Below are 288,358 nucleotides of genomic sequence, written 5' to 3' on the forward strand. Positions count from 1 at the left end.
GCCTAGGCCTACAACAGAAACAGAATCATCAGTATCACTCTCTTCAGTCTCTACATCTTGTCCCGAGGGAAGGTCTTCAGGGACAATAACACACACGGAACTGTCATCTCCTGTAACAACGTCTTCTTCTGGAATATTTCTTGAAAGACTTGCTGAAGCATTTTACAGTTAACTTAAAAAAAAATAAGTAGAAGGAGTACATTCTAAAATAATGAAAAGTACAGTATAGTAAGTACATAAATCAGTAACATAGTTGTGTATTATTATTCAGTATGATGTACTATACATAATTGTATGTGCTATACTTTTATAAAACCAGCAGCATAGTAGGTTTGTTTACATCAGCATTACCACAGACACATGGGTAATGCATTATGTCACAATATTATGGCTACAATCTTACTAGGTAATAGGAATTTTTCAGTTCCATTATAATTTTATGGAATCACAATTTTATATGTGGTCTATTGTCAACAGAAACATCATCATCTGGTGCATAACTGTACATTTACTTGTTTAATTATGTTAACAATTATTGTTTTTAATGTAATATTTCTTTCTAAATTTAGGCTATTCTGTCTTTAATATTGTTTGGTTTGGGTTGGGTATTTTATAAACTCTTAAAGATAATTGCCCTATTACTTTTTTAAATTTACTTAATTTAATTAATTAATTAATTAATTAATTAATTAATTAATTTATTTATTTTGAGACAGAGTCTTTCTCTGTTGCCAGGCTGGAGTGCAGTGGCACGATCTCCGCTCACTGCAACCTCCGCCTCCCAGGTTCAAGTGATTCTCCTGCCTCAGCCTCCCGAGCAGCTGGGACTATAGGCGTGGCCACCATGCCCGGCTAATTTTTGTATTTTTAGTAGAGATGGGGTTTCACCATGTTGGTCAGGATAGTCTCAACCTCTTGGCCTCATGATCCACCCACCTTGGCCTCCCAAAGAGCTGGGATTACAGTCGTGAGCAACTGCACCTGGCCTAAAATTTTTAAATAAATTTTCTTTGCAATATTCCATACAAAATATTACTAGAGAGTAAATTTTTTATGCTTCTTATTGGTCTATGTTGGAAACAATGGCAGATTCTTGGGCTTTCTGGCTACTTCATTTCTATCAACAAAGTTACATCATAGAAAATGAATTCAGAAAATCAGAAAAACGTCTAGTCTGGGTCAAGTAGGAAAGGTAACCAAGTCTCTAAAAATTGATCTCACCAGTACAAACTGTATTCCCCCAGGTCTTCATAGTCTGTGGTTTCAAAATGTGTCATTTAAAAAATAATATTTAAAATTTTACTGGCTCTTGACACCTTCTGCAAAATACATTAGCCCTTCCAAAATTCATTTTCACACTTCTGTGTGTCTCTGAAATTATCTCACATATGTTCCTAAAGGTTTCCTCCACGATTCTTCAGTTCTCATCCCCTCATCAATGTCTGACATTTCTGAAGCCATTCTATGACAGAACCTTCCCCACCTCCTGATGCAAACGCCGTATGTGAGAACATCTATGTACTTTATAATGTGTCCATGATATAGTCATATCATGATCCAAGCAAATTTGGGGCAGAGCAGTAGGGGGTGGCGAGTATTTAAAATGGCACAAATTGTGCCATTCTCTCTCACAGAAATTCTGGCAAATCATCTCCTCCATTATCTTCCTATCTTTCTAAAATATTAATCAGTGGATTGGAACCCCAGTGGAGCCCAGATAGCATACCATCCTTCTTTTCCCTTAAAAACAAACCATCTACCAAGCAATCTACCTGCTAACCATTGACAATGAAAGCAACATCTTCCCCTTCCTGTATCTGTTATGCATCTCAACTTTCAGTGTCTCTGCCTAGCAGTACCTCTCTTATTGTAACATTTATCTGAATCTTGATTAAGCTTAAGAAAGAATGGCCTATATGTACTGGCATATTTGTACCTCCTCTTCAAATTCATTCTCTCCCCTTCTCCACCCTGCTTTTTGCCCCAGGTGGCTGACCTGTATAAACTATATCATTAGGCTTCCTTCACTCTGCCTTTCAGTTGTCTTATACCAACAAGGAGCCTGAAGAAAGGAGAAAGAAGAGTGAGGTCAGAATATCTCCCCCTCTGGCTTCCTTCCTGATAGGTGAGCTCAGGTGATCTGTATGCTTTCACTAAAGGTCACTGCATCTTTCCAGGCGACCGCTACATGACTCTCTCCTGTATTCAGTGACTGAACTCCTTCCTCAGCCTAAGGATTTCAACAGCTCCGTTGCTAGTAACCTTGAATTATTCAACCAACTTTTATTATTTCCCTCACTCACACGTACATTGTAAGTAAAATATTATTGGATCAGCCTGTTTGTATATGCCATCTGTTTTTGTTTTCTGTGGGGACCCAGACACAGAGCAACTGGTACTGCAACTGACCCTACAAAACAGAACCTCACAGTAGGATTCAGAAGAATTAGGTTGCTCATGTATTTGAGATGCAAGAGACATGCTCCTTACAAAAACAGGTGGTGAGACATGGAAAATTTATGACAGATGAAGGTGTCATGATTACCAGCATTCATTTTTACTGATGATAGCATAGGATGAAGAGGGATTTCAGAGAAATCAGGTTTCACTTAGTTGTTAAGAATATAGTAGTGATTTCAGATATCGCAGCTATTCAGCTGCTTTTTCTGGTCCTAGAGAACAAACACAGGGAATATGAGAAATTAAAATCTGTAAGCATGCAATTAGGGATATGCATGGGAGAAGTAGAAAGATTCCCTGAAGTTTTGAATGAGTCCCTCCTCTCCTGTAGTAGAGGGAAATTTATAACTTGTGGGAAATCTAAATTTTCTTTTTAAGTAAACAGAGTTTCCAGTGCCAATTAAATGCTCTACCACACATCTCTAAGATAGTGGTATTGGTGGCAAGGACTGAAATCCTGACACATAAACTAAAGACATTTATTTAGACATAGATGAAGCTGGGAGTCTTAAAACTCCAAATTCCCCCATATTTCTGTGTAAGCAGAAGCAAATCTTTTCATTCTCTTAGAGAATAATCTCTTATCTGAGGGAGAAAAAAGAAAAAACCTGACTACATATGGGACAGTTGCTTCCCAAGACAAAGTGAATTCTTTCCCATCCCAACATCTCTTATTGTGTCTAGGTTGATAATAAGAGCTCGATCCCACTCTGTCAAGAGAGGTACAAAGATTGTTCTGGATGTGATGGTCTCTACAGCAATTCAATTAATACATTATATTGAAGAAACCCTGTTAATTGTACCTGGTGAGCAAAAAATAAGTTTCTCAGATATATTAGTAAAAATATGTGTGATTGCAGTGGAAGATAAATCCCTCAGAAGTTAGAGGTCTGCTTCACAGATGAAGTTTTTTAAGTGCCCAGTAATCTGAGGCTGGTACCTTCTACCACCCATCACAATGCTTGGTAGGCTTCTTTGGATTATGCAGGCAATGTGTACCACATTTGGGCATGCTGCGCTTGTGTCCAGAATTGGTGGGTTCTTGGTCTTGCTGACTTCAAGAATGAAGCCTCGGACCCTTGCGGTGAGTGTTACAGCTCTTAAAGGCGGCGTGTCTGGAGTTGTTCATTCCTCCTGGTGGGTTTGTGGTCTCGCTGGCTTCAGGATTGAAGCTGCTGACCTTCCCGGTGAGTGTTACAATTCTTAAAGGTGGCAGGTCTGGGGTTGTTTGTTCCTCCCATCCCGAGTTTTTCATTCCTCCCGGTGGGTTCGTGGTCTTCGCTGGCTTCAAGAATGAAGCTGCAGACCTTCACAGTGAGTGTTACAGCTCATAAAGGTGGCACGGACCCAAAGAGTGAGCAGCAGCAAGATTTATTGTGAAGAGCAAAAGAACAAAACTGCAGAAGGGGACCCGAGTGGGTTGCCGCTGTTGGCACTGGTGGCCTGCTTTTATTCCCTTATTTGGCCCTACCTACATCCTGCTGATTGGTCCATTTTACAGAGAGCTGATTGGTCCATTTTACAGAGTGCTGATTGGTCCGTTTTACAGAGTGCTGATTTGTCCGTTTTGAGAGTGCTGATGGGTGCGTTTACAATCCTTTAGCTAGACAGAAAAGTTCTCCAAGTCCCCTCCAGACCCAGAAGCCCAGCCAGCTTCACCTCTCATTCTGACACATTTATTAGGAATAATCTGTAGGGCAGATAGATGAACTGAGAAAAATAAAATGTAGCAGCAGGTTCAGGCTACGGTGCAAGCTGACACTTGAGTCTTGAGGTTCAGTAGACACAATTGTATTGGAGGCAGCTGGGGCAGACAGAGATGCTAATGGAGAGCCTGTGTCACACTGCATGAAGAAAGTCACAATACAGATGCCCAGTGCTTGAAGTCAGACCTCCCCTCTGCTGGCAATTCTTTTTCATTTCAAAAGTGGCATCTGGCTTGCCACTGGGCCGTGGTATATACTTGAGCTTCTGTCCAGAGGACACCACATAACTGCAACCTGATCTTCCCATCCTGAAGAAATGGGCATATCTGGTCCATTTTACCCTTACATTTGGCATGATCATCAATATACCGTTGTAAAATAGAAATAGAATATACAGAAGTTGGCTTTAGCACATCTAGAAGACACAAATTGTATAAGAGAGTAGCTCAGACTTCCATCGTATCTTTTCCTACAGCCTTGCTACCTCTCCTTTAAGGTATATTATGGCCCCTTGGGTTGTTCGCTATTATTATCTGTTAGTTTGCAAAGTTAGGTGAAGGGCAGGCTTGGTTTAGGAATGGTTATGTATGTTGTATGAGCACTAGCTGGAAGTGGATGGCTGCTACAGAAAACCTCACCCTGGAGTGGCCATGAAAGACATTGGTAAACTATATTAGATGGCATATCATGTTTTTCAACTTTATATGAAGTGAGAAATTGCCTAAATCCAGAAATATATGGACAATGGCTAATGGGTTGGTCAGCTGTCAAGAGCTGGAAAGAACAGAACTGAACATTTGTGGTAAGGAGATGTGAGACAGAAGTATATGGATGCACATAGAGAGTGAAGACACTTATGTCCTTCACAGATGTCCATCGGAGGGACAATCATTTCGGAAGAGAATCTTAATCATGAACTAGATGGCCTATCCTGTGGATGACAGGCAAACTCTTTGCCCAGCCACAGTTGTTCTCTTTGTAAGTCCACATGCAAAACGACTTTGGTGGCAGCAGGGATGGAAGTTATGTCTGAGGTCAACAGCAGATTCTTCTCTTGTTAAGACTAAACTACCTAGGGCAATTGCTGGTTTGCCAATTTGCCAGCAGTAGTGATCGACAATTTTCTGATGGAAAACAATTAATGACGTGATCACATTGGAGAGGATCATCAGATAGGGGGATTGCTTTGTTCTCACAGAGTAGACACGTATTCTAGATGTGGATTTGCCTTTCCTATACTCAGTACTTCATCTGGTACTACTACTAATGGATTAATGGACTTTCAGAATTCATTACCATGGAATCCCTTGCAATGTTGCTTCCTACCAAGAAACACATTTTAGGGAAAAGAGACTATAGTAATGGATTCATGCCCCTGAAAATCACTCATCGAGCTATGTACTCCATCACTCTAAAGTAATGCGCTTGATAGAATGGTGGAAGAGCCTGCTGGTGGCTCAGTGTTGATACTAGCTTAGAGAGAACACTCTAAAGGGATGGGACACTATCATAAAGAATTAAAGATATGCTTTCAATAATTGTGTCAATAAATGATGCAGCCTTCCCTAATGAGAATGTAAACAGTTTTGGAATGAAGGGAAAGTGACCCTACTCACTGTTACATTCAAGAGTGTACTTAAATAATTTTTGCCTCATGACCCTAGAATCTTGGTTATGGTTGATTTGGTGATCAAGGAAGGAATGTTTCCATGAGAAAAATGGCTATGTTCTAGATTAATTGAAAGCTATCTGTCCCGTATCCATATCGGGCTCCTTTTGATGCTCAATGAACAACTGAAATAAGTGTCTCTCTATTGCCTAGGTAAATGATACTGACTATGCGGAGAAAGATGGTCTATATAATAGAAGAGATGAGGACTATATTTGGAACCTGAGAAGTTCACTATTCAGTAGAGTGCCTCTTAGTATTCCCTTGCCCAGTAATCAGTTAAACAAAACAAAACAAAACAAAACATCTCTAGAAACACATAAAAATACAAACATCAAGAACTTGGATCCTGCAGGAATGAGGGTTTGGACTATACACACCAACTGAAGAATTCTGTCTGACTAAGATGTGTTGACAAAATTAATGAAGATATGGAAGGAGTATTTAGTGAAAGTGGCTGTGATACCATTTTTTAGTATTTAAATTTCATTGTGATAAGAACACTTAACATGAGAGATACCCTCTTAATATTTCAAGTACACAACTTATTATTGTTAACTATAGGTGTAATGCTGTACAGATGATCTATAATTCATCATGCCTAACTGAAACTTTATACCTATTCAATAACAACTCTTCATACTCCCTACCATCCAGCCTCTGCGAACCATCACTCTACTCGTTGCTTCTACAAGTCTGACTATTTTAGACACCTCATATAAGTGAATCATTCAGTGTTTGTCTTTCTGTGACTGGATTCTTGACTTAATATCCTCAACATTCATCTACTTTGTTGTAAATGGCAGGATTTCATTCTTTTTAAAGGCTGAATACTATTCCATTATGTTTATGTACCGCATTTTATCTATTCATATATCAATGGTGGTTTCCACATCTTGGCTATTGTGAATAGTGCTGCAATGAACATGGGAGTGCTAATTACCTCTTTGAATTTCTGATTTTTATTTTTTGGTTATATACCCAGAAGTAGAATTTCTGGATTATATGGCAGTTGTTATTTTTAATTTTTTGAGAAAGCAATATGTTGTTTTGCGTTTGGCTGCACCATTTAGCATTCCCACCAACAGTATACAAAAGTTCCTGTTTGTCTACATTCTCATTAATATTCATCCTTTTAAAAAATATATAATAGCCTATAATAGCCATCTTAACAGTTGTGTGGTGATATTCCCATACTGATATGCATTTCCTTGATTATTAGTGACATTAAACATCTTTTTGGCCGGGCGCGGTGGCTCACGCCTGTAATCCCAGCACTTTGGGAAGCCGAGGCGGGTGGATCATGAGGTCAGGAGATCGAGACCATCCTGGCTAACAAGGTGAAACCCCGTCTCTACTAAAAATACAAAAAATTAGCCGGGCGCGGTGGCGGGCGCCTGTAGTCCCAGCTACTCGGGAGGCTGAGGCAGGAGAATGGCGTGAACCCGGGAAGCGGAGCTTGCAGTGAGCCGAGATTGCGCCACTGCAGTCCACAGTCCGGCCTGGGCGACAGAGCGAGACTCCGTCTCAAAAAAAAAAAAAAAAAAAAAAAACATCTTTTTGTATACCTGTTGGCCATTTGTATGTCTTCTTTGGAGAAATGTTTATTCAAGTCCATAGCCTATTTTTTAATTGAGTTATTCCTTTTTTGAATATTGAGTTGTAGATTTTGTTTTCATATTTTGGAAATTAACCCTTTATCAAATATATAGTTTGCAGTATTTTCTGTCATTCTGTAAGTTGCTTTTTTTACTCTACTGAGTGTTTCCTTTGCTATAAAGAAGCTATTTAGTTTGATGTACTCCCACTAGTCTATTTTTGCTCTTGTTGCCTGTGCTTTTGGTGTCATATTCATGAAATAATTGCTAAGACCAATGTCATGGAGTTTTCCCCCTAGGTTTTCTTCTAGGAGTTTTACAATTTTGGGTCTTACATTTAAATTTTTATTGCATTTTGAGTTGATTTTTCTGTATAGTGTAAGATAAGGGTCCAATTTAATTCTTTTGCATGTGGATATCCAGTTTTCCCAATGCTGTCAAAGAGACTGCTCTTTTCCCACTGTATATTTTTAGTATATTTGTTGATCAGTTGACTGTATATTGGTGTATTTATTTCTGGGATCTCAATTATGTTCCATTGATTTATGTGTCTGCCTTTATGCTAGGACTATGCTGTTTGAATTATTGTAGCTTGTAATATGTTCCGAAGTCAGGTAGTGTGAGCCTTCCAGCTTTGTTCTTTTTTCTTATGATTGCTTTGGCTACTTAGTGTCTTTGTGTTTCTATAAATGCTTTAGGATTGTTTTTGTTTGTATTATAGATATCATTGGGATATTGATAGGGTTTTCATTGGATTTGTATATTCTTTTGGGTGGTATGGACACTTTAACAATATTAAGTTTTCTAATCCATCAACAAAGACATCTTTCCATTTGTTTGTGTCTTCTTTAATTTCTTTCATCAATGTTTATGGTTTTCAGTCTATAAGTTTTTACCTCATTAGTTTATTCCTAAGTATTTTATTTTTTGAAGTTACTGTAAATGGATTGTTTTTCTAATTTGTTTTCCAGATTGCTCACTGTTAGTATATAAAAACACAACTGATTGTTGTATGTTGATTTGATAATTTGCAGCATTAATGAATTCTTTTATTAGTTCTTACAGGTGTTTTTTTTGATGTTGTTGTTGACTCCTTTGTGTTCTGTACAAAGAAGACAGTGTCATCTGCAAAGAGAGATAATTTTACTTTTTTCTTTCCTGTGTGGATGCCTTTTATTTTTGCTTAATTACAATGATTAGGACTTCCAGTACTATGTTAAGTAGAGGTTTTGAGAGTAGACATCCTTGCCTTGTATCTTACTTTAGTGTAAAAGCTTCCAGTTTTGTAACCGTTGGGTACGATGTTAGACATGGACTTTTTATATATGGATTTTATTATGTTAAAGTAATTTCTCTCTATTCCTAGTCTGTTGAGAGTTATGATCACAAAAGCATTTTTATAAAATTTTGTCAAATTCTTTTCTGCATCTGTTGAAATGATCATGTAATTTTTATCCTTCATTCTGTTAATATGGTGTATCATATTAATTGATTTTCAATAATTGAACATTTCTTGCATCTCAGGCATAAATAACACTCGGTTCCTTTTAAATTTTCTGTCTCTTTGTTGAAATTCTCTTGTTGATCATGTATTGTTCTCCGGAGTTTATTAGGCATTTTAAAAATGGCTGTATTTAATGCTCTGTAAGGTAATTCATATATCTCCATTTCATTAGGGCTAATTTTCTAGAGTTTTACTTGGTTCTTTCGTTTGTATCACTTTTGCCTGTGTCTTCATTTTCCTTGACACTTTATGTTGGTATTTATGCATTAGAAAAAATTGTCATGTCTTGCAATCTTCACTGATTGGCCTTGAATGGGAGAAAATCTCCACCAATCAGCCTGGCCAGAGATTCTGTGGACATTTTAATCCTTCTTGTTAGTCCAAACTGCTGTCACTGTTCTTGGCAGCCCCAAGGCATCTAGAATCTCCTGGGTCCCAGCTGTGCTCTGAGATAGGTGAGACAGAAACCATTCCTTTGGATAGCACCTGGAGAAGCTGGAATGTTGAATTCTCATTTTCGGTACGGGAGGGAGGGAACTCTTTTTCCCCTCAGGTAGAATCTGGGAACTGGGGTTTTCCACCCACTTACTCTATGCTGAGCTGGGAGGATGAGTTGTGTTGAGTGCCTGTGTTGCTAGTTCAGACTGCCATGCTTATTCCAGGAATCTAGCATATGCCAGGTCCTGTGAGGACTTTAAGACAGAAGCCAGTCTCTTGGGTTGCATTCAGAAAAGTTGGAGCATTGTAGGTGAAATCTAACTCTTTCCCATCCTGGGAAAAACTGAAAGCTGAGGATTTCGTCTTGGTCATATGTTGCTGTGCTAGGTGTGGGGAGTATAATGAGAGGGTGTCTGGAATTTTCCTGTTGGTTTCAGTGTCGTTCATTTCATGCTCTCATTGAGTGCAGGAGCCTGTCTACTAGTTTTTGAATGTTTCAAAAAAGAAATTGGTCTGCATATTATTGTTGAATCAGTGTGTCTAAGTCCACCATCTTGCTGATGTAGCTCCCTGGTGATTAACAATTTAAGTCTTGTAATCATCTACAGAGATAGAAAATATGACAGCCATGTTTTATGCTATTTATTTGTTTATTTCCCCTCCTATTCTTTGCTTTTGCATGTTACAAAAAACACAAATGGAAGCCTGCTGAATACTTTGACGAGCAGCCTGTGTAATTTCTGTTTTTACTCCTTAAGTGAAAGTCAAATGTATTTATTAAAAAACAAAACAAAAAAATTTATGGCAGTTAAATTACATAATTTAATTAAAATACTGTGTAAATTGATAACCTGTGAACATAGAATGGTTGAAAAGTATGTCAAATGTTCTGGAAAGGATCAGTAATACAAAGAGGCAAAAATACTTCATTATGTGTGAGGAAGACCTTTGTAAAATAGTTAAGAAAAATCCTCAAAACTGAACAGGATTTAGCATTCTGATCACTTCACACTATTCTTAAGTTCTCACTTTACTTTAAAGAAACCAAAAAGGGAAATGATTCGGTAGATCCATGCTCAAGGTAATGGCCTTGGTCCTACTTTAAGAAAGTGGAAAATGATTATACATTTATCCATATTAAATCAAAGCTGGATTTTAAAGGTGGCATGTGTCTTCTTTTTTTAATTGTTTTGCTTGGATTTTTTTTCTTTAACTAACCTTTTCAAGAAATGGTAACTGTCATGAGAAACACTGTAGTCTGATGAGTCTCAAAATTAACTTCCACATGAGGCCTCTTCCCTGAATTTTAGAATCAGTGTTAAGTGCTAGCACAACAGGTAAGTGGATACAGCCCACTGACCCTGTAAACTCAACATGTCTAAAGCTGAACTCATCACTTTGCCTGCATGTCTGCTCTCCAGTGTTTTCTCCAACCCTTGGTAAAACCAACCTTTTGGGCACTCAGCCTAGTACCCTGGAAGTTGGCTTTGTTTTTCCATCTCCTTTACCTTCATTACATACAAGCCCACTAACAAGTTTTACTAAGTTTTTATCCTAAATATTTCCTAAAACCAAACTTTTCTTCCTGTCTGTACTATTACTTCCTAAATCCTTACTCTCATTACCCTCACCAGGAATACGGCCTTCTAACTGGTCTCCCTACATTCAATATGTTTCCCTTTAAATACATTTTCAAATAACCTCAAAAATGTTCCATTAAAAATGCAGATCTTGAGATCTAATCCTCAAAATGGTTCTCTTATCCTATGGGATAAATACATAGTTTTTGTTATTGTCTTGTGTGTTTCTGCTGCTCCTTTTTTTGACACTTCCCTTTCTAGAAACATCGAATTCCTTGTAATTCGTGGACCTCACACATGCTTTTGCTGAAGTCATTGTATTTCCATGAAGTGTTCTCCACTGTTAATTCCAACCCTCCACCTAGCTAACCCTTACTTGACTCAGTTTAGGTCTCAGTCTTTGAAGACCCTTTTCTGTCCTGAGCTCCAAGATATAATGAGCATTATAGATTTTTTATTGCTGTCATAATATTGCCTTAATAATTTGTCTACCTTTCCCATTTCTTATTTCTTTCATCACATGATCTTCATTATTTACTTACTTAAATTCTGGGAACTTCATAAGAAAGGCATCTGTTGCGTTTACCATTTTATCCACCTATCAAGTACAGTATTTGAAACATAGTGGCCCCTTAATATATTTTTTGAATGAATGAATAAACTGAAACTCTATATTTTCCAATAAATATTTCTGGTATAGAATGGCTGTCTATAGGGATAACATTAATTAAAAATAATATAATCAAAGCCCTTAAACAATCAAAAATGAAAACTATAATTATTTTTCCATTTTGAACTTGATTTTAAATATATTTTTAAAAATCTTACAAAAGCCTAGCTTTAGCTATGCATTGTAGGGTCACAAACTTTATCTTATTGAGTTAATGATTTAAAATTTTGTTACAAAAAGGTATAATAAATACTATATTAATCTGAATAACTATTTTCATATCATTATTCTTTATCTTAATTAAAGAACTAAAACTCCCCAGAGTGAACATCCCTTTTTTATTTATAGCCCTGAGTAATTACAGTCCTCATGTTTCCTTCTTTGTTTCTTTTGCTCTGTATCAGCCAATAGAATCTTACGTTTGAAACATGGGTTTCTTCTGCGAGAACTGCTATCCTTTGCCATCTTCTGCTGAAAGTAGGAGGACACTCATTTTTTACAAATTCTGCATTGCATATTAGTCTTTTAGATGTCCTACATTTTTACAGTCCCAGGAAGGCAGGGAGTGAACTCCACTTTGGTCAAACTACTTCAGTAGGAACTGCAGCACTGACATTTATAACTTAATTTTGATAATAAAGTCAGCTAAAAGTTTGCTCTGCCAGTGATTTAAAAACTGTTAACCAACCACCTAACTAAACTAACAAATGATACGATGGATCACATTTTTTATTTCTTTTATTTTTTATTGTAACTTACAATTCTTGCAGCGGAAGCAATGAAGTTTTACATAATTGCCAAAATTGAACAGCAGAGGGCAGAAAATAGCAAACTCTGTTTCTTGTAGCACACTATTCTAGTCAACTGTAGATCTAGTAGTTTTGAAGTTTTCAAAATTGATTGGTGATCAATTTGAAATACATATTCTTGAAATAGGAAGTTGCTACATGAAAAAATAGAGCCGTGTACATTCACAAAATAAATTCCAGTATTTTTCCATGTATTTGTATAAAGAACCATTTACTGTAGTCAATTTAAATTTATTACCCTTATATTGACAGGATTCTGTGCTTGAAACATACATGCTATTAAAACATTATAAGAAATTTGAAAAAGTCTCATGAGTGATAATATTAATAAAATTATGCTGATATAGGAAATAAGTTTCCAAATATGTGAAAGGTCTATACATAACTACCTTGTGAACATAGATACATAGAATAGCAGTTGAATTACAAGTAATGCTTGCTAAAATTTTTATTTCCACCTTATATATAAATTGTAATTGGCCACTAGACAGTAATATTTTTCTTGAGCTCTTACATATTAGTTACTATACTCTATGATTCAGCAAATTCTTATTTTTACAGCATTTGTTTTTTATAGAATGTAACTCAGTCAATTTTGAGTTCATATCTGCCCTTGACTTTGAAATAGGTTAAGATGAAAATAGTTTGAAAACATTCTTATTTTTTAAAATTCAATTCACCTGAACTCACATTTTAAACATCAAATTTTTTTCATATTGAAGCTTCCTCTCTCTCTGTCCTCGCTCTCTTTAATTCTAAGTTACTTTCTATGAAATTAAAGTTTTCCTGTGGAAACAAGTGAATCGAGAAAAAAATAACTACAGAGGTATTTTAAATTTTGCTCTGTTCTTAGTGCTTTTACATTAAAAATTTTAAATAGGTAATAATTTCCAATCATTTTGTATACCTTACATCACAAATAATGATTAAATATGTATGATTTATTTATTCTTTATGTTGCAATTTTGAATATATGTAAGTTATATCTCATTTTTTATTTTTTATCGATTTATTGTAATTTTAATTAATTTTATATATTATTTTTATTATTCAATTTTTTAAAGGTTAAATACATTTTTATTTAGAAGACCTGCTTTATATACAGTGTGGAGTACTTATAACATACTAATAAAATTCTAAGGCATAAAATTAAGAGATATTTTAGTCTATAGTTTATAAGCTTAATAATAGATTACAGCTATTCTCACTTCATGGTTTAGGACTACATCAAAAAGAGGGAAAGGTTATAATTTGAAATGACAGCAATATAGGATCCAAGAGCCATAGAAGCCACTTTGCTCATCATCATTTTTAAAATGGGGAAATTGAGGCCAATGTGATTAAGAAGCAAGCATAAGATAATCCAGTCAGCAATGAAGCTGCAAGCACAAGAAGGCAGCCTGATAGACTCATGGCATTTTGGAATACTAGCAGTTCTCTTTTTAGTACTGTAAGCTCCAATCTCCCTCTTCCTGGAAACAGTTCCTTGTTCTCAATCTTTCTTTATTTGTTTAAACCAGTAAAGACATGCAACTTGGTGGGGCTTTTCTGAGTCCGCAGAGGGAATTGTCAGAGCAGGTTTCCAGGAATGAGCTTGGAAAAAGCACCATGAAGAACATAAATTTCACACGGGAAGTCCAGTCATCCATCTCGCCATCAATTCTCTCCCTTCAAACTTTTAATATCTAACCTCATCTTTCTTTCCCTGTGGCCCGCGTGTTCAGTAGAGCGTGGTGGCTTACTTTCTTTAGGCAGTGATTTTTCGAAACCCCCGGCCAAAACGCGATGGGGAAACAGATTTCTAAGTAAGTCTCTGGGAAAGAATCTGCATCTCTGTGGCATTCCTACACTAGCTTCATCTTCTAATCACTTTCCTCTAATAGCCTTTCCTTAAACCAGAGTCTCTTGCTTTCAATCTGCATAAAGCAAGGGCTTCTAGGAAACCAAGTCTACATGACTCTACAAGGGAGGGATTGCAGTGAAAGCTGCGAGAAAGACCCGTGCGCTCTGTAACTAGGCGAGTCAGCATCACAGCCCAATGGAATATACTCTAAAGATGGGATTTTCATGCAAAATATTTAAAAGATTCCATCTTGATCTCTTGTGCGGCTTAAGCATTTAAAGATATAACTTGGGGTTCTCCCTGGATCCTGGCTACATCCCATGAAGCCCAAGTGCACAATTTTGGAATATTTCCTCCACGGTGCTTTGCTTGCTTGTTTGCTTTCGGCTGGGTCAGGTGAGGAGGATGACAGGGCTTCTGTATTGCTAAATGGGTTTTCACAGGAGATGGAAGATAAAAATCAAAATTATTTGTAACGTAAGACAGCAGGGCCTGGTGAGAGGACGCTTCGCCGCCAACAATTAGCAATTCGGCTTCTACACAGCAGCCGGAGATCAGCTTTGCTGCATTTGGTCCAGGTTGGAGCATCTCCGCAGCAGCTGCAACAGCCGCACGAAGGTAGCTCCGGGCGGGGAGCGAGGCGCTGTCCTCGGTGCTGAAAGGCCGAGGCGCGCGGTGGGCGCGACAGCCCCGGAGACCCGAGGTCTCGCGGAGGGACAGCGGCTACGGGCCCCGAGCTGTGCTTTCTCAGCGCCGCGCACGCGACGCGTCCACGGTGGTGCGGGGTGCCGGGCGCCGTGCGGGGGAGGGGGCGCGCGCTCCCGCCTCCTGCCGCGAGTCGCGCACGCGCGCCCGGGACTGCCTGCCCCTCTCTGTGACTTGCCTGTGTGTGTGCGTGTGTGTATGTGTGTGTGTGTGTGTGTGTGCGCGCGCGCGTGAGTGAGAGAGGAGAGAGGGAGAAGAGAGCGCGAGAGAGGGTGAGTGTGTGTGAGTGCATGGGAGGGTGCTGAATATTCCGAGACACTGGGACCACAGCGGCAGCTCCGCTGAAAACTGCATTCAGCCAGTCCTCCGGACTTCTGGAGCGGGGACAGGGCGCAGGGCATCAGCAGCCACCAGCAGGACCTGGGAAATAGGGATTCTTCTGCCTCCACTTCAGGTTTTAGCAGCTTGGTGCTAAATTGCTGTCTCAAAATGCAGAGGATCTAATTTGCAGAGGAAAACAGCCAAAGAAGGAAGAGGAGGAAAAGGAAAAAAAAAGGGGTATATTGTGGATGCTCTACTTTTCTTGGAAATGCAAAAGATTATGCATATTTCTGTCCTCCTTTCTCCTGTTTTATGGGGACTGATTTTTGGTGTCTCTTCTAACAGCATACAGATAGGTAGGTACCCTTTGTGCTATGCTTTTGAATTGTGCATAATTTGGTGGTAATCTTTGTTCACAGTGTACAAATTAATTCATGTCATGTAGACTTATGTCATACCTTGACTGCATTCCAGATTTAAACTACCTAGAATATACATGTTTTTCTTAGGATGAAGCAAAAGGAAAAGACTATGCCTTTGATACAATAGAAGAAAAGGTCCTCTCATTTCGGATCCCCAAATTTTATTAATTCTGCCTTAGCGACATTTTCCAGTTTGCTCAGATTTTCTTGGGGTCTGAATGCAAAGCTTGTGATTACATGGAAAGGTGAAGGTTTCTGGCCGCCTACCTCGCCTTCAGACTCTCATCTGGGTCTTGACCCCTTGGCTAGCTTTTGGATATTCCACCCCCGCTGTCCGAGTCCGTAGGTGTGTTTATTCGGCCTATTCGCGTGAATAAGAGACTCTTGGATTTTTGGGCGCTAGCGCGCGCCCCTCCTTTCCCTCCCGGGGCACTGACACTGTTCTCTTGCTTGCTGTTTGTTCTTTGCAGGGGGGCTATTTCCTAGGGGCGCCGATCAAGAATACAGTGCATTTCGAGTAGGGATGGTTCAGTTTTCCACTTCGGAGTTCAGACTGACACCCCACATCGACAATTTGGAGGTGGCAAACAGCTTCGCAGTCACTAATGCTTGTAAGTAATGAATATTCATGCCTTTCGGGTGCTGCACGCGGAAGGCCAGCGAGTGTGAGTGTGTGTGTGCGTTTCTGGGGTGGTGTGTGTGCGTTTCTGTGTGTCAGTGTGTGGGTGTGAGTGACTGCACACACGCGTGCGTGTGACCGTGTAGAGAGAAGGTGGCTGTAATCTCAGGGACCCCCGCTGGCTGGAGAGGGCTGAAGAGAGAGGGAAAGGACGTCAAGAGTGTGCGCATTAGGGAGCCGGGGTGAGGGTTGGAGCCAGGGAGGGCGGCTTTCTTGGGTTCAAGGGGTTTTCGCTCATCTTGAGTGCTTCAGGAGAAGCCCTCCCACCTCGCTCCCCATCGAGCGCCTGTTGGCACCCTGCCCACAGAGAACACGTTGTTCCCCAGGGCGCGCAGTCGGGCTGTTGGACAAATCCCACGAGGGACTGCCGGAGCCCAGTGGCCTCCTGCCCCAGCAGCTGCCGCTCTCGCCCGCTGCCCCCAGTTTAGATCCGCAGCACCGGCTGGGCTCACCCTGCGGCCCTCGCGAGCTCCATGTTCTCCTCTTTGGGACAAGTTGTTGAAATGGTTCCGGAGTTGGGATCGGGGCTGTTACATAACGCCCACCCGAGGGGCGAGGAGCGGGGCTGACGCAGGCTCAGGCCGGCCGGGTGGCGTGGGGGTGGGGCGGGGAGGCGGTGGAAAGGGGGAGCGCTGTCAATTTCTCCTGCTCAGTTGCGCTTCCGCTTAAGTTGGAGGGGGCGAGGCCGCCAGGGGCGCCGCGGTCAGCTTGCCAGCCCGGCGCGCTTTGTTCTCAGGTAGCTGGGCTCCAGCAGAGGCAGCCGGGGAAAAGGACTGGGAAGCCGTGGGATCTGGCCGAGTTTGAAAATCTGGAGAAGTCGCTGATCAGCCATTTTAGTCTTTGCAATGCTCCATATTAACCCTCTCACTCCGCGCAGTGCTCCGGGACTCGCTGGGAAGCTCTGTGATGGGTTCAGATAAAGTACTAGAAACCAAACAATTAGGGATCTAAAAGGATTGGTGTGGAGGCCAGAGGGCTCCGGTCCCCGCGCTCGCTCCCCCGCGCAGGCGTGGGCAGGCAGTCGCGGCCACTGTGCCTTCCTGCCCTCTTCCCAGCAGCTGCCATCATTTCCTGCCGACTGCCCTGCGGTGATTCTTTCCTGCCCTAATATTCGCAGTCGTTATTTCATAGATAACAATTTGGGGGAGATCTGCGGATGGCTCACTTCCCACTTTGGCTACAGAGCTTGGGGAAAATTACCACAGGAAAAGCCCAACTGCAGTTTTCCCACGTCACACAAACAACTGGTTGCCATCCCTCCTCCCCATTTTAAGCTTTAGTCATATATTCCGTGATTTAGCTTGATTATCATATTGGGCCCATCATCAACTCTTGCAACTACTGTCACCCGGACGAATGAAGAAACAATTTTCTTAGACTGATAGAATAGGGGCATTGTGTGGTAATTTAGGATTTAATTGTTTATAATGGATCTATTTAAGAAGGTTTCACTGCTATATATTTTCTTCAAATGTTGGTGCCAAGTAAGAAAAGAAAGAAGGGCGGGTGTGGGGGTACAGAACGAAAGAGAGAAGAGGAGAATTAAAGTGGATTTGCAGCTTTGAAAAACGTCCGTAATAGAATATCTCAGAAAATTTTAGTACATGACATACAAAGAAATCAACTTAATTAAAATTTGAAGACTTCTATATTTGACCTATTTACCTAACAGATTTAGACTATTCATTTGATATCAGTAAGTTCCAATTTTTCCTGAATTACAAGTTTGTCATGCAACTGTTCTGAGTATCTAACTGTGTGTAATTGTATACTTATGTGAAAATGCTTTGAAAAGTAATGACTCCTAAGGAACGGCTGTGGGTATAGGAAGGACATAGGTTTTGAATGTGAAGTGAAAGTATTGACAGCTGTACTTTTTGAAAACAGTCAATGATTGCCAAGTTCACTCATTGGTGAAAATAATGAGAAGAACTTTCTGCAAAAATAACATATGTCCATTGACAAAATGAATATTCCTTGATTTCAACAAATGCTAAACTACTGTATTGGGGCTTTATAAAGATAAAAGACTGTGATTAGGTTATTAGGTTTAGATACTCATTCTCAATATTTTTGAATTTTTAAATAGAAATTTTTCTGAAATAAAATATATAGCCAGAATATGTGTATATATTAAACACATATGTAAATTCATATATTTGCAGGGTGAACACATTCATGTAATCAACATGTGGACTTCTTTTAAAAAATTACCACACAATTTAATTTGTCCATAGTTCTGAGAAGCTGGAATAATCAAGTCTTCATTTGCACAGTTTTTTCCCCTCCTCAGGAAGTGAAGCTAAAATAAATATGTTCACATTTCCAGAGACTAAAATTACCCCTGCATGGATTATTATAGTAGGATAGTAAAACAAATTATTTTCAGGAACTGAACACATTTTAAAGATGACAACATGATAATTCAAAAGCATGACATTTGCAACTCCCATGTTATAAGTAATCTTACTGTTTGCTAAAAAGAACTAGGGGGGTACTGTGACAGAAGAGAGGCTCATTGGATAGAAATTTCTGGGGCTGACATTAACTCATTGACTGGGCAAATCGCTTAACATGTTTGTGACTCCGTTTTTTTATTCTCTGAGACATTTCAAAATTTAGAGATTGCAAAATGAAATAGAGAATTTGTATCCTTTTTTGTTTGTTTGTTTTTGTGCTATGGACAATAGAAGATGTAAAATTAGTTTAACTCTTTTGAGACAGAATGAGAGAGAGGGAAAGGGAAAGATGCTTATGTAAACTACAATCACAAAGTCAAGAAATGGATGAAAATCTCTAGTGTTAAATTTGTCAGCATGGGTCTTGATCGTTTAAATCCTGCTTAAGATTTTTCTCCAATGCCTATCCTTTGTTTTCTTGCCTTTTTATTCAGGGAAGTCTGTGATTCTTTCCTTTATAAAGTGGAAGCAACAGCATTAAATACATTGACAGCTAAGATCTAAACATCTTTTTTCCCATTTCCTCTAGAAATCTCAGGAATTTTGCTATCTAATGACATTATTAGATGATAGGTATCATCTTGCAATGCTCTTGAAATAGCTTGCTCTTCCAATCATAAAAATCCCACAGAGCTAAATTTACGTATTAAAAAGTGGATTTTTATACCTTAGTAATACAACTTCAAAAGGGAAAATTTATTAGTTTACTAATTTAATTTTATTCCTGAGATGGAGGAAATTATTTGGAAATGTTGAAGTGGACGTTGATATGAGGATCCAGGGAGATCCACTGAATGGGTTAAGGTTATACAAAGAAAATGAAGTCATTCTATTCTGAACTGGGTAAAATGATTGTGTGCATCTTACTGAGCTCCCACATCCTTCCCTTTCACAATCACAGTGGGATAATGAAAGTACCTATTTTGTTCCATTTGTTTCCATGGGTACCTGAGGCAGTAAGACAGATTTTCAGTTTCTTTCATTTTTTCTCCATCATTCCCTTTTTCTTTTCCTCTCTCCCCTCACTCATTTTTTCCTTTCCTCCCTCCCTGTCTTCTTAGCTGAAAAGAGAACTAAGATTTTTTTTCCTGAAGGTTGTTCAAACGTAAGCCTTCATTATTAAAAATACAAAGCATAAAAGCAGAAAAAAATCTGAGATTAGTATCTGATGTGTAGAACAGTTGAAACCAGGGATGGGTCCTAGGAATCCAATCATTCATTCAATAAATGTTTAGTGAGTGCCTTCAAGGTGTCAGAGAATAAATGACTGCTTTTTTTCATGTTAACTTTTTTTTTTTTTTCTAGCCTTTTCCCTCTAGGCTCTTTTGAATAGTTTTCAAAACCTTGTAGGCCTTCATGCCTTTAGTGTGCATTGGTAGCTGTGGTCTTGTCTAGGAACTTTAGTATGAGGATATGAGGGTATTCCAGTAGTTCTTAAACACAAGCGGTTTAATACAGCAACTAAAAAAATCTGCCTTTTTGTGAAAATAGTAACTTTCATATTAATATATATATACACCACGTATTGTATGTAGTTAACTGAGAAAATCAATAGCAAATTTTAGGAAAATACTAAGTATTTTTACATTATAAAAGATTTTAGTAAACTTTGATGCTATGCTAATTGGTAAAGCTTGCTTAAAATAAAACTGTGTAAAAGGGCTATAAACATGAGTACTTGATTCTACAGGGTTTGAAAATTAAAAGTATTAAATATTGAATTTACTCCCCAGAACCTTCCCTTTCTATTTCTTTTGAAGACTGAATTTTACAAATAGTTATTAGTCTAGTTAAAGATGATTTAATAGTTTTATATTTCAATTCCATACAACAAAATAAATTATAAAAATATTAAATTGAAGGAAACAGCAAATAAAAATCTACTTTTTCTCCAAGCCAGCAGATGGAGATGTTGGAGAAAATATTGTTGTTTCATAAAACTGTTGCGCACACCGAATGCCTTTTAAAACATTGTAAAGAAATTTATTTAGATAAATTGAAAAAAATAAATGACATCTAATTTGAAGAAAATTATTCAAAATGCTGTCTTAAAAATAACTTTCATTGCCTTTTAAAAATAGGTTGCCCTATATTTTATGTTTTAGAAGATAAAGACTGTTAGAATAGATTGTAAATGCTCTTAGAGGAGAGAGAATTCTAAAATTATATTTTTTCAACATTTTTAATCTCGATTCCCCAGCTATCATTTTTGAGCTGTATTTATTATTAAATTTTAGTCACAAATTACTGAGATTTTTGTATCTGTGTTCATAAAATTAATTGATGTTTGCTAAGACTTTATTGCACTTGGATGAATGGACTTCTGTGTGTATGTATTTATAGTTACAATTATAGAGTGTAAATAGTTACAGATTGGCTACGCGATCCTGTTTTGTCATGTTTGTTGAGGTATTTACTAACACCTAGAGTTACTGACTTTAATATATGCAAAACTTTCATAAAACTAGACTCAAGTTGGACTTTCTTAAGCAATGATGACAAACCATGAACACATGTGCCAGGGACACAATACCGTAAAAGCTGGTGTTGTAAATATTCAGTTATATTCAATTGCAGATTTTGAGGAAATGCCTCTTTGTATGTCAGAATAATTAATCTGTTATTGAAGTATTTTCAGTTAAAATTTCATACTTCACTTATCACTGAAGAATTTCAAGAAAATGAGTGCGTATTAAGTAGAAATCAAAGAATGGCATTGGTTGAAATATTCTATTTTGAGATGAGAGAAACTAAGTATTGAAATAAAAATTACCTTATGAAACTATAGAGGCTTAAATTAGTAAAAATTTATTCTTATGCTATGCTATTTCTGTTTGAAAGTCTTGCAAACTTCAACCTGCTGGCTCAAGAAGGATGGGGTATTTTCATTTCACATCAAGCCTTTAAAGTGCTAGGGACATTGTACTGAGACATTATGACAAGTGGATGCTGATTCATGCCCAGATCTCAAGTTTTCTCATAATCTCTTCCAATAACACTTAGCAAACTTTCAAACTTCTTAGAACCTTGAAAATTTTAAGGAAGGGTGAAAAAGAGCAGTTGTTTTTGAGTTATTTCAGTATGTTGCTATATAATCAAGTTTTCAGAGAGTATGTGTTTTTTCTCTCTTCCTCCTCTTCCCTTTTTATAAAAAAGTCAATAGAAGTACTTAATCTGCAGAGCAAATGCTATTACAAGAAATAAAGTCTAAATTGAGATAGAGAACTGTCCTTTAAACATTTTCTTATGTGAGCAGAGAGTGCATTCATTCAGAGCTAAAATCTTGTATTTGATGTAAATATTTGATTGAAATGTTAATGGCAGCTGGGTAGATTATATTTCCTTTCTTTTTACAGTAGATTGTACTGAAGATACCCCAGATTTCATTAAGTGTTTGCTCTTTTATTATTATAGCAATTTTAAATAAAAATTTCTCAGGTTTTCTCCAAAGATCTACATAATTGCCAAATCTCTTGTATGACTGTGTCTCTTCAGTACAATAGGAAAATAAGTTGCTGAATTCAATGTTAAAATTAGAAAATCACACATGATTTGAAAATGTTCAAACATCAAAATGTCTATCAAATCAGATTTTACTAGTTTGGAAAAAAAAAGGAATGTGATTCTTACAATGCTGTTCATAAGATGTCTAACACCTATTATTTTTCAGTGCTATTCAATTTAAAAGTTTTTTGTCATCTTTGATAATTTTAACTTATAGAATGAAAACATTTTAAAATTAACGAGGAGAATGTAAAATGTGGGCTTGTTGAAGACAGGCCCTTGCTGCTGTTAACTGTGTGTTCTTCACGAAGTCTAGCTCAGTTCCCAGTGCACCGACTCACTTAATAGTTATTTACCTATTCAACACATTTAATTTTACAGTAGATGTTCTTATCATAACATTATAATTTTTAAAGTTAGAATTTTGTATTTGCTATACATATGGATTTCAGAATACACAATTTACTTTGTACCTTCCTTGAATCCTATTTAGACAGAGGTGTATTATATTTTTCACTTTCATCTACAACCTAGATATTGTCAAAGTTGTTATTTTTATCTCTAAAGCTATATTGATGTATGTTAAAATGATATGCTGAATATATGTACAATATACATGTTGAAGAGGATTTATAAATGCTAACTGTTAGGATGATGCAAAAACCATGTTGCAGCCAGGCTCAGTGGCTCATGCCTGTAATCCCAGCACTTTGGGTGGCCGAGGCGGGTGGATCACCTGAGGTCAGGAGTTCAAGACCAGGCTGGCCAACATGGCGAAATCTTGTCTCTACTAAAAGTACAAGAAGTAGCCAGGCGTGGTGGCACCCATCTGTAGTCCCAGCTACTCAGGAGGCTGAGGCAGTAGGATCGGTTGAACCCATGAGAGAGATGTTGCAGTGAGCCGAGATAGCACCACTGCACTCCAGCCTTGGAGATGGCAAGATTCCATCTCAAAAAAAAAAAAAAAAAAAAGAAGGAAAAAAGAATGACCCCCCCACCTCCCCCCACCAAAAAAAAACCCAAAAGCAAGAACCTTGTTACAAGTGGGTAGAACAGGAGATGCCCTTATAAGGCCCCTGACCGTTATGGGTCTGCCAAGCTTCAATTTTGGTTTTAGATGTTCCAAAAATGTGTCCTTGAATGGACACAGAATTGTTTTAGTAACTCCCTCCCTGCCCCCAACCAGGATATTTTATACTACAATTTTCTATATCAATTCCTTTAATTAATTTTAAAAATGTACAGAATCACAAAAGTATTATTTTTACATTTTAGATGGTATCTAGGAAGAGAAGTTTCTGGACATAGTTTCTCTTTGTGGACCAATTGCTCTATTTGCATTAATTTGTGCAATTATTTTGTATGCGTATCCTTATTTTTTCTTTTTAGGGCCTGCAGTTTATGTTTCGGGTTTGTTTTCTAACGATTTTGTTTTGTCTTATTTTCATTCTGTGGATAATTTTCTTGGGTGAAACACCTTGTTATTATATGTTTAATTTTTCACACATTATCATATTACTGGGAAAATCATCCAAAGTGCTTGATACTACTCCAGCCTGGGTGACAGGGCAAAAACTTGCCTCAAAAAAGCACAACAGAGTCTTGAAATTTATTGGTATCTTCAGCTGAATAGAACAAATAAATTTAGGAGATACCAGGTTCCTTATAGAAAGGGAATTGGTGAGTAGCTATCTTCTTAGATTGCTTACGTTTTTGTATCCATGTTTCTCAAACAAATGACATATGTAATGTTTATAGTTTTACTATTTGGATTTTTCTTCAGAATTTTACTTCATAATTTTATATATTTATGGTTATGTTAATACTTACATTTTTTCCTGATTGTTTCAGTATTTCAAATATAAACACAAACTGGGTTGAATTGTGAAATGGCCTAAATTTTAGTTCTTCTAAAATACTTTCAATAGGGTATTTTATTTCTATGAAGTTTATTTTCCCTTCATGTAAAATTGATTTCACATGATAAATGCTATGATGTTTACTTGTTATAGTCCTCTAATACTTTCACGCTGATGAATTTCAGTGAACCTGAGAAGGTACTCCTGCAATGTAAATATTTTTAGTCTAATCTTCCTAAGTACCCAACTTACTGATAGAAATGACTGAAATGTGTTTATATAAACTAAGTATATTCTATGCTTGTTAAAGCATAGTAGAATATTACCTGATTCTTTATCCCTACAAGAATAGAATATGACCTAAATTAATAATGTCTAACTTCAGCATAAATTTAATGGAAACTCAAGTTAAATAACTTGATATAAGAAAAGTTTCCTCAGCTCATAAACCCTTTGCAGCTAAAATTCTCTGTATCAAAATACCGTTCTGTTTCAGATTTAGCATTCATTTTACAATTTCTCTAGCATCAGTATTCAAGATATTGCAGTAAGAATATGTCAACAATTTTTTTATATATATTATTTATTGTGCATGAATAAAAGGATAGAGTGGGCATGTTCAAACAAATAGTTTCAAGGTAAGGGAAAATATTTTTTTCCTTATTGTAGATTGAAATTACTATATTTCTTAAAAGTGATGGCGGGAAAGCTGTGGAGAAAAAGGGAAAAACTCTAAGAGGCAGCATAACTTGGTGTACTTGGCAGGGCTGTAAGAATTTGCAACTCGAAATTAATTCATTCCTTCCTTCCTTCCTTCTTTCCTTCCTTTCTTCCTTCCTTCTTTCCTTCCTTCCTTCCTTCTTTCCTTCCTTCCTTCCTTCTTTCCTTCCTTCCTTCCTTCTTCCTTCCCTCCATCCATCCCTTTCTGCTTCCTTTCTTCCTTTTTTTTGTTTAAGCATCTCTTTCATTTGATGTTTGCTTAGTTTGCATGTCTGTGGTCAATCTTCTATATTAACCTTGAGCTACTATAGAACAGTGAATTCTTATAATAATTTTAATTTTGTCAAATAATGGAAGCTAGTTATTATTTCTAGAGGGAGACATGAAAGAAAGGAGGCACTATGCATTTGGTTTTGATTTTTTTTCCTTTTATTTTATTTTATTTTATTTCTTAGCGAAAGGGTCTCGCTCTGTTCCCCAGGCTGGAGTGCAGTAGAGCTATCACAGCTCGCTTCAGTCTTGAGCTCTTGGGCTCAAGCAATTCTCCTGCCTCAGCCTCCCAAGTAGCTGGGACTACAGGTCCATGCCATCACGCTGAGCTAATTTTATTTTATTTTTTATTTTTATTTTTCATTTTTCTGAGATGGAGTCTCGCTCTGTCACCCAGGATAGAGTGTGGTGTTGCAGTCTCGGCCCACTGCAACCTCCGCCTCTGGGTTCAAGCAGTTTTCCTGCGTCAGCCTCCCCAGTAGCTGGGACTACAGGTGCACACCGCCACGCCTGGCTAATTTTTTGTATTTTAGTAGAGATGGGGTTTCACCGTGTTGCCTAGGCCGGTCACGAACTCCTGATCTCAGGCAATCCGCCCACCTCGGCCTCCCAAAGTGCTGGGATTACAGACGTGAGCCACCATGCCTGGTCGCAATTTTATTTTTTATTTTTGCAGACGGGTTATCACCATGTTGATCAGGCTGCTCTTGAACTCCTGGCCTTAAGCGATCCTGTCACCTTGGCCTCCCAAAGCACTGAGATTACAGGCATGAGCAACCATCCTCGGCTAACAATATGCATTTCTCTGAGGAAAAAACACAAATTTAAGGTGCTTTATTATTCTGGGCTGGCAAAAAAGCCATCCTTGAAAATTATGAGGTAAAATACTGACTGAAAAGGTTTGAAAAATTTTATAGGTAAAAATATACAATATGGAATGTACGACTAGACTGCATTTTATAGGGAGCATGGAATGTGTCATAGTAAAGTTGTCTGTTGCTTGAGGTAACTGAAATGTAGCAATTCTTGATAATTGCTGACGGGGCTCATCTTAGTAGAACAGAGAAAAGTTTGTCTCTTGTTTTATATTATACTGGTATTATATTTCTATTTCCTTAACACCTAAGTTGAAGATATTTTTTAAAAAAATTAAAATATTTTTAGTGTTTTAAAAATAAAAACATTTTGGATTTAAATTATTTTTCACAATTCTACATGTGTTTAAAAAGTATTAGTATGTCTTGGAAGAATATTTAATAATAATTCTCAAATGATATGTAATATTTTGTCATTGAGGCTAACTATTCAAAAGTTATTCAAAGGACAATTTAAGACTAAAATACGGAACACAGTGAGTAGTTTTATTCTGAAAAATAAGGACCATAACATATGCAATAATTAGTTTGGTCTATATATTTGAAAATATTGTCATACACACTTTAGTGATGCTAACTTGGAAAATTGAAAACATATTCCTTTAGGGCTTTATGTTAGCTATTATGAATTCCATATATTTAAGGGGCTGCCTGTGTTCACTGATCCAGGTAGCACAGAAATAGCTCCCACATTTCTACAGCATGGGAGTGAAGCATCTCTCATCATTGCAAGTCTGGCAGAGAAAGATCTGGAAGTGGAGCTCTCTATAAGGGTGTGTGTGCTTTGCTAGGTTTTCTTGAGAAGTACATTTCAAATCATGTCATGATTTTCATCTTTATTCGTGTGTTATCTGCTGTTTGTGAGAAATTGAAGAATTTCTATCTTGCTTTTAATCTGTGCATGAAATGGGAGAATTTTGGCTTTATAATTTTCAAGCACTTTCATCATTTATCATTTTACTTTTATATTTTTTACCAGGTTTTTAGTTTTTACTAGTTTATGCTATTATTACTAATTTACATACAGAAAGGAAATTTTGAGAACACAGGCAACAATTCAGAAAGGGATACAAGGAAGCGCTGTATATAGTTTATTCTTTGGAGGGAAGGACCATAAAATCCTCATCTTTATATTTCAGAGCACACACAAGTTCAGGGTTGTCATCTTAATGATGAATACACAAGTTTTTCATCTGCGAAGATTAAAAAAAATTGATTCGTTGTAGTTTGTAGCCTTGGTGTCTTGGGATACAGAATAGCATGGGTTAAGCATCTGCACTTAGAACCAAATTCTAGTCCTTGTACTAGATGTATGACATTGGACAAGTTTCTTAGTCTACATCTCAGTTTCTACCTCTGTAAAAGGGAAACAGACATTATAGGATTGTTTGCAAGATACGCATTAGTCATAAAACACTATGAGCTGTGTTTGGCACAAGTACATAAAATTAGCAATATTTTATTATTATTTCCTGTATTAGAATTTTTGGATTGTTTTGATGAGCACTTGCTATTAGAGGCAGAAGACAAAGAAAAATGCAGTTCTAACTTTCTTGCTGGAATCTTTTCCTACTGTTTGTATACCTGGGCAGGACATAATGCCTTTCGGTGACAAAGAAGAGACTAACAAAATAAATCACATAAGTCACTGAAAGATATATTTGGTGCACTATAGGACGAGAATGATTTTTAAAACCTGAGGTGTTACTCGAGTAGTACTTTGAATTCAATCTTCCCCTTTATTGCATGTCACTTACATCTTAGGATGTTGAACAATTTCAAACTCTCATATTTTTAGCAGATATTTCAAGCACATATTTAAGATATCTCAATATTTAATGGAACTGAGCACATTATGGATTCCTAATGTTTTATTTTATGTAATTAATTAAATTAAATTTATTTAAATGAAAATCAGCCAAGCAACATAGGCTTTGGAATTAGGCAAAAATAGGTTTGAATGTAATTAGTAACTTTGTGATACAGCATGTGTTTTTTTCTCTTTGTAGAATAAGGCTCAGTTTCCTTGTCATATCTGATAATATTATTGGAGGCATTATATGAGAAAATAAATGCTTAGATTAATTTGTCAGAAACGTTCCCAGTATTTATTTCCTCCCTTTATATCAGCCCTTTACTGATATAAAACCTAAACCCCATGCTCAAAGCAATGGAGGAAGGTGCTGCCTTGAGAAAGCTTAGATATTTTATAGCTTTATGTATAATTTTTTTCTTTCTGAAACACTTCCATATCTGGTTGATCCTCACTGTCGCTCTGTAAAGCTCGGTAGCATAAGTGGAATTGTTATTATACCCATTTACAGAAAACAAAACAGAAATTTATGTGATTTGTTCTTAGCTGCTATAAATTTGTGGAGAAGCTTTTGGCTACAAAACAAGTTGGCTACTTCCTAAACCAGAGCCTCTATTGGTCTCAGTTGGCAACATAGCTAGTATATTTGAATAAACAGACATGAATTAAAATTATGGCTTCACTATTTACTAGTTCTATGACTTTGTATTAATCAGCTAAACTTTCTAGTCTTGTTTTCTCCTCTGTAAAATGGGGTTCATTATAATGCCTGCCTCATGATGTAATTATCAGGTTTAAATGATAGTAACTGCTGCATATAATATAGTGATTAATACTGCTAATTTCAGTGATTCCAATTCCCCTGAGTATATATTGGTCAGATATACTTAGCTCCGTGCTTATAGGTGCATGGAAGGGAAGGTAGCTAATAGTTTTCTCTATGTAATTTTCAAAATAATAAACTTCTTTAATATAATACAACCATTCAAGCTGAAAATAGAGGCTAGGATTTTACTTTATTATCATTTTTAGAATACTAGTGAACATGTACATTTTACAAGAATTTTGATGTGTTCTTGATCCACAAACCCTCCCCCCACCAAATTCAATGGATAAATAACAAGAACTAAATCATGCATAATTTAAAAAATGTAGATGATGGTTAACATTTAGTGTGAATATCTGATACTATTCAGTTACCAATTCCACCACTGATACATTTGTGCAATAAAAATGATGGTAGGTGTTTCTCACGAATAGGACCTTATTAAACTTGGAACAGGTTCATTGTGACTTCTTCCGTGAGGATCAGTTTTATGCATCTTGCTGCTGGTTGTCTAGGTCACTATCATCTTTTTCACAAGTTTATTCCCCAGCACAGTATAAGGAGGCTCTTTTGCCTGTTTCTAGTCTGCTGAAAGGTCTGGAAGGTTTGAAACATTTTCAAATAATTACTTGGTCAGAGATTATTTCTCTTAGGGAGCAGAGAGATGTGCAGTTGTGCGGGGTGGTTGGGGGAAGATTTTTACTTACTGACAATGAGTAAAAATAAGGACTTCCTACATATGAACTTTGTGTAGTTCATGAAATATTCACTACCTTATTCTGAATTGACTCTTATTCTTCTTATGTTGCCTTATATTGCAGTAACAGCAGCCATATGAACTCTTCAATGTAGGATCATAAGACCTTTGGTCAAAATTACTCTTTTAAAGCAAATCTGTATATTTACACAACAGTTATATCCATGACTTTGGATTTGGGCTGGAAGTAGAATACACTGGATAAAAGCTATATACTTATCTTTAAAGTGCTTTTATCTACCTTGTTTGTATGCACCAAAAACCTATCACAAGATTTTCTTCTTTCTTTTCTTCCTTTCTTAAACTTTTAGTAGATACCTGCTCTGTACCAATCTGTTATTGTCTGAGGTGACAAAGAACAAGATAAGGCTTCTGTATTGAACATTTTTTATGGGTTCAAAATCTTTTCTTTGTGGCAAAAGTAGAAGTTGTTAATGTAGGTTAGCTAGATGATTTTATGATTACATTAGTCTCGGTAATAGACATTATTTCTAGATCATTTATAAATATTATCCTATACGTTGGGCCTAGATTTTAAATTATCTTAAAAGCAGAAATGGTAATTCAAAAAATTGTAAAGAAAACATAAAAAAGATTCTCAATGGAAGGTGAAAAGCCATCATCTTAAATACTGATTTAGAATATATTGCTGAAAACTTGGGTAGCCAAATGAGTACTACTGCTGTTAACAAACTAATAATGCCAATTGCAGATCTGTTAAAAAGTTTCAATTTTTCGCATCATATTTGGAGATGAAAATTTATATTTTATTTTGCATATGATTTTTTTCTTTCATTGCCACAATCTCTTCAAATCAGTTTAAACTGGCATAGACTACATAAATTGCTGGGTGATGTTTACATAAATTATGGGGATTAACTAATTAATTATAATAAATACTATTTTAGGTTGTTACTGAAGAAGCTAGTTGCAGGTTTTAAATAGTAAGTTTTACAAAATACTTTAAAATGTCAATGCATATACCTATTTTGAATAATCTAAGAGACACTAACACCTTGCTAGTGTCTCTTGTTAAAACAGATTTTATATAATTTAAACCTTGGTTATTATAGGGGTTTGAGAATTTCAGGTAGAAAATCATGATTATCTGAAAAAAGTTGATGCAGCTTTAACATGTAACAAAAATTATCTAATAGAATTAAAATATTTGCTTACAATAGCATTTTGGTACTATGGATGATTTAGAATGTAAAACATGCAGAAAATTTTAATTTAGCTTCTTGTGGTCTTTATATTTTGAAGCTTAAAAATTGTGATGAAAATAATCATGCATATGGTAATTTAAAAAAAACACTACACACGGGGATATAATAAATATTGTCTTCTTTCACCTCATTTCTATGTCTCTGAGATAATCACCATTGATGGTTTCCAGAAATGGTAGCATAATATACACTGTTCTTTATCTTGATTGTTTTCTTCTTAACATAAATCGGAGTTCTGCTTTTATGTGCAGAGATTTTCCTCTTCTTTTTTTCTAGTTATTGCATGGTATTCTGTTGTTATGTGGCCTTTTTGTTGATGATTGTTTTCATTTTTGCTGTTTCTTTTAATAATATGTCCAAGTGGGTTTGTAGAATAGTTTGCTATGAGTGGAATAACTTGTAGTCAAAAAGTGTTTGCATTTAAAACTTTGCTGGATATACAAAAAAGGCATATCAATTTACAACCCTACCTAGAGTGTATGAGTATGTCTGTTTCTGCCTAATATCACAAGGTTAAATTTTTTAAAGCTTTGCTCTTGGTATCTTATTGTTTACATTTACTATGGTAAGACGTTATTTGTATTTCTATGTATGTGTGTGTGCATAAACACACCTGTTCATTCCTTTGCCCGATTTTCTTTTGGGTTGTTGGTCTATTTATGGGTGAGTCTACTTATTATTATTTGATACATACATTAAAGTAGCACACTTGTGATGTGTTTCAGCTGTTTTACCCAGCTTTGTGTCTTTTTAACCTGTTTATCGCTTTTTGGAATGACAATTTCAGTTCATGATTTTTATGAATACACATATTCTTAAATTTTATTTAGTAAAATTTAGAAATTGTTTGCTTAATTTCCTCAGGAATTTTGTGCCTTGCTCAGAAAAACATTTCCCACCGTAGTTTATTTTTTTTAAAAAACTGCCTGTGCTTTAATACCATCATATTTTGGTATTATGTTTCCAGATAAATCATTGAATCATCTGGCTTTATGTGATTAACAAAACCTACAGAATCCCGTTTTATTTTTCCTTCGTAAGGTTAGCCAATTGTCACAACGTATATAAACATGAATTTTTACTTCATTGATTTGAAATGTATAAGTTTTTTTTTTTTTTTTTAATTTTGAAAGTCTCATTCTGTCATCCACCCAGGCTGGAGTGCAGTGGCATGATCATGGCTCACTGTAACCGCAAACTCCTGAGCTCAGGTTATTCTTCTGCTTCAGCCTCCTGAGTAGCTGGGACTACAGGCACATGCCACTGCCTGGTTAATTTTTAAAAATAGTCTGACTGTGTGGACCGGGCTAGTCTCAAACTCCTGGCCTCAAGCAATCCTTCCATCTTGGCCTTCCAAAGTTCTGGGACTATAGGTGTGAGCCACTGCACTTGGCCCAGATTTTTTTCTTAAGTAAATAATTCCTCAAGGAGTTACAAACAAATAGGGAATTTACCCAGAGTGTGAAATAAAGAAAATTAAAACTGTATTACAAGCAAAGAGATGTAAAGTCATGCAAGGCATTTGTTTCCTGAGCAGTGTTGTTATCATAAATTGTGCTTTTGTGTTTCTGGGGTCTCAGATCAATAAAAGAGGATGTCAGATTTTGAACATTAACGGAGCCCAGAGGGATAAATAAAGGATGTTATTATGTTTTTTTGGCTTGTGTCATAGCAGTAATATCACTTAAATGGACTACTCGTTTTGCATATTTCTTAACCTATATCAAGATTTAAGTAATGGGTTACGATTATGTCTTGGTTCTTGAATATCACTTTGAAGTTAATTCAGTGTAACAATCCATATGTGTTCACAAATAGAATGTTAAAACTAAAGACCGCAATCTATATGCAATAAAGAAAGGTGAAGGAACTCAGTTACTATGGCTTCATTAACTAACACTGTATTTAGTTTCATCCCCGGTTTGTCTTAAGAATCAGTTATGTGCTCTACCTAAAGCCAAATATCAAGCTATTTATAACATAAATTTGATTTAAACTGGAATACTAAATAAAATTCTAGAAAGTTACTTGCGTCAAGATATACTTTCAGCCTGCCTTATGGTGCATGTCATAAACTGTGTATTTTTGGCCAACCGTCAGGGAAATTTATAAATCTTTAACCACTTTATTTTGTAGAACTATGAACTTAATGTGGGCTTATTGATAGGGGCAAAAGATGAGCAAAGACCTTGAAGACCCATTGGCTTTCCATGAGCATTAAAGTGGAAAGATTTTAACTTTCAGTATAATTTAAAGCAATATCTTTTGTTTAATCTGCAAGACTCTACTCATCTGCTTATATTTTAATGTATCTTTGATAGAAGAAAATTTGCCTTTTTGAAAGAAATAAATCTACATGAGCAGAACTGCATTAAAGCCATTTGTAAACTTCATAGCTTCATAATATTCACACCAATCATTTCTTTTCCATTTTTGCAAGTTTTTAAAAATTCTTCTTTTATCCATTACAAAACACTGCTGCAAATGAAATTTCTTTTGCATATGTATTTTTCACCATTTCTGATGACTGAAGTATAATTACTGGATTAAAGGCCATGAAGCGTTTAGTTAAGTAAATCAATTTCTGATATATGCTAAGGAAATCCAATCCAGACTATAATCCCATCAATAGTCTATGAAAAGTCTAGTCTTTCATACCCTGTGCATCATTGTTACAATTTTTAAAATTCTTACCTATTTGATACCTAAAAATATTTTTTGTTATATAAAATAGTTTTTCATATTTATTATTGCACACTTATGTTTCTTCTTTCATAAACAGTTTATTAAAGTCTTTTGCCCAATTTTTATTGTCATTGCGGTACTTTTTCCTATTGAATTGTATGAGTTGTTTATTCAAGATGACTATGACAGAGGAAGATGGGACTAGAGAGTTGCACATCTAGCAATTTAATGCTTCTGCCGAGGCAAGAACCATGCCACATCAGCTTGGATGTCATTGATTAGAACTATTCCCATGAAATACCCAACTTCAAGGGGTTGGAGACTAATCCTCCTTATGTCCAGAATAGAACTGTGTATTGGTGAATATTAATAATGCCTATAATATATGACACTCCTTTGCTAATCAAAACGTATTTAATTCTTTTCCATGGTTTATTTTTTTCTTTCAATTTTGTATATGACTTTTTAAAAGGTACTGTTTCAAAGATGTGCAATTTTTGTTTATTTTTGGAATGTGCTTCCCTCTGATATATCTGCAAATGTTTAAAATTTCCACTAACAGAGGAAGACAGAATGGAAAAGAACTTGCCTCTGCCAATTCTTCTAGTGGTTAATTCTATATTAATAACATAATTCTGTTGTTAATTTTATATTGCTCTATTTTCATTATAATTTCTAATAATATACTTGAAACTATATTTCTTATTTTGACAATTAGAAAGATTGTCTTTCAACTTCTTACTTTATGAATTGATGACATTCGTGAGTCAAGATTCAGAACATCTATATTCTACTTTGTATTTATATGTAAATACATGTATATATACATGTATTTTTGATGTCATTTACTTTAAAAATGGAAAAATCAATAAGTATTGTTTACACATCTATATATAGCTAGGTGACTATTATTCAATGCAGAGCCAAGTACCATGCTATGATTAGATTTTCCATTTTTATATATTTTTCCTGTATACTTGAAATTTCCAAATGTTATTATACATTATGTGGTTTTAAAATATTTTTAAGTTCTTACTATCGTATATCTAATTCATGTATTCTAGTCTTTCAAGAGACTTTATTCATCTTCCTTGTGCAAACTAGATTGGCTTCTCTTGATCCTCCTGAACAACTGACATATTGAGATAGCACTGTCCTTTTGTGGTTGACCATGTAATTATTTCTTGACTTATTTCTTCATATGCTTTAAATACATTTTCTTTATTACTTACAATAGATTATTTAAAACAAGTTTTAAAATAATAAATCATATACACACGCACATATAAGTGTGCATGCATGCATGTATATGCATGGGTGTGTGTGCATAATATTTTAATGAAATCCCTCATTGATAGCTTTTTCCATGTTGGGAAAAGGCATAAATGCCTTCATGATATCCGTAATATTTTTCATCTTACTGAGTATTTCTATTCCTCAGAATACATTAAATTTTTCTTCAATATCAATTATGTTCTAATTTGGAGCAATTAATCTAGGTTTAAATTACATTTTTTCCACAAAAATTTTTGAAATATCTTGGAGTTTCTCATTTTTTTGTTTTTCTTGCACTGTGAACTTTATCTTACATTTTATTTATTTCCTTTCCTTCCTAATGTATCTCTTTCTCCACTTTATGCCTGGGCAGCACCCCACTGGAGTTTTCTGTCTTCCTGCAATTTGAAATCAATGTTCTCTAATCTTATTGCACTGCCCGTCAACTGGGACCTTCTCTTTGTTCTTTTGATTTGAGGCTTGTTGTCTGAACCCGTCGATTTTAATTTCTTTTTTCTTATTCTGATTTTCTCTAGAGCACCTCCTTAAGTTACTTTCTTTTTTTTTTTCTTTTATTTTTATACTTTACATTTTAGGGTACATGTGCACATTGTGCAGGTTAGTTACATATGTATACATGTGCCATGCTGGTGCGCCGCACCCACTAACTCGTCATCTAGCATTAGGTATATCTCCCAATGCTATCCCTCCCCTCTCCCCCCACCCCACAACAGTCCCCAGAGTGTGATGTTCCCCTTCCTGTGTCCATGTGATCTCATTGTTCAGTTCCCACCTATGAGTGAGAATATGCGGTGTTTGGTTTTTTGTTCTTGCGATAGTTTACTGAGAATGATGATTTCCAATTTCATCCATGTCCCTACAAAGGACATGAACTCATCATTTTTTATGGCTGCATAGTATTCCAAGGTGTATATGTGCCACATTTTCTTAATCCAGTTCTAAGAACGGGTATTTTGGTGGTAAATTATCTGAGTATTTGCATGTTTGCAATGGTTTTAATTCTCCTCTCATATGTGATTGAAGGCTTTGATGGATACAGATTTCTAGGATGAAAATTACATTTCCTTAGAACTTGGAAGGAATGACCGCCTTATTTTCTATCATCAGATGTTGTTTGAGACGCCTAATTCTTGTTTTTTGTGCATTTATTATTTGCTTTTTGGCAGCTTTCAGGATTTTATCATTAGTCCTACCTAAAAATTCACAGTGATGTATCTAAATGGGAACTTTTAAAGTCCATCCTATTTAGGACTCAATTTGAAAACAGATTCCCCCATGAAGACCTGAAAAATTCTCAGGGATGAATACGTAGAGGACTTGCCTCTCTCCATTTCTTTTAGTTCTTTCTAGATATCTGTTTAGTTGATTTTGCCCTTCTTGTATTTAGTGTAACATAGACAAAAAAGATCATACATCCTTTTTTTCTGATATTGTAGCTTTAAACATTTTTACTAATATAATGCAGTTAAAATAGATTAGATAGCGTTCATCTGTTTGGCTGTGTAGAACATCTATCCACTTCTGAGATTGCCTTGAGTGGTTCTATCTAAATAATGCTTACCCTCATATTTGCTTTATCCCCTCTTCCTCATTGTATGGCTATTAGAAAATACAGCTTTCATGGAATTTTGAAAACCATAGAGCATCATTGGAAGAAAAGAAACATGTTTCTAAGTGTTGATGAAAACGATACAAAAAGTAACACTGAGCATTAGAATAAGGGAAAGAGATGAGCAGAACAACTTAGGCAATGGCATAAATAATAAGTCATTTGGTTTGTGTGTTCCACATTACCAATCTTATTTCATCTTTGTAGTCCTCTCTCGTATTTAATTATAAGTTGCTTTTCTTTTCTCTTTACAAGAGTCTGTAAAACCTTATATTCACAATTTTATCTTTGCTATCTTACTCTTTTGGTAGAGTCTTGTGTTGGCAGCATAGTTGAATGTTTTGTATCTTTTTGATATTTTATCTTCAGCATATGGTTTTGAATTTTAAATGTGAAGATCATGATAACCTTCATATCTAGAATTTCTTCTCTAAAAAGGCAGTCAGGTTAAGGCTTCACCTATGTTTTAGCAATACACTAGTAATGAACAGATAGATATTCAGTGGAAAAAAACTATTAAGTAATTGATATAAGAAACAGAGCCCTGGCGATTTCAGGATTTTATTGTTTATTGTCAACTTTTTCTTAGCTGTTACCTTGTTGATAATGGAGATGATTTGTTGCCTCGGAAAATAAAAGCACACTGAAGCAATAACCATGTGAATAATATGTTTATGGTTGAGAGAAAGTACAGTTCACCAAGTAATATTTTTTGATGAAATTGAGGCAGATTGATTTTATGCTTTCTGATGATAGAGGTACTGATAAGATTACAAATCTCATATAACCATTCAGAAAAGTTTACCACTTTTCCCCTGAAAAGAATCTATAGTTGATTTTCATTATTTACAGTAGTTATGTTCTAAAAATTATTCTCTAACACTGAATTAGCAAATACTGAACCATTGCTCCTAGGGGAAATTGAATTAGGTTCCTGTGAGCCTCTCATTACAACATTTTCATCAACTGATCAATACATAACATTGTTTATGTTTACAAACATCTTATTTCATATATATTGTTTACAGACATCTTTCTTAATATATTTTGATCCATTAACACTGAATACATGGCCAACAGTACTATAATTCAAGCCTGAAGGGAGCTAATCTAACATACATATTTTCTCAGTAAAGCACATCACAGCCTTCTTGTGCTTTAAAATGCTAGACAGCAATTCCTATCTATGCTTGGGAACCACTTTAAACAGTGAAATTACTAACAAAAAGTGCAAAGATGCAAAATAAAAATGGAAATTAAATAGATTCCCAAAAGGACACTTGTTTACAGTATGAAAGCTGACACAAGAAGGCAGAGTGTTGCCTTGTTTGATCTCAGCTGGAGATGTGAGCTGGGTAACAATTTTTCACTGCTCTGCAAATGTCCATGAATGACTGCAAAAGTGCTGCAAGTATTGATTTTGAGGTTACAAATAAATTTTAGAGAGTAGGCAAATTTGCAAATAATAAATCCATAAAAAATGAAGATGGTTTCTATTTGATTTGAGCCAGTTTAGGCAAAACAGATAGCTTTTTATTTATTTTAGAAATCTGATAGAGTTTAAAGGATTTCACCTTGCTCTGAAATGTTTATAATTACCTGTGATGAAAAAGCAGCTTGGATTTGAAAGGATTTGGATCTGAGTCTGACTTTAAACTCTGTGGAAGAAATTGAGGGGAAATGAACACGCTTATTCTCCCCAATTCAAATTCATGGTGGCACAGCTGAAGGACAAAGCATTTTCTTTTATTTTTCTTTTCTTGTAGTGAATGCCCCCTAAAAGAGAAAGATCTAAAGCACTGAAGGACATTAAACTCCTTTGAGGTGTCTAAGCAACAATTTTTGTGAATCCTGTTATCATAGGTTTTTTCCACTTTTGTTTTGCTATTCTTTTCACTGGGAAAGTTAGAGTGCTAACAAACATAAAGAAAAGAAAAGTGAGGATGTGTGCTGTATGTACCTGTGCCTAATTGGCACAATATTTGGCTGTAAGTTGGGATGCACATAGGCTTTACATAGGCTTACCAGAATCTAGTTATCATTTTCTCTGCATGAAAGATTGTCCTAAGCTCTGAGGGGCAGACATTAAGAAGACTAGAAAGGTGGACGCTCATGGAGCCTATGTTAGAATGGGTGAATGATAATAAACAAATAGAAAAAAAAGCAGAAAAAAAAAGATTATAGCTTGAGAAATGCACTTTAAAGGAAATCAGTAGGGAGCATGATGGAGGAACTAGTTGAAGACAATATGTTAGGTAGGCTGAGTGAGGAAGGTCTGTTATTTAAGGAGGTAAGACCTGAGCTGAGACCAGGAAGATGAGAACCAGCTGGACATATGAAGAGTTGGGGAAAGAGCATCCCTGGTAGAGGGAACTAAATACAAAGGGCCTGAATGAGAAAAACCTTGGTGTGATTACTCTCAGGAGGAAGGTGTCTTTGCAACAGAGAGAGGGAGCAAAAGGGTGGGCAAAAACAAATAAACCAACAAAAGCTAGAGAGATCAGCAGGAGGCAAAGCACACAGCTCGTAGTAAGCAGCATGAGTTTTGATTTAGGTGAACTGAAGATCCACATAATCTCAGACTGAAAGGTAAACAATAAGGCAGGAAAAAGATCTTAACCCCCTACCTCCTTAGCTTCATCACAGCAAATGTCAGCAAAAATATGCAATGGGAAAAGCAAAGATTTCCATACTCACAAAATCATTTCGAGATGAGAAAATATATTCGTCTGATTGGATTTGGATTTTTCCTTTCTGTTTGGTTGGAAGCAATTTGTTCAGAGTGAACATTTCTCTAGAAATGTCTTCAGCAACAAAGAGTTTTTATTCTTACAGGGATGTAAGGTTTGTTGTGTTGTGGATTGTCCTATATAAAAGAGGCTACTGATACTAGAGTTATTACTCAGAACCTTTAAAGTTTGTCTCTTACTTAGCACTGAAACTATTTTCTGAACAATAATCTGTTGGCTTTGACTTCCTACCTCTTCATTGTGAATGATATAAAAAAAATCATGTACTGTCTGGCCTCAGGGTCACCATTTCCCTCTTTGGCTCCTCAGGCTGAATCAGAGTTGCTAGTTGTGAGGAGGAATGAGGCCTTCCTGTAGCTATGTCTTTGATTACATGAATAGTTTTTACTCTGAAAGTCAGGGTGGAGAAAAATCTGAAATTTAATTTGCTCATCTTCTGATTGTCCTAATTGCCTTGCCCAGTTTTTTCACTGGATTAAAAAAATACTACATAAAAAAATAATAGCAGATTGTCATTTCTAAAAATTTATATTTTTCTCAATTCATTTATCTAATGGACAAAAACAGGCATCTACACACAGTAAATGAGGTGATTATTTTCAAACATAGGATGGTAGCAGACTTAGAGAGTGAAATCAGAGCTTCGAGTATACCAGGCCCTTTAGGAAAGCTGTGATCTTCCTATAATCTCCAACTCGATTATTGTTTGTATTTTCAGGTAATAATTAAGGTGGCATCATATACTTCAGGGTTTGTTTCTGCTGCCAGGTTCAATCTTTGTCTATGGAATGAACTCTACCTTGCTTGTGGAAAAAAAATACACTCTGCTTTTCCTTTCTCTATATTCTAGTGATAATAGACTTGGAGTTACATGTCATTCAAAGGAATAGAGTCCAACTTATAAACAAGTCTCCTGAATCTTCTCCTATCTGCTTCATTAAGATACTTATGATTTCTAAGTGAATTAAGACCAGGTTTTTTTTTGGAAACTGTTAAAATCTAATAACTTTGGAAAAATGAAAGTTTAGGGGAAGCTTCCTTGTACTGCTAGAAACATAAGTGAAATGAAATCCAACTATAATATATCAGGACTTCAAAGCCCCAGGATGGATGTCATGCTAAGTAGTAAAGGCAATAAATTATCAGTATTTGGGGGATGCTTTCTAGAAAGAAAGATTCCAAGACCTCTCTTGATAATCTTTATCACAAAATAACTCTTCTTGTCAAGGAGTTTTGCCTATGTCTGTCTGAATTTTATTCTCTGTAATTTAAACATCCTTTCATTTAGGCAACCCTCTGAGAAAGAGACAAAAGTCTATGCTTCGTCAGCATGGCAGAACTTCGTATACTTAACAGCAATAACTCAACCATTTATTTTCTATGTAAAGGAACTCAACCCTTAGGCTTCTCACAGAACACGAATGTTTCCTCTGGTTTATTTTTCTCGTCATATACAACCTCATTCCAATTTTTTTCTGATAAAAAAAACAAACTGAAACCTACATTGTGCAAGAGTAATAATTTCTAGTTAATTTTGTTGACAGTAGAGGTTTATATTCAAGATAATGCATCTCACTTCATAGTGAATACATTCCAGTATTACGTTTAGTTTTAAAATAACTTCTTCATATGGATGACATACATTCAATATACAGTTTATTTCTTTGTTATTCCTGTGTTTAGTTAGGAATTCTAACTCTGCTACTTATTGTTGCTATCTGATATTGGACAGGCTAGTTAATTTCTCTTGGCCTTAGTTACTTTGTTTGTGAAATTTGAATCACATGATATTGTCTCTATGAAAACATTTAATAACATTTTATATATAGAAAGTGCTCAATAAATACAAGCTTTGATTCTCAGTACATCTTATGTCTTTATATGAACTACATGCAACTAACACATTTACTCACATGAAAAAATGTCTGTTAAATTTTATCCTGTTTTTAATACACAATTTTAATGATATAATTAGGTTACCTTTGGTTCCATTTTATACTTTCGTAGTAATAACACTGATTTCAAAAATATAGACTATCGACTGGATATCAAGTTCATTGGGATTGGTTTGCTTTTTACAAATTTAACTTTGGAATAATTCAGGATTTACTCTTATAAATTGCGATGAGCTGCATATATTGTGATGTACTCTGTAATATCATCTGTTGAAATAAAGGGGATATTTCTTATAGTTAATGTGCTATCATTTTGTAGTTTTGTAGAGATTTTCACTTCTTAGAGTTGATTTTTCTTCACACAAATATTGAGTAGTTACTGTTTTTGGTTTTCGATCTTCACAGCTTCAAGTGTCTTAGGAAACATACTCAGATACACATGTATTAAATGTACTTGTTCATTTTTCATTTTCTGTCCATTTTCACTTTAGATTTCTATATTGTTATAAAACTAGTGGTAAAAAATGAAGGCTATTTCCTTTTGCAGTGATATTTCATATGCTTTAACTCATTTTCTTTCACTAGTAGATAGGAACATGGTACTTGGCTATTTATTTTATATTTCCTCATCAAGATAAAGATGACAGTCTTGGGACTAAAGATGAATAGTTGGGACTTCTCAGGCATGCTTCTGTTACATTGGCTGAACACATTGTGCTCTCCATAATTAGCATGAACTTTACAGTGTATTCCCTGTGCCTGGCCTTGTGCCAGCCTCTGTTAGGAAACAAAACTCAGATTCATCATCTCCCAACATATTGCAAAGATACTAGGAGAACAAAAAGACAAATTCACAACAGATTTGAAGATGGATTGCTGTATGCCTCTGAATATGTTTGGTACATGAATCCAGAAAGTGCAGGATCATTGTGATTGATGAAACTGGGAAATCCCTGTATTTTGTGTAAATGTGGGGGTAGAAAAAAGAATGATGGTCATGACTTGTGACTCTTCAATTGGTAAGGTGCCCAGAAATGTACCTAGCATGTAGAAGGTGGTCAATGAAGGATGTGAGATAGGGTCCAAGGAAGGTTATTTTTGAATGTGGGGCACATACGTAATCACACAAGAGGACTTGTCACATTATTCCAGGACTGAGACCTGAGCCACGAAGGTGAGCAGGTCACCTGGAGCAGTGGGCATGCTTGGCTTCTGGCTGGAGGGTTATTTCGGGGGAGGCAGTACACTTCGACTTTTTGTTAGCTCTGGGGAGAAAGCTGAGATCAGAGTTATCCAATGAATGTAGAAATGGTACAGCTCTGACTTAAAGGGAATTCCAGAGTTTCACACCAGAATGAGGCACAGGAAGGGACATGTGCAAGAAGTGGAGTTCAGGGAGGAGTTAGTGAGGCAGGTGCAGGCAGAAGGGGCGTCACCATGCAGACAGCATCAACACTTTTCTGGAAGAGACGCTTAAGGTTTAACTCTGGATTACAAGACAGACGCCTAATCTTTGCTCTTATTATCCTCACTGGGAAATCATTTGTTATTCTTTTGTCAAATATAACAAGTATAAACTCTGCCTAGGTTGTAGAGTTCTCCCTTAACGTTTTGTACTCTGGGGATAACTCTTTGACGTGTATATATATATAATCATATCATATCATATATCATATTTTATATATATATCAAAATTTATATTAGAATTTGATATCCAGTCGATAGTCTATATTTTTGAAGTCAGTATTATTACTACCAAAGTATAAAACTGAATCAGAGGTAACCTAATTATATAATTAAAATTGTATATTAAAAACAGATAAAGTTTAACAGACAGCATTTTTTCATATGTGAGTAAATGTGTCAGTTGCATATAATTCATATAAAGACATAAGATGTACTCAGAATCAAAGCTTATATTTAAGTAATACATTAAAAATACAAAATATTAAATACAAAGCTTGTATTTAAATAATTAATATATTCAAAATACAAAAATTAGGCCGGTGTGGTGGCACACGCTTGTAATCCCAACTACTCGGGAGGGTGAGGCAGGAGAATTGCTTGAACTCGGGAGGCGGAGGTTTCAGTGAGCCTATATATATATGTGTGTGTGTGTTTATGTGTGTGTGTGTATATATATATACGTGTGTATATATATACGTGTATATATGTATATATATGTATATATACATGTATATATACGTATATATATACACCTGTATATATATACATACGTATATATTTATGCACGTGTCTATATACACGTGTATATATACACAAGTATATATATACACATATGTGTATATACACGTATGTATATATATATACCGACCATGGCAGAGAATTCCTTTCTTTCACTATATATATATATATATATATATATATATATATAAATAAAATAATTCTTTTTTTATTTAAAAAAATATGTTTTTTGAGACAGGGTCACTCTCTGTCACCCAGACTGGAGTGCAGTGGGATGATCTTGGCTCACTGTAACTTTAACCTCCTGGAATCAAGCAATCCTCTCAAATCAGCCTCCTGAGTAGCTGGGCCTATAGGCGTGCAACACCACACCTGATTAATTTTGAAAATGTTTTGTAAACATGAAGTCTATGTTGCCCGGCCTGCTCTGGATCTCCTGGCCTCAAGTGATCCTCCTGCCTCAGCCTCCCAAAGTGCTGGGATTAAAGGCATGAGCCATCACGCCCAGCTCACAAATATTTTCAATACCTCAAATGTGCTAGACGCAGTGCTGAGGGATAAAACACAGCCACCAGGGAGTTTGAAATCTAAGAAGAAACTTTATGAACCTCCAGAGCCACTTGAAAGTCCCTGTGTACTTCATAATTTGAATATCTTAGAACTTTCCTCTGACTGTTCAAGAGTTTAGATACATCCTTCAACATCAAACTCACATTCTTATGCACTGTGAACCCTTTCTGGAACATTCTAATCCTTACTACCAGAGTCTTTAGAACTTCCAAATTATTTTAGTCACAATGTGAAATTATAGACTCATCAAGGCCGAGAGATTTACTGATTATTTATTGAATGCTTTTGACATACGGAGGAATTAATTCCAGAAAGACCAGGTGATTTAGTCAAAGGTGACACAGTTATTTATAGAAAGAGCCTGGATTTGTACCTAGAATTTCTGACTCTTAAAATAATCATGTGCCTGGCAAAGTGCCTGGGATACAGAAAGTACTCACTGAATGATAGTAGTCTCGTTCCTCAGTGGGTTACAATTTCTTTAAGAATGGCATTATGCTTAACGCTTCCATTGTGTGTCCTGGAGAACTGGCCTAGGTCTGAGCCCATTGTAGACGCTAAGGATGTATTTACTGTTAATTGTTAATACAAATTTATTTCCCATTGTCTTCATGTTACAGAGGAACTAAAAATCTTGAAAGAGAACCACCATTTTAGTGGTAAGCCCAACTGTTGCTGTGTCTTTCTTATAAGTAATATTTATGGTTTATGAGTCTTGCAATCAAACGATGGACATATGCTGGGACCATTTCTCTAGTAAAAGCAATTATATATTGTTTTTATTTTAAAGAACTGACTATCATGATCTGCAAATATTTTTAAAGCTACCATTATGCAGGCATTCCTTAAATTGGAATTAGTGGTTATGCGTTAATGGGACTGCCAATAATTGTCGCATTCTATAAATCAAAAGAAAATGGCTCCCTTTTTTGTTGATAGATATTTACAGCCCCCAGCTTTAAGTTGAAGATACAAGTATAACTGCTTCAAGATTATATTCCTTGAGGAAAGATATTGCTTCATGGAAAGTAAGAGTAGAAACACAAAGCCCTATATATTAAAGTTTAACTTGATGAAAAATCTTATTTAATTGATAGCCATCTAAATTTAAGCAAATTATTATATCTTAGGAGACTAATGCCATAGGAAAGAGAGTATTGGGCTGTTTTCTATCTTATCATTGAGGCACAGGGAGGTTATAATTATGGCATCCTGGTGCTAAACATGGAGCAGGGTCAATTTTCGCAATTGAAGAAAAGAAGTTATAATAGTCGGTCCTTTTTTCTCACCTGGGCAATGCATGCATTACATGAATATCCAGAGTTTCTTTTCATTCGTTCCTAAATGGAGTCAAATGCAGATTCAAAGATATAAATGGGGCTACCTACTTTTAAAGTTCACGAGATACAGATCTATATAGATGACAAAGGTGATAAATATATAGAAACATATAAACACATAAACTTCACTCCCAAGTTAAAACCCACAATTAAATCAAGAAGGCCCATTTGCTACTTGGTAAAAATAACAAATCAGGAAAAGGATATGATAATCTTGCTATATAATAAAAATCTTTCTCCACATCGTTTTACATAAAACACAATCTTCTCAACTTATTCCCAAAGTAAAAATCCTCCTCCACTCACATACTTCATGATCCCAGGGGACATTTATGGTATTAGCACAGTTACTAGAAAGTATTAGAGAGGGTGCTTCCCATTCTCCAGCTATGCTTGCTTTTCCTCTTCTTGCTGTTGATGTTTCTGCCCTATTGCTCTGTTTTTCTCCTTTCACCTTTTTCTAGGGGTTGGGGAATGTGAAAGAGCATAACCCTGGAAACAGAAACAGAAATTTAATTACCTAAATTGCTTGGATTTGATGCATTATGGAGCCTATCAAAAAAAGCGTATACCTTCAAGTTTTTTATGAAAAATTTCATTGTCATTTTAAATGAAGGAAGGCAATAATAACTAGAGGAGAGACAGGGGCAGACTCACATCCTTGGACCAGGAGATGGAGAATCACAGAAATGAGAGATGCCATGGAAAATGTCTCAGAAAGTATTTAAAATGCTTTCCCCACATCCTATTACATAAATACACTTTAACAAATATTTTTCTGACAGGGTGGCTTATTATAAGAGAAGCAGTATAATACTAGTGTCCTGGAAAGGGCAGAAAAAAATAAAAAACAATGTGGATTCCCAACTGGCATTTTATTTTATTTTTTTAGATGTCGTTCAGCCCATTCATTAACTCATCTGTTCACTTAGAGAATAAAAGTTTTTCACTGGAGTCTGTACAGTTAAAATTTTCACTGAGGTGTTATCTTACTTAGTCCTGTAGTACATTTTTCTCTTTATTAATTTTACTTCATTTTTCTTGGTAGTGACGGCTTGCTGATGTTCACTATTAATGTTGACAGTATGAATAGATTGCAAAACCAATGAAGATGCATATCTTTCTAATAAAGAAGAACAAGCAGAGATGAATGTTCTTCCAATAACACTGTCAGTGGCAGAGACTACTACAATAAAATGTCTATTTTTAAGATTATTTGCTGCATGTCACTGCAGGGATGGAAATTCAGTAGAAAATTTGTTCATTCAGTCATTTTGAGAGTAATACAATTAGTAGTACCACTAGGGCAGAAGCCTTATAGACTAGTCTGGTAATTCTCAAAGTGTTGTGTTAGGTTGCCAGGCATTCTTGAGACCCTATACGGGGATCTACAAAATAACAATCATTTTCATAATATTAATAATATCAAGACATAGTTTGCCTTTTCCACTTTGTTGCTTTTGCACCATTAGTGCAACCATTGACATGAATCAGCTGTACTGAGTAGTCATCTTCATCCCTGCCACACACTCACAAAAAATCCCTCAAAACAAAACAAAACAATTTTGCTTAAGAATGTCTATCATAAAACAGTAAAAGTTGTAGATTTTATTGAATCTCAACCCTTAAGTAGACATATTTTTGTATTCTGCAAAACCAAATGAAGGGTATGCAGGAAGTTCTTAACTGTCACATGGAAGTCCACATGATCATATGGAACAAAAGCACTTGTGTGGTTGTGACTGCGAGCCGACTGGGCCACTCTTCTGTCATAGGCCATCCTTTTACTTGAAGGAATGACTGATGAACTAGGGTTATTTGTGTTTGGTTATTTGACCAACATTTATTTTTTAGAAGAATAAAGTAAGTCTGTCACTTTAAGGGAAACAATGGACAGTTTTTGTTGCCAGTTCTAAAATTCAAGCTTTTAAGTTAAAAAGAGAATTTTGGAAAAATTGCCTCTGCCATTGTGAGCTTGTCATTTTCCCAATAATTAAAGGCTTCTCATATGAGGTGTGTGGTAATATTGAGGAAAATAATATTTTGATATTGTATAATGAATTATGGCAACATTTGGGTCATCTACCTAATTGTGAACTAATATTTTCTAAATGATCAATGCATAATATTAGAGAATTAAGTGTGACTAAATGATCCAGTCAAGCACAAGATAGACCAGTGGATTTTTAATGGAATAGAGTATAAAATGTTTATTTATATGGGTTTAGAAATTCACATTATAGATAACCCTTAAGACACTATCATTTGCCAACTGTTAGTGTGGTTTCAAAGAATAATATCCACAATTACCTGAAAAGGCTAACAAAATACTCTCTACATTTAAAATTGCTATCTAGTTCAAGACAGATTTTTCTAATTTAAATCCAACAAAGCAAAATATGAAAACCCAACTGTCTTTAAAAAAGAAAAAGAGATTTGCAGAAATAAAAGCAGTGTTACTCTCCTAATTTTGGGGGGACCATGTAGTTATTTTTCACAAAATATGTTATTAATATAAAATTGTGGTGTTTATTACTATTATTATTTTTTAAATGAACTGATAAATATCTTAATCCCCCACCTTTTTGTTTTTTTTTTTTGAGACAGGGTCTTGCTGTGTCGCCCAGGCTGAAGTGCAGTGGCATTATCTTGGCTCACTGCAACCTCTGCCTACTGGGCTCAAGCCATCCTCCCACTTCATCCTCCCAAGTAGCTGGGATCACAGGCACACACCACCACACCTAGCTAATTTTTGTATTTTTGGTAGAGACAGGGTTTTGCCACGTTGCCAAGGCTAATCTCGAATTCCTGAGCTCAAGGGATCTACCCACCTTGGCCTCCCGAAGTGCTGGGATTACAGACATGAACCGCTATGCCTGGCCCCTTTTTGTTTTAATGTAAAATACAGTAAGTGGGAATAAGTGTAACTCATGTATACAAAAGCTCTTTGGGGTCCTTAATAATTTTTAAGATTGTATAAGTATATTCTTCTGAAACTGTTTGAGAACTGCTATCCTAATCTATGGAGATTTCCTACTGGTGGGGTTTCAAAAATTTAATTGAAAGCAGAATAGAATACTAGAACTTAAAATTTTGTTTGATCAATTGCCTCTACCAAAGTTTATTAAAATTATTATATTTGGGAAAATTGCTTCTTTATAGAAATCAAAATGATTAATCAGTTCCTATTGCTGCTCCTGTTTCATATCCCACAAAATTGATACAATGAGATAATTTCACTGGGAATTTTAACTAGTGCTGAGACAAGCTCATTAATGTTTGTTATTATTCTGTTTACCCCCACTTTCAGGTAGAACCAAAATTTATCTTATGCTAATCAGGGAAATGGCAAAATAAACATTAGAGAAAAAGGTTCTTGTAAAAGATTTGTCAAATACAGGTAACATAAATCTTTTTCGTCAAAGAGTAGACTTGTCAGAAATATTTTAAAATAAAAGAGTAAAAGTACACGCACACACACATACTTTCTTTTTTTTTTTCCCTAATGGCAGTCACAGGGTTAGACTAAAAATGAGAGACATTAATGCTCTTTTTTCTGTCTAGAAATCCAGAAATATGTATGTATGATTATACTCTAAGGATAAAGGAAGTTTTTTAATTGTTGGGGAGGGTGGGAGTTATATTAATCTACCAATGATTTGAAAACAATTAGATAATTATCTGGAAAAAATAACATAAGCTCTCTATTTTCTGTGTGTACTATAAGAACGTATAGAAGCATCGTTTTAAAGTCTAGGCCTAAACAGAGGTAATCTGTTAAAGGATATAACACAAAGAACATAAGCCATAAAGGAAACGGTTAGTAGATTTGATGACATAAAACTCAAAACCAATTTATGTCATAGAAGATAGAGTTAACCCATTTAAAAAATCAGATTGGGAAAATGTTTCTGCTTCATGTAACTGATAAATTGTTAATATCCATAGTCTATAGTCCGGAAAGAGCCCCTGAAATCAAAAAGAAAAAGGCAAACAACTCAATATGAAAATGGTCAAGGTCAAGAAATGCAATAATAAGAAGAGATACAAATATCCAGCAAACATGTTAAGAAACTGTCAAATTGATAATATTATATATATTGGAACTATCCTGTGTTGAGGGTGTGTGAAATAGGCAATGGACTGTCACCCGGAGTTGGAGAGGCTTTAACTTAATCAAATGTGTGTATTTAACCTAGACGTTTTACTTCTACTAATTTGTTCTTGGGATATTCACTTATATGGTCAAAGATATAAGTAGAGGATACTCACTGTTTTTCAGTGGTGAAAATTTGAATTTAACGTACCTGGTCACCAATCATGAATTAGTTAATTAAATGACAACCAATCAATTTGGCATATTTCTGTAGTTATGAAAATATAGTGCACATAGTTTTAAAATGTTTGTATAAATTTAAGGGGCACAAGTGCAGTATTGTTAGATGGATATATTAGGTAGTGTTGAAGTCTGGGCTTTTAGTGTAACCATCACCTGAATAGTGTACATTGTACCTAATAGGTAATTTCTCATCCCTACCACCTTCTCTCCCTCTTACCCAGTCTCCCCGTCTATCATTCCACACTCTATGGCCATGTTGTTCAGTTCCCACTTATAAATAAGGTCATGTAGTATTTGACTTTCTGTTTCTGAGTTGTTTCACTTAAAATAATGGCCTGCAGGTCCATCCATGTTGCTGCAAAACACGATTTCATTCTTTTTATGGCTGAATACACACACACACACACCATATTGTCTTCATCCAATCATCCACTGATGGACATTTACGTTTATTTCATATCTTTGCTTTTGTGAACAGTGATGCGATAAAAATACGAGGGCAGGTATCTTTTTAATATAATAATTTATTTTCCTTTGGGTATATGCCCAGTAGTGGGATTGCTGGATAAAATCCTAGTTCTATTTTTAGTTATTTGAGAAATCTCCATACTGTTTTCCATAGGGGTTTTACTAGTTTATATTCTTACCAACAGTGTATAAGCATTCCCTTTTCTCTGCGTCCTCACCAACATCTGTTGTTTTTTGTCTTTTTAATAATAGCCATTCTGACTGGTGTAAGATGATATCTCATGGGACTTAATTAAACTAAAAAGCTTCTACACAGCAAAAGAAATGATCAACAAAGTGAACAGACAACCTGCAGAATGGGAGAAAATATTTGCAAACTATGCATCCAGCAGGGGTGTGATATCTTGAATTTACAAGGGACTCAAACAACTCAACAACCGTAACAAAAACCAAATAAACAACCATAACATAAAAACCAAATAACCCTATAAAAAGTGGACAAAGGATATGAATAGTCTTTTTTCAAAAGAATACATACAAATGGCCAACAAGCATATGAAAAAATGCTTAACATTGCTAAGCATCAGATAAATGCAAAATAAAACGTCAATGAGATATCATTCGTACATGTAGTTTTATATACAGTGACACAGAAAAATTTTATCATGTTAAGTATAAAAATTCTTGATTCTTTTAAATAAAAGTACTGTGTATATGTGTGTGTAATACATATCTATAGGTACCAATAAAATGTCTTCAGAAGATACAGCAAACTATTGAGAGCTGCTTTACATCAAATTGTAATATTATATATTACATATATATGTTATATATTATATATAATATATAACATATATTACATATATATGTTATATATAATATATAATATATAATATATATATATAATATATAAATTATATATTACATATATATGTTATATATTACATATATTATATATAATATTATATATTACATATATATGTTTGTTATACAGTTATGAGAGGTTTCCACTCTCACTGTTTTATGTGTTTTCTTTATTTTTTAACAATAAGCATGTATTCATGGTAAACATAATTAGATTCCAATCTTATCCTTACCACACACATAACTTGAATAAGCTCATTAAATATTAATTGAAGTGTATTTTTCTAGTGAAATTAAAATAATGCAACAGCTCAAAACAACTTAAATCATGATCTTAGATAGAAATAAATTCTGAAATTATGATCACACAGAACCATTTGTGTTCTAGGGAGCAACTGGAACACAAATGCCAACTCTTTCCTCCTTTTAAGAGAATTAATTTCTTATTGAGGAACTGGCCACTGCATCTAGTCCACACTTCCACATTCTCCCTATAGTATGATACTTAATTAATCTGTAACTGAAACTAGGGAAATTACAAAAACTTTTTTTCTGCCATCCTGACTTGATATCTAGAAAGCAGGTGACATCTGGATATCTAGAAGGACTTGGTATCTAGAAGGATGAACTCTAAGATGTGTAGAAAGCGACATGATTTTGTAATGGGGAGAGCCAAATTTGGATTCTGCTTTGTTAATTGCTTGATTTATTTGCAGTACCATCATCTGTAAAATAGGATTAAATTACAGGTCATTGTGAGTGTTGAGGTATTTGGAAAGCATTATTTTTTGTAGTAGAGTTTTTAAAATAAAAAACCTTATCATTCTAGCCTGAGTAGGAAGCATTAAAAAGCTAATCAAAGTTGGAAGAAATCAGTTATGCTTTCAAAATAACCCAAGTGAAACCATGACAAGAAATTGTCAGATAAAAACAAGTGTCAGGTAAATGCCAGATAAACACAGAGGTTAACTTTCCTAGTGTCACCTTCGAGAAAGCTGGGATGGAATCTATCACTTTTTTATCCCAAGCCCTGTGACTTTTTACTGTGCTGTGCCACTTTCAGATATATCATGTGGTTTTTTCTTTCCAATATTTAATCGCCCTCTGAGGTTGTGATTTGTTCATGGGATTTATTTTGCTCTTTCACACCATTGAAGGGAGATTTTATCTTTGTTGCTTTGGAGCCTGAAAAAGTGAATGTGTCTTAAAAATACAGGTCTAACTGCTTACAAAGATCAATGAGCCTTTGACTACTTTCTCTAAATATTATTCATAATAGATGATTGCATTGTCTTCTCAACTGAAATGCAAGAAATAACAATTTAACGAAAAATTTCTGAAAATCTGCAGGATTGATTTCAAAAGTATCATTCATCACGACACTTCAGCTTCACTTGTGAGACCAGTATATAATTTTCTTTTGATCTTTTAATCTATTTATGAAGATAATTTACTTTATTAAAAGAATTTTTATGGCAACCAACTAAATTTTCTACTAGAAATAATTTTATCCAGCACAATTGAAGACTATGAAAACCCAAATGTTATAGAATCTTGCTAACTAAGCCTCAGTATTACTGATTCTTTTAAAAAATGTTAGAGTTCCTGTTGCGGGAAGTCAGGGACCCTGAATGGAGGGACCCACTGAAGCCATGGCAGAAGAACATAAATTGTGAAGATTTCATGGACATTTATTAATTCACCAAATTAATACTTTTATAATTTCTTACACCTGTCTTTACTGCAATCTTTAAATGAAAATTGTGAAGATTTCATGGACATTTATCACTTCCCCAGTCACTATTCTTGTAATTTCCTATGCCTGTCTTTACTTTAATCTCTTAATCCCGTCATCTTCCTAAGCTGAGGATGTATGTCACCTCAGGACCCTGTGATGATTGCGTTAACTACACAAATTGTTTAAACAGTATGAAATCTGGGCACCTTGACAAAAGAACAGGATAACAGCAATGTTCAGGGAACAAGGGAGATAACTATTAGGTCTGGCTGCCTGAGAGCCGGGTGGAACAGAGCCATATTTCTCCTCTTTCAAAAGCAAATAGGAGAAATATTACTGAATTCTTTTTCTCAGCAAGAAACATCCCTGAGAAAGAGAATGCATTCCTAGGGGGAGGTCTCTAAAACGGCCACTCTGGGGACGTCTGTCTTTTTACAGTTGAAGATAAGGGATGAAATAAGCCCCAGTCTCCTGTAGCGCTCCCAGGCCTATTAGGACAAGGAAATTCCCACCTAATAAATTTTGGTCAGACCGGTTGTCTGCTCTCAAATCCTGTCTCCTGATAAGATATATCAATGACAATGTATGCCCGAAACTTCATTAGCAATTTTAATTTTGCCCTTGTCCTGTCATCTCGCCCTGCCTCCATTTGCCTTGTGATATTTTATTACTTTGTGAAGCATGTGATCTCTGTGACCCACACCCTATTTGTACACTCCCTCCCCTTTTGAAAATCACTAATAAAAACTTGCTGGTTTTGCGGCTTCTGGGGCATCACAGAACCTGCCAACATGTGATGTCTCCCCGAACACCCAGCTTTAAAATTTCTCCCTTTTCTACTCTTTCCCTTTATTTCTCAGAGCAGCCGACACTTAGGGAAAATAGAAAAGGACCCACGTTGAATTATCGGGGGCGGGTTCCCCCGATAAGTTCCAATGGTTATAAGGCAGAAAGAAACAGAAAAAAATTGTAGAAGATAAAGGAAGGGGACACCCAGTTGTGGTGGCTCATGCCTATAATCTCAGCACTTTGGGAGGCCAAGACAGGACAGGATGATTGCTTGAGTCCAGGAGTTCGAGACCAGCCTGGGTAATATGGCAAGAAACCATCTCTACAAAAATATAAAAAATAAAACATACGTAGATGTGGTGGTGTGCACCTGTGGTCCCACCTACTAAGGAGGCTGAAATGAGAGGACTGCTTGAGCCCAGGAGGTTGAGACTGCAGTATGCCATGCTTGAGCCACTGCACTCCAGCCTGGGAAACACAGTGAGACCCTGTCTGAAAAATATAAATAAATAAAGTGAAGAGGAAGAGAAAATGTCTTTGGCCTACCTTCACTAGAATTTATAAATTATGGAGCTTCAAAATATGCTCCAGCATACTGGGATTGGGGAGACGTCTGCTATTGTAGTGAAGCTCCCTTGAACAAATCATTTTGCTTGTTTGCATGTTACTTTCTTTAGCTATGAAAGTAGTTAAAGCTTTCCTACAGCTCTGTCATGCTATCCAGGCAATTCAAGCTCCCTTACTGCTCTGTAATCCTGTAGAGAGTTTATTTCACAGGCCATTTTATGTTCACAGATGATATGAACTTTAGGGTACATTCATCCTGTGTCCTGGAAGAAGAACAAAATGCAAATAATTTAAAAGAGGAGCAAGAACATTATATGATTCTGTTTTCTGTTCTCTTTACTTTCGTTCTATATAATCCTCCTTCCTGTCCATTTTGTTTACTACCAAGTCTTCCACTGCTGTTCCTATTTGAAAGTACTGAATATAGATTACAAACTCTAACTTGTCCTCCACACTTGCATTTCCAATTGTCACTTAGACTTGATTAGAATTTAATGTAATTTTTAAAATTCCTTATAACTCACTGCCAGGTAACACCATTACATCTGTACTTTCTTTTATGATACTTAACTAGATTAGAATTGTATTTGATTACACATATTTTTTATGCCTCCTCCTTGCTCATACATTCTTCTTTTTTACTTGCACAATTCTGTCAGTTCAATCTCCAAATTAGAATTCTTCTCATTCCTACTCCTACTGTTGTGGTCACAAGTCTATGTCATAACAGAGTTCATTGTCCTTTTTTCTTGTAAAGACAATTCCTTATGATTTGTTCTACACATTTTATTTATTTTTCTAACATACATATTTGATCATGTTCTACTCCTTTTGAAAGTGATCTGTGACTTTCCATTGCAGAGAAGCTATATATAATAGTTTAGACTTGTCCAGGACTTTACTTCCTGGCCTTGTCATTCATTCTCTCTCTCCCAGACATTCTGTATTTTATTCATATCAGATTATGTACCATTTCTTGAATTCATACTGTTAATTACAATAAAAATAGACCCCATATAACTGTGGCTTAATCAATATAAAGCTGTAATTCTGTGTCACATAGCAACCTAGATATAGATGGTCAAGGGCTTACATGATAGATATTTTATGCTATTATTTAGGAACCCAGATTCTGCCATCTGAAGCACTTTGTCCCTTTCAGCATGATCAATGGTGACTTAGCACCAAGTCCCCAATCCTAGCACCATGAACGAGGAAGTGAAGAAAAAGGTCACTCCCCCTGCCTTTAAAACATATCCTGGAATTTCCATATATCACTTTCTCTCACATGTCATTGGCTACAATTTAGTAACCTGGCCACATCTAGATGCATAAAACGCTAGAATATGTCATCTTTACAAAAATCAAATATATGCCCAGTTTCAATTGCTATCACTTTGGAAAAAAAGGGAAAACTAGATATTGAGGGATAACAGGAGCCCTTGTCACATTCATGATGTTGTTATTGTGATTGTTGGTGGTCTCCTCCTCTTTTTCCTCCTTCATTTCCTCCCCCTCCTCCTCTTTCTTCCTTCTTTTTCTTCCCTTCTTCTCCCTTTCTCTCTTTCTCCTCTACCTCACCTCATTCCTGCTCCTTTTCTTCTTAGCTCCCTCACTTACCATTTTCTCTATTGATTTGGCCTTTCATTTAGCTCTGCCTTATTGTTAAAATTCTTATTCATTGTTGAGGGCAAAGTCAAAATAATACCTTCTAAGACTTTTCAAGATATTACATGTATTAGTCCATTCTCATGCTGCTCTAAAGGCATGCCTGAGACTGGGTATTTATAAAGGGAAGAGGTTTAATGGATTCATAGTTCCATATGGCTGGGGAGGCCTCACAATCGTGGCAAAGGTGAAGGACGAGCAAAGGCACATCTTACATGGCGGCAGGCAATAGAGCTTGTGCAGGGGAACTTCTAAATAAAGTTGACACATAATTTTATATATCAACATTTAACATATATTTTTTAAATCTTTGTATTCAGAATATGAGTATGCTCTAAATCTTATTTATTTTACCTTTGCATTCAAAATGTGGGTATGCACTAAATGTTATTCCTATTTTGGTCTCTATAATATTTGTCTACATTGCCTTGTGTATATTAAAATTTGAAAAGGATATATTTGGCATCTAATATGTTTTGAGTACTATTTTTTAAGTGTTATTTTATCCTATCAGCAAACAACACCAATCAAACAAATTAAAAATAACCAGACTCAGAAATTAAGTAACTTGACTAAACTTATTTAGCTAAGAAATTGCAGAGAAATAATCTAATTCACTGAATGACAAACTTGTCACATAAGCCAGTTTGCTGAAAGACAATATGTGGAAATTAGATTAGCTAAATTATTAAGGATTAAAAAATACTTCCTCCACCTTCGTGATGTTTCTTTTGCTTTGTATTTGTTAGTTCAGCTCAGTTGCTTATTATCTTTGGGTATTTACATTGTTCTGGTGTTTAGTATTTTTTTTGAAAATATGTGTCTTTTCTGTCAAAGCAGTGTATAATATTGTCTCTTTTGCCCTCCTATACCCTACTCTTCCTGCCAGCTTCCTGATTTTGCCTTCAAATCAGTTCCTGCATCAGTCTGTGGAAGACCTAGGATTTTATAGGAGTTCAAAAATTATTTTGTTCTTTCCATTATACCATGCGCTTTACTGGTTATATGCTCAAAAGTTTTGATGAATTGAAACCCCTGCTACCCTCTTGCTGGGAAATATAACGTCCTCTTTATCCATATTAGATAATGGTCCTTTAAGAACTTGTTAATTTTTTAATGACCAAAATTGTCTTTAACTTTTTAATGACCAAAATTGTCTTCTATATTTTGGTCCTATTTTGGTGGCCAGTATAAGTATCAAAATTGCATGATTGAAACTGTTTCATTAGGGAACTTCACTTGTAATCTTCATAAATAAGGAGACTTAATAAGCTTATTATCTAAATTTTCATATGGAAGTTTGGTGAACACACCTAACTTTGCATTTTGGGGAGTCAAGCATTAGGCTACTCTTTATCATCCCTTGATCTCTTTCTGCATCCCTGTCCTTCCCAAATAATGGTAACTTTTTTTTGCTGGATGGGCTCTAACTTCAAACTCAAGTCCATAGAAGTTATTGGGCCAATCTTAATAACGAAAAATCAGGAAGAAGATTGTTACTTTCCACCAAACCAGTTATGAACTCCCAACAAATTGTCCTGGCAATCACCTCTTAGACTTAGAGGGCATCAGGAATGAATTTTGAGTGCCCATATGGCTTCTGAGCTATAGTCTAGCTTTCCTCTAAGCCTTGCCCCCAATTTCAACCCAGTTTACATGCCTAGAATCTATTCTGACCACTATTTAATTGATTACCTTTTGTGTTGCATCCAAACAAATCTCTTGGTATATATTTATCTTTCATTAACAGAGACACAGTGTACTCCTTTTTAGCTCAATTTCCCTCTCTCTCTCTCTCATTAACCCCTAAAGAAAGGGGCAGAATAAGAGCAAAGTACCGAAGTCACCATAAAAACTTCTTAGGGAAACCACTTTGCTTCTATTTTCCATGTATATTAATACCTCCAAAATGATTTATTACTGATCAAAGTTGTATACGGTAGGACAAGAAAAAGCAACACAAAACCGAGTCCCCAGTTACAACCAAGTTATACTTTTATAAAAAGACACAGTGTGTAAACTGTTAATTATTTAGCCCAGAGTAGTTAACACATGCTTACTAAAAATATGACTTTTCTGGTTGACATTTAAATTTGTCAAGGTAAGCTACGAATAGCAGGATTTCTGCAAACTAGGCCACAATCTTACATGGTTATTTCCTTTGAGTGGAGAAGCCGAAAATATATTAAGCTCTTCAATTTAAAGTGGTTGATATTATACCCTTGTTTTTTCCAAGGCATTCTCTTTCCTTCTTTTTTATTCCTGTTTTCTTTTCTCATTCCCTGGTGAATACTCAAAGCAATAAGCAGACACTAATAGATTACTCTGAGATGACTGTTTTATATTTGCCTTCCTGAAATTATAAATATTAATACTGTTTTAAATAAAAATAACTTTTGGTTGTATTCATTTGAAGAGTTTTTTTTTTCTGTAGTGGCTCAGGATTTTAAAAGTGGTTCGAAAACAGTATACCAAAAAATCCACCTAAACATTCTTGTTGCTGTTTAAGGAACGCAGAGCTCATGTATTATAATTCTATTCTATTTTATTGGAATTAATTCAGAAAATATGGTCGACCAGGTGGGATCAAAGGGTTTTGCTACTTCTGAAGATTTTAGCATATAAATGCACCACAACAGATGGTTAAAGGATCGTTTACAGGTGTGACAGCTTCTGTACCCCGTTGCCCTAAATCAATTTAATAGTGTGTTGAGTTGGCTGCCTTGGCAGACATTTAGCTGTTTAAAAAATATCTACACAGTATATAGTCAATGAGAATCTTATTATAATTGCAATGAATTCAATAGTTTTGTCCAATGAGGAGTCAGGAAGATGAAGTTCTCTTCCCCAAGGGAGAGTCAAGATCATAGATGCTGATCTTTCTGGTGGCGATTTACACTCAAAAATCCTTGAATTATTACAATTAACTTTATTTTTCTTTTCTACTATTTCTCTGTCTTTACCTTTCCTCATTTTTGAACTTTACTCTTAGTTATAAAAAATTTAAATATTATCTTTTTTAGTGGTAAAATATATTAATAAAGGAAGATAGAGGAATCTAAATGGTCCCAAATGAAAATATGTGAATAAAGTACCATAAATTCCACAACCACTTCTGCAGATGTATCATGTGTTAAACTTTGAAACTGCATGCAGGTTTATAAGTTCACCACATTGATTGGGTAATGTATTGGCTTTCTATTGCTGCCATAACAAATTACTACAAACCGTGATTTATAACAATACAAATCTATTATTTTACAGTTCTGGAGGTTAGAAGTGTGAAATTAGTCTCAGTGGGCTAAAATTGAGGTGTCAGCAGGGCTGCTTTTCTTCCTGGAGTCTCTAGGGGATAATTCATTTCCTTGCCTTGTCCAACTTCTAGGGGTCACTTGCATGCCTTGGCTCATGGCCTCCTTCCATCTCCAAATCCTGCAATGGAAGGCCTGGTCTTTCTTGCATTGTGTCTCTCTAGTACTCTCCTTCTTTTGAATTCCTCTTTCACTTACAAGAACCCTTACAATTACAGTGGGGCCATCTGATTAACCCAGGATAATTGCCCCATCTCAAACTCAGCTCATTAGTAGCTTTAATTCTAACTGCAATCTTAATTTCATTTGACATATAACCTAGCATATTCACAGGTTTTGGGAATTAGGACATGGGGGACCATTTATTCTACCCACCACAGATGATTGTAACATAATAAAAGAAAAGGAAATAAGAAGATGGAAAAGTAAAAAAGGACAATCAGGAAAGCAGGTTGCTAGTCCCATCTCTGCAGCTAGCTAGCAAGGTGAACTCAGAAGAGCTATTCACTTTCTCTGCCTCACAGTTAATCATTTTAATAAATAAATAATAACAACTAACATTCTCTGGGAGCCTTTAGCCATTTGTTCATAAATACACACACGCTCTCTCTCTCTCACCCACACACACATGTACTATAATCTTATTTAATCCTCAAAATCCTCTACTTCTCAGATAATTAAACTGAGACACAGAGAGTTTTTGCAACATTTCCTGATCAGTCAGCAGTAAATAAAAGAGGCATAATTTAAACCATGAAGTGTTGTCTAAAAGCCCAGCATCTTTTATTATTAGGTTATACTGCCCTTGTTAAGATAGGATATTAATAATGTATCTTTTCATTTATCTATTAATTAGTAATATCTATCAATAAATATTAATTGGGCACCTGCTGTAAACCAGTAACTCTGGTGAGCATTGGAAATGCGATGGTGAACAAGCAAAACATAGTTTCTATCTCTGTGAGTTGAAACACAGACAAGATGGAATATAAACATTTGTTCCTGTAGTCTACTCTTACATAACAAACCAGCCCAAAACTTAATAGCTTAAAACAATTATTTAATTACCTCGCATGAATCTGTAGGTTTACAGGTATCAGCTGGGCAGTTTTGCCATGTGTAAATTCAGCTGGGCTTCAGGTTGCAGGCTGTAAGCTGGAAGCTTGCCATGTGACCTGGGTTTCGAATTGCATGATGACTGCATTCTAAGGAGTGTCCCAGGGATGAACAAATGTTCTAAGACAGAAAACACATGCTGCCAGTCTTTTTAAAGACTAGGCCAGGGGCTTAGGTAAGGTCATTTCTGCTGCATTCTATTGGCTAAGCCTCCTTAGAGTGAGTTCATATGCAAGAGGAGAAGAAATATATTTCAATCTTAATAGAGCTGTGACCAAGAAGCTGTAGCCAACTTTATTCTGCCACAGCCGGAATACGGAAAGCAGATGGGAGACCTTTATGAGATGAAGCTGGGAGAGGAAATCAGTGGCTAAATCTAGCAAGGCCTCATAGCAATTTTAGAATCTAAAATGACAACAATAGAAAGACTTTGGGTAGTTTTAAGCAGCATATTTAAGCATAGTTCAGAAATAATTTATAGATAAGATCACTTTGGAGAAAAGAGTGAAATCCCAGGATAGAAACAATGGTGACTTAGACTAGAAAGGTAGGTAGGGATGAAGGGAAGTCATATGTGAATATTGTTCAGAAGGCATATTTGAGAAGCCATGGTGACTGCTGCATGTAGAAGGTGAGGTAGCAGAAAGCAAGGATCTTCCTTCTGTCTTGATAAGTTAGAGAGTTATTTATTGAATTAATTCTCAATGGAAGAGAGGAAGGAAGGTCTGAAGGGAAAATGGTGAGTTCCGTTTTAGAGCTATTTATTGAACTTAAGAGGCTCATAAAACATCCAATAAAAGTTGTCTAGAAGGCAATCAAATGTATGGTCTGGGATTCAGGAGTAAGATCTGGGTTGGAGATGGAGAACTGCATTGCATAACTGAAACTATGATTGCGGATGAGAGTACCTAAAGTGAAAATGTGGTTTAGAAAGAATAGTATGCTTAGGACAGAATTCTGAGGAAACCAACAGCTGATGGTCAACAGAGTAGGTGAAAATCAAAGGTAACTGAGAAAGAGCATCCAGGAAAGTAGGAAAACAATGCTTAAAGAGTGTGGTGTCGTGGAAGGCAAGAAAAAGCGGTTTCCAGTAGGTTATGAGGATCTCTGTGGAATGCTGCTGAGAGGTCAGTTTGTTAGCTAGAGAAACAAAAGTCCTCGGAGACCTTGGCAGATGAATTTGGTAGAGTGAATTTGGTAGGCCTGTTGCAGTGAGCTAATGAATGATGGAAAGTGAGCAAATGGGGATCAGGTGTGGGCCATGGACTTATCTGGAGATGTTTGGCTGCAGAGAGGAGAGAAGGAGTAGAGAATGAGGTGTTCAGCAAGGTTGTTCTATCTTTTGAGAGACTCGAACAAGAGAAGGAATCAGTTAAAAAATAAAGGAAATGGCCAGTTGCAGTGGCTCATGCCTGTAATCCCAGAACTTTGAAGTTGGCGGATTGCTTGAGGCCAGGAGTTCGAGATGAGTCTGGGCAGCAGAGTGAGACTCTGTCTCTACAAAAATATTTAACAATTAGCTGAGTGTGGTGGTGTGTGCCTGTAGGTTCAGCTACTCGAGTAGGCTCAGCTATTTGAGAGACGTAGGCAGAAGGATCACTTGAGCCCAGGATTTCGAGGTTACAGTGAGCTGTGATTGTGTCACTGCACTCAAACCTGAGCAATTTAAAAAAAGAAAAAAAGGAAGAAAGGAAATTTTGAGAATCTAGGAAAAAAAGGATGCTAGCTTTGTGTTAAAAAAAAATGTTGGGCTGGGCACGGTGGCTCATGCCAGTAATCCCAGCACTTTGGGAGGCTGAGGCAGGCGGATCATGAGGTCAGGAGTTTGAGACCAGCCTGGCCAATATGGTGAAACCTCGTCTCTACTAAATATACAAAAATTAACCAGGCATAGTGGTGCATGCCTGTAGTCCCAGCTACTCAGGAGGCTGAGGTTACAGTGAGCTGAGATCACACCACTGCACTCCAGCCTGGGTGACAGAGTGAGACTCCATCTCAAAAAAAAAAAAAAAAAAAAAAGTTAAAAAACTTTGAATCTTTAATGTGGGAGGGATATGAAAAGCAAAATTGCTAAACACTGTAAGGAGTTTCTGCTAACATTTTTGTTATTAAAGACCTATCATCCTGCTGCTGTTATTGACAATTTTCTAGTTAACATTAAACATTTTGCCTGTATGTTAAAATTTAAAAATATGACCATGTCTGTGACGTGGCATGTATGTGAGTGGTTAGTTTATTGTTGTTGTTTGTTTGTTTTTTCTTGGAACTTTTGAATTAAGAAATGGCATAGTTTATTTGTCCTTGGGAATTTTTTGCACTGTCACTTGTAAGAATAGAGACTATGGAATCAGAAATTTTTAACATTAGGAGCAGTTTTTTTGAATTCTTCTTGACATGGCTGAGTAACAAGTTTCTGGATTTCTTTGAAATTTTAGGACTGAAATTGAAACAATCTCAACTCTTGAATTTTTTATGTAATGCATTTAAAGGAACTCTTTGTATGAAAAGTTGAAGTGTTGAAAGGAGAGATGATCAAAGTTTATAAGGTTTGGAAGATAATAAACAAGAACTTATCCAACAAATTTTATAATGCTATAATTAGAGGACACACACTGAATGACAAGAAAGAGAGATTTAGGGCAATCAAATGAAATGTTCCTTTAAATAGTCGATTTTAAATTTATGAAATATTAACTAAAGAGGTGGGGCATAGAAAAATACAAACAGATCCAAGGGGATTCATAAACGAGACAGGTCTTTAATAGTATTTGAGTTATTCAAGGTTATACTGAATGTTTGGAAAATGACTTCATTTGTTTTCATAAAATTGTCTTACATGACACAGATAACAAGTTACATATGCCCAAGGGAATCTTGGTGTTTCTAGTATGGGACTGGTGCTTTATGTTTTCATGTTCTAGAAGTTAATAGTATCAAATATTATTGAAATAAGTAAGCTCACTGTCTAAATTAGAATATTAGTTCTGTGGCTTACCTAAATGTGTGTCCTTGAGCAAATTATTTAATTTTGTCGTCTCAGTTTTCTTATAGTGAAAAATAATAGTACATACCTCAAAATATTTTAATGAAAAATATGTGTATTAACATACATAAAGAATTTGTCTTTATTGTTGCTGTTATACCAAGATACTGTATTATTAGTTCTGTTGCAATGACATTTTAAATATTTAAAGCAGTTTCAAACTGAGCTGCATACTTGTATATAAATAACTAAGGAAAGGTAGTATACTCCAAAAAATTCCTTTTCTAAAAATATAATTTATTTGTATTGGTTTCTTAATCTAGTAGATCCTACTTATTATTTATTTAATTTAATTTTATTCCATCTGAGTAAATTATTCAACTTTAAATTCAGGGAATGCTTTTTTTCTTAGGATATAAGTTATCTTTTCTTGATGATGATTTATGAAAAAATAGAAAGAATTTAAAAACCAAGAAAGGAAGGAAATTGTCTGGAAGTCACATAAATAGACCTTTTCTCTTTTTGAATTTAGCAAATGGTATGGGCATGGGTTGGAGAGAATTAGAAAAGTAAAAGTGTTCCATGTGAAACCCACCTACCATGTACATGCATAAACACACATGCATACATAGAAATTATGTGTTATGTATACTTACACACACATACAAGTACACACATATAATATAGGCTATAGCTTAGTGCAGATAGTGGTAGTATGGGAGGTTCAATTGGGACAGTTGTTTTTTATACTCTCCTCACCCCTCCTTTAATTAATAACTCTCATGCTATTTGATGCCACATGGAAAAGAAGATGAAAAAAATTGTGGAAGACATGGAAAATCATTTTTAGAACCAAGAAAGGTCAAAATTAGGTGTCCTTCTTGGAGGAAAGAGAAAGATGAAACCCGAAAACACTGGAATGACCTACCTATGGTCTAGGTAGATAGAAATTATCATAGTTGTTAATAAAGTCCTGTGTTTTCTTGCTCCCCAAAACGGTTCTGAGAAATAATCATTTAATTTGAGTGTTAGAGCTTAATAAAACTAAGAAATTGTCTAGTAACATTTGCTCATTTTATAAATTAGTAAACGTACCTCTGAAAGCTTAGGTAGGTAACTTGGCCAAGATCTCAAAGGGAACTAAGAGATGAAGTAATAGCAGAGTTCTAGACTCTTGACTGGCCTGAACTGTTCATCATCATCACCACTGCAGCTTCCTAAGAGGCATGACATGAGCTTTCAACTGATATCTTTTCTTTTCTTAATAGTAGATTATACAAGCCTAGGTGTTTCATCATTTAACAAATATATTATCCTTTAGATGTTAAATCAAGAATTATTTGAAATTTCATTTTTGGAAGACAGTTATGGACTCCTTAACTATTTTGAAATATAAATTTAAATGTGTCTGTTAAATTTTACTTATTTTAAAATGATTTTTATTCGGTATCTACAGCCTTTATCTGTTTAGGTATCTTTTTTACTAAGACAGAGACTGAATGATATACTTTTGAGCTTTCTTTTATGCTCATATATAAGTACCTTGAAAAGTGGGCCCATCAGTCTTTTTATAAATAAACTCGGATTTTTCTATCTTTAATAATTCATAACTGCCTTCTATTAATATCTGACTTTTTCCATTAAAAGTGACTTCTTAAGAGGCTCTATTTAAAGTGATTTTGAGAAGATTCCCTTTGTAAGTATAAACTGTTTTCATAATTAATTCAAATGATGCTCCTCAAATTTGTATAACTTTTAATTTCATATGTGATATTCAGTTTTTTGAATGAGGGTTGGAGCTTTATGTGGCAGAGGAGACTTCAAGTGCTTCCATTCTTCCACTGCCTTGTGCCTTTCCAGAAAGTTGGTGTGTGTTCCGTGTAATGACACCTGGAAGTCCTGGCACTCTAAAAGGCAGTAGGCCATTCACTTCAAGGTATTGGCTCATGCTGAGAGCATACCACCTGGCAGCCTCCACAGCTTGTGCTTTCAGGTTTCCTTTTGGCAGAGAACTCAAAGTGTTCAATTTGTGGTAGAAATTGTTGAATAGTTAAAATGTGTCAGAGGTTGAGTCGTATTTTCCTTGATTATTAAAATAACTTAAATATCACCAAACAAATTATATTTATGAGCAAACAGCTCATTATTTTATTCACATATTTAAGACTTTAAATCTTTTCTGACCACTATTCTAGACCATTTTCTGTGCTCCCAGTTGATGGAAAAGTGAAATATACAGTCTTTAACTCCAACTCATACTCTGGCTGGAAAAAACACACAAGCGAACTGATTGTAAGACTATGACACCTTGTGTGCACCCTTATGGTGAAGGATTACACAAAGTATTACGGCAGTGCTGGGAACATTGGGCCCAGATTGGATGTCAGGAAGACGTTCAGAAGAGAAGCGAAGCATTGAGGTTAATCTTGGAGAGGGAGGAGGAGGCCGTCTGTAGTGTAGTGAGAAGTTGAATGTGTGGGGAATAGAAAGACTCTCAATTCAGTTGCTGGGTTAAAAAAATATTGTACATTATTGGAACTACAATTTGTTTTTTTTTTTGCATTGTACATTTTTAATGAGCTGTTTATTTCTATGAGTTTGTTTAAATCTTTCAATATTAAGCAAAGTTCAGAAAAGGAAATATTTGATTCATTTGGATGATAACTAACCATATTAGAATATAGATTATTACTGGTTCATACTAGTAGCGTATTAAGAGAAGAAAAAACTCATGCACAATTAAAGCACTTTTTCTGTTTTTTTACTCAACAACAATCAACTCGGAAGTCTTCTATGACCCTATATATGTGGGGTTTCCCTACACACCAAGCAAGTAGTAATTTCTGTAGCAGACACCAGGTAGGTGTCCTCCAATTTAATTCTGACACAGTCTACCCTGAGATAGCATCAGATCCCAGTGGTTGAAGGCTCAGTCCCCAAGAATGTTCCCCTCCCTGCTGCTGCCTTCAGATGCTAACCACAAGCCACAGGTTGTTTTAGCTGTGCTTTGGAGGCTATAAATCAGGGTTCCCATGATACTCTTTTTGGGTTTGATTAATTTGCTTAAGCAGGTCACAGAACTCAGGGAAACACTTACATTTACAGGTTTATTATAAAGGATATTACACAAGATAAATATGAAGAGACACATAGGGTGAGGTATGGGAGGCTGCTCCACCCTCCAGAAACCTCCACATATTCCACTATCTAGAAGTTCTCCAAACTCTGTCCTTTTGAATTTTTATGGAGGATTCATCACATTGGCATGATTGGTTAAACCACTGGTCATTGGTGATCGACTTAGTCTTCAGCCTCTCTGCCCTCCCTGGAGGTTGTGGGTGGAGTTAAAAGCAACAACCCTCTACAGGCCTTGTTTTTTCAGGCAATTAGCCTCTGTCCTGAAGCTACCTTGGGTTGCCAGCTATCTGTCAACTCATTTGCCTATAGAAAGACATCACTTTGAAGTTTCTAAGGATTTTTAGGAGTTGTTTGTCAAGAAACAGGGTTGAAGACCAAATGTATATTTCACAGTATCGTACTTTCTGTGCTTTATTCCTGCAAAGAATGCCTTTTAGAACTGGAAAAAAGGACTTTCGGAAAATGTATTTTTTCTACATTTTTCTGCAAAGTAAACACGCATAGATTAAGAAAAATTCAATAAACTCTGATAACATTGTAGATCAACCAGCTGTGAGTTGTTTGTTTTTTAAAATAGCTTTTTGTTATTTTCAATATATTTAGATTATCTTGGATTTCAAAGCAACCCTATGAAGTAGGTAATGTTATTTGCAAATAAGGAATCAGCATGGTAAAGGGAAGGCAAATGACTGACCACAATCAAATAGCAGGACTTCTCGTTTCCAGACTGGTCTGTAAGGACCTTAGAATTTGCCACTCCATTAAACTAAGTAAAAATCTGAACAGACAAAAATCAACACCTTTTCTTGATCTAACACAGATGCGAAGTCACAGGGCAATTTGCCACCCCTAAAACTGGAGAGACACACAGGCAGATACATCAGAGAATCCCAACCAACTGGAGCAGAAACTCCTAAGGAGAAACCTCCACAGGAAGAAGTAGGAAAACCTGGACTGTAATTGAAAAATTGTTGCAGGCTCAGTGTGGATAAATCTTTGAGTTAAAAACTCCAGGGAGACCCAGTCATTGCTCACTCCCTTCATCACTTTAATGTGTTTCACCTTCTAGAGTTCTACCAGATTCTCACAGTGAATATCAGAGAAAAATCCTCTTGTGCTTCTGGCAGGGAGAGGGGAAAATGGCTATTTAAAAATACGCCAGAGCATTCTGTTCATCTTAACCAAAGCCTGCCCTTAAGAGAAACTACTTCACCAAAGCCTGATCTTTTGGGGGTTTCTCAGAGCCCAGCTGACCTAGAGAAGGGGAAATACTCAACACTGGCCTCTGCCAAACATTCTGTCTCATTTAAGATCAGGGAAAATAATGGAAAGGCACATGTGAAGTTCATGGCTAATGGGAACAGGCTCACTAAAAGATGGAGATCTAAGCATAGGGTTATAGAACACTTTCCTTTTCCCCACATCTTACCACCATATCACAGAAAGTCTGTAGTAAACCCATCATATCCAAGGGTTCCACATCCATGGATTCAACCAACTACAGATCAAAAACCTTTTGACAAATAAAAAAGAGAGAAACCAACAATACAACAATAAAAATGATACAAATAAAAATATACTATAAGAAATATTTACATAGCATTTTTATTATATTAGTTATTATAAGTAACCTAGAGATTATTTAAAGTATATAGGAGGATGTGTACAGATTATTTGCAAATGTTACACCATTTTATATAATGCACTAGAGCATCCACATATTTTGGTATCTCCTTGGGGTCCTGGAGTCAACTCCCTGCAGGCACCAATGGAGAACTATATTTACGGTGGTTCCTTTTACCCAGTACATCATGTCCAGAAAAATACGAGGGATACTAAAGGCAGAAAACAGCTGAAACAGACAGAACAAGCATCAGAACCAGAGTCAGATATGGAAAGAATGTTGGAATTATTGGATGATGAATTTAAAACATCAATGATTAATATGCTAAGGGCTTCAATGGCAAAAGTAAACAGTATGCAGTTATAGATGTATAACGTAAGCATAGATAGAAATTCTAAGAAAGAATAAAAAAGAAATACTAGAGGTCAAAAACACTGTAAGAGAAATAAAGAATACCTTGAAAGGCTTGTTAATAGACTGGAATGACTGAGGAAAGAATATCTGAACTTAAGGTTATGTCAACAGACACTTTCAAAACTAAAAAACAGAGAGAAAAAAAGATTGGAAAAGTAAAACAGAATAGCCAAGAACTATGGGACAACTACAAACAGTGTAACATACATACACATAATGGGAATATCACAAGGAAAATAAAGAAAAGAACAGAACTAATAATGACTGAGAATTTCAACAGTTAGTGTCAGACATTAGACTACACATCCAGATATCTCAAAGAACACCACACAAAATAAATGCCATAAAACCCCATACCTATCTACATATTTAAACTGCAGATAATCAGAGATAAGTAAAAGATATGTAAATAAACATACATGGGAAAAATATCTCACCTATAGAAGAGTAAATAAAAGAATTATATCTGACTTACCCTCAGAAACCATGTAAACAAGAGGAGAGTGGAGTAAAATAGTTGAAGTGTTGAGAGAAACAAAACCACTAGTGTAGATTTATGTATTCTGCCAAATTATCATTTAGTAGTGAAGAGGAAATACATATTTTCCCAGACAAACAAAACCTGAGGGAATTTTTTGCCGGTAGACCTACCTTGCAAGAAATGCTAAAGAAGTTCCTCATCAAGAAAGAAAATTATATAGGTCAGATATGCAGATTTACATAAAGAAAGGAATTCCATTGCAGAAGGAATAATGAAGATAAATAAAATATTTTATTTTTTTTCCAATTTGGATACCTTTTATTTCTTTTTTCTTTTTTTTTAATTATTATACTTTAAGTTTTAGGGTACATGTGCACAATGTGCAGGTTTGTTACATATGTATACATGTGCCACGTTGGTGTGCTGCACCCATTAACTTGTCATTTAGCATTAGGTGTATCTCCTAATGCTATCCATCCCCCCTCCCCCCACCCCACAACAGGCCCCGGTGTGTGATGTTCCCCTTCCTGGTTCCATGTGTTCTCATTGTTCAATTCCCACCTATGAGTGAGAACATGCGGTGTTTGGCTTTTTGTCCTTGCGATAGTTTGCTGAGAATGGTGGTTTCCAGCTTCATCCATGTCCCTACAAAGGACATGAACTCATCATTTTTTAAGGCTGCATAGTATTCCACGGTTTATATGTGCCACATTTTCTTAATCCAGTCTATCATTGTTGGACATTTGGGTTGGTTCCAAGTCTTTGCTATTGTGAATAGTGCTGCAATAAACATACGTATGCATGTGTCTTTATAGCAGCATGATTTATAATCCTTTGGGTATATACCCAGTAATGGGATGGCTGGGTCAAATGGTATTTCTAGTTCTAGATCCCTGAGGAATGGCCACATCGACTTCCACAATGGTTGAACTAGTTTACAGTCCCACCAACAGTGTAAAAGTGTTCCTATTTCTCCACATCCTCTCCAGCGCCTGTTGTTTCCTGACTTTTTAATGATTGCCATTCTAACTGGTGTGAGATGGTATCTCATTGTGGTTTTGATTTGCATTTCTCTGATGGCCAGTGATGATGAGCATTTTTTCATGTGTTTTTTGCCTGCATAAATGTCTTCTTTTGAGAAGTGTCTGTTCATATCCTTCGCCCACTTTTTGATGAGTTTGTTTGTTTTTTTCTTGTAAATTTGTTTGAGTTCATTGTAGATTCTGGATATTAGCCCTTTGTCAGATGAGTAGGTTGCAAAAATTTTCTCCCATTCTGTAGGCTGCCTGTTCACCGTGATGGTGGTTTCTTTTGCTGTGCAGAAGCTCTTTAGTTTAATTAGATCCCATTTGTCAATTTTGGCTTTTGTTGCCATTGCTTTTGGTGTTTTAGTCATGAAGTCCTTGCCCATGCCTATGACCTGAATGGTATTGCCTAGGTTTTCTTCTAGAGTTTTTACGGTTTTAGGTCTAACATGTAAGTCTTTAATCCATCTTGAATTAATTTTTGTATAAGGTGTAAGGAAGGGATCCAGTTTCAGCTTTTTACATATGGCTAGTCAGTTTTCCCAGCACCATTTATTACATAGGGAATCCGTTCCCCATTTCTTGTTTTTGTCAGGCTTGTCAAAGATCAGATAGTTGTAGATATGTGGCATTATTTCTGAGGGCTTTGTTCTGTTCCATTCGTCTATATCTCTCTTTTGGTACCAGTACCATGCTGTTTTTGTTACTGTAGCCTTGTAGTATAGTTTGAAGTCAGGTAGCGTGATGCCTCCAGCTTTTTTCTTTTGGCTTAGGATTGACTTGGCGATGTGGGCTCTTTTTTGGTTCCATATGAACTTTAAAGTAGTTTTTTCCTGTGAAGAAAGTCATTGTTAGTTTGATGGGGATGGCATTGAATCTATTAATTACCTTGGGCAGTATGGCCATTTTCACTACATTGATTCTTCCAACCCATGAGCATGGAATGTTCTTCCATTTGTTTGTATCCTCTTTTATTTCATTGAGCAGTGGTTTGTAGTTCTCCTTGAAGAGGTCCTTCACGTCCCTTGTAAATTGGATTCCTAGGTATTTTATTCTCTTTGAAGCAATTGTAAATGGGAGTTCACTCATGATTTGGCTCTCTGTTTGTCTGTTATTGGTGTATAAGAATGCTTGTGATTCCACAATGGAATTAAAGTAAAAACCAATAACAGAAAGATAGCTGGAAAATCCCCAAATAGTTGTATATTAAACAACACACTTCTAAATAATACATGGGTCAAAGAAGAAATCTCAACATAAATTTTAAAATATTTTGAAAATGAAAATGCAACTAATCAAAATTTCTGGATGCAGCAAAAGAAGTGCTTGGAGGGAAATTTATAACATTGAATACACATGTTAGAAAAGAAGAAAAAAGTAAAATCAATACTCCAAATTTCTACTTTAGGAAACTGGATAATGAAGAGCAAATAAAACTGATGTAAGCAGGAGAAAATAATAATAAAAAATGGAGCAGAAAGAAATGAAATTGAAAACAGAAAATCAAGAGTGAGAAAATCAATGAAACCAAAAGGTGTTTTTTTAATTTTTTAAAGATCAGTAATATCAATCAGCTTCTAGACAGGTTAACTGAGAAAAAAAGATAGATGATACAAAATGCTAATATAAAAAATGAAAGAGGCACTACCACTACAGATCTCATGGAGATGAAAAAGATTAAAAATAGAGTCATACAATGAATAACTCTGCATCCACGAATTTGACATACTATATTAAATGGAATTATAATGTAAATTCCAATGTAAATTCCTTGGAAAATACAATTTGCCTAAACTCACAAATAAAGAAATAGACAATTGAATAAACCTATGTCTATTAAAGAAATTAAGTCAATAATTAATAATTTTCTGAAAAAGAAAGCACCAGGCCCAGATAAGTTTACTGGTGAATTCTACCAAATATTTAAGGAAGATATGCCAATTTACAATAGAAGCCAAGGGAGTATTTTTCAGGTCTTTTTATAAGCAACATTACCCTATTACTAAAAGCAAAAAGACATTATACAAACCAGAAAACTACAGATCAATATCTCTCATGAACATAGACACAAAAATAATTAACAAAATATTAGCAAATGAAACCCAATAATGTATAAAAATAATTACACACCACAGCTGTGAGATTTGTTTCAAGTGGCAAGGATAGTTCAGCATTCAAAAATCAATTAATGTAATCTATCACATCAACAAACTAAAAAAGAAAGATCGCATAATCATATCATATGCAGAAAAAGCATTTGACAAAATTCAGCATTCATTCATGATAATGATTATCAGCAAATTCAAGTTAGGAGAAACATCCTCAGTGGATAAAGAATGTCTACAAAACATCTGTAGCTAATGCCATACTTATTGTGAGAAACTAGAAGCTTTATTGCTAAGATCAGGAACAAAGCAAGGATGTTCTCTTTCACCACTTCTTTTCAACATAATAGTGGAATTCTTAGCTAATGTAATAATACAAGAAATGGAAATTAAGTTATACAGATTGGGAAGGAAGAAATAAAACTATCTTTGTTTGCAGATAATTGTCTGTGTAGAAAATCTGTATGACCTGACAAAATAAACTCCTGGAACTAATAAATAATTATGGCAAGGTTGCAGGATTCAAGGTGAATATACAAAAGTCAGTTGCTTTTCTATACAACAACATTGAACCAGAAGAATTTGCAATTAAAAATACAACCCCCCACGAAATGAAATACTAAGGTATGAATATAATAAAATATGTATGCTATATATATATGTATATATGTATATATATATGTATATATGTATATATATGTATATATGTATATATATGTATATATGTATATATATATGTATATATGTATATATATGTATATATATATGTGAGGAAAAGTACAAAGCACTGATAAAAGAAATCAAAGAACTAAATAAATGGGAAGATATTCCATATTCATGGATAGAAAGACTCAATGTTGTCAAGATGTCAGTTCATCCCAACTTGATTTATAGATTCAATGCAACCTCAATCAGAACCTCAGCCAGTTATTGTGTAGGTATTAACAAACTTATTTTAAAGTTTATGTGGAGAGAAAAGAATACCTAGAATTGCCAACACAATATTAAAGAAGATGAACAAAGTCAGAGGACTCATACCAACTGACTTTAAGACTACCTTACTACAAAGTTACAGTAATCAAGACAGAGTGATATTGGTAAAACAGTAGACAAATAGATTATTGGAACAGAATAGAGAGCCCAGCAATAGACTCATATAAGTATAGTCAACTGATTATGACAAAGAAACAAAGACAATACAATGGGCAAAGGTAGTCTTTTTAATACATGGTGCAGGAACAACGGAATATTCAAAAACAAAAAAAGAACCTGTGACACATATCTTATGCCTTTTATACAAATTAACTCAAAAGGGAGCATAGGACTAAATGTAAAGCACAAAACTATAAATTCCTAGACAGTAACATATTAGAAAATCTACATGGTTTTGGGCATGTTGATTACTTTTAGGATAGAACACCAAAGGCACAGTCTATGAAAGAAATACTTACTGAGCTGGATTTCATTAAAATTATCTTCTGCTCTGTGAGATGCAGTCAGGAGAATGAGAGGACAAACCACAGAATTTGAGAAAATATTTTTATAAAAGACATATCTAATAAAGGCTTTTATCTAAAATATGCAAAGAACTCATAAAACTCAACAATAAGGAAATGAATAACCTGAATAAAAAAAAATAGACAAAAGACTTGAACACACATCTCATTGAAGAAGATATACTGAAGATATACTGCAAATAAGCATATAAAAAGACTTTCCACATCATATTTCCACAATAAGATACCACTACATGCTTATTAGGATGTCTAATATCCAGAACACTGACAACACCAAATGCTGGTGAGGATATGATGCAATAGAAACTCCCATTTATTGTTGGTGGTAGTGCAAAATGGTACAGCCAATTTGGAAAACAATTTGGCAGTTTCTTGGATAACTAAACATACTTTTATCATATGATCCAGCAATCATGCTCCTTGGTATTTATCCAAATGATTTGAAAATATGTCCATACAAAAACCTGTACTTGGGTATTTATAGAAGTTTTATTCCTAATTGCCAAAACTTGGAAACAACCAAGATGTCCTTCAGTAGGTGAATGGATACTGTGGTACATCCAGACAATGGAATATTGTTCATCACTAAAAAGAACTATCAAGCCATGAAAAGACATGGAAGAAACTTTATTGTATATTACTAAGTGAACAAAACAATTTGAAAAGGCTACATTCTGTGTGATTCCAATTATGTGACATTCTGGAAAAGGAAAAACTAGGAAGACAGTAGAAAAATCAGTAATTGTCAGAGGCTGAAGGAGGGAAGGATGAATAGGCAAAGTACAGAGAATTTTTGGGGAAGTTGGGTGATATTATGTTTCAATGTAGATTCATTAATTGTAACAAATGTAATACTACTCTGATGTGGGATGTCCACAGTAAAGAACTAATAATATGCATAGTATTATTAGCAATTTCTTGATGAGTGCCTCTATTTTTTCACTATTTATACATAAGATAATTGAAATTTACCCAGGTAGTTAAGGCTAGATTTTTAATCCAATGTTTATTCACCCTAACACCTTTCTTTTATAACATAATTATCAATGTATTTAGGAATAGAATAGTGATATCCCTAGAAGGCATCTGATGCCTTGTATCATCATTTTTATTTTGTTTCTTGTTGGAATAATCTCTTCTATTATTAAAAACATATGACTCGCCTGGGCGTGGTGGCTCACCCCTGTAATCTCAGCACTTTGGGAGGCCAAGGCGGGTGGATCACCTGAGGTCAGGAGTTCAAGACCAGCCTGACCAATATGGTAAAACCCCGTCTCTACTAAAAATACAAAAATCAGCCGGGCATGGTGGTGTGCACCTGTAGTCCCAGATACTGGGGAGGCTGAGACAGAAGAATTGCTTGAACCTGGGAGGCAGAGGTTGCCATAAGCCGAGATCACGCCACTGCACTCCAGCCTGGGTTACAGAGTGAGACTTTGGCTCAAACAAACAAACAAAAACAAGTATGACTCACATAAATAAGTACAATATTTGTCTTGTCATTTGGCTAAAGATACAACCATACTTATAAGTAGCAAAATATTTGGAAGACGAATACCCTTATTAATGAAATGTCAAGGAACTGTGATGCTTGAGAGTTGAAGAGTCACAGGAAAAGTGAGCTTGTTGAAATCCCTTAGAATGAAAATAGAACAAGCAAGTAGAGAGTTAGTGCCCAGTGCAACAATCATCAGGTGGACTTCTGAGTGTCTTGGAAGATCTTAGACTGTAAGTAATAGTGATAGGAAAAAGGTAGTTGTATTAATTATATATTACTGCACATACTCTTTTTTCCTAAAACTTTATGGCTTTAAACAGCTATTTGATTTCTCATGATTGTGTGGTAAGTTGTGAGTTTCTTCAACTAGTGTTTCTTAGGTTCACTTAGGGGTCTGCATTCTGTTAGTGAGTCAGCTGGGAGCTGGGATGGTTGGGTCTCTCTCGTGTGTGCGTGCATGTATACGTGTTTCCCAAGAAGGCTAGACTCGACTTCACAGACAGTCTTAGAACAGTGTTCTAAGAGAGGAAGCCCCAGTGCACAAGTGCTTATCATTCCTCTGCTTGTATTACATTTGCTTATGTCCCATTGCTCAAATTAAGTCACACAGTCGTAACTTGAATCAAGGAGGGAATTACATGCAGGCATAAATAACAGGAGTCATGATTTATTCTGAACTATTTAGTAACAGTCTATTGTGGTCTGTCCTCTGGCCCTGATGATTCAGGTAAAGATACACATATTACACACACTCCATCCCTGCTGCCAACACCCTTAAAATCTCATTCAATTAACAGTCTCAAAGTCCATGATCTCATCATGGACTGCATGCAAAGCTTTATGGGTAAAGCTCCTCCTTATCCAGAGAACTGTGAAATAAAAAATAACAGTTTTTCCATGCTCCCCTGTGTACAATACCCAATGTAAATAGGTGAAAGGCACAGAATAACCTCAACAATTCAATTCAATAATTTAATAACAGAAACAGGAGGCACATAGAATTCACTGGCCCACAGCACTACTGAAATCTGTCCATTGTATGCGCCAGAGTTAGAGAATGTTCATTAATTGGTATTACTAATTACTAACATATCATACTTCCTAGAAGTTTCCCTAATTCATTGCTCTCTGCTCCACTTGGTCCTGTTTTTTGGGTACTCGGATCTGTCATTTCTTTTTAGTAAGAGCTGGTCCATATTTTCAGTGAGTAGCTTTCTCAGCCTGTTTATTTCCCATAAAAAATCATTTTGAACTATTTGTATGCATTTTAGTTCTAGCAGATTTAACTACCCTAAAACTTTTGTAGACTTTTTAATGGTTTTATTTGGGGCTCATTCCATGTTCCCAAAGCCATATCCAAAAGTTTTTCAAGAGAATCTTCTGCTTTCTAAGAAGTTCTCTGTGACAATACCCTTAATATTTTGTAAATATTATTTTGTAATATATTTTGTAAAATATATTTTGTAAAACTCTCTCTTTTTTTTGTCTAATTGTGTGGGTCTCCTTAGGCAAAGCCTCACATCTTCCCAAGGTCTTAACAAAGGGTTCTGTAGAAACAACTTTGATTCAGTCTTTACCCTGAAGCCATTTCTTAACTGTGCCAGGTGGAGATACTGAAAATGTGAAACACTAAATCTTCCAAACCAGCACGTCCTAGCTTTTTTATGTATCCTCTAAATTCTACTTGCAAATTGAACAGGTCTCTCTTTAGCTCATTTCTTTCTTGTACCTTCTCATAAGCATCTAAAAGATACAAACTGACACTTTAGCATGCTGTCTCAAAATGTCCTCAGCCAGATTCACAGGTTCACTAAGTACATTTCCAATCTTCCAGTTTGTTACAGGTGACAGTTATGCCAATGTTTTCACTAACACAACACATGAGCTTCCATTTTTGCTGTGTCCAATAGCAGTTTTCTACTGCCATTTTGGCTTCTGTTAACTGTTTATCTGCCATTCTTCTAAGCTTTACTAATAGTCTCTGTGATGATTTTTTATCCTCTGTCCATTGTGCGGTCCCAAAGTCAGTACCACATGGTTAGAACAGCCAATCACATGGCCGAACCCAGAGCCAATGCAGAAGGCAAGTAGGCAAGAATGTGGGTATTGGGAGGTGTGATTTATTACGGGACATGAGTGGAACAATCTACCATATGACCTATGTCAACAGGTACCCTTTCTATTAAGTAGTAAGAAGTAGGAGTCTTAAAAGAAGATTCTAGAAAAGGAGAGTCTTTAGAAGGAAGACAGTTTTGAGGAATTATAAAGATTGGGCAATAAGAATTTGGGAAAAGTTTAAGAATGAAGAAAATAGTGTGGGGGATTGTTGACATGGATTTCCGAAGACCTGGTAGAAGGATGATATGGGGTTAAGAGGAGTAAGGATGAGGCAGACGGAGACAAAAATAGATTTCAGGAGTTCACACTTTGGATCAAGGAGGGATGAGAAGGAGATAGCTTTATCCTGTGCCAGTTTGGTAGTACTAATTTTGTTTCTGGTAGATTTTGCTTCAGCCAGAAAATATATTGTTAAAGATTTATGAAAATCCCAAACAAAATAATACAATTACCATCCCTCCATATGCCTGTGTAGGAACATCACTCAGGTCTATTTCTGGCAATGTTTACCAATCACTATCGTTGGCCTGAGCCCAGAAAATATGTATGAGCCGACATCCAAAAGAATGCACTGATTTCACAAAAATATAATGAAACAAACTGGGTCACCTACTTTATTCACTGACATAGAGTTTGCCTAGATACATTTAAGATGCTCTTTTTACAACCTCAAATATATGTCAGGGAAATATGGTGGAAAAATCAGTGTTTTAAAACGGATTTTATTTTTGAAATGTGAGGTTTTAGACTATTGAAATATCTACCTCTAGATGATATTTTTTCAAATATAAATGCTTTTCTAAACTTTCCTATTATATTTTTTCATATGTAAAAGCTTTTCCATATATAAAAGCTTTCCAGAATCTCCCTCAAGTTACACTGTAAGAGCCTCTCAAAGAGAATGCTATGTTGATTTAATTTGGCTTCTGTATTATTAATATAGTGACCCCAGTTAGCAAAATAAAGTTTGAGATTGTCGGACTTTGCAGACCAATGCAAAGTCATGTCTGAAAGAGGAGGTGGTATTCTATCTTTCCAGAAGGGGCGTATCTCCTAGCTGAATAATCTGAGGCTGAAAATATTAGATCCATAATGAGTGTGAGGAAGACCCACAAAGGAAATTACCATAATTAATGTGATATTTCTAAGTATTAAATTACTTATAATGTAGGAATTATAAATATAGTAATGCTTACTTAGCTTAATTAAATTAAATAAACCCTTAATGAGCAAAAACAATTTCTTCAGTGCAAAAATTCATCAGAATCACTGGCCTTATATAAACAGTGGATATGTGTATTACATCTTTGTCAGTTTGGATATGGAAATAAACCTTTTAGTGGCTTTAATTCTATTTATCATATTTTAATATTTGCAATTCTGTAATCTAATTTTCCTTTGTGTTTTTCACTTTTAACCTGTGATTTTGAAAGTTGTTAGAAATTAATGTCTTTCCTGAAGTAAATTAAGACACTCACTAGTAATCTTTAGAGAAAATTAGCCAAATCTTCATTGGTAAAATAGAGATAAGATTTATTTTATTACCTTGTGATTATGCTATAAGATGAAAGAGATATTAGATATGATGTCTTTCCCAAAGGTAAAGGTTTAGAGTTGTAATAAATGACTAGTTAATGACCTGCTTTTTGAGATTAATATCCAGGCTAGGATAATGTTAGAGAGGTTTTTAATATTGCAGCATTAATATAGTAAATTCATATTTAGTAGAAAACAGATATCTGAAGAGAAGTAGATCTCAGGTTTCTGTAACACAATAGCACTTTGACATTTATTGTTTCAACTATTTGTAAGTGGCGTGACCCAGAAGAAACTTAATGAGATGCAATTTATAATTCTTCTGAAGCCCAAGTTTGAAATAAGTTGAAGTTGTGTGAGAGGGGGAACTGGGTCAGCTAGTGGACTAATTAAGTAGTCAGCATTTATTTCTTAACACAGCTTGGTTGTTACTTTATTGAGAACTTAAAAAAAAAGCTAATTAGGACACTGCAAGTGGCATTAAACTTTCCATGCTGAGACTTTTGTGGACTTACATTGGATGTGCTGTATTTTCTGTTCTTCATCTCATCCTTAATGACTTTAATCAGGTTTTCATATGCCCTGCTCTCCAAAGCATCCATTATTCATTCAAATCATTTTATTAAATATGTCAGACCTACACACAGTTATACAGCATATTAAAGCAAACATCCTGATAATGCGGCACCCAGTTCAAGACATAAAACATTACCAATACAATTGAGATGTCTTGAGTTCCTTCCACTATTGTATGCCCTCCATGTAACTCATATCTCATATTTGATGTGTATCTTTTCTACAAATTCCACTGTATTCTTACTACTCATATGGTTTACTCTAAAAAGAGTATATAGCTTTTCAAATTTATGCAAGCAGATTGACTATCTTCTGTAACTTGCTTTTCCCTTACTCAAAGATATGTATTTAAAATTCTTCAGCACTTAATATTTATAGTTCTACATCATTATTTTCACTGCCGAATATTATTTCATTATATACTCCAGTGCCTGGTGGTTTGTGGATGGGTGTTTTGGTAGTACAAGCAATGCAGCCATGAATATTCTTTTAAATATCTCCTTGCATACATTTCTAAGTGTTTCAGAGCACAGGCCTGAGAATGAAATTATTGCTGGTGTGTACTTCTTTAAGTCTACAGGATTTTGCCCAGCTGTTCTTCAAAATGGTTTGATGAATTCACATATCTACTGTCAGTATATGACATCTTGTTTTTATATGTTATTAATTCTTGGTATCAGACTTTTCACTTTGCCTATTTGTGGATATGGCAGGGTACCTCAATTGGTCTTAATGAGCATTTCCCTGATTTATAGTGTAGATGAGCATCTTCTAATTTTTCAATTAAGCCTTCTGAGTCCCTTTTAAATGCAATGTCTCATGTCATTCTTAATTTTATATTGGGTTGTCTGTTTTTTACGTACTGATTCATAGTTCTTTAGATAACCACAATTCTAATTCATTTTCACTTATATTGGATACAGATATCTCGATTAATGTTGTGATTTGCCTTTATATTTTCTTTATAGTACCTTTTTATAAAAACTTTTAAAGTAGAGGAATTTATAAATTTTTTATGGTTTCTGCTCCCTGTGTCTTGCTTACACTACCTTTTCCTATATTTAATTTACAATGACATTGACTTATATTTTCCTCCACTTTAAAAAGTTTTTATTTTTAGATTTAGTTTTTAGCCTACCTATAATATTTGTGTGTGTGTGTGTGTGTGTGTGTGTAAGGCTTTTTTCCTTATGGTTAATAAATTTCCTCAAAAGCTTCTAACTGAAGAGTCTATTTCCCTCAACTTTGCTACAATGCTACCTCTATTTCAAACATTTTTTATATGTGGATTGGCTTCTACGCTCTGTGTACTGTACTGGTGTAATAGTTGAAAGTGTCTCTGCTATTCTTGGTCTCTTGCTTTTTTATAAAAGTTCAATTCATTATTTGTTATAGTAATAATTACTAATAACAGTGACTACAATTTATAGATCACTTATTGTTCCAGCTTTGTGTTAATTCATAGGTGAGCATGTCTACATTTATATTTGAGGAGAGTAAAGAGTAGAGGATTAAGTAACTTGGCAAATATACACAACTAGTAGGTGATATAATAATAAGGATTTAAACCTATGTCCAACTGACTCTTGCATGTGTTATTAATTTAATAATACTTCTGAAATTAAAACAAGAATAGCTAAGCTATATTAAACTGTTTCTATGTATCAACCTTTGTAAAAATTATTTTCAAGGATCATTTCCTTTAATCCATGCAGATAATATACCATATAGAATCTATTATGTAGAAACTATCATTATCTCATTTTTACAGATGAAAATAATTATGTAATGTGCCCAAAGTCATACAGCTGTTATTCCCAGTAATACTTGTTTTTTATTGTATATTTTTATGGTGCACAATATGATGTTTGGAAAAAAACAATTTTTCACACATGAAAATGTCTATTCAAATTTTTATTTGAAAATGTCTATCAAATTTTTCTGTGATCTTGGACAAGTTATTTAGGCTCTCTTATTTCCTCATCCATTAGTTCCCAAACTAGTAACAAATTATGACACTTACATGACATTTTTTTTGGAGAGTTAAAAAAGTTAAAACAGTATTATGCCCAAAGTTAGGGCTTAATAAGAGCTAGCTTTTACTATACATTCTTTTAAAGAGGACTTGGCATCTTTATAATATCATCTTTCTATCCATGAAAATAGTAAATCTGTTTATTTATTTGTCTTTCATAATATCTTCCAATAAAGTTTGTAATTTTCTATGTGTAATTTATGTTAGATTTTTATCCTTAGGTGCAACTATTTCTATTCTTTTAGTGGTTGATTTTGGTATTTTAGAAGGCATTTTTATTTCAGGAAACAAATCAATACGATTATAGGTTACAATTTATTTTCTCCTTATTTTGTAGGTATTACTCTACTGTCTTCCAGTTTCCTTTGTGGCAGTCAACACATCTGCTGTCATTATAATTCAAATTCCTTTATAGCTGTTCTTTCTTTTCTATTTGATTACTCTCACATTCATCTGTTTTCCTGGATAAACAGTATCTGAAGTAGCCTTTGTGAAAGTCAATTTATTGAGTTGTGTTTTCTAAAATTTAAAATATTTTTTTGATCAATTCTAGAAAAATTTCAGCCTTCTCTTTAAATTACTGTCTCCTATTCTCTATTCTGTCTGGAAACAACTCCAATCTGTTGTCTGGTGTTGTCTATTTCTTTGCTTGCTTTGATGATTCTGACTAATTCTCAGTAAAACATCTATTTTAATAATTATTTACCAGGATGATCTCATATAACTCCTAAATCAATCCATTGGATTTTTATGTTTAATAGTTAAATTTATTATTTTGGAGATTATTTTTCTTTCAAATTTAACTCTGAATACTTTATAGTTCCTTACTGAATGCTTATATTTTCAATATCTTATTTACTCTTTAAAGACTTAAAATATTTTACATTGTGCATCTGAAATGTAATATTGCTGTTTTTTATTTCTGTTGATCTCTGTCTCATTATTTTGTGTGTGGGAGTGTGTGTGAATGTATTGTTTTTTCTTTCTAAAAAAGTTTTGAGCTTACAGTTGGGTCTCATTAATCTGTTGGAATCCTAGGTGTCCTGGTTGGAGGGTATGTTTTGGTTTAGGGAGCATATGTGTTTATTTGCTTTTGCTTAGTGATTAGAGTTAAATTCAAAATTGCTTTCGATTAATTTCCAGAGTTGAGGTTTTCCACTATGTAAATTGAAACTGAAAAATGGTGGGTTTTGTGGCCTAAGGTTATGAGTTCCAAGAGGTGACTTTTGTTTCCACTCAGAGCAGAGTCGAGTAAGAGATTTTTTTTTTTATTTCATCCCCTTGCCAGCCGACCACCTTTTCACAATTCTGTCCTATGTTCTCATACTAGGGAGTATCCAAAGTCTTTCTCTTTTCTCCGATGAGCCATTAAAATTCAAGATTCTAGGTAAAACTGAAAATTAATTGTCATGAAGACAGTCTTCAATGTCCTGCCTAACATTTCTGTTTTCCGTGTATTATCTTGGGTGTTTTTCTTGTGATCTGAGTCTTGCATATATATTACATTAAGGAAAAAAGGAGAGTTTTGGAGATATTGAGCCAGTCAGATTGCTCACAAAGAAAGTGAACCTAGTGTGCTGTAAAAATACTGAAAAGAATCCTAATAAAGTATTATACATTTTTAGGACCCCTGTTTGGAAATACTAAAAAACAAATATTTTCAGATGTCTCAAAGTATAATTTTTTTTTAATTTTAGTATAAGCAGAATCACAAATTCTTGTACTAATAAACTTGAATGTTGTTGAATGGTGCAAGGAGTCACCAATAATTGAATCTCTAAATTGAAATGAATCTTTGACGTCACCTGGTCTCAGCAGCAAAGCACCAATATCAAGAAAACGACAGCCAAAACCAAAACCAGTTTACATTTTTTAGGTACTAACCCTGTATCAGATACTCTACTTCCTCCATTATTTTTTCTCTTTTAATCTAATTCTGTCTTTAACTTTATTTTTTTAGGCCTCGGGTTACTCGATCTCCATTGGAACATCGCTGTGGCAGTGTGCCACAGCATTTTATAACTAAAGCCACTGAGTCCTAAAAATGTTAAGCTAATTATCTAAGGCTATAGTGGATAGCATATGGCCCACCTCCAATCCTGGACTTTATTTATTTATTTATTTACCACAACACATATTTCCTTTATGAGTATCAAAATTATCTTGTGTATACTTTATATAATCTCTTTCAAAATTCAGGGAAGTTGGGCTATTTAAAAAGAACTACAGAAGATTTAGCCATTAGAAACAGACAAATATCCTCTGTAGTTTGTATTCAGATAGGTGGTTATGTCTACCAATGATAATGTTGAGGTTAGGGACATTTTGGTGTATTTCTATATTCAGTAGTTTTGCATAAGGTCTTATGTTTCTTTATGCTGTATAATTTCTGGATGTTTTGAGGAAATAAATATTTTAAAATTTTGATTATATATTTGGGGTATGTTATAGTGATAACTGGAAGAAACATTGAGCGGAAACAGAAGTAAAATTGAGCCTTGCTTATTTTGGGGTGAAATATTTAAAAAATCATTTGTTCCCTTTTAACAATGTATTTGTTTTTAGCGTTAACCTTCCTCTGCAGCTTCATTGCTGACCTGGGTAAGAAGTGGCAGAAAGTACATTGGAGCTCTGCTGTGACCAATGCTGAGAAGGCAGCAAAGATTTGATTTGCAATCAAACTGGTTTGGTTTTAAGTGTTAGAAAAAAATGTTGTGAAGGGAAAATGTCTACCTGAACAGGGGCTCTTTTTAAAAAAACTAATTTCAATATGTCCCTTAAAATTTTCCAGAATAATGTGGACATAAACACATAAGGACTTATATAATTAAAAAATGTTTTTTGTTTAGTACCTGAGCATTGCTGGAAGTAATGAAAGTAAACATGAGTGCATCAGTGCCCCCAAATGTTACATTTATGAAATTTAAAAAACATGTTACAATTGTCTAGAGTATCAAAATCATAAGACTTTGCGAATACTTGATGTAAATACATTGATTACATTAGGCAGGTTCTTGCTGTGTCCCATTTTATTTTGTAGAGGTTGTAGAAATACAGATGAGAAGATAATGTACAGGTAAAATTCAAGATTCTTAAGAAGTCCTGGTTGTGTCATGAAAGGCATATATCAATACTTATCTTCATTTAACTTGTTACTTCGAATTGTTTTCTTGTGACTTGTGACAGGAAAAGGTATAGCAAAGATTAAATTTACAAATTATAAATATCAATTAATAAAGTTTCTTGATGGATTATTTGTCTTATTTGGATGCATATCATACAGTAGCATGCAAGCACACAGACACACATACACAAACACTCTACAAGTTTATATATTAAAAATAAAAGAAAAGAATTTTAAATAAAAAGCTAGAGAGATTATTTTTCCCTAATGTCTTTTTGACTTAGAAAATCTATCACTACTCTGGAATTTATTTTTATTGTCTATTGAAATGTATTTTCAGGTTTTCTTGTGACGTTTTCTAGCTGCTTCTAGACTGCCTGGGTTCAAATTTCAGCCCTACTGTCACTATCTGTGTTAACTTGGGAAACTTACCTGTCTGTATATTGGTTATTGGGAGCATTAAATGACTTTATAGATGTAAGACCTTACATAGTACCTGGCACATAATTTTATATGTAAGTCTTAGTTATTACTTAAAAGAATAATGGTTATAGAAATCAGTCATACTGTCCTTTTTCCCAAAGCATTTTTAAAAATTTCATTCAATTAAGTGGTAGATTTTGGTCATGCAATTATACAGCAATAATACATAATACATCATACTAACTTACTTTAGGGGAAATATTATTTTATGAAAGTACTATAAAATTTTGCAAACAATTTGGCAAAATCCTATCAAATCAGTATATGGTTACATTTGGTCCAATGCTGTTTAATATGTTTTGAGAGCATGAGATGTGCTGAGTAAAAGAAAGGTATACTTACACATACACAAATATAACTTTCTCTCTTCCTCATTAATATTCATGTTGCCTTGGACATTCTACAAGATTCGTATTCAAAAACTCCATTCTTGTCTGGTTACATCACTGCTTTTTTTTTTTTTTTAATCCAGATTACCCTAGAAGGAACTAGTTCATGGAATAGAATAGCAATTTCATTCATATATAGATCCAGCAGGCATATTTTAGTTTTCCTAACTTCGATGCTGACTTACTTTATATTATTCACATTGATAAAAGATCCATTGTCATCCTTATTGAAGTATGACATATGCCTTAACTTTGTTCTTAAAAGTTTGAAATCAGAACATATGCTTTGATTCATTGATAAAGTGTTTTAGAAGCTCTGGTTCTCCCCAGCTTGTTTTTTTTATGATATCATCTCTTAAGGACTTGGCAACTATCTAGTGGCTCTGAAAAAGCCAGACAACCAACCTGGGTAGTTCACAATTCAGTATTGATTTTTGCTCCTGCTTTATTTTCACCAGTCGCATTTAATTTAGACACCTTAAAATGGACAAATCTGCAATATACTCTGTGATTTATATACAGAAGTGCATATGTTCTCCAGAACAAGACGTTCATTCATTTAGATATCTTCGAAATGATGGCTTTAACTGAATTCATATGTGCCTATTTTCCGTGATCACATGCAGTTGAAATAACTTACGGTGAAGCACATTATTAATATTTTCCCTTGAAATTAGCTATCATCTGCTCATTCCAATTTTCTCCATGTTTTTCTGTCACAGAAATTAAATAGCTATTAGAATTCTAATTTCCAGGGAGCTTCACGCTCTTTCCCGAATGCCTCCTTTTCAGCTGTTCATTTGTTGCCCACTTCCTTTCTCCCTCTCAATGGTTTAGCTCCATCTTCTGGCCTTTACTAATGAATAATGGTTGCTTTGCTATTTTTTTATTTGCCTTGTTGCAGCTATGGTGGTATATTCAGAATTGGCTATGAATAATTATAGAAAAAATAGACAATAACTAAATATTGATGTTATGTAACTTGCAATATATTTTCTCCTATTTTTTTTAATTGGCTGAGGACCACAGAGTAAAACAGAGAATTTGAGGAATTATTCACATAACCTATGGGCTTTTTAAAAGTCCATCTATTGAAAAGGAAGAATTATGAGCTGCATAAAAGAGTTTAATTATATACATTGATCAAATGCATCAGATAATTATTGAAATTCTCAATTTTCATTGCACAGATAACATATTAATTGCATAGATCCCATATTAATGGTATACTTTGTAGTTTATCATTTTTATTAGAAGTACAGTAGAAATACAAAGCTAAGGAGAAATAATTTCACAAAGTAGAAAGTTCCAAAAGTGAGTAGAGTAAAATTCTTACAAAAATCATTGCTTTCTCACCTAGAAGAATCCAAAAGAATCAACCCAAAAGCTCATAGAACTGATAAGAGGGTTCAGTAAGATCACTAGATATAAAATTATGACTTGAAAGCCAATGGTACTATCAATATCTAAAATAGAAAATATAAAGAAAAATCATCTGACAGTAATATAAGAAAGATATAAAATATCTAGGGATAAATCTAATAAAATGTTTGAAAGGTATGAATAAATGTGTGAAACTACTGAGAATCATAAAACAGTTCTTAGTCAATAGTGATTGGCTATAATGTGGTAAATATTAATCTCTGCCAATTAGTTTGTATTTCTATCTCATCCTAAGCAAAATGCTAAAGAAAAAAATGCAAAACAATAGGTACAAAAATTTTGCAAAAGGACACTGACAGCAATAGTTATTTCCAAAAAAGTGTAGTAATTAAAACACTTGCTTTCATCTTCAGAAATAGGCATAGGGACATATAGCAACGTAGCATAAGATAAATGTGACATTTAAAACCAAGGAAATCAATAAAATTACATTAAAAGCATTGGGAAATTGAACATCTATGTGGAAACAAAATAAGTTAGGTTTTTACTATTCATAATATCCAGATATTAATATTAGAAGAATTTAATGTAAAAGGGATAGTTAAAAATCAAACATCCCAGAATAGTTTGAAAATCTTAGAATGGGAAATCCTTGTTACACAAGACATAAAATTTAGGAATCATCAAATGAAGGATCGAGAATTTGGTTACAAATGTCATCATAAACACGGAAAAAGGTAAGAGAAAAAGGAAGAAAAATAGGGGCTTTACATATGAAGAAGATTAAAGTACGTTAGAAATCAAAACTTAAAGGGTAATCTAATAGTAAAAAGAAGTGTACAAAATCTAGGAATAGATGATTAATAGAGGAAACTATAAAAATAGATGCACTTTCTTACTAATGATGATGGGAATCCAATTTTCCTGTTTATCAGTGAGGTGGCTGATGAAACCAGCTCTGGAGTCAGGCTGCCTGGGTTGACACCCACTCACCCATTTCTAGAGATGATAGCTGAGAAAATTACTTAACTTGCTTCCAAGTTTTTTAATGTCTAAAATATGGATAATATTAGGACCCATGTGGCTTTACAGTATAACAAATTTTAAGTTAATACATAAAATATACTAAGAGCAATGCGTACTGTCAAGAGTACAAAAACGTAAGTTGCCATTATTAAAACAAAAATGAAATGTCATTTTTACCTGTGATTAGTAAAAACTGAAACAATGAAAAATATCAATTATTAGTGAATTACACACAAAAAGTTATTTTATTGATAGCAATGTTAATTGCTACACTATATTTGGGTGATAATTTGATAGCATGGATAACCTTTCACCCAGCATAAGATTTGACCAACCAATCCTACTTTTAATAATCTGTTCTGCAGAAATAATAGCACATGTGCTCCAAGATGTATGTATTCACATGTTCACTGCAGCCTTGTTTGTAATCACAAAACTCTGAACAATCTAAATATCTTTCAATTAGGGAATGTTAATAAAATGTTGCTGCTATCTTCAAACTAGGGAATATCATACAATGGTTTAAAAGAGTGGACTAAGTCTGTATCAACATGGTAATTTCCCTGCCAGATATCAAAGTAAGCCACAAGATAATTGTTCTGTGGTGTCCTTAATCAAAAACATAACAAAACCAGAAACGCACAAACAAATTCGACTCTTACTAGAACTATGGGGCTAGAGGTACATCCCACATTATTGTTAACAAGGGTTGCTTCTGGGAAGAATAGTAAGCAAAGGGAATTTACATCCTTTTAATCAGTATGCTTGTTTAAATTTGTGCTATAATATACTCCTGCTATTTTTGAATTACAGACATTTAATTTAGAGTATTCAAATAAATGTAAGGGCCAAAAACAAAATAAGCTACAAATCCTTTCTGGAAGGAATTTGTTTCACACCATCAGTTGTAACTAGGCGTTACAATGGAATAGGGCGACAGTCAGGGCAATGTTAGAGCAATGTGCCATGATCCCTTAACAAGCATGAAGTCATAATTTTACCAGGACTCAATGCATCAAGGGTGTGTGAGTCCATTATGCTAAAGATAATCCCTCCAATTCCTTGGCAATTTAGAGATGAATGCTAATGGCCCAGAGCATTTAGCATATTTATATGATTTTGCATTATACTATATTGAAAAAAATGTGTCCTTTGAAAATAAATGTATGTGGGTTAACACATAAGTACTATGGCACATGCGCAGGAACCCGCTTGCTTACCAACAAGTAAGAAGAGCAAGAAAGTTCTGTGAAACCTTCAGAACCTCTTTGAGTCATTCAAAAGCAAAAGTGTTATACAAGCTAATTTGAGGGTATCCAGACAGTAAGGTGATAAAGTTCTGTCTTTTTTTTTTTTGTATTTTATTTAAAGGATAAATTTTAAGTAGAAATCTTATAGTCATTTGAACATTTTTCAGTTATTTTGTTTAAAAGTAGGTTTTATCATAGACTCTAAAATGATTATTTGGACTGAGATGTCATTGAATCTATGTTTAACACATACATAATCCCTCGGTCTTGTACATTCTAATTAAGATCAGACAAGAGATTGCAGGTTTTTTAGGCATTAAGACCAATGGTGGCTATAAACATGAAGAAGAGAAAAAAAAAGAGAGAGAGAGAAAACAGAGCAAGAGGAAAGAAGAAATATAAAACAAAGAGGAAGAAATGTAAAACAAAGAGGAAGAAATATAAAGAAAGAAAAAGTAATAAAACAGAGAATGATATTATTTAATCCTTGAAATTTATTGTATCTCACATACATTTTCCATGAGAAAGTATGTGATGAATAATATATATGCACTACCTGACATTTTCTAGAATTTCTCTCTTTGATGTTCAGCCACACAGGCCCAAGTATGAGCTTTGAGGGCATGGAGACATTTGAAAGCTGAGACTTGCCAGCAGCACACAGCTGGCTGGTGTCACAGCAAGGATTAGACGCCAGGCCTGCAGACATTCATTCAGCCTGGCACTCTTTATCCACAATATTCAAATTTCATCAGGGCATAGAGTGCCCAGAACTCACATAGAGCATGAGTTGAGCAAGAGTTCACAGAGGATAGAACTATATGAATTTATAAGGAGAAAATACGTATCCCAAAGATAAAGAATGAGACTATCACTTGTGAAATAGCGCCTGATACAGACAGAGGTAATTCTCTTTCGTTTATGTATCCAGAACCCATCATTAAAATTCACATGAGAATTATTGCCTATTACTGCTGGTTCTACAATTGCCTGCTATCCCAGATAATGAATGAAGCCAGAATAAATGTTATAGATTTTTTAAAGCTGCATATAATATGGGCAACAGCAATAAACTTTCGCCATTTTACCTCACTCAGCAAACATAACATGAAGGTCAGGAGGGGTAAATATTTGTTAGAGAGAAAGAAAAATGTATTATTACAGCCTCATTGTCTTCTACTGCTGAGTGATGATGTTGCATCAATCTAGTATTTCTGTGAAACATTAGATCAAAACGTATGCAAAAGAGAAGTAATTTATCATCATAAATATTTGTGGCAGAGCTATAGGGAAAATCATCATTGAGGCAATTTATGGAAAATGTCATTGGGGTGTATGTTTATTATTCTTTGCATTTCCTCTGAATCACTTGGTGTTTCATTCAGTAGCTATATATTGAGTGTCTGTGCTAGGAACTTTGCTGGGCTCTGGGGAACAGGAGTGAACAAAGTAAAGGGTAGACTTTTAAAGAAATGAGAGTTTTTTGAGAGATGCTACACTGCCAGGTCCAGAATGGGAAATCCTTTCTGTCCATAGATAGGAAAAGAATTTGCCCCAGTGGAAAAGTGAACTTTAAAATAACCCCATTAATGCAAAGTAGATGGTTTAACTTCATTTCATCATAAGAAGAGAACATTGTATTTACCTACATTTTGTGAGAGTAAAGAAATCACAGGTCTATTTTTATGATTCCCCCCAATTTTTACCTGGAAACCTAACATTACATGCACTATCTGTTACAATAATTGTATTTTTAGGGGAATAAATGTCACTTACGACAAACTTTAAAACTTTAACAATTTATTTCAATTATGTAAATAAGACATTTGAAATTGTGGGAATTTTTCTCTATATTTTCATGTGCAAAATTTGTTATTGGGCATATATTCCATGCAAAGAAATTCAATGTATGTTCCAGGCAAAAAAATTTACCTCATTTCATTTAGGTTTTCAATTGCAGCTTGCGCTGTGTACTTTTTCAGGTTGGTAATGTCCCCTTTCTTGGTACAAACTTCTCCACTTACAAAATGTATATGGAAATCTTAAAATAATAAAATTTCACAAATATTCTAAATATTATATTTTCATACTAAAAATGATTGCGCTTTTTTCCTATTAGGAGAATGAATTAACTACATTTCATAGGTAATTTTAAACTAACAGCTGTAATTTTGCAAAATGATAACAAAGGATAAAAATATTGTTTTGACATGATTTCAGAAATACCCCACTATCAACGGAAATGAAATTTTCTCATAAGAACCCGTTTTATGTCTTTGCTAGACCATTGGTTCTGATTGTATGTTCATTTGACAAATATTTAATGATTATATAATTGTGAAAACTTCTGATTTGGATATTGCAGAGAATACAAAAATTATTGTGGTTTATTTATTGTCAATAACACATTTACCTAATAATTTATAATTTTTTCCAGTACATCTCTATATATTATCTAATTTAAACTTAAAAGAATTCTCATGAGATAGACAGGAGAGGAATTAATAGCCCCATTCAATAGATTAGGAAGCATGCTTAAGATCAGAGACTCTTCTACCAGGTGCCCAGGGAAACATAGAGCTGGGCTTCCGATTCGGGCAACTGGGGAGTGTGCTGATGGAGTTCATAATTAGGGAGGATCATATTCAGTTGATGGCAAGCAAGGAACCCTTCCTGGAAGAATTGGTAGTTATTAAATGACATTTATCAGTTGCCTGCTGTGTGCCAAGTACTTGACAGGCATTCATAGGTAAATGGCACTTCATTCTCTCCTTTCAATTAGCTCACAGTTTATGGGCAAACTAGACAAATATAAAACAGGCTAATACACAGAAAGGCAGATTGCTTTAGAATCACATGCAGGAGCAGCTTGTAATTCAGACCACACAGAGCAGGTAACACCTGAGCAAATGCTATACGTGCTCTTCTCTAAGCAATTGCAAGAAATTGATGGATTTTAAGCAGGAGGGTTATATCTGCCATGAGAGGAAAAAGATTTATTATGAAGGAGGCTTTTTGAGAGGTTATTTCAGCCATCTAGTCAATAGATGTTTAAGGACCATATTAAGGCAATGTCATGAGAGCTGGAGAGCACAGATAGAGAGGTCTAATGGGCAATATTTGGTGACAATTCATATGCTGAGAATAAAGGAAGAGAAGTCAAGAGTGATTCTAACATTTTTTGGCCTGAAGAGATGGGCTTATTTCAACACATAAGCACTTGTCTTGTGGAATTGATGAATTTTAGACTAAAGGAAAATATGAGCAAAATCCTGGTGCATGATTAATAAATAGTTAATATCAACATTAATTAGAACATTAAGATGTAGGAAAGTCATGAGAGACTCATAGGGCCAACACTCTTTTCAGCTTATGTTTACTTTAATACTTCCCTGTCCCACAATGAGGCAGGTAGGTAATATTTTTATCGTTTTTTACACATGACTAAGCTCAGACAGACTAGTAGAGTAACTTGCCCAATAAATCCAGATAGAAAATGGCAAAGCCAGGATTCAAACCCAGTTTGTTCTCACTTTTAGCCCCTAGAGCTGCTGTTTCTGAGGTCAGAGCCGCCCAAGATTCTTGAAAACAGAATAATAATCTCTCTGTGATATTTAATTGTTTAGATTAAAGTAATATGTGTTTAGATATTGTAAAACAGTGGCATTTTATGTATTTCTTTTTTCTTTTTTTATTCTAGAAAGCTCACACATGAGTTCATGAAAGAATTGAATATTTTTAATTAAAAATTATACCAACAGGGAAATAAATACAAAATAATCATGAAAATACATTATTGAAAAATTAATATATATTTACAGTATATATTTTTATCAGTAAATAAAGGATGACAGCTAGGGTGATGATGAAAGTTTGGAAAATATTTGCATAAGGAGTTGAATTTGACCTTGTTAATAGGGATGAGACCGCTAAAAGATAGATTTTGAAGAAAAAGAAAAAAAATTGGAAGACAGATCCTTGACTGATGCCTTTATGTGATGTGCTTTAGGAAGACTAATATGACAAGAGTGTAAATTGAAGGAAGGAGAGAGAAGAGGTGGGTCACATGGCAGAACCAAGGAGAAAGAAAAGGAAAGTGAAGGTGCAAGAGATGCTTAAGAAGTACTGTTATGGAAACTTCATATAAGTGGGGAACTTACCTGTTGTGCTTAATACTGTCTTCCCCAAACCTAGAACAGTGCATAGTAGGTTCTTAAAAGTGCTTTGTAAATGTGCAATGAAAGAAGTAGAATAAAATTTAAATGGTGATGGATGACATGCATAGGACAAGAAAGGGCAAGAAGGTCATTATTCTGAACTATTGCATATAAATGATGGCAATAGTTATCATGCATGAGCAGGAAGGGAAAAATAAACACATAGATATGGTTCATCAGAATAAAATAAAACATTTTTTCATTATTTTTATGGAATTAGTTGGAAATATATGGTTTTAGAAGTTTCCATATAATGAACTGAGGGACACTGGAAGGTGACAGATTGAAGCTAAGCTTTTTTTTTTTTTTTTTTTTTTTTTTTGAGAGAGAACTATTCTCTAGATTTGAACGTTATATTTTATCAAAAATGACTCAGTGTGGAACACCAAAACATAGTAGATAAAATTCCGTTTTTTTCCTGAATCAGCTCACAATACTCATCCTCTTTGTTGTGCATTTTCTAAACCTAACACTATGCTTGTCACATAGAATATTTACAGTGCATTTTTTGGTAAATAAATAGTTTTAGGAGATAACTGGGATAATAGTGAAGGCTTGGGAAATATGTGCATAAAAATTGAATTTGACCTTGTGGAAAGGGGTGAGACCACTAAGAGGCAGAGTGAAAGAAGATAAGAGAAAACAATTGGAAGACAAATCCTTGGAGAAGGTCTTTTTAATTTAGGATGTAGGAAGAAGATAAGGCAGTGAAAGATAATTAGAGCGACAGGAAAAGTACCAAGATGGTATAATTTTACTTGGCAGCTATGTGGAAAAGAATTAGAAGAGAGCAAGACTAGTAGCAGCGGAAAGGGAAAGAATTTTAAGAGGCAAATTTTGGTCTAATAAATTCAGAGAAGCTAAGAAAGCTAGATCCAAAGAAGAGATGATTATTTTTAGTTACCAGGAGATCCTTACTAACAGATGATAGGGAAATTTCAGTACTGAAATCAGGGGCAAACTATGCATGGGGTTAATGTCACAAGTTTAGGAGAGAAGGAGAGAGGCTTTCAGTGGTTTCCATATTTTGATGTCAGAATTCCTTGGTGATGCAGCTTTTACCAGTTTTTGTTCAAACTGCAAAGAGGTTGTTGCCATTTCTGCTTATGAAGCAGACTATGCTGATTCATTGAAGTGAATCTCAACTTATAAATCTAAAATATGTAAAACAAAAAAAACATACTCAGTTCTTCTCCCTTTCTACTCAATAACTATGCGAGGCTATTTAGATTTTGTTCAGCATACAGACTGTATCATGTATGCTACATTAGCAGCACCAATGAGCAGAGTGACCTAAGAGAAAAAGATGTGTTGGATGCACCATCAGCATTGTTGTTGGCTTATATCATCTGGGCTTGTAATAAAAAGTGAAATAATCAGCAAATTACTTATACCCAGGAGATTATCATTTCTGCTGTTTGACATAAAGTGTCTTTTAGAAGGACTTGCCCTTTGCTGAGTTTCTCAAAGTTGATATTAAATATTTAATTACAGAACTCAGTGAGAGCATCTTTACTTACTCCTTTGCAATCTGGTTTGAATCTCAAAACATAAATGCAATTCTAATATTAATCAGGACTATCATTGAGAAACTTATAATAGTGTCTCACAGTGTTATTGTGAAGGTCATGAAGCTGGAGGTGAAAATGAGGATTCATGTTTCTTTCTTTGCCTCCAGATGTGACTATATAGGGTGTTGGTATTGTATAACTCATTTTAGAAAGTTGTCTTTGGATTGATTTTCAGAGTTTATGACACGTTATTTCTGATAGTCTCGGTGGTAGTAAACCTTCCTTCATTACAGGATGGATCAAAGTTAAGGAAATGGCTTTAAATTTTGGAGGCATCATTGGGGAATAAGGTAAAGATGAAAATGAATAATTTCCCTTCTAATGAAGTAAAGAGTAATTCCAAAGTACTGCAGCTAATATTCTTGTGAAAGGTGTCAGTAGGTTATGCTGCCTATGCTAAATTGGGGCAAGCATCAATATTTAAATACGAACAGTCTTGGATATTTGGGGATAACATGTTAGAAGCATAGTGCTAAGTTTTTCATCTTCAGATGGTTACCACAAACGGGGCAAGCAAAGTACCTTAGTTTAGGTAAGCATTCTGATGGATTTGATTGATTCCTGGCTGTAAATCTCAGTGGCATTCTTATCCTGCTTGGGGACAGAGACAGTGACTGTCCTAAGGTACAGAGAGGGAAATGAGCACTGTTGGCCGAATGGCTGTTAACTGTATGCATAGTCAGGGGACATAAGAAAGAAATATCCAGAAAAATAGAGGATATATGCAAATGGACACTTGAGTAAGTGCAATGAAGAAATAAAGGATAAGAAGAGAGGGTTGAGGGAGACCAAAGAGAGTCAGGAGAGAAGAGCTATTGTTGTAAAAATAGGTTCACTGGAGAATTAGCTGAAGTGCATGGGGAAAAATAAATTGTCTTCTGAGTTAGGTGGATCATTCCTTATGAAGTTGTGTGCAGCTTGTGCCTGTTGTTGGGTCAAAGCCAGTGTTTCCAGATGGCCGCAATAACCAGGAGGTCCCTTGACAACTCACTCCAGGGCCTAAAACAAATCGAAAATGAAAGGTATGGCTCCTTATTAAGCTTGTCTGTGTATTCAAACAGTGGCATTCTTTATCAGGCATCCTGCTGATGCTGTGGCTGCTGTTTTCATCACAGAAGCTATTTCACTTAAGATGAGAAGAGGTCTCATTAATAAATCATATTGCATGATATTCCTATAGTACCTAGATGACATGCCCACACTTTGCAGGGAAATGGAATTAAATAGACCCAGAGAGAATTTTATAGCAAGTCTTTCTTTTATGTGTCATTTGGAATCATCAATTGCTGAACAAATTTAAGATTTAAGATATACCTGTCAGTACACATACACTTATGTATAAAATAAGAAATCACTGCAGAGTTTTCCTAGGTGAGATGAAAGCTATTTTTCATGTATGTGAAGAAAGGACATAGTTATCAAATACACTAAAGGTTATTTTCAACTCTGTACCCAGACAAGAACAAAAAGTATGGGCATGAATAAAAGACAGTTATTTCATCTTTGCCTTATGTTAAGGTGTGAAATAAATGTAATGAAATGCATTCAGTTGCTTTTTGAGATATTTCAGTCTGCTTTGTAGAAGATTGGTAATAAAGGATGTGTAAATTTACATATTACACAGGTTTTCGGCAAATAAGGGCCACTTAAAGAGGCAATCTTGCTTTCCTTTGGATTCATACCGTACAACAGTTACTAAACAGTATTGCCTAATATTTTTTGATTGTCTAGAATTGGCAATTAGAATCTGTACATATTTTAGCAATGCTCGTATTCATGAAACAAATCTATTTTTTCTACAGACCATCTATTTTTGTGAAGTAAATACAATGATATAAGATAGGGTTTGTTTTATCCTTCAAAAAGGATTATTTTAAAAGGATGGTAGATGTTATGTTCTAGGTTGTTAGATTGTGTTTCTGGATGACTGGTTTCCAGTTTTTGGATTGAAATGACCCCGAGATTGAGAAATATCAGCTATTTATCTATTTAAAGCCACATATTTGGCCAGGCATGGTGGCTCATGCCTGTAATCCTAGCACTTTGGGAGGCCGAGGCTGGTGGATCACGAGGTCAGGAGTTTGGGACCAGCCTGACCAACAAGGTGAAACCCCGTCTCTACTAAAAATATGAAAGTTATCTGGGCATGGTGGCACATGCCTGTAATCCCAGCTACTCGAGAGGCTGAGGCAGGAGAATCGCTTGAACCCGGGAGGCGGAGGTTGCAGTGAGGTGAGATCGCACCACTGCACTGCACTCCAGCCTGAGTGACGAGCAGGACTGTGTCTCAAAAAAAAAAAAAAAAAAAGACACATATTTGACTTTACTAGTAGCTTTAAGCACTGTTCTGCGGATCGTCAGTGCTCTGTAGAGCATTACAGGGGATCAGTCTTGGACAAAGTAACCCTTTTTCTCGAAAAGATATTACTGGATTTATGTTTCAAAATATTATTCTTATTATATTGTGGAGAATTGAATGGAAGGAATGTAAGTGGAGGAAGGAGGACAGTTGGGTAGATATTTCACTAGTTGGGTAAGATAAGCCATATTACTTTTTAATTAAGAGCATGGATTCTGAATCCAGACTTTCTATTTTGAATGTAGCATCTATCTCCTATGCAAGTGTCTTTGGTAGTTCACTTAATATTATTCTATGTGTCAATCTTTCTATCAGTAAGTTGGAAATAATTATAGTTCCTACCTCAAAAGTTATCATGAGAAAAAAATGAATTAATGTACCCTAGAACATGCCAGGCACAGGGCAAGCACAATGTTAAGTATATACTGTCAGTGAACTAGGATGTTTGGAATGGGGAGAAAAATAAGTGGCCCTTATTTGAGTATATCGAGGTATTATAATGAGCACATAACTTAGTTATGGACTGACTTTTGGGGGAAGGAGTGAAAGCAGATAGTGTCATATGCCATTCACTGGAAATAGAAATATTGGAAGAGGATGGGGGATTGTGGGAGTGATGAGGATGTGCAAATACAATACTATATTATTATTTGTTTAAGAATTAATATGTAGTGTAACATATAGGGTAAGTTAGGTCCATGGGGAAGATTAAAATGCAAAGTTTTGGACTTTATTTAATTGCTTCTCGACTGAGTGACACAATATGACAGAAGTAGCTTTGTGGGGACATGCGTCTGTATTTATCGGGGAGTCTGGTATCTATCTTGTCTTAAAGAGGTTTTGGTCAGCATTTGGAGTCTATGGAAGCACATTAACTTTTAGATGTAAAAGCATCATAAATACAGTAAAGATTTTTAAAGGAATTGGATTATGTAGGGAATGAGCTGTCATTAATGTGTATAAATCTTAGGAGACTACAGTTTGTTCTTATAGCTAATTTTTTTTACCCATACATTTTTCATATTTGTTCCTAAAATATGTTAATACTTACATAGCTTGTTAAACAATGATGTTTGCATTTTCTTGTAACCAGAACTACTTTTTATGCTTTAGAATCTTTTAGATCCCACAAATAGAATGCTAAGTAAATAAGTGTTAATAAATTACAATGGATCATTAAATCTATATTTCTTTCAATATGTTAATTTTGTATTTTATGTAAAAGGACATTACGTTTTAAGCAAATTCATATGATTGTGTGCCAATTTCAATGATTTTTCCTTTCTATTTTTCCTATTCTTCTAGTCTGCTCCCAGTTTTCGAGAGGAGTCTATGCTATTTTTGGATTTTATGACAAGAAGTCTGTAAATACCATCACATCATTTTGCGGAACACTCCACGTCTCCTTCATCACTCCCAGCTTCCCAACAGATGGCACACATCCATTTGTCATTCAGATGAGACCCGACCTCAAAGGAGCTCTCCTTAGCTTGATTGAATACTATCAATGGGACAAGTTTGCATACCTCTATGACAGTGACAGAGGTAAGTGACAGTATCTCATCTCTTTGTAATGGGGCGAATTCAATGCCTACACTTGACACTTCTATGGATGTTATAAAGCTACAAAGGTGTGATAAAGCCCAAGGATCCCTTGGTTTAATTTTGCTGTGATAATGACTAATGCAATTTAAAACCTGGGAAACATATTTAGAGTAAAACAACAACAACAACTACAAAAGCTGTCTGTGTACAACTTAGAGAGATAGACTGTATCAACCCAATGACCAAATATTCAGTTGTAATATAAAAAGCAATTTTTTGCATCAGCAGCTAAAAGTCTATGACAGCTATACTACTAGTCCAAGGTGAATGAAGTGGCTTGAGTACATTTAAGTGAAACAGACAGTAACATACAGTTATTAAATATTGTTATATGCAAAAGTTTTATCAGGCAGGTAGCATTATTATTGCCCTTGCCTTAAAACAAGATTCCCGAATCTCAGAGAAGTTAAAGGTTTTTCTCAGGATCAACCCACGTATGGTACAGCTTACACACAGGTCTCTGATACCAAACCTATGCTTTTGACACCATTCCACATAATTGTTTATAATGGGATGATTTTGAATAGCATGCCAGTCTTGATTCATTATGTTAAAATGTAATGGAGGGAGGTACAACCTGTATGTTTCTCATATCCCTTGTTGTGAAGTTTAGTATTAGCAGACTTGCTTGATTTATGTCATAGAATCCCAGGTGTTTTTAACCATTCCCAGGTCCGTAATTGGGTGTCAGTGGGTTTGTGTACTCCCTAAATTGTATGAAACATCTTGTGTGTGTGTGTTCATATGGATATGTTTTTAGAGAGAGTATCCGTAAATCAAAGTCAAAGCGGTGAGGGACAACGATTGTCCTAGTACCTAAGTACCATACTGTGCTTCCCTCAGCAGCTTGCTTCCTGGAATATTTGTAGGTTCAAATGAAAACCCAGAAGCCTATTTCGACCAAGATAGGGCACCTTGTTAACCCACAAGGGCAGACAAGAAGAGAGCCAGCCGTCAGTCAATTCTCCATTGATCAGTTTGTAGTCATTTACTGCAGCAAGCTCGAGTCAGGAGTGCAGGAGCTAGGTGTCTGATTCTCTGCCCTGTCCTCCTAATCCTGGGAATGAGAACACTCAGTGGAAAAGCCAGTCAGCACTATACAAGCTGAAAAAAAATTTGCTGTGTCAACAACTATGTCCCCCTGCTTTGAGAAGGGAGTGCTTTGCTATTCCCATAGGGAATTAAAAACTAAAACCGAGAATCATTTACAGTAAATACAGATTTCAATGTGCTGGATGTTTCCGACGCACACTTATTAATGTGATAAAAGGGCTTATAAAACTGAGCTTATTAAATAATTTTTAGTTTTTCCTCTTGTTCTCTGCTAACTTCTTTAGTATTTTGTGTTGTTCAAGCTAGCCTGAAATATGGGTGTATTCTTAATACCTCTTTCATCCTTGCATCCTATTGATGTGATTTCCACTGCCTAATTATATGTCTGTAGACACTCATCCTTGTCGTTGCCATTACCCCAGGCCAAGCCACCATAATGTGTTCAGTCCCTCATCTCTCCAGTTCCACCCTTGTCTTTTTTTAATCCATTTTCTATGAAGTAGCAGGAATTACTGTTAAAAAATTTTTTTTGGACTGCATTACTCTCTTGTTTAAAATACTTCAATAGCTTCTCATTATGATGAGGATAACATTGAAAAATTTTAGTTGGCTTTAAGGTCTTATAATATCCAATTCCCACTCAACTCTCCATTGCATTCTGCTGTCTTGCTCACTCATTAAAGGTAAATCCATTTGACCTTCTTTCACTTTCTCAGATGCACCAAACTCTTTCACTTCAAATCTCTGCCTGTATCACTAATTCTTACTCCTCCTTGAGAACTGGGTTCATATATCATTTCCTCAGAGATGCCTTTCACACTGTTATCTTTCAAAGCAATCTCTTTTCCTTTATAGTACTTAGGACAATTTATAATGAATGGGTGATGTTCATTCTGTCACTTAAGAATTGCCTATTGAGCCCCTGCTATGTTCCAGGGACTGTCTTAGTGTCATAGGATAAGCATTATGTTTTTCATGTAAGGTGTGGCAATAAGCTCCAGGAAAAGAGTGCCCAGGCAGTGCTCAGTGTACTAGATATTCAGCTCATGACTCTGTACCCAGTGCTTCAGATAATGCTAGAAAGAGAGTTAATGTTCAGTAAATGGTGTTAATAAGTAAATGAGTTAAACATATGTGTACAGTATTTTAAGTTCAAGGTGATTTTATAAGCTAAATTTTGCTTGCAAAATTGAAGAATTGAATGACTAATTCTCTTTACACTTTGATAAGGTTGACTGAGGATGGCATTTTTAGTTTAAGAATACACTTCGCCTTCATCCTTACCCTCACCATTGCTCCCTCTAGTTAAAACTGAACTTTTGAGAAAAATTCAAAAAGACAACAGCTGATACAAGTTTAAAAAAAGAGAAACTCTAGTGTGTGAGGAGAGATACTCAAAAGACAGGCTCTGGAATTAGCCTGTGAAGATGGATGGACTTACGTACTTGTGAAAAAAATCTGGAACATTTTAAAATACTTTTATTAATACTTAGAAATATTAAATGAAATTGAAGTGATGAGATAATCTACAATTATTAAATTATACAAGTTGATTTGAGTTCAAGTGCATCTGTTGAGATAAAAATGTTAGAGTGATAATATTAAGTAATAATATATTAAAGCCAAAATGACCTTATGGATATATTTTCAAGGTGTTATCAAGTAGCTATTGATGTTTTAATGTGAAAAATATTTCAGTGGCCTTCTATCTGAAGTTATTTTCAGACATAAATATGTAAGACTCTCATAATACTGGCAAAAGACTTGACCTTTGTGTAATATTTTACTTGGCTCATGGAAATGGAATTTTTGCTATTTGTTTTTTTCTTATTAATGACTTAATTTTTATGGCTTTGCCATCATGCTACATTTTAACGAGTTTATTCATACATTTAGTGTGTGAACTGTTTTCCCCCATTTGGTCCGAAATCATTTTGCTTATGCTTCAAAGTAGGCACCTCCTTGCTTTAGTGTCACATGATTTGAAGAATGCACCTGTGTTCCCTTTGTCCACATTAACCACAGTCTGGAAAATAGATCCCATGGTTTCATCACTCTACTTAGATCTCTACATGCCTCAGTTTCAAACAATTTGGTCTGTTCTTGATGGGCTGTCTCTTCACCTCCTTGATTATGTGATTATTTTTAGGCTCTAATCATCCTCACTTTTTAGAGAGTCTAGGTCAGGAATATATATTGGTTAATTATAATGTCTAAATTACTGTTCTTTGGAATAGCATAGGGTCCAAATGTGAAAATGATCTCCCAACATTCTGCCCTAATCATGAACTAGATGAAAATGACTTGAAATTGTTATATGCTGCTTAGTTTCACTACCTTTAGCTAGTGAAAGCCATTCCTGCTTCCTGGCTATCTGCCACAATGCTGAGCAACAGGCCAAGAGACTATATACCACTTTTAAACAATTAGAGACATGGATGCATGGATAGAAACATCTTTGTATAGCAGCATCTTTGTATGGAACCCTCTTTGACTAATCTAAGTTTACTGGTGAGAGGAGAGCTGAAACTCTGCATCTGGTGCCAGGTGATCTTTTAGGTTGCTGGTGTCTTCTCCTTACCCAGGCCATGTGGCAACAGCCTGACACTCCTTGATGACCCTGAAAACTGCATATCATCACTCCATAAAGAGAAATTCAACACATTTTTAACAATAGAGCAATGGGGTTATCTATGTTAATGCATTCAACATTATATAATAGTTTTATTTTTGGATATATATGTTGTAAGTTTGAATCAGGACTTAATCCAAATGTGGTTTTTATTTATTGGTTTAGTGTCAACAAGGTAAGATAATACATTTCTACAGAGAGTAGGTAAAAACAGAATTAGCACTTTATATCTGTATATCTTGGTTTCAATATCGAGCAATATTATTTGTCCTCTGAAGGGAAGGCACTTTGCCTGCAGTTCCAAGAAAACATCATGCATAGAACAAAAATGCTTTCAAATTATAATTTTTTCCCTCATATTCCTGAGAGAGCTGATGAGGGAAATATATGTTAATCTAATTTGGCCTAGGCATGCTGCCATGATTTAGTGATCATAAATATTAATTTATATGCTTGAAAGAATAAGTACAGTTAATTTTAAATGGAGCAAAGAAAATATTTTTAAGCAGTAAGACATGGTTTGAATAAAATGTATATTTTGGCAGTAATCATTTTTAATTTAACCCTTTAACGTGCAAACTGACAGACTTCCCCTGTGTACCGGGTGACCTTTTAAAGGGTTTGCATACAGACAGGTGGCTGATGGCTTGTCTATAACTCAGAGTGTTATTAATACTGGGTCAAGATGAGACTATCACTGACTGACTAGTAGTAATACTTTGGGAGAATTTTAGGAAGATTGTCATTTTATGAATAGGTTATACAACTACAACCAGTCAGTAACAATAGGCACATGAAGAAGTAATGCAATTTAACATTATGTAATCTAGCCATTTTTTATTTTAGCAAAACATCTAAGAATTCAGTAGAGTTTAGAACTTACTTTTAGACTGTAGCAATATTCTTGAGGGTTTAAAAGAACATACTATATTTTAAATATATTTACCAGGAGGAATAATCTTCCAGATTTCTTCTGTTTTTAGATGATCAACTATGTATCTCAACAGTTTTGTTTTAAGTAATTCAATAAAAATAAGTGAGTCTCTGCTATAGAAATTCAAATATCCTAATGTAGTACTATGGATATTAGAGTTGAATAACTATTGCATACTAATAGCTTTAAATGAACCAGTGTTTATGCAGAACTCCCATTGTCTATACAACTTTGTATTCTGAATTACAGGATGAATATATTTATAGATACTTCTGTGCTAGTTTGTGTGGAAGGAATAGAGGCAGATCTCAAGTCATACTTTCTCCTGTAATTGAATACGGTACAAAGAGGTCAAGAGCACAAATCTGTGTTATGTTTGAAGAGTTTAATTTCACTTTCATATACATTTTCAGTGATTTTCAAATTTAAAAATGGTATATTGATTATAAAGAAATCAGACAATATAAAACTTTTAGTTGTGAGGAATGAGGTGAGGAGATCAAATTGAGAGAGAGTTTGAGAGTCAGTTACTATTACTGAAAAAAAACCACCTAGGGAAATGGGTTATTAAGCATTGAATGGTGGTCTCTTCAAATTACACGTCAGATAATGCAATCACTTGTGAATTACTTCTGCCTGTTGTTAGGAGATAATTTAATATTATTCAGTGTCTTCTGATGAAACTGAATTTATTAAGTCTGATACAGCACTACTTGAGCAGTTTAGTTTCTTAATAATATGTAAGTTTTGTTAGGTTCCATAGGTTACAAAATATTAATCTTGAGAGTTTTAATAACAGTGAATCCTGAATCCACAGCCACTGTAAATTACTTTTGACACGTAGAACAAATGAGTTTGAAAGTCAGAGAAATTTCTTGGTTTTTTTTTTTTTTTTTTTTGAAATGGAGTCCCGCTCTGTCACCCAGGCTGTAGTGCAGTGGCGTGACCTCGGCTCACTGCAATCACCACCTCCCAGCTTCAAGGAATTCTCCTGCCTCAGTCTTCCAAGTAGCTGGGATTACAGGCGCCTGCCACCAGGCCTGGCTAATTTTTATATTTTTAGTAGAGATGGGGTTTCGCCATGTTGGCCAGGCTGATCTTGAGCTCCTGATCTCAAGTGATCTGCCCACCGCACCTGGCGCAAGTTAGGCATTTCTTTAAATGCATTCTTTTTGATTTTATACATCATCTCTATATTCTTTTGCAAGGTGAACTGCCGGAAATTTTAGATTTAGGATTTCCACTTGGTGAAATCCATTTACAAAGTGTCATTTATATTTAAACTTTCTTATAATATATGTCAAAAGTTGAGACATAATATTAAGAGCATTACCACTTGAAATTGTATTATATAGTATGCTTTATAATTAAATAAACAAAATGAAATAAGCTATTTCAGAGAATAAGGATGCTTACTGGTAATTTCTATATGGTAATATATGAATAGCACAGAGACCCCCATCCATGGATATAATGTCTTTAAGAAGGTGACAAGGGGGAGTTGAACCATGACTGTGATGTAGGAAAGTAGAACCCAGCAAATGGAAAGTGGCTTAGAATTTAGATTTCTTTTTCTCTTACTTGCAGAGAAAAGTGGGTAGACTTAATGGCTGTTTTCAAGTACATTGATAGCTGTCGAATTGATCATAATGACCAGCTGTGCGTGTTCTGTCTCTGCAGATGAAAAGGGAAGGATTTAACTGACCTATAGTGTATGGAAATCATAGGCGATCTGTGATGTGTTTTAAAGATCTGTCACTGAAAGTTTCAAAAAATGACATATGGTCTTTTTACATTATCCCTTGAGAAATTTAGGTTTATTTATATCTTTTGCCAGAAGACTGGACAGAGGAAACTAATTTCATTTTGCCAGAAAAAAAGTTAACTTTTTTCAGCATGTGGTTCAATCTTCCATTCTGAAATAAAAATAAATTATTTTTAATGTTTATGTTAAAATATTTTAAATAACAAATTAGAATGCTATAAAGATTCCCAAACACTCTTAACATGGCTTTATTAAAGACTAGTATATGAGCAATTTTGCTTGATCTATATCTCTTTTTTTCCCTGCAATTATTTAGAAACAAATACCAGACATCCTGCCATCTCATCTGTAAATATTTCAGTGTTTATTTGGAAAAAATGATTTTTATATTTTAAATATAATGGTAATAGTATTATTATACCTAGACAATTAACAATTCATAAATATTATTCTTTTTTCCACTGTTTGAAGCAAAATAAAAATGAGATCCATATATCGCAATTAGTTAACATAATTTTTAAGACTCTTAGAATGTAATGCAGTTTCCCACAGTCTAGATTTTGATGATTGCAACACTATGGTGCTTAAAATATTTTCTTCTATATATGCCCTATAACTTGGTAGTTAGATTTAGAAGTGTGATGAAATTCAAGTTTACATTATTGGCATGAATGTAGCCAACACTAAATAGGTATATACCTATTCAACACCAAAATAGGTGGGTTGAATATTATCATTTGGAGACATATCTCTGTTATCTCTCTTTTTGGGTAGTTACCAGTAGTTGATGTTTGTTGTCTTGATTCATTAATTCCGTAGGTGTTACAAGATGGTGATAATTTCAAATATATATTCATCCATCATCTATTAGCTAGAGTATTTCCAAAAATAAATATCTTTAGTTCATTATTACCCTGAAAGTGGTTCATATAGGAAATGCAGGAAAATGCTTGTTTTATTTCATTATTTACCAGTCTTCAAATTAATTAATTGGTTCCCTAGCATCTACCAAAGTCAAGCACGTTTTTAAAACATAATTTCATAGATTTAAAACAGTTTATGTATTTAAGTATTTCGCATTTATTATTCTAATTAATATTCAAATGTTCCCATCTTTATTTAAAGAGCTCCTCTTCAAATTAGCTCCTGTGTGCTTTGAGGTAATGCTGATGGTTTTAGAGAGTTCCTTCCCTTCTGGTGTCATAAGATGTTTTAGACTCATCTTGTACACTTTTTGGCCAATATTGAATCCATAAAATTTTTAATGGTGGTTTTTCTTTTTTGAAATAGTTTTCAACAAAATTGATAATTGACTCTTTTTCATAGCAAAAAGATTTAAATAAAATTTGGTATCTGAATTTAGATTTTGAAGAGATATGTTCACATTAGGTGAATCCTACATTTTATTAATCAAAAGGGACTAATATTGTTAGAGAAAGATGCAGGCTTTTCTAGAATAAGGAAGATGATTTGCTGAGTTCTGGATTCATTCTGGAGTCTCGATTTTGCGTTGTTTATTAAGTTATCAGTATAAATGATGAATTTGGTTTTGCTGTGAATAGTAGAAATAATATGAAAGACAAGTTTATGTAGCATGTCTCCAAGTGCTAAACTGAGGATATAACTTTTCAGGAAATAAATCCTCTAGTTGTTGTAACTCTTAGTCCTAAATATGAGGTAATATATGGACAATTAAAAAAACAATAAAAATTTTCCAAGTGATATGATGCTATAAGCAAAGTTACTAACAGGAAAATAGACATATTTGGAAAGAGAAGTAAATCTATGCTAGAGAAATAACTGCCACCATCTGGTTAATAGGTGACCACTTCAATTTCTCTGGGATCATTCCCAATAACAAAAAAAATAACATAACAGAAGACTGTGGAAGGAAAAAAAAATGAACCCAAACTGCTGACTTGAAAACAATAGGAGAAAATATAGCAGCCTCATAAAGAATATTGCCTCTTATCCTCACATAGACTTACATAGATTCCTCATTCAAAATGTACTCGTCTTCTTCAGGATACTAATATCAAATGACAGACTATCATGTATGACTAAACAATTTTTTTCCATTCTGTAAGAGTAAGAAATGTTTGTGATGCCATTTCATTTCACTTAAACCAAAGATATTAACATTACACTTTAGTAATACTCTAAAGAAGACAGCTGAGGGTGTTGAAAGAAAAGGATATTATTTTCTACTCAAATAATGACTCCTTTGGTCAGAATAGTAATATTTAGGTAATGAGTTTTTGATGTGAAGTGACATAAGTAGAAGGTGATAAAGATCATAGCTATAGCTTTTTTTGAAGGAGTCAACATTCCTTTAGTTGCACAAATATATCTTCCTTAAAAATATATTCACTGGCAATTTCATAACACAATCCTGAGTTATTCACGTATCTTTATCAGTCATCATTTTTCTTTGCCTTCCTAGGCTTATCAACACTGCAAGCTGTGCTGGATTCTGCTGCTGAAAAGAAATGGCAAGTGACTGCTATCAATGTGGGAAACATTAACAATGACAAGAAAGATGAGATGTACCGATCACTTTTTCAAGATCTGGAGTTAAAAAAGGAACGGCGTGTAATTCTGGACTGTGAAAGGGATAAAGTAAACGACATTGTAGACCAGGTTTGCTACTTTCTGTTTTCTAATGATGCCAGATATAGAATATGCATGCAATGTCAGCATTTGCAATGTGTATTTGTGTAAGGTGCTTGAACAGCAGTTTTTGCTTTATGTTTTATGTCGGATGCAGCAAAGATCATCAATTAAATTATCTCTGGCTTCAGTTAGCAATAGCAAATGGTCATCAGTAATGCTGGCACATCATGTTAATCATTAAATAAATTCAATAAATAATTCCTGACTTTTATGTTTTATATGATAAATGTTACCCTAAACTTTGATATTTTCATTTGAAAATTTTAAATTTAAGTCTGATGAACTTTTTAGAGTTAAAGAAATAGACATGTATTAACTTAAGACAAGTTGAGTTCTAAGGGAAAAGTGAGTAATTCATGAAATTTTTGGAGTTACATAGACCATCTATGCCTCCAGAAAGAGTATGTAGTTATCTTTGCAAGATATATTTTTTTTCTTCTGTTAAGGGACTTGTGCCACTATAAAAAACATTGATTTGTGAAATTAAAATATGTAGGAAGGACACATTTGGGCTGTGTTTGCTATTTGAGAAGTAAACTAGATGCATCCCCTTGGACTGTTTGAAAGAATCACTGACACCAGTGATAAGGATATTTTTATCTGTGCTTAGATACTACCTTGCTTCAGTTTAAGGTCTTTCAGGGTAGGGGAGCCATGCAGTGTTATCTTAATAATACAGGTAAAATCCACCATGATTTACAAATAGGGTAAGTGACTAGGGATGATAGTGGCACAGCATCAACATTATGATTGATTGAATAAGGTCTCCTTTACTGATATCTGCATCTCTTCCTAGCTGAAAATGTGTGTGTGTGTGTGTGTGAGTATGAGTGTATATGTGTGTGTATACATATGCATATATGTACATATATATGTGCACATATATGTATTTATACAGTTGACCCTACCAATATCCTACCATTGACCAGAAGCCTTACAGATAACACACAGTCAATTAACACATACTTTGTATGTTATATGTATTATATACCATATTGTTATAATAAAGTAAGCTAGGGAAAAGAAAATGTTATTTAGAAAATCATAAGGAAAACATATTTACTATTCACTAAGTGGAAGTGGATCATCATAAAAGCCTTCATCATCATCATCTTCACATTGAGTAGGCTGTAAAGGAGAAGGAAGAAGAAGGGTTGGTCTTGCTGCCTCAGAGGTGGCAGAGGTGGAAGAAAATCCATGTATAAGTGGATTCACACAGTTCAAACCCATGTTGTTCAAGGGGCAATAGTATACACTGTGGCTGCTAGTGCCTTAGAATACTGTGGAAGTGCAAGGAAAATACACACTTGTGTATGCATTTCTTGGCTCTTCTAGCTTTGAGGAAAAAATTTGATTCATTAATTTGTTCAACACAAAACATTCTGTAACATAAATGTTGATTAAATCCTAATTGATATATAATAATACAGGCCCTAAGACATACAAAATAGATCTTTCATGGAATATTGAATAACTGAATAGAACTAACTTGTTATGCAAAAGAACTAAATGTTGAATGCCAGAGAGGTGAATAATTTCAGTAGAAAATCTTGATTCTAGTCTCAAGAGATGAAGTTAAGATTGTTTTTAACCTGAAGGCCTCTTGTTCAAATGTGAACCTCAAAAATGCATTTGAATTTCATAGAGGTTCTCATTAAAACTGAATTTTAATAATATTCATTAGTCTTTGGTTTAAAAAATTTAAGGATTCATGACTCATCATAATAAATGTTAGTGAAAGACTATATAAAAATATATTTTTCCAAAATGAGAAGAGAGAAACTACAAAAGCAAACGGGAATATATTGTAAGTGATGTTTTGATTACATAAACGTCCATATGGACATCTATTCAAAATGCAGAGTATTTTGCACATATATATTATAAGTCCCTTGAATGTATTAAATGAGCACATGCAATGGATGGCCTCAGCAAACATTTATTGAGGCCATGCTTTGTGCCTGAAATGAGGGATGCAAAGAAAGGTAAGAAAGAGTGATGTCTGCATCCCATGAACTCATTGCTTAGAGATAAAAATGTACACAATGTACACAGACAGCACTACAGAATTACAAGTTAAAATGCAATGTAGTCTAGGACATGGAGGAGAAAGAACCTTTCTTAAAAGGGGAAGGACAATTTGTGAAGGGTTCACATAAGACGTGGCATTTGGCTTTGCTTGGATTCATTCATTTATTTGTTCAGTAAATATTCCCTGAGTGTCTAATGTTTGCCAGGCAGGCACTGCAGTAGATCCAAGGAAGCAATGTTAAACAATAGGCCAGCCACCATCAGTGCAACTATTAATAATGTATTTACAGAAATTAATATATAATTATACTAATGGGATACACTATAAATGAAAAGAATGGTATGCTATGAGAGATCATTACAGAAAGAATTAATTTAGATTGGGATATTGTTCAAGGAATAGATTACCTGGCAAAAAATGAGGATAAGGTACATTCCAAAAAAAAAAAAAAAGAAACAATGTTTATTCACTCAACCAGTGTTTTTTCAAGACAACAGAGATGAGATAGCACTCCTTATTGCAACAGTAGCTTGAAGTTAGCAATAAATTAAATTTTATTAGGCTATGGGTTTTTTTTTGTTTGTTTGTTTGTTTTGTTTTGTTTTGTTTTGTTTTGTTTTTGACACAGATTCTCGCTCTGTCGCCAGGCTGGACTGCAGTGGCGCAATCTCAGGTCACTGCAACCTTCAATTCCCTGGTTGAAGAGATTCTACTGCCTCAGCCTCCTGAGTAGCTGGGATTACAGGCACACACCACGCCCAGCTAATTTTTGTAATTTTTAGTAGAGACCGGGTATCACCATGTTGGCCAGGATGGTCTCGAACTCCTGACCTCATGATCTGCCCGCCTTGGCCTCCCAAAGTGCTGGGATTACAGGCGTGGACTATGGGTATTTTATTATCATTTTATAAAACTTTGACAGCACAGATTTCTAGTTATTATTAGGTGGTAAAAAGATTCAGCCATCAAAAACATTTATAAATTAATATAACTTTTCCATTGTCAGTGCAATAATAATTGTTATTATAACACAAAGACATGGTGGTTAGTATGGCCAGTGCAAATTTTTATATAGATGCTGGGGTAGAGAATTTTCATATCCTTCCTTTCTCTCAAGTAAACTCAAGTAGGGACTACTGATACAACCTTTTATACTATGTTTTTAAAAAATTTCTCAGCAGGAAGACATGGATGATTCAGAGAGTAGAATGTACAGTAAGCAGAGCTAACAGATGTCAGCAGGAAATAGGAGGGACATAATCAATCTGATTCAGCTGATGCTAATTTATATGTTTTTCATTCAGAAGGACATCTTTTCTTCAGAATTCTCCCCTTAACACGGAGGGTTCAGTTTCTTGGAAAAGGCAATTTAGTCATGTTACATAAAACTGAGTCAGAAAACAATGTAAGTTTTAACTTCCTTTCAAACAGCTATGGCTTAATATCAAAGTGGCATATGGTAGAATCATTCCTAGGATTTTGTTCTTGCTCTTTAACTAATAGCATTGCTCTGGAGCACCTGACTTTGTATCCGATTAGAGAAAGTCAGGGTAGTTTTCTCCCAGGGGGTGTAAGAATGTTCAAGAGTTAATAAGGCAAAGGATATAGTGGTGGAGCTTTCCAAGCAGACAAGCAGAGGAAGCAAAATGTGTGAAGCCCTAAGGTGATGAGAAGAAGCTTCCCTGTGAACAAAAAAACCTAAAAGGGCCAATGTGACTTGAGGGTACAGAATAGGAAAGTTGAGCCTCAGAAACTTGCAAGATCATTGGACTTTGGAAAGCAAAACTCACCAAAACCATTTAATCAGAGAAATGATTTGGTTTGAATTTTTGTCTATAGCCTTAACATTTCATGCTTTCCACTGTTGTGATCATCTCCTTAAAAAACATACATTACATTACATTTGAATGTCCCTGTACCAGGACTAAAGCATGGCCAGTTTGCCTATTTCTACTCTCTTCGTAATTGATACAGATCATTCAAAAGTCAAATTGATCAATAATGTCCAAAACCGTTGTCAGCATTACAACGATGACCACTTGTTTCATGCTGTGTTTATCTTGACATTCATTTTAGATTTGGGTTTGTGGAGAAAAATTAGCTTCTCTGATACTTTGCTCTCTAGAGCTGGCAATAATGTCCCTTTGGACTAAATTATAAACATTTCACGGTCCTTAGGATAGGAATGTTATTTTACATATCCATGTAAGAATTCTTTTATATGCTTTTAAATATTCTTTTGAAATGTATGTAGTACTATAAACTCTAGGTGTATTTATTTGAATATAGACATATGAATATAAAATCTCAGATGTTAAACAGTTTGAGATGTTTAATGTTTTATTAAAAAGACAAAAACATAGCCTTTGTAGGAATAGAATTCTGACTTGTCATGGACTAAAGATACTTTGGTTTCATGCTTCTTAACATTCTGTGGTTTTATTTTTTACTATTGACAAAAATGAGGTAATAATTTTTGTTTAGTGACTTCCTGAAAGAGAATCATTTATTAAGCGTTAATATGTATTATTACTTTTTATGAGAGAAATATTATCTAATTTTGATAATTATATTTTATCAAAAATGACTTATTTTGGCACATCAACAAACCTAGCAGATAAAATTCCACGTTTTTCCCTGAATCAGATCATAATACCATTAATTTTACACTTGCATTATTTGTATTAATTAAATAATTACTTATTTGTGCTTATTAGGTTATTACCATTGGAAAACATGTTAAAGGGTACCACTACATCATTGCAAATCTGGTAGGTGAATTAATTGGTATATATTATTTTACTAGATATGCTTATTTATTAAAAATTTAATTTTGAATGGCCAGCATTTATCAGTGGTGTTTTAAAAAATACAGTTTGATTGTAATTAGCCAGGTGTAGTGGTGGGCACCTGTAATCCCAGCTACTTGGGAGGCTGAGGCAGGAAAATTGCTTGAATCCAGAAGGCGGAGGTTGCAGTGAGCTGAGATCCCACCATTGTACTCCAGCCTAGTGACAAGAGACAAACCCTGTCTCAGAAAATAATAATAATAAATATAGCTTGATTATATTTGATATATTAGATATATTGCTGCAATTATGTTTTAGAATTGCTTCCCACTTTGCATCTTCTAATCAATTTCTTATTATTATAAATGATATAAGAATTTATAGAACAATATTTGACAAGCTTCATAAATTGTCTTAGATGCTGTATTTTAAGAAAAGGGAAAATTCTCAAAAATATTTAAAGTTTAATTGTCCACATATTCCCTTGTCTCTGTTTTTCACTGTCTCTATTTTTTATAAACTCTGCCCTCTGCATATTCCTTTAATTTTTAGCATATATAATATCTGAAATAAATGTAAATTTGTGAGAATATGTCTTAGTATGAAATTAAACCTGAAAAAATCTAGAATATTGAGATATTATGCATTATTTATGACTTCCTACTTACTATGTAAGCAACCAAATGAAAATTAAATTTCTGTAGCCAATCATCTTTTTATTATGATTCCTGTCAAAATAAGGACCACTTAATCACGGCTTCTTGGGTTTGTGTTTTCTCTGGGCCGTGGTCACTCATATTGGCTCAGAATAAACCTTTTACAATTAAAAAAGAAGGTAGTATACTGAAGCAACAGAGTAGTTAATTCTATTTCCCTCTTTTAAGCATCATCAGAGTCAATTTAGAATTATCACTAGAAATTTCTTTTTTCAAAATAATTTAAGCCTTTACTGCTACAGAGTTTAATGTTATTTAAATAATTAAGATGCTATGTGATTCAGGATCACTATACCTCTACACCCCTGTCTCACCCAAGAACAAGAAAAAAAGGTGAGAGAAAGAGGGAGAGAGGCAGAGAGCTTATTTTAAATAGCATAATAGGACTTTGAAAAGCTTTTGACATATACAAATTTAATGATTCCTAGTGTATCACATTGTTACATCAGAAGACATTAGTTCTAGTGGTGACAGAAAGAGATAAAACAAAACAATACAACATTTACAGCCTTCCAACTGATAAATGTTGTTTTCACTAGAAGTTGAAGGAATTTAGAATATGAAATCTCAAAACTGCATGCTATTGGGTTGCTCAAGACAAAATTTCTGTTTGGCAATGAAATGGGTAACTACTATAAAAATTCTCTAGGACTTTCCTTTAGAGTGTATTAAGATGCTAAGGACTCCCTGAAGAGAAACAAGAGTTAAACTAGATGAAGCTCTGTATTCAGTCTCTCCAGAACCACATTATGTGCAGGAAACAGCCTGGACAGTCAGTCCCCTGTGTGAATCGTGCCATTTGATGAACAACACAGAGCCACATTGAAAGCTGTGATCTTTAAAAATGTACAGATGGAGAAGATTATATTTGAACATTGAGAAATAATGACAGAAGGTGGCTCCTCAATTTGAGAGCTGATATCTGATGCTATTAAAATGAAAATAAGTGTTTGAATGACCAAATTAAAAAGAAAAAGAAAAAGCAAGTTCATGCTGCTGTCATGCTTCTTGAGAGAAAATCTACCTAATATTTTATCTGAATTCAAGTCTTGTTTTTCTTTTTCTCAATACTTGGTTTCTTTGCCATATGGAACTTCTAGTGAATCAATAAGTTCGAAAGGCTGTATAGTGTTGCAATTTCTGAGAATTTGGAGGACACTTGGAAATTTTACTGACATTCAAAATTAAACAATGCCACCCGAAGTTGAAGGGCTTTCATCTTCCAAACTCTTGAGACTTTCCTTTTCTTCCCCCTGTCAGGTTGTAATGAGTTCTATAATAGGTGTTTATAGAAGATTTTTTAAAAATCTGCAGATAATATTATTGATTAATTTCCTTAGGAATTGCTGAATGCTTGATTGGGCTCCTAAAACACAGTGTATAATTAAGTCCCTTACAACAGCACTGAAAAGGGTAACTTGTAAATAAGGTGATGAAGAAGTGGTCATAAGGAAATCCAGTTCTCATTTCTCCAACCTTACTACCCTTATAGATTTAATTCTTTAAAAAGCCATGGTTCCATAATGAATTCCAGCATTAAGAAAGGGGTCTCCTAGAAATTAAAAATTCAAGAAAAAGTTGAAACAAATTACCTGATATGTTTGAATATTTTATTTTCTAAAAAGCTTTATTCATAGGCATGAAATGTTTTCATGGAAGCACTGGAAAAAATGGGGATAAGCATATAGAAATCTCTAGCATTGAAAAAATGGGACATGATTATAAACATGGGCTGAGATCATGTTCGAGAAAGAAAATGCAATTCTAGTACACTATTTGGCTTTGCTCTGAATAACATTTAGAGTTATAAGTACTGATTAAAATGGGTGAGAAGATAAATGGTTTTGTCATGTAAGCAAATTACATACTCATGTGGGATACACAAAAACTCAATAAAATTTCAAAAATTGATAAATTAAGAAAGAGCAGTAAAAGTGTCATGCAGAAGTAAGAGGTAAATATGTGAAAAGCAAATATATTAAAATTGAATGTTTTGAAGCAACTTAACTGGAACATACCTACGGTAAAACAGAATATATGATTTTTGTTATATACCTTTTTGCACTATTTGCATTATCTTGATAAACAGAAACAAAATTGTGAGCCAATAAAAAGTAATTACCTTCTCCTTCAGCTAAATAATATAATAATATGCATGTTTTAATATCAATAACAAAGAAAAGATTCTCCTAAGTTTTGGGGTGTGGTAATTCAAAATTAATTTAGGATACTTTTAACTTTTGTGTACAATAAGATAAATATTTGTGAAATGTGAAAACATTTATAATTGTGATATATGGAAATTAATTTCATCTTTGAGAGAGATATACTATCAAGTTGATAAAATTCATGTCAGCACAATATTTGAAATCAATGTAAATATCACATAATAGTTTTAGTAATGACTGAATTCATTGCAATAACACAAGATAAATTTTTTTTTAAGATTTAATATATTCTATAAAATTAGCTTCTGGCTGAATGTGAAATTGTTTAATTGTTCTCAAATAATGACTGGACATTTAGTACCTCATTTTGAAGATGTTCCTATCACCTGAGTGAAGAAGTAATTCAAACAGGAGTAACTTGCTCACAAGGTTGTAGTTCTTCGAGAACTACTTTAATGTTATTAAGTGTCTGTAACCACATGGTGGTTCTCCGCTGTAGACCAAGTAAGTAAAACCTAGTCCTTATCAATGGAAGATTTCTCAATAGAGTGGAGAACATTTATGTAGGTACAACCATGAGTGTTTCATGAGATGATCCATCAGTAAACGTGTATTGATTAGGGAACCACTATGATGCTAATGTGGGGTTAGGTGCTGATGAAGAACACTGGCTGATAAATACATGGGACATTTTCTGCAGGCTTATTATATCTCATATGTTCTTTGAAATATCTAAAACCACAATGTATAGAGTTATTTGGTAAATGTTAAGTAGCATTTTGTTCTCAAACAAAAAGCGTGATATCAATGTGTTCTATGTTTAGGGATTTACTGATGGAGACCTATTAAAAATCCAGTTTGGAGGTGCAAATGTCTCTGGATTTCAGATAGTGGACTATGATGATTCGTTGGTATCTAAATTTATAGAAAGATGGTCAACACTGGAAGAAAAAGAATACCCTGGAGCTCACACAACAACAATTAAGGTTTGCTTTGGTTTCTGTCTTTTCTTTTTCTTTCATATGTGAGGAGAGAGAAGAGTCTTGGCAAATAAGGAGGAAGGAGAAAATAATAAAGGGAGTAGAGAGCACGTTTCAAAATATGGCAAACATATTGACTGCTAAATATATTTTTCACATTTTTATGGTTTAAGTAAAGCTATTAGAGCTTTACTGTATTACTCTTGTGTTTTCTACTTCCGTACACCTATGATAATTTATAATAAATAAATTCATTCATTTATTAATCCATTTGGCATTTTTATTGAGTGGATTCTGAGCCAGACACTTTTTTGGCAAATAAGACAGGGATAATGTCCCTGCTCACAGTTGAATGGAATAAAGACAAAAGCATTGACAGAAGAATGCCACGAGGGAAGAGAACAGAAAACTCTTAGCGACATGGAGGGGGTAGGGAATTTTTAAGCTGAGACCTGAAGAATAAGGGACAATTTTACCCTGACTGCTGTTTAGAATATTATGTTTGCAAATAAATTAAAGAACAATAGGTGTCAGTTTGTTCCTAATCTTCAAAAAGCCAACTTGCAGACAGTTCTTAGTTCAGTCAATAAACGTATGGCCACAAAGAGAGAGAGAGAGAAAGAGAGAGAGTGAGAAAGAGAGAGAGAGAGTGTGTGTGTGTGTGTGTGTGTGTGTGTGTGTGTGTGTGTATAAAATAACAGTTGATGAGTAGCCTGGTCTCTTGAACACTTTAAAAAGAAGATAAAAATCTCAATTTGCCTTAATAATTAAAACATAACTGTAATGCTTTATGCAATCAAACAAAAAATTCTTGAACGCTAAATATTATTTGTTCCTCAGGTATAAGAGCTACACAGACTGATCTTTGTTCTCCATGGGTTTGGACACAATGAGATCTTCACTTGTTTATTTGATGCATTTTATTGGGTATACACATGCGTGCATGAATTTACTTCCAAGTAGTCAATATTTCTGCTGTTGACAGGAAGGTATTTTTCCTTCAGTTGGTAACCTTATTGAGAGCAGAGTTAAAATGAAAAACTGGCTAAGGGTAGTTTAAAGAGTGAGTGGGTTGAAAGTTAAGATGATGTTCACATTCTTTATGAAAATTAAGAGCAAAAGTTGAAAAATTGTATAGTAATTTTGTTTGTGAATTATAAAGCAATTGTATATGAACCAGGCAGGACAGTGTTATTTCAGTTGCTCTCACAGTTGTACCTGAGTATGCATCATAGAGATGTTGTTTGATGCTAGGTGCATGACTGTCTATGAGATTGGTCCTAGAAAAGGATTAGAAATTTTGAAGTTCTTTACTTTTGGATTTATAAATGGATCTTTTAATTTTTAAGTCAATTTTGTAAAAGCATTCCATAGGATTTTAAAGAAGAACACCAAGTAACTTTTTTTCAAAAACGAGGTGACTTCCTATTTGGTGACTTTAGTTGAGATTCAGTATTTGTGGCCGGGCGCAGTGGCTCACGCCTGTAATCCCTGCACTTTGGGAGGCCGAGGTGGGCGGATCACGTGGTCAGGAGATCGAGACCATCCTGGATAACACGGTGAAACCCCGTCTCTACCAAAAATACAAAAAATTAGCCGGGCGTGGTGGCAGGCTCCTGTAATCCCAGCTACTCCGGAGGCTGAGGCAGGAGAATGGCGTGAACCCGGGAGGTAGAGCTTGCAGTGGGCCGAGATCGCGCCACTGCACACTCCAGCCTGGGAGACAGAGCGAGACTCTGTCTCAAAAAAAAAAAAAAAAAAAAAAAAAAAAAAGACATACTGTTTATATCGGGGAGGTACTTTTCATGTAACGAGGCTTCTGAGCAGGTAGATGGATACCCAGAGCCTTAGTTGGTGTCAGCGTATGTATCCATCTGTGCCTAGAAGGGGTCTAACTGCCGATCCCATTCTGTGGAATTGCAGGCTTCCGTCCATTCAGAGATGGTGCCATGTAAGTTCTCTGATGGAGTGGATGTTATCCTCAAATGGAACCAGCATGCTCCTTTCGAATATTCTGTTAGTCATTGTGTTGCCCCCAACTGCTGCCTGCTAGGAGAAGCATGAAAGCAAAATGAAATTATGTTTTTCTCCTAGAAGTCGTATCATGATTCAAGTTAATGTGTCTTGCATTAAAATGCAAGAGGTATTTGCAGTGTGAGAGATGTTTGGCAATGCATTCTGTTAAAAATTTTGCCAAAACTAGTGCCAGATTTCACTGAGTTGAGAACCTGCATTGTGACCTTTCTTGCTCCCTTCCTGCTGTAGCATTTCCCCTCCATAATGCCTCCCTTTTGGTGGCTTCTGCCCATTTTCAGAGAGATCATTATGCTTCTTCACGGTGAGGTGTTTCAGAGAACCTAGACTAATGTGTTTTAAAACTTAGGCTGTGAATCACTGTTTGACCCTGGGTCCAGGATTCTCATCTGTACAATGCAGTAATGACCATTAATTCCCAGGTTGCTGTGAGGATTAAATAACACTTGCAAAGGGTTAGCACAGCTTTGGAAACATAGGTGCCTATAAGGGCTAATTTGTTTTCCCAGCCATTTCCTAAAATGAGAGAATTTCAGCCAATTTCCAAGGTGTATTCCAACTTTAACATTTTATAATCCCTCTAACTCCACCCAGAGGCATATTTTATGAGGTCCCTGAAGCTCAATAAAAATTACTGAAAATCTGTGAGGAGAATGTGTTTGGGGAGGAAGTTTATCCTAACAAAGAAATGCATTGCTTATGTACTAGAAGGCCAGAAACTAAATATAAATAAATGAAAAATGTATGAATCCTGTCTTTGAGAATCCAGCCTAAAGAAGGAGACAATCATATCAATCAGCAAATATAATAGACTGATAAAATATGCCAGTTTCTTGGCCATGATTTTGACAATGTTTGGAGGGAAGGTCAAGGAAGGCTTTCATGGGAGGGATGCCTGTGCAAGGCTTTGCACATGGTTGAGAAGGAAGAAAAGTGTGAGAAGTTGCTTGGGGAAGTGCAAAATGTACAGAGACTCGAAGTAAGGCAACAGCATGACAGATCCAGGGAACTGCACATTTGTTGCTACTGCAAAAATGTAAATATTTGGGACCAGTGAGGAGGGAGGTCATGTTATGGAAGTTGCAAGAGGTAAGGTCCTTAAATTGTCAACAGATGTGGAAGGTAGTAACAAGAGCATGCTTTCATAATTATTTTTGCTTCCAGACAGAAGAGAGGAAGAAAAACTAGGAGATTATATAGCACCCTCTAAATATAAACAAAGAATATAGTCTCAATATATTATTTGCTTACAGAAAGGGAGTGAAATATTTCTAATGAGATTATTAACAATGAGGTTATGTCCTTTGATGTTGTCTTTTGGGTGATCGACTGAATTGGATACATTGCCTGATAAATTCATATCACATTTTACTACTCAACTACTCAACAATAAAAACTAGTGCTATTGGCATAAAAATCTATAAAAATACAGTTCAATACACCAAATTCTTTCCATAGTTAGGGTTTAGGAATTATAGAAATTATATCAAATCGTGGGAGTAATAAATAAATGATTGTTCAACGTTTTCATCTTCCCCTAAAGTTAAATCAGCTTCCAAAGTTTTCAAATTAAAATAAATTTTATTCAGTAAATAAAAATAAAATGTAAATAAGGTTTAATATTTAACATATTTTAATAACCACCAAATATAAATTACAATGTTTAAATTTCTTCATTCTTACAAACTATACAAAAAATAACTAAAGTCATGGCACTGAGATTTTAGGTCTGATTCCCTTTTACTAATTTGCTATTTGGGGCAACATTCATTCATTCATTTATGAATTCATTTATTTACTCAACACATATTTATTGTCTACTCCACAGCAGGCACTGTTCTAGGTGTCAGAGAAAAGACAAAGTTCTGGCCCTTAAGGAGATTACAGTCTTCAGACTAGAAACCAACAATTAAATTGTAGCATTGATGGAGGTTGTCTTATTGCCATCTTAAACTTATATATTCAAAACTAAACTTATGATTTTCCTCACTACTTCCTCCTCAGCCTCTGGAAACTATTCCTTCAGCGGTCTTTCTTATCCCAGTTGATGGCAACTACGTCTTTCAGTTGTTGCTTAGACCAAAAACTTGGTCCTTTACTTTTCTCTTTCTCTTGTAATCTACATCCTATGAATCAGAAAACCCCATTAGCACTGCCTCACTTCCTACCACCTTCTCTTCAGCCAACCTAAATCCCTAGGTAGCTACCACCATAGGATTATTACAACAGTTTCTAAAATTGATTTCCCTCCGTTCACCCCTGCCCCTGTTATCTTCCATCCTTGTGGTCCTTTTAGAGTATAAATAGATTATTTTGTGGTTCTGTTCCAAATGCTCCAATGTCTCTCCATTTCACTTGGAGTAAAAGAGCCAAAGTCATCCTGTTGTCTTATGAGGCCCTGTCACCCAGTCCCATGGAGCCACATCTCTGTACACTGGCTCACTCTGTTTCAGCCACATTGGCCTCCTTGCTGTTCCTCAACCAACCTAAGCAACTTCCTACTTTAGGGCCTTTGAACTGGCTGTTTCTTTTTCTTGACTGTTGTCCCCTTAAATATTTGCATGGCTAAGTCTCCTGCACTCCTTAGATCTCTTTCAAATCCTGTCTTCTCATGGAAGGCAATAGTAGGCTATGTATTTAAAACTGCAATCTTGCCACCATCAGGGTTTGTGCATCACCCTTCCCTGATCCAGCTTTCCCAATTCTTACCTTTTAGTTTACTGTTCTTATCATTTATGTATTCATTTCACTGTTAATTATCTCCTCCTACTTGAAAGTAAGTGCCATTTAAAAAAAATTCATTGATATAACTCAGGCTCCTAGAATAAATCCTCATACATAGTAACCATCTAATAGATACTTCCTGAATCAACAAATAAAGAAAAGCAAAGGTACTGTGGTATCACCTATGAGAAGCTCCTAATCCTAATTCTAGAGGTAAGAAAAGGCTTCTCAATGGGAGCAATATGGAATTGGAGACCTGAAGAAGTAGGAGTTAGGAGAAAGCATAAGGAACAATGATTCCAGATAAAGGAACTAGGATATGTAATGTCTCCAGTGCAAGGAAAATATAAATATTTCCATAAGGCTTTAGGTTGAACAGAAATGATTTGAAGAAATGCTGAGAAATCATACTTTAGAACTGTGTATGATCCAGAAGTTTTATGCCTTGTTGACATATTAAGGATTTCTTGTCTAATTTGAAGAGCAACAGGGAACTACAAGAGGAGAGTGCTGATCATGGCTTTGATACAGGAAGATTACTATGGCTGCCCTGATGACAAGAGATTGCAGGGAGCGCTGGTGGAGGCAGGGAAGCTTTTGGAAGATATCACAGTCAGACAAGAGACAATGGTTGTCTTAATTGTGGTTGTGGCATGGGGATGGAGGGAAATAGATGGATTTGTTACATCTGCCTTTTCTCTTAATTTCTTCATAAATGAAATAATAATTGTAAAATCGTAATCATTCATAGGTAATATACTGATATAAATTCAGTCAAGAGATATTTGTGGGTTAGAAATAAGCCTTTCAAAGGAAATCTGGCTCATTTGTATCTTATTAGCCTTAAATCTCACACAGTGGTTTGCAAAGAGTAAGCACACTATAGATATTTGTAGGGATGAAGAGTAATTATTTGGAAAATATTGAATAAGTAAAGGAAAAAATATAACATTATTATTGTGATGAAATATGATTTAGATTTCTGCCATAGATTTCTGCATGTGTCCTCTTATTGAGCCCTGACAGAAAAGCAATGAGTTACTTTAGTTGATAAAATGTAAAGTTAATGTAGTTATCTGACCTGACCCATCATAGCACCAGGATTTACATGGGAATATTAAAACAGTCATTTTATCTTCCTTAAAAGTAATTTTTTTAAAGAGAAAGAGTATAAAGATATTTCCCACTATCTCAAAAATAATTTATGAATATTTCTATTTTTAGACTGATTTTTAGTATTTTTAATGTCTCCAACATCGTGTAAGGTATGACTAGCCATTCTACCTTATCACATAGTAACCTTTGTTCAACTTTTGTGTCTTCAGTCTCCTACTGGTGTTAAGGAATTCAACAATAATCTGTGGCTGACATTTGTGTGGCACTTTAAATAATGGCTTTCCCACAAGAATCTCATTTTATTCAGGAAACAACTTCACACGCAGACTCAAACTTTCTTAATTGCTGTCCTAAGAGAGTTATTAGATCTGCCTGAAAATAGTATAATCTTTTTCAGTTCAGTAATTAGTGTCATGCATTAAATTGTACCCTAGTGGCCTAATAGAATTAATTCTGCTTCTTGAGTGTTTTAACTGTCCAAACCACAGCTGGCAGACTGGCGTTCACTCTTCCTAATATTACAGCATTTTGCCCAACACAACCTGGAAGTTTGAAATTTGACATATTAATTCCTTGTATTTTATAGTTTAAAAAGTGTGTAAATGACTGAAATAAACTTATAAATTTTATATTGATAAGATTGTTTATTTTGTAAACATGAATTTTAAAAATATGTATATCACACCATTAAAAATAAAAATGTGTTATTAATATTTATAATTTAATTCAGGGCATCTCACATCTTATTTTCATATTTCTTTATCTGTAAAGGGAACAAGTGTAGGTAAACTCTTAGGTTTCCTGCAAATCTCTAATACCATGATTATGTGAAGTGCTAACTTAAGCCCTCAATAAAACATTGTTAACATTTCAAATTTTTGCCAAATCTCTGACATCTCAAGTGGTGCCTCTGTCTCTTAGAGATTGTAGTGACTTGCAGGTAGGCAGACAACTCTGATCTCCAGGTGCCGAAACTGAATCCTAAATTACTCTGGACAATGTATATTTTGTTTTTCATAGATCATAAAAAATAAAGAACTTTCACCTTGTTATAAGATTTCTAGGAAGTGGAGAGTCAGGGAGAGGGATGTGTTCAACCAACAAAATAAAAGATCTGCTTCTAAGGAAGTCTTTACCTATGGCTGAATCAAACCAGACAATGCCTTGATTTCAGCATCTTTTTTCTGTCTTGGTGAATCTGATTAGCTTTATCTGAAAATTTGAATTCTTAAGTAATCTAAAGTTCCTGAATATAAAATTCTTAATCTGTAAGATTTTCAGTAAAGATTAATAGCCAATTTGGGTAATTTAGGCAAAAATATGTTGTTTTACATTTATTCCTTTTACCTGAAGACTCTTTCTTCACAGAAAATTAAAATTATTTTATTATTTATGGAGAATAATAAAAGATGTTAATTTAGGTTTCTTGCCAATGCAGCTCCCTTTTCACCCTTGGAAAATGTGATAGAGCTTGTGTGCTTACTAAGGTTTTTATGAAGATTTTTATGCCTTTATGCAGTGAAGTTTCAAAGGGCACATATTCAATATGCTTTACAGTAAATTAAAGACGACCTTATCACAGACAGCTCTTTTCCATAGGGTAAACTGTAGTTGAATTTGAAATTAAGACAAGTGAATAATTTTAAGTTTATAATACATTTCCTCATACTGTTCATTTGTCTTATGGCCCTATTTGATTTGGTCACTGTTGGTTATCTTAAAAAAAACTTTCTTAAAATTTTTCTTATAGATTTACTTATCTTTCCTAGAAATCATAATTTTTGACCCTGTTTTAAATTATTTTGTAAAAGGATGAAACTGAGAATTAATATTGCATAAGATTCTCCAGAGGAATATCAATCAATGTATAAAAATTTTTTAACTAAATAATTGAGGCTATTTTAGAAATGAGTACGTAAAATGTACCAGGCCATAAAACTTTTTAACATTCCGAAGTATGTTACATAAAACACTATTCTTATGGAAAATAATTGATGTTAAAGAAATTTCAAAATTGGTCATTAATTTGGGAAATACTAATTAAACAGTTAAACTGTTATTGCGGGATTTCTGAGGGTCTATAATATGTCAATGTGAAAATCATTTTCTGTACTTATTAGATCACAGAACCCTTTTGTGTGGAGTGAGATGGTGGTTTTCAAAACATGGTAAAAACAAACTAGTTTTGCATCAAGATAGATAGTAACAAAAGAAGAAAATAATGCAAACCTACTGGTCAATAACTTACATATATAACATATTTTACAACTCATCAAGCTTCTCACCTACTATACATTTATTTGATACAGTATTTGCCAAATAAAGTAACTAACCATCCCAGTGTACCTGGGATTGAAAAGGTTCCTGGGACTCAAGACTTTTCCTTGCAAAATTGTGACAATCGAGGAAAACCAGGACCATTGGTCATCATAATTACCTCGGAATCACAGAGATCTGGATTCAAATCCACTTTTGCCACACATTTTTTGTGAAGCTGGGTAAAATGAAAGTTTATAACCTGGAATCTTCACCTATAGAATTGGAATAAAAACAGTGGTGGCATAGGGTTTTTTAGACTTACTGGGAAACTGTCTACCTCAGGCTTGTCACAAAGAGAACAAGGTAAACATGAATATTTTTCCCTACCTTCCTTTTCAACGCTCTTGTAACATAGACAGAAGAAGCATTGCTCTCCTTATTTTACTAAACAACCTTAGACAATAATACTTTAGTTCACTTGCCCAAGGCAACAGAACAGTAAATAATAAAATCTGGACTTGAGCCTTGTCTTCTGATGCTAAATGCAATGCTTTCTAAACTATAGTCAACTAAATTCAAGTGTTAAAGAAAATTTCTGAAAGTCGCCATTCATGGGAAATATCGTCACACTTTAATAGTACTTAAATTTTAGTACTTTTTCTTTGAATATATTTTTTCAAAATTTTATTATGATGTAGATACTATGTTTAGAAAAAGGTGCCCGTCATTGTGATAACCCATGAAAATTTATACTGTAGCCTATTTATCCTCTTTTATGTTCATTAAATTTGAGCTATACACAGAACTTTTTTTCATTCTCCCCTTTTTTGGTGTTAGAATACTGTTTTCTGGTATCAGAGATCACAGTAATGTATTATTGATTGGTTTGGCTGATGACTATTGGACATAACAAACATGTCTAAAATGCATATTTCATTTTATTTTTGACAAATAAGTCTCAATAAATATACATTTAAAGCAAAGTAAAAAGCACATTTGGAAAATGGACTGTAAAAACGATTTCCCTGATTTTTTCTTAATGTGTGGCTATGACGTGATTGTGATATAGCACTGCAAAGCAAAATGGTCCTCCACTGAAATATAAATTTCCAACTCAGCTGAGGGATTTCACAGAACATAAACACAGGGGCAGAGATGAAGCATTTGTTTTCAAAGGAGATAGTTACATTGCCATCATGCTCCTTTCAAATTAATTTACATCTAGTTTAATGAATGGTAGAATAAAACTGAAATATTTAACTATCCAATCAAAAAATGTGAACATATTTGTTTAGAAAAATAAATGAGCCATACATGCAGAACATAAGCAAAAAGGAACTCTGGAAACAGAAGCTGTTGATATTCTCTCAACCCAGAATTGTGTTTCTATGATTGTGACTTTTAATTTAAAATGGTAATAGGCTTAAGACTTGATTAGTTTTGAGCATTTGAAAAAGGTTGAAAGGATTTTTACTCTTAATGTGTGCATGCTCTGAATCATATTCATAATATGCTACGTGGATCTGAATGCTTTCAATTCTTTCAAGCTAATCATATTTTTTTTAATGTAGTTAACCAACATTTGTAGACCTCAAACACATTTGGTAGACGGCTTTATAGCTTTCCCTTAGTAATGTGAGCAAGCTAAGTCAAAAATGTTGGCTTTTTGCTATGATCATAATTTCCATACAAACTGCAATATTTTAAAATATTTGACTTATTCAATTTAGCTTACATTTCTTTTTCAGAGACCTAGACATTATTGTAAGAATTATCTTGGCAATAAACTTATCACTGTATAAAAACAAATTAATCAATTTTTTTCCTTTAGAGTAGAAACAAACATACAAGTGAAGCAGATATATCTTGATGTGATATTTCTTATTTGGTTCAAGAAGTCTTTTATTAAGTAGATGTCCTGTATTGTCATCTCAGGTGAACAACAGAGTATGGGGAGCTTAGTGGTTTTACTGTTAGATGGCTTATCTTTTTTCCATGACAAGGAAGGCAAGGTTTTCAGTGGAATTTAGAGAAAGAGAAATGTGTGGAGGTCTCAGTATTTGGAGAAGACAAAGATGAAATTATCATTTTTGAGAGTGAAAGACCTGAAATACTAAGGAACTGAGTAGAATTATTTGGGAATGCTGAGTACCTGTTTTGGATTGGTGATCAAGAATTTAGCATGTCACAAAGTCAGTATGGTACAGTACTGCATTTTTTTCTCCCAAGCTTCGCCGTACTCTTAGTACCTACAGATTGAAAAACAATGACAGAAATTTTCTCAACGTTCAGTAAAACTTTAATGTCAAAATGTAGTTAATCATTAACTGACAGCATCATCCATTTGGCAAATGGTAGTATAGATACATGCACATACTACTACTTATCTAGACACTGACAATGCCTTGTACACATGTACCTAGGGCTTGGCCCTAGAACCTGTAATAATTCTGCTGTCCCACTGGGATCTGAATACCATAAGTTTGGAACCAATGTTATCATATACTATTGAAGCATGGAGGCATGGGGGCATAGAAATTATGAAGTTTTGTGGTTCTTCTACTTGATTACCAGAATCGCCTAGGGGAGCCTAAGTAGACACCCCTAAAACCACTGCAGATCAGTGTGAACATGACCAGGGTTGAATTAGAGACTAAGAATCCTGAAAGTAATCCATATTCCTTCTGCATTGACAAATGAATTTCTCATTGGACTGTAAAGAAATATTAATTGTTAGTCTTATAGTTTTGTATATCACCATAGCAGGCTATAAAGTGAGGCTGTAACAAGAAGCAGGTTAGAAAAAAAAAAAGAAAAATAAACACTGACACAATTATTATGAAAAGGTCTAACCTGAAACAGCTGAGATATTAACATAATAGAAAATGTTTAGAGTCAGGAGCACATTTCATAGTCCCCATGTTTTGTAATGCTTCTCTTCGATTCTTAGGTTTCTAGATGCAGAAATTGTGTTTAAATTCTTGGACTTTTAAATGGTATTGTGTGCTGAGCAACTGCAGTCTTGATTGCTGGGGTGCAGTGAGTTTCTGAATTTTCTCCCGTTCTTATGAAATGTGTGTGATCCTTTGCAGTATACTTCTGCTCTGACCTATGATGCCGTTCAAGTGATGACTGAAGCCTTCCGCAACCTAAGGAAGCAAAGAATTGAAATCTCCCGAAGGGGGAATGCAGGAGACTGTCTGGCAAACCCAGCAGTGCCCTGGGGACAAGGTGTAGAAATAGAAAGGGCCCTCAAACAGGTCAGTTACTCAAAATAATCGTTAACGTGACTTAATATGGCCATTAATGTTTTCTTCCTGCTAAATTAGTCATCCTTGTCTTATTCCTTGTGTCTAATATACAGGCAATGTTCTTTTCTAACAACACAAAGGTAGGTTGAAGAGAGAAACAAATATTATTGATGTAGTTTTCTTGACTTCATCTGGTTAAAGTAATCTGTACAGTGTATATGTTTGGTTGAAGTAAATATATAACTCTGCTGCTTTCCCATTTCTTCATTAGGTTCAGGTTGAAGGTCTCTCAGGAAATATAAAGTTTGACCAGAATGGAAAAAGAATAAACTATACAATTAACATCATGGAGCTCAAAACTAATGGGCCCCGGAAGGTAAATCCTTAGTGATTTAAAGGCAGTTCTATGTGAGGAGGTGAGTTAGCTAGCCTATGAGTTCACCCTTCCAGAGAATTCTGGAGATGTGTATTCACATAGAGTTTAACGACTTCCAGAAACAGATATATTTTGAAGTTTTTTTTTCCTAAAGTCTGTTTATTTCTGGTAAGTAACATTGAATTGTAATTTTAAAAATAATTATAGGTAGAGCTGTTGAACTTTAATTTTTTAGACTGAAGGGGAAGTCTTTAATGAAAAGAGAAAGAATTATTGTTGAAGGTTTACAGTTCAGAAGACAAAAAGTAGCTGGTGCAAATACACATGTAACTGTTCAATTCAACATCAACCTTTTAGCTGTTTAGGCTAAAATGTCATTATTTGGATTTTAATTACATTTCTATATGACCACTCCCAAACAATTACTCTTAGAAAATACAAAAAGTGAATATGAAGAGACAAGTCATTTTTAGGAATTTTTTTATACTTCCTTTTATTCCTGTTAGATTCACATATATAAAAGACATTTCTATTTAGAACAAGTCCAGTAAATGTGGTTCTAATTTCAGATTCAGACATGGCTTTGAAAATAATTAAATGCTTTGCTAATAGACAAGTCATTTATCCATACACCTGTCTGCTGTAACCTTTTCCAGATTGGCTACTGGAGTGAAGTGGACAAAATGGTTGTTACCCTTACTGAGCTCCCTTCTGGAAATGACACCTCTGGGCTTGAGAATAAGACTGTTGTTGTCACCACAATTTTGGTAATTTGCTACATATGCCATGTTTTACTTTGTATTTTCTTATGGCTAATATCTGCAGGAGTAGCTATTTATATTTTAGGAGAATAATATCTGTTTTGCTTCTTTTGCAATGTTTTAATCATTTATTTCATATTTACTCTGTTAAAAGGAATACACAAGATCTAGCTAAAGCATTGAAAATGTTCCCCATTTTCTTTAAGGAACGCTACAGTTTACACAGATAATTCCTACCCTGGTGCTTACATCGGTGAACAATTGGGGAATGTCTTGAAGAGTGTTCCTCATGTTTCTGCGAGTTATTCACCTTTCCATTCCCACCCGATACTGTGTAAATTCTTTCTTTCCCTTTGTTACATGATTTCATGATGATGTCAAGTTGTCTTTATTCTATCTAATGAAAGATGATCTCCTTAAAAATAAGGATTATTTCCCTTGTTTTTACTCCAAATTTCAGCACTGGTTGGCACATAGCTAGTACACAAAAAATGCATATTGAATGAATAAGGAAAAATTGAACTGGATCTTCAACACCCAGGCTTTGGATAGATGGAAGAGAGATGTGGATCAGCATGACAAGCTGTTGGTGAAATGAAATGGAGAAAATGGTGTTCGTTATAGGACAGAATTTTGTGACAAACTATTTTGTTGTATTTTCTTTTACAAAAAAAAATGGGCTTAGCAGTGAAGTTGTAAATTGGTGTGATTTATTCTCCTAACAATATTGAGAGCAGATATAGATAGATTGGTAAGGGATTTGAATTAAAACATTAGTAGGCAATTGAAAATCTCTTGATAAGTGCAAATTAGACATTTGAGGATTTTTGCCTTTATCATGCCATTGAGAGGAACTATCTCACTGAGACCCCAAATATCCTCAGTGCCACTTTCCAATGGAGAATATTGGACTGTGTTGATTCATTTTTTCTTGCTTCCTTTTTCTTATGTTTACAGGGGGAAGCTACTCTCTAGCTATCCTTGTAGCATCATTCTAGGATATTGTATCTCACAGATGAAGTGAGACCTGAAGCCTGCGGGGGTAGAATCAGTACATCATCATGACAATGATCCTGTCAGTTTGTGTATCACTGACCATGAACCTGATTTCCACATGAACCTTATCTTTGGGACAGCAGTGACACAGGGTTTTGGGTGAATGCTGGTTTTGGGATTGGCCTAACCTTAATCAAGGATAAGGGTGTGGTGAATCCAAACTTGAATAAAATAGGTTTTGAGCAGTAATATTTTGCTCTAAGTCCTAGCAGTGACAAACATGGCTAGAGAACATACAAAGAGTTTGTGGTTTTGAGTATCTTGTTAACTCAGTATGCTTGCATACAAGCCGTCTTAATGAATTATAGTGATAGACATTCCGAGGCTTTCTGGGGGGAAGCATTATGCTTAAATTATTCCTCTACTGTTGTGTGTTCACCATCTATATTCTTCATTCACTCTGGCTAATGGGTAATAATTAAACCAGAAGATTTGATTCAATGAGAGTACATAATTAACACAGATATTTTAATCAGCTAAAGCAAAGTCTTTTCATATAGGAATCTCCGTATGTTATGATGAAGAAAAATCATGAAATGCTTGAAGGCAATGAGCGCTATGAGGGCTACTGTGTTGACCTGGCTGCAGAAATCGCCAAACATTGTGGGTTCAAGTACAAGTTGACAATTGTTGGTGATGGCAAGTATGGGGCCAGGGATGCAGACACGAAAATTTGGAATGGGATGGTTGGAGAACTTGTATATGGGGTAAGTATAGCTCTTCTCATAGATAAAGTCATTCAATTTGAATTGTTGTTGACAGACTGCTTCCTCTCCCTGTGAAGTATCTATATCTGAGGTTGTTGATTTCCCACATTACTCTAGAAACATTATCTTGTTGATTTGTGAACATCTGAAAGATTAAGATTGAAGCCAGAAGTAGACATGTAGATTAACTGAGACAAGCATTTCATCTCTCTTGAAGCATATGGGCCATATGTATTGTCAAAAGGCTGCAAATGCATGGATGCAGTGCAGATGTGTAATGATCATAGTCAAGCCAGCTGGGTATACTGTGTATTCATAAAGAGGAGGGGCATTCGGGGAATAATTCCTTTTTGTTTATCCTTTACTGGGACTATACCAAGGAAAAAATTATTGTCATTTTTCTGATTTCCTCTCCTTTTTCTTTGATCCAGTGACATAACCACGATTCCTTTTTCACCATGACTCCAGGTACTATTACTTTCCTTTTTTTCCCTTACAGAAAGCTGATATTGCAATTGCTCCATTAACTATTACCCTTGTGAGAGAAGAGGTGATTGACTTCTCAAAGCCCTTCATGAGCCTCGGGATATCTATCATGATCAAGAAGCCTCAGAAGTCCAAACCAGGAGTGTTTTCCTTTCTTGATCCTTTAGCCTATGAGATCTGGATGTGCATTGTTTTTGCCTACATTGGGGTCAGTGTAGTTTTATTCCTGGTCAGCAGATTTAGCCCCTACGAGTGGCACACTGAGGAGTTTGAAGATGGAAGAGAAACACAAAGTAGTGAATCAACTAATGAATTTGGGATTTTTAATAGTCTCTGGTTTTCCTTGGGTGCCTTTATGCAGCAAGGATGCGATATTTCGCCAAGGTTGGTTACTCACCTGCTTCAACTTTGTGCATTTCAGGTCTCAAGTGGACATTCATGGTGTTTATGGATTCACCCTAAAGAAGTTACCAGCTGCCGACTTCCTGTCCAAGCAGTTTAAGACTCTTGAAGGACATCCTCTTAGCTTCGGCATAAGTCTGTGAAATATTTGAACAATGTTCTTTGAATGTTGCTCATCTATTTCTCTGGTGAAATTATACACACCATGAAGAGGCTATAAAATGCATAAGGTTCCTATCATTCCATGCCTTCTTGGAGGGGTACCGTGTTTTTGCTGCATATTCTCATTTTACAGTCATCTGTGTGTTGATCCACAGACCTGTATATGGGAAAATGGGCAACATTATTTATTAACTGCAAAGTAACACCTTGTTAGATAAAACTTCGTTGGCACACATCTCATCTCTTTTATTTTCCCATCATTAGTTCATGGAAATGGTATGGGAGAGATATTATAAAATTTATTTTTTTTCTAGGTGAGGTTGCTGGATTAATATAATAGCATATTTTCAACTACCCACAAATGCCTGGAAGGGACTAATCATTCATTAAAAAACCTGTCCATATCGAATGGTAATACACACACACATGGAATAAACTCACCTACCTTTAATCTCATTATGATATGTTAAATCCCTGCACTAGAATACCTAATTATAATGAATCTACCACAAAGTACCCATTGATTTTATTCATGTTGCACGTATGAATAAGAATGATAGCCATGTTTGGCTCTTCAGAGGAATAAATCATGATTTTTCTAGTGTGATTAACATTTTAAGTCAAAATGATTATCACTCTACTGGCACATTTTAATTTGGGCTCTATTACCCTTCTTCGATTTTACAGGATATCTTAATAACTAGTGGAGCGGGTGCCTTTCATGATACAATTTTATTATATTGTAAATTTTTAAAATCACTTTTGAGAATAACAAGTGATTAATTTAAGAAAACTGTATGAGAAGCTCAAAGATTTGCATCTTTTGCAATCTTTTTAGTATATTTCACTGAGTAAGATAAAGGAAATACATCATGTAGCCAGAAATTATCAGTAGCTTACTTCTCTGATAGTAGGTAATTATAGTGGGAATGATAAAAAAAAATTACATTTTTATGAATTATACAGATTTTAAAAATTTCAGTTCCACCAGATTCCCTGTGACTTCCCTGTGGGACTTCAGTGAATTAGAAATATGCCAATGGAATTTGCACAGCATGACATATGTGTGTATATATATGTGTATATATATATATATATATATATATATATATATATATATATACACACACATTTTTTTTATCTCTGACAAAATATATAAGATTCATAGTTTTATCATCTCTGTATTTAGTTTATTTGATCTAAGTTAAAGATATACAGAGAAGTTTCTAATAATTTGGAGGCAAATACTAACCAAATTGGGGTCTCGGAGAACATTCTGACCCATAAAATGATAAAGAAGTGGTTCTCCCTTTGGTAAGAAGAACAATGAAGTATGTTACCCTAGTTCTGAAATGTAAGGCAATAATATCCTGTGCTATGTCTTTTGGATAGTAGGGAGAAGTGTATGTGGGTTCATTATGAAGTAGGATGTGTCAGCCCAGTCTGGCCTGGGTTCCAGTAGATGCCTGCGCCTGGGCATGATGGCACTGCAGGTAGTTGTTTAGGTATCCAGTGTTTGTCAGGGAGTGGGAAACCTATTTGCACACAGGGACTGGAGCACAAGGCATATCAGCAATCTGTATTATCCCAGAGTCCACCATGACATATAGATGACTTCTCCTTTTCATCAAGGCTGCATCTAAATTAAGATGTTTTTTCTGTGCTTTTGATTTCATTCATGAGTCATGACACTACAATTTCACATGTAGTAACTTTTATTTCCTGGTAGGATAAACAGATTTTTAGATAGCATATTTTTCCTTGTTATTGATTGGTATTTTTTCATTCAGAATGTATTTGATACAAATTTATTTTATTAAAACATTTGAGGTACATATCTTTCACTTATGCTATATATGAATTTTAAAATTCAACATAATACATTGGAAAAGTTAATGATTTTTAATGAACAAAACTATCATTTTTTAAGAATGCAATGATGGTTACCCTAGTTGAGAAGAATACAGTAGCTTATTATCATTTTTAAAAAGCATGACATCCACAGATCACTTTAGAAATGTCTTTAAATATTAAAAAAATTATGATTCTTTTCCAAGTAAAATATGATATGAAACTATATTATTAATGTTAATAGGACACATTTAAGTTGTAATCTAGAGTTATTTATTAAATTAAGTGATTTCTCATTTTTCTGAAATTAAGTTTAGAATATCTTATCTATAAGACATGGTCTCATGAAGAATAGAATCACAGAAATTATGAGAGCAATATGCTGTAAAGGTTATTTTTATTGTCCTGTTTGCTTCTGGATTGTCCCCAATGACCCTAAAGGAATCAAATGAATATAAAAACATATATCATTTAAAAAATGATTTAGTAGGGATTAAAAAGAAATAAGAGCATATGCACATTTCTTTATTCCTTTAGTGCTGATGCTGATGGGCGAAAGTTTTACTTTTAATTGTAGAAGTAATTTTTGTCTGTCACCATAAAATAATATTGAATTTCCTTCTCTGCATAATTTCTCAGGAACTCTTTGAGAAACATGAATTGATACTTTAAAAATACTTAAAAGTAAATAATAAATAGTTGAAGTACTTTTCACCTTTGAATTATTTATAAGTCCAATAAAAATTTTTAGATATCATGTACATTTTAAATCAGTTGACATATTAAATCTGATATAAGGACTGGAATAGAGGACAACTTACATCTAACTTTCCTTAATTTTTACAACTGGAATAGAATGACACAAAAATGATTCTTAAACGTGTCATAAATTAATACGCAATATGTAGAGTCAAAAGCAATTACCATGTAATCAGCTTTTGTTTTAAGGGATTTGAGCAGGCAGGTACTGAATCTGCGCTCTTAAATATATGATATGTGTCATATAACTATACTTCCCATTGATATTGGATAAATAGTGAACATTTTGAGAGTGATTTTGTCTACATAAGGCATTTTTCAAATGTAAAATATATTTAATATCCTTTTCAGAATATATGTGAGAAGTGTTTAACTTTTTCCATCCTTTCATATTTATTTTTTTGTATTTCATACAGACTTTGTGATAAAGTCCCTTAATTATATTCTTTTTGTTATTTCTTGCTATTTTTCTCTCTCTATCTCCTTTATTTTAGCAACTGATGTTTTTATATCAAAAAACTTTTCATTTAAGTTAGCTTCTCTCCTTTCTTAACTGCTTGAGTGGTTTATTCTACAAATATTTCCCAAGTGTTTGATCTAGAATATGTTTCATCAAAAGATTTATTTCTTACTGTTAATTGTCAGAAACTTTAGATCACAAATTGCCAATCATGATCTAAATTTTTAGAACTATCACTTGTTCACACTAGCAAGTCTAATTGTTAGACATAGTAGAGTTATTGACAACAGAGAAACGGTTAGTTTTATTGGTTTGTCAATATCACTTAAATACTTAGTTACGTGCAGAATCCCATCAAATCTTTCAAAATAATACAGTATATATCTTTTTCTATATCTCTATACCTGTATTCCTCTACTTCAGGTTTTAAAGTAAATTATTGGGTATCTATTAAGCTTTTAAAAACTATTTTATGTAAGAATTTGTAGTCAGAAAAATATTGTTATTTTATTATACATCAAACTAGAAATTTATGTCTTCACAAACTTTTAAATGTCTAATTTGTTTTCTTTGAGTTTTATTTTTTTTTGAGCAGGACACATAAAGGAACAGGGTCATAGCCATCCATACTCTGAAGCCATCTGATTTTTATTCATTAATAGTTATATTTTGTGCGGTATCTTTGCTTGTAGCATTATTTTTTCCTCATTTTTCTCTCCTGTACTGTATCTAATACCTATGTTTTACATACACAAAATTAACAAAATTTGAGGCCTTTTTTGTTTTGGAAATTCACTGATTGAATTAAAGGGAGGATTTCTTTGGTGTTTAAAGTTACATCTGTGGAGTATGCTTTTTTTAATTTTTGATTTTGTTCATAAATGTTGTTATGAGGTTTGCTGGTGATATTACATTCTCTTGTTTATGTTTACTTACATCATGAGTGGATAAACTTTTATGAGTATTTGTAAATTTCTTGAAATTGCTTTCTTATGGGATTCATGTCATAAACTATTTGGGCATTACAATTATGAAAGTATTCCAGAAATCAGAAGTTTTGACCTGTGTGTATGTTATTAAATTTAGCTACTCTGTACTCCTTGCCCAAAATGTTTAATGATTTCCAGTTTCATTAACTAGTAGATACATTGAAAAATATAAAATTAAATATTCCCCTATAAGTCAATATTTGCATAATACTGCTAACTTGTTTTTTTATTAGGTCATTCATTTCACTTTACAAATCCATTTCATACTTGTTATTAGATCCCTCTCTGGGCGCATTGTTGGAGGTGTGTGGTGGTTCTTTACCCTGATCATAATCTCCTCCTACACGGCTAACTTAGCTGCCTTCCTGACTGTAGAGAGGATGGTGTCTCCCATCGAAAGTGCTGAGGATCTTTCTAAGCAAACAGAAATTGCTTATGGAACATTAGACTCTGGCTCCACTAAAGAGTTTTTCAGGGTAAGAGATTCTGCTTTGTAGTTTCTGATTTTGTTCCTGAAATTTAACCTATTTAAACTTTGTTTCCCTCCCATAGTCAATTCCAAGGTACTATGTGAAAGCACCCCTAATTCTATTTCTTTTCTTGACTTTGTCTCTGTTTCTGACCCTTCCCTATCCTGATACTTCGGTCCAGCTCTAGTTTCTGATTCCTGACTCCTTAGGAGAAAAATCACAATGTTGCAATGAAATCTGTTTTACAAAAATTGATTGTCCTTTTGGAACAAAATTGAAGCAAAGTATAGTAGTTAAGTTTAGATTATTATGCTTTCAGCAAAACATCTTATTTTTATTTGATTTTAAATAAATATGACTGCATGTATCTTACCTAGTTTATAATTGAAAAACTCACATTCAAACCAATTATGTTAATTATGTGTGAGGAAACAGACTATGTTCATATGTGTCGATTCTGAATTTTCTGTGCAAAGCTTCCAAGGAAAAGCCAACAAAGGCTCTCCACTTCCTAACTTTTAAAATATGTAGTATATTTATACTGTGTCTATTAGATGTAGGTTACTTTTTTCTTTTAACTTTTGTTCTTATGCTCTGTTTATAGGATAAGCCCAAGGACCTGATGTTGGCATAATTTTCTTTCTTTCTACTATTGTGTGTATAAAACAACTCTTTCTATGAAAATGTTTAAATACAGCTGATTAACTTAGGTCTGAAGCCAATATATGTGACATATAATGGTCTCTGATAATCTACAAATATATTCGAATATATCTGAGTTTCAGTGAAATCTAGTCCAGCTTATTCCGGAATTAGGATTAGGACCTTCAAATGGCCATCAAAATTTGAAGACTATCTCATGCTACATTACCTCTGATCTCTTTTCTGAATAACTTCACTTCAGCTGAAGATACTATGGGAGAAAGGGTTCTGGGAGTGGGGGTGGTAGAACCATGGCTAATAACAGATAGTAACTTGGGTGTATGTGAAGAGTCCAGGACCTTGATGAATTAATTAGGTACCTCAATATAAGTGCAAAAATGTGGACCATCAGCAGCTTTTTTTACTTTAATGCAGATTTTAGAATGAATCTTGTAATGTAGATTTCTTACTAATGAAAATGTATTATCATTTCTAAACATATATGCAATATGTGTATGAATACTCGGTTTAAAAATGTATGTTCCTCAATTAGAAGTGCATTTGAAAGCATTTTTAATATTTGTATGCAGTGTAGCTTGCTTTTATCTTATTTGGAAAAATGAGGTGCTCCCTCTTGAAGTAAATGAGATCTATGAGAATGATGCAGATGCCTGTTATAACAGGATTTACTTGGTGCTACTTATGTTGATTAAAATAATCTTAATTATTTTCAGACTCTCTCTTCCAGTTGAGCATGCATCTATGGAGAGTTTCAGTTATTACCTTGTTTGGACAGTAGTAGTGTCAGCTACTTTTCACTACTACACATTCACATTCACAAAGCTTTTCAGTATATCTTCACTGAGTCAATCATAGAAACACGTGTCTTAATCACCAAGGTGCCAGAATTATATGGCCAGTGTATTCACATTCCCTAGTAGACAAGACAAGAAAGCTAGTTGAGTTTGGGAAAAGAATGTTGCTACTCTTTTGTTTCAGTGCACTAACTTCATGGAGCCCATTTGTTCCAATATGCAATCGTGGAGGTTGTATAAGGTTGTGGAGCTTTTCTTCCCTAGAGTAATAGAGAAGTGATGTTGGATAGTTAGGCAAATTGATGACTTCTATCTATCAGTATAGCTCCCCAAAGAAGTTTCTTATCCATTACCTCTTTTAATCTAACAATATTTCTGTCTGATAGTCAGGGCAATGATTTTTGTTTGATATCTGTGCATTATTAAACAGAAGCTCAGATATTTTGGGGTATTTGATCACATTCATGCAACTAATAAGTATGCTGAGGTCTTTTCCTCCTAGCCAGGGTTCTTTCCATACACTATTTTTCCTCGTGCAGCAAAATCTCTGGATTTACTTCACTGCCTTCATGCTCTGTTCTTGGTTACATCCACACTTGTTTGTGTAATGCTAGAGACACGGTTGAAACCCAAGCAAGTCCTCACAGTTCCTCTCAAACTATCTCCAAAAGGAACTGTTGATGAAATGACATTGGCTAGGTCTCAGTGCATATAATGTTGTAGTGAGCGTCTCCTTATCTAGAGAAAGAAGAGTGTGGGCTCAAACTTGTTTAAAATCACATTATTCTGTTTGTAACAAAAAAGAGAAGCCAATAAAACAGCATGCATCACCAAAGAGAATAGGAACTGTATATGTTAATTATTTCATTGAAATATATGACACGGTTGCAATTTGGGAAATTATGTATATAAAAGTTTTGTTTCTTCAAGTTGAATTAAATAAAAATGTTGCTAGTTCATGAGTAATTTTGAGCAATTTTTCTAACTGTATTACAATAATATTTGATAATTAGATGCCATGATGATAATAGTAAGGAAAATATTATTTTTGCTTCTGGTTCTCAAAATGTTTTCTAGGATACTATGGCTTTCCAACTGTATCCATCCAGTATCATACCTTTCACACAGAGTTACTGAATTAGTATAGGGAAATTGAATAACAGATTCCCTTTGAGTCAATAACTTTTTTCATAGAATGTTGTATAAAATATTGAACAAAATGAAGCCAATTTAGAGACATTTTAAAGACAAAAATATTTGATTTTCATTAATATTGTTTCCTTAAATCATAGGGTCAACTGTAATATGTCTATTGGCTGTAGTGTGGTTGAATTACTGACTTTCTGTGGAAAAATGTGGCAAGGGAAATTCTTGTTTCTATTCCTAAAATTAACATTCACCACAGGTCTTGGGTTCATCCTCTCTCAACTTTCCTTTGGTCCTAAGGAATTTTGGGGCTTCTGTGTAAGGTAGATACAGAACAGAGTGAAAGCTGACAGACTGATTATTATGGTGCCCAGCCTGACCAGGAAAGGGTTATGGGTGAAGTGGGCTAAAGCCAGGCTGAAAACATGTATTGCTTACTTTGTTCTCTGCCCATTCATTATGCTTACTTTTGGAGCCAAGACCTAGTAAAATAGCAGATTACACATGCAATAATACACTTTTACCACTTGCTAATCTTTAAAGTTCTAACATTTATCTTCATGTTTTGTAATGTGGCTTAATTTGCCTTTAGTGATAGCTTTTTCCTTTTTATACTCTTTTATAACTAGGAATTTTATTAGTTATATTATTGTTAAATTTTCTGCTATCACTGAGTTTATCAAGTCAACGGTTGGTTTTCGTCATAGCCAGAGATTTGGATTTAGCATCGCAGACATGGATTTGAGAAGTTAGGTCATTGTCTACATTTCAAATAATAACTAACTGAAAGATAAAAAATATGTTGAGACCATTTAGAAATTAATGGCCAATTCTAAAATAGAATTCAGAATTTGGAACTCCTAGTCTTTTGTCTCAATGTTAATTGTTTCATAAAAGTATATTCTTGTTGAGATAAAAGCACTTCATATAAATTTATAAGATGACTATTTTATTTAATAGTTAGGGATCTGTTTTGTACTGACATGATGTTTTTCTTTCCGTTAAAGTCTAAGATATTTTCAGATTTCAGGTAAATAATAGCAAACCATATTATATTAATATTACTTTAGTAAAGTCAGTGAGTATGTAATTGTTGGAGAAGTTCAATTTAAGCTGCAGATTTTCTAATTTAAAATCTATACTTTTCTTCAGTGATGATCATTAAACGAAACATTCATGAAATATTTACTTTGTTTTGCTTGAAAGAGAGAGTAAATGGAGAACAATCTTGTAACCACCAAGAGATGTGAGGAAAATTAGTCTATGTCTTCATTTTCTGCAGTTTTCTGTTTATGGAACCCATGCACATCCTTGTACAGAGTGAATGATAAAGTCTGAATCATTTTGGAGTTACTGATCATCCCTAATTATAGTGCCACTGTAGCATACCTATAATTAAGAGAGAATTAGCCTCTCAATTATAAGCCACTATTTTTAGAGCTTCACATTTTAATAATTTCTTATCTCAATAAAATAGGACAGATCTTGAATTAGATGACTTTGTGTAGAAAATGATTTTATAGGACCCATATGCAGTATGTTACTACAGAAACTTTGATTTTTAAGGACAGGAATGGTTTTCTTATCTAAACCTATCATTGGCCTGTCAAACCACAAAGCACAATTATTAACTTGCAGATAGGAAGTAACTCTTCATGCCTGTGCTGTCTCCCACACTGCAATCTGTTCCTTCTGGTTGTCTCCTCTGGGAGGATGAAGGACACAGATTATTCTCTAAATATATGGTCTACTTTGTTGATAATTTTGGAAGAAAAAAATTCTAAACATTGCATTGCCAAAATAAAGGTATTTGCCTTCTTGTTTAATGCAGTTTGTTCCATCTGCAAAAGATAAATTTAGTCTGATAATAAACCATGAGACTCTACTATTATTGCTCAGCATTGTAGACTTTTTATAGTTTAGAAATAGTATAAATAATGGATAACTAGTATTAATGCTGCTGTTACTTACCAGTGAAATAATTAGTTTGAAATTTTCCATATGCATACATTGTCTACTATATAATCAATATTACAAGAGAATTAAAATAATTGAGAGTATTTTTTTAAAGATGTTAACCTTTTTTCAACTCTCTCTACGGCATACAATACACTTATTTATATTTACATATGAAAACGTTCCTGAAAAGTAATTGCAAATAAAAATGGCCTAGCCATTATGACACCTCTTCTATGGAACTGTATTAATTGCTATTTCATTAAAGTCACATTTAAGTCAGTTATTGTTTGTGTTTGGTAATAATACAGCATGATTTCTTTATTGCCATGTTATAAATAATGGATTTCACAAATTTGTCATTCCCCGTACTTATTTTATTATTCCTGATATTGCTAATGATTTATCTGCCACAATTGCCTCTATTGCCTATTCCTAGGAAGGCAGAAATATGTATGTCTATGATACATATGTATATATCTATTTATCAATATATAATTATCTTTCAAATCTTTTGGAAATAAAATGAGTGTAGCCATTTGTGTCTCTATATATGCAGAACGTTACTCATATCGAAATAGACCCTTCATAGATCTGTCACCAATGCTTAAATATTTAAATAGTTTCAAAAATAGTAGGTATTAAATAAATGCTGAATGTGAATAAATAAGGAAAAAATAGCATCGTATACATATGTTGCAAGTCACTCATGCATGGTTAGTCATTTATTACAAATTTTCCTTCCTCAGTTTTTTGGGGGCTTGATTATAGCAGAACAATCTGCACAGCTGACAATTCTTGCATGCCCAATCCTTCTCTAGATGATCCAGGAGATGTTAAAATCATTTCCTCTCTGGTTGGCAGTTTTTCTTTCTCTGACATTTTAATTTTTTCTCACCATTCCACAGAACATCTGAGAAAGCACTGAATTGAAAAAGCATCCTAAATGTATTTACGAATACATTTAGCCTAAGTTGCCTTCAGTAGAACCCATGATCTCTGATTTCAGCTAACGTTAGCTGGGTTAACAATACAGGAAGGGTCAAAATGTTTCCTTTAAAACGTATTGCCCAGTTTAAGGACCGTGCAGCTCATTCAGTAGTTCTTAAATTTCATAGGAAGAGAAAAATAAGGAGATGTAGAAGAAGCCATAATGAATCATGTGTTTTTGGTGATCCAATGCTAAGGAAGGTGTATGTCCCCTTGTTGAATTGTAATTATTGTGCAAAGTGGCAGCTTTTTCCAGGGTACATGTGTTATTTTGGTCATTCTCTTTCCATAAGTATTCTTTGCCAATGTCAATGTGCTCTGTAACCATGCAATTGTGTCTTTTAAAGACCACTCTTGCCATACACTCGCTAAATAATTTGACTAATAAGATTACAGGAAGCTTTCTATTATTGTCCATACCAAAGAGAAAGCATTCCTTTTCATACCAATAGCAGATCATGAGAACGATTAATCTAGAAGGAAAGGTTAAAACAATACAGAAGTGATTTGGGATTAGTCTCTCATTTCAAAACCTTTCTAAAATTCCTGTTTAAATGCTTCAGAGAGAATATTAATTTCAGAATAAATTGTACAGGTGCTTTAAATGCCTTAGTTTTCAATTCACTTTATTATTGTATTTAAGTAAAAGAATGATCTCTGCCTACCTCTGTTGGATCTTTCACACTGGTTGCCATGGTAATAAACATGGTCCCAGAGCTCTATAGAGAAGAGAATAGAATTGTTCAATTATTTAAATATATTGGGACCAAATCTCAACTAGATATAAGTATTATCGACAAAATTTTGAACATTCTTCAATTAGACTTTTGATATTTGAAGGAAAATTTGATGGCTCATGCCTGTAATCCCAACACTTTGGGAGGCCAAGGCAGGCAGATCTCGAGGTCAAGAGATTGAGACCATCCTGGCCAACATGGTGAAAGCCCATCACTACTAAAAATACAAAAATTAGCTGAGCGTGACGGCACGTGCCCAGCTACTCGGGAGGCTGAGGCAGGACAATAGCTTGAACCTGGGAGGTGGAGGTTGCAGTGAGCCGGGATCACGCCACTGCACTCCAGCCGGGCAACAGAGTGAGGCTCTGTCTCAAAAAAAAAAAGAAAATTTGATATTAAAGTAATTTATATTTTGCATTTCTAGCAGACAATTTTGCTCTGACTCCTACTAAGTGATTAGCCAAAGCAAAGAAATTGGTAAAGGTGGCTGCTATTTTCATAGGGAAATGATCTTTTGTTTGTTTCTTCAAACAGGGCCTCACCCTGTCACCCAGGCTGCAGTGCAGTGGCATGGTAATGGCTCGCTGCAACCTCAACCTCCTGGCTTGAACTGATCCTCCTGAGTAGCTGGGACCACAAGTGTTCACCACCATGCTCAGCTAGTTTCTAAATTTTTTGTAGAAACGAGATCTCCCTATGTTGCCCAGGCTGGTCTCGAGCTCCTGGGCTCAAGTGATCCTCCCACCCCGGCCTCCCAGAATGCAGGTATTACAGGCATGAGCCACCTCACCCAGCCCAAAAATGAAATTTTAAAAATAAAATGGACATTGGACAAATCAAGCAATGACAAATATTATCAAAGTTCCAAAATATGCTATTTCATCGTGTCTTTAAAGGAACAAAGATCTTATCATAGTAGAGGATGTTTTATAGATTTTAAAATTTATAGTATCTCTCTCAGATTTTTTAGTCTATGTTGCTTCTTTAACAATATTGAGTAGAATTAAAAGTCTCATATTAGCATTAAAATAAAACAAACAAAATTAGAGGCTTATATGAATATTTGCTTATATGAATTATATGCTTTTCAAAATGAAATAGCAACCATTAAAATGACTGCAGACATTTTACTGTGGCTAGCATCTGATGATACAAATATGAAATATATAAGATTACCTTTTCTTAACTGTGTATAAAAATTATGAAGTCATTGTCCTATATAATTTTGCTCCAAATACTTTTCTGACTAGTCTTTCATTCCTGACATAGCAAAAAGAATGCAGACTTAAGCTAAATCCTTTTATAAGGCAGACAGTGACTATTGATGGAACAACTTTGATCTTTTTATCAGAAAGATGGAGATCAGAGTCTTCAAACATTTATTTCAGGATACAGATACACTTTCCATCTATGGCTTAGTAATATGATATTTGAGGGTAAGAAATGTAGAAAGTATCGTGGTCCTTGACTTACCAAAGGGATTTATACTGATACTACAAGGGGCCCATTCTGTCTTATGTATATTAGTGGGATTTTCCTGGGTACTCTTTGAATTTGCAGCCATTTTTCCTTTTATGTTACTTCCTGCGTTCCAGGGTTTTTGTACATTTCCTTATTTTGAAATCAAATTCAGTGCTGTTTTTTTTTCATAGTCAAATTTTCTTAAGATTGTTAAAATCTTCCTTCTTTCCTTCCTTCCTCCCTCCTTCCCCCGCTTCCTCCCCCCACCCTTCCTTCCTTCCTTCCTTCCTTCTTTCGTTCTTTTTTGTAACCTCAAAATATTGAAACACCACTCTTTAGCTTGGCAGTGGGACATATAGAGATATTTCCTAAAGCAATGGTAGCTGGTTTATAGAGCACAGCACCAATGGTCTAGTAGTGTTCCTAGTTTCCAAAAAACCAACTGTGCTGGCCTTAAAATTTGTTTATTTATAATGAAAAAGAATATCATAGACTTTTAAATTAGGATAGTTTGCTAACACAACCAATTTTTCTCATAATTATTTTCACTTTTTAATTGCATAAACACACACACATATACACAAACATTGAAAATGCCCTATTTCTGAATGCATGTTGTTGAGGTTGGATCAAGATGCTGAATTAAAGTATTTTAAAAGCCAACTCTCACATTGCAGATAAGTTCCTTCTCTGTGGTAATCTCTAATGTCCGTATCATCTGCAAACACAGAAGTTAGATTACAAATTAGTTTCCAAATTCTGTTCATTTTAGAGATATCATAACATTTATTGAGTTAATCATCCAAACAATTCTTGAATGTACCTTATGAATTCGTTAAGAGTCACTATTTTTATTGACAATCTATTCTGTTTTGTTTTCATTGTTATGGTCTTTAGAAAGTTCTTATAAGATCAAAACTTGTATCCTAAGTATTTTCATTTATTTGTCTTAATTCTGACTTAAGTAATTGCTTTCTTTTGCATACTATAGATACATCAAATATATGGAGAGAACTATCATCTCTTTCATAACTTTTCTCATCACTAGCCTAAAAGTTCTGAATTCCCTCAACTATTAATTATTATATTTTCAAACCCTTGTTATGGTTTTCATATATTTTAATTGCAAGTTTGTCCATGTTAGTCTTACAGTGCGGTATCTAGATCTGGGGTCTGATTTGATCTACTTATAGAAGATCTTTTTAATTTTTTTAATAGATTTTGGGGGAACAGGTGGTGTTTGGTTACATGAATCAGTTCTTTAGTGGTGATTTCTGAGGATCTTGACCTGAATCCAAAAATTAAGATTTCAGACCACAATTTCAATCTGAACATTCATGTTCTTCAGGCGGCCCAGTGTTTACATGGAGAAAAAAAAAAAGGCTCTAATGAAATCATGTATTCTTCAGTTACTACAATCACACCATTGTCTATTACTCTATTGCTATTTATTTTGCTTACTTATATATCCTCCCTGGCCTTTAAAGTATTTGAAATTAGAATTCTGTTATCTAGACTCTATAATTTCATTTAAAATCTTTAAGTTTATTAGCTTTTTGGTAACTGCATGGAATTAATTGCTTGCCTTAATTTGAAGTTTACTGAAAACCTGGTTGATTTTAATGAATTGTGGTAAGCCTCATGTATTCCATTCTATGAATATGAACTGATTGAAGCTACATGCCAGATTTTGCATTCACTCCTGTTTAATTTTACATTAGTTTTTTCTTTTTTTTTTTTTTTTTGCTCATTGTCCTAATCTCATAACATTGAAATACTGGTTCTATCATATACAGTAGTAATATCTGCAAATTTGAAATATTTGTCATGTATATCTTCATCCAAATTGTTGACTGAAATACTAGACATAATGGAAATGAGTATATAATCAGTGGTATAACAACAGCTTCTGTTGAAATCAGCATTTGTATATGAAGAAATAATAATCAATGTTCTTTAAATATGATTGATATTTTCATCACAAACTCACCTAATTTTGATAAAGCTAATTTTCTACCTAAAGCACAAAAATATGATATACTTTTCAAGTGTTTTGATCGTAATCAAGATGTTCATGATAGATCTTGAATGTGCCAATTGAATAACACTATTAAAAATAACACTATTAAAAAATGAAAGACAGGGTCATAGGGGTATCACTTGCTCTTCCTCTACATTATCAGTTCACATTGTATGCATATATGTGCACGTATAGTTAATACATAAGGTATAATGAGTAGGCATTCCATTAATGATATAATTTACCATTCGTAAGGTAATGAGAACATATGGAAATAACATTTGCATTGACAACTTTAAAGTCATTGTTTTTTAAGCATAAAAATTACCAAAAAGATATGATTCTATGACTAGTACAAGCATTAACATGTGATATGGCTAGCCTTTGGGTCACTACCCAAATCTCACCTTGAATTGCAATCCCTATAATCCCCATAATCCCCATGTGTCAAGGAAGAGACCAAGTGGAGGAAACTGATTCATGGAGGCAGTTTTCCCCATGCTGTTCTTGTGATAGTGACTGAGTTCTCATGAGATCTGATGGTTTTATAAGTGGCTCTTACCCTTTGCTCCATACTTCTTCCCGCCACCTTGTGAAGAAGGTGCCTTGCTTCCCTTTTGACTTTCACCACAATTTTAAGTTAAATGAGTCCTCTCCAGCCATGCTGAACTGTGAGAGAATTAAACTTCTTCCCTTTATAAATTACGCAGTCTTGTCCAGTTCTTTGTAACAGTATGAAAACGAACTTATATGACATGACTCTAGTTTTATCACATTTGAGAGTCATTTCAAAATGCCAAAGAGAGCTCTGAGACCTAGCTTTACTTCTGGTGGATTAAAATGCTGCGACAGCCTCTAATTTACTCAAGCCTCAGTTTACTTATAAATTATATGTAGATATTTACTGGATTGCTCTAAGTTTTATAATATTGTTAAGTGACTTTTTTATTTTTACCAAAACATTTTTAATCTAAACTCTATGTTGAGGATTTTTATGCTTTAGTGTATATACACATCTATTGAAAATTTGGATATCCAGGTGTTATTCCTGGTTCTTCTATGGGCTAATGAGCTATGCTAACTTAGGAAAGGTAATCTTTTTGAATCTTGATTCTATAATAAAGGGCTTAGATTGTAAAATTTTTAGATTTTTAAGATTCATTCTAGTACTAATCATTTGAAAACCATAAACTGTTAAAAATACTTATAGTTGACCAGGCACGGTGGCTCATGCCTGTAATCTCAGCACTTTGGGAGGCCAAGGCAGGTGGATCACGAGGTCAGGAGTTCAACAGCAGCCTGGCCAACATGATGAAACCCCATCTCTACTAAAAATACAAAAAATAAATAGCCGGGTGTGGTGATGGGCGCCTGTAATCCTAACTATTCCGGACACTGAGGCAGGAGAATCGCTTGAACCCAGGAGGTGGAGTTTGCAGTGAGCAGAGACCATGCCATTGCACTCCAGCCTAGGCGACAGAGTAAGACTCCATCTAAAAAAAAAAAAAAAAAAAACACACACAACAACAACAACAAAAACACTTATAGGCCCGGCATGGTGGTGCACACCCATAATCCCAGCACTTTAAAAGGCTGAGGCAGGTGGATCAACTGAGGTCAGGAATTTGAATTTGAGACCAGCCTGACCAGCATAGTGAAACCCTGTCTCTACTAAAAACACAAAAATTAGTTAGGCGTGTTGGCGGGCGCCTGTAATCCCAGCTACCGGAGAGGCTGAGGCAGGAGAATTACTTGAAATGGGAGGCGGAGATTACAGTGAGCCGAGATCGTGCCACTGCACTTCAGCCTGGGCGACAGAGCGAGACTTCATCTCAAAAAACAAAACAGGCCAGGCGTGCTAGCTCACGCCTGTAATCCCAGCACTTTGGGAGGCCGAGGTGGGTGGATCACCTGAGGTCGGGAGTTTGAGACCAGCTTGACCAACAAGGAGAAACCCTGTCTCTACTAAAAATACAAAATTAGACCAGCGTGGTGGCGCATGCCTGTAATCCCAGCTACTCTGGAGGCTGAGGCAGGAGAATAGCTTGAACCTGGGAGGTGGAGGTTATGGTGAGCCAAGATGGCGCCATTGCACTCCAGTCTGGGCAACAAGAGCAAAACTCTGTCTCAAAAACAAAACAAAACAAAACAAAACCTTATAGTTGGCCAGGGCGTGGTGGCTCACGCCTGTAATCCCAGCACTTTGGGAGGCCAAGGTGGGCGGACAACGAGGTCAGGAGATTGAGACCATCCTGGCTAACACGATGAAACCCCGTCTCTAATAAAAATAATAAAAAAAAAAATTAGCCAGGTGTGGTGGTGGGCGCCTGTAGTCCCAGCTACTTGGGAGGCTGAGGCAGGAGAATGGCATGAACCCGGGAGGTGGAGCTTGCAGTGAGCCGAGATAGGAGATAGAGCCACTGCACTCCAGCCTGGGCTACAGAGCCAGACTCCGTCTCAAAAACAAACAAACAAACAAACAAAAAAACAAAAAAACCTTATAGTTATAATTGTCAATAAATACCATTTACATTTTTAAGAAGCTGAGAAATTACATTATTTTAGTGTTAGAAGTACAATTTAATGCAAATCTTGTTAATATTTTAAAATTAGTTTTATTTAAAATGATAAATTAATCGTATAGAAAAATTTTCATGAAAAATCAAACTACTTTTCTTTAAACTATTTTATTAACTGTAACCCTTTATAAAAAACTAATTTATTATATTTTAATAAAAAACAGAAACATTGTGAGTTTTCATATAAAATGTCATGATTACCTCATGCATCTGATTTTAATGATTCGAAAAATATTTTATGCTCACTTGATTCATTACTTCATGGAATTGACAGTTTGAATACAAATTCTTTTAATCCAAAAACTGAAACATGACATTTTAGGAGAGCTTAATGTGCAAAGGAATGTCGAGAGAAATATTTTTATTGACTTCAAGTATTTACCATTAAGTTTTTAATTTCATATAGGTAATATATGATGTAGTTTTTGTGTAAAATAAAATTAATATATAAGCAAAAACCTACCATCTTTAGCCAAATGAATAAGAAGTAGTAAGTCAATGGAATTAAGCTCTGTGAAAATCTTTATTGGTACAACACAACTTTATTATTCAGGCGTGCTTAATTTATATGAAATGTTTCTTCAACAATGCTAGACAATGAGCATGTTTTTCCTTTGACTCTTTAAGGATATTAATATGATACACTGTTATTTTCTGTGAATTATTAGTTGGACTGATATGCCTATTAATAACACAAAACCATGGAAAAAGATTTGAATAGCTATGTTTAAAGAAACTTGACTTCTTAAGAAACACAGAGAAGTCAAAGTATGCACCAGATTAAACTGTAGGCATCATTTTTCTCCTCATCAAAATGTGATGGCAGATGTTGTTACTGGTGCACTGGGTTCTTGCAGTCTCCCAGGATAGAAATCAAGAGAAACTACCAGTTATAGCAGCAAAAATGAAGTTTATTTAGCTTGTGCACAAGGGTCCCAGCACTGAGAGGGGAAAAGAATGCTCCATTAGGGTAGTGCGTATGTTAGTTTTATAGGATCTTTCTATAGGGAAGGATTCTGTCAGGACTTTTCTAGAGCTTGGGCAGTGGCGCAACATGCTACATATGTCATATGTAGCATTAGCATTTTAAGTCTTCCCCCCTGGGAACTATTTATACCATTAAAATAAGGAAGGGGTAACTATAGGTTGGAGTTTAATTCTAACTGTGCATGCAGTGGCTCCAGGGAAGACCCTAACCTTCTGAAATAAAAACTTACAATTAAGAGCTTCTTGGGTCTTTTGTTACTGATTGACTGAGAGTTAGATAAGCTAGAGCTTGAGTGAGGGGCTTTTATCATTTTTCTCCAGCTCATATTAAAACAGGGAACCAACCAGCCTGCTTGTCTCAATGTCATCCTGAATTATTTCATTTCACTTTATTATACTTGCTTAAAGAATGATTGTATTTGATTTAACATGTAACTTCAAAATACACAGTCTTCCGGCCGGGCACAGTGGCTCACGCCTGTAATCCCAGCACTTTGGGAGGCCAAAGCAGGCGGATCACCTGAGGTCAGGAGTTCAAGACCAGCCTGGCCAACATGGTGAAACCCCATCTCTACTAAAAATACAAAAATTAGCCAGGCGTGGTGGCACGTGCCTGTAATCCCAGCTACCCAGGAGGCTGAGGCAGGAGAATTGCTTGAAGCCAAGAGGCAGAAGTTGCAGTGAGCCGAGATCATGCCATTGCACTCCAGCCTGGGGGACAAGAACGAGACTTCATGTCAAAAAAAAAAAATACACAGTCTTCCTTGGCTTAGCTGTATGGGAAATATATATATATATTTATTTATATATATATTTATATATATTTATTTATATATATTTATTTATATATATTTATTTATATATTTATTTATATTTATTTTTATATATTTATTTATATATTTATTTATATATATTTGTATATATTTATTTATATATTTATTTATATATTTATTTATATATTTACATATATTAGTTATATATATTTATATATTTATATATATTAGTTATATATATTTATATATTAGTTATATATATTTATATATATTTTTATATATTTATTTATATATATGTATATATTAACATATTTATATATATTAATATATTTATATATAAATATATATATATTAATATATTTATATATATTTATATATTAATATATATTTATATATTTATGTATATTAATATATATATTTATATATTTATATATATTTATATATGTATTTATATATATTTATATATTTATATTTATTTATATATGTATTTATATATATTTATATATTTATATTTATTTATTTATATATATTTATATATTTATATTTATTTATTTATATATATTTATATATATTTATATATTTATATTTATTTATTTATATATATTTATATATATTTATATATTTATTTATATATATTTATATATATATTTATATAGAGAGAGAGAGTTTAAATTTCGTGAAAAGCAGCATGTAGATTTGCGAAAGAGGTAGAAAATCAAGGTGCAGTTGTTCCTGAGAAAGACTTGTAACTCTTCCCTGGGGCCATCTTGACAGAAATGATTGTCAACCCCTGTGTTTTCCTTTTGCATTGCATCATGTTCTTCTCTGGACCAGCATTCAGATCAGTATTACAGATGATGGGAAATTATGTGGTTTATTTTAAAAGTGTGTATGGCTTGCCTGTGTTCCCTCTTCTACTTTGGTAAAATTTGCTCAAATGTAGATGTTGCTTATGAGGGTGGTGATCATCATTGCCTGGCGTTCATCTCCAAAGTCCACACAAAGGGGCTAATTGAGGCAATTCGATTTGTCTTTGATTTGCATTTTCTTTACAATTGCTTAAATTATCTGGGTGCTTTTGGTAGAACAATGTGTGCATGTAACATGAAATTGCTGGATTCCAAAATTTTAACAGGAAATGCTATTAAGAACAGTATCTTAGTTGACCACATGGTATTACATTATTTTTTAGTGTATTTGTAAATATATTATAAGAAATAAGTGGTCAAGAGGCTGGAGTGGATCCGATGATTGTAGTGTGCTCCCCAGTGCATCAGGTAGACCACAAATATATGAATTAGGCCAAACTAAACACTGTCACCTACATTAACCTACTAGGTTGGCACAAAAGTAATTGTGGTTCTGCCATTGAAAGTAGTGGCAAAAACAGCAATTACTTCTGCACCAACCTAATGAAAAATAACTATAATTTATCATGCATCTTCTTAGATGAGAAGCCCAAAACTTTGCTTTACCTTTGGAATGTTTTTCTGCTGGTTACTTTTTTATTTTTGCTATGGTTTTGGAGAAAATCAAGATTTCTAGGCATCATTTTTATTATTTAGTCTAAGACTCTTTCTGATATGTTTAATAGAAAGTAAATGCATATATTCTGAATTGTCTCTCAGTAAGAATGTCATCAGATTCCTCTAATTCTTGTTTTGAAAGTAGCTGTGAAATTCAAATTAGTAAATGTCTTGTCCTAATGAATCGCAGTTTTCAACAGAACAGTATTATAATGTCTATGAGTTATCTTATTTGTCTACCTTTGGCTAAATATGTTCAAACAATAGCTCTTGAAAAGATAGGGTCATGAAAACATTTTATTAACTTTGTTAAAAAAGGGAACAGTAAACTAAAAACTGTGAGCCAAATGATTTAGCTGAGGAAAAATTGTCTATCTTACAGAAATTCTGACTTATGAAAAAAGTTACTTTCAGTCTGATTCAGTATCATCAATGTGTATTTTAAAGTCTCAGATACTTTATAGATGTTATTAATCTACAATTACATCATAAAATCATGCTCCTCATAAGAATATGTCATATATGTTATAATACATGTGAAGCCTCATTATAAAAAAATGACTAACAGAACTTGTATGTCTAGGTGACCTAACATACCAGAACTAATGACCTAACATACCAGAACTAATATATCTTCTAAATGATTCAAACTGCAAAGACAGCGATCAACAGCTGAGACGAAAGTAGCTAGGTCCATTTTTTTTCTAGATTGTATTTTAAAATCCTTTCATTCTTGGAAATATTATATTTACACTTAGAGAAATATTCTTAAAACCAGCCGAAAATATTTTATGAATGAAACAGAAAATGTTATTGCTAATTTTTGAATTTTCTCTGAAGGGCATTCATATTTCATGTAATATTTTAATGCCTCAAAATTGATATTTTAAACTTGGAAAAATTGACATTTAATGGATGATTTGATAAAATAATTGTGTCATCATTTTGAACTCTTCTTTATCAGCCTGTGATTTTGTTCCAAAATTGTGATATTGACGTCATGTTTTTGTGAGAATTCACATTACAAAAAAACTTTGAGGTTTAGCCAGATTGCTTCCTATTTAATCAAACTCAAATGCTATAACTAATCTTTCAATTTGGTTGAGAATATGAAGGCAGACTATAGGAGAAAACACAAACAAGCAGTTTCTACAGTAGGCAAAGTTTCAGAAAAAGCAAAAATGGTTTTTCATTCCTAACTAAATCACAAAATAGCTAATTAGAATACATTTATTAAGAACCTACTATGTACAAAGCTTCATGCTAAACATAGCTGGGGTCCTAGTAAAATTTTCACTCTCATAGATATGCTTTTACAACAGAAAGAAAGCTTGATTCACTAGGTAATGAATTTTAAAATCTAAAATCTGAAGCGGCATTGTTTGGTAATAGATTTAACAGTGGTTTACTTAATTAGGTGAGAGAATAAGTATTAAGAAGTAAGGAATGTTGACATATCTTTAGAGTTAAAGTGCCTTTTTCAGGAGACAGCTGGCCTTCTGCCTGCATAGACCACTGAGCTGAAATGATCCATGAGCCTGTCTCAATACAACAGCCCCTACTCCAATGGTGACAGTGAGAAACACAACTTAAGTCTGAGCATCTCTGTTATGCTATCATAAACCCCAGTGACACAAGCATACTCTATACTCTATTTGCACTTGACCCAAGATTTTCACCAAAATAGAGTGCTTTTATATGTAAAGCTACCTGAATCCTCAGAGCAGTATTATAAACCATTTGGATTTATATCATATGTCTGCTTTTTGTAAGGTAAAAGTTATATTTTTTAAATTCCTTAGAATAAAAAACAAACAAACCCCCCCCAAACCTCTTAAGTTTTAAAAGTAAGTCTTCGATTTCAATTTTTCATTTCAAACTTACTAAATTAAAATAACAAAAGGGGTTATTCAAAGTCATCTTCCCAAAAGGGATTAAAGTCATGAGAAAGTTGTGAATAGAAAAATAAGCAGACATTCAAATGCTTTGACTTTCCAACTCTATGCTCAGCTTCTTTTGAGTCTGAATAGGAAGTATTCAATGACTCTTTTGATGTGTATCTTTGCTTTTGAGTCCATTAAGTTTTAAGATAAATATTCCTTTAATAATACAGTTTCAATTAGCCTTTCTTTCTTTCATATCTGTCACTGATAAGAATGTTGGTTTTTTTCCAGTATATCTTGAAATAAATAGGATTTTGGTGTTTAAATATTCAAAGAAAAAAGTCCTGTTTAATTAAAAGAAAACTTCAATGGCCAAAGAATATTCTTTTAAAAATCAGTGTTATTCTAGAAATGTTTCAGTCAGTATTAGATAGAAGTTTCCAGCGTAATATTATCTTTATTCCACAGCGAATAGGCATTTCATTAGAATCTCACCACTTACATGCCTGACCAACCCACATTACACAGATCCTGTTCTACCACTAATTAGGAATCGACCATTTAGGATTTGGGCAGCAAAGATATCCTTTTTGTTGTCTCCTAATTTGAATTATTCCTATAGATAGTATAGTGCATTTTTCAATTTATTTTGGATTGTGACTATTTCAGATTACTTCTAGATATACAGTATTTTGTTTACCATAGTAAATCGATGTTTCAGGTCCTTGCGAATCTATTAAAAATGATTTGGCATAATAACAATTTCATAGAATTGTTATTAGTGAAAAAAATTGTTGAAAGATGAGATTTGTTCATATTGTGTATATCATCTATGTTTTGAAAAGTAATACCTCTTTTTGTGTTTTGTGAGTAATTTTTTAGGGCCATCTCTTAATGCTATCTGGCCCCTTACTTTTCCTGCAGAGATCTAAAATTGCAGTGTTTGATAAAATGTGGACCTACATGCGGAGTGCGGAGCCCTCTGTGTTTGTGAGGACTACGGCCGAAGGGGTGGCTAGAGTGCGGAAGTCCAAAGGGAAATATGCCTACTTGTTGGAGTCCACGATGAACGAGTACATTGAGCAAAGGAAGCCTTGCGACACCATGAAAGTTGGTGGAAACCTGGATTCCAAAGGCTATGGCATCGCAACACCTAAAGGATCCTCATTAAGGTGGGTGGAATAGTATAACAATATGCTAAATGTTGTTATAGTATCCCACCTACCCTGATGTATCTTTAAGACTCTCTTACGGTTTGTATACGGATATGAGGTAACTCACCATCACAAAAATGACCAAAAAACGTTTCTGAATGTTTTTAAACATTTAGATACTGTTTTATATATTTATGACAGGATTTTGTTTTGTTTGGTTTGCTTTGTTTTAAAACATATCCTTTTTTTTTTCCTTTAAGAGTTAAAACACATTCATTTTAAGGAATACATGTTTGTTTAGCTTTACTTTGTTTGAGTTTTTTTTTCCACATTTCTAACTACCTTGTCAGTCTACCAGCCTGCTTACAAACACTCTGCATACAGACTAAGCAAATGGCTGTATCCTAACAGTAAACTGAAATAACTAACTGAGAAATATGCCACTTTTTAATTTTCATTTTAATTTTTGTTTAAGGGATATACTTTGGGGAAAGGAAAATGCACTTTGAATTTCTTTGCACACATCTCTTTACTATGTAGTTAACTCTTTGTATTCCTATTTTGTCGTTTGTTTTTTTTTTAGTGGAGTCACATTCAAGACACTGTTATTTGTTTGTTGTGGATGTGAGTACATTGCTGTAGAATATAGAACTCCCCATATTAGCACTCTTTCCTTTATTTTCTTTTTGTTATGCTCTACCACCTTACCCAAAGTTTCAGATTTTTAGTAGCTCATAGTAACATATTATTGTGGCCTTTTTCCCACTTCATTTTTTTGTGACAAGAGTTGCCACAGAAGCCAAAGAAAAACAAATTAAAACAAAACAAACAAAAAGTCTAAAATTTGCTCACCCTGTCTGACAAGTATGTTTTATCGTTTCAAGAAATGCGGTTAACCTCGCAGTACTAAAACTGAATGAACAAGGCCTGTTGGACAAATTGAAAAACAAATGGTGGTACGACAAAGGAGAGTGCGGCAGCGGGGGAGGTGATTCCAAGGTCAGCCCCAGTGAGAAAAGTAATGGGTAACTCAATGCAAAACAAAGTAAGCAGCAGCTATGCACAGTGTGGGCACTCCGTGCCACCAAGTTTCCAACGCTAAGCTGAAGAGTGCAATTGGATGACCAGGACACTTGACTTCTTCTTTCTTTCTTCCTCTACTTCTCTTTCCCTCTCTTTCTCCATATCTCAAGGAAAAATTTGTAACTAATGGATTTGTTGCAAACTGTTGCACCTGCTGGTTACTTCCAGCGATACATTAATGCTCATTTGGCTCTGCAAATCTTACCGTTTGCTTAGGCCAAATGGCGCATCAATGACTATCGCTCTTACAAAGCTCTTGAATCAGTATTATGTAATGAATAACATAAAATAACATTGATAATGTTATTTATGTTATTTTCCACGTGAAGAACCCCAGTAAATCTTGCAGTATTGAAACTCAGTGAGCAAGGCGTCTTAGACAAGCTGAAAAACAAATGGTGGTACGATAAAGGTGAATGTGGAGCCAAGGACTCTGGAAGTAAGGTCAGTTGCTGCAGGTTTTATGTGAAAAAACAAAATCAAACACAAACAGCAAAATCAAACCACAAGTGTGTTAGTGGGAATGACCCATCTTAAATAGAATGTAAATGCAAATATGCATGAGATGCATAATTTGGTAAGATGTTTTGGTAATGCCTGCAGAGTTACTGATTTGTTGTTTTTATTTTATTTTAAATATAGTATATGCATTTAATATATTTATTTCAGTCTGTGTTCATGTCTAACTCATACATAATAGTGCATGAAACAGCAACATACTGAAATAGAGTAAATGGCCTAATGAGAACATTAATGAAACACTTAAGATTAAGTGATTATAGGGATGTGTGTTTTCCTTGTCTGTTTTGATGGCACAGTTGCAGCATCTATAGTATCACTGATTGGCAAGACTATTCGTGTGCATCATGTGTGCTCTGTTTGTATTGAATGGCAAAGCTTTGTTGTGAGATGTAGTCTAGTGGATGAGAGTACACTGAGGGGATGAATTTTGGAGACCAAGAGATCAAAAATGGTACACTGCAATTCTAAACATGTCCAAAGCCTACTTGGAGAGTGAGAATGTACTGGAACCTTCACCAGCCAACATATTGCAGGATAACTTCCTGAAGGTTTATCTTAGCCATCTTAGTACTTTGAGGGATTGGAAATGTGGTCAGTCCTCCATTTATGACTCTACTAAGCCAGTAACATGGTCAACATTTAAAACTTGCTTCTACAATCACACGTATGGTTTATTTTAGCCCTGTTCGCTGTCAGCTTTACCAGATTATTTATAGGATGAAGAAACTGTCTTGTACCTTCAATTTTTCCCACGGTAATGGAATATAACTATTTATCAATTTATCACTGCAACTGACATAGCCAGGGAAATGTTTAAGAAATGAATAAATAGAAGTTTATTCCCTGCAGGTAGTCGATTGAGTCCACCAAAATCTTAAGCTAAATTTTATGTTGTTTCATGGTAGCTGTTATGAAAATGGACCATCTAAGAGAAAATCCATTGTTTCTCAAATTCAAATGCATTCTGTGTGACTAGGTTGTTCCCGTGATAATGCTATGTGACATTGCTGTTCTCTTCTATTCACCAGTTTGCCTTCCTAATAACCTCTTCTCATATACATTCTTTAGGAAAAGACCAGTGCCCTCAGTCTGAGCAACGTTGCTGGAGTATTCTACATCCTTGTCGGGGGCCTTGGTTTGGCAATGCTGGTGGCTTTGATTGAGTTCTGTTACAAGTCAAGGGCCGAGGCGAAACGAATGAAGGTGGCAAAGAATGCACAGAATATTAACCCATCTTCCTCGCAGAATTCACAGAATTTTGCAACTTATAAGGAAGGTTACAACGTATATGGCATCGAAAGTGTTAAAATTTAGGGGGTAGGAACGAGGCTCTAATACAAACTTTTTAGTGCACGTTTAGCTTTCTTGTTGCGTCCTTAAGCTCTTTTAAATAAGGAAGGTGGCCAATGGATCATCCTGTATGTATTGTTGACGTTCTTCCATGTTCCCAGTTGGTGACTAACCTGCAGCTCAACTGTCTATTTTCCTCTTTAATGGCACAGTAGCTTGGGTGAATGTGGACAGATTCCTGCCATAATTGTGCTTTATTATTTGTAGTTCAGCTTTGCACTGTTTGCTTTCATTTGCTAGAAGCTTTCAGATAGAAGTAAACTTTTCAAAAACAACCCTGCCTTTCCTCTGGATGCATTTGAAAACCATAACGTATGATTTCTTTTTCTTTCTTTCCCTCCTCTCTCATTTAAGATGACCTTGAATGATGCCATGAGGAACAAGGCAAGGCTGTCAATTACAGGAAGTACTGGAGAAAATGGACGTGTTATGACTCCAGAATTTCCCAAAGCAGTGCATGCTGTCCCTTACGTGAGTCCTGGCATGGGAATGAATGTCAGTGTGACTGATCTCTCGTGATTGATAAGAACCTTTTGAGTGCCTTACACAATGGTTTTCTTGTGTGTTTATTGTCAAAGTGGTGAGAGGCATCCAGTATCTTGAAGACTTTTCTTTCAGCCAAGAATTCTTAAATATGTGGAGTTCATCTTGAATTGTAAGGAATGATTAATTAAAACACAACATCTTTTTCTACTCGAGTTACAGACAAAGCGTGGTGGACATGCACAGCTAACATGGAAGTACTATAATTTACCTGAAGTCTTTGTACAGACAACAAACCTGTTTCTGCAGCCACTATTGTTAGTCTCTTGATTCATAATGACTTAAGCACACTTGACATCAACTGCATCAAGATGTGACATGTTTTATAAAAAAAGGAAAAAAAACATTTAAAACTAAAAAATATTTTTAGGTATTTTCACAAACAAACTGGCTTTTAAATAAATTTGCTTCCATATTGGTTGAATAAGACAAAAACAATTAAACTGAGTGGGAAGTGAATAAAAAAAGGCTTTAGGTATCGATTCCATATTTTTCAAAGCCAAATATGTAAATGCTAAGGAAAGTAAACAAAGAGGAGATTCCAATCTTGTAATTTAATATTGTTATTAAAACTTTAATGTATCCTATTCTTTAACATTTGGTGTTAATATAAAATTACTTGGCAATGCTTGACATTTGAAATAAACATTTTTCTATTGTTTTATTGCAAGTGGTCCAATTAATTTTGCTTAGCTACAGTTTGGTCATAAATCAAGTGAGTTTAAAGACACTACCAAGTTGTTAGGTGCCCAGAGAAAATTTCTCCCTTTTAAAAAGGCCAGGTGATTTTTCAAATGTAATCTTGCCCCCAAAGTAATATCTGAATATCTTTTTGACATGTCTAAATATATATATATATAAAGAAATATTTGTTAACACAAAAGCATTTGATCTATGTAGATAAATGCTAATAGATTTAAAAAGCTAATATTAACAAATACCAGAATACGTGAAGTTCCATTTTTAAAGTGTTTGAGCTTACAGAAGAGAAACATTCATTTTAAATGAAGTAAAAAATGCCTTGAAAGTAATTCTTTAGATAGTTGCCCATTGATTAAATTCCAAAAACTAAATATGTTTTTAGCTTTAAAATTATAAAAGCTGTCATAAACTTTATATATTATGAATTTTAAAATATGTTTGAGTCTCCTGCAATATAGTTTCATCCCATTGACATCAATTAAAAATAACCCTAATATATTATTTTTATATTTATTCCTCAGGTGGAATGGCTATTTTAATATGCCCAGTGTGGATAAAATGTCACATTTCTGTAACTTTTGACTAAAGAGCCTATATTTATCTAGTTAATGAATTTAAAGGATCTATCTTTCCCTTCATAAAATACCTCTTATTTCCATTAAAGCCCCCCAAGTTTAATTAATTTAGGATTTTGAATGATTATTGACATCCAATAGTTATTTTTAATATTTGTATTCTTGTTATTTCTGGAAGAAAGCCTTTGTGTAGCACTTGGTATTTTGCAAAGTGCTTTTAAAACATTCTTACTTACCGTATTTCATAGAAGGGAAGGAAAAATGTAAGGTTTAACAGTAAGCACTTGCATTGAACATGGAGGCATGTGGTATCATGATATTCTTCACTAAATTTAGCTGTCCCTAATCACAGATCCTAAGGTAATATAATATAATTTTAGTGCATTTCTCCTCATCAGGAATGCTGGAGGTGCATTTTAAGTTTTAATAATAAGTGCTAGAATGACCAAATTGCAGACTAATTGTTTCCATATTGTACTTAAAATGAGTTTTTAAAAGTGAAAAAGAAATGACTATATACAATCAATGCTATTTATTGTACCTCTGGGCCTACTCTTCTAAAAATTGTAGCTTATCGATTTTTCTCTGTCAAGCTTGAACTAATGTAAATAATTGAAATAATGTAAAGTTATATTTTCATGTTTTTATAGATACAACATGACAAGAATACATAATGTAAGAGTATTTCAACTATGGATAATGTTGATTGGATAATGCACATCTCAGTTACAAGCAGTACTCATAGTTTAATATCCATGTAACGGTGCATCAATATATTGCTATATAAATATGTCTGTGTGCATATAAGTGAAAAGTGGTCAAACAAGAGTGATGACAGCTGTCTAAAGGTTTTTTTATTCATTTTATATAAAAACTGTTATGGAAAGACCAAAATGTTTATGAACTATTCTTATGTAAATTTACAATTGTCCTTTACTGTACTTTTTTGTTTACAGTATAGTACCTTATTTTCTGCTGTGTTAAGTGGGTGTCAAACTCCAAGAAGACATACACTTTCTATAACTTCTATTGAAGATATTGGAATTTCCAATTTTTCATGTGTACTATGTCAGAAAATGCTTTCGATTTTATTTTTAAATCTAACATCGGATGGCTTTTCCGGAGTGTTGTAAAAACTTCAATCATACATAAAACATGTTCTTACAAAAGGCAAAGATCTTTATTTTTTTTACTTAATAGTACTTCAAACTAATAACAGTGAGACCAAAAAGTGTATCTAAGTTTATTCCCAAACAAACCCAACTGTTCCTACTGAATGAGGACATCTTTGCTCAATTTATTTATCAGCTAAGTACGAAGGTAACAGAATAAAAAAAATTTTGTAAGCTAAAATAATTAACAATTCAGGTCATTCATACCTACACTCATTAAGTGCTTCACGTATATGTAGGAATATGGCTATGAATTATATTACTCATTTTATTATAGATATACCCTGCTACTACAAGATCAGGCAATACCATCACCAACCATTCCATTGTATGTTATCCATTCAGCTGCTGTGATAGTCACATTAAACAGCAGAAAGGTGACTTACTTTAAAAATTCCATAATGTGTTTACAAAAAGGTGTTCTTTCAGTATTGTACTGAAAGAGAGTGTTAATGAGAAGCTAAAATTCTTGCCGCATTCAGTTTTTTTTACAAAGATAATCATTTTTTAGGTAATTCTATCCACAAATATTCAAAAATTATTAAGACACTATAGTTTTTCAAAGTTACACATTAACACCTTTTAATTTTATAGATTTTAATAGATTTAATGTTTCATACATAAATATACCAATGAATCTGCTTAAGATAACAGTTGGAGATCTTAATTTTCAAATCTGCAGATATTTTAAATATTTTGGTGGTCATGATAGCAAATAGGAAAAATGAAGGGAAGCATTAGCAATATAAGAAAGCTACAGGATGATTTCCAATACAACACCTTAACAATATCATTTAAAAAACATTTGTTGAAATTAATTAGAATATGGCAAAATGTGATTTCTCCCCTTTCTTCTACTCCCAATCTCATCATTTCCTAGAGGTACCGGTCTAGCAAGTTTAAACAAGCCAAGAATCACTTCTAGGTTAGAATGTATTTCTGGATATTTACATTTTTTTTCTGCTGGATAAAACTGATTATATATTTCTTTTTGAAGTAAGTGGTTTGATTGACTTAGCCACAAAAGTTGTCATTATTATCAATGTTAATTGATAATATATGATTATTAATAATAATATTCTGTGGGCTTCAGAGACTATTTTGGTTACATTTCCCAAATTTTATATGTACTCTCAACAACTTGTTAAAGGAAATATCAGAATATAAATATCTGTTTAAAAATAGAGCAAATTTTGTGCAAAGAGTTCTCATACTTAAAATAGGTTTATTTTTAATCACCAACATAAAAGATGGGTAAGTATAAGTGAATCATCATGATCTTCTGAATGAAAATTTGGAAATGCATTAAAAGGTTTGTAAAAGTTGTATCACATTTTAAGCAGGAAGGGATTCATTCTCTTAATGTGTTGTTTTGGCAAGACCATGACAACAGAAATTCTATTAGCTACTAATCAGGAAATTATACTTTCTCTATTTATGTGTTTTAAAACAAAACATAGACAGCATATGGCACTCCAAGTACAGAGAGGTTCAAACATACTTATGTAAGCATGATGATATTTAAACAGGGGGACTAAAACAAAAGCTGTAAGATCCAGTGAATATAGAATAGTACCTAGAGTAAATCCAGTTCATAAGAATCTGTCTATGTGTTTTATATCCTGTCTCTATTCATTTCTTCTTGCTTTACCATTTTATGATCTCTTCTTGCCCTTAAATACTACTGCCATTTTTATACCTATTATACTTTAAATGGTATCTCATTTTGTAGTTTCATTCATTTTGCTTTTTTTTTCATGTTATTCCATCTATTTCTAGCTTGCCTATTCTAACAGATTTTGCTTTGTGGGCACTTGAAATGCAGTTCATTTTATCAAAGACATGACTGACAGTTTCAGAGTCTACTTAATAACTATAATAAATGACTAAGGATTTCTCTTGTGAAATAAAATTTCTTGTTAAGCTCTATTTCAGCATTTCTCACATATTCTGATTCCATAATTGCCAATTTGTTATATTCCTCCATGTATTTACAGAGTTCCAAAATTTATAGAGTTTCTGTAGGAAACGAGGGTCTCTTCTATGACACAGGAAGAATGAGAACTCTATTTGAGTGTTTGCTTATCAGAATTCTCTTTTAAAGCCACTTGACACTGAGCACAAGCCAATTCTCCATTTTAATTTCATTCTCAAGCACTTCCAGATTATTCCTTAATTCCTTTTTTCCCACTAGGTATAAGTAAATTTTGCTATTTAAGAGCCAAATTGCTTTTTCGATATGCATAAACTCACTATTACTTCATTGGATATGCCTGAATTAGCTGAATGAATTTGGTCATTTTTCTTTCTTTTTTTTCCCTTTCAGGTTAATGTGCCAATTTCATTTTACTGTAAATTGGAATGTGGGGGAGTGGATTAAGTCTTGGGAGGTAGTCAAAACCAGGATTCTAGCTTTACTTTCCCTTTTTCTCTTGCTTCTCTTTGTCTCCTCAACTGGAGTATTTGGACACTAGGACTGTCTCACTGGAACGATGACAGGGAATTTGATATGATTATTAAAGATAGGATGCAACAATGTGTCTTTTAAAAATAATGGTTTAAAGAAATGGGTTCATGTTTGGAGTGCCACTTGGTGCAGAAAATGTTTTTGGTATCCAGATCCAATTTTATTTCATCATCTCAAAGCATTAGTAAAACAGTTCTATCCTGTAACTTTCATTTATTAATTAATTTACTTATTCCATCTGACAATATTTATTGAATTTTTTTCCTGTATAAATATTGGCCAAGGTAAGGGCTAAATTTGAAGCCTCTATTCTGAAGATTAAGTGTTATATTTTCATTAAAGGATGTAGTTCTTTCATCCCATTCATGTAGAAATAATATTATGATTACTTGGATTAGTCTGTCCAACAATTTTTAACCGAAGAGATTCAAACTTTAATTTAGAACAGATATCTGATAGCATTCCTCAACAATCTTAAATATGGACTCACATTTTATTTTCTTATACTAATCTTAGATTGTGTAAATTGTATGTCTAAATTTATTTGCCATTCATTCAATATTTTTATCTCTATTCTCAAAGAGTCTAATTAAATCCATTAACAAATATCAGTTTGGTAATTCTAAATCTCTGCCACCTGTATAGCTTATGTATGTATATCTAGTATCTATTTCTTTGTATGAGTGTTAATTCAAAAAACATTCTAAGTATTTTTGCTTAGCAGCTAAACAGCATCTTATACACAAATAGCAACAAAAATTAAAGAATATATATATCCTTATAAAGGTATACATATGTATCTTAAGTAAATATATGTGTCTATATTTATTTTTTAAAATATGGTAATTTTTCAACCAAGAGCCTACCAATTCGGAATTTATTCCAGAAAATGTTTAAAATGAATATCACTATTTGTCAATATTTATTTTTATTTAAATATTTACACTAAATCACACCTAAATTCCATGAGGGTAGTTTATTTCAGATGGGATAGCCTCAGGGAAAATTTGAAGTTCTATTAAATTTTGTAAAAAAAAAGAAAAACATATTTTGTGTTTAGGAACATATATGTTACAGCCATCATATTTTGATTACTATCACTCATTATATTGCCAATATTAATAGGTGAGGAAATTCATTTGATAAGTATCAGAATCAAAGCCAGGTATAAATTAATAGATGTATATTTTCTAGTTTTATTTTACTATTTATATTCAATTTAGAGGTTTTATATATATAAATCACATTTTTTCCCCAGCTTCTTATGGTCAAGAATTTTGTGGTGTAAGAAATGTGTGCTCACTGTGCTGACTGGAATTTTATGATTTAAGCTATTGAGTATAGTTGACTCATATCTAAAGGCACTTTTGTGTAAATATTTACAGATTTTAAAAGAAATCACCTCATGAAAAGATTTGAAAGTTTCTTAAAACCATTATGTAGAAAATGGAAATATGTTGTACTATGAACTACGTATTCTTGCTTTGCCTATGCATTCTATTTCCCCACCCCTACAAATTAAACCCCGTTTGACTGGTTATCAATTACAGAACAGTTTTACTGAAGTCTAAGTCATGGGTTGCGATCACATGTAACAGTCAATTTTACATGATTCCTAGATTATACACAACATATCGAACTTTGCACATCCTTCTTGCAAATATGTGCCTTAGTTCACAGTGAGGGATAATGTGGATGATTACTGTTCAGCTGTCATGTCTATTTCGGGTTTCTTTTTAAATTAAAATGCATTCCCAGCTTTATAATCATATTTAGTATGTATCTTAAAAGGCTTTCAAGTCTGTTTTATGTACATTATCTTGTCAGCTATTTGTGTTAAAGAGATAAACATGTCTGTTGATTTTTATTTAATGTTGTTCGTGTTTCTGTGTGTGTGTATGTTTATGTGTGTATTAAAAAATCCACATCCTCTGTAGCATTTACTCTGATAATTATTTATAAAATTGTTACCATAAATTATGAGTTTGTAATGCAAAAAACACTAGATAAATTGGAATAAATTATTTATGGATTTTTTAAAGGGTTTTCAGAAGAAATTAATTAGCCACTCTTAGGTTGGATATATGAGTCAAAGTAACTTAAACTTGAGTCCAAAATTATGCCTTGCTGTTTTTATGTGAAATTTATTTTAAAGGACTTACTTCACCAAAATTAAATTTCCAAGATTTGTCATTCATAATTAGCTATCAAAGCATTTCCACATGGAAAAGGCTTTTGGAATCAAGTTTAAATTGTCTCATCTTTTGCATTTATTTCATCAGAAAAACAAGAACTTGTGGGAAATAAAATTACACTTCAATTTCAGAAATAGTTTTCTCGAAATCAGAAAAAAGTATATGCCTCAAATATCTAAATACAGTTTCTAACATCAAAGGTTAGTAAGTTATCGATACAATTTTCAAAGTGTCATGATCATCTTCAGGACACCACTTTCCCTGATGAGATACTTCCCGAGGCTTGGAGAAACTAAGCCATTGGCCAAGAGAACATAGCTAGTAAATGACAAAGCAGGATTGTAACTCAGGTATGATTCTCTATTTGAATACTTTTTTTTCCTTTATCAAATAAAATCTCTTTTTTATCATACAAACAGCTATATGTGAGGATAGTAGGAATGCTCTATTCAGAGGAACATAGGATTTTTCCCCCATAATTGATGTCTTACCTTTTGAATTAGGATACACTCTTGCAATTCAATTTGTATCCAGAAACTTTTCTTACTCTGAGTAGGATATCATATCATAGAAATGGCTGTAGAAACATCATGGCAATTTTAAATATTATTGCTATATATTTTTAGTAAGTAACCACATTTATGTTTATTAATATCCTAAATGTTTATGATGAAAACATAATTAATTACTCAATTAGCAATTAGAAAAAAAGATACATGTCCATTTTTGCTTAACAGTTGTCCTAAAACCTTTTTTAAAAAGGTACATTATAAGACAAATGCAAGTTGTCATTATTATATATTAATTTGCTTTTAGAAAATGTGAAAATATTTTGCAAATAAAAATATGAATTAGTTAAAATTATAAAGTATGTAATGTCAAATATGCATTTTCATGTATCAGATGTTTATAAAGATAGTGGCTTTTAACTCTATTTGATTATTAAAGGGTAATATCTGGGCTTATAGTTTACATAAAACTTCACATTAAAATTTAATACTATCATACAGCAATACGTAAATTTCAAAGCACTTTCATGTTTGATTCTTAGGTTTTTAGTCATTATTCACACGTCACCACATTATTCCTATTGTCATATCATCTTTCCCAATACAATAGCAAAACCAGAAAATATTTTCACAAGCGTCACACTTATTTTATGTTAGGAAAACATGCATGCATTTACTATTTTTACTTCCTCTGTTTCACACTTATTTTTCCTATAATTTTGTCTTATCCATCTGGCCAGCTTTCACTTATAGGTATTGACATGACAATGGTTGTTTGATCTTTTATTTTCCTCTTCCTTATTGTTAAACCCTATAAAAATCTTTCCCATATATGATTGAGCAAAAGTCTAGTAATCTCTCAAGCAGCATGTTAATGTTTTGTTTTCTTGTGACACCTTACCTGTATCTCCCATACTCACTCTGCCCTAAGCAAAGCTGATTAAATATTTTTCATTGTTCAAATGCTGTACCTGGTTGAAACGTCTCTAAAGGAGCAATGATGCTATACTCTAGTGGTTTGCTTAAACATCAAATTCCTTTATTATAGTGCAAGCTTCCTGCAGCAGAGAATACATATGTCTTATTCATCGTCAAGTACCTGACAGGTTTTGGGAATGATAATAATAACATATAATTACAATGCACATAATATGTCAGGCATCACATTATGAAGAACACACTATTGTTGTAATCTTCATTTTACAAATAAGGAATTGGAGGCACAAAGGCATAGAGAGGTTAGATAATTTGCTCAAAATCACATAGCTAGTAGAACGAAGAACAAGGTTTTGTACCTGGGTTTGAGGGTAGCAGAGTTAGCACTTGTAACCTTCACATGAAAAGAGATGGGTCACAATATAAATGCTATCAGATAAAAAAATGTTCTAAAAATAAAAAAAAGTGTTGACACACCAAACAGCAGACAGGTGCCCAGGGAGTAGATGTGTAACAAGCACTCATACATCACTGGAAAACATCACCGAATGTATAATGAAGTGGAGAAAAGGGTATTTAGTGAAGTCCCCATGGGATAATAGTAGGTGTAGTTGGAAGACTGCTCTAATAAGTCATCTGGGCTAGAGTGAGATCCCTGACAAATGTGCTCCAGTAATAATGGAGAACTGCTAACCTGCCACGTAGAGAGAGCGTATCATGTTAACTGCAGAGCTTTTGCTTTGCTGAGTTTGGTGCTGGAGTAGAATTGCTAAGAAAATAAGGTGAAATTAAACATAAATTGTCTCTTTCACAGTAATTTTTTATACCACATTATTTTTATGTAGGGCTGCTTTTTTTTAAAAAAAAATTTATTTTATGGCCAGATTACTGGAAAATATCGTCTAACTAAATGAAGTTAATTTTCTTTAGGAATCTTTCTAATGACTTCCTTTCAAAATGGCCATATTGTTGCAATTTCTCCTTAGCCGCCCTCACTGAATCAACTTTCACTGCTTATAATGTGAACATAGATATTCCTGGGAGATATTTTTCATCCTAGCTCAACTCTTTTCAAATTGCACTCTCTATCTCGTAGGAAAACCATTTTTTCCTATGGATTTTATTATCATCTTCATGCTGAGTTTTCTCAAATGTATGTGCACAGCCCTGGCCATTTTCCTCAGTTCCAGACTTGTATATTCAACTGTTCAGTAACTTATTGTTAATATAATTAATATTATTAATAATAATGACTAATAGTAATTGAAAAGCTATAAGATGCCAGCCACTATTTTAGATTTTACATATATTAATGCTTTTAACACAGAAATGAAATGCAATCAATATTATCATTATCTCTATTGTACCTTAAATAAATGGAGGTAAAAAGAGATTACATAGTTTGTCCTTAGTCTCAACTGCATCTAGAAATCTCCACAGGGACTCAACCTGGACAGGCTTTAAAACTGAATTCATTATCTTCCCAGTAAAAATTGTTCCTCCTTCTGATAAGTCCCTTTTGGTTACATTTGGTCCTTAGACTACCATTGTAAATGTGAACTTTCTTACCTGTAGAAAAAAACATAAATTCTATTTTAATTATTTGCATAAATGCAGGAGAAACTCTTTCATAGCTAATCTTTCCTCATTCATAATTCACACTTATGAGCACATACAGACACTAATCAAGGTATTTTGGAATATTTGTAAGTCCAAGAGAAAAAGAAATTCACAAACAATCCTTAATGTTTTGTTTCTTAAATTGTAGTTCATTTTATTTTAGCAATTTATCATCGCTCCTTGTGTTAAAAATCACTTCTAGATTGTATTATGTTAGAGTCCTAGAGGGCTCATGCTAATGTTCTGTGCCCTCATTTAATGATGTATTTATTTACTGAATAAATACTTATTGAACATGTATTATGTGGCAGGCTTTATACCATGCTAGAAAACATGGTACTACTGTCAGTTACATTTTGTCTATTTCAAGTTGAAAAAAGTAAATTATTCAAGGTATTCATTAAATTATTTTACTTTCACTTATTCCTTACATATTTCAAACCCTCTTACTATCTTGCTACATTACTTCTTATGAGATGTGGAATTAAATTATTTTAACTTATCCAACAAATATTTATTGAGCACTCACCCATTGTATTGTACTAGGATGATGTCGTGTTGATAAAACACACAGAGTCCATCTCTCTTTAGAACTGCCTTGTAACCTGTAGAAAAGATTTTGCACAAGTAATCATACACAGAAAAAGAGTTATAAAGGAGAAGAATGTGCCATGGGAAAAGGCAGGCCCAACCTAGTCTGAGTGGTCTCAGGAAGGCTTCTGTGAGGAAAGTGATGTTTAAGCTGAGACATAAAGGACAAATTGGAATTATGGAAAAGGAGAAAACATGTTGGAAGAGGAACATTTCAGGCAGAGGAGACAATGGCAAATCTGAGGAACTGGAAAATATCACATAAGTCTGGAATATAGAACACCAGGGGAGATACACTGAAGTGATCTCTTTCTTGCTCCATTAGCTTCTACTCTGCACCTCTTTGTAGCTTCTGAAATATTTCATTCAGGAACAAACGTGCTTAGTTTTTGTTTGAACAAAGGTGACATTCACTTGCTCCTTACAGCAATCATATTAGATAGGAGTCATTATTACAAATGTGACTAATGAAGAGTGGATAGGGAGCATGCCCATATTCATTCAGGGATCTACAAAGGGTCAGAACCAGGCATGGAGACAGCTCTTTGGCCTCCAGCCCCTGATCTTTCTATTGTATCATATGCTGTTCTACTCGCTAGTGAGTACATAGCAGTGTGGTTTGAACCATGCCACACTTTACTATGCAGCTCAGAAAATGACCTGTGCCTGTGCTTTTCAAATGCCGTGTTTTGTTTACCCTGGAATAGATTTTTGTACACCACAATAGATCAAAATACCTCTCCTCAATGAATTTTTCCTCTTTGTTTTTAAAAAGATCAAATGAATCTTCACACCTTCATTTTTGATAATAAAAATACCTCAATCACATATCACATTTTTGTGATAATTTCTATTATTTCTTTCCAGCTGATTTTCTCAATATTTTAAATGAAATATATTTGAATATAATTAATACTTTTATTATATATAATTAATTATTATATATGATTAATTATATTGTTAGATTTATTAGATTTATTTATTAGATATGATTCCATATAATAATAATAATAATAATAATATAAACTCCTGTTGAATCTTCTCCAAAAATGTTTATTATAGGAAATATTGAAAAGCATAAGCACATAAAAAGGGTTTGACCATCTATTTGGAGCATTTCCTTTGATCTTCTAGTCTTCGTTTCTTAAGCTTTTCACTAAGTACTGCGATGCTCCTTTCCCCTCAATCCAGTGTTCTCCATCTGTTCTCTCAAATGTGATCTTTGCCATTGGAATGTAGGATTTAAGCCATAGTAACCCATGAAAAAGACATACCTGTGCTGAAAGTCAAGGAGAATCTCACATGTTGAATCGAGGCTATGCATTTGTGTCAGTAGTTGCTCTACTTATTAGTTAATTGGCTTTCAAATAATTGGATCTAGTTTTAGGTTTCAAAGGTACTGACAGTTACTACTATTGTGCAATTAATTATCCATTTCTTTCTAGTGTCTAACCTGTACTTAATCAATCAAAAGGAGCCACATATTGATCAGAAATGATAACCAGAAAAGAAAATAAGTAGTTTAGGTTGTCTGTAAATTAAATATTTGTTTTTCCAGGTGTAAAGAGTTGCCTGTGCATCACATCTTCCCTAGTTTATCACCCTGGGGATGGTTTTCGAATTACATGATGTTCATTCATTCATTAATAATTTCTCACTCATAAATATTTATTGTATCCATTATGCATCAAACAACGGAAAAAGGCTGAAGTCTATTGATGGAGACAGACATGTAGAAAGATTATTATATGTAATGTAATCCTTCATTCACCAAATATTTATTGAATACCTGTTATTAACACCAGGCATTGTTCCAGATAATGGGAATAGAGAGGTAAACAAGTCTTAAGGAAATAAGTCTTTATTCTCATGCAGATTACTCTCTTTTAAAGGGGACTGACAATAAACAAATGGTCAAAAAATACGTATCAGGATATTCTGAGTAATATGAAGTGAAAAAAGCAAAGTAAAGAGGTAGAGATGGATGGGGTATTATTTTTGATAAGGAGGTCAGGGAAAACATATCACCCTGAAGTATGGGTAAAATTTGAGCAGAAACGTATATGAAAGGAGGAAGTTTTTTGAATATCTGAGTGAAGAGAGTAGGAATGAGAGGCACCTGGAAGTATATAGTAGTAATATTTCTCTGAATAGAAATTTACATAAATAATTGAAGCTGAAATAGCTTAGATAATTCAGAAGAGCCAGTGGCTTGAACACAGTAAGCTGGAAGACAGTAGTTAGAAATAGAGTCAGGAGTACCAAAGGTCTAGGTCTTTTAGAGTTTTGGGTCATGTTAAGGACTTTACATTTTATTCAAATGTGACAATGCCAATAAGGAATTTGGAATAAGAAAATGACATGACCTAATTTATGCATTAAAATTGGCTGTGGTTGAAAAAATCACTAACCTTCACTGAATGTTACTGTGTGCAAACACTGTGCAAAGCAATTTTATCTTGAATAATGTGTATCATCCTTAGATCAACTCTGTCAACTCTAAGGTATATTATATTCCTCTTATTTAACAAATGAAGAAACTTAGATGCAAAAATTATCCAACTCTGTGGTCACAGAGCTGGTGATGTTTGAGCTGGTCATTGAAACCAGCAAATCTGGCAGTATAAAACACGTTGCTTCATCAAGGAACTAGACCACAGAGGAATATGAAGAAAAGAGGAAGGTAGAAGCTATACTGAAAGTCCAGGTGAGAGATGACACCTGGAGTAGTGTGAGAAGTGGGTGACCCAAACCTTGAGCAGAAATACTACAGGATGCAATGATAGATTGCATGTGAGAGTATAGACCGACAGACAGTAGGCAAACCGTGGTGCTATTTACTGAGATTAGAAATGGGGGGGGGGGCAGGAAAAGGCTTGTTTCATTTGTTTAATTGCTTGATTTTATTTATTGGATGCGGTAGAAAATCTAGGTTTATTTTGTTTTGAAAGAAATTTGAAATAGCTATTTAGACTGGCAAGTGACACAGTCAAGCGGGCACTTGGATAGACTCATCTTAAGACATAAAATTAGAGAGTCCTCAGCACGGAGATTGCATTTAAAACCCCAAGATTGGATAAAACACTACCAAAAGTTCTAAGTGTTGGTTCCTGGAGACTGTAGTATCTAGAAGTGGGGAAATGAGGGGAAATCAGTGAAGAAGACAGAGAAGCAGCAGCCAGTGAAGTTGGAACAAAATCAAGAGAGTTTGGTGTAGTCAGTTTAATTTTTAATAGAGTATTATTAGAGAACATGGAGGTTATGGAATTCCTTAAAGCAGGTAGCTTCTAAGCGAAACCGGATATGCTGAAGCTGGTCACACAGAAAAAGAGGCAAAGTTAATATCCCCTTAGATGCCCATCTAGACATCATGTAGAAATAAAGCACATTGAATATCATGCTTTCATTACTCAGTGAATACCTAAAACAAGGACCAAATGTGCAAAGATACAGTATAGGAACTCAAAATTTAAAAAGTCAGGAAGCCATTGCTTACATAGCGTCATGGTCACTGAAACAGGAGTTTTGCAAAGACCTAATATCTTATGTCCCTAAGATACCAGAACAGCACATTTCTGAGCCCATCAGAATTAGAATGAGTATCTTATCTAAGATTCTGTATGGAATGACACTGGTTCTGAGTGCTTTGTTCACTTCATACTACCGTGATAGCAATCAACAACGACAACAAAAAGCGAAACGGTCACTCTAAAGATAATTAAGCTGAGTATTTGCAACAATTTGTTGCAAACGCAGTTGAACCATGGTTAAGACCGTGAGATACGGAAGGAGACACATCAGGTTCAAATCAAATAGGTGCTCTACAACCTATTATGTGTTAGTTGGGAATCTGTTTACTCTCTCTCCTATTTCCACATCAGGAAAATGAAGTATCTATTTCTTAAATAGAGATTACATGATATAATACATTAGGGTACATAACACAGTGCTTGGCCTAAGATAATAATTGATCAACCTATGTTGCCTTGTGCTGTACCATGTCAGTTTATAATGTGAGCATTTCTGAATACTGTATCATTAGTCTGTGAAAATTTAAGGACTTAGGAATGCTACATTTAGATAACTATTTTCTTATTACTAAGCATGAAGGCTCTACATTTATGATATTATTAATAATATTTCTCTGAATATAAATTTACCTAAATCATTGTCTACATCTTTGATTGGCATTTCTTGACATATTTAATGTCCTTGCTTCTTTTTTAGTCTATGATTTATATTTCATGAAACCAAATTACAGTTTTACAATAATAGCTAAGAGCTTCCTTCGTTAATTTACAGATTTTTCTGCCCAACATTTACCACAAAAAAATCACACATCATTATAATGTTCCTTTGTGCTACATTTTTCTTAAATTTATAGAGATAATGAAAAGGAAAATTAGCTGCAGCCCGAAAACTCCTTTTAAATTATGCATCTGAGGACTTCTTTACAAAGCTGTTTAAAACAGCATAGAGCTTTACTTATGCCAAAGAAATTCTCCCCTATCACACATTTTAAAGGATATGATGTATCCTACATTCCTTTTCTTTGAGTTAACATTGTATAATTCAGGACATAGATGATGAAGACTATGGTTTTACTAACTAAATGATTATTAGTGTTTTAGGGGAATTATTGTCCAAAGAATAGAGACTCTCTTTTTCCGGCCAAGCTAAACTTGAATTAATTAAATCTCTTTATGAAGCAGATGTTGAAAAACTTGGAAATTCAGTGGGCAGGAAGGCATCAGTCAGAAAAGATTTTTTTTAAATTATTAATTAGTTTTTAAACATAGCTCTTTTTACTCTTATTTATTTTTAGCAATTTAATCAGATATTCCTGGAATAGGTTTTGCAGCCCTTCTGCAGTTGCGGTTTCTTTCTTTGACTTGTTTCAGAAGTTACGTCATTGTCAACCTTCCCCTTTGCTTATGATGGGAAGACAAAGAAAGGTGTGCCGGAGGTCAGGCTCTATGAACCTGACATAATCACTGATTTCCCAAGTCAAGATGCACAACAAGCGATGGCATCTGTTTACCATTCTTCCTGTTTTTATTTTTGGCACTGGAAAGACTAGACTTCAACGAAGTCTCATAGAAGAGCGCTAATCACTATTAATACTTTAGAATTGATGTAATGGCCAATATTAGACCTTACTCTTGTAAGTTTAAAAGCCTTAGCAATGGGAAGAGTTATTGATTTTTTGGTCAAGCATTCACGTAATTTTTTTAACTCATGCTACCTGTAGAAAAAAATAGTTTCAAAAATGTATCTGCTATTAAGAAAATCATCCTGGCCGGGCACAGTGGCTCATGCCTGTAATCCCAACACTTTGGGAGGCTGAGGCGGGTGGATCACCTGAGGTCAGGAGTTCAAGACCAGCCTGGCCAACATGGTGAAACTACGTCTCTACTAAAAATACAAAAATTAGTTGGGCATGGTGGCATGTGCCTGTAATCCCTGTTCCTTGGGAGGCTTAGGCACTAGAATTGTGTGAACCCGAGAGGTGGAGTTTGCAGTGAGCCGAGATCACACCATTGCACTCCAGCCCAAGTGACAGAGCTAGACTCCGTTTCAAAAAAAAAAAAAAAAAAAATCATCCAGCTCAAAATACCAAGTTTTTTATTCCAAAACACAGTACACAATACAGTGACCTAGGATCTTTTCTTTTCTTTTCTTTTTTTTTTTTTTTTGAGACGGAGTCTCGCTCTGTCGCCCAGGCCGGACTGCGGACTGCAGTGGCACAATCTCGGCTCACTGCAAGCTCCGCTTCCCGGGTTCACGCCATTCTCCTGCCTCAGCCTCCCGAGTAGCTGGGACTACAGGTGCCCGCCACCGCACCCGGCTAATTTTTTGTATTTTTAGTAGAGACGGGGTTTCACCTTGTTAGCCAGGATGGTCTCGATCTCCTGACCTCATGATCCACCCGCCTCGGCCTCCCAAAGTGCTGGGATTACAGGCGTGAGCCACCGCGCCCGGCCGGATCTTTTCTTTTGAGGAAACAATTCTAACTTCAAATATTTTAATTGGGCTTTAATAACGCTGAGGGAATGCTGTGAGTCCCCCATGGGCTGAAATTCTCAAGTGGAGTCAGGGCTGAGTAGAATAAATTGGTGCTTTTCGTGGATTGTTATTAAGTTGATGTTAGATATTCCTTCCAGTTCTAATTTGTGGCTACCAGATGCTCTGAAGCTCAGCTTGTGCCTTTGGGCTTTTGCTTTATAATCTTGTCAAATCTGGCTAGGAAATTTTTAAAGGTGCAAGGTTACTAAGTGTGATGATATTGTATAAAGAAATATACTGTTTTTGCCGGGCATGGAGGCTCACGCCTGTAATCCTAGCACTTCGGGAGGCCGAGGCAGGCAGATCACGAGGTCAGGAGTTCGAGACCAGCCTAACCAACATGGTGAAACCCTGCCTCTAGTAAAAAAAAAAAATACAAAAATTAGACGAGCGTGGTGGTGCTTGCCTGTAATCCCAGCTACTTGGGAGGATGAGGCAGGAGAAACACTTGAACCCAGGAGGGGGAAGTTGCAGTGAGCAGAGATTGTGCCATTGCACTCTAGCCTGGGCAACAGAGTGAGATTCTGTCTCAAAAAAAAAAAGAAATATACTGTTTTTTGGACTTAAATCTTCTACCATTCCCTAGCAGTGTGATTTGGGGCAAGTTCCTTCTCTAGCCAAACATCACTTTCATCATCTGTGACACTAGAATTTTCACACCTATCTGGCAAGCTTATGATGAGAAATAAATATTATGTATTACCAATAACAACTAAGCTATAAATTGAGGTGTTATTCTTGACTCCTCTTCTCCTCTAATCCTCCAGTTCCTAAATCCAACAAATTAACAAGTACTATCAGCTTGACCTTCAAGATATTTTCCAAATGCACCCACCCCACTTCATCAAATCTGTTATTGTGTTAATCCAACAGGCATCATTTCTCACCTGAAGTAATTAATTAGCCCCTTAAGTGGTCACCCTGCTTTCACTTTTGCTTGCTCAGTCTTGGCATTTTATGTAAGATCTCCAGAGTGGCCAGAAGGATCTCTTAAAACTACAGATAAAGAGGCCGGGCACAGTGGCTCACGCCTGTAATCTGAGCACTCTGAGAGGCGGAGGCGGGTGGATCACCTGTGTCAGGAGTTCAAGATCAGCCTGGCCAACATAGTGAAACCCCATCTCTACAAAAATACAAAAATTAGCCGGGCATGATAGCAGGTGCCTGTAATCCCAGCTACTCGGGAAGCTGAGGCGAAAGAATAGCTTGAACATGGGAGGCAGAGGTTGCAGTGAGCTGAGATCGGGCCATTACACTCCAGCCTGGGAGACAGAGTGAGACTCCATCTCAAAAAATAAAAATAAAAATGAAAAATGAAAAAAAAAAACAGATAAAATATCCTACTTATTCTCTGCTTAAAACCCTCCGGTAAATTTCATCTTATTCAGAATAAATCCCAACTTTCTCTCATGGCCTACAAGGTTCTGCATCTCCTTGCCCTCCTTCCTCCTCTATGGGAGGAGTCTGATTCCTCCCGTATGGCTTTTCCCCTCACTCACTCTGATCCTGTCACACTGACCTCTGACTGCTTTCCCATGAGGGGGCCAAACTCTGGTCGCCTTAGGGCCTCTGCCCACACTGATTCCTTTGCTTGCTACTCGGGAGTCTGAGGCAGGAGAATGGCGTGCACCTAGGAGGCGGAGCTTGCAGTGAGCCGAGATCGTGCCACTGCACTCCAGCCTGGGTGACAGAGAAAGACTCCGTCTCAAAAAAAAAGAAAAAAAGAAAAGAAAAGAAAAGAAAACAGCTTCCCATAAATGTTCCCTCCAGCCTTTCCTTATCATTTAGGCTTTCCTCCTCCCCTCCTTCTAATTTAGAACAGCTACTCCAGTCATTCTCTACTGGAGGGTCAAAGCTGGCTAGAGAATTTTCAAAGGTGCATTGTTACTGTGTGATGATATTGCATAAATAGGTATACTGTTTTACTGACCCTGTTTTACTTTCTTCCTGACAGTTAACCCTGACTGCAAAAACCTTATTTACTTACTTATTTGTTAACTGTCTGTCCCTCCCCCACCAGAATATAGGATTACCAAGGAGCTGTCTCACTCACCATTGTATTTCTGGCACAAAAGACAGTGTCTTACAAATAGTAACTAGTCAAAAAAAATAAGATGAATAAATACACAGATCTTCTACTATGCTTGACACTTAGTAAATGTTCAATTAAAATTGTTGTTACACATCCTTCTATTCAATTTCCACCAGCTAATTCTACTTCAGATGGAAGAAGTCTATTGTCTTGGTCATAGTTAATATCTCTCCAGAGAAACTGATAAATAAGCTTAGCCTTCAGTGTTGACATTATTACTTAGCACTTGTTAGATAAATGTTGTAATCTGTGTGTTCATAGATCTAGATCATAATTGTTTCATATTATAAACTAAAAAGTTATCAAGAATGAGACAGCACAATAATGTTTATCTTCAATCAGCAAAATATTCTGACTGGTATTGCATTAATGTGAATTACACATTTTCTCGGCCACAATGAAGACGGTGTGGTGTTGTGGGAAAAACCAGCTTAGAGTCAGCAGAACAACATTTATTAAGTGCTTATTTTTTATTGGTGTTAGGTATAAAAAGTGGTATAAAATGTGGTCCTTGCTCTTTAAGCAGCTTTTACTGTCATTCTATTGCTAAATATAAATGATCCTGTTTATTAAAAGGTTGAGTTACTGATTTGGAAAAACAATACTTTTCCAATCCAACATTCCTTAATATTCCCTGGCACAAAACAGCTTTTTTCGTGTGAGCATTTTCCATTCCTCTTAAAATAGAAGAGAACGGTATTCTCCAATGTTTCTAAAATTTCCTTCAGTTTTTTTTCTGAAGTCTGTAAAACAGAGAATACAGCTGCTGACATTGAAATGAGATTCCATGAAACAGTAAGTGCATAGAATGCCAAGGTAAATGGGCTGTTTATTAAGTTTTTCTGATTCCATACCATACATGAGACGTTCCACCCTGTCACTAGCTATAGTTAAGGACAATTTACAACAGTATAACAGGAATTCTGCTCTTCCTCCAAGTCAGCTAAGGTGGATACATAAGAGAACCTCAATAAACATTTGCCACAAAGAGGAAAGAGAAAACAAAAACAAAAACTGGAAAGCTGTAATTGAGATACACCACCTAGCATATTTAAATGTGTGTGTGTATCTCAAAACCAATCATATTAACAGACAAAAATGTACATGTGTGTTAATATGATTGTGTCAATATCTGTGTGTGTGTTAATATGATTGGTTTTAATGTTAAATTGTCCTAACATTCCAGGAATAAGTACTATTTGGTCATGGTGTATTACATTTTTAATACGTTTGGGGGTTAGTTTTGTCAGAATTGTATTAAAATTTTTGTATCTGTGTTTATAGGGAATATTGGCCTTTAATATTTATTTTTTGAATTTTTTTAATTTTTGATTCAGAATAATGCTGACCTCAGAGAGTAAGTTGGGTAATGGGTAATATTCTAACCCCCTGAATTTTTGGGAGGAATTGATATATAGTTGATATTAATTCTTGCTGCAAAGTTAGGAGGTATTCATCTGGGTAAGCCATTGGCACCTGGAGTTTTTTGTGAGATTTGTAACTGAAGATTCCAATAAATATAAGACTATTTACATTATTTATTACTTCTTAAGCACATTTTGGTAGTTCATGTCTTTCATGAAATGTTTCCATTTGATTGAAGTTGTAGTATTTATTGGCATGAAGGTGAATATCTTATTCCCTTATTATAATTTTAATAGCTATAAAAAAACTATAGGGACAATAGCTTTATCAGTCCTGATGTTGGAAGGTTGGTAGTTTGTCACCTCTCTATTATTTCATATCTATATGCTTACAGAAATCATCAATTTTATTGATTTTCTCAAAAAATCTTTCAGTGTCATGAATATTCAACATTATGTTTATGTTTTTATTTCATTGATTACCATTCTGACCTTCGTTATATTTTTTCTGCTGCTGCTTTTAGCTTCATTTGCTCTTCTTTTTACGGTTTCTTCAACTAGAATCATCAGTCATTAATTTTAGATCTTTCTTCTGATGAATTTAATTATTTTATGCTAAACATTTTCTTCTAAGTACCATTTTAACTTCACATAAAATTTAAATGTAGTGTTTTTTTATTCAATTCAAAATACTTTCTAATTTCTCTTTTGAGTACTTATTGACTCATGGTTATGTAGAAGTATGGTATTTAATATCTGAATATTTGAGGGCTGTGTAGATATGTTTTTGTTACTGATTCAAATTGAATTTGTGATTTGAATGCATTCTTGATATGACTTGAACTCTTTTAAATATATTGAGATTTGTTCATCTTTAACATAGCTACTACACTCCAAAATTGAAGTCAACACACTCATTACTATAAATTACTTGTTGAAATAATCTACCTTGAAGAGAAAGAAAATTAGGAAATAGAATTTAAATGATTCCTCCAAACCATACATTTATAAATATTGTCATATTTAAAATGTTTGAAAGTCGTGAATTCTCCATTAATGGAAAAGCAGTTTGCTATTGGGAACAGAAAATAACTCAGCGATAGTTTACCAAATGCTTTAAAATTTAAAAGCTGTACTGTTTGGATTTACACTTGTGCAGCATTCTTGTCATTAGAATAACAACTGCAAAGTGCTTTATTCTCACCTTCTCTCAAGTAAAATCTAAAAACTCCACTGTATCCAATGTTTGTAATGTCTATTTAAAGTGAATCTAAAAACTTTCTAAATTTAGTTTATGGTAAATACTTCAAAATACTTAAAAGAGGTACATTTCAATCACTTAAAGCTGTGAAAATTGTTTCAGATTCACTGCTTTAAAGGGTCTTCAAATATGTTTTCTTTTCTTTTTTTTTCTTTTTTTTTATACTTTAAGTTCTAGGGTACATGTGCGCAATGTGCAGGTTTGTTACATGTGTATACATGTGTCATGTTGGTTTGCTGCACCCATTAACTCGTCATTTATATTAGGTATTTCTCCTAATGCTATCCCTTTCCCATCCCCCCACCCCACTACAGGCCCAGGTGTGTGATGTTCTGCACCCTGTGTCCAAGTGTTCTCATTCTTCAATTCCCACCTATGAGTGAGATCATGCGGTGTTTGGTTTTCTGTCCTTGTGATAGTTTGCTCAGAATGATGGTTTCCAGCTTCATCCATGTCCCTACAAAGGACATGAACTCATCATTTTTTATGGCTGCATAGTATTCCATGGTGTATATGTGCCACATTTTCTTAATCCAGTCTATCATTGATGGACATTTAGGTTGGTTCCAAGTCTTTGCTATTGTGAATAGTGCCGCAATAAACATATGTGTGCATGTGTCTTTATAGTGGCATGATTTATAATCCTTTGGGTATATACCCAGTGATGGTATCACCGGGTCAAATGGTATTTCTAGTTCTAGATCCTTGAAGAATCGCCACACTGTCTTCCACAGTGGTTGAAATAGTTTACACTCCCATCAACAGTGTAAAAGCGTTCCTATTTCTCCACATCCTCTTTGACAGAACCTTACTTCATTCCAAATTAATATCAGATATTTTAAAATAAAAAAGATCAGTTCTATACAAAGATAAAATGTTACTCAATACCTGAAGGTTCACATTTTAAATTTATTTTTTATTTTTATTTTTTTGTCAACAGATGATCCATGAAATAATGCTACACCCTTAAATTCCAGAAGATGGCATGGTTTTTCCAACCTCCTGTGGATATGGGGCATGATCAATCTATTATATATGATTAATACAAGTTCATGCTTCTTGTTTTATGGTGAAACAACATTAAAGAATCCAATTTAGATTGACTGAAGCATGAGTATAATAATCCTTGAATGTGATTGTACTTACTTAATACACCAGTTTAAATCCATTATCTTGAGACTTAATGTACTATGGTCCATCCATCTTCATTAGTTTCATTTTTAGTACGAAAAGGAGATTCCCTATCTTTCTCAGCTCTCCATGAGGCCTTCTCTTTTTCACATTCTCTTTCTCAGTCTGGGTCTCTTTCTCGGTCTGGGTCTCTTTCTCAGCCTCTTGAAAGAGCTGGGGGAGCAAGTCAATGAGGAGGGCTCCACTTTTCTGCCCGGTCATCTTTCCTGTCATCAGCACGTCTCCAAGAACTTACTTCTTCACATTCTGACATTGTTGTCTCTTAGATCTCATCTTTCTCTTAGATCACACCGGAGATTTGTTTTATGGGCCAGAATTTGGTCTATCATGCCTAATATTCTGGGTGCAGTTGAAAATAATATTTATACTGCAGTTAATGAGTAGAGTGATCTATAAATGTCATTTAGGCTAGGCTGGCTGATGGTATTGTTCAAATCTATATTTACACTAATTGTTTATTTGCTTTATCAGTTATTGAGATGACAGTGTTGAAATCTCTATCACTGTCGATTTTCTATTTCTTCTTGCAGATCTATAAGTTTTCTTCTCATGTATTTTGGGTTTCTGTTATTGGGTGTATAAATATTTATGATCAGTGCATCTTTTGATGAATTGACCTCTTTGCTACCTGGTAATATATTTTTCTTACTCTATTTTGTCTGATGTTAATATAGTCACTCTAATTTTGTTTAATTATTGTTAGCCTGCATCTTTTCCATACTTTATTTTTAACTTATTTGCATCATTATAGAGTGAATTCAGTGGAGGCATCATCTAGTTGAGTCCTAATTATTTATCCAATTTGATAATCTCTGCCTTTTAGTTGGGGTAAAAATAGACATATAATATGTTTATTGATATGGGTGAGTTCAAATACACCATCTTGATATATACTTTACATTTGTTATATCTACTCTTTATTTCCTTTTTTCAATTGCTTATATTCTTTAGTATAAATATACATTTTCTTTAGAATATAGAATATAAAAGTCATAAAATGGAATTTGAAGATTCTATTTTACTTTCTTTTTAACTTCTAGGAGTTAAGCTCTTTGTTATGTTATTGTAGGCATCACTTTAGAGTTTATTGTATGTATTTTTTACTTATCATAATCTACATGCACATGATATTCTTTCATATATAAAATTATAACCCAATGACAGTATAATTATTTTTATCTTCTGATTTTTGTGCTATTATTATCATACATTTTAGTTCTATATATGTTATAAATGCTACATTTCAACATTTGCTTTACCCAATGAATTATGTTTTAAAGATATTACATTTGCTTTACACAATGAATTATGTTTTAAAGATATTTAAATAATAAGAAAATTCCTTCATATTTATCGTTCTAATTACTATTTCCCTGCTCTTTTGGGTAGAACCAGATTTCTCTCTGTTATCATTTTACTTTTATTTAAAATATTTCTTTTAATATTTATTGTAGTGATGATCTATCAGTAATGAATTATTTCTGCTTCTTTTTATTTTGGAAACATCTTCATTTCACCTTCAGTTTAGAAAGACAATGTTTCCATGACTTAAAATTCTAGGGGAATGTATATATAAGTACACAGACATACAAACATTTTGGTGCATTAAAGATAATATTCCAACTTGTCTTGTAACTTGCATTATTTCTGATGAGAAATCTGTCACCCTTTTCTTCTTTCCTCTGTATGCAGTATGTCTTTCACTAACTCCTTTACATCTTTCCTTTTTATTATTGATATTAGGCAATTTACTCTGATATGCCTTGTATACTGTACTTTATGATTTTTGAAGTTGGGTTCATTGAGTTTCTTAGATTTGTCAATTTACAGTTTTCAACATATTCAGAAAATTTTGGGCCATTAATTGTAAAATATATTATTGTTGTTTCCCTCTCCTTACTTTGGAGACTCCACATATGCATATTTTGATCACTTGAAGTTTTCCATTATCTTTTCAGGTATTCGTCTCCCTCGGTTTCATTTAGAGGGTGTCTTTTGCTATGTCTTCAACTCTGTAATATTTTTTTCTGCAACATCTAATCTGGAGTTAATCCTATCCACTGAATTTTTCATTTTAGACTCATAGATTTTTTCTAGAGAGGTTCAGTTTGGGTCCTTTAAAAGAATCTCTGCCATATCACTTCTTAACATGTTTACTCTTCCTGGCAGCTTTTTAAGTGCATGACATAGAGTTAAAATATTTTTAAATGTGCTTATTAATTAAATGTTTTGCATTATTTCTGGTTTACTTTTAATTGATCGATCTTTTTCATTATGGATTATATATATTTTTTGCTTCTTTGTTGTCACGCCTAGTAATTTTTTAACAAGTTTGAGGCATTGTGAATTTTACCTTAATGAATGCTGAGTATTTATGTTTTGTAAAATAATACTGAGCTTTGTTCTGTGACAATTGAGTGACTTGGAATAAGTTTAATTGTTTTGGGTCTTGGTTTTAGGCTTCCTTAGGGAAGACCAGGGGCTATTTAATTTTTTCCACATTCCTGAAGCAAGACCCTTCTTAGTACTCTGACTGGTGACGTGAATTACGAGTAACTCTGCTCCTGCTATGGAGAAGAGCCACTATTCTTGGCCTGTTGTGATCTCTAGGCACTATTTTCTCTAATATATGTGGGTGGTTCTTTCTGGCCTTGAGGAGTTTCTTCACACATGTGTGCTTATCAGTACTCAAAATGAACACCATCTACAGATGCATGCTGGGAATAGGCTACCCCTGGACAGCTGGCTCAGACAGCCCAGCCGCAGAGTTCCTCTGAAGATACTTGGAGTCTGTTCTTCCTGCAGTTCTCTTCCCTCTCGCACTCTTCTGTGAACTCCAGCCACCTTGCCCCCTACACTTCCAGTTCCACCTCCTCAACTCTGAGAGGCTGGCCTCTGTGTGAGTTGCCACTGTCTGCACTATGTCCTGGAAACTTTCTGCAGTCAGTAAACTGGAGTTCACTTCAGTTGTTTCCCATTTTTCAGGAATAACTGGTTTTTGTTCCCTCATGTCATGTGACTTGTGAGCTGTTTTCTTGTAATTCACCTAGTTTTCTAATCTTTTAAGGCCCCAGAAGGTAAATCTGATTGCTTTTTCTCCATCTTGGCCAGATTTGAGCATCAACTATAAGGCGCATTTTTAATAGGTTATTGTGAAGAGTCAATAAAAGTGTTGGCCACTCTGAAGATTCAAGAATGTTAAATAACACAATAAATACTCACTCATAATATTTTCAGATATTAGCAACTAAAGAAACAGGACTAGAAACAAAAGAAATTCTAAGTGGTGAGGAGAGCTATAGTGGGAAAGCAATATAATGAATTATGAAAAAAAATAAGTTTTGGAAACACAGCAAGACTTAAGAAGACAGGATGACTGGAAGCAACAAGGAAAGGTTGTAAAATTAACTGACTAAGAAGGAGACACTGGCATTCCCAGGAGGCAGAGTTAGGGCTTTCCCTCCACACATATGGAGGTGGAAGCCTTAGCATGGTTAGTTGGTTTCCACTAGCATATTTGGTCCTTTCTTATTCTTTATTGGCATTCTTCCACTGCTTCCAGATGCACGCTGGGAATCAGGCTACCACTGGACAGCTGGCTCAGACAGCTGCAGCCATAGTTAACAAGTAGCTGAAGCAAGGAATTGTTTACATTTTCGCAGTCGTTTTCCCTTTCCTGCTGATGTGACTGTTAAATGTTGTGGGGGCACATTCACTTCATTGGGTACATTGATAATTATACATATATTTAGAAAAATAATATACATATTATTTATACATATTATATATGCAAAGCAAAAGCATATACATAAAATAAAAAGATGACTATATGTATATGTGTATATATCAAAAGAATTACTTGTCTATTATCAGTTTTGCCCTGCTTTCACCAATGTACCATCTCATGAAGACATTTTAGTTCCTGAGTGAATCAGATTGATTCTTTCAATGTAATAATATAATTTATAATTTAATAGTTAATATTATAGTCATGAATTTATTTATACCACAAATATTCATTAGGGATCTATTTTTTGATGTTTTAATTATTACCAACTTTTTAAGAGTCCAGAGTTTGATAATTTAAAGTATAATTAGTGCTGACACTCTTTTTCTGTCTTTATAGCAGCTGTTAGTCAGTTCAAAGAAAAAAAATTATTGTCTAAAAAGAATAATATAGTTGATTGTATTTTGCTTCATGTTAAAAAGACAGGAAAGATATTTCTGTCTGAAATTACATCTATTATCAGAATGACTGATCAGGAAACAAGGGGGATTTTTCATCACTTCTAAAGTAAGATGAAGGCAGTACTTACTTAGAAAAATATTAAATATACATATGGTTACAATAATTATATGGTGTCAGAAATGTATTCACTTTTGTAGGAAAGAGTCTTTTAATTTTAAAATTATATTTCCCATATTCAGTGTTTTGTCTATTCTAGCTTCCCTGGATCCACACATTTGATACCATAAGTTTCCATGTGTTTATCCAAGCCATACATACAATGAATACAGCATGATGTAAATGTTGCATGTGAATCAACAATAAGATAATGACTAAATCTTAATTTGCACTATATCTATTTCCTCAGCTTCTTCCTATTATTGTCCATTGTCTACAAACACTTCTAATTTCAGATCCAACTAGATATATCAAGATTATATGACCTATTTTCTCAGACTTATGCCTGGAGAACTCAGTGATTTGTACAATTTCTGAAAGAGCCAATGGTGTGCTGGTAAATTGGCATGCCATGAGGAAAAGACAAGACTGATTTGCCTCATCTGTTGGTCTCCATGGCGTAAATACTGCCACTGAGGTTGATTTCAAGCTACCTGCTTGTTAGTTACCATACCGCAAATTTCCTGAATATTTATTTACTGGCTCTCATTAATCAGTATAAGCTGGCTTTAGCATGCCACCTATTCATTGTTAGTAGAATTTGGCCAAAAAACCATCAGATCTTCTTGTAAAATCTTATTAAATACTTACTGGAAATCTTAGATATATACTGACTATCATGATCTACTAATCAGCCACTAGCTTTTCTCAAGATGAATATAATCACCTCTACCATACATATCTTCTCCCTGAGAAATCTGCTTCACACATACTTTCAGTTTCTTCAATCTCTTTTGTTTTTTTCAGCAGATCATTTATGTTTTTTAAAGTTTCACCTAGGGTCTTCTAAATTAGAGTGATCAATTTTGAGTTTCCTTGCTAGTTAAATTTTATTTTTAAAGAGTCAGACTTTTGAGTGGCATTAAACTTAACATTAAAAAGACAATCTCATGGTGAAACCCCGTCTCTACTAAAAATACAAAAAAAATTAGCCGGGCGTGGTTGTGAGCGCCTGTAGCCCCAGCTACTCGGGAGGCTGAGGCAGCAGAATGTCGTGAACCCAGGAGGCGGAGCTTGCAGTGAGCCAAGATTGTGCCACTGCACTCCAGCCTGGGCGACAGAGAGAGACTCCGTCTCAAAAAAAACAAAACAAAACAAAACAAAAAAAAGACAATCTCAATTGAGGCATTAAATAACAATTTTATTATTTAGGCATAAACCCGGGATGTGGAAATGTGTTCTCAATTAAACATCAAATTCTAATTTGATCTGAAAAAGTGATGCCCCAAACTAAATATTAAAATAAATTTAATAATAGAGTTTTATTTAGTTTTCAAATAATATTATCTTCTACAGTTATTCAGATAGAGCACAAAACATAAGTTTAATAAATTTAAGTGTAATCATTGTTCAATAATGTCTTCTGTAACTTAAGATTTTTTTCAACTTTCTACCTTGGCGTAGATACAATAATTGAGGCTACAGCAATGATTTTGGCCCTTTATGAGAGATTTCATTAAGCCCTAGTTAGATAAGTGATCTGAACACAAAGTTCAATCTTGTATCTCATGCTTATGAAAAACCTTTTAATATTTTGGGGAAGCAGCAGAACATAGCGGAAAGAAGTCACAATCTATTGTCAGAAAAAAACATGAGTTCAAATTCTATCTCTGCAATTCTATAACTTTCTCATAAACTCACTGAAAATCATTTTCTCCTTGGGTCAAGAAGAATAAATAGATATAATGTTTTTAAAGAAAATGGCAGATACAGATATTTTATGTGTTTTTGGCTTTCTGTATCTCCTAAATGTTTGGTGAAAATCTTTTCAATCTAGCCATATTAAAGGGAAAGATCCAGATAGGCCCACCCTCAAAGCAAAACACCACCAGAACCCAAAGAAGCTCTGGCTGCTACCATGAGTGGTGAAGATAAAATTATTATTATTTATAATATTTTCAAATGTTCGTGTCTCTGCTGAATTTCATTAGATGATTACAAGGGAGAGCAATATTCTGTTCTCTGGTTCTCTCAATGCATCCATCTAAGCTGTGTTGTACATCAAATTGGTGAGAATCTTTTTCATCTTCTACTGTATTAAAGTTAGTTTCTTTAAGTAGCAAAGCATAATTCCCATACTTTCTGCATGGCTTTCACATAATTACCTGAAGTAGCTTTTTTTTTCTTATACATATTATGGTGTTGACTCCTAGGAGCCTAACACACAAGTCTAGAGAAAAGTGGAGATCAGAGGAAAGGTCCAGAGAACAATATAAAGCACACAAATTCACCCTCCACTTAAAGAATATCTTTTGAGTATCTAGACTCTGAGACCTGGGTTGTTGTTAGGATTACGTAAGAAAATAAAGCAATATAGATGCTAATTACTTCCATTCAAAGAAAGAATGAAACACCTAGGTGCCAGGAATGAATAGAGAAATCAAATCCAGAGATTAAGAAAAGAAAATAAGTAATAAGAAAAGCCCAAGCTGCTTTGGTGTTCTGTAGTTTTGAAAAAGGCACATGGCTTTGAGGCTTAGAAATTACAGTTAAATACTCAAAGATAAAAGGTTTGCCATCAGAGCTTGAAAAAGTAAAAGGACTGAACCTGAGCCTCTGAATAAAACCTGGATTTGATAAAGTCTAATTTATATATAATATATATTTAAGAAACATAGAAAAACAGCAAATATAATTTCTCTCTAGCATATAACATAGGCAACAAAAACAAAAATTGAAATAAAAAATACTGGGCACCCTCACACCATGTTGTGACATTCATGTTTACACTCCCTGTTGATATAGATTACTAAAGAATAGGAAACTAACACAAATAGGTCCACATGTAATTAAGGCATTTTTTTCATAATCCAGATCAAATAAGAGTCCATATAAAAAGCAGTTCTTCTTAAATAAAAGTTCACATTAAAAAATTACATCTCACAGGAGGAAATGAACCAACATGAGGAATTATCCCAAAATAGTGGTTGGGACTATGCTAATGCCCGTGGCCCAAATGTGGCCTGAGGATTATTTTTGTAAAGATGTTAATTAGCAATGGTTCTTAAACTTTTAAAGAGTTCTAAAATAAAAACCAAAGTATATAAAAAAGAGAGAATATGTGATATACAACACTTAAAATATTTACTCTCTGGCATTTTCCAGAAGAAAAAATTGCTGACCCCAATTAATAAATATCTATTTGATAGTCTCAGAATTTTCTGACTTCTCTGGCTGTTTTTCATTGATGCAGAAAAAGTAATTGATAAAATAAAATACTACTTTATTATGAAAATGTTCGGGGCCGGGCACAGTGGCTCATGCCTGTGATCCCAGCACTTTTTGGGAGGCCGAGGCAGGTGGATCATGAGGTCAGGAGATCGAGACCATCTTGGCAAACATGGTGAAACCCCGTCTCTACTAAACATACGAAAAATTAGCCAGGCGTGGTGGTGGGCACCTGTAGTCCCAGCTACTCGGGAGGCTGAGGCAGGAGAATGCTGTGAATCCGGGAGGCAGAGCTTGCAGTGAGCCGAGACAGAGCCACTGCACTCCAGCCTGGGCGACAGAGCAAGACTCGCTCAAAAAAAAAAGTAATAAAAATGAAAATGAAAATGTTCGGAAAAATGGGAATAGAGAGGAACTTCCTTAATTAGATAAAGAACACCTCCCAAAAACCCACAACTTATATTACATTTAATAGTGAAAGACTGAATGTTTTCCCTATAAGAAAGGGAACAAGACAAAAATTACCATGCTCATAACACTTTCAACACAATTGTGGAAGCTTTAACTAATATATCAAGAAAAAGAAACATTAGGTGTGTTGAAAGGAAAGAAAGAAATAAAACTGAATCTATTTTCAGATGACATGGTTGACTCCAAAAAAAAAAAAAAATCAAATGAATGTACAAAAAACCCCTGCAAACTTCCCTAACCTTATACACGAGTTTAGCAAAGATTCAGGATAGAAGGTAAACATGCAAAAATCCTAACAGCAAACATGTGGAAACGAAAATTAGAAAGATAATACCATTTACAATTGCACAAAATAGGAAATATTTAGGTGTAAATTTAACAAAATATATACAGAAGTTGAATGCTGAAAGCTATATGATGCCAAAGAAAAAATTCAGAAAGATCTAAGAAATGGAAAGACATACCATGTTATTGGATTGGAAGAGTCAACATAATCAAGATATGAATTCTCCACAAATTGAAGTATAGGATTAATACAATTCCTATAAAAAATCCCAACAAGATTTTCTCTAGAATAACTAAGGTTATATTAAAATTTACATGGAGGGAAAGTAGAAAGGAAGGGTAGAAAGGAAGGAAGAAAGATGGGAGGGAGGGAGGAAGGAAAGGAAGGAAGGAAGGAAGAAAAGAGAGAAAGAAAGAAAGAGAAAGAGAAAGGAAGAGAGAAAGAAAGAAAGAGAGAGAAAGGAAGAAAGAAAGAAAAGAAGGAAAGAAAGAAAGAGAAGAAAGAAAGAAAGAAAAGAAAGAAAGAAAGAAAGAGAAAAGAAAGAAAGAAAGAAAGAAAGAAAGAAAGAAAGAAAGAAAGAAAGAAAGAAAGAAAGAAAGAAAGAGAGAAAGAAGAAAGAAAGAGACGGGTGGATCACGAGGTCAGGAGATCAAGACCATCCTGGCTAATACGGTGAAACCCCGTCTCCAATAAAAATACAAAAAAAAATTAGCCGGGCGTGGTGGCGGGCGCCTGTAGTTCCAGCTATTCGGGAAGCTGAGGCAGGAGAATGGCGTGAACCCGGGAGGCGGAGCTTGCAGTGAGCGGAGATCTCGCCACTGCACTCCAGCCTGGGCGACAGAGCGAGACTCCGTCAAAAAAAAAAAAAAAAAAAAAAGAACAAAAGAACACTGGCTGAACTAACTCTTTCACCTTACACAAAGTTAACTCAAATGAATTATGGAGTCGGTGTAAAATGTAAAACTATAACCTTTAGAAAATCAGAGAAAATCCTCAAGATTTAGGGCTACACATGGGTTATTAGACTTTACACAAAAGCGTGATCCATAAAATAAAAAATTGGCAAATTAGACTTCATCAAAATTAAAAAATTTTCTATGTAAAAACTGTATTAAGGAAATGAAAGGGCAAACTATGAAGTATGAGAAAATATTTGCAAATATTATATTTGACAAATGAGTAATATGAAGTACATTTGAAATGCTCTCAAAACTCAGCAGTAAGGGGTGGGTGCAGTGGCTCACGCCTGTAATCCCAGCACTTTGGGAGGTCGAGGAGGGTGGATCACCTGAGGTCGGGAGTTTGAGACCAGACTGACCAACGTGGAGAAACCCCGTCTCTACTAAAAGAACAAAATTAGCCGGGTATGGTGGTGCATGCCTGTAATCCCAGATACTCAGGAGGCTGAGGCGGGAGAATCACTTGAACCAGGGAAGCGGAGGTTGAGATGAGCCGAGATTGCACCATTGCACTCCAGCCTGGGCAGCAAGAGTGAAACTCCATCTCAAACAACAAGAACAAAACAAAAAACTCAACAATAGGAAGACAATATGATTACAAAAGACATGAAGAGACATTTCAATGAAGAGAATATACTGATGCAAATAAACATATGAAAACATATTCAACATCATTGGCCATTAGGAAAATGCAAATTAAAACAATAATAAAGTACCAAACACACCCATTAGAATGGCTTAAATAACAAGTAGTGATCACGTCAAATACTGGCAAGGATGTAGATAACTCTGAGTGCTTATACATTGCTGGTGGCTATGAAATATGGCACAGCCATTCTGGAAAACAGTTTGGCAGTTTCTTAAGAAAACTAAACACTGGGACCTAGTAACTGCACTGCTAGGCTTTCATTCCCCCTAAATGATTCATTGTCATGCAAAAACCTGGGAGCTCGGATGTTTATAGCAACTCTATTTGTAATAACCCAAATCCGGTAACAAGCTAGGTATCCTTCATTGGAGGAATAGTTAAGCTGTGGCATATCCATACCATGAAATACTATTCAGTAATAAAAGGGTGCACATTATTAATGTCTTCAAGAATCTGGATAAATAAGGGAATTATGCTGAGTGAAAAAAGCCAGTCTGAGGATTTTATGTTATGTGATTCCATGTATGCAGTTTTCTCGTTAGTGGTTGCACATAGTTAAGTAAGGGATGAGGCAGGAGGATAATGGGTGTGACCATATTAAAGGGCCACATGAAGGAGTCTGATGGTAATGAAACATTTCTCTATCTTGACTGTGTCAATGTCAATAGTCTGATTGTGATATTGTGCTCTAGTTTTCAAGCTATTATCATTGGGGAAAACTGGATAAAAATATTATTTCTTACAACTTCATGGGAATCTATAGTCTCAAAATAAAAAGTTCAGTAAAACAAGGTAAATAATTCACTGTAAGTTGCTTTCTTACAATCACGGAAAAAGGAAAGTTAATAAATGTCGAACTAAAAAAAGACTGACAGTTGAGAAAGATATATGTAAGTAGATATTTGCTTTTAATCATAAAGGCAGTTCAGAGGGAACCTAGGCTGTATCAAAGAGGCCGAGAAAACAGGAAAAAAAAGGCACAGTATCTTTTTGATGTACAGAAAGAAAGCTAATAAAGCCTATGAAATGTTGGAGGGCTGGTATGTTCCTTAAAAAAGTAAATGCAACAAGTGGACAGCTACTTTTGTGAATAATTTGAGACCAGTGTAGTTTCATTTAGGACTTGGATGAAGATGACCTCACAAGAATCTCTTTAGTTCTATGAGTTTTATGTGCAATAGCTTTCAGTTTTGCTATAGAAAATAAAAAATGGCTAATATAATTACTCTTGGAACAATACCAAGTAGCATTTCAGTGACAAAAACTAATGATGATTTTTGAAAGGTCTGACATGAAATACAAAAGAAGGGCTTAAATCCATAATCATAAATGGGACATTGAAATATAAAATACATAATAGCCCGTTTTCCAGAAAAAGATTACTACTCTCAAGATTTCCTGTAAACTACTCAGTTTTACTGACAATCCAATTCAATAAATATTTTTAAAATTCTGACTATGTTTTAGAGCTTTTTGCTAGATGCTGTAGTGTAGTGAATATAAAAATAATGAATAAAAATATCTGTCTTTATGCCCAAGGATGTTACCACATATAAATAACTCATTATAAAAGAAGATAGAAGAAAATAAATACCTAATGCTGATTAGAAAGACAATGTGCTCTATAAAGACGAATACTAAGCAACACATTTTTATTATTCTCTCATTCTCCTACTTCTGAGAAAATTCCTTCAATAAATCACTTTTATGAGAATCTTGGTCTCTGCTTTTAAGGAACAAGAGAAATGTATTGTGTATTCTAAAAATGCCAAGTACACTTAGGGATGAAGAACATGCTGTGTGTAATGTATATTGATAGGTAAACTTGGGAAGGTAGGTTATATTTAAGCCACAACTTATTTGAAGTTCATACAAAGGATTTGGGACATATTTTTATAAGCACTTTTTTTATGAAGCACGTGCTTTCAAGTCACCAATACTTGATAAAAATATAAGAGGTGTATGAATGATGGAATCAAAAGGAGAGAAATTGTGGGCAATGTGATCAATTAGAGAATCCATTTAGGTGGCATCAGTGGAGGAAATAAAGCTGACAGATTTCATAAAAAATTATTGGGTTATAGCAGCTAAATTTAAAATCAGGCTTGAAAATGAAGGAGTCTATGATACTGGGTGGAAGGTATTGTCTTCAGCTGAGATAATAAGTTGGGGGAAATATTGAATTCTGATTTGTATACATTTTGATGAGTGGGAAGAAGGCTGTCAAGTCTATTTATAGATGTAAGTACAGAAACCATCAAAATTAGAGGAAATTTACAACTATAGAATGGATGGGACTGCCACCACAGAAGTGCTCAGTGAGAAAGCCACTTTGATGAAATTTAATAAATTCATGAGAAAAAAAAACTGATTGAAAGAAGGTAGAAAATTGAGTATATAGCAAATGAGAAAGTTTAAAGAATAAAGGTGCTATCTGGTATTGTATAAAGTGGTTTACAAACAGAAAAAGCTGTTGTATTTAACAGGACATCATTAGTGATTTTTGATGATAATTTTATGGGTAATAATAGGTAAGAAATGTTTTAATGATGTTAAATAGTGAATTTAGGCTTTCTAAAAAAAAAGTTGGCAATGAAAACAAAGATGATAAAGCATTGGAATGGAAAAGAATAGAAAATTGTAAACCTTCTGTGACTTAAACATATTTGTTAGAAATAACCAGTGAAGATAACTTATATCATCAAAATAACCTCCTCATGTTTTTAAATCATCTATTAATAAAATAATGAAATTATATTTACTTTTTAAAGTGCCACAAATCTAAGGATATTTGCATCTGTAGGAGATGAACAATTTTAATTTTAAATGCGTGTGTTATCAGGGAGTTTGCAATATCTGGCTACAATTTTTATTTCCAGATGAAACTAGAGACAAGATGAATATTGCAACAGCAAAAATATCTTACCAAATTCCTTTCTACAAACGATCACTATGATTTTTTTTCTCAGATTGGGATGATGCATACACATATGAATGGTTTTCTTTCTGTTCTCCATATGGATGTTATTATTATTGATTTCTTTTGACTTTAGCTAATTGAATATCTCTCTCAAATTGAAGGGAAGCAGAAGTGATATCTAAAATCAAAATCAAAGGGTTTTTTTCACCAACAAATAAATTTGAAGTAAGTCCACATGTCTCCTATCCATTCCTCTATAAAAACAGTTATTTTGTTTTACATCTATCATTCACTTTATGTAATTGATCATTTCATTTTACTGATATGTTCCCAAAATGTAAATCATGATGTTTTACTACTCTAAACTCTTCAATGACTTTTTGTTACATTTTGAATGAAAATCTCAAATCCTAACTGCAGCCTACAAATTCATATAGCCTCTCCACCTTTTAAGCATCATCTCCTGCCAACCCAACAATCACCACTTCTGCCACTCCAACACCACATTTCAGACCCAGAATCCTTCTTACTGCCCCTGTAACATGCCAAGTTCTTCCCCATTTCGGGGACTTCAACAGGCTGTATCCACTGCCTGAAACATTTCTTCTATCTACTTACTATTCAACTGAGTTATAGCCCTCGGGAGTCAGCTAAATGCTACTTCTTCAAAGAAGCCTCTCAATCTAATGTAGTTCCCCTCTAATTCTCTCTCATAAAACCCTAATTTCTCTTAGCACATTTTTATACTGTCCAAATGTATGTTTATTTCTTGGTTATCTGATGTATATTTCTTCCACCTTTGTACAATAGAGAATAAAGCAATTATATCATTATATTCTCAGTGCATATCACAGGGCTGAATACATAGAAGACAATAAAACATATTTGTGAAATAAGTGGATCCTTACAGCAAGGGTCTTAAGTAGAATCAGTATTACCCTAAAATATTAAATGCAGCTTTATATCTGTATCTACATTTATGTTTACACACACATATCTCTCATATCTCTCTATCTATGTATCTATCATCCATCTATCATCTCTCTCGGTATGTGTGTGTGTTTGTGTGTGTGTGTTTGTCTGTGTGTATGTGTGTAAGTATCACAAGAACTGTATACAAAGGAAACAAAGCAAAGCAATGCACCTTTGCTAAAGTTGTAATGCTTACTCCTCTGTCAGGAGAGGTAGCTTATGGTAACAAACAGGGTGCTGTTCCAAAGGTGGTGTGAGTTGGGAAGGTTAGTAAAAATCTGGACTTACTACAACATTTCTATTCTACCAGAGAGAAAAATATTTTTTCAAAAGGAAATCACTAAAGAATCCAGTAAGGAAGAGGGTAGTAGAAAAGGTTAAAGCACCAGTGGATGAAGATAAGAAATGTTTTGTGATTGGGGTTAAACACATGCTGATTGTATTCTGTGGAATACTGTTGTGAAAGTATAGGGCACTTACCTGCTCATGGTCAGAATGGTCCATCAAAGAATTATGAAGCTTGACAAACAAATATGTTAAGACAATGGGATATTGCACAGTTTGGAAACACTTCACTGAATAATCAAAGTGGACCAGGTATGGCGGCTCATGACTGTAATCTCAGCACTTTGAGAGGCTGTCAGGAGGATTACTTCAGCTCAGGAAATCGAGATCAGTCTGGGCAACATAGTGAGACCCTGTCTCTACAAAATATTTTTAAAAAATTTAGATGGGTGTTGCAGCACGCACCTGTAGTCCCAGCTACTTGGGAGGCTGAGGCAGGGGGATTGCTTGAACCAAGGAGTTCAAAGCTGCAGTGAGCCATGATCATGCCACTGCACTCCAGCCTGGGTGACAAAGCTAGATCCTGTCTCAGAAAAAATAGATAAAGTATCATTTTAACTTTTTAAAAAGAAATACAGAATACTAATACAAATTCAAGGTGATATGTTCAAACTGACCTGAACTAAATAATTCAAACAAAAAAAGAAATTTCTAGTTTTATACCTGCCTTAGTTATATGTGGTTAGTCTCAATCACTTTATGCCTTAGTTTTCTCACCTACCAAAAGTAAAATAATTTTAAAATTCCAATTGTATCGTAAACACAAAGCATTGTTGGAAATGTTGAGGTATTGATATTGTTCGTATTTATAGCCTTCCTTAGGAAGAGAAGTGAAGAAGAATGGTTCTCAAAGTGACATAATAACTGAAACAATGCAGAACAGTGTTTGTAAAACCACTAAGGAGCTATATGTGAAAAATTTTTTTGAAAAGAGAGAGAAGTAGTACCCTTACAGAACTAGAAAACCAATTCTCACAGACCAAAAAAAAAATGGTAAGAGAGGGAAAACAGAAGGCAAATGGTAAAATGACTTAAAAATTATATTAACAAGAATTATTATAAACTTACTATGTACTAGGCAGTGTCTTGCTGGCTAGGACAAGCACCCTTGCTCTTGAGGAGCTTACATTTCTCTGTAGAGATAGGCATAAGAAAATTAAATTAAAAGTTGATGCCTGCAAAGACAGTATATCATGTGTGTATAATATATAGATATATTAAGTGGAATGAGATTCTGCCTCTATAGAGGTGTTACAAGAGAGTTTGGGGAAAAAGGGTCATCTTGATTTTGCTTTTGACAACAGGAATTTTTGAGAAAACTAATGGTGCAGAGCCATGGGCAACTGTATAAAGAAATGATGTGATGTGTGAAGGAAAACAGGAGAATTTGTGCCTCCAGGGTGCTGTTTCTTAGATTCAAAACTTATGCAACTATCAATAGTCTACTGCTTCATATAGAAACCTCAAAACTTATTTGCACTCAAAACACACAACTGATGCTTATTTGTTGTTAAGTTTGAGCAGTTTGAGATTATCTTTCTGTGCATTATGTGTACATCACATAGTTTAGTAGAAATAGGCTATTTCAAATATACCTATTTGAAAGACTCATTATGTAGACAGAGTTGGATATCTGTTGTTTCCCCAGAAGATCACAAATAAGGAAGTGAAAAGCACAGGTAGATTTTAAGTTTATATTATACCATCAATGCAGTACTACAATGATATTTGTAAGATTTATCTTCTGAGGATAACTTTAAGAAAAGGAGAGATAAGTTTTCTCTCTGGGCGTAAGTCCTAGCTGGAGGTTAGATTAAAAAAAAAAGATTGCCTATAAATGGAGAAACTGTTAGAAACAAATATGGCATTATGTACACCTAATATATAATTATAATAACGATTGTGACTACAATTAGTTGTCCTTAAGTCAGTTTTTAATATCATGTACTTTATCAAGGTAGTCAGAACTAAGAATCTGCTGGTTTAAATGCAGGCTAAATTCCTAATTAGCTAGAAAATCTTTTCTTCACCAGAGCTCTAATTCTTGTACTATAATTAGATTTAAATGTGTAGTATTGATTTGGTAGTAATTAAATCTGTGTAAATGTTACGCTGCTTATATTTGGAAACAGATTGAGACAAAAGAGTTGAAAGCTAATTACTTTCTAGAAAGGATTCTAAATAAATTAAGATGAAGTCGATTATGGTACAAAACAAGAGTGGATGTAAAAACTTACCAATTTTTAGAAAAGAAAAATTCTTAAATCAGAGAAGACAAAAAATCATGTTTCTAATTACTTGGCTTTAAAAAATATTGCATACATAAGTGAGATTATACAGTATTTTTATTTCTGTGTTAGCTTATTCCACATAGCATAATTTCCTCTATGTACATCCATGTTGCTGCAAAAGGCAGGAGCTCCTTCTTTTTAAAGGCTGAATTACATTTCATTATATATATATCACACTTCCTTTATCCACTCATCCATAGATGGACACTTTTGTTGTTGTTATACCTTGGCTATTATAACTAACACTGCAATGAACATCTAAGTGAAGATATTTCTACATGGTGCTGATTTCTCCATGGTGCTGATTTAATTTCCTTTGCATATATACCAGAAGAGGGATTGGTGTATTACATGGTAGTTTTATTTTTATTTTTTTGAGGAAGTCCTGTATTATTTGCCATATGACTATTATCAATTGACGTTTTCACCAACAATGTACAAAAGTTCCCATTCAATTACCTCCCATCAGGTCCCTCCCATGACATGTGGGGATTATGGGAGCTATAATACAAGTTGAGTTTTGGGTGGGTACACAGACAAGCCATATTGTTCTCTGGCCCTTCCAAATCTCGTGTCCTCACATTTCAAAATGCCTTTCAATCATGCCTTCCCCAACAGTCCCCAAAGTCTTAACTCATTTCACCATTTACTCAAAAGTCCACAGTCCAAAGTTTCATCTGTGACAAGGCAAGTCCCTTCTGTCTATGAGCCTGTAAAATCAAAAGCAAGTTAGTTACTTCCTAGATATAATGGGAGTACAGGCATTGGGTAAATACACTATTCCAAATGGGAGAAATTGGGCAAAACAAAGGGGCTACATGCCCCTGTGCAAATTCAAAATCCAGTGGGGCAGTCAAATCTTAAAGTTTCAAAATGATCTTTTATTCCATGTCTCACTCCCAGGTCACACGGATGCAAGAGGTGGGTTCCCATGGTCTTGGACAGCTCTACCCCTGTGGCTTTGCAGGGTACAGTTTTCCTCCCGTCTGCTTTCAGGGGCTGGCATTACTCAATGCCTGCAGCTTTTCCAGGTGCATGGTGCAAGCTGTCAGTGGCTCTTCCATTCTGGAGTCTGGAAGACGGTGGCCCTCTTATAGCCCCGCTAGGCAGTGCCCCAGTGGGGACTCTGTGTGGGGGTTCCCGCCCCACGTTTCCTTTCCACACTACCCTAGCAGAGGTTCCCCATGAAGGATCTGCTGCTGCAGCACACCTCTGTCCGTACATCCAAGCATTTCCATATTCCTCTGAAATCTAGGCAGAGGTTCCGAAACCTCAATTCTTGACTTCTGTACACCCGCAGGCTCAACACCACATGTAAGCTGCCAAAGCTTGGGGCTTACACCTTGTATTAGTCAGGGTTCTCTAGAGGGACAGGACTAATAGGACAGATGTATATATGAAAGGAAGTTTATTAAGGAGTACTGACTCTCATGATCACAAGGTCAAATCCCACAATAGGCTGTCTGCAAGCTGAGGAACAAGGAAGCCAGTCCGAGTCCCAAACCTCAAAAGTAGGAAAGCTGACAGTACAGTCTTCAGTCTGTGGCCAAAGGCCTGAGAGCCCCTTGCAAACCACTGTTGTAAGTCCAAGAGTCCAAAAGCTGAAGAACTTGGAGTCGAATATTCAACAGCAGGAAGCATCCAGCACAGGAGAAAGATGAAGTGTGGAAGACTGAGCCAGTCTCGTCTTTCCAGGTTCCTCTGCCTCCTTTTATCCTAGTCATGCTGGTAGCTGATTAGATGGTGCCCACTCGCACTGAGGGTGGGTCTGCCTCTCCCAGTCCACTGACTCAAATGTTAATCTCCTTTGGCAACACCCTCACAGAAACACCCAGGAACAATATCTTGCATCTTTCAATCCAATTAAGTTGATGATCAATATTAACCAACACAAATTTACCCCTTGTCAATTTGAAGTCCTACGCATCTACTGAAATCATACATAATCTTCAAATAAAGACAATAATAAGGTCATAATTACACCTAACATAATACAGCTATCCTTTGTACAACTGGAAGTACACCAATCCCCAACCCAAATGCTATAACATAAAAGTTAACAACACTTAAATGCTGATATGAAGTCAATAAATCTTATGTCACATGATAAAGGAAAAAGGAAATAAAATGAAGATATTTTCTTAGCACAAGTGTATACATGCATAAACATGCTCTTAACAAAATAAGGAGGAAATACTCCTAACAATTACAGTCCTCCTTTCTGCAACTGGTCACATGATTGTAGCTTGGATTGATGACAACCTTCTTCTACTACCCATTCTGTATTTCCTTTGCCTTCAGCAAGCACCTCAGCAGATCCTGGTGGAATGACCCAATCCTGCATTTCTAAAGGGTCTGGGCCATTTGTAGGTCTGCCTGCATTGAGTTGTTGTAGTTTCCCATTGACCTTAAGCACAGGGCATGGTGATAGTAAGAGATGCCCTAAGGGATCTCCTGTATTCCACACATACTCTTCCTTACCTCCATTGTGGAAGACTAGACTGATTTTATCTTGATAGTCTGAGTCAATCACTCCAGCCAACACTGTAACTCCCTTATTAGCCTGTTGACTTAAAAGTAGGAGGAGACCAAGGTGGCCAGATGGCAATCTTAACTTGCAGTTCAATAGAATCATTTTTGTGTCTCCTGGAGGCAGCATTCCTCCTTCTGGAACTAAGACCTCTAGGCCAGGAGAATGTAATGTTGTGGGAACAGGAAGGAAAACTTTTGCTAGTGGATCACTAGGGGTGATGGTGAGTGGTGCCACTTCCACTTCCACCCCTTGATTCCTGGACCCGTGAATCCTGGCTATGGGAGAAACAGTACCATATGTAGGACACTGATTCAGAACATTCATAGCTTTCTGAAGAACTTTGCTTCAGCCCTGCAAAGTACTGTCACCTAGGTGGCATTGTAATTGTGACTTCAAATGGCCATTCTACCATTCTATCAATCCAGCTGCTTCAGGATGATGAGGAAAATGGTAAGACCAGTGAATCCCATGAGTGTGAGTCCACTGCTGTACTTCTTTAGCCATAAAGTGAGTACCTTGGTCAGAGGCAATGCTATGTGGAATAACATGATGGTGGATAAGGCATTCCTTGAGTCCATGGATGGTAGTCATGGCAGAAGCATTGTATGCAGGAGAAGCAAACCCATAGCAAGAGTAAGTGTCTATTCCAGTGAGGACAAACCGCTGACCTTTCCATAATGGAAGAGGTCTAATAGAGTCAACCTGCCACCAAGTAGCTATCTGATCACCCCAGGGAATTGTGCCATATCAAGGACTCAGTGATGGTCTCTGCTACCCAGTGGTGGCCCAGTTTGGTGGTGGTCAGCCTTGGTGAGTGGAAGTCCATGTTGCTGAGCCCAGGCATAACTTCCATCCCTGCTACTATGGCCACTTTGTTCATGGGCCCATTGGACGATGACAGGGCTGGCTGGGGAAAGAGGCTGAGTGGTGTCCACAGAATGAGTCATCCTATACACTTCATTATTAAAATCCTCCTCTGCTGAGGTCACACTTTAGTGAGCACTCACATGAGATACAAATATCTTCACCATTTTTGACCACTTAGAGAGGTCCATCCACATACCTCTTCCCCAAATTTTTTGTCACCAATTTTCCAATCATGCTTCTTCCAAGTCCAGGATCACCTATCCAAACCATTGGCTACAGCCCATGAATTGGTATATAATCACATATCTGGCCAGTTCTTCTTTCAAGCAAAGTGCACAATCAGGTACAGAGCTTGAAGGTCTGCCCACTGGGAGATTTCCCTTTGCCACTGTCCATTAGGGATGTCCTAGAAAGGGGCTGTAGTGCAGCAGCAGTCCACTTTTGAGTGGTGCCTACTTATCATGCAGAGCCAGGCCCTAGTTTTCTCTTCCTCTGTCAATGGATCATAGGGAACTCCCCATAAGGCCATCAGTTCAGGCTGGGGAGAGAAGGCACAGTGGCAGGAGTGGGGACAGTGGGCATTTAAGCCACTTCCTCGTGTTACTTACTTTTACCCTCAGGACTTATTTGAGCCCAGTTATGTGTATACCACTTCCATTTGGTTATGGAATGCTGTTGTGCCCACTTTAAGACTAGATGGGGCAGAAAGCACCCAGTTTATGACAGGCAGTTCAGGTCGCATGGTGACTTGATGACCCATAGTTAAATATTCAGTTTCTACCAAAGCTTAGAAATAGGCCAAGAGCTGTCTCTCAAAAGGAGAGTAGTTATCTGCAGAAGATGGCAGGACCTCGCTCCAAAATCCTAGAGATCTCCACTGTGATTCACCTATGGGAGCCTGCCAAAGGCTCCAAACAGCATCCCTATCACCACTGACACCTCAGTGTCAGCACCTTTTGATCTGCTGGGTCATGTGGCCCAAGGAGCAGAGCAGCTTGCACAGCAGCCTGGACCTATTGCAGAGCCTTCTCCTGCTCTGGGCTCCACTCAAAACTGGTGGCCTTTCAGGTCACTTGATAAACGGGCTGGATTAACACACCCAGATGAGGAATGTGTTGCCTCCAAAATACAAATAGGGGCACTAGGTGTCGTTCCTCTTTCTTGGTTGTAGGAGGGGCCAAATGCAGCAACTTATCCTTCACCTTAGAAGGAATATCTCAAAAGGCCCCACACCACTGGGCCCCTAGAGACTTTACTGAGGTAGAAGGTCCCTGAATTTTAGTTGGATTTATTTCCCACCCCATGGCACACAAATGTCTTACCAATAAGTCCAATGTGTTTGTTACTTCCTGCTCACTGGATCCAATCAGCATAGTGTTATCAATGTAATGGACCAGTGTGATATTTTGTGGAGGGGAAAAGCAATCAAGATCTCTGCAAACAAGATTATGGCACAAAGCCAGAGAGTTGATATACCCCCGAGGTAGGACAGTGAAGGTATATTGCTGGCCTTGCCAGCTGAAGGCAAATTGCTGCCGGTGGGCGTTATGGATAGGAATGGAGGAAAAGGTATTTGCCAATCAATAGCTGCATACCAGGTACCAGGAGATGTGTTAATTTGATCAAGAAATGAAACTGCATCTGGTACAGCAGCTGCAATTGGAGTCACCACTTGGTTAAGCTTACAATAATCTACTGTCATTCTCCAATATCCATCTGTTTTATGCACAGGCCAATTGGGAGAGTTGAAGAGGAATGTGGTGGGAATCACCACCCCTGCATCTTTCAAGTCCTTGATGGTGCCACTGATCTCTGCAATCACTCCAGGGATGCGATATTATTTTTTGATTTACTATTTTTCTAGTTAGAGGCAGCTCTAATGGATCGATTTGGCCTCTCCCACAGTAATAGCCCTCATCCTACCAGTCAGGGAGCCAATGTGAGGATTCTGCCAGCTGGTAAGGCCATCAAATTCTACAATTACGTTTCATTATGTATAGGAATAATATGCTATTTGTTCTATGTATTGAGAGAAACCTTTAGCTCAGTAGTGCTTCTCAATGTTTTTAATCAATGTATCCCAATAACAGAGAACACCCTGAAATTTGAGAGTACAGCTCAAAATAAGTTCATTTCATGAGCAACCAAAAATTCATGTAATTTTGAATTAACTGCAAAAATATTTTGCAGCATTAAATTAGTATTTTAACTTACTTATTTTTCCAAAATGTTTTAATAAAATTAATTAGACTGAAAAGCCTTGACATTTTAACTTATTTTTGGACATTTAAATTTATTTTTAGAACTCCAGCACATAGCCATTTGACCTAATATGAGAAGCTTGAGCATACAGCCAAAGTTCAGTATTTGTCTCTAAGTTTAGCCTTCTGTAACTGTTTAACATAGGGTAATTTATTCAATCTGTATGAGCCTCACATTTCTCAGTTGACAACAGAGATACATATTTTTACTTGGCAGCATAATTGTAAATGTTGAAGTTAAATGAGAGGTTGCAATGAGTTCAAGTGTAGATTTTAAAAAGGTGAAATCATGACTCTTATGTAAAAATAAAATGAACCCTTGTCAAAAAATTTATTCACCTCCTTAATTATAAGAAAGATGTTATGAATGGTCCAAAGAGCTTTTGTGAAGTAGGTTTAAGTTGACAAGTTAACAAAGAAATGTTAGGAGTTTTGGGGTGGGTGCAAAACTGATTAATGTCCAATAGAACCTTAAACTCTTACCTCTGGAATGATTAGTTTCACCAGACAGAAATAATCTGCAATTTGAACAGGTAAGAATATGCAAGTTAACTTCTGCCTTGACACATTAATAAATTGTCTCATCAATAGAAAGTCAAACTCAGCACTACACTGAAAAAAGCCTAGTAATCTCTTCTGCCCATTTCTAATTTTTAGATGAGTCTAAGAGTGAATGGGGATTGCAGAAATAACTGCATTTATAAAATTAATGTAGAATTCATTTTTAAATGGCTAGGGAAAATTTTAAAAATTATAATATTTTAAACATTAAATGTGTATTATTTTTTAGGTAATGCATGTAAATTTTATATTTATTTTTCACCACAACTCTGAGTGGTATCTTAAGGATTTTCACCATTGTTCAGACAGTGAAACTGAGGCTGGGAATATTATTTATATTTACATTCCAAAAATATTCTACCCCATCTCTTCAGCTTTTAACTGTATTTAGATATAATCCATCATAAAAGTAAAATAATAATTTTACTGTGGCTCTACTTCTAGCTACTGTTTTGGCTCATGCTGGTATCATATACAATAATGTTGGCTTTGTAGCCAGAGTACATGAAGATATCAATTCATACAATCTGGATCCTGAGAATATAAGTTATGAAAGACTCCTTGTGAGAATAAAGAAAGGGAGAGGGTGAGGAAGAGAAGATGAGAGAGAGAACTTACTGGTAGAAGAATTCAGAATTGCTGAGTTTTTGGGGCCCAATTAAAGCTGTTAAATGTTAATTTATACTTTTAGCCACCTGCACTTTGATAGATGTATTTTGTGATGTTTCTGTTTTGTTGTTGTTTCATTTTAAGCAACTCTCAGTAGGCTCAGGAGATATCATGACCAAGACAAGCAGTTGGGCTTTTCTTTTGTAAGAACACAGGAGAAGAAAACTTGTAAGGATACAGGTGCATTTGCGGGCATAAGTGTGACTAGTTGGATGGCTTCTATTTTCTTTGTGAAAAAGAATAACTGGTAGCTACTAAGTGAGGAGGAGCTGATAGAGCTGGAGATATAAGACAAAGTTAAATTCTTTCAAGTCTGAATCCAATAACCTCCTTCCTTCTCAGCATCTCATTCTTCTTGTGAGAATATTAAACTGAAGGCATAAAACCAAGGGAAGAATTCAGAGGAAACTTTTCTTTTGTAAGGAGTTCAAAGAAAGAGAAGCCAAGAAGGAAATGAAAGGCTTAGTCCAAAAGATAGAAGCAGGACCAGGAAAATCAAAGGAGTGGAATTTTGAGATGTAGAAAGGCCAAAAGCAACAAAGCTGCATGATGCAGGGTTAACATAGGAGGAGAAAAACTTTTCTCAGTAATGAGGATGTTCTTAGCAACAGCAGTTTTTAACAGCAATATGAAAGGAAATTTTTTTTTAAATTTGAGGAGAAAGTAATTCAAATAAAATATGGAGTATATTTTTAAAAATTGTTGATATATAATTGATATACAAAAACTCTACATATGTAGTGCATTTGGTTGGTGCAAAAGTATTTGCAGTTTTTGCCATTACTTTTAATTAAAAGTAAGTAACATTATTTTTAATGGCAAAAACCACAATTACTTTTGCACCAACCTATCACACAACTTGATGAGTTTAGAGATTAATATAGAGTGCTTTTAAACTATACTCTCAAAAATGTTGAAAAATACATTTATAATAGAAAGGGAAAGTTTGTTTTCTTAATATTTAAAGAGATTTTTTGTGTAGTAATAAGAAACACATGAATATTTCATTAAAGATGGTCAGAGAAGTTGAACCAGAAATAAAAATGACCAATAATTAACTCACAACAGTAATAACATAATGAAATGGATGCCATTATTTGCTATAAAACTGTTAAGTTATAAAAGAATGAACAGTTTTATATGCTACCTGTCAGTTCTAATTTTACATTCTTCTAGGGAGATGTAAAAGGCAATTTTCAATGTATAGGAAAGCTTGTAATAAAGTTGGTTAATTTCAATTTTTATATTTTATGTTAAGAACTTTATAAAATATAAACTATTCAAAGAATATATTTATATACCACAAAAATGTTTGTAATTACCCAATCAAGCATAACAATGCATAACAATTAAAAATGACCTAAATGTTTAAAAATAGGAGATTGGGAAATGCTCATATAAGGGAATATTAAATATCCATTTCAATTATACCTTCAAAAGGCGATTTACTATAATTTAAGAAATCATAATTTGTTACTAGGGTAAAAAAAGCCTTAAAACAATAGGTACTGTATCATTCCACTTACAAAAATTAACATATACATACCATCTGGGAACAAATATTACTTGGAAGTATTTCAAACAAAAAGTTATGCTTTCTGTTTGCTTTGTTCATTTCATTCCACATTTTAAACTTTGATCTATGGTAGTTTTATAATTGCAAAACAAAATTCTTGAATTAAAAAATTTTGCAGTGAAGGAAAAAATAAAGTTAGAATGGTGAATGAAATGAAGATTTAGAATTGAGCCTAATTTCTTGGTAAGGTAGTGTTCACCTGGGTATTTTTCTTTCCAGATGGGAGGTAACCAATGGAGACTGAGAGTTGAAAAGCCAAGAATATATGTATTTCAAGTGCTTAAAGACAACCAGAATCTTATCTTTTTCACTGATCACAGATCTTTTCTATATACCAAAAATACACTAATTTCTTTATTATTTCTCTGTGGAATGCCTTTTGCCATTTCTGTTTCTTAGCTCAGTGTTTTCTCCAATTCTTTTCAAAAATAAAATTAAAGTCCTACTGAGTTCACGGTCAAATTTAGGTCAGACAAGGCAAAACAAACAAAATGTCTCCCTATTGTTCTGAAAGATTCTCTCAGGACTAAAACCTACTCTTATGTTTAATGCATTTTATCATCATCAGCTGTTAAATAATACTAAATGATCTCACTGATAAGATTCAAATTTTGGTGCTAGAATAATGAAGTATAAACAAAAGTGCAGAAATAACTTAGATGTAAAATATGATTTTATTGTTACATATTTAATTATTTCATGGCTTCAATTATGCTATGGGTCATATTGTATAACTGAGTGCCCACTGTGGGTTACACTTTATGTTATGCAAGTCTTTACTTAGCTCTGTGACCTTTTTAACTTCTCCTGATTTTAATGTGTTCCTTTGATAAAAATGGAGCTGGGCTAAAGCAACTTAATGTGCAGCAGAATCACCAGGTGATGCTACTGTCGTTGCTGTTCTAGGGACCACACTTTGAGAATCACTGAGTTAGCTGACATTTTAGATTTCTTCTAGCTTAGAAACTCAATAAATCTATATGCTCAAGGCAGTGCACTGATACAGTATAAGGGCACATTGGAATGTTTTAGCATCATTTACATAGACCAATCAGAAGACTGGTCCTAGCCCATGTAATGTTGTTATAACAGAATATCTGAGTCTGGGTAATTTATTAAGAAAAGAGGTTTATTTAGCTCATGGTTCTGAAGGCTTGGAAGTACAACAAGCACAGAGCTGGCATCTGCTCAGCTTCTGGTGAGGGCTTTTTGTGTTGTGTCATAACGCGACGAAGAAAGTCAAAAGGGGCATGGACATGTATGAAGAGCCGAAACCTAAGGGGCAGCCTGGCTTTATAACAACACACTCTCGAAGGAACATCTCTGCAAAAACTAATCCAGTCTTGTAAGAGTGATAACTCACTCCCTACTGGAACACCAAGCCATTCATGAGGGATCCACCTCTATAACCAAAACACCTCCCACCAGCCCCACCCCCAACAGCACCACAGTGGGGATCAAACTTTAACATGAGTTTTTTTGGGAAAAAATAAACCAGAGCACTGCTAAAATCCTCTTTATTCCATATGTGTAGCATTTCTATGATATTCTTTCTTACAGCAAGATAAGGAAATCATTTCACACAGAAATAGAGAAAATTATTTTAATAACAGTTTACTTTAGACAATTTACTAGATGCCTTAGCATTTTGCATATGCTGCAGAAAACAAAATACCTGAGACTGGGTAATTTTTAAAGAGCAGAATTTTATTTCTTACCGTTCTGGGGCTGCAAAGTTTGAGATCAAGGCACAGGTGCTGGCAGGTTTGTTGTCTGGTGAGGTCTCTGTTTCTAAGCAGTTGGTCTCTGCTTCCAAGAAGGCCTCTTAACTGCTACTTCTGGAGAGGAATTCCGTGTCCTTATGTGGCAGAAGGCAAAAGGACAAAAAAGCGACAAACTCTCTCCATGAAGCACCTGTATAAGGGCAATTAAGAGAATTAATCCCATTCTCAATAGAGCAGCGCTGCTGGTCTAATCTCATCTTAATTGTCCCAACTATTAAAATACTATCACATTGGCAACACCTGAATTTGGAAGGAATATATTCACAACACAGCCTTCTTTCCCTGCCTCCCCATTTGTGTTCTTCTCATATGCAAAATACATTTACTCCATTTCAATAACTCCCCAAAGTCTTAACTCATTCCACCAACAACTTTACAGACTCAGTCCAAAATTTTATCTAAACATCATATGGATGAGATTCAAGGTACAGTTCATCCTGAGGCAAAGTCCACCCCAGCTGTGAGCCTGTGAAATCAAACAACTTATGCGCTTTCGATTTACAATTATGAAACAGGTAAAGGACAGACATTTTCCTTCTGAAAGGGAAAAATAGGAAAGAAGAAAGGAAAGGTGTGGCAGGTCCTATGTAAGTCCAAGACCCAACAGAGCAAACAACATTAAATCTTAAGCCTTGAGCTCATCTTCTTTCACTCTTATGTCTCACCTTCTGGACACACTGGGATGGAAGTGGGACCCCCAAGGCCTCAGATAGGTCTGCCCCCATCTGTGCTTCAGTTCTCGTGCATTGAAGTTGCATGCCTACGACTCTTCTAGGCTAGCACTGTACACTGGTCACTCTACTGTTTTGAGGTCTCATGGGTGTCTCTGCCTGCACTGCCTAGTAAACATTTTCTTTGTGGGGACTCTCTGTGGTGGCCCAGACCCCACAGGGCCCTGGGTATTGCCCTATTAGGGGCTGTGTTTGAAACTCTTGGCCCTTTGGTGGTTCTCTGCCTGGGCCCTGAAGCTCTCTGGGACATTTTTTTGAAATCTAGCTGAAGGTAGCCATGCCTCTACAGTTTCTGCATTCATTGAGTCAAAAGAGTTAGCACCATGATTATGCTGCCAAGGTTAATGATTTATGTCCCCCAGAGGAGTGGTTCAAACCACACTGGGGGTCACCTGGGCCACATCTGGGATGCTGAGGAGCTCTGTGCCTGAATGTGGGAAGCAGAGATCTGAGATGGCTCTGGGCAGTGAGCCTGGAGTTTCCTACTGGCACCCCAGTCCCCACCTTCACAAGTATTCTGCCATCAAGGCCCTACCATTATGGATCTGCAATGAACGTGGCTGCCCCAAAGATCTTCAAAATGCCTTTGAAGTCATTCTTCTATGGTTTGATAAATAGCACCTGGCTTCTTTCTAATCGCATGAATCCCTTTAGCATATGGTCACTTGCCCTTGGTCACGTCCTTGGTGTTCTCTCCTATACATGTTATACATTTTTCAGTCTTTACATAGCCAGGCTGGGAATTGTACAAATCTTTATGCTCTGGTTCCCTTTTAACAATAAAAGTTTGTCTTTAAATCATATCTCTCTTCCTGCATTTCACTCTAAGCAATTAAAGGAAACCATGCAGTACCCTGAATTCTTTGCTGCTTTGAAGTTCCTTCCTCCAAATAGCCTAGTATATCATTTTTAAATTCTTGCTTTTCACAAAGTCCTAGGACAAAGACATAATTCAGCAAAGTTCTTTGCTACTTTATAACAAGGATAACCTCTCCTCCAATTTTCCAGACCTTCTTTCTCATTCCATCTGAGACCTCATCAGAATGGTCTATAATGTTCATATTTCTACAAACATTCTGTTCACAGCCACTTAAGTAATCTCTAAAAGAATGAAGCTTTTATAATAGCTCTTATCTTCTTCTGCGCTCTCAAAAGAATAGCCTTTAATGTTCCATTCATGACAGTATAGGCTTTTTCTAGAATTCACTTCAAAACTATTGCAGCCTCTACCCATTACACAGTTCCAAAGCTGCTTCCACACTTTTAGTTATTTGTTATTGTAATGTCTCAATCCTGGTACCAAATTCTGTCTTTTTGCTTCTATTTTAAAATATCTGAGACAGGGAAATTTATAAAGAAGAGAAATTTGCTTATCACAATACTGGAGGCACAAAAGTCTGAGATCAAGGCACTAGAATCCGGTGTCTGGTGAGGGCCTTCTTGCTGTGTCTTCACATGATTACCAGCTGAAGGACAAGCAAGGACTAACTCCCTCCATCAAGTCCTATTATAAGGTCATCTAATCCCATACACAAGGGAGGAGCTTTCATGGCCTAATCACTTCTTAAAGGTCCCACCTCTTATTATTATCACATTGGCAGCACCTGAAGTTTAGAGGGAACACATGTATACCATAGCACTAGAAAAGTATGTACCTAAACAAATGGTAGAGTTTTAGATGACTTATTTATATTTCTTTTCTGGCAGTGCTTGCTACAATGTTACCACCTAGTAGAGAGTCCAAAGGCTTTTTTGTTATATTGAGTAGATTTGGCATTTCTTATATGAATTATAGATTTTTTGTGGATATGATTTTTATCACTTTAATATTGGGAAGGCCAGTGTTGGTTCTGCTTTTTCTCTCCAAATGACAAATTATCTATCTATCTATCTGTCTATCTATCTATCTATCTATCTATCTATCATCTACCAATCTATTAACATAGTTTTAGATTAGGATACAGATTTGTCATTTGTCTGTTAAATTACTTAAACATTTTCACAAAAATGTATTTTTTATTCTCTTTTTCTTTCTTATTTTATTTAATATATTTATTTGCATGTTTATAATTACTGAAAAGACACTACAAATAATAGAATAAACATCTGGGTTATGGGGAAAGAACAAAATGAAAGAAATTGGAAATGTTTTACTTATTTGTGCCACATCAAATAAAAATCAAAGGCAACCAAGAGCCAAAATAGTCAAAAATATACAAAAAAAAGCAGGCAGAAAATACATATAGGACCTCTACCCCAGAGAATAGACAAAGGTAAACATAAGGTGACAGGCCTTTTAGGCAGTTAAATGTTTGTTCCTGGATTCAGAATTGGCTTTCTTTGTTTTTACAGGGACTGAAAGGTAATTTTAATATACCTTTACTATAAAACAAAACACATTTTACTAGGTGGTTAGGAAAGACAAAGTGCCAACAACAATGCATTGCTGGGAACCATTTTAGAACTGTTCAGTAAATAATACCCTTAGCTCCCCAGCATATTCTAAGCCAAGTGGGATTTGAAATACCACACCTACAGAGTATATTTATTATCTAGCTTTCCCATTGAAATGCCAATGCATAATGGAGTATTGTAACACAACTTGGCAGGAAAACAGAAAGTGCAGCTTTTTCTTTACATGATTTTCAAAAATCTTGTGCGATTGAACTGCATGACTGCCATTAGAAGAAACAAAAGTCACACAGCTTTAGCACATCACCATAGTAAGAAAATGAAGGAGCCAGTGTTATCATTCAACTAACCATTTATTAGTTGTGCAGACCTTCAATTTGTGCAGACCTTCAATTATACAGCACAGTAGAATACCCAGTATAAAAAAATAAAAGTCAAGTGGCATTCGCCTTTTCACATGCCAGTCTTAATCTAAAAAACAGAGATTTGGAAGAAAATTTTCCAAGCATTTTCCATAGTGCAATTGCCCCAGATTTTCAGATGAGATTACATTTTGATAAAAGTATTTGTTAGCAGAAATGACTCTATTTTATATTTTAAGAAAATTAACAACGGACATTTCCTTCAGTCATTCTCCACTTTGATTTTTAAATTAATGTTCTTCTTATTCTGTTATTAACTGCAATACAGAAGAGAAGGTTAACGTTACCTAGATCAACTATTATTTGCTCCAGAATGTTTCTTTCCAAACTCAAATATAAACAGTCTTCATACATAAAAGCTACCAGTTACATCTATTGAGATAATCATGTGGTTTTTGTCTTTGGTTCTGTTTATATGCTGGATTACATTTATTGATTTGCGTATATTGAACCAGCCTTGCATCCCAGGGATGAAGCCCACTTGATCATGGTGGATAAGCTTTTTGATGTGCTGCTAGATTCGGTTTGCCAGTATTTTATTGAGGACTTTTGCATCAATGTTCATCAAGGATATTGGTCTAAAATTATCTTTTTTGGTTGTGTCTCTGCCAGGCTTTGGTATCAGGATGATGCTGGCCTCATAAAATGAGTTAGGGAGGATTCCCTCTTTTTCTATTGATTGGAATAGTTTCAGAAGGAATGGTACCAGTTCCTCCTTGTACCTCCAGTAGAATTGCAGAAAAGGCCTTTGACAAAATTCAACAACCCTTCATGCTAAAAACTCTCAATAAATTAGGTATTGATGGGACGTATCTCAAAATAATAAGAGCTATCTATGACAAACCCACAGCCAATATCATACTGAATGGGCAAAAACTGGAAGCATTCCCTTTGAAAACTGGCACAAGACAGGGATGCCTTCTCTCACCACTCCTATTCAACATAGTGTTGGAAGTTCTGGCCAGGGCAATTAGGCAGGAGAAGGAAATAAAGGGTATTCGATTAGGAAAAGAGGAAGTCGAATTGTCCCTGTTTGCAGATGACATGATTGTATAACTAGAAAACCCCATTGTCTCAGCCCAAAATCTCCTTAAGCTGATAAGCAACTTCAGCAAAGTCTCAGGATACAAAATCAATATACAAAAATCACAAGCATTCTTATACACCAACAACAGACAAACAGAGAGCCAAATCATGAGTGAACTCCCATTCACAATTGCTTCAAAGAGAATAAAATACCTAGGAATCCAACTACCAAGGGACGTGAAGGAACTCTTCAAGGAGAACTACAAACCACTGCTCAATGAAATAAAAGAGGATACAAAGAAATGGAAGAACATTCCATGCTCATGGGTAGGAAGAATCAATATCGTGAAAATGGCCATACTGCCCAAGGTAATTTATAGATTCAATGCCATCCCCATCAAGCTACCAATGCCTTTCTTCACAGAATTGGAAAAAACTACTTTAAAGTTCATATGGAACCAAAAAAGAGCGCGCATCACCAAGTCAATCCTAAGCCAAAATAACAAAGCTGGAGGCATCATGCTACCTGACTTCAAACTATACTACAAGGCTACAGTAACAAAAGCAACATGGTACTGGTACCAAAACAGAGATATAGATCAGTGGAACAGAACAGAACCCTCAGAAATAACACCACATATCTACAACTATCTGATCTTTGACAAACCTGAGAAAAACAAGCAATGGGGAAAGTATTCCCTATTTAATAAATGGTGCTGGGAAAACTGGCTAGCCATATGTAGAAAGCTGAAACTGGATCCCTTCCTTACACCCTATATAAAAATTAATTCAAGATGGATTAAAGACTTAAACGTTAGACCTAAAACCATAAAAACCCTAGAAGAAAACCTAGGCATTACCATTCAGGACATAGGCATGGGCAAGGACTTCATGTCTAAAACACCAAAAGCAATGGCAACAAAAGCCAAAATTGACAAATGGGATCTAATTAAACTAAAGAGCTTCTGCACAGCAAAAGAAACTACCATCAGAATGAACAGGCAACCTACAAAATGGGAGAAAATTTTTGCAACCTACTCATCTGACAAAGGGCTAATATCCAGAATCTACAATGAACTCAAACAAATTTACAAGAAAAAAACAAACAACCCCATCAACAAGTGGGCGAAGGATATGAACAGACACTTCTCAAAAGAAGACATTTATGCAGCCAAAAAACACATGAAAAAATGCTCACCTTCACTGGCCATCAAAGAAATGCAAATCAAAACCACAATGAGATACCATCTCACACCAGTTAGAATGGCAATCATTAAAAAGTCAGGAAACAACAGGTGGTGGAGAGGATGTGGAGAAATAGGGACACTTTTACACTGTTGGTGGGACTGTAAACTAGTTCAACCATTGTGGAAGTCAGTGTGGCAATTCCTCAGGGATCTAGAACTAGAAATACCATTTGACCCAGCCATCCCATTACTGGGTATATACCCAAAGGACTATAAATCGTGCTGCTATAAAGACACATGCACACATATGTTTATTGCGGCACTATTCACAATAGCAAAGACTTGGAACCAACCCAAATGTCCAACAATGATAGACTGGATTAAGAAAATGTGGCACATATACACCATGGAATACTATGCAGCCATAAAAAATGATGAGTTCATGTCCTTTGTAGGGACATGGATGAAATTGGAAATCATCATTCTCAGTAAACTATCACAAGGACAAAAAACCAAACATCGCATATTCTCACTCATAGGTGAGAATTGAACAATGAGAACACATGGACACAGGAAGGGGAACATCACACTCTGGGGACTGTTGTTGGGTGGGGGGAGCGGGGAGGGATAGCATTAGGAGATATACCTAATGCTAAATGACGAGTTAATGGGTGCAGCACACCAGCATGGCACACGTATACATATGTAACTAACCTGCACATTGTGCACATGTACCCTAAAACTTAAAGTATAATAATAATAAAATTAAATTAAATTAAGTTTAAAAAATCTACCAGTTACAAATTTTCGTATTCCTAAACTACTAACTTTATCTTCATGTGCATTGAGTTAAGACATATGTAGTGGGATCAAAAGGTTCCCTATTTTGACAAAGTGTGGTCCATATTCCAGTAGCATCAATATCATCTGGGAGCTTGTTAGGATAAGGATCTGTATTTTAGTGAGCTCCCAGGTGATCATGTTCACATTAAAGTTTGAGAAGCATTGTTCTATATAACTGATGCACAAATGCAAACTACGGAAATGTAGTATGGGGGTTAAGAATCAAGTTTAAATGAGTATCCACATTTTAAATTTACAAACAGAATATAAGAAATCCTATTATAACATAATACTTTAAATTTCTATATTTTGAGAATACAGTTGTTAAAAATAATCTTTATTGGTTTAATTCAGCTATAAACTACTATTTTTTCTAAGAATACAAGTTATATGTATAAATCAAATATTTAGTTTTGATTATTGAAATGTAAACACAGTGGTATCCTAAATATGTTATTGGTCTCTGTTTTTTTCTTTTTTCTACATTTGTTCAGTCTTTAACAAGTGTTAATACTAACCTATCTCAATAACAAAAATTCAAGGCATTTTAATTTTGTCCTGGATTCATTTTCAAGTCCTCTAATCTATGAGTTTATCACCATACTCTTCTGTACAGTTTAGAAACCTGAAGGGTCATCTCTGTATCCAAACTACATTGGCCACTTATGCTAAATTAATAATAAGGCACAAATGCTGGTTTCTGCTATAGAGTCACCTGTTTGCATTTAGAAAGCTATAGAAGTGTCACTCTCTGTTACGTATGTACCAACTTAATTAAAAAATAGTTTCCATTATTTTGTTTTTATTGATAGTGAAATGTATAATTTTTATTTTAGTAAGGACATTGTAGTATATCACACACCAAGATATTTTAAATAGAACAATTTATACATTTTAATTCTATTCTGCTTATGAGGTATAATAATAATCTTAATATGAAGCGTAACAATTCCATCGGAACTTATTAGAATAATTTAGGGGAGTAGTGCTAACCATGTTTAGCCAAATCCTGGAAACTTTCTCTGGTGTAGCATAACATTTTTTTCTGTGATATTATCATTACTACCCTAACAAAAAGAGTATAATCTTAGTTTTTTTTTGTAATGAAGGTATAAATGATCATTTTGAAACAAGGTAAGAGAAATATGGAAAGGTATCTTCCTGAATGTGACCTGCTATTCTCCTAACCAAATGTCAGCCCCACAACTCCTAACTTCAATTTGTGAAGCAGCTTCTGAAGCAGCCAATCAAGGCTGTGAGACCTGAAAAAAATATTCTGGTGTTACCAGGTTCCTGAATGAGAAATCAGGCACTGGGCTTGTTCCTTTCTGGGCCTACAGAGAGCTTGGTGTTCAGCAGTGAGTTTGGTAGCAATCATCAGAACTGCATGGAGTCTGCAGAGAGCTTGGTGCTCTGACATCCCTCGGTCCCTGAGAGGAAAGAGGGTAGCTCCAGCCTGGATCCATGTTCCTGGGAGGACCTTGTGGTCTCCTGGGCTTAGTGTGGCTGCTGAAAATTTGAATCTGTAACTGAATCTTCTCTATTCCTGAGGCTGATGGATAATATTTACCTGCCCCCGAAGAGAACTGGGAACTGGAAAGTGTCAAAGAACATGCTTTCAAGAAATTGAGTTTAAAGATTGCATTGGCTTTTATTAGTAATTCCTGAATTGGGCAGCATCTCATTTATAAATCAAAAATGTACTCCAATAAGCTGAGCAGTGGAAGTGGGCTTTATCAGCAGAAAGAGGCTAAGAATCAGAAATAGGGAACAAAAAGAAAACTGTTCCAGAGTTACTTGTTTTTACAGGGTTAAAGTAGAAGGAACATTCTTGTCATGCAGCTTAGAAAGACAGGGCCTTTTATAATTGGTTGCTGTGAATTTCCTGTTTTTGAAAAACTAGCTCAGTTTAAAGTTCAGTTGGACTACATGGTACCTAGCACAAGTAAATCCATTGTTTGTTCTGGTTCACTGGGTCTTAGTGCAGAAGCTCATTCCAATATAATGACCTCCCTCAAAATTTATTTAACAGAGGAAAGGTTTGTTGCTAGTGTACAGAGTAATCTCAGGCTTACTGTAATTTCAGAAGAAGCCAAACATAAATCCAAATATACATTAGAAATAAGTAAAGAAAAATAATAATTCTACTGGAAGTACTCAGCAACTTGAAGGAGAAACAATAAGCAAAACATCCAGTTCCTGGTGAAATAGACTTGCTGGACAGGGCAGGCTTTAAGCCGATAAATAAGTGAATAAACAATTTTAGTGGATTTGATTACAGCAACCAAAGCTATTGGGAAACAAAATACTCTGTGAATTTTGAATATTGAAATTTTAGAGAGAGCAAATAGGAAAAGAAATGGAATTTCTGAATACAAAAATATGAGATTTGTAAAGATCTGTAAGAAAAAAGAAAATAATAGGAAAACTTGAAAAGTTAAAAATTGGAGAAGAAAATCTCTTGTCTTAAGCAGAATTGATGCTTATCCTGATAAAATTTATTAAGTCTATAATTATAATGATAATGTCATCAACTTCCAGATTAAAGAAAGCTTCTTAAAGGGAAATGAAGAGTTAGTTTGGCATAGGTGTCTTATCAACAACACTGGAAGCAAGAATACTGTGGGAGAGAATTGCTGCCACTCAAAAATTCTATTTCCAGCTGAGATATCATTTAACAGCCAGAATGAAGGAGATATAGATTTACTTTGGGAGGAATTTAGAGACTGCATCACCCATCAAGGAAAATACCAAAATGAGGTTTATAATCAGTAAATCAAAAGACACTTTAATATGGGACTGATGAAGCAGAGAGGAAATACTGGTGAATGATAAATATATAAGGATCGTGATAAATGACTGGAATGGTGTAATATAATGTTACATGAGGATGCTTGATGTAGAGAAGACATAGTGCAAGGAAAATACCAATTGAAATTAAAAGTAGAAACATCTCAACAAAAGTATAATCTGGTGGGTGGCAGAAATGGAGCATTGAAAGCATTAAAAGGGAATCAAGAGAACAGAGCCTTTGGTGATGCAAAGTATAGGATATTTTATATTTATATAATAATACTGATATATTCATTAATCCTAGAGGCGTTTTTTGGGTGTGCACTATGTGCCAGACATTTCAGTTATGTTATTGACAAAACATTGAAGATGCTTGTTTTTGGTATATGTGCATTTGATGATGATATATAGAAAAGCAATGGAATTGCAAAGAACAGAAGAAATCCCATATTTCCCTGGGAGATAGGGAAAATGAATAATAGTTTGATCAACTAGCAAAATTAAGAAAACGGAAAAAGGGGGAAAATTAGCAGTATAAAACAGAAAAAATGAAATCTTCATTATAATTTATTTATTTTTTTAGAGACGAGGTCTGTTTCCAAGACTTGAGTGCAGTAGCTATTCACAGGCACTATACCATTGCACTACAGCCTTGATCTCCTGGGCTTAAGTCTTCCTCCTTCCTTTAGACTGACTATGAAGATGAGGAATTCTTATATTAAAAATACTGGTTATATTCCATTTTCTGTGGTTATGGTTACATGAATGTGCTTACTTTGTGTAATTTACAGAGATGTATAGTTATAATTTGCCACTTTATACTTCTTTAGCAGTTAATTTAAAAACACACAAATAGACATTTTTAATGGTTGCACAATTTTGTATCTTACTTTTCAATTTTTTATTGTTAAATATTTAGGTTTGTATACAGGTGTCTGTGTGTCCATATGCATGCCATGGACATCTTTGCCCAGAAATCTTGAGAAAATCTTTATTTCCTAAAGCACAAATTGATTTGAGTCTAGGATGAAAATTTAATTGAATGATCAAATAAAAATAAGAGGTCTGTTTACTATATCAAAGGTCACTTTTCAGAGGTTCTTGAGCTTATTCAGAACATGACAACAAATATATCTCCTTTTAAACAGTGAGAAATGAAACAAGGACAGCAACATCTTGAAGGAGCTGTTAGTTGCTGCAGATCCATGGAAACAATCACCCACACACAAAAACCCATCAAGCAGGGAACACTTGACAGAAATGACAAAGTAGGTTTTCACCAGAGAAAGCCTGCAGAAATCTACATGAAAACCTGTCTTCCAAAAGGATCATTATGTTAAAAAAAGTAGATGAATGTGTGGCATCCTAACATTCTCTCTTTGGGTATCTCTTGAAGATGCAAATCAAATTATTTTATCACAAATGAATACATGTCATGTACAAGGGAAGTCATGAGTGCAGGCTGACAGGAATGTTCTTTTAAAGCAACTACAACTATTTCTCCATTTCCAGTTGAATAGAGAACAGAACCTGGTGAAAATCCTAACAATTTCTGTCCGGATAAATGGATTTTTTAAATGCCGGAACCAAAACTATATACTTGCAAAAACCGTTCACTAAAATGGTCAATAATTAAGCCTTGTGTTGTATTAACAATTTTCATAATTTCCTCTAGTCCCATTCAAAGCTTTTTGAGGGACTGTCATTTGTTGCTATTTTAAAATAAACCTAAAGGGAAAATGTTTTTGAAGTGCAAAATATTTCTTTAAAACCTTCTCACCAGCTGGGTGATTTCATACTCTAGACTAGGGCACAGAATTGTCAATAAACTTTTTGAGAGTTAATATATGGAAATAGAGAAGGGATCAATTGCTACAGAGCTACTTCTTTAGTAGTCAGCAGATACAGTTCTCAGCCAGATCTCTCTCCTGAGCTTCAGATATGCACATCAAATCTCTTATTAGACTTCTTCACAGCCACCTCAAATTAAACTAGGGTTGTTAAATCTCTGCACTATTGACATTTTAGGTTGTCATTCTGTGTTGTGGGAGGTTGTACTGTGCACTGTAGGGTGTTTTGCCACATCCCTGGCCTCTGCACATTACATGCCAGTAGGACATCTCACAGTTCTTACAACTAAACATGTTTCTAGACATTGCCATGTGTCACCTGAGGGGACAAAATTCAGCCTTGGTTGAAAACACTGAATTAAACAATGTCCCAACTGAACTCACAGTTTTCTCTTTTTCTTTTTATTTTATTTTTTATTTTGTTGAGTTGGAGTCTCGCTCTGTCACCCAGGCTGGAGTGCAGTGGCGCAATCTCGGCTCACTGCAACCTCTGCCTCTCAGGTTCAAGCCATTCTCCTGCCTCAGCCTCCCAAGTAGCTGGGATTACAGGTGTGTGCCACCATGCCTGGCTAATTTTTGTATTTTTAGTAGAGAAGAGGTTTCCCCATGTTGGCCAGGCTGGTCTCGAACTCCTGACCTCAGGTGATCCACCCGCCTTGGCATCCCAAAGTGCTGTGATACTGGCACGAGCCACCATGCCTGGCCACAGTTTTCTCTTCTAAAGATGATAATTTTCCTGCGTTCTCTATATCCATGCTGTCTTCCACATTAGAAATCTGGGAGTAATCAATTATACCTCATGAAATTTGTTCCACCAAAACTTCTTTTTATGTGTATGTATTTGTTTTGTTTTGTTTTGTTTTGTTTTGTTTTGTTTTGAGTCTCCCTCTGTCACCCAGGCTGGAGTGCAGTGACAGGATCTCAGCTCACTGCAAGCTCCGCCTCCTGGGTTCATGCCATTCTCCTGCCTCAGCCTCCCGAGTAGCTGGGGCTACAGGTGCCCGCCACCATGCCCGGCTAATTTTTTTTGTATTTTTAGTAGAGACGGGGTTTCACTGTGTTAGCCAGGATGGTCTTGATCTCCTGACCTCGTGATCCACCCACCTCGGCCTCCCAGTGTGCTGGGATTACAGGCGTGAGCCACCACGCCCAGCCTTGTGTGTATGTATTTTTATGAACACTATAACATCCATAGCAGAAATACTCAGTTAAGACTTATATGAAATAAGAAAACACCTATTTCTTTGTTGTCATTGAACAGATCAATCTCTCACTAGACAGATGAAGCAAAAGGGAAATACTGGTGACCAGCAAATATATGTGGATCATCATGAGTGCTCAAAAGGATATAATAAAATGTTCATGAAGATGTTTATGTGGGTGGAATATAATTGAAGAAAAAACATAATAATTGAAGTTAAAAGTATAAAGTTATCTCAGCAAAGCATCATCTGGTGGGTAGCAGAAAGAGGAAAGCAAAACCATTCAAAAAGAGAATCAGTAGAAGAGAGGCTTTTAGTGAGGCAAAATTTTGTTATTTTGCCTTTATATCCTATGATAAGCTTTTACAATATTTCGTTAAGCCCCAACAGCCTTAATTATATCTTTCAAATGCAGTTTATCTATTCTCATTGAATTAATTAATTTCCCTCTCATTAGACAGGTTCACTGTGTTGCAGAGTTCCAAGGAAACCAAGCACATCAAATTCTAAGTCAATGATTCCCCTTGGAGGTGCAGCACATGTAGCATGCAGAGGCAAAGACATAGTCCTTACAGTTTGCTCAGATCTTAATTTTCTCTCAACCAGATCATTGTGTAACTCTCTCAAATAAAGCCTGCGCTTCCGGCCTTGCCTAATTCTATCTATATTACATATTATAGCCAGAATTTTTTTAAATTTATGAGATATATCATATATACACATAAAACATACGTATAATATAAATAATAATTAAGAATAGATAAATACAAATAAGAATAATTAGAAAGAAAACATCATAGAAACCACCACCCATGTCAAGAAATGAAACATAGCCAGCTCTTCACTGTGCCCCATTGCCTCATGATTCTATTTTCCTTCTTCTCAAGATAGCGTTATCCTGACACTTTTGATAATATCATCCATGCTAGATATTTATGGCTTACTCCCCATGTCTTCATTTCTAAGCAACATGAATACGTCTTTCATTTTTAAGTAATCTTGTTTAGTTTTGCTTGTTTTTAAACTTATTTTTAAATTTTTCTTAAATTTTCAGATATAGTCATATCAAGTTACTCATGAGATCTTACTTTTATATATTCATTTTAAATTTTTAAATATTTTACGGTTACATAGTAGTTGTACATATTTATAGGGTACATGTGAAATATTGATACATACATACAATGTGTAATCACTAAATTAGAATGTTTGGGATAGGCATCCCCTCAAGCATTTATCATTTTTGTGTTAGGAACATTCTAAATGCAATATTATAGCTATTTTGAAATATACAATAAATTATTGTTAACTGTAGTTGCCCCATTGTGCTACTGAACTCAGGATATTATTTATTCTAAGTATATTTGTATCCGTTAACCAAGCTCTCTTAATTCCCTCCTCCCCACTACCCTTTCCAGCCTATGATAACCATAATTCTATTCTCTATCTCTATGTGATCAATTATTTTTAGCTTCCACATGTGAGTGAGAACATTCCTTGCTTATTTCACTTAATGTCCTTCAGTTCCATCCATGTTGTTGTAAATGGCAGATTTTCATTCTTTTTATGGCAGAATAATATTCCATTGTGTATATGTATCACATTTCCTCTTGTTAATTTGTAAGTATCAGTATCACTGTCCTATTTTACATTCCTGTTATAAATATTCTGTGCTCTGATGCATTTATTCATTCTTCCCTGATTTTTTTTAGTTTATATTTTCTTGCATGAAGTTACATTTTAATTGTTATTGTTGATGTTCTCTAGTTCGTATTTAGTTTCCCTTTTCATTCTTTTTAAAATAAACTTTTTTTAAGGATCGTGTTAGATTTACAGATTTATTATGAAGATAGTACAGAAAGTTCTCCTGTATCCTATACCCAGTTTCCCTGTTATTAACATGTTATAGTACTATGGCACATTCATCACAACAATCCCGTATTGATACATTATTATTAACTAAGTCCATACTTTATTCACATTTGCTCAGTTTTTCCTAATGTCCTTTTTCTGTTTCAGGATCTCAACCGAGATACCACATTATATTTAGTAGTCATGTTTTCTTAAGCTCTTCTTGGTGGTGACCATTTCTCCGATTTCCCTTGATTTGATGACCTTAACAGATTTCATGATTATTGACCAAATATTTTATCAAATGTCCTTCAAATGAGATTTTGCTGACTTTTAAATGATTATATTGGGGTAATGTGTTCTTGTGTGAGAGGCCGCAGAGGTACAGTGTCATTCTCATCACAACATATCTGCGGTATCCATATTATCAATATGACTTATTACTGTTGATGTTAACTTTCAGGTTGTGTTTGTGAGGTTCCCTTTTTTCTATACTGTACTTTCTGGAAGAAAGTCACTATCCGCGGTCCTCACTTTAGAAGTCGGAAGTTATGTTGTAATTCTTAAAGGTAGAATATCTGCATAAATTATTTGGAATTCTTATGGAGACTTGTCTCTTCTCTCCATTTATTTGTATAAGTGTATCAATCACTTATTTATATCAGTATTAATTCATGGATATTTGCTTTATGCATAGAGTTAGCCTCAAGGGAAACACTATATCAATAGAGTACAGAAATTATGTACAGTTCTTTTTGCCTTTAGGGTTATATAGACTCCACTCATTTCCAAAGTTACTTAGGCCATCAACTTAGTCTTTCATCCACTTCAGTGAAGTTGTTTTATAAATTTCTAATACATTTAGATTATTTTGTCCTATTCTGCCTTTTATTCTGCAATCCCCTAATCTGTTAAAAATTATTTCTTAAAATTTGCATTTATTAAGGTTTATTCTTCATGCTTTCATTTCAATGGGTTTGACAAATGTCTAACGTCTTTTATTCATAATATCACATAAAATAGTTTCACTGTTCTAAAATGTCTATGTGCTTCACCTACCTAACCCTACTCTGACTGCATATTGAATCCCTGGTAACCACTAATCTGTTCTCTGTCTTTGTAGTTCGCCTTTTCCAGAATATAATTGACATCATATACTATGTAGCTTTGTTAGACTGGTTTATTTCATAGCAATGTGTATTATAGATTTGTCTGTGTCTTTTCATGGCTTTATAGCGTATTTCTCTTTAATGTCGATAATATTCCATTATACAGAATGCAACAAATTTTGTTTTTCTATTCAACTTTTGAAGGATGCTTTGGTTACTTCCATATTTGGGTGATTACAAGTGAAGCTTTTATAAACATTTGTGTGCAGATTCATGTTCAGCTTTTCAAATCAGTTGGGTAAAAGCCTAGGAGTGTGATTGCTGGATCATATGGTAAGACTATGTCAACTTTTATAATAAATTGCCAAGCCACCTTCCAAAGTTGCTGTACCATTCTTCTTTCTTATCATCAATTAATATATACTCTATTATTTTGTAACCTAGCTAGCAGTTCGCAGTGTTAGAGTTTTTAGCTGCCATAATAAGGTACTCATCATTGTTTTAATTTGCAATTTCCTAATGACATATGATAGTATGCATCTTTTCATATGCTATTTACGATATGTGTATCTTCATTGATGAAATCTGTGTTCAGATCTTTGTCCATTTTTAAATTAGATTTGCTTGTTTACTTATTGGTGAGTTTTAAGGGTTATTTTTATATTTTGGATAAAAGTCCTTTATCAGTTATATGCTTTGCATATATTTGTACCTAGTCTATGACTGATATTTTCATTCTCTTAATAGGGTCTTTGTTAGAGCAAAGTTTTTAATTTTAATAAAACTAAAATTATCAGATTTTTCCCCTGAATTTTACTTTTGATATTTTATTTGGAAAAGGCATCACTAAACTCAAGGTCCTGTACATGTTCTTTTATGTTTTTCAAGAAGTTTTGTAGTTGTACATTTTGCATTTATTTCAGGATTCATTTTGAATTAATTTTTATGTAAGGTGTAAAGTCTGGATGAAGTTCATTAGTTTGCATACTGACATCGAAATTTTCCAGCACCGTTTGTTGAAAAGACTACCCTTCCTCTTTTCACCTTTGCTCCTTTGTAAAATATTAATTACATATTAATACAATGTTAATTTGTGAGGGCTATCACAGCAAGGTACCCCAGACTAGGTGGCTTAAACAATGTAAATACATTTCTTCACAGTTCTGGAGGCTACAAGTCCAAGATCAAGCTGTTAGCAGGGTTGGTTTCTTCTGAGGGCCATGGGGGAAGTATGTATTTCAGGCCTCCCTCCTTGGTTTGAGGATGGCCATCTTACTCCAGTGTTTTCATGTCAACTTCTCTCTGCTCATGTCTGGTCCAAATTTCCTCTTTTTAGAAGGATGCCTGTCATACTGAATTAAGGCCCACCCTAATGACCTCATTTTAACTTAATTACCTCTGTAAGGACTCTGACTCCAAATACAGTCACGTTCTGAGGAAATAGGGATTAATACGTCACTGTGGGAATTTGGGGAAGCACAATTTAACTCATAAAAACTATATTTGTGTAGATATATTCACAGGCTTTCTATTCTGTGCCATTGATCTATATGTCTGATCTTTCACCAATACCATGCTGTCTTGATTATTGTAGCCTTATAGTAAGTCTTGAAATTTGGTAATGTGAGTTCTCATACTATGTTGCTCTTTTTCAATATTTTATTGGCTACTTTATGTCTTTTCCTGCCTATATAAACTTAAGAATCAATTTTTCAGTATCTCTGAAATAGCTTGCTAAGATTTTGATTGAGGTCTTTTCAAATTTGTGGATCAAATTGAGAAGAATGGACATATTAACAAATTTGAGTCTTCCAATCCATACACAAGGACAAGGACTATCTCTTCACATTCTTTATTTTTTCATACATAGTTATTAATATATAGGTATGGTACATATTTTGTTAAATTTATACTTACTACATAATTTTAGGGGTGTCATTGTAAATTAAATTGCTTTTCATATGTCAAATTCCAATTGTTCATTGCTTGTATATGGGAATGCAATTATTACAATATTACAAAGTAACATTACAATACTAACCTTGTGTCATGTGACCTTAATAAACTCATTATTTCTTCCAGGAAATACTTTTCTTTCCTTTCTGTCAATTCTTTGGGATTTTCTTAATCAACAATAATTTCTTCTTTGAATAAAAACTTTATTTTTTCTTTCCCAATCCATACACTTTTTATACCTTTTTTGTTTGTCTTACTGTATCATCTAAGATTTCCAATATGATATTGAATAAGAGTGCTGAAAGAAGACATCCTTGCTTTGTTCCTACTCCTAAAGGGAGCATTTAATTTCTCACCATCAAGTATGATGTGATGTTAGCTGTAGGTTTTCTGTAGATGTTCTTTACCAAATTGAGGATGTCCCCTATATTCCTATTTTCTGGGAGTTTATCATCATTAATACATATTGGATTTTTGTCAGATGATTTTCATCTCCAAAAATCACTAGGTACTAGAACTTGAACCCAAAACACTGCATGGAGATTTTAGAATGGTGGAATCTATACAGTTTTACCAGGTCTTTAGATTTTGTATTGTATTCTGCTGAATTCCTGATTTTCCAGCTCAGCTAATTGATATCTCTTTTTAAGTTAAAAACCCTCGTGATTTTATAGAAGAAATAAACATAGAAAAGGAAAAATTCCACAAAGCTGATTTAATCATTTCGTTATACGATTTTGAAAATAGCACAATGATTTTATTACTTGTATGTTTTGTACACCTGGATATTACTTGTGTGTTTTGTCCACCTGGAAGTCAGAAGATTCGAGATTTGGAACCAATCTAGAATTTCTCTTGATTTTTCTGCATCCTCTAACTCTTGGGCTCAAGCGATCCTCCTGCCTTGGCCTCTCAAGTAACTGGGACTACAGGTGTGCACCACGATACCTGGGTAATTGTTGAATATTTTGTAGAGATGGGATCTCACTATGTTGCCCAGCTGGTCTCAAACTCGTGGCTTCAAGCCATACCTCCATTTCAGCCTCCCAAAGTTCTGGGATTACAGGTGTCAGCCACAATGCCTGGTTCCCGCTTATTCCTTTGTTATTTCCTTCCTTTATTTCTTTTTTACACAGATTCTCACGAAGGCTTACAATGTGCCATTTCCCCATGAATATTTTGGAATACACTTCCTACACAGAGAGTTTTAAAACTCATCCAAACAGTTGAGGATACTCTCAAGGAATTATAGCAAAATGTAAATATCAATGAACAATTCTCCTTCAGCTTGAACTTCTGCATCTGATTTTTTTTTCTCATTATTCTGTTATATCTCTTTTCCACTAGCTTTGTTCGACAAATAGACTCATTAACATCAGTTAATGCCAGGTGTCATTCTACAGGAATAAGACTAGTTTGTGGAATTCTAAGTAGTGTTCTAATATAGGAAAATGTTCTATGTAGAAGACAAAGATAAAAATGATCTATTAGATTTTTAATTTAAATCCTAACAGTAAGATAGTCCATGTAACAGAAATTAGCTATGGAATAATACCGAGACTCTTCTTCCTAATCATACTCTTCTATGATCCAATTCTCTCTCTCTCTGAAGAATTGTAGTATAGTTTGTCTCCAGTGTTTTGAAATTTTATGAGGGGTATGCCTTGATAAATGGATGTTTTCATCTACTGTGCTAGACAATCAGTGGGTTTTTGAATCTGGAAACTCTTGCCTTTCAAATGTGGAAATTTTTCTTAGTTTAGTGTGTGTGTGTGTGTGTGTGTGTGTGTATGTGTGTGTGTGTGTGTGTGTGTGTGTTTCATTTCTGTTTCTGGAGCACTATATTCAGAATTTGTTATTCTACTAGCTCATTCTTCAAGTGAAACTCTCCTCTATTTTCCAAAAACAAAAAGTGTTTTTGCTTTACTTTCTGAAAGATTTTTCAAATTTATCTTTTTCTCTTTTCATTTGAATTTGTCATCTCTGTTTTCATTTTTATATTTTAATTTCTAAGAGGACTTTTAGTTTTCTGAGTTTTTAAAAATTTGTAAATTTGTATTCCATTCTTGTTTCAATGAAGGAAAATCTCTCTGTCTCATTCATTAATTAGTGATAGTTTTTTTTTAATTACTTCAACCTGTATAACCTTTCTCCTCAAATTGCTGTTCTTATATTTGTTTATTTTGGTCTCTTTTATAAAAGAGGTTTTTCTGAAATGTCTGGTTATCATGGTGCTCTGTTCATATTTATGAATAGGCATTAAGTAACTTATTAGAATTCTGTACACATGAGTGCCACTGGTTAAACATGGACTTTACTACAGCTGATCAGATTTCTCAGGGAAGAATATTCCAGGTTCAAAATGATCTGTCCGTTTCTGGGAGCTGAGTGGATTACCATGGGGCATGTAGACTCTCACTTCCCCTCTTTCCAGTGTGACATCCCCATGCTGCCTGGTGTCTTCCAATACAGAGCCACTGTGCTTTACTTTCTTCCTTGTTTTCTGTTTGGTAAGATGGAACATTTCACTCTGCCACAAAGATTCTAGTGATATGGGGATCTACTTGTTTCTTTGAATCTAGTGTTAAGGGGACGTAACTGCTTCTTAGAAGACTTTCAACAACCCTATTGTTTTAATCCAAACTTTCATGCTCATTTTCAGCCTTCCACAAATTTTGAGGTTCCATATGGCTCTGTAGTGCTCTATACTATTTTATTCCTTCAGTTTTCTTTCAGTGTTCTAAGGCCTAGGTTGATTACAGGTCACCAAAGATTGTGTTAAAAACCATGTCAACAGGCTAGATAGTTCTTCAAAAGAGTTCTGAGCCCTAAATTGTAGGCATGGGGTGTTTTATATACCGAATCAAATGTTCACATTCAAATCTACTATCAACAAAAATGAGGAACACACACAATAACAAAATATATTGATACACCATTTGTTTGTTACAGATTGTCTATTGATTTCCACATGATAATTTATTTAGATTAAAAAACTATTTCAGAATTGATTTTAAAAGACATAAATTATAAGTTAATCAAAAGTTCTTATCAAACTAGGTATATTAGAATGACCTAAAGTAATATACACCTTAGATAAACATTTATCTAATGCCATTAATCATGACACAGTCAAATTAAATGATTCAAATCAATGATTTAGTATCATATCTTTTAGATTAATCTCAGTGTCATTTATTATTAAACTGCATGTCCAATAAATTGCTATGTATATTGCCAGATATGCAATTACAACTTTGCCCTAATGTTTCTCTCTGTCCTAAAGTGAGGCAATAATTTAAATATTTGATTAAATTTATACTGCTTGTACAGTTGTAGTTTCTTTTTCTTGGTAAACGAAACAAAACATTCTTATTACCTATTATCCTTTTTGTCAAATTAATGAAAAGTTTTAACCACATATATTAATAGCATTAGCTGTAACTGCAAAGTGAGCAAATATAAATTAAACAAAAACAACTTAATATTTTCTTTTATAAACACAAATATAGGGTGCCTAATTTCTCACATTCAATGTAATTTTCACATATAAGATTATCTGTAAATATAATTATATTTTCTGATTATGTATCAAAATTTTGATTCCTGTATATTTAATTTTGGGCAGTTATTCCTTTATTTTTTCATTTCTATCAGTGTTCATTCAGAAAATATTATTTTGATATGATATATATTCATATATATTTTATAAAATGTAGATAAAATGGAAATAAAAAATAAATTTAGTTGGATCTTTATGCAGTTTAAATTTTCTAATTTTATAATATGTAGATATACTTTATAATGTAAATATATTTTAGATATGTAGATAAAATTTAAAATATAGATTAATTTTATAAAATGTAGATAAAAAGAAATAAAAAATAAATTAATTTAATTGGATATTTATGCAGTTTAAAGAGCAGAGGACTTGCTTCAGAAGACTTGGTTCAGATAGATTAACCATTATGTAGATGTGGTAGAGTCAACACAAAGTTAATCTGTGAGGGTTTCCATGTTTATATTATTCATAGTGTTCTTCATGTACTAGGAGATAAGTGAATCTTCTAAAACTACTAACCATCATAATTAGGTGTTTCAAATCTAAGAGGAAGAAGGTAATTACAATGCATATATAATCAGAGATGTCAATTTATTTTAAGGAATGTCATTGTCTCCTATTATATTCTCATATCCAAATTTGAGCTGGATAAAATACATAAAATATCTGTTTAATATATATATAAATATGAGAAATACTATTATTAGATTTTAGACAACAAATGGTGCAAGACGATAAAATCTGGGAATATGGAAAAAAATTAATGGTCCTGGCTTTTTATTTGGAGATATTTTTAGGCTGTAGTACACTTTTGTGAGCCCAAAGGAAGCAAATAGTATCTCTGAGCAAAGATAGAAATTGGAGTTTGACATTACTAAGGTAACTGAAATGTACAGGCAGGGTATCCAAGAAACAAAATGTTACAGGAAGTAAAAAATATGCATCAGAGACTCCTTGATTGGTTGGCCAAATACTAAGTTGCACCTTGACAGGGAGAGGCTCCGCAGTGAGGGCAAAATGCCACCAGGGAAGGAACCGCTACTGAGGAACAGTAACTAGAGGGGTATGAGCCACGTCCTCATGCTGTCATTCTTGCTTTCAGGATTTGCTGGAGCTAACCCATGAAGTCCCCTGCAATAGTTGCAGCTATTTTATACTTCCAAGAACAATGCATGAGATGCTCTTTTCTTTATATATTTGGTATCATCATACATTTTCATTTTTCCATTGATGTCTGTGAAGTCATATCTCATTGTTATTTGGCATTTTATTGATTTCTCATGAGGTTAATCACATTTACATGTTTGTTGAACATTTCATTTATTCTATAAATTGTCTGTCAGTATTTCCAAATTATTTGTTTCATAGTTTTTTCTATTAGGTTTTTGTCTTTTCTTACATTTATAAGAATTCTTTATATATTCTGCAACCAAATATTTTATAGGTGTAAGCTTGAAAAATCCTTTCAACTCTGAAGTCAAAAATATATAATCTTACTTTTTTCCTAAAATATTTAAATTATTGCCTTTTACATTTGTGTTTTTAATCCATATACATATGTGTCATGCAGAAGTTCTGAAAATTGTTCAGTTTTTCACTAATTTTTTTACAGTAAAATAAATCTTTCATAGTTTCATTTTATTAAGAGGTTATAGCCAAACAGCTTAGTAGTAGTTTGGTGTCTGACATATACTGCTGTATTTCTCTTGAAAACTTAAATATTCCACAGCAAACTTATTTCTTGTTAACTTATGTATTGTGAGGTAATGGTCTAATTTATCCATTTCTGAGATTGATACTCATGTATCCCAGCATTATTATTATTATTATTTTATTTTTTGAGACGGAGTCTCGCTCTTGTCGCCCAGGCTGAAGTGCAATGGTGCGATCTTGGCTCACTGCAACCTCCACCACCTGAGTTCCAGCGGTTCTCCTGCCTCAGCTTCCCAGGTAGCTGGGATTACAGGTGCCCGCCATCAGGCCTGGCTAATTTTTGTACTTTTAGTAGAGATAGGGTTTCACCATGTTAGCCAGGCTGGTCTCGAACTCCTTACCTCAGGTGATACGCCCGCCTTGGCCTCCCAAAGTTCTAGGATTACAGGCTTGAACCACTGCGCCCAGCCTGTCACAGCATTATTGACAGCTTTTCATTTCCTGATTCATGTGTGATGTGGCCTCTATCATATATCAGGCTTCTGTGTGCAGGCATCTGATGGTTGACCGTATTCTGTTTCACTGGTCTGTGATCCTGTCCGTTTTCTGGTATTTTGTAGATAAACATGTTGTTTTCAAAATGTTCTGGGTTCTTCTTGCCTTTTGATTTTCTGCATGAATTTTGGGTGAAACTTGTCATGTTTCATAAAATCTCATTCAAAATTCATTTAGAATTACTTGGAATTTATAGATTATCTTACAGAGAATTGGTATCTTTATGATATTGACTCTGCCAACAGGTAAACATTCCTTAGCTCCCTATTCTTCTTTGTTGCAGATTTACCCAATTTTTTCAAACAAACATATTTACTTCACTCTTTTACTATTTTCTTGGCAGTTGTACATAGACTTTTAGTTTTAGAATATAAGGAGCTGCCTTATAAGAAGCTTACAAAGCACTTACATGTACATGTAAAATATTGAATACTTGCTTCTGTCAGCAGACATAACATTTACTTCAATTGTATTGAATTAAGCATTCCCTTCCTTTCAAGTAATTATTTTGTTTGTGGAATTAAATTTTTATCTTTTGTGTGTAAATGATGCTTAAATTTTGATAGTTTAATAGTTTTATGAACCAGTACATCTCCACCAATAACACTGTTTTAGTACTTCCTCAGCTTGAGCTGCTAAACAAAACTTAATATGTGAAGAATGATACTTCTGAGTAGAATTAGCATAAAATATTTTGATTTTTGTTTCTTCAAAATCACTTTCATTATCATTATTTCATTTATTATTATTGTTGAGTTCATAAAAATCACGTCTTTACAAAAATTCTAATGAAGCTTATTTTGACATTATTAAATTAGGATTAAAAAATAACATATTTTACTTCCTTAATTTAGTCAATAGTAGTGAATCATACATAATAAAAACCAGGCTTGACTAAAATTTAAATTATTTATAAGTTAAAAACACAAATTGACTACATGTTTTTAATTTCTTTCTTTTTACTCTTTAAATTTTTTTTTAATTTTTAACTTTAATTTTTATGGGTACATAGAAGGTGTAGATACATTTACTGGGTACATGAGATATTTTGATACAGGTATACAATGTGTAATAATCACATCATGGTAAATGGGGTACCCATCACTTCAGTCATCATTTCTTTGTGTTACAAACATTCCAGTTGTACTTCCTCAGTTATTCTCAGTTATATAAAGTGTATAACTTTATACACTTTATATTCGGTTATATAAAGTGCAGTACAAATTGTTGCTGACTGTAGTCACCTTGTCCTATCAAATACTAGGTCTTATTCGTTATTTTTTTCTAACTTTTATTTTAAGTCCCAGGGTACATGCACAAGATGTACAGATTTGTAACATAGGTAAACATGAGTCATGGGGTTTGTTGTACAGATTATTTCATCACCCAGGTATTAAACCTAGTACCCATTAGTTATTTTTCCCGATCCTCTCCCTCCTCCCAACCTCTCCCCTCCAGTAGGCCCCAGTGTGCATTGTTTCCCTTTATGTGTCCATGTGTTCTCATCATTTAGATGTAGCCAACAAGCATATGAAAAAAGCTCAACATCTCTGATCATTAGAGAAATGCAAATCAAAACCACAATGAGATACCATTTTACATCAGTCAGAATAGTTATTTTTAAAAGTGCAAAAAATAACAGATGCTGGCAAGATTGTGGAGAAAAAGGAATGCTTATACACTGTTGGTGGGAATGTAAATTAATTCAACCATTGTGGGAGACAGTGTGGCAATTCCTCAAAGACCTAGAGACAGAAATACTATTCAACCCAACTATCCCATTACTTGGTATATACCCAAAGGAATATAAATTGTTTTATTATAGAGACACATGCACATGTATGTTCATTGCAGCACTATTCACAATAGCAAACACATGGAATCAACCTAAATGCTCATCAGTGAATGACTGGATAAAGAAAATATGGTATATGTACACCTTGGAATATTACAGAGCCAGAAAAAGGAATGGTATTATGTCTTTGCAAGGACGTGGATGGAGCTGGAGGCCATTATCCTTTAGCAAACTAATTCAGAAACAGAAGACAAAATGCCATATTTTCTCATATTTTAATATACTTTCAGATTACAGCTGAGAAGTCAACTCTGAAATATCACATGCCATAATATGGTCCTACTTACTGCAAGCAACTGGACTCAGTTCATGTAAGTTACTGCAAATTGTATAACACCTGAATTGTTCTATAACTGTAATTCATTGAGTGAGATAGATATGCTAATTACATGCTATGCTGTTCTATAAGTTTCTAAGTGCTTAATATTAATTTATGTACTTAACTTGTTATGGCTCAGTAACAAGTATTTTATGCAAAGCATTGGTCCATGAACTACACTTTAGATTGCAGTACATAAGAAAATGCAGACATTGTACACAGGAATAATAAAACCAAAAAATTTATTTGAAATAGAGAACCATTCTTTTTGTGTACATGCAATTCAAACATGGTGGTTATATGAACTAAGACTTTCTTTTTTCAGCTTTATTATCTAAAAACACAATGAAATGATATACAACTATGAAGGACTCTATGACAATAAAAGTGGTTTGAAATTTAAATTTTGTGTTGGAATGTGTTTGGATGGTATAATAGTGAAGACAGGGAAACCTTCTGGAGTCATTACCCAGATTAAGGAGCTCGTACTTCCTTAATTAAGAAATTATTGCTATAAAAATAAAATCAGCTAAACTAAACAGTGAGCTAAGTGGCATCATAAAAATTGTGAATTATGTAAATTCTAATGTAATATATTAGAGAATGTTCTCCATGTTATTTAATAATATGGAATCCCATCAAAAACAACAATCATGGCTCATTGAGGGATAATAACTGTTGAAAGGGCTGGGCGCCGTGGCTCACGCTTGTAATCCCAGCACTTTGGGAGGCCAAGGCAGGTGGATCACCTGAGGTCAGAAGTTCAAGACCAGCCTGGACAACATGGTGAAAACCTGTCTCTACTAAAAATTAAAAAAATTAGCCCAGCATGGTGGTGTGCGCCTGTAATCCCAGCTACTCAGGAGGCAGAGGCAGCAGAATTGCTTGTACCCAGGAGGCAGAGGTGGCAGTGAGCCAAGATCGCACCATTGTATTTCAGCCTGGGTGACAAGAGCTACATTCAGTCTTAAAACAAAAACAAAAACAAAAACTGTTGAAGGAAAATATTTTATGGAGATCTGCTTTTGGTACAAAACCAGAAACCAATTTGGCCCTATGTTTTTAAAGATGTAAATTGCACGCTGACTTGCTTAAGTGTCTGTTGTCTTGATTATTTCTAATGATATTAATACTTCCATGTGAGAAAAAGTACAATGCTTTTCAATGACAAATATGATCATAGGGCAACAATAAAAATAAGAAGCTTGGAGAACAATGTGTCTGTTATGACACATTTCACAACATAATTACAATTTTTACTGAAGTATGAAAAATACATGGTGTTGTACCCTAAGAAAAATTGTTACTGTCTTAGAACTTTGATAGAAATATTTAAAATGTACATTAAAAGTATATACAGATGTAGAAAATCTATTGATCTGTATTTCATATCTTTTATCAAAGCGTAATTTAAATTTATTTAAAATGTCACAAGATAAATTATTGTAATTATGGGATTATTTAATTCAGTTGGGAAAAAATTTTAAATAAATATTGTGAAATTTCTTTAAAATATCTTCACTTTGATTTATCTACTATGCATCTTATTTAAAAGAAATGAAATAATTTAAATATACATAGTTTCCTAAAACGGTGCTTTTTCAATCCAACCTAGGCGAGATAGATTAACAAGTTAGTAAAAAAAACACAAGCTTATTTGTCACATTAAATACTTTAAATATTAAAGTTCATGGGATTTATTTAAAATGTGCATATAAGGATTTTATATAGATGTATCATTAGTTATTTCTACAATTATAATACATAATAGACCTCCTCAATACTCAGTGTCTTAAAACAATAAAAATTTGGTTTTGCTTATGAATTTAAGTTTGGCTTCCTACGTATTAAAAATAATCAGTGTACTAGATGATGGCCTATGGAATGCTGAGCCAGCTAGACCAATGATTTTAAAGAAAAATACCAAATAGCAGGAAGCCCAAGGAAGTCATAGAAAGTAGGGCATATTATTGGAAAGAATTAGAACACCTACCAAAATATATATCTGTCAAGAGCCAGGACTGTCAGAGGCTCAATTCATATCAGAAAGTGGTAGACATAGTCTTTCTAACAGAATCAGAAGTAAAGCTAAATTATTCAATCAAGGATTAAAGGCCCTATCTGTGAATGAGAAAGTTCCAAATTCCTTAGTCTTACAAGCATATGAAGAACAGCCATTTTCTGATATAACCCACAGCACTCAGACCTTGGAAAAAATATTCCAGCGGTCATCAAATTAGTAGCCAAATTAAGCGTGATTAAGTGAATACATGAACCAAGTCTAAATAAATACTCAGAACCTCTATAAATGTAGGGACAGCATAGTTTAGGAAAATATCAGTGAAGTCCATATAACTTACAGAAGAAAGAAAAAACTCTATATAGCATAACAGCTACTAAAAACATTGAATACTTAATATATGCATGGAAATGATGCCATGGGAATAAAACCACACTTTTAAAGCTAAGTTTGATAAGTAAAAGGGAAATTAGCAGAATAAATTTAAACCAGGCATTTTCTACGCTAAGATGGATGGAAAAGGTATGTAGAAGGCACTGTTAGAAAGAGGTGCTCTCGAAGAGTCAGTGGTTGGGATGTCCAAAGACAAAATGTGAAAAATGTTAGGAAATGATTAAAATATAATTAAATTGGTGTGTAATTGTGGATTCAAATTGTGGGGTGGCATATAAAACAGTATAAAATAATAGTTGTCCCCACAAATAAATGCATTATAGGAATCAATATTATTAGGGTTGATTTAAAAAGTATATGGGAGGGGGCCGGGCGCGGTGGCTTACGCCTGTTATCCCAGCACTTTGGGAGGCCGAGGCGGGTGGATCACGAGGTCAGGAGATCGAGACCATCCTGGCTAACATGGTGAAGCCACGTCTGTACTAAAAATACAAAAACAAAATTAGCCGGGCGTGGTGGCAGGCGCCTGTAGTCCCAGCTACTCGAGAGGCTGAGGCGGGAGAATGGCGTGAACCCGGCAGGCGGTGCTTGCAGTGAGCCGAGATCACGCCACTGCCCTCCAGCCTGGGTGACAGAGTGAGACTCCGTCTCAAAAAAAAAAAAAAAAAGTATATGGGAGGGAATAAAATTTAAAAGATCCATGAAGCTAGGATAGAGAAAATGGGAAGGTATCCCTCTCCCCAGGCCAGCTCAAATTGTACTTATCCTCTGATATAAATTAGAGATTTAAGAAAATAGTAAAATAATAGAGAAAATTTAAGAAGAAGACATAATTGAACATACCATGTCACTATATAATTCAAAATTATAGCTTATTTATAAAAAACTTCTGTGAAATGGAGATCTGTCATAGACTATAGAAATCTAAAAAAAGGTAACATAAAGAGCAAGATCTATATGAAATATGAAAAAGAAATTTGTGAGATTTTTATTAGTACAAGAAATACATGTCAGTAATGTACTTGTCACGTTCTTTGCAATTTTATATTTGAAGGCTAGCAACATGAATTCACATTCACATGAAAAGGTCCCAATATGCTTTCAGTGGACAGCCCCAAGTTATTTTTATAGGCCAATGATAGCAAATAATCTATGTAGACAAATGTAAATATAATAGACCAATGATACTGCAATCATAGAAGAAAATATAGAAAATGTATAAGAAAGGCTAACAAAACAATAAATCTTTACAAAAAGGAAAATAATTAATGGTACAAGAAAAAGTACAACTTGCAGAAACCTGTTAAATTCTTGGAATTTATTTGATCTTCCAAGGGAACAAAAATAACTACCTCAATGAAACAACAAAAAAAAGGAAGAAATCATATCTGAAGATAAAAGAAAGTACAAAAATTATGTATTTTTTTAACCTCTCTAACAAGATTAGGAAAATTTTTGTGGAAACAAAATTTTGAAAACATTTTCGTCAAATATGTTTTCCAAATTGTTTATTCTCTCTCCTTCTCTGTCAGGAATACCAATGAGTTATAGAGTTGGTCTGTTTACATAATCCCATATTTCTCAGATTTTTTTCATTTTTAAATATTCTTTTGAAATTTTTGTCTGACTGAGTTGATTTAAAAAGGTAATCTTCAAGCTCTGAGATTCTTCTCTTAGCTTGGTCTGTTCTGCTGTTAATATTTCTGATTCTATTACGAAATTCTTGCAGTGACTATTTCCACTCTACAAGTTCAGGTTGGTTCTTTCTTAAAATGGTTATTTTGTCTTTCATTTCTGGGATGATTTCACGGGATTCCTTGCATTGGGTTTCAACTTTCTTTTGAATATCAACGAGCTTCCTTGCCATCCAGATTCTGAATTCTGTGTAAGTCACTTCAGTCATTTCAAATTGGTTAAGGACCATTGCTGGGGAACTAGTGGAATTGTTTGGAGGTCAGGGGACACTCTGGCTTTTTTAATTGCCAGAGTTATTGTACTGTTCTTTCTCATCCAGGAGAACTGGTATTCCTTTAACTGTGGTGTAAGTTGAGGATAGTCAGTTGGCTTCATTTCTGGGTGTTTTCAGAGGGCCAAAATTCTGTCCAAATTCTTTACTTGTGGCCGAATTCTTGCTCTTTGTTTTCCATGGGGAGTATATTAGCAAAGTATTTTTGGTGTTGTAGTTTCAGCTGTGATTCCGTACATGGTGCTTAAGAGTAATGGCAGGTAGATAGGCTTTCACTCAGCCAACTGACTCCTTTGTATTTCCTTGCATTTGTGGCCCTGCTCTGTGATGTGGTGAGGAGAGAGGTGACTTCCTCACCAGGTCCGCTGTGAGCCTTGGAGAAGCCCCTTTTGATCACTGGTACACTCATGTTCTTTTGTCAGGTGTTCCAAGCCACAGGGCTCCCTTGGTCAGAGACGGCAGCAGGGAGATAGGCCACACCTGTTCTGCAGAGCCCTGTGGATGGAGGCATGCCTCTCTCTCACCGTAGCCCACAAGCCTATGTGGCTCACCTGGCTCAGTGCTCTGAGAGTGTGGGTACCTCTCCCTCTTGAGTGCCAGCTACAGGTCTCAGCTTGGCACTCCCTAGCTGTACAGAGCAGCCCTGGGGTGAGCTCAGGCTTTTTGTCATTCTCTCTCCTCTTATTTGCTCTCTCCTGCTGCTTGGGGGCAGCAGTGGTGGGGACCATGGCAGCTGCAGTGACAGAGGACCTGTCAGTGGTCTATGGCACTGCACCCCAGAATAACACAGAACTGCCACTGACTGGTGACCAGGTGTGGGTGGGGCAGCTGAATTGTGGGCCCTGGCAGGTGGCCCTGCCTGGGGAAGAGCAAGGAAATCAGGGGTTCACAGGAAAATAATGTGGCCTCCTCTCCATAGGGCAGCTGTGGCATTCTGGAGGTGCCAGCAAAGCAATCAGGGTCTTCGTTCCCTCCCTAGCCTGGGGGAAGTGAGGACTGGTACCTTGGCAGTGGCAATGGCAGAGGGCCTGTCGGTTGTCTCTGGGAACTCTAGCCCACAGAAACACAGAGCCCTCTCTGACTGAAGTGAGCAGGTCGGGTGGGTGGCAGCTATGGCGTCCCAGGCTAGGAGGTCCTCTCCGGGGAGGAGACAGAGGGGCAAGGACCTGCATGGAAAACAGTCTAGCTACTTTTCTGTTAGGCAGCTGCAGCATACTGCAGGCCCACAACTATTCTTGGGTTCTTGGTTCTTTCCTCAGCCTGAGGGCAGCAGGGGTAGGGACTGCGGCAGTGAGAATTGCAGTGGGACTGTCAGTTATGTCTGGGAGCGCCGTCCCACAGAAATGCAGGGCTGTGATTGGCCAGAGTTTCTCAAGCCAGAAGTGGGGCGGTGGCCAGACTGCGCTAAGGGCTAAGGTCCCAGGCTAGTGGTCCTTCCCTTGTGATCTGCAGTCCTTCAGCTCCTTAGCACCGTAAATGTCGCCCATCTCTTGTTCCAGAGAGCTCGCCTCCTCTTGTTGACGTGGCTATGGCAACTGGCACCAGGATGCACAGGGATCCAAGGCCCATAGGGCCCACATGGGCTTGAGCAGTGGCCCTGCCCAGACTCCAGGAAGTTCTCTGTGTCAATCAGGAGATGGGGGCTAAGGAGGATTTCCCGTGCCCAGGGTTGCAAAGGTCTGTGACAGAAGTGTGAGTCCCCAAGGGCTCTGGCTCACTTATCCTTTCCCCATAGTAGGGACCCTCCTCTGGCTCTGTGCCCATCCTGGGTGGGCAGCTGTCCTACCTAGCTCCTCTCTGCTCTCCATGGTGGCCATTGCTCTCTTGATGAACCCCAGCTTGGTTCCCTGGACGTTCCACTTGAAGAGCTGGAGTTTACTTGCCGCTCTCTCTCCTCTTTGAGGGAGCAATGCTTACAGCCACCTTGGTGCTTCTCCAAAGCTACTTTCTGTAACAAATTTTTTTCTTCTCTGTTATGCTGTAGGCCAGTTTCTTAATCTTGCTTTGTTATTCATGACATCATATTAGAGTTTAAATTCCTAAGTGCTCTTGAAATTTTGATTATGATTTTTTATTTAAGATTTCTATTTTTTATTTGTTTTCTTCACATTTGCCATGTTTTGTTTTCTAATTTCTTGCCTTTTTTAATGAAAACTGATTATTATAGATTAAATTAATACCATTATGAATTTTTATTTTTCTGACTATCTTGAAGAGACTAATTTGAATATAGTTTTCAGATTCTTCAATAAAATTGATATTATCAGGAGTTCCTGCCTGGCTGTTGACTTCTTTTTTATAATAACCTCAATGTGTTAGCATGTTTTTGGATATGGGTGGGTGGCTCACTTTGGTTGACAAGTATTTTGTTTGTATCTTCTCTATCTCTGTCCCTACTGCTTTGCTCATTCCTTTCCATCTTCGAGTTTTGTATTTGCTTCCACTGACCCCTAGTTTTGAATAAGAACTTATGGCGATTTGGAGTCTTGCTCCACATAATATCAGAGATATTACAAAGCCAATCACGAGGTCAGAAGCTGCCTTTACTCAGATCTTGAATCCTCTCTTCCTAGATGTGCAGCCATCATGGGATATCTACTGGGGCCGTGTGTTTTGCTGGTATAGTTGTTCCCCTTATTCATCGTTTCACTTTCTACAGTTTCAGTTACCTGCAGTCAACCAGGGGTCTGAAAATATTAAATGAAAAATTCCAGTGATAAACAATTTATGTTTTAAATTACATGTCGTTCTGAGTAGTGTGATGTAATCTTATATTGTTTCATTCCATCTCACCTGGACATGATCATCCCTTGCCCAGCATGCCCATGCTGTATATACTACCTGCTGTATATTCCAACCCGCTGCTAGTCATTTAGCAGCCATCTTGTTATCAGATTGACTATCATGCATTGGTGCTGGTGTTCAAGTAACCTTTAGGTACTTACTTTAGGTACTTATAGAAGTTATGCTCCCATCTTCCTACAGAGACTGGTAGATAAGGCCACTCTTTCTTACTGATTACATTCCAATTGGGATGGCTCCCAGGTTCTTGAGAAAGACGTTCCTGGGTTGTAAAACTAGCAAGAGTGTGGTAGGAGATTTATATTTCAAGAAAACAGATAAATAATTTACAATTGCAAGTTTTTTTAAGTAAATGTTCTAAGAAAAAGGGGAGCTAGGAGGAAACTGGTCTAAAGTTTAGTTAAGTTGAGGACAATGTTGAAATCATCTTAGTTACGTTTTCTCAGGCTAAAGAAAAACTAGATTTTATGTTTGACAATGAGCATTTACTTTAATATATATTTTTAAACATTCAGGCTACCCAATTTTTAATTTCCAAACTTTATAACTAGCTTCTCTCAAATAAGAACTTAGTCATATATAAGTTCTCCCTTGTATCAGATTATAAAGTACAAATGCACTATTTTGTTGGGATGTTTGAAAGTTAATTCATTCAGGATAGCTTTTTCAATAAGAACAAAATTTTGACTATAGTCAGAATACAAAATTGTATCCTTTATTTTTTGAGTTGAGAGGAGAAATTGGTGAGAAAACCTGTCAAGTTGTGTTTGCATATTTTGACTGTTTCCTGCAGGGGAACACCAGCCATGAGTGACAAATCTTGGTACAGTGTTCAAGTTAAAGGTAAAAAGTCACCTAACAGTAGAAAGTAATCCTGGGCAGCTTGCAGAACAGTGATGACGTTTTTCACACAACCAAACTCTTAAAAAAATCAAATGACCATATTCTTCCTGAATCAGAATTTCTGTATGATCTCTCTGGCAACACAAACTGCCGGAAATTGGATACAAAAATTACAAGGCACTGACCCCTGAGTTGTGTCAGCTCTTTAGAAATGAAAACCATGACAAGTACTGTATGTTAGAAAGTCCCTAGGGTAAGAGCCATGCCTTAATAAAGCATATTGCTTCACAGAGAACTTTAAACAATGCGAATTCCATATGCAGGAAATCTCAGAAAGAAAGGCACTGAGAAAAAGACCTTTGCAACAAAAGATTCCAGAAAACATTACATGAAAAATTTTAAATACCTTTTATTACTTTTTATGCCCTTGGAAAATATTCATACAGAAACAAACAAAATGGTGTCTACCAGTTTATAAATAATAATCAAGGCATACATGATTTAGTTCTTTGGAAAAATAATCTGTCTAGACTTCACACGGTCAACCTGTAGATAATAGAAATAAAATAAGATACTTCAAAGAATTCTAGATGAGTAACAGCATTTATCATGGCTTGACATTACTAATTGCCTGATCTTAGGCTTTACTGTGATAACAATGTTTTCAAAACCTTTTCCTGTGATCATTTTGGAAATAAAGTGGGGAATATCATTATAATAATTACTGGTCAAAAAGAGGAATAGAGCAAATCTAAATGAAATAAAATTACATGATATAATATCTTGAACTTTCCCCTCAACTTTCATTTATCTTATTTTCCTTAATTTGAAATTACTATTAGATTAGAGCAAACTTTATGCCAAGGATATATTATTGCCAATAGCCTGAGGGAAATGACAAACTTTCCGTGGTTTGGGACCAAGTAGGAGTTCTTCTGAAGAAATTCAAAGTCCTGATTTTGTAACAGGTTGTTTTTGCAGAATGAATCATCTTTATATTCGGAAATGCACACACCACCACCAACACTAGTGCTAAAATGTCTATTTCAACAAATCATGAATTTGAGGTAATGAACACGAATGAATACATTTATTGTTTGACTGAGAGGAATGTTCTGTGCTACTTAAAGGAAATATTTGCCACTCTATGATGTTTTTCAGGCTTCAGAAGAAGATTATCTAGGACAATCTATTCTATCTGCATATTGTGATACTTTAAAATATTTATTGAGTTTCTTGTTCAAGTACTGCTCTAATTACTAGGTATAATGGGTAAAATAGAATACTTAGGTTTATGATTATAAATAAATGTATTAAATGAAAATATCTGGATACAATATGGAATTACAAAGGCAGAAATATTTAAATGCCAAAATATCATCTAATTATCAATGTAATTTGATAAACATAGACTATCATAAAAGTTCTTTAACTTAGCTCATATTTGTTATTTATACTTCCAAAAAGTTAGTAGTTAAATTTCTATTGTATTCAGTTTATTGAGACATGGAAAGATGCTGATCAATTGTCTTATGTACTAAGATTGTTTATGGAAAGGATCTACAGGATTTCTTCTGGCACATATATTCTTTATATAAATGATGAAGATACCAGTAGTAGCTGAGTGTAATGTGGTAGTGAAGTTTTATTTAGTAGGTAGAATATAGGCTTGTCAACCTGTGTTTTCAAGATGAAGTCACATCACTATTAATTTATCTTTTCACAGATTCATTACTTCAACTTCCTTCAGATGATGGAGGAAATGCAACGATGTGCAAATCTCCCTTTCTAAATTCATGCCTCTGGGGACAACATGAGATTCAGAAACCGGGGAAATCACGGTTTCGGATTCCATCTTGTGTCCAATGTGAGTAACATTCAAAGTGCTCTACTAAGGATGTGCAGCCTTCCTCTTGCCCAAGGCATGACTACTGTGTCAACTTGGTTCTTGGTTCCTTTTTGTAATGGATTGAATAGGATAAACAGCACTTAATGCATTCTGCAAAAGACAAAACTAGGTAAAAGTTTAAGGCTTTTCTTTCATGTTAATTTTCTCCTTTCTTTCTATTCCAGAATGGCATAGTAATGCTTCATATTTCAGAATCTGAATCCAGTTCATTAGGACTGTACCAAAATAGGATTCTACATATCCTCAACAGAACATATTTCAATGAGATTTCAGTGACAGATTTCAATATTATTTAGATATTCTCAAAGATCTTGAACCCACAACAGTGGACATTGCTAACACACATGAAAATACTCTCATGCTTCTAGGGAGCGGGGTGGGCATGAGGTAGAATCTGAAGCCCACAGCATTGAAAAAGAGCAAAATCCAAATCATTTGCCTAATATTTTCATTGCAATCCACCTGCAGAAACGCTGGTTTCATAATAAATTTTGTTAAATAATTTTTTTTTCAAAAGACCTTCAGAGAGGAGTATTCAGTGTATTGATGGGTTGATGATAATTTCCAGAAAAATTATTCAAAACTTGAACATAACTAAGAGAGACTACTGGGTATTCTTTCAGAGAAGTCCAGACTGCTTTATTTTCCATTGACTAGATCTTACTACGATTCTAGTCTTACTATTAGAATATATATATACACTATGTATATAAGCATGCTATATACATTCATAATGCATATACATATATAATGTATATATATATCCCTTGTATATATATATAAATGTGACTTTTTCATAAATTAAGTTTTCTGCTGATGTCACGTCAGCAATTTAGGAAGCTGATTTATATTTAACTTAAAGGAAGTGGAAAAATACTACTTTCCAATGGTATAAAGACACAATATGATAATTAGGGACACTTCATAATAGAATATGGAATATTTGCAAAGATAAGTGACACTAGAGAAGAAAGAGGCTGCCTAATGACAAAAGGTTAATATAAGCATTGAATCAGGAATCATAAGACTATAGTTCTTGACCTTACCCTGCTGGTACTTAAACTACCTAAACAGAAATTATCTTAAGCTCTCCAGGTCTCTATTTCCACTTGAATAAAAAAAGAAAATTTGATGTAGTAGTTTCTTCAGTATGTTCAACGTATGAAGTTTAATGTTTCTATATAAAGTAATGACAAATATACAAGCACTATTGCTACCAAGCTGATAATTCTGGATGAATTCAGATTACACAGTCAAAAAGATTTAGTGTTTATTAATACCATTTTCAAACAGTAAGGAAATACAAAATAATCTTGAAAGGAAAATGTGACATTTCTTTGAACTCTACAATACAAGTTGATATTATTCTATCCTATTCAAGTTAAGTTTTTTTGAAAAATTTATGAGGCCTATTATAGAAATAGAAAATCATCACTACCAGATTGTCTCCTATGTGAAGGGCCACTATTCACATTTGATGAACAGAATGAAACATCTAAGGGCATCAGAAAAAATAGTTAAATTATTAACTTAATGAATTGTAATATTTTGTGGTTGGTAATCTAAAAGAGAAAATTCAATTAACACAAGTTGTGCCCATACTTGTCTGTGGGAGGAAATATCAAAGTAACTATACAGTAGTGAGTTGAAGTTTAGAGAGGAATACAGATTCTGTGAATGTGCTTTATGATAATATAAATAAGTAATGTATTACAAAAGGATGGTGTTGAATAATATCATAAATCAAAAGAAATGTTAAAGGTAACTACAAATAAATGTTTTATTATCATCACCGGGCAAGACATGAAAATAGCAAGGTGCTAACTAAGTCTTGAAACATAACTCAAAGAAATGTTACTCAGATAAATATATACCTATCTATAAGGGCTTACTGTACATTAAAACTGGATTCATTGCTACTGGTAAAAATGAATTTGACCTACCCAATCACATTAAATTCCACAGATACCAAATATATTGGTAAGTTTTGTTTCTTCCCCCTTTCTGCTAGTGGTAAACTTTTCCAAGAGTTTATTGCACAGATGAGAAAAAAATAAAAACAGTCTTCATTAATCCTGTTGTCACTTTTCTCACAAATTTCTTCTTATGTATAGAAAGCAAAAGTGTTGCTATATCATTTGTGGTCGTTATTGAGCTGAAGTTTAGTTTTTATATGTTCCTATTAGAGATTCATGGATCAGCTAAAAATAACAAATAATAAATAAATGAGATACTATTTTAAAAAACATAAATCATTTCTGATTGGTCCTTGCAGGTAACAGGAGAAAAAAAAGATTCTTTAATAGTTGTCATCATCATTTCTAGCCAGTGGAATTGCTGTATGTTGTTGACCCTTCCACCACACCAAGAGGTTAAGTAGAGGTTGCTTCTGGCTATTGGCAGAGTTCATGTCTCACTAATTATGTTGAAGCTGCACTCTGCAGAGATTATGCTGTGTGAAAATGGAGTGGATTGACTCTTTTCCATACTTTTAAAAGAAAACCTATATATTTGGGGAAAAAGAAAAAAGAGCAGAAAATGCCAGCTAAAAATTAAAGCTATTATGAGATAATTTGTCTATAAAGTTTATGAAATTTTGAGTAAATTTCTTGCAGTATGTTAAAAATGAGTGGAGCATCTCTGGTTACAGATAAGAAACTAAATACCCCAAGAATTGAACACCTAATCAGTAATTAATAGCAATGTGATAGGCTGCAGGTGTAACTCAGAATTCTTTTGGCTACACAAGTACTTTGAATCAATGTGAAAATGGTAAGTGTTATCAAGCTTCCCAGAAAACTGACACATCTTCTGATTTATTCAGTGAGTCAGTGATAGTTTCATTCAATAAAATAATAAATATAATACATTTACTGAGAGTTTTTTTTTTTTTTTGAGACGGAGTCTCGCTCTGTCGCCCAGGCCGGACTGCGGACTGCAGTGGCGCAATCTCGGCTCACTGCAAGCTCCGCTTCCCGGGTTCACGCCATTCTCCTGCCTCAGCCTCCCGAGTAGCTGGGACTACAGGCACCCGCCACCGAGCCCGGCTAATTTTTTGTATTTTTAGTAGAGACGGGGGTTTCACCTTGTTAGCCAGGATGGTCTCGATCTCCTGACCTCATGATCCACCCGCCTCGGCCTCTCAAAGTGCTGGGATTACAGGCGTGAGCCACCGCGCCTGGCCTACTGAGAGTATTTTAAAGATCAGTTATTGTATTAGGATTTGCAGATACAAAGTAAATAACTCACAGCCCTACCCTCAGTTTTTAGTTTTGCAAAATATAAGCTGTTCTATTTGCATATGATATTTTTCTTAATTCATTCAATTAGATTGCATCATCTTCATATATTTAAATCCACAAGTTCATCTTTCTGAGAAAATTAGGAAAAACATTTTTCTTATAATTGGTGACTAAAAATTATCTTTCTTATCTAAAATATTATCTTGTTTGTGTCTTCTTAGCTTAATAAAAGTCAATATAAGTGAATATTTTCTACACTATTGGACAATACTAATTAAGTATTAATTACCATAGTGAGTTATAAATTGCATTTATATATTTGTTTAATGAAGTGTCTGCTATATATGTCAACAAGAACAAAGGAAAATTAAGGAGTGTAATATCCAGAGTAACTGGAAGTTTAAAGAGATATAAATTAAGGGAAACATCCCTTATAAAAAAAAGTAGTAGTAAAGTACATATGCTAATATGCTTTTTATTAATTTTTTGAAAGCATGGATTAAAGGAGAACATAAAATGAATTAAAACGTGATTATATTTTTGATGTTAGTGAATAGGCCATACAGCCAAATATAGCACTTGGGCTCACACAGGTGAAAAATACTCAAATCAAGATTCCTACCAATAAAAGCCTGCCTTTGCCTGTGTAGGTAAAAGTAAATTGAAATTTGCCATGTTACTAGAGATCCGATGGAACATCCATTGACTGATACCGATCTTGAGGTCCAACTACTCGTTAGCACTCCAGGAAATTGATTGAATTCAGACTCTTCAGTCTTAAACTTGTCTTTTAGACCCTTGTCATTAGTCTCTTCTGGTCAGTTTAATAGAACATGAGTCCAAGATAAGAGGTTCACTGAATACCGTGGTTGGTAATACTGTCTTGTGTCTCTCAATTCTATTGTTCCCCACTCCCCCAGTCAACTTTAATGCTATCTTGGAGATTAATTTTCATAATATAGCAAATGAAATAGACAACATAGAATAATGCAGAAAGAATTTCTCAAAATGAATATTAAAACACATGGGGACATTTTATTGTTTAAACTGGAATGAGAATTTATTTGAAATAAAGCATATTAATGTTAAATTACGTATATAAAACCCACTGTTCTCCATTTTTGAGAAAATATTCTAATTTTACATTAGTCACTCTTTAATTATTTTTAAAGAATTAAACTAGAAAAACAGTGCACCAGAGTCCCTAACCTTTGATATAATATCTAAAATACATTAAGCTTTAACATTTGTTCTTTTAATTAACTAATATCATTGGGCAAATAGGCCGAAAATTTTCTATGTGTATCTAGTAATACTTATACCTCAGTTAACAAAACACAAAAGGAAGAAATAATTGCGTGAAAGAAATCAATACTAAACAAAAGCAGAACTTTAAGTAAAAATTTAGATTATTTTATCATGCAATTGTGTATAATCTCAATTTTCTTTTTAAATACAATGTCAAAAAAGTGAAAAGAAAAATATATTAATGCATTGAAATGTAAGGGAATGATAAGCATTCTAATGTTGCAAATTCATAAAGAGATGACTAAGATTGATCAATTTACTTTTCACGCTAAGATGGTGTTAATATGCATAATGTATCTTTATATATTAGTGTATATCTATCAATCTGTCTATTAATAGATCTGAAAGATAATGGATGCCTGTTTGGATGATAAAGTCATGTGAAGAAAACCTAAGTCTTCTCATCCCTAACAGTGTGCTCACGAGTGTACTGGGGATGCTAAATTTCATCTTTTTTTTTCTACTTAACAAAATGACTTGGAGCTTTTTTTTCCCATAGCTGCTTACAGAAATACATCATATTTTAAATCACTGTAGTATATTTTACAGAAAATGTAATACACAGGCACAACAAAAACGACTTTCCAAAAAGAAGTCTTTCCTTTTTCAGATGACTAGTTAACCTCCCAGATAAATCACTAATGCTCTGTGTGTAAATACACATACACACACACACACACACACACACACACACACACAAATGGGCTTTATAGCAGCACAATATAGTGGAATATTCCACTTGACAATACAATAATTTATTTAACCAAAAGTCTATCCTTACTATTTTAATTCTTTGTATCCATTTGCTCTTACAAAAAAAGAAACACCATAGTATATATCTATATACTATTTTTATATCCGTACCATTTATATTTGTGTACACATTTGCATAGGTGTGAGAATGGTTTTTCAAATAAATTGTAAAGACTACAACAGATAGAGAGAAAAGATATATGAATTTTAAATTGTAATATATATTTCCAAAAGGTCCTCCAAAGAAGCTTTCTCAATTTTGTGGTTGGCAACAATATATGAGAATTGTTTCCCCACACGGTTGCCATAATGATATATTTTCAATATTTAACTTCAACATCAATTTGATGAGAAAAAAATATTTATTTTTTTCATTTCTTTAGTTTTAAGTAAAGCTGAATCTGCATGTTAAATGTGAGTTTTTATTTTACTGTTATCTATGTATTTATAGCTTTGTTAATATTTAATTCAATTACTTGTGCCTTAAAAATTCTTTCACATTAGAATAATTAGTTTTTTGTCTATTATATTACTTTGCTCCAGTATGTCTTTTATCTCCAATGATTTCCCAGTATTTTTCTCAATTTACTTTTCATTTAGACAAAGATACATTTTAATTGCATATTAAAAATTAATTTACTTTTTGGTTAAATTTTTTTCAAGGTAGAATTATCTTTGCTTCTTAGAACATAGAGGCAGTGACAGCATGTTGGAGATTTAGATCTTCATGAATTCTTTTCAGATTTTAGGTTATAGAGTCTTCATTAATTCAACCAGGGAAATAGAAAAACAGAGGAAGTTGCTGCCCTGATTGTACTCACTTTCTTTTTTTTTTTTTAATTACTATACTTTAAATTCTGGGGTACATGTGCAAAACGTGCAGGTTTGTTACATAAGTATACACGTGCCATGGTTGTTTGTTGCACCCATGAACCCGTCACCTACATTAGGTATTTCTTCTAATGCTATCCATCCCCTAGCACCCCCCACCCCCAGACAGGGTCTGTCTGGTGTGTGATGTTCCCCTCCCTGTGTCCATGTGTTCTCATTGTTCAACTCCCACTTATGAGTGAGAACACGCAGTGTTTGGTTTTCTGTTCCTGTGTTAGTTTGCTGAGAATGATGGTTTCCAGCTTCATCCATGTCCCTGCAATGGACATGAACTCATCCTTTTTTTATGGCTGCATGGTATTCTATAATGTATATATGCCACATTTTCTTTATCTAGTCTATCATTGATGGACATTTGGGTTGGTTCCAAGTCTTTGCTATTGCGAATAGTGCCACAATAAACATACATATGCATGTGTCTTTATAGTACAATGATTTATAATCCTTTGGGTATATATCCAGTAATGGCATTGCTGGGTCAAATGGTATTTCTAGTTCTAGATCCTTGAGGAATTGCCACACTGTCTTCCACAATGGTTGAACTAGTTTACACTCCCACCAACAGTGTAAAGGTGTTCCTATTTCTCCACATCCTCTCCAGCATCTGTTGTTTCCTAACTTTTAATGATCGCCATTCTAACTGGCATGAGATGGTATCTCATTGTGATTTTGATTTGCATTTTTCTAATGACCAGTGATGATGAGCTTTTTTTCATATGTTTGTTGGCTACATAAATGTCTTCTTTTGAGAAGTGTCTATTCATCTCCTTCGCCCACTTTTTGATGGGGTTGTTTTTTTTTTTTTTCTTGTAAATTTAAGTTCTTTGTAGATTCTGGATATTAGCTCTTTCTCAGGTGGATAGGTTGCCTGTTCACTCTGATGATAGTTTCTTTTGCTGTGCAGAAGCTCTTTAGTTTAACTAGATCCTATTTGTCAATTTTGGCTTTTGTTGCCATTGCTTTTGGTGTTTTAGACATGAAGTCTTTACCCATGCCTATATACTGAATGGTATTGCCTAGGTTTTCTTCTAGGATTTTTATGGTTTTAGGTCTTATGTTTAGTGTTTAATCCATCTTGAGTTAATTTTTGTATCAGGTGTAAGGAAGGGGTCCAGTTTCAGTTTTCTGCATATGGCTAACCAGTTTTCCCAACACCATTTATAAATTAGCGAATCCTTTCTCCATTGCTTTTTTTTGTCAGGTTTGTCAAAGATCAGATGGTTGCAGATGTATGGTGTTATTTCGGAGGCTTCTGTTCTGTTCCTTGGTCTATATATCTGTTTTGGTACCAGTACCATGCTGTTTTGTTTACTGTATCCTTGTTGTATAGTTTGAAGTCAGGTAGCATGATGCTTCCAGCTTTGTTCTTTTTGCTTAGGGTGGTCTTGGCTATGCGGGCTCTTTTTTTGGTTTCATATGAAGTTTAAAGTAGCTTTTTCTAATTCTGTGAAGAAAGTCAATGATAGCTTAATGGGGATAGCATTGAATCTATAAATTACTTTGGACAGTGTGGCCATTTTTACAATATTGATCCCTCCTATTCATGAGCATGGAATGTTTTTCCATTTATTTATGTTCTCTTTTATTTCCTTGAGCAGTGGTTTGTAGTTCTCCTTGAAGAGGTCCTTCACATTCTTTGTAAGTTGTTTAAAGTCTTAGTTAAATTTTATGGACTAATTGCCTATGATATACATTTTCAATTTCTTTTTTTAGAAATAGTTTATGTACAATCTTTGCAGAACATGTTTGTGTATATTGGGATGAGGTAGATACACCACATATTTTTTTCCAGTTGATTTATTAAAGAATCCTGTGAAACTCTGGTAGTATAAGATTCAGTCTCCTTCAGAATCCTTTCTTACCTTTGTCCATTTTATTTTATTGCCATTGACAACTTTTTGTTCTTACCATGAGTTGGGAACAATAATGTCTTCTGGTGTCATCAATGACACAGTTTCTATTTTGATTTCTCATTCCCATTGTTTTTATTAATTTAAAAGAGGAAATAATGCAGAGAGAATTTTACTTTGGTTTCTCAGTCTGAAGGTTAACAAAGATATTGGTTTTGTTACCTAACTTTTTGTGGATTTGCATACAGGATTACAAAGAAATTTTTCCATCATTTATTTAAAGCAACATTTATTGCTTTGTTATTTAGAGAAAATGTAAAATCTTACTATTTGTGCATTCCAGACCTATTATGATAAGCACCATTAAAGGTAACAGAAATTGTGTGCTGCTTAGAGACCAGTCAGAAAAGAATCCCTATATGCAAGCAAAAGAGAGCAGTCTGGGATGATTGGAGTTCTTTTTATGTAATCACTTTAAATAAGTTTCAGACCAGGAATCTCAACAGGAAATATCTGGAGGAGGTAGAATCTGCATCAAATTGTTCAGTTACCTAAAAGTTCCTTATGAGATAGGCCTCTTTTCAACTGAATAATATTTTAAAATACTTAATGAAATGGAGCATTCTAAATCTGAAGTTGTTTGGAAGAGGATAAGTGAAGTCAGTACCCACATTGAAGGATGTACTTAAAATAGCTAGATTTCCCATAGCAGCGCAGTAGATAATTGACACCTTCTCCCTTCCTTTTTCTCTTTCTTTTTTTTCTAAAGTGTAGATTTGGCAGAACTGCAAGCTAAAACTTGAATTGTGAATACTGTTTATAAAGTGTTCCAAGTCCCTAAAAAATTAAAAACCTCATGGTTTCCAGTTTTAAAATATGATTAATGTCTGTGAGATATATCCACAATATTATCATCACAACATTATAACTTTGAAACAACAATGGAGAAATAATTTAATAAATTATTGTATATTCTTATGGTTGAGTGTTATGGGTCATTACATATACTATTTATCAAGAACTCTTGTTATTACATGGGATAAAGCCACTGATATAATATACAGGAGGAAAAGAGTTGAAAATAACATGTATTGTTTGAACTAGCAATGTAAAATTATACTCACAGATATTTGGAATAAACACTTATACACAAAATATCAACTAAATGAAGACAATGAACTATGAAAAACAATGTTTAATAGAAATTTGGAAAACACACATCAATAACCTGTGAAATAGTTTGGCCTCACCTCTCATATAATTATTCTTTCAACAAACCTACATAAAAATATTTCATAATATCCCCTCTCAAGTCGTCATGACAGGTCCTCTTTTTCTCCTAAATCACTTTCATCTTGAAGGTCTAAGTGTGTTTTTCATTTAAGAGAAGAGGATACAATGACAATTTTTCTTTCTGGAAAAAAAGGATCTGAATAAATAACATTTTTGTAAAAACCACAGAGATATCTACAGGTTTCATAGCACCTTCTCTTAAACAAGTCCCTGATTATTATGTTTTGGGTCATCCCACAAACACCATGTAGCTTGGTGTTTGTCCCTCTCTGCCAGTTCTGCTGAAGATCTCTGCTAACTGTGCATCTTGTCTTGGAGATGTCATTGCCCATGACTGGAATGCCGGTGTCTATGAAGACAGTGATATTGGTGTATTACTCAAGTGAATTATCATTTTGGTTCTGAATTGAGTTGTATTCTACTCAGTGAGACACAAGAAGAACCTCCTTCTTAATTCTGTGCCACATTTTGCAAATACACACATGTACACAAACATAAAGAACATTTATTTTTAAAATATCTACTTTTTACTTTTCTTGGGGGTTCAATACCAGCTTAAAGGATCAAGTGAAGGACCAAAGACCTCCCATATAATTTATTCCTTTCTTGTTCATTTTTCTCTTCTGCTCACCTTCATTACCTACAATAATTCAATATTACCAAATCCTAATTTCCTTCTTCACCTGAACTTACTAAATATATTCTTTCATGCATGCAATAGGAGACCTACCTACTGATAGAACCCTTGAGTGCTGGAGTATATTTGTGCATGCAAGGACACCTATGTGGAAGGAAGTAGTGATGGAGTGATTTTCTATCTAATGCAGGATCAAAATGACGAGACTACCTTGTTATACTACAGGCCATTCTGATAAACCAATGGGAATAGACACAGTAATTGACATCCTAGACTGATGAAGGAAAATCTGTGGGATAGATTGATCATTTGCCTGGAGTAAAAATATATTTACTATGTTATATTACAAGTTATATCTGGGATAGGGATTAAAGCAGGGTGGAAAATATCATTTGTAGGCACCGTTTCAGATTCAAGTTTTACCAAAAAACAAACATCTGTTTGCTTAATCAAGAGACACTAATTAGTTATCATGGATGGATATTAAGGTTGATTTAAAAATTTTCAATGAGTTAAGTAACCTAAAGGATTGTCTGCAGGACTCATTTTGTTAACAATAATTAACACTGTATTGTGCTTTTATGCTTTTAGTTCATTAAATTACCTTTGGGGACTAGGATAAACATAAAATTCACTTATTATTTTATTGGTCTCAACATAGCTGGCAAAAAAAAAAAACCTAGATGTGTCTCTGAGACATGGCATTTAAGACTTCATCTTAAAAATTCTTACCTGTAAGATTATAAATCATTCTACTATAAAGACACATGCACACTTCTGTTTATTGCAGCACTGTTCACAATAGCAAAGACTTGGAACCAACTCAAATGCCCATCAATGATAGACTAGATAAAGAAAATGTGGCACATATACACCATCGAATACTACGCAGCCATAAAAAAGGATGAGTTCATGTCCATTGCACAAACATAGATGAAGCTGGAAACCGTCATTCTCAGCAAACTAACACAGGAACAGAAAACCAAATACCACATGTTCTCACTCATAAGTGGGAGTTGAACAATGAGAACACATGGACACAGGGAGGGGAACATCACATACCAGGGCCTGTCAGGGGTTGGGAGCTAGGGTAGGGATAACATTAGGAGAAATACCTAATGTAGGTGACGGGTTGATGGGTGCAGCAAACCACCACGGCACGTGTATACCTATGTAACAAACCTGCACGTTCTGCACAGGTACCCCAGAACTTAAAGTATAATAAAGAAAAAAATTATTCCATGTTCAAAAGCACCTTTTTTTCTTTCAGTTTTTATAGAAGTCTGACACAAACATCCGTGCTTTCTTTTTTACTGCCTGGAGAAGGCAAATACCATTGACAAAATCCTTGCCTATTTACACTTACTCTCATGTGTTATTTTCATTATTGCTTTCAAGGTGAACCTGATCAAGAGATTAATAAGTCCTTGTGAATATGTGAAAGAACAATTGTAATCGTTTTCCTCCCAGGAAAGGAGTCCCTCAATTCAAGTATGATTTACTTTCTGTTTATGGCAATAGCTGTAGGAATGCATTGTACAGGTATTAACATGCATTAAGGCATAAATCACAGAAATACAGGGATAGAGAGAGAGAAAGGAAAGGTTGCTATTTTAGGCAAACAAGGGAGCTTTGTATGCTGGTTGTGAAACCTGCCCTGTCAGGATTAGCAGAGCTAATTCTGTCAAGGCTCAGTGGAGTTTGACACGACTGCATTCACAAGAAAGCTGCAAAGGTCGTATTATGCACTGTGTACCTTTGGGGAGCTTAACAGAACCAATTTGGACCAATTCTGTCAAAAGAACATCTAAGTAACCTAGAAGAATAAGCCTTTGAAAAGAAGTTTATGAGGCTTGGGAACGGGAAGCAGGAGAGGGCTATATGTCAAACTATTTTTCTCCCTGAGTCAAAATTGGATATCACTACTTTTGAAAAGCTTTGCCACTCACAAGAAAAGAATGCTAGACAGAAGCATGAACGTAGAGATAGAAAAAAAAAAAAAAAAAAAAGCCATCAGGGCTTTTAGAGTGGTTTTCGCCAAATTTACAACTGAAACTTTCCAGCTTTTCTGAGGCCCAGGGAATTACTGGGCTCTATAGGAATAAAGGGAGAACATTTCTGCTCACTAATTTAGAAATCTATTGTTTGCAAGAGAAGAGTAACCTCAGCCTCTGATGACTGCAGTCAGAATGGCCTGCACCAGAGATGAAATAAAACTCATGGAAATAAACATAGACATGATTCTTACCCAGAAATATAGATAATTTCAACAGCTGATCATGGTATAAGTTATTTTTCTACTCTACCCTTGAATGAATAGGATATAAAAATAAGCTTTTCTTAGCCAGTGTGCTAACTTTTCCAATGAGATAAATGAGGTTTACTAAGTTATTGCAAGTAGCAATAAATTATAACATTTGTTTAAAACTCTATTGAGCAAAGCTTCCTGATGTTATTGAAGAGCAAAGCTTTGAAGAGCAAAGCTTCCTGATGTTACAATATCAGACATAATTAAGAGGGCATGGATAGTCACTGTCTTTCTCCTCCTGCTGGAATCAATACAAGTATATCTTTTTCTTCTTAATAGCAACAAATTCCGATTTTATATTTTTGGTGACTTGGCAACAATTTGGATTCTGAAGAGACTGGAAATAAATTTGTAAGTGTCTTGTTTCTCAACATAGGATTATCTACTTTGACATGGGATAAAAAAATAACCGTTTGAATGATTAAACACATTCATTTGGCATAGTAACTGGAAAAAATTACTCTTTAAATTTTGGCACTAAGAGCCTCTTGTTCATTTAAAATCTATGCTGAATTATGAAGTGTTTTTGATCAGCTCTTTGTTATACCAGGCGTAATAAGTACTAGTCTTTCTAGTGATGTTATATTAAAGAATTCCATGGACCAACATACTGTCGAAGATGTCACTATTGTGTCTTTGGTATTACTTGCCTCTGGATAAAATGTGATTCTCTGTGTTCTGCTCTTTTCTGTCTTTGGCTCATGTAGCAGCTGGTTTTGCTTTCTCTTCATTAAGTTTTCTAAGCATCAACACGTTCATGGTACTTCTCATTTTCAAGTTAGTTATCATTCTTGTATGGCCTTTCATTAACTTTTGGAAGCTTGTGAGTTGTTGTTTTTTTATTTTATTTTATTTTATTTTTCAGATGGAGTCTCGCTCTTTCACCCCAGCTGGAGTGCAGTGACACGATCTCGGTTCACTGCAAGCTCCGCCGCCCAGGTTCACGCCATTCTCCTGCCTCAGCCTCCCGAGTAGCAGGGACTACAGGAGCCCGCTACCATGCCCGGCTAATTTTTTGTATTTTTAGTAGAGACGTGTTTCACCGTGTTAGCCAGGATGGTCTCGATCTCCTGACCTCGTGATCCGCCTGCCTTGGCCTCCCAAAGTGCTGAGATTACAGGCGTGAGACACCGCGCCCGGCACTTGTGAGTTCTAATAATTCCAGCATACAAGGCACACTTTTCTCGCAGTCTGTGATCTATTTGCTATTACCGGATGGAAAGATGCCAGGGGCTTTTAGTTCTGTAGGTGGCCAGCAAGAATTAAGTTTTTCTTTCTCCTCCCTTCAGAAATCTATGTAAAAATAAGTTCAAATTATACAAAGCACAATTATTCCTACATTTCCAAGTTTCTTTTTACAAAACACTCAGTTAATCAGAATGATGAAATCACACCACTTCATCTACACTTTAAACTTAACCGGCAAAATTATGTGACTTGACTTAAAATTTTAATGGCAGAAATCTTCCTTAGTGAAGTTCGTTGGTCTCTTGAAAAGAGTCATTCTAATGATAAAAAGAAAAGGATGACTTGAGTGACTGAATATAAAGTGATATGCTAAATAATAATTTAAGAGTGATAACAGGGATATCCTAATGGAAACTGTTGGAACATAGTGGCCAACAAAACATGCTGGCTATTCTATTAAGGTTATAATTGATTTTGGATGTGCTGTGTTTAGCTGGGTTTTAATTCAGACTCTTCAGCTTGCTATATGGGTTGCATTAGGCACATTTCTTATCCTTACTAAGTTTCATCTTCTCCTCTATAAACTAGGATTAACAGTACTGTCCACCCCAAAAGTTGTTAGTTGTCAATTAGTGATAAAAAACATGATCCACACAAAATGGACACAACTGAAAAAGTCACTCAGGAACTCATCAGCAACTGGATACATATATCAGAACTCATCTATTTCCTCTCAGAAAAATGCGTAGATTGATGAGTGTCACTAACTACTTAAATAACTACTCTGATGATAATATCCACAGATAATCTCTTCTATTGGTGCTTCTCAACTTTAAATCACTTTGGGAGCTTTATACAAATCATCATACCGAGGTACGATCCATCCTGAGAAATTCCGACTGATCTGGGTCATAACCCACATAATTTAAATGTCTCCTAAATCTGAGAATATTAAAATCTTTGTACATAGACTTATTCTCCTGGTCCTATTATATAAAAATAATTATTAATTTTAAAAAGCATGTAACCTACTAAATGAATCAAACCAAAGTGTCTAAAGCTGCATCTTAGTTCTGTGTGATTAAAACTGATGGCATATGCTCTTTTGAAACCTCATGGGAACAATAATATAAGGCTTGTTTTGTAATAAAAAACAAGTCTTATGCAACTGATAAGCATATGAAAAAAAGATATACATTACTGATCATTAGAGAAACGCAAATCAAAACCGTAATGAGATACCATCTCACATCAGTCAGGATGGCTATTATTAGAAAGGCAAAAAATATGATGTTGGGAAGGTTGTGGAGAGAAACGAATGCTATACACTGTTGATGGGAGTGTAAATTAGTTCAACCATTGTTGAAGACAGTGTGGCAATTCCTCAAAGACTGAAAGAGAGAAATACCATTCGACCCAGCAATCCCATTACTGGGATATACAGGAATATATATTGTTATATTATAAAGACACATGCACACGTATTTTCATTGGAGCTCTAACCACAAACGTGTGTTCATTGCAGCTCTAATCACAATAGTAAAGATGTGAAATCAACCCAAATGCCCATCAAAGATAGACTAGGTAAAGAAAATGTGGTACATGTATGTACACCATGGAACACTATGCAGCCATAAGAAAGAATGAGATTTTGTTCTTTGCAAGGACATGGATGGAGCTGGAAGCCATTACCTTTAGCAAACTAATGCAGGAATAGAAAACCAAAACCACATATTCTCACTTATAAGTGGGAGCTAAATGATGAGAACATGTGGACACGTAGAAGAGAACAACACACACTGGAGCCTATCAGAAGGTGAAAGGTGGGAGGAGGGAGAGGATCAGGAAAAACAATTAATGGGTATTAGGCTCAATACCTGGGTGATGAAATAATCTGTACAACAAACCCCCATGAAACATAAACATGTTTGTTACATATTTACCTATGTAACAAGCTTACATATCCTGTACATGTACCCCTCAACTTAAAAGAAAGTTTAAAAAGAACTTTTATGCTTTTTTTAAAAAAAAATGTTTGTTTGTTTCTTTATAAGTTTAGTGGGAATGAAACATGAGACAAAAATGCTGCTTTCCTGTTGCCTTTCAGATTGCTGGAAGTCTGTCCTTCATACCTGAGGAAAGTTATGTGAAGAGCCTTTTGAGATAAAAAGAGGAAACAGAAGACTTGAGCAATACTATAAATCAACAAGATTTAACTTATAAAGAGCATTCCACCCAACAACAGCAGAATACATACTTTCCCAATGTATATTAAACATTCTTCAGGATAGGACACATGAAGATTATAAAACAAGTCTCAACAAAATTTTATAGTTTGAAACCATAAGAAGTGTCTTCTCTAACCCCAAGAAATAAAGCTAGAAATGAACAACAGAAGGAAAACTGGAAAATTCTTAAATATTCAGAAATTAAACAACACAGTTTAAACAACTAGTGGGTGAAATAACAAATCGCAAAAGAAACTAGAAAATGTTTAGAGATAAAAAACCTCAAAACAAACCAGATTTATGGGATGTAGGATATGTGGTACTCAGAGAAATATTTATGGCTGTAAATGCCTATATTAAAAAGAAGATCTCAATTAAATAACTTAACCTGCACCTTGAATAAATAGTTTTTAAAAAAGGGCAAAGTAAACTCAAGGCTAGCAGGACAGAAATAATCACAATTAGAGTGAAGATGTTAAGACATAAAACAGAAAATACAAGAAAAAGAAAGAGATTTAAGAAAAAAAATATTTATTTGACAAAATCAACAAGATTCACAAATCTTTTAGCTAAAGTGACTAAAAAAAGGGGAGAGGGAGAGAAGACTCAAACTGTTCAAATCATAAAGTGGAGACAATACTACCGACCATACAGAAATAAGAAAAAAATAAGAGATTATTATGAGAGATTTTATACCAAAAGATAGGCAACATAGATGAAATGGTCAAATTCTTAGAAACATGAAATATGTCATTATTAACTCAAGAAGAAATAGGAAATCTCAAAAGAACTATAACAAATAAAGAGATTAAGTCAGTGAATTTAAAACTTTAACAAAGAAAAACCCAGGACCAGATGGTTTCATTGGTGAATTATACCAAACAAATACTTCCAAAAAACCAAATAGGAAAGGATACTTCCTAACTCATTCCTAACAGTTATAAGCCAGTATTACTTTGATTCCAAAGCCAAGGAAATTACAAGAAAAGAAAACAAAAGGCCTACATTGTAGAAGAATATAGGTATAAAAATCCTCAGCAAAGGACTAGCAAACTGAATCTATCAGCATATTAGATTATACACTATGACCAAGTGGGATTTATTCCAGAAATGCAACAGAGGCCAAATAAATACAAATCAATAAATGTGATACATCATATTAATAGAATAAAGGGGAAAACACATGGTCACCTCAACTGATGTAAAAAAATATGTTTGACATGTTTTCATGGAAAAACACTCAACAAACAAAGAACACAGGGAATTTCCAGAACCTGATAAAGGGAATGTATAAAAAAACCCACAACTAACATAATACTCAAAGGTTCAACTTGGAATGATTTCCCCTAAGATGATGAATAAGACAAAGATGTCCATCCTCTCCACATATATTCATCATTTTCCCGGAATTTCATAGAATTTACTGGCTATAGTAAGCAGACTAGAAAAAGAAAGGGCATCCAATCTGGAATAGATGTGAAATTATCTCTGTTCACAAATATAACATGATAGTATATGTAGAAAATCCTAAATAATCCACAAAAATCTAACAGAGCAAATAAATATTACATGGCCTAGTTGTGAATATCAATTACACAGTAACAATACTGTAAATACCAAACGCTGATCTAGCGGCAATTATACAATTAAAACACAATGGCAAGGATAAGGATTTCAGAATTGGGATACCTGAACTGGGGAGAAGAACAAGAGATAAATTCTTATGTTCTATAACAAGAAATCCATAAATAATGCCTAAAACTTGAAAAGAAAAAAAAATAGCCCTACAAACATGGTATTTAGAGTCCTGTTACTGAATATCAAAAAAAATGAGCTGAGAGAATTGTGAATATTCTTACTGGGAAAGCAGCAAGGCAGGGTCAAGATGGGTGCTAGGGAGTGCTCTTGATCTTCAAGTTCATAAGAATAATAGACTCCTTAAATTATGCACATGTAATAATTCAATTAAAAACAACATGAAAAATAATATGATAAGACAAATATACAAGGGCCAGAGCACTGTCACAGGAAAAAAAGAATGGGGCAAAATAGTTACATGAAAACAGAACAGATCATTGATTGCATTTTGATCATGAATAATGACATTCTTCAGAGCAAGTATCAAGAAACACGAACCTCAAGGCTTATCTTTTTAAGAAAATAATTGTGATTTTCAATGGCATATACTTTTAAAAACATACAGCTATTTTATCTAGAAGTGAAACAAAAATAAGTGTGGCAGAAAAAAGAAATGCCTGAAATGGAACAAAATGATGAGAAAAATACCTATCGAGCTTTCATAAAGAGAGATGGACTGCAGTATGCTTGTCACTTTCTATACTTGTGACAAATTGTTAAAAGTCATAGGATATTTGGGGGAGGGGAATCAAACTGAATTATATATAATTAGATTTTTATACATGCCAGGTTAGATGCATTAAAATATTAACATTCTCATATATGTATGTATGTGTCATATACAATTCTGAGGAAAGGTACCACCTGCACTATAATCCTGAAGGAAATCATCATCTTCTCTTGCCATAGTATTTCAATCACTTGCTAACAAGGGTCACCATTGTAAACCTTGCCCAGCTTTAATTTAATCTCAAGAGTGCATAGAAGACAAATCACCAGCCTGTGCTAAAATATAACCTTTGGGCCTCCACTGATGACCCCATATATGATTGCAGCCCTTCTCTATTTATTCGACTCTTTTGTTCCTTTCCTGTTTTATTTCTCTGCTACACACTCATCATTAATACAAACATAAAACAAGTGACTAATTAAGACATAATATTTGTAATATCAAATTATTTTAGTTAATAATGTCAATGGTATTGTAATTTTCTATTGTTTTGACTTTTGAAATAAATTATTTCATGGTTTAGCACTAAATTATTCATTTAGTTTTTCCACTGAATTCTTCCCTAATATAAATCATTCAATTAAGAATTATTCTAGTTGACCTTGTGTGTTTCAATATGTTGGGAATTAAATATAGACATTTATGTAAATTGTTATTAAAATGAAAGAATGAGTCATAATGTAAAAGCATTGCTATGACACTTTATTTTCATTTTCAAAGAATTCAGTAGTGATGTAGCACAGAGCAATTCTAAAAATCATCCAAAAAATGATACAGGCAACCATATTATCCATCCAAAAATAATTCATGTTAGCACTTCCAAAATGTTTCAGATTGGATTGCACTAATATCTCATGAGATCTCTGTATTTTAGTTTTTTCATCTCTAAAACATGAGCATTGAAAATCATTTTTAGTTTTACTTTGAACTTAGCCTGTTTCCAACTCTAATATTTTATATTCCAGTAAATCAATTGCACTTTATTTCATGAAATTACCAAAATTCCAAGTGCCATTCTCCCCTTTGTCTACTTTCCAGCTACACCAGATTTCTTTTCTCATTATATTCTCCTCCCTCTCTCTTTTCCCATTGTCTCTGTGGAGGAGACATATTTTCCCTTCCATTGTTCTTTTTGGAAACCCTCTAAGTTAGACTCATTGCAAGAACCCCTCCTCCCGAATGCCCACCTAACTTCCAATAAAACTTACATTCTTTTGCCTCTCTTTTTACTGGGCTAAGCTTGACAAATTCAAAGAAAATGGCTGTTTTGCCTTTCCTAATCCTCTACACAGTAGTACACAAATACCATATGTTCTCACTTGTAAGTGGGAGTTAAATAATATGTACACGTGGAAATAGAGTGTGGAATAATAGACATCAATGACTGAGAGCGTTGGGAGGGTGGAGGGAGGGTCAAGGATGATAAATTATTTGATAGATACAATGTACACTATTCAAGTGACATTGATAACTACAAGCCCAGACTTTACCACTATGCAATATATCGATGTAAGAAAACTGCACTTGTATTTCTTAAATTTATACAAACAAAAAATAGTTTTCACATCTGTGAACAAAAAATATAAATACTTAAAAAATTATTACACTAAAATACAAACATGGAAAAGTCAATATCAATTATAGGTTTTAAAAATAGACACATTAATAACCCATTGGGTGAAATACAAGCAGCCATTGCATTTAAAATTAAAAATATTGTGTAGCAATAAAGAGTATTTATTATTAAGTAACAATGGAGGAAACATTATATTGATATAATCTGATCATATAGGTGTCCAATTAAAAATTTTTAAAATCACCTGATTGCCCAAAAAGTAAAAGCTAAATTTCTGCTCCCAGGCTGTCTTTCCAGCATCATTTTTCACCACATGAACACTGCACCTATGCTCTTCCAGACTAACACCGGGCACCTATACAGGTTAACATTTCTCTACTTTTGAATGTCTTGTTTTCTCTTGTTCTGATGTCATTCCCAAATTTCAGTTTCTACATATCTATTGTCTAACTTTTAAGATTAAAGAGTTTCAGTTTCTGAGTTGTTTTACTTAAGATAATTGCCTACAGTTCCATCCATGTTGCTATAAAATACAAGATTTTGACATTGACAAGAGGTAGCCAAATGACTAGGCAGATAAGGGTGGGTCCTTGGTGAAATCCCACCTTCAAGCCCAAAAACAGCCTGAAGGCTGACAGACCAGACTTCTGGTCCTAGATGAAACCTGCAACCCAGACAGAGAACTTCTATTCCTGTTTGCCCACCCTTTCCGGATTGATACTTTCTGAAAAAAACCTTTTGAACAATCAAATGTTGCCTTTTCCAATACTACCTACAGCCTGCCCCTCCCCCATTCTGAGCTCATAAAAGCCCAAGACTCAGCCACATTGAGGGGACTCTCCCACTTTCGGGTAGGGGGACCATTTCCACATCCCATCTCTGCTAAAAGCTGTTTTATCACTCAATAAAATTCCCCACTTTGCTCACTTTTTGATTTTCAGCACATCTTTATACTTCTTGGGCATGGAACAAGAACTCGGGAACCCGTGAGCAAGCCAGACTCAGCCCATGATGGCCAAGAGTGCAGGCCGTCTCCTGCAGCATGCAGTGTGGCTGAGTAAGTCCCACATGGGGGACACTGGCCGGAGGTCTCCAGCTTGCAAAGTGACCAAGAAAAAATCCTGTGTCATTTTAGGGTCTTGCCCAGGATACCTGAGGGGGGCACTTTTTCCTGACACTTCTTGCCCTCAGATTTTCTATTGAAGGCAGATGAAGCACCAAATCTCTGACTAGCCAATTGAAAAAGAATGCACAACTATAGAGGATGGGGTGTGACCCTGCTATCTCTCTCTCTCTCTCTCTCTCTCTCTCTCTCTCTCTGTCTCTCTCTGATGAAAGGAATGTTGGCTTTGTTTCCCTTCATGGAGGTCTAGCCATTGTGTGAGACCAGAATAAGACCCTGGGGCAACTGATGGGATCTGGCTGAGGCCACACGGTGGTGTTGCCAGAAGGTCCCTGAACTGGTTCCATCCCCACCGCCCGTTAGGGCATCAACCAAGACCCTCAGTCTTTTCTATGACATGTTTCCTTACGTCTTTCATGGTTTGAAATGGCTCCTATCTCTTTTTTTAATAATGTTAAAGGTATTGCTGCAAACAGCAGAGATATTTCTGGGTAGAATGAGCATTCAGCCCAACCATCAGATAATGCAATTCAGAACAATACGGTTTCCATCTGGCATGGAGGGTACAGTGATTAAGAGTTTTTCTCCTGTTGGAGGAACCCATTTGCATAAAGTAAGAGGAGGCATTTTCCCTCAGGCATTTTCCCTGCCCTGCACTTAAGCTGTTTTATTTTCTTTTCTCCACATGTGAGGAGTTAACATAGCCATGTGAACACAGGGAGCTTTTCTATGCAAGAGTTTGTTTTTGTTTTTTTTTAATTTCCTTTTGAAAGGCATCTTATTAGGCCAGGACCCCCAGTTCACCAGTTCACTAGACTCCCTAACTTAATGAGTCCTTGCACCTTTCTGAGGTACCCCTTTGTCCCAAACTCAATTCCAAGCTTTGGATTGAAGCCTTAGGAAAAAAAAAAAGAAAAGAAAAAACTGGATCTGAGGGATCCAGAGACAGATGACCATGGAAGTCAAGGGGCACAGTGCAGATGAGCATGACTAATTCTTGCTGATTACCACCCCAACACCATTTCATGGACAGAGGTCATGCTAGCATCCATGGCACACATGAGACTACCAATAGCGGGGAGGATAGGCAATGTATAGGTGAATGGGGATAATTCCTACCCTCTAGACCCTCTAGACCCTCTAGACCTCCCTGTTTCACATGGATGAAGGCCACATTGACACCCATTGACAGCAACCAGCCGAGGTCACCAGGCCTCTGGGATATAAAGAGGGAAGAAAGAAAGAAAATGCATTTTCTTTCTCTCTCGTGTACCCCAGATATTCACTGGGAAGAGAAAGAAGCTAAGGGATGCCTTTTTCCCCTCTTTCCAGATGGGTAACCAGCCATCTTCAGTCTGTAATTCTCTTGAAGGCATCTTGAATCACTGGAACTCCTTTGAAAAAAAAACACCTTCTTTTTCTGTTTCCTCCTCTATCCTCTTTTCATAAATGGGTAATTGTATCCCCATACCACAGCACGCTTCCCTCGGATGCATCCTCAGAACTGGGAGAAGTTTAATTTCCCCAAACATTAAATTGTTTGGCTTAAAAATGAACTGGGAAGAAATTTTAGATCTAAATGAGCAAATTTATTGAGAAGGGACAACTTTTACACTATGCAAATAACCTATTTGTCTGCTTCCCCTTCACAAGACTCCAGGGTAGATAGGGCTCCATAGCTCAGGGGAGGGAAACCCATAAGTCTGACATGCTGGCAAAAAGGTAAATGTGTTTTGTTTGTTTGTTTGTTTTGTTTTTGTTTTGAGTTTTTACCAGTCAAGACTCCTGCCCTCCCTCTCTCTGTGCAACCTGGTAAAATAAATTATAAAAATCAGTTTGTATCCTCTGTAACGTTTTGATTAATGGAAACAATGGATTTGTGAGGCTAGTCTGAAGCTGTAGTGAATCTGTTGTACTTTTGCTAAGAATCTATCCTTCTGTATCCTTCTAACAGAAAGAGGAATACCTTAGGATAAAATGTGGTTCTAGGACTGCATAAGCCTGCTGGTCAAGCCAGTCCAGCAAACTAGTCAGTAACGAACTTTGCTGCAGGTGTCCATCTTGTTTCATGTTCTTGGGAGCTTAACCGTGTAACATGGTAGTACTTTGTTTTGGTCTCTGCCATTTTACAATGGCAGTCAGGGTTCAAGCCTGGCTTAGGGGATGAGTACTTTCTGGTTAATATCATTTGCTGGTTCTCTTTCCCTCCATGAACAACTTCTAGCTTCTGTTCTTAAATCCTTCTTTTTCTGAGCTACCTATAAAGATTCCAGGTTTTGTAAAAACTGCTTACCACATCTTCGGAAATACCTCACACACTTGTGGTTAAGTCATAACCTTAGTTGAGGATTGTTGGTTTCCCCTGTAAGGTTACTTTTGATCCAGTTCAAAAGCCAGAAATATCAGCCACTTGGCATGGCTAAGGTCAGGTAGTAAGGGATTTAAAAGGATTTTCTTAAAGAGCAGTATGGTTAAAGTCAGCACAATTAAAAGTGGATATCTAAGTTATAGGTATATTTAAAAGGCCTTTATGTTTTTCTTTTCTTGGACCTTGTTTTGCTGGAAAGTTTTTTTTTTTTTTTTCAGTCAACTTAATTACTTCTCTTCATTTTCACTCGACACTCTTGATGCATGTGTGAGAGGTCCTAAGATAACTTCCGAGAGCATGGGACTCCTTAAGAAAAACAGAAGATGCCACAGAGCTCGTTTTGGGAAAAATCCTCTGTTTTCCTTATGGAAACCCAGGAATTAAAAGCAGATAGATCCCTCTCAGATTTTGTTTGTGTCTTCCAGCTATATCTGCTTATCAGGCCCTAGAAACTGCATGTTTGGATAACCTGTTTTGTGAAGGTCTCCACCATGAGGCCAGTAATGCAGGTAGATGATTGCCAAATGAGAAAATCTTACAACTACTGAATCTTCTTCTGTCTGTGTAGTTTTATATATATTATGTGTGTGATGTTTACATAAAAAAGATCTCTAATTAGTTGGCTTAGAGAAAAATAATCACTTAGATTAAATATTGTAGAAGAAAAAATAAAAGCTGTAATGCCTTGCAGTTCATGTGACTTTAATCTTTGAGAAATAAAAACAGTTTTAAAGATTATTGGTAAAATACAAATGTCTTCAAAATTTAAATCTGTAGTCTAAATTATGCATCTCAAATACTACGTTCTCTAAATGCTTTAAGGTTGCAAACTGCTTCTTTGGCTTTTGAAAATTGTTCAACCCACCTGCTTTACAGTTTGGTAAGGCCTGGGGACATAGAGAATTAACCATGCCCCTAACTGTGCTAGAAGGAGTCAAATCTTAGCTACACATAGGACATAACTACAATAACTTATCAGGTTTTACAATAAAAATGAAAATCGCTAAGAGTTACCATTATAACATGTAATTGAATCTGAAGAAGTTGAGTTGCATGAAAATAGATTTACAAGAAAGTTGTGTAAGGAAAGTGAGATGTGTTTTTACTAAAACATTATAAGAAGGCATGGGAATAAAATTTTGCCTAATTTAGAAGGTTAAAGGATTGTTTTAAATTGGATAAGATAAAGCTGAAGGTTTAAGCAAGTTGTGGAAGCTTTGTCAAATTTAATCTTGCAAAAGAAATTCTGTGTGTGAACATACTGACTAAATTCAAAAGGGTGTTATATGGTTTTTCCATAAACTGAGCATTGAAATAAAAGCACTACAAGTTTTTCTTACGGCACTGATCTGTTCTTTAACAAAAATTTCTGAAGTTTATAAAAGATTACAGGAATCTCACCCCATAGTCAAACTGGTCAGATTGGATAGAATTATCTATAAGGTTTCATTTAAAAAATTGGGGTTGACATTAACAGTAGACTAACGCAAGGGTGAAATTTGGCTTTTCCTCCCTAAAACAAGATTTCCACGTAATAATAAAGGACAATGAAATATTTTTGTTTGCTTTTTATATAAACTACTAAAAATGGGTGAAGATGTTTGGAAAGCTAAGTCTTCCCACATAATGGGTAAAGGTTTTTGCCTTTAAAATTTTTTTGAGTCATTATTTTGGCTAAATAAATGACTTATGGTAATCTGGTATTCTATTTCATAATATCAAGTGTTTTAAACCTATAATATATGTAACAGGCTTCCCAAAATCAAACTTCCCCTTCAAAAATGGTCTTTTCTGACCCCCAAATTTTGGATGCTATACAGGGCCCCTGGAACATTCAAAAGAGAGGTGAACAGGATTATTTGACGTGTTTAGTTACATGGGATTGCTAAAACAAAAGTAAAGCTTAATCTTCTTCAGGTTATATTCTAGTGAGTAATATCAATTTATGTTCCCAAACTGTATGGGATTTCTAAAATTTTAATGTCTGAGTATATGCTATCGATCATAATTAAGGTTATCATGTTAAGTTATTGTAAACCACAGAAATAATCAAATTTCTTTGTCAACTTTTATTTTTTTGATGGTAACTACCCTGGACATTTTGTCATTCACAGACAATTATTGCCTTGCATTGATTCTTTTCCAAACATGGTTTATAATCAGCTATAGGACTTTGACAGGTACTTTTAAATGCAGGTGTCTGATATCTTTAAAGATTATGACATTGGAATAAAGGAAAAATGTATAGGACTTATGAAGAGCTGAAATGCCCATAAATATCTAGTAGAACAAGAGTTAACTGAATGGTGTGAACAACAGAAAACTGAAGTAATCTTTTGTAACTCTGCTTAAAACATTGCTGATCCTTTTTTTGTTTTCCAGAGTCAGTGGAACTTTCCTTTTGAGCTTTCTACAGCATTTAACAATTGAGTAATGTATACACCTGTGAACAAAATTTGGAGCATGTTTGTTTCTCTGTGCCTGGTTTATCTAGAATTTGGAAGGTATTTGTGAGTATTCTTAACTTATGGCAATATAGTTATTTGAATCAGTGCAATAAGAATCCATTTTCTTCTGCAACAGGACACATTGGAGACTTGTTGTTTTACCAAGGCTTTGACTGGAAGGGTCTGCTCCCCTTTAAAGAATCAGTCTTGACTTGCAGAGCCAATGAAAGTCCCTTGGGAAAACTGGCTTCATACTTTGGCTACACAGTCATTGTACAGGTTTCTTAACTTGTGGTGAGTAAAGAATGTCACTTTCTTACAGCCCCAGGAACACCATGTTATCTTGGGAATCTCAGAAAGAGAGTAATTTGCCCAACTCATATGTGTTTGGGGGCACAAACCCATGGCTGGGCTTGGTTTTAAAAGGTCTCATCTGAGATTCCTTGTAGAACAGAGTTCCATCAAAGCCAATTTAAAAAGCCTATGTGAAAAATCATTGTTTTTGCTGCACATTATGAGAATGAGCAGGACAAGTATAAGTCTAAAATTTATTTTGCAAACAACACTGTCTAATCATGATTTGTTTTTGACAAAAATGAGAACTGGAGAAAGAATAATTATGTTTCAAAATGTGTACAGTTGTCATTGTTTTTAAGTTAGTTGTTTTTAAGTTTTTGCCTACATTTTAGACTAAACCTACTTATTTCTGTAAACCAACCAGGAATCTCAAGCTGCAGCTCGAAGGAAACAAAAGGGAGGGGTAATGTAAAAATCTAGATCAATATTCTAATTCTGAGCAATTATCCTGCAAAACCTGCCAGGCGATTGAAGTAAATGGGGTGTCCATAACCCAGAGGTTTCTTTTTATGGGAAAATAAAACCAAAGAAACTGACAAAAGCCAAGCCTCATGCACATAATTCTTAGCAGACATAACAGTTATCTGAGCATGTCAGCAGCCCCAGCATTTTAAATCTTTCCTTGCTGCCTTGTTGCATTTTGATACATGTCTTCATGTACCAAACCCAGTTTGTCTCTTCTCACCTTCATGCCATCAAATGCCAAACGGTCATGCAACTGGAGCCTCAAACAATGGCTCCCTTTTACTGGGGACCCTTAGACAGGCCTTTGAGGGAGATCTGACTGCCATTTTTCCAAAGCAGTGCCCCCTGTCAGCAGGAAGCAGTTAAGATTGGTCTTCATCCCTAAACTAATGGCAGTTAGATGTACCTCTTCAGAGGGGGGAAGTAGGACAGGAGGCAGCTAAATGCCTAGGTAGTTAGGAACAGGTTCCTGACAAAACCCCATCTTCAAGCCAAAAAAACGCTTGAAGGCTGGCAGAGCAGACTGCTGGTCACAGATTAAACCTGCAACCCAGAGTGAGAACTTTACTCAATAAACTCCGCAACTTGCTCACTTTTAGATTGTCAGCATATCCTTATTTTTCTTCGGCATGGGACAAGAACTCAGGTGCTGGTGCACAAGCCAGACTCAGCCAAGCTGGGACTAATGGGCTGGCTGTCTCCTGCAGCAGGTAGCATGGCTGAGCGAGGCCTAGGCTGGGTGTCACTGGCCAGAGGTCCCAGGCTTGCAAAGTGATCAGGAAGAAAATCCTGCATCCATTTCATTCTTTTTTATGGGTGAATAATATTACATTTATATAATACCTCAAAAAATGTAAGACGCATGCTGCTTTAAAACTTGCAATTTTTGACCAGTGAAAGCTCAACATGATGTTATAAATTCTGTTATTAGGAGACAGACATATTATCGTATATTACTAATTTAAGAGCAACAATTTGTGTGAGAGCATTTTTGGAAACTTTATTGGCTTGATGACATTCCTTGTGCTATGAGAATTGAGAAATATCATAGAACAGACTCAGAGGGAGAAAAAAATTCAGATAACTGAGTTTACTAGATTTAGCAAAAACAAGAAACTAGACACCCAGTTAAATTTGAATTTCAGATAAATCAAAAATATTTTTTAGTATAAGAATGATCCACTCATTATTCCACATCTTGATGAAAAAACTGTGCCAATGTGTGTAGCCACCTTAAATTTTGACAGAAAGTGATAGATTATTCCCAATTTTGTTGATTTATGATTATAATGTTTTATATGCATTATTTTTAGTTTGCTTTGTAGTCAGTGTATAAGTGATGAATAGGTGAAGGAAAGGTGATTCTTAGGTCAGTTAAACTATTCTGTATGATATAATATTGGTGGATACACCTCATTATTTATAGTGGCTTTTCTCGTGGCTTAATTTATGGTCAGTTTTACGATTATGTTGTATATAGAATAGGCAGTTTAAAATAAAATGTAGTTTTCTTTCATTTTATATTTTAAATATGTATCAACTAGATATATTCATAATTTATGTTAATTTTTCCATCTCTAAATATTTTGTATCCACTTGACCTGTTATAAAACAGAGATAACTAGAAACCTATTGCTTGTATGATATTGCAAGCATCATTCAAGCAATAGCAATATGCATTGCTTTTTCTCTTTGCATTTCTATTGTATTGCTATTTCTCTTTGTATTTCCTGTAATTTTTGTGTTAAAAATGTTTATGCTCTGTTTTGGGTACAGAGATATTAGTTCTTCACTGTGGATTATATAGTATGCCATTGTAAAATTTAATTTTTTGCTTTGTGGATGCTTTACTGTTGATTCTGGACCTGCTTGATATTAAATTCATGACCCTGTTTTCTCATTGTTTTCACTTGCTTGGGATGTCCTTGCCCATTTTTTTAGAAGTTGTCTGAGCTTTTTTGTTAGGAACTCTTATAGAAAATAGTTAATAACTTGTATTTACTTAATCAATTTAAGATTAATTTTTCTTTAAATAGCTATGCTAGTCAAATTTTGTTTGCTGCTAGAATATACATGTTTAGTTTTGTTCTGTCAAAATGTTTTTCTGTTTTCTTTAAAAAATAATTTTCAATCATTTATCCTATGGTTTTGTGTGTGTTTCATAATACATTGAATTAATTAATTTTGCGCTATTTTTCAAAATAGAGAAATGAGCTTAAGGAAAACTTTCTAATTTGGGGAAAAATAAATTTTTCAAACTTAAAGTTGTTCTCTGAAAAAGAAATTCAGTTTCTCGAAAGTTGAATTAAAACATTGTTTTCCTCAGTTATCTTGAATGTCTCTGTTTTTAACAACATTTTACCCAGCCAACACTCACTTCAACTGAAATATTCTCTTTGGTCCTAAATTAGACCTAAGTTAAAGAGAAATAACCATTCACACCTTATCATGGAATTGCAGAGGATTCTTTTGCATCTAAACACCCCACCCAGCATGCTGTTGTACTAAAAATTGTTGTACTAAAATTAAATTACATTTAATTGCTTTTCTTGTTCCAAATTCTTCTCATTGTCCTCAGAATTACTCTGTCCCCTAACCCCAATAAAATATATTCCCTATTTAATAGCTTTTAAGTTTCTTCAGAGACTGTCTACTATGTATGTATCAACTGAAAAAGAAAAACTTTTAGTTCTTTCATATCACCTGGTTTGTTTCAACAAACTAAAGTCATAAATGAAATTCTAGAGATTTTAATATATGTTATAAATATTTATATATGCAAAGAACATCTGGGTTTATTTTCATAAGAAGATGATAGATAAATGCAGCACAGTTGATAATTTTTTTATTTGAAACTATTCATGTAATTAATTCAACTCTTTAGCTTCCCCTTTAATTAACAAATGTAGATACAGACATATATATGGCACACGATAAAAACTGTAACAAAACTTTAAACGTTATATTAAATTTCACAGAGATTGTAATCATTTTAAACTTAGAATTTAATTATTGATTTCAACATTTTATGGTAAGTAGAAATACTAGTTCTCCTGTCCAAATCTCAGTGTACATTTTGATTCTGTCAGCTCTTTGAAAGGTTCCATATTACTTTCAAGATTTATTCTTCTGGGCACAGAAAGGCACTTTTGATAAAAGTTCTTTTAAGGTTATCTTGTTTTCTTTACACTGACAGATATTTGATCACAAAGTCAGCCTTCAAAAATATCATAATCATCTTCATCATTTCCAAAATATATTTTGAATTTTAGGGTTTGTAAAAATAGAATTGTTGATGTGTCTAAAATTTGGACAGAGATTAGAGTTATTATTGTAATTTGTTTTCATAATTGATAATGAAAAGAGTTCCAAACCTATATGTGAAAATTTGAATAACATATTTTACAGGTAAGTGGTATCTGGATTTCAGGTCTACTTTTCCCTTCAACTGTGTGAATACTTCAAGATAAATTTTGAGTCAAATTGTTTAGATGATCACCTTAATATTTCATGTGATTTATATCTGAAAAAGTGGCAATTTTTAATACAAATCAATACAAATCAATAAATCTCCAAGCAAATAAGTAGCAAAACTGGTCCTAACTATAAACTGCAAATAAATAATAGATATGGATCAAATGACTTATGGGAATTTATTATTTGAATAAAATGTCATTTATAAATCAATGTGGAAAAGATGGTTTAATTCAAAAATGTTATCAAACAATCAGATAGACATATGGAACAAAATCATAAATTATAAAATACAAACTTTCTCATATATACACAAAAATGTTGAAAAACTGTAAGAAAAAGTTGAACAACCTACTGGAAATATAGACAAAGTACGTAATCAGGCAAGTCATACAATATGAAACACCAATGGTCAGTAAATATATTTGACACATCAATTGTCAGGAAGTATATTTGTTTGTAGTGAAAACAAATGCAAATTTAAAGTGAGTTATCTTTTTGCCTACCAGATTCTTAGATTAGAATGAGTGATAATGCTCAGTGTAGAAGTGAATGAACAGATGTTTTAATGTACTGGCGATAAGGCATATCCAAAATTTGCACGTATATACAGTATGATGATAGAGTAATCTTACAATTAACACCAAAGAGTTAACTGTGAGAGGTTGAAAACACATACACATACAAATACATGTGTATGCACAAACACATATATATGCATAGATATATATTTCCACACAGTTTTCATAAATATATTGTTTAATATTTGCTAATATCTATATTTCTTAAGATATTTTTCAAGGTTTTTTAAATGAAGAAAGCAGTTTGAAATGTAATACATACATTGTTCTTGCAGTATTGTGTTTACGCTAAAGAATATAGGAGATATTCAATCCAATAGAATGAACTATTTTATAAATTATTAGAATTTGGCTGAATATACTTTTGAACTTAGCTAAATTGTAAAATCTATTTCACAGAGACAGAATGTGTACATAAAAAGAAATTGCTTAAAATGTATGGATTCTTCTTTTTTTTTTGACACAGGGTCCCTCTCTGTCATCCAGGCTGGAGTGAAGTGGTGCAATCTCAGCTCACTGCAACCTCCACCTCTCAGGTTCAAGCAATTCTCATGCCTCAGCTTCTTGAGTAGCTGAGACTACAAGTGCATGCTACCATGCCCGGTTATTTTTTGTATTTTTTGGTAGAGACAGGTTTTCACCATGTTGGCCAGGCTGGTCTCAAACTCCTGACCTCAAGTGGTCTTCCTGCCTTGGCCTCCCAAAGTGCTGGGATTCCAGGTATGAGCCATCTCGCCCAGCCACCACGGCATTTTAAATATTCAATCTCTCTCTATGTATGTATGTTTCCACTTTAGAGAACTGCTCTAAATGCCTTTATAAATACATATAACATATGATATGTGTTCTGATTATTATTTTTAAAGCAAAAAGAAAGAAAAGGTTGTAAAATCAAAACTACAATTTTTTTAAGTTCTACAAGCTACTATATAATTGGCACACCAGATAATATGCTTGAATCATTCAGATGGAAATAATTTGGCATAATTGAGTGCTAGCTATGATAATGTGTTATTGAAACAGCTTGTTTATACTACTGCTAATTATCACCAATATCCATTTTAGAATATTTTCCCAAGAATTGCAGAAAAAGATGAACCTAGAAATAGAGTCCAAAATTTTTAAGAGATTTTACAAGTGGTCTACACCAACTCACAAAAGTCATGAAATACTTGACTTTCTTCATTCCCCAAACTATACACATTTAGTGATGGACAGCCTTCTACTTCCCTAGCAAGGCCGTTTCACTATTGATGGGTCTAGTCCAAGCTCTTACAATCATTCAGTCTATGAAGACTTTATGGATTCATCATCAATAAATTGTTCTCCATATTTGCAACTTTTGTAAGATATGTATTTCACCTCCCCTAGACGATGAATAAAAATGAAATTGCAACCATACATATCTCATTATGAACAACTTTTTAAAGTGGCCTAGAATTCCACTTTATATCCATTCCACATATATAAACTGCTGCCTATTCTTCATCCACCCTGGTCTTTTTGCCCTGTCACCCTGCTGCTGCCTTCCATACAAAATTACTCTGATGACCTTGATTTGCTGGTATGCTTATATACCAATATCAAAGATAGGACATTTTCTCTCCTAATTTTGTGCCACAACCACAAAATTATGATTTCTAACATTTCTGCAAGTTGGGGAGAGTGTAATAGTTATTACATAAGAAATACTTTACATGATATAAAGTAAGAGTGTCAAGCTTGTTTTACCAAAAAAATCTACAGTGTTAACCACAGGGTTACATTGTCTCTTTGGTTGTCGTTCGGGGAAATCACCAAAAATGAAGCTGTGGTCTTATCTCAGAAACTTTAGAAAGTAATCTAGGACTCAACTTTAGCTATAAAAAGATAAACTCGTAGAATTTCTATATTCCATTCATTTACACTTGTTCCTAGATCCTTTTCATTTCTAGGGAAGTATATGAACCTTTCTGAAAGAAGCAACAGGTTTCTTCAAAGAAGATTTAAAGAAGCAGCCCAGAAGATGTACAGATGGCCAATAAGTATATAAAAAAAGTTCGACATCCCTAATCATCAGGGAAATAAAAATCGGTCATTATTCCTACACTTGCCACAATGACTATTATCAAAAAGACAAAAAATAACAAATGCTGGCAATGGATGTGGAGAAATGGGAACTCTTATACATTGCTGGAATGTAAATTAGTATAGCTATTATATAAAACAGTATAGCAGTTCCTCAAAAAATTCAAAATAGAACTACCATATGATCCATCACTTCCACTACTGGGTGTGTATCCAAAGGAAATAAAATCAGTATTTTGAAGAGGTGTCTGCACTACCATGTTTTGTGCAGCACTTATTCACAATAGCCAAGATATGGAATCAATTTAAGTATCTATCATTGGAAAATGAATAAAGAAAACATTATATATATATAATACATTGCGTATATATATACACACGTTGTAATATATATATATACACACACACACAATGAAATACTATTCAGCCATGAAAAAGAATGAAATCCTGCCATTTGCAAAAACATGGATGAAGCCTGAAGACATACTTAGTGAAATAAGCCAAGCACACAAAGACAAATATCACATGATATCGCTCATTTGCAAAACTTTAAAAAGCCAATCTCATAGAAGTAAACAGTAGAATAGTGGTTACCAGAAACTGGAGAGGAAGGATAGATAGGGAATATGGGGAGAGATTGGTCAAGGGGTACAAAATTACACATATATAGGAAGAATTACCCTGATTTTATCATTACACCGTATATACATGTATTGAAACATCACACTGCATCCCATAAATATGTACAATTATTATGTGTGAATTAAAAATAAAATAAAGAATTAGCCTAATTCTCTATTTCAGGTGAGGAAGTAAGTTTTAACAGCTCAGAGAGAGGAATTGTAGGTTGTGCAATTCATCTTAGGGCTGGCGATACTATATCTACTCCATGTATCAAAGTTCATTAAAATGAACAAATTCTATTTTTTGTCTGGGGAGGATATAATCAAGAGTGTGAAAAGTGATTATTATGTCTGATAATCAACTGATGGTGATTTTTGCTTTTTAAATTTTCTTATATATAATTTTTATGGATATGCCACATTTTATTTATTCATGAAAATTCTGTTCTTTAACATCAGTATAGCTGACTTATTCTATTTACCCAATTCTATACATTATCACATAATGTGATTTAGGATTGAGGAGTTCGTAAATGTTATGATTGAAAATGCTCTTAGGCATTCTCTAAGCCACCACTTTACCAGACAAATAAGAAAATGGAGACCTACAAAGACGTAGGTGTTTGCCAAAGCCATGCAGTGCCACAGACTCTGGGCTCTGTGGCATTTGTTCTTTGCACTGATGACTCACGTTTAATACTTTAATTTCACAGTGCCAAGAGAATTACAAAAGAAAACTTCCCAATTTATCTTCTTAACCATTTATACATTACTGGTTATTAGAGGAGCATATGATTAATATACTTGTGTACAATGTTTATTTTTAAAAATTAAGAAGGATTGTCCCTACAATGTATAACACATTTTGTCAAGGTAGAGCAACATTCCTGCCCAGACCACTTTGCAATTGAGCTGCTTGAAAGAGATAATGTGGTTTTAGAAATAAGTGAATCAGTCTTTATATAACATATTCATTTCATAAGTTGGAAAATTGTCTTGGAGTTTAAAGCTCCTCTTTGAATAGCGATGATGTCTAGGATAGTGAAGATTAAATTGCAGCATTAAAAAATCTTAGTGATTTCAAGTCCTTGCAGGCTGTGCTATGGACTGGGAGTTGCAGATAGCTGTAGCTATCTTTACTAGACCCTCAAGGCCTTAATGGAAACATAATGACGTGAAGAATATTAAGGTGCTTTTGTTGTTTTAAAATACAGCCATCTAGATCACTTTCTTATATATTTCCACCTCAACCATCTTTCCTCCTGTAACAATTATAGAGACTTAGGTAAGGAATAGACAAAAATGACATATTTTTCAGGATATTATACCATATTTTAAAAAGTCCTCAGCCTTCGTTTAAATCTCTTTGATATAAACTCCATCAAAAGTATACTTTCAAAGGTGGTAAGCACATTCATACAGGGATATATTGTTCAATTTTTGCAGAGAGTTTCTATGCTGAGTGAGGCATTATCTGTAAGTGCTGTAGTTCAGTAGACGTATTCTGTCCCATCAATCTCTGTGCTACTGTGAAGAATGCTAGAGGAACAGAAGTACCCTTTAGCTGGTAAGCCTCTGCTCAGTGTGGGATCAGATAGGGAAAGGATTTACATAAGTTTTCTTTAAACTCTCTTTTCCTGCTTAGGTTAACTTTGAAATGACCTAGATATGATGAAGAGATGGTTGTGTATTTTAGTTTCTTGTAGATATTTCAACAGAGCCAACATTTTATGTCCTTTACATAGTGATGTTGAGAATGGAATTGTAGGATTTTTGCTCTGATTCAACACCCCATAGTTTTTGTTGCCATCAACAATCCCCAACCCAATAGTGTGCCACACTGACTGATAAAGGTTTACTATTACATTCCCCACATTGTTGTATCATCACACAAATCTGAACGTAGGTGTTGAAGTTATTCCAGAGAGAAACTGTGAAGCAAAGCAACCAGAACTACCCTGTAATATAGTGCTTTGTTTTCAGTCAAATTAGTTGAAACATGTGAGGGGCTTTTTCTAAAGTTCTCATTTTATCATTTTGCTTGTACTTAGGAGTATACTGAAATCGAAAATACAAAACTCACCTTTATCACTATTCCCCATGTTCAGTCACATTGAAATGAGACTTGTATGTAGATTACACCCAAAGCAAGACCCGTGCTCTGGCTTTTCCCTCAAACTTCTATTGAGCTGTCTATGCAGATGAAATATCAGCACTTCTTTCCCACTCCACCTGCTTCAAACAACTCTCTCCACCACACCAGATATTTTCATTTAAAGCCCTGATTCTATCAACAGCATTACCATTTTCTAGGTCATTCAAGATTAAATTTTTAAGTTTTCTTTTACTTTTCTTTTCCTTTTCAAATGAACTCTCTCTAGCCTGACATCTAAATGATTCCTAAAATTAGTTTAAGACACATTTATGTCTTATATCTATTCTCTCTTTTGTATTTCCACCATTGCAATGATCTCTTTAACACTTCTAAATGTTTGCATGTAGCATTGTCTTACCACTATATATTTAACAACACAACCCTGAGTGGAAATAGTAGGAGGCATTTATTGCCAAACAAATTAAGTCAGAGTATTTTTTTAAATAAATATTTGTCACATATAATCTACTCCCCATAATGAACATACAAGTATGCCATGCTCAGGTTATAAAGGACTACTTACAATGCCATCACACATCTATCCATTACATCACAGCTTTGCTTTTGGCCTCTCTTCTATTCATGCTCAACTCCCCTTTGCAAAATCTGCCTGCCAAAATTCTACCCACAAATTGAGGCAAAGCTCATATGTCTCTTAGCTGCCTGAAACTATTCAACTTTTAATCAGCTATTTCTTTTTATTATACTTTAACTTCTGGGGTACATGTGCAGAACATGCAGTTTTGTTCCATAGGTATACACATGCCATGGTGGTTTGCTGCACCCATCAACCTGTCACCTACATTAGGTATTTCTCCTAATGCTATCCCTCCCCTAGTCCCCCACCCCGCAACAGGCTCCAGTGTATGACATCCCCCTACCTGTGTCCATGTGTTCTCATTATTTAACTCCCATTTATGAGTGAGAACATGTGGTGTGTGGTTTTCTGTTCCTGTGTTAGTTTACTGAGAATGATGGTTTCTAGCTTCATCCATGTCTCTCCAAAGGACATGAACTCATCTTTTTTATGGCTGCATAGTATTCCATGGTGTAATATGTGCCACATTTTCTTAATCCAGTTTATCACTGATGGACATTTGGGTTGGTTCCACGTCTTTGCTATTGTGAATAGTGCCGCAATAATCATATATGTGCATGTGTCTTTATAGTAGAATGATTTATAATCCTTTGGGTATATACCCAGTAATGGGATTGCTGGGTCAAATGGTATTTCTAGTTTTAGATCCTTGAGGAACCACCACACTGTCTTCCACAATGGTTGAACTAATTTACACTCCCACCAACAGTGTAAAAGCATTCCTATTCCTCCACATCCTCTCCAGCATCTCTTGTTTCCTGACATTTTAATGATCACCATTCTAACTGGCATGAGATTGTATCTCATTGCGGTTTTGATTTGCATTTCTGTAATGACCAGTGATGATGAGCATTTTTTCGTATGTTTGTTGGCTGCATAAATGTCTTCTTTTGAGAAGTGTCTGTTCATATCCTTTGCCCACTTTCTGATGGGGGTTTTTTTTCTTGTAAATTTATTTAAGTTATTTGTAGATTCTGGATATTAGTCCTTTGTCATATGGATAGATTGCAAAAATTTTCTCTGATTCTGTAAGTTGCCTGTTTACCCTGATGACAGTTTCTTTTGTTGTGCAAAAGCTCTTTAGTTTAAGTAGATCCCAATTGTCCATTTTGGCTTTTGTTGCCATTGCTTTTGGTGTTTTACGCATGAAGTCTTTGCCCATTCCTATGTCCTGAATGGTATTGCCCAGGTTTTCTTCTAGAATTTTTATGGTTTTAGGTCTTCCGTTTAAGTCTTTAATCTATCTCTAGTTGATTTTTGTATAAGGTGTAAGGAAGGGGTCCAGTTTCAGTTTTCTGCATATGGCTAACCAATTTTCCCAACACCATTTATTAAATAGGGAATCCTTTCCCCATTGCTTGTTTTTGTCAGGTTTGTCAAAGATCAGAAGGTTTTAGATGTGTGGTGTTATTTCTGAGGCCTCTGTTCTGTTCCATTGGTCTATAGATCTGTTTTGGTACTAGTACCATGCTGTTTTGTTTACTGTAGCCTTGTAGTATAGTCTGAAGTCACGTAGCATGTTGCTTCCAGCTTTGCTCTTTTTGGTTAGGATTGTCTTGGATATGTGGGCCCTTTGTTGGTTCCATGTAAAGTTTAAAGTTGTTTTTTTCCAATTCTGTGAAGAAAGTCAATGGTAAATTGATGGTGATAGCACTGAATCTATAAATTACTTTGGGCAGTGTGGCCATTTTCATGATATTGATTCTTCCTACCCATGAACATGGAATGTGTTTCCATTTGTTGTGTCCTCTCTTATTTCCTTGAGCAGTGGTTTGCAGTTCTCCTTGAAGAGGTCCTTCACATTCCTTGTAAGTTGTATTACTAGGTTTTTTTTTTTTTTTGAGATGGTGTTTCACTCTTGTTGCCCAGGCTGCAGTGCAATGATGCGATCTTGGCTCACTGCAACCTCTGCCCCCCAGGTCCAAGTGATTCTCCTGCCTCAGCCTCCCAAGTAGCTGGGATTATAGGCACGCGCCACCACGCCTGGCTAATTTTTATATTTTTAGTAGAGACAAGGTTTCACCATGTTGGCCAGGATGATCTCAGTCTCCTGATCTTGGATCCACATGCTTGGGCCTCCCAAAGTACTCGGATTACAGGTGTGAGCCACCGCGCCTGGCCCATAGGTATTTTATTCTCTTTGTAGCAATTGTGAATGAGAGTTCACTCATGATTTGGCTCTCTGTTTGTCTGTTATTAGTGTTTAGGAATGCTTGTGATTTTTGCACATTGTTAATCAGCTATTTTTTTTCCTGCACTTTCCTAGAATACTTATTTGAATGTGCTTTTTTATGATTCTTGGTAAACATATTGTCTTCCCTACCTATGAAACTAAAAGCTCCATGGAAAAAGATGATGTCTCATTTAATGTTTAATATTCACCACAAAATATCTATCTGTCTATCTATCTATCTTTCTATCTATCTATCTATCTATCTATCTATCTATCTATCATCTATCTATCCATCTCTCTCTCTTCAATATTTCCCACATTTATTGAGGTACAAGTGCAGTACAATAAAGTGTACATATGTAAAGTGTACAATTTGATCATTTTTATAATGTATGTGTATACCTATAAAACCACCAAAATCAAGACAACGAACATGTTCACCAGCCCTCTAGTATTTCTCTGTGTCCTTCTGCATTTCATGTCTCCCTTACCCCCATTTACAGATAGCAAGTAATGTTGTTTTCGTCACTATACATTAGATCACATTTTCTCCAGTGTCATACAATAAAAATCATACCATGATCATACGATGTGCACTTTATTTCTACCTAACTTATTTAACTTGGCAAAATAATTTTGATATTTATCTATATTACTATAACAGTAGTTCATTTACCTTCATTACTGAGTAATATTTTATTACATTAATATACCACAATTATATGAGTTTTCTTTAGTTTTAAGTTACGGATAATGTTGCTAAGAAAATCCATATACAATTCTTCCTGTAGACATACATTTTCATTCCTTTTGAGTAAATACCTAGGAATTGAGGGGCTGTATTACTTGATATGTGTGTGCTTAACTTTTAAAGAAAATTCCAGATTGTTCTCATAGGTGGCACCATTTTAAATTCCCTCTTGCAAAGTATGAGTTTCAGTTGCACAACAGCCTTGTGAACACTTGATTTGACCAATTATCTTATTTTTACCCATCTAATCAATACGTAGTGTTACCTCAATTTGTGGTTTAATTTACATTTACATTATAACTATTTTTTGTGTGATTGAGTCACAAGAGTTATTTATTTTTATTTTGTATTTTTTGAAATGGAGTCTCGATCTTTCACCAGCCTGGAGTGCTTTGGCGCAATCTCGGCTCACTGCAACTTCCGACTCCCTGGTTCAAGCAATTATCCTGCCTTTGCCTCCTGAGTAGCTGGGACTACAGGGATGCGCCACCACACCCAGCAATTTTTTTTTTTTTTTTTTTTTTTTTTTTTTAGTAGAAACCGGGTTTCATCATGTTGGCCAGGATGCTCTCGATCTCCTGACTTCATAATCCACCTGCCTCGGCCTCCCAAAGTGCTGGGATTACAGGCCTGAGCCACCGCTCCAGGCCCACAAGAGTTATTAATATGTTCTGAGTTCAGGTTCTTCCCCTGACTCTGTGTTATGAATACTTTGTTAAAGATTATTCATGAGTGATATTACTCTTAATTTCCCTTTTTATAATGCTTTTGTTAGGTTTTCATATTCAGTTTCTGTAGGCCTCATAAAATGAGTTGGGAAATAATCCTTCCTATATTTTCTACTGTGTGCATATTAGAAATATGCATATATGTATTATCTATTTCTCATTGTATTCCTCTCTTTACAATGTATAGTATTCTCAGTGTATTTAGTGCAGCATTTGTCTAATTTATTCCTTGAATGTTTGATGGAATTCTCCAGAGAACCATATGGGCCTATTTTCCTTTCGTGAAATTTTTTAATAACAAGTTCATGTTTCAAAAATGCATATATGGCTACTTAATTTTTGGTTTCTTATTGTGTCTTTTTTGTTTTGTTGCATTTTTCAAGAAACTTTCCATTCTTTCTAATGTGTTAAATTAATTGACATTCAGTTTTTCAAAATATTATCTTATTATTCATTTAATTACTGAAGGGTCTGTCATAATAATCCCTTTTCCATTCCTGATATTGATGATTCATAGTTAAGGATTTGTAAATTTTGTCGATCTTTTTAGAGAATCAGCCAATCTTCTCCGCTAATTTTCTCCTTTGACTGCTTTTTTATTTCCTTCATTTTTGCTCTATATTTTTATAATTTTCTTTCTTGTACTTACTTTGACTTTGCATTGTTCCTTTTTGAATCTAGTTCTTAAAGTAAACCTAGGTCATTGATACTTTTATTCTTCTATTTCTGTTATAAGCATTTAACAGTATAAGTTTTCCACTTTAGTTACATTCTACAAATTTTGAAATGTTGCATTTTCATTATGATTTCAATTTACATTGTGATTTCATATTTGATCTCTGAATTATTTAGAAGTATAGTATTTAAATCCTGGATATTTTATCTTTCTCAAAATATTTTTTGATATCTACTTTTTATTTTCTATTTGTATCTCTTAATTTTTATTAATTTCTACTTTAATTGAATTGTGAGAAGTGAGTCCTTTTAAATTTAATATTTGTTTTATTAACCAGCATATGGTCTATCTTGGTGAATGTTCCATTTGCACTTGAGAAGAGCTCATATTGTGAAATTCCTGGCTGTAGATCAAAGTGGTTTGTAGTGTTTGTAGTGTTCTTCAGATTGTCTATATTCTTAGTGATTTTTTTTGTCTAGTTGTTCCATCAATTGCCAAGACAGAAATATTAAAATCCCTTGCCATTATTGTGGACCGGTCTGGATTTCCCTTTAATTTTGTCTGTTTTTGTTTAACATGCATTGAGACTCTATCATTAGGCACATGGTCAGTAAATATTGCATATATTTCTGATGACTTTTTTCCTTTTATTATAGAAAACAGCTCCTGTTTATTTCTGAGGAGTGCTCTTGTCTCAAATTCTGTTGTAACAGATAATAAAACAGCTATTATAGCCTTTTTTTGCTTCCTCTTTGCATTTTATATTTATTTCTGCCCATTTAATTTCAACTCTTATAGTTATCTCATAGTAAGATGTTAGTTTAAATTTTTTTATGGTTTGCCTTTTATTGGAATGTTGAGGTTATTACTACTTAATATAATGTTTCACGTATTTGAATTTAGATCTACCATTTTGTTATTTATGTTCTGTTTGTCCTCTCTGTTTTTGTCTCTCTGTTTCCAATCTTTCTGCTTCTTTTGTACTATATAAATGGATTTTGGTATGTTTTTAATTAATCTATTGGCTTTCATGCTATATCTCATTGCACTTTTTTTAGTGGTTGCTCTGTGGATCAATAAATGTATACTTAAACTTTTATGGTCCACTAGATGTAAAATGCAGAAACTTGCAAACCTATGGATTAATACTTGACTGATTTTTACATTATGTTTTTACATATGTTATATTTCTATCAATTGAAAATCACACCAGAACATTTCATTTTAATATTCAACATATTTTAAAACTCAGGTAAAAATGTTTTTTACATCTACCCTGATATTTACCTTTCCATTGCATTTCCTTCATTCTAAAGAAACAAGTTTCTCATGGTACCATTTTTCTTCAGCCTAAACAACTTCATTTAATATTTCTTATAAGTCTAAGTCTCCTAAGGATCAATTTTCTACACTTTCTTTAATCTAAAAATGTAGGGTTTTTTTTTAATTCCTGAAGGATATATTTGGTCATTTTTTTGAATCAGTTATTTTCTTTCAATACTATAAAAAGCTGTTCCTCCATCTTCAGGCCTCTATGGTTTGTGATAAGAAACTCATAGTCATTTGAAAAAGTAATTGCTCCTCTGTAAACAATGTCTAGTATTCTTTAGCTGCATTCAGAGCTTTTTTTTTAAGTCTTTTTTTTTAAACCAACTTGATTATGAAGCATCTAAAAGGCACAGTTTTCCTTAAGCTTTCCTGCTTAGATTTACTGAATTTCTTGGATCTATCAATTTCTGTGTTTCCCAAGTTTGAGACATTGGTGCTTGTTATTTATTCATATATCTTTTGTGCCTCAACCTCTATTGTCTCTTCTGGAACTCTAATTATGCATGTTTGATATTTTTATTTTATTCTACAGATTCTTCAGGCTCTGTTCCTGAAGAATCTGAATATTTGCTTTCACAAAATTTACCTATTTTCTGTCATTTATAATTTGCTGTTAAACCCATTCATTGAGGTTTTATTCCAGACGTAGTACGTTTCAATTTAAATTTTGTACTTGGTTCTTTATTATATTTTCCTGAAAGTTCCTATGTTTCAGACATTTCAGTATGCTCCGATTTACCCTATAAAACATAGTTTTATAACCGATTTAAAGTTTCTGTCTGATAGTTTCAACATCACCCTCATCTCGGGGTTGGTATCTGTTGATCATATTTTCCCATAAGAAGTTGTTACACTTTTCTAGTACTTTGTAGCTTTGATAATTTTAAATTGTATCTGGATACTGTAAATATCATGTAGTCTCTGAGTCCTGCTATACACTTTGAAGAATGTTGAAGTTTTTATATTATCAGAAAACCAAGCTGGCCATGTTGAGATTATAATTTCCGATTTGCCTTCTGTGTACAATGATTTAAACCTCAGCTTAGCTCTCTAAGCTTCTGCTATGCTGATTTGAATCTGACTTAGGTATAAATACTTTACGATAAGGCTGAGATTGTTGTGGGTGCATATGCATGGAATTATATGCATATAATTCCCTGGCTCTTTCCCTGGCTCTTCCTCTAATGGAATCCAGCTATATTCTACAGACCACAGGAGACAATAAAGCATGGGAGTGAAAATAAAACATGGATTTCTCTTGAAGTTTCATTCTCCATGTGTCCATACTGCTCTTTTTCTATTCCCCTAACCCCTCACTTGGGGACTAGTCTTGAGAGAAAAAAGAAAACGGAGATGCTCACCTCCATTCCGGTCACATCTCTGTTTTGACATCTTTCCATAGTCTGCTTGCTTCTGTTTTCTTTCCATGTTCCCAGGTAGCTGTTTTTGCATTTTGTCTAACATTTTTAGTTCTAATCAGCAAAAGTTATGGGCTTACGCCATTACATAACATCAGTGGAACTCAGAAACTAATATTTAATGAAAATTAAGTGATATTGCAGCAGATGAAATATAGTAAATGTGTCAACCAATAAAGTGAGGAAGTGTGAGGCACTAGTTTTGAGTAACTTACAGGCATCTTTTTATATCAATAACTACTAGATATCTAGTTACTCTTGTTATATCTTCATTACTGTAACCCAATTTGGGGTACTGAATAAACTACAGTTTTTGTTGCAAATGAAGTCATATTAATATATTTTTTTTTGTTTTTTTGAGACGGAGTTTCGCTCTTGTTGCCCAGGCTGGAGTGCAGTGGTGAGATCTCTGCTCACTGTAACCTCCGCCTCCTGAGTTCAAGCTATTCTCCTGCCTCAGCCTCCCTAGTAGCTGGGATTACAGGCGTGAGCCACCATGCCTGGCTAATTTTTATATTTTTAGTAAAGACAGGGTTTCGCTATGTTTAGCCAGGCTTGTCTTGAATTCCTGACCTCAGGCCTTGGCTTCCCATAGTGCTGAGATTACAGGATTGAGCCGCCACACCCAGCCTATATATATTTTTTTCAATTTTAGTTCTAAGTAAAATAAGAGACACTGGGAATATTTTTAAGTACCTAATGATCACAGGTCACTCAATCAGTTGCTTATCCAATATCCATCTAATATCCATCTACTTCTCTTTTCCTGGCTTTAATTTTGTCCAATATTGGAATTTTTCTTTTCCTTTTTTTTTTTTTTTTTTTTTTTTGAGATGGAATCTCAATCTTGTTGCCCAGTCTGGAGTGCAATGGCGCTATCTCGGATCACTGCATCCTCCGCCTCCTGGATTCAAGCGATTCTCCTGCCTCAGCCTCCCTAGTAGCTTGGATTACAGGCATGTGCCACCACACCCGGCTAATTTTTGTATTTTTAGTAGAGACAAGGTTTCATCATGTTGGTCAGGCTGGCCTTGAACTCCTGACCTCAGGTTGATCCACCTGCCTAGGCCTCCCTAAGTGCTGGGATTACAGGTGTGAGCCACTGCGCCCAGCCCCGAGATTGGAATTTTTAATTCCAAGTAGTAAATCTTGCTTGGCTTAAATGAATAATGATTATAATAAATACAGATTTATACAAGAAACCAAGACAGAAAACATACAATTGAAATACTAGGACTCAAAAAGAATATTAAAATTAACTACAGCTCCAGAAATTTTTCTTATTTATTGAGACTTCTGTAGAAAGAATATGCTATATCTTAATTAAAGCCTTATATTTTTGGTTTTCTAAAAGCTAATTCTTTTTTCCTTATTTAAACATTAATTACAAAAATCATGTTTATGTTATTTTCCTTTATTTTTACTGTTAAGAAAAAAAAAAGAAATTAGACCTTATGCTTAAAATGTCTCAATGTACATTGGTAGATTTTACAACAATGTGGTAAAATTTACCATGCTTGCTTTAAAATTCAAATTCCAATCAAGTACAGGGACATAAATTTTATTGTGCTAGAAATATTCTGTTTGACTTTCTAGATTTTTCCATGCTTCTCCACCATACTCTTGTCTGCATTCTATCAACACATTCTCAGGACTTCCACTTTCCAGTAGGCTTTGATCAGTCTTTCCCATCGATTCTAACTGGAAACCATAGTCAAAGGATGAGTTAGGTCGAAGTATTTATTCTCCTGATTTTTTTGTCTGTAATGATTTGCCTGACAAAATAAATATGCACATAGTATATACTAAATCTGGAAATATGAGTAGATTAACAAATGGACACATGTTATAGAAGCAGGCAGAAAGTAGTCCCTGAGTAAGGCAGAGGAAAACTCATTGCCAAGGAATCAATGTGGAGATATGGAAGTTTCTAACACATTCAAAAACTATCAAGATTTTGGTGTAGTTGCAGCTTAAAGTGTGTCATTGTCTAGACAAATAATTAAACCCTCATTCATGGAAGAGTCTTTTCTACCATAATCAGGCAAATGGACTTTACCCATCTAAGGTTAAGAGATTAAAGAGTGCAGTTATATTATGAGACTGGTGTAACAGAAATCACACTTTGGCAGAAAGCTAGAGAATGTATTTGAAGAGAGTGAGAACTGTTAGAGGATTATTGAAATAGCTGTGGTGGGAGATGCTGAGCATCCAAATCAAGTCAGTAGCAATAGATGTATTTATTTCATGCTTTCTCATAATGGGAACAAAATCTGTATAAAGTGTATTACTAAGAAAATACATATAAACATTCCTTAGAGATTGTAAAGCCTTACATTTTAGTCATACTCTATCATACACATAACAAGAAAAAAAATAAAAGAAAACCTTTATTTTTAAATGTAACACTGGATAGTGTCATGTTTCGATAGGGTATCTACACATTTTTTTGATGAAGAAAGGTCATAATAAAAGGCAATATAAACTGGGTTATAATGTTTTCTGATAATTTTA

The 288,358-nt window shown here is 34.7% G+C and overlaps 1 protein-coding gene across 7 annotated transcripts; it reads left to right on the forward strand.

Annotated features, from left to right (window-relative positions):
- The first annotated feature begins 14,648 nt into the window (after nt 1–14,648).
- GRIA2 (glutamate ionotropic receptor AMPA type subunit 2) lies at nt 14,649–160,604 on the forward strand. 7 transcript variants are annotated; one of them, NM_001379000.3, is made up of 16 exons: nt 14,649–14,673; nt 16,196–16,336; nt 98,081–98,320; nt 107,208–107,404; nt 112,187–112,240; nt 115,967–116,128; nt 127,348–127,515; nt 127,778–127,882; nt 128,539–128,649; nt 130,200–130,406; nt 130,906–131,276; nt 135,793–135,991; nt 154,425–154,672; nt 155,539–155,653; nt 157,328–157,576; nt 157,964–160,604. In NM_001379000.3, the coding sequence occupies exons 2-15, from the start codon at nt 16,249–16,251 to the stop codon at nt 157,571–157,573; spliced, it is 2,511 nt and encodes an 836-aa protein (NP_001365929.3). In that variant the 5' UTR covers nt 14,649–14,673; nt 16,196–16,248; the 3' UTR covers nt 157,574–157,576; nt 157,964–160,604. The 7 variants fall into 7 exon arrangements, 6 of the variants coding, with proteins under 6 accessions (NP_001365929.3, XP_047306087.1, NP_001365930.3 ...); XM_047450131.1 differs by lacking the exon at nt 14,649–14,673 and adding an exon at nt 14,861–14,895; NM_001379001.3 differs by lacking the exons at nt 14,649–14,673; nt 155,539–155,653 and adding exons at nt 14,861–14,895; nt 156,067–156,181.
- Nucleotides 160,605–288,358: the final 127,754 nt, after the last annotated feature.

Source organism: Homo sapiens, chromosome 4, assembly GCF_000001405.40.
Source record: "Homo sapiens chromosome 4, GRCh38.p14 Primary Assembly".
NCBI classification, from domain to species: Eukaryota; Metazoa; Chordata; class Mammalia; order Primates; family Hominidae; genus Homo; species Homo sapiens.

What these genes read in the sequence shown, in the direction of transcription:
- GRIA2 (NM_001083619.3), top strand. Translation starts at nt 15,572, where the DNA reads ATGCAAAAGATTATGCATATTTCTGTCCTCCTTTCTCCTGTTTTATGG. An exon ending in CCTCTATGACAGTGACAGAG is followed by an intron (nt 98,321 to 107,207) that starts GTAAGTGACAGT and finishes TTGCCTTCCTAG; the next exon opens with GCTTATCAACACTGCAAGCT. An exon ending in GGATGCGATATTTCGCCAAG is followed by an intron (nt 131,277 to 135,792) that starts GTTGGTTACTCA and finishes ACTTGTTATTAG; the next exon opens with ATCCCTCTCTGGGCGCATTG.